The sequence below is a fragment of the Centruroides vittatus genome, unplaced genomic scaffold (genome assembly GCF_030686945.1).
Source record: "Centruroides vittatus isolate TY-2023 unplaced genomic scaffold, ASM3068694v2 contig_559, whole genome shotgun sequence".
NCBI classification, from domain to species: Eukaryota; Metazoa; Arthropoda; class Arachnida; order Scorpiones; family Buthidae; genus Centruroides; species Centruroides vittatus.
The window spans coordinates 992,674-1,226,185 of NW_027122332.1; the positions used below are offsets into that span (position 1 = coordinate 992,674).

Here is a 233,512-nt window from a genome sequence, read left to right on the forward strand (position 1 = left end):
TGTAAAACAAATATTGAAGTTTTTAAATAAACATTTTCACAAAATTATAAATATAAAATTGTAAAAATAATAATAAAAAAACAGAAAATAACACTTTCAGCAAGAGCCACATGTAACTCAAAAAGAGCCGCGTGCTGCTCTCGGAGCCGCATTTGCCCATGTCTGCTATAGGCACTTCGCATCACTTGCTAAAAAATTGAATAATTAAATAATTTCTAGATTAAAATCGTCTGTTTCTTTACAATATTATTCTTAAATGCTTAAATAATCATTATTTTAACAAAATACGTCATAATTTTAACCCCAAACCCCAAAAAAAATAAAGAAGTTTAACCGATCATCTACTCGCCGTTCTAGACGTAGCGAACGCCATTATCGACCGTATAAAATTTCCAGATGGCGGCGCTCGTCCGTCCGCCGTTCACGTTTCGGGCTGAATACGTGCGTCTCAACCTGTCTGGTTTCAGTGGGTTTATACCGTAAGAAATAATCATGCCACATTTTTGTTCCGCTATCAATTGTACAAACAGTTACAACAAAAGTTCGGAAATTTCATTTCACAAGTAAGTTATAATTATTAATTTTGCTCACACTATACTTTTCTATGTCTAATAAAATGCTTAAAGATTAATAAAAGTAAACGAAAAGTGTCGAACTTACTTCAAAACGCTGTCTAATTTATAAAAATTTAAATAATTAAAAATGTTTTGGATAGAACGTTATATATATCAGATTATGAAGTTTAGATTGGTTAATATCAGTGATAAAAATTGCAAGAATAGAATATGAAGTATCGGTCTGTCGTGATCACACGTATTGTTTGTCATCTCCAATGAAGGTACGTGAAATGTTAATTTTAACAAGACAGAAATGTGAACGGCTACAAAAGAAACTTAAATACAGCAGACAGTTTAATAACAGAAATCCAAATAAGATTGTCAATTCAAAAAACATTATTCAAAGGCTCAGAGAAATGCTTTTTAAATCTGGTGCTATAATGATAGAAAATAACTTTAATGAACTGCGTCATCTATTAAACATCAGCGTTTTGGTAATGAAGGCAATGAATATCCAGAAGACGTTAAAAAGTTTGCTTTAATTAAATTCTAGTAAGGCATATGAGTATCTAAGACAGTTTATTAAACTACCTTCTACTAGTTCTCTACAGAAATGGTCTTCTTATATTGATGGTAGTCGTTGCTTCACTGAACAGTCTAATTGGTCTAATAATTGATTTAAAAAATATAGAACAATTAGCAAATCACTATGTTTGGAGTGAAAAGCCATTATTAAACTATCTTTTAACAAAAAAAATTCAGCCAAGATCACATTGAGTTATTTTTTTCTGCAATTAGAAATAGAGGTGGTAATAACAACAATCCCACAGCATTGCATTTTAGATCAGCATATGGGAAGTGTTAGCTAGAGTTTTTCCATCTCCAAAAGCTAATAGTCAATTGAACTGTACAGATATCCTTCCATTTAGCATTTCTAATCAAAAATATATAGAAAAGCAAGATTTACATAATAATAAAGATACAATAAATAATCTGCAAAATATTTTAAAATTTGATCATTCTTATATTCTTAATATTTATAAAAGATCAAGGTGGTCTATATATTCCTTCAGATGATGCCATAAAAGTATTAAGATTAGAGATGCACAAGACAAATGTTTACAAAAATGATTATATTTAAATGACAGTGATACACATCATCATTTTTTATTAATAAATATGATATACAGTATGTGTAATATATTTTGCATTTCACTGTAAAATTTTATGCTTAATATGTAATGTAATGTCGATATGTGTATATTAACATTAATTTTTATTATTTAATACAATTATAATTTTTTATTTGTAAAATTTTTCTAAAAATCCAGAAAATTTTGCTAAAAAAACTGTAATTTTATGAAATAATATAATCGAATTATGATAAATTTTACACAATATAATTTAATACATTGTATATGTAAAAAACAACTTCATTAATTTATCTTCAGTTATCATTAACTTATATTTAGTGAATAGCGAAGTTGAGGCCGAAGTTTTAAACGCAAAAACGTGTACGTCGGACGTTTGGCGCCGCTTTCATGTAAGCCTAGAAGTTTGGCAATGGCCTTTGAAATGTCGAGCATGATTCCACTGACTTTCCAAACACCATTGTCAAACTTCTAGGCTTACAGGAAAGCGGCGCTGAACGTCCGGCGTACATGTTTTTGGGTTTAAAACTTCGGCCTCAACCTCGCTAATAGATGGAGTCAACTTCAACTGTCACGGCTGCCGCATTTCAATTCGCCTCAGCTCTAGTAACTGGGTTAGCATCTCTTATGCTATTCTATCTCGTTGGTTTTTTGACTTTCATAGTAGGTGGCTCGGTTAATGTTACCCATGGTGCCAAAATGGCGGCTCGTCTCTGATTCAAGGAAACAGAAGAAAGAAAACAGTGGGGACGCACGTTCTAGCCTAACCTAAGCTATTCTAATAATTTTATTGGTAATAATTATGGTAATTTATTAGAATAGGTTGAGTTAGGTCAGAACGTGCGTCCCCACTGTTTTCTTTCTTCTGTTTCCTTGAATCAGAGACGAGCCGCCATTTTGGCACCATAGGTAACATTAATCGGTGGCTCGAATAGAAAATATTAAAAAATGTATCTGTCAAATGCGATATGTTCGTACATCTGTATTAGTGTGTCTTTTGTAATGTAAGGCTATAAATTTCTAAGTACAAATGTAAGGCTAGCAGTTCAGCGTTCGAAGGTACCTTTAAAGGTAAATTTGGAAAAAATTCGAGGGGTACTATTATTACTTTCATATAGCATCTAATCTGCATCTAGTGCTTGTTGAATTCGGCGCGTTTGGCCGTAGTACTTATTAGTAGAACGGCTGTCGACTGGGCAAATTTTATTAGACCTGTCATGTTGATTTCATTGCATAATTTAACAAAAATGAAAGTTGGTGGTCCCAGAAAGACAGTTGAGATTGGCGAAACTGTGGTAAACAAAAGGAAATACGAAAAAGATAGGAAATTAAAAGGTATCAAGTGGGTTGTCGGTGTAATTTGCAGAGAAGACAAAGCACGTTTCCTGTGCTATGTAAATGATAAGTCAGAGGCAAGCCTTAATTGGGTTGTTAGTAAATTTGTTTATTTAGGTATCATTATTTATACTAACGAATGGAAGGGTTATAATCATATAGATAATTTAGAAGGACTCGAAATTCATGAAACAGAAAACATGCTGAACATTATGTTAATCCGGTTAATGGTGTTTATACGCAAAGTATTGAAAAATTGTGGGGATGTTTGAAGAACAAAAGGAACCTTCAAAAGTTCGTTTCAAGAAGCGGAATAAAGTTGATTGAAATTATGTTAATCGTGAAAAACAATTAAATAATTTGTTTTTTAGATATATTTTATAGTGTGCTTGGCGCTGTCATGGAGGCGGTTTCTACTATTCTTGATTTTCACAAATTATGTTCGGTTGTGACTATTCTTGCAATAGTCACAACCGAAAGTGCCGCCATGACGGTGCACGTAAGTAAAATTTTATTTTATTTTATAAAATTTTATAAAATGATTACATACGTTGGTATAAAGACGTGGAAATTTCGTGTCCATATAAAGAAATGTTCGATATAACGAGAAAAAGGAGAGTAATTCTTGTATTTAACTGTCAACAACGCCCCGGGTAATCTACCTCGGAACAGACTTCAGGAGATTATCACTTGCGGGACCCGCACCTTCCACGGAAAAGAGAGGATCCAGAAAATTTGATTTCATCCAGCAACGGAATACCTTTGTTGTTGTAAGCATTCTTTTGTAACAATAAATTGAGATCATTGTTATGTAACTGTGGAGTTTGTTTCTGAATAATTTACTCCCACATACGATCCGGAACTACTCTATTATTCTGACATTTTAGATCGAATCGGCAACCTCACAAGCTCGTTACAACAGATGTAAAACTGATGGCCGAATGGCCGAGCTGTTAATAGGGAGAATCACCGCTCGGGTTGCCCTAAATCGAATCCGGATTTTGGACGAACATCAGGAATTTTTCGGGGATGGTCCATTCTGGATATGTCGTTCTCCGTTTCTCACATATTGGCAGTCCCACTGTGGGAGGCCAGTGTAAAAAAAGGACCGCAGATGTTTACATTTTTGGACTCACAGTCAGTGGACCTTGAAACGTGGGGAAATGCAAAAAAGTTCCGGAGTTGTTTTTTGTATGTGTGGATGTTAATATGTATGTATGGGGGGCACGATTTCGTTCACCCGTGTTGAAGCTTAATAACTCCTGTGTTTGTCAAATATTTCTGAAATTTTGCAGAGAAGTTTGTTTATTAGGGGGATCGATGCTATAAAATTTTGTTGAATTAAGATCGAAAGAGTGAGAGATAACCAGATAATCAAATTCTGGTCCTCAAATTTGACTACATTAGGAATGAATTTTGTTCCAAATGCAACATACCAGTGGCGTGCCGTCATCGGAAACTGTGGAAGCGCCGCTTCCCTTGCATTTTCTAAAATATAAATACATATTGCGCGATTATTTTCATATTTGAACGTACTTTGAATTACTTAAAATTAATATTTTATTATAACCGCATTATGTATTTTATTATACAGATTTCACATAGAAATCTGTAATAAAATACATAATGCGGTATAATAATAATAAAATATCTGTAATAAAATATATGTGAAAAACAACGATAAGATGGCTATTGTATATTCGAATATGCATATTTCCAATGGAAGCGCTGTATTGTCGAATACGGGACAGCTTCCACGACGAAAATATTTGAATGGTGTAAAGCACCAATTTACAGTCATTGGCGCACGCGTTTTACAGAGCACCAACCTCTGGAGGTTTAGCAGGTGGATGCTACACACCAAATTACGTAGTGAATCGCAGTATTTATATTCGTGTCCGGACTATATTGACAAGTAACTCTTAGACATAAAAAGTATTATAATTAATGACGATCCGAACAAAGACGTAATAAAAGAATTATATGATTTAATGTCATTAATTTTTACGGTACCATCAGTGGTGATATTCAGCGGGTTCGCACTGGTTCGGCCGAACCCGTTGGTAAAATTTTCAGTTTCCCGAACCTTGTTAAACACACGTAATATTTCTCAGTGGTTTTGTTTCTTTTAAAAAATATATTAAAATATACGTATTATACCCTGTAACACTACTAAACTAGCGCCTTATACCCCGTTCGCACCGAGCATTTCAATCTAGATTGTGAGCAAGGTCGGGGACTATGTCTTGGTGCGATCTCTCTCGACCGAAACGAGGTTTAATCGCGATCGATTCAAGAGAGTTCTTGAAACTAGATCCAGTCATAAGAGAGATCCCAGAATTCCACGCACGCGAGAAAATACAAGATGGCTGCGGAACACGCGTCGGGCTATGGACAGCTAAATAAAAAGGATATTGTATTTCGAGAGATGATGACATCTGTCTATTATTAGCAGTGCCATTCGGGGTGAAAAATTTCTCTGCCTAAAAAAAAAAGGTCGACAGCACTAATATACCATTGTTACCTGGTCTTCGCTCAGGGCCCCTTACGTTCCAAATACGCCATGATTATTAGATATCTCGCAACAAAAGGTATTGTATTTATTTCTAGCCAAAACTTCCATTTTGTTTGTCGGTGATTGTTAGGCAAAAATTTTCTGCTAGCGAACCCTTTGTTAAATATTTCGAATATCACCACTGGGTACCATCTACCAGTGGGTCTGTTGAGCGCAGTTTTTCGATCACGAAGCAAATTCATACATTGACCAGGAACACTCGGTCGGAGGAAAACTTGTGGTCGCTAACGTTGCTTTCGATAGAAAAAGAACTTCCAAATACGTTGATGGAGTCGACGACAAGCGACTTTTATGATAAAGTAATTAACGACTTTGCGGTAAAAAATCGCCGAATAGAGTTAGTTTATAAAAAATTAAGAAACAAGTTTTTCTATCATTGTTTGTATCGTATCAATTTGTATTATGTATGCATTATTTGTATTTTAGAACTAAAATACATAAATTGTCTATTTTTGTCATTTCCAGTATTTGTTTAAAATTTTTTTAGAAATGTGAGGTACCGGACAGGTCCGAACCGTCACGAAAGACGCGAGAAAACGGTTAATTTAGAGAAAATTTTATTAATTTAAAAACATAGGAAAAAATCATTTGTAGTCGGACACCCATTGTTTATATCAAATTGTGACGCAGAAATTATAAATCGCGGAAGGAAGTCGTTCTATGATCGGTGGAAGATCGAATTCATCTTCGATTTTGACCTTTTTTGCGCTCCAGATAGGAGTCTCGAGTAACGAGGGACCAGCCACTCGGGAAGCCTGATTGAGGGAGAACGACCAATCAAAATGGACGAAATTTAGAACAATCGAGGACACCTCGCGCTCGGTTAACATTCCGAATAACCAAACGCCGAGTGTCAACTCGCGCAAAAAAGAAAAAAAAGTTTCTCGTCTATTGTGCCAACCTGTAACCCGTGCCTCTTCGGACTTAGACCGTGTTCCCGTGCCTTACAGACTTGTCAACGCCACTGTCCCGGGACCACCTTCAATCGACGTTCAATGAACCACATCATCGCCCAGGACGTCCGAACAGCTGATTGTCCTAAAACAAACTATTTTGTACATAGTGTATGTTTATTTTATGTTAAAATAAACGGTTTTTGTCAGATACTTGTCGTCTTTGTCTCTACAGCCACCACTCATACGAATGGACCCTAGCCATTACTGACCCGCAATTAACTGATTGCCCCTGGAAGTCGGCTTCTTACAGAAACACAGCTTCCCTAACATCAAATGTCACGGCACGCCACTGCAACATACATGTAGAATTTTTTAAATAAGATATAAATAATATAAAGGCGGAAGGCAATGCGTTCATTTTTTTCTAAACGCCATATTGGTTTCAGGTTACATTAGGTTATAGCTGAGGGGCAACAGATTTATATGGTGTCTAGCTACATAGAATTTTTCAAATTTTCATGTCTAACACCTAAATAGCGGCCAATTTCCTGTAAAAAGTCCTTCATGGGAACCTTACCATTAGCAGATTGCCTACGTGTTAAGCTGGCTTATCTCATCAAAACAAAACAATTTGTGTAAATATATGTGCACTGTCAAACCTCGATATAGCGCTTCTTAAGTAGTATTACACTTTAGAGCCAAATCAAACAAATGGCAGCGCTAAATCGAAAATTTACTGAAAATTTCGGTGAAATTTGTACACAAAATGAAGAAATTTCCAATAAAATGTAGATTCAAGCCAGCAGCGTGGAGTTTTTCCGGGTTTTCTTTACGTGTCTAATACTAAAATTAAGGATTTGGGGTTTAAAGTGAATTTAAGTTGTCGTGTTAAGACGCCATTTTGTTACACGCTATAGTCTGTCTAAGGAAATAATAGACTTGGGTATTAACCAATGAGCATCAGCCATTGATCGTTTAGTTGTGACACGTCACTTCCGGTTTTTCTTCGTTTGTTAAACACGTAACCACCATTATAAACATTATTATGAAAGAGTCACGTTCTGGTATGAATGCTATAAAATATTAACATATTTAACAGAAAAGTCATTATGCCATCTAGTGAGAGAAAATAAAATGAAATTTACACATTGCCTGACATTAAGTGCTGACATCATTAGGGAATGTACTGATTGGCTTAAGAGAAGGGACATCACTCTCTCAAGTTGATTCTTTTCATAGACAGACTATAGATACTTTCTGCAAGAACTTAAATCCAGATTAATGTACAAGCCGGCTCTAGATATTTCGCAGGCTATCCAAGGACAGATAATAAGGTTGCTCGGCTTATGTACTGTATTCTTATATTGATGCTTCTGTATGTCTCTGGCATTAGCAAATTTATACTTATTAGCGAGGCCAAGGTTTTAAACGCGAAAACGTGTACGTCGGACGTTTAGTGCCACTTTCATGTAAGCCTAGAAGTTTGACAATGGCGTTTGGAATGTCGAGCATGATTCCACTGACTTTCCAAACACCATTGTCAAACTTCTAGGCTTACAGGAAAGTGGCGCTAAACGTCCGACGTACACGTTTTCGCGTTTAAAACTTCGGCCTCAACCTCGCTATTTTGCATATACTTTTCCGGCTGTTATGTATAAATAACAAGAGAAAGTATTGGAATCATATCAAATTTAACCCTTCGAATTTTTGCAAATCTCCATGTTTTGAGATCTCCTGAACCCAAGAAAGTCAAGAAAGCGGGAAAAGATTTTAGATATGTATATATGTATGTGTGTTTATGTTCGGGTCTATTTCGTTTAATATCTCAGGATGGAGTAATGATTAAGAAATGAAATTCAGCACGGTAGCTTGTATATAAGGGGCATTGATGTTAAAGATTGAGCGGATTAAGAGATATAGGGAAAATCATGCATCATATCTCGAGAGTGGCGGACTTAATATAAATTTTTACTTATTAACAATTAAATTTTTTTTTACAAAACTCATTTCTACCTTCAAAATTAAGAGTTTTGCCATTTTATTATAATTAATACTATAAAGAGTTTTTTATGATAAAATCTCATAAAAGCCGGGAAAGTTACGCAATTCGTTGCCAGATTTTTAATTCATTTAAAAGTGATGTTTCTCTTCTGTTTGTGCTTTTTTGACATTTCTCATTATATCTATTAAATCCATATCCTAACCCACTTAAAAATATATTTTCGAGGACAAAATAGATCTTACGAGCAATTATTCATTGTGAATAATGAATAATGCTGGCTACAAAAATAGACAATTTATGTATTTTAGTTCTAAAATACAAATAATGCTCTCAATTTTGGTTAATATCATGCTTGATTTCTCGTCACAATGCTCTCAATTTTGGTAATATCTTGCCCAGTACACCATACTTTTCCTGTTAACAATAGAGTCATACCGGTCATCTATCTAACTCTAATCAAGAGAAAATTTTTGAATTGAAATAACGTGACTTCCGATACAAATCGGAAGTTCATATGTAGTAAATCATGGCTTCCTGTTCCTAAGTTTTCCATATCCGGTTTTGACTTTTATTTACCTAATTCCATTCTCAAGATTAAGGAAGGACAGACTAGCCACAGACGGACGTTAATGGAAGTTTACGGATTGCAATTTTTGAAAATTACAGTCCATTCAGTATTGATTAGGTTAGAATAATTAATATCCTGTGTATTTTGTATCTGCCTTCCAGTTTAGATAGCAGCAGACAAAATACACCGAATATTATGTGGCCATGACATGCACCCATTCTGCTACTATTGCAATTAGCACAAATACAGAAGATGCCGCACAGCTATTTGAGTGGTACAACATGTAGTTTGTCATTCTGTAAATTTAACATCAACTCCTTCAGCACATTTTACGAACTGACGAGGCACTGTTTTTCCGAAATGGAGTTTATAATCGTTACAATTTTTACCATTGGACAAAGCGTGCTCTACAATGCATACGACATACATGACAGCGAATGCGTTTTACCCTAAACGCCTGGTGTGAAATTTGAGAAGAGCAGCCTTTTGGTCTCATATTCATTGACTATACCTTGAAATGTAATCGCTATCTGAACATCCTAAACACGATGTTGAACGAATTGGACCGATTGGTTGATAACTTGCCATTGTCCCAACTGTTCCAGGTTTGATTCCAGCACGCTGGCGCGCCACCTCATTCCCGTTGGTTGCAAGCAGTGGCTCGCAGAACGGTTTCACAGTCGTTAGATAGGACAACATAGCCCTGTTCCTTAGCCAAGCACATTCACCAGATTCGACCCCTCCGGACTTTTTGTGGGGTCACCTAAAAACGTCGGTGAACGATGCGAACCCAGCAACTCTGCGTGTGTTACCGAACTGGAGAGAAACTACAAGAGATCTGCGAAATGGTGATACTAGGAATATCGCATGCCATCAAAGATATAGACAATTGTCTATATCTTTGTGAGCTCATGGGTGCTTTTTTCAGGATCGTCGCGCGGTCACGACTATCGTGTGGGAGTGGAAAAAACTCTATGAGACAGGCTTTCATCTTTTAACCCGTTTAATAAAATTAAAAAAATTCTCTTACAACAATTCTTATGATAAGGCGTAACACCTTTCTAAGAGAGAGAAACAAGTCCGCACAAAAAGTTCAAATGTTCCATGTGTCGTTTTTCTTCTTCCAGCGATGGTCTTTTCAACACCATTCTTCCTTCGTTTTAAAATTTTATAAAAAGAACTTTTGTTTAATCGCGACCTTTAATTTCTCCCTTTCGTGTTGTAAAAGGAGATTTTTAAGATCTTGTTAATACCTCCATTCGGACCTCCAAATCGACCCCCGTCCGGGTCCTTACAACTTTGTATTTCCGCCGAAGGCTATCGGCGTTTTCTAACAAAATAAAGTTCACTTTTTTGTATCAATTTCTGCAATGTTGTTTTTATCCTTTAGAGTCAGAGATTATTTATGCTAACTGTTATGCTAAATTGTCTTAAATTGATTACATTTGATTATTTTAGGGCTGGAACAAGTATGCACCATGTGCATACATTTGTGCAATGCTGGAAAGATCTCTCTTTTTTTTTGCTACTTGATAGATGTTTAAGTAGACACCCTGTATGCTGTGGGCCTGGCCGAACTCTTAATAAGCTTGCTAAAAAGGTCTTGGTGCTCGCAGGGTGGAAGGTTAAATATTTAATTTGAGTAACAATAAACTCTATACTATAAAAATAAAAAGAAAATAATAATATAATTATAATAGAAATAAATATTTTGTGGGAAACCTGCTGCTATTAATTTGATATAATTTTTCTATCTGAGGTTTATAATTAGTAATCTTTAAGACTTTTCACGATAGCCTTAGGGCTTTGCTTTTACACCGTATATAAAAGATGGCCGGATGGCCAAGAGATTAAATTGGCAGCCTACCGCATTAAGTTACCCGGACTCGAATCCAGATAAGTCAAAAAGCCTCGAGAGTGGTCAGTAAAAATATATCGGGCCCTGTCCCTTACTACCCGGCTACCCCATTATGGATCTGGGAGAACCCATAATGGATTTTCTTAAAAAGACCTTCAGTGCCCATAGGACGAAAGAGTTTTTTTAAAAAAACCCAAATTTGCAATGCTTGAAATAATTCACAAGGTATCCATTACAATTTTTATTAATTTCCAGTTGAGATCAGTAGCGATATTGGTGGAATCGTTAGAACATGAAAACCCCTGTAGCACCATGGATCAATATCCAATTTGGAGTTATGTAATACTCTGAATTAATCCATAGTGCTACAGTACATGTGTATAAGAGCGTTTATAACATTAAAATCTTTTCCCTGTACTTATTTGATTTTTTCTTCAATTATTTACAAAGGCAAAGGACCCGGATTCCTAAGCAGCTCCGTAGTTACACTATTAGTTGAAAGCAATAAAATTAATTTATTTTCATTGTATATTTCTTTTTTATTTATATTTATACTTTAAAATTTTAATTAAATAATATTATATTCTTTCAGATCCGAACGAAACAATGTTAATCATATTATTTAAGAGTAACGTTTATGCAATATGACATTAAAGGTTATAACATAATCTTTAATGTCATATTGTATAACAGTTTTTTAATTGCTAATATCGGTTTACGACTGTTTATCTAATACTAATTAAACAGGAAACTGAATTAGTTTTACTGAATAACTTGTGAGTTGCCTTTCCATCGTTAAAATCCATGAAAATTTCCTTCATTCGGCAATTATAATTAATATTAGCATACATCTTCAATGAATATTGTGGATTATGATTAAATAACTGCAATTATTATAAATCCACAATGTATATTGTAATTACTGTTGTGGATATCTACATTACAATAAAGAGGGCAATCTTGATAGAATTGATGGAAGCATCAATCCATGGATTGATGGAAGAGATCCAATCCATGGATTAGCGATCCATTAGAGTCCATGGATATTTTTTCATACAGTAATTATAATTAATATAAATTAGCATGCATTTAAATGAACAAGCATTTGCTGAATATTTCAATAAATAGTGCAATGAATTCTCTTGTAGCAGTTACAATTGCTACAACATGTAAATTGTAACTGATACAAGATTATTCATTGCACTATTTATATTTAGAGTGTGACTTAATGAGTTAATTACTGTATCAGAATTCTCATAGACTTATAATTTTGATACACACTTAATAACATTACATTTTATTGCAATATTATTATGGATCTATTGAAATATAATGAACTATTTAATGAGTATTATTATTGGCATTTACTCAGAAGTAAACATCAACTTTATAACTATTCAGAACATTTATTATAATTAAAAAATACATATTTATCTCAGCATATTTTATTAACTGCTACATAACATCTGCTCCACTTATCAAAATAATATACAGTATATCTGATTACAAAAGTTATATAAGTTCAATGTATATATATATTGAAGCCAAATTTGAAAATTGAGACACTTCAATCTTTCAAAAAATATTAAAAGATTTATGGAGAAAATAATTTGATGCCATTTTGCATGTGTGGAGACATTCCTCTAAGGAATTTGAAAAATGAAGTAATGGAGAAATGTATGAATCCTACAAAATTCTATTTATGTAAAGCCTTGTATGAGATTTTTAGAATTATTATATGACTTTCGTTGTAGACAAAGTATTATATTTTCAGTAAATTAATGTAATGTTTATGATTCTAATAAATGTATCGGTTCTGCAATCTGTAGACCGCGAACTACGTGGATAGACCGCAGTAACGTGGCGATCATTATTCGATAGGTTATTAATTAATTAATTAATTAAAGACAGCGCAAAATTTTTAAAAATTAGTTAAAATTTTAAATTATAATAAGCAAAAATTAAATTTGTTAAATATTTTTTTTCCTAATTTAAAAAAAAACTTGTTATTATAATAAAATTCATTAAAATCGACTAAATTCAAATTATAAATATATTACATAATTTATATAACTTAATAAAAATTATATTGCGTTAAATTTGATTTTTAAATAAAAAAATAAATAAAATAAAATCAATTTTTTAAAAATAAATATTACACAGCAGATAAAGATATATTACGTCACGTGATAAATTATCCGGGATGTCATTGCTCGAAAGGAAACAGTAAAATTAAACTCACGGTCGCTTGTCATTTTAATAATATAATTAATTTTGCGTCTTTTTTTTAAATATAAAAATTTTAATTAAAAACATTCGTTAATAACTTTTTTATTACTATTAAAATAAATAAATAAATAAAGAGGCGGCTGAATTCGGATATCGCCCATCAGATGTCGCTAGTATGAATGATAGAAGGGAAGGTAGGATGTGTTTTTTTTAAGCTTTCTTCTTTACTTGTTACTGGTCGATGCCAGAAGCGTTCGAGTTACGATCTGTGAGAAATGATGAGAATGAGATGAGATCTCGATTGGAATGTAGTAAAGCATCAAAAAATTCTTATACCGACCTCGACTCTTTTGGATTAGTGCCAGTCGGTGACACTGTAGCAGAAACGCCGCTTTTCATGTCGTTTATACGGAATATGATAAACGGTTTAAGGTAAGCCAATTCCGCTTTGTTCGCTTATAAAATGACGTTTTGCAGGCAATTTAGCGATGACATCTTATTATTAATACACAATCTTTCGCGGGATCGATCGTTCTTATCAAATTCCCATGTGAATCTATACACACACACGGACAGACACACACACTCCACACACCACACATCACATACACACACACACACACACGGCATCGAGTTATCGTAAAATCGCGTATCGATTGATGGCGTTTTCGGGGTGTAACGACCTCATCTTTAAATTCTGTTCTTATATTCGCCTTTATATGATTAAACCATAATCGGATCGATTTATTCCCAATTATGAGTCATTAAAAGAAAAAATCCCCATTCCCCTACGGTGCGGGATAACGGGGAAAAATCGTTTAGCGCCATTAAACTATTGATTTAACCTTTCGGCTTTAATACCCTTATAATATTGATTAAGGATGCTGTTGTTTGTCAATTATTTTAATTATTAAGGGAATATAGAGCGATAATAAAGCGGTAAATTAAGTTTGAAAAAAAAGCGCTACTACCGTTCGATATGTTACATGCCGCGTCTAATATGTATATTTGTTGTTTTTTGTTTGTTTCCATGGTAATGATACTAACTGGCAACACTTTAAAAAATTAAAAATCTACGTACAGTACACGTGTTTTGGATCTGTATTAATAGGGATGAATTTAGAGTAGAAACGAATTGATTCCGTGTTTTTTTTTCTTCTTCGTCTTTTTTTAACGCTATCGATTAATTTTGAGGCATTTTTTTAAATGTAAGCATATAATTTTATCGAAAATCACGAAAGTGTTTTAACGACGTTATTCGTAAATAGTACGAACGTTATTTGTGCCAGTGTTTTGTATTGATTGTCAGATTTAATGTCAACACAACTCGCAAGAACTTCCAACAGAGAAACTTAATAGTCATTTTACACGAGAGAGTTATGATTTATCGAGTTGTAATTACGTACGAGGAAAAAAGAATTACTTTTGTCATTTATTTTATAAATGTTTTAAGTATGATTATGGCGCCAGCCTCGGGCTATGCGTCAAAGAATTCTCCAAGTGCCGCTTTTCGTTTTGAAATCTTTGACTGTGTTAAGTACGGCACTGACGTTCAGTTTGGGTCAGTGCTCAAGAACTACTCAAAATATTTAAAATATAATTCCAAAACATTAGCACTGTGGATTACATTTTAGTGTTAGATGGGCTTATAAGTTAATAAAATTTAAATTTAGAGATTTATTTATTACAACAGGCATTTCTTAATTAGATATCAAAACACAGCATTTATTACAAATAAATATTTAAGAGAAATCATAAAATTAATTTCATATTTTTATGACATTTCCAATTAATAATATGATTTTTTTTTTAAGTTCAAATCTGATAAATGGTTTCAATTTTCTATAAATGTCATTATTAAACAAGAGTACAATATCTATTTGTAGTAATGAAAACACTCCTGTTATTTTTTAACAAGAGGGTTAGTAGGTCAACGAATAAAAAGTTATGAATTAACTTGCCAGAGTAGAAGTCAGACAAATAAGTTAATTAGCGCATGAACTCTCACACTTTTAATTTAAACGTGTAATTTAGAGAGTTTTTACACATTGTAAAGAATAGTTTTGTATCATATAATTAGTCACTACATGCAATAAAAAGATAAATAATTATACAAAGTACTTTAAAATATTTTTCTAAGAATGATGAATGAGTAGTACAAGCAAGTATACTGTATAATATTTATATCTAATTATCATTATGAAATATTAAAGGATTTTTCTTATTTCTTTTTATAGCTATTATTTAATAAATTATTGGAATGTTAAATATTGCTGAATAACGTTTATATACATATATAAAGTAAATAAAAATGTTATTCAAATAAAGCTTGGAGGATTTGTTGACATTATTCAGTACTGTATTTACAAAAGCAAAATTCATACAGGGGAGTATGACAGCAATATTTCTTTGTTCCTTACTAAACTGTTTTCGATTTTTTTTTTCTGTAGTAAATATAGGAATTTGAACAAAATAGATTTACTAAAATTTTTTATGTGTATGTATAAAAGAATATTTTAAAGAATTATATGAAATGCTCTTTAAATATTTATCATTTTAAATATGATTTTAAATAAAATATATTATATATATTTTATTTATTTACTAGAATAAATTTTTCAAATAATTTTATATAAGCAAATGTGATTTTAATATAGTCTAAAATAAACATGTGTATAAGCATATGAAATAAATTACTATAGATTTTAAGTTTTGGTTATGCATATGAAACTGCTTATTGTAGTTCAAGTAATTTTATTTGAACTACAATAAACAGTTTTTTTATTTTAATTAAATTTATTTGTACAAATAAATTTAATTAAATTACACTTAAATATCTAATTAGTTACAGTTAATTATAATTATTGTAGATAAATTAAGTATGAGATTCGAAAGAAATATTCATAAGTACTGAAGACAAAAAAAATAAATAAAGTACAAATGCAAATGTGTCAAATTTTTCTTATTTTTAAGTGCTGCATCTCGTTAATAGCTTCACATAAAAATGCTATTTTTTTTTAATAATTAAATAACGACTTTACATTACTAAAACTTACAAAAGAGATAAGTGACAATCTTGCAGTTTTATCCTGTAGCAACCTAAATATTTGCCCTTTAATTTTTAATAAATTTGTACACATTAGTTTTAATGTAGATAAATTAAATTAATGATAACGACTGCATTAATCATTTGTAATAATTTTCTTTTTCTTTTTTCGTTTGTTGTTCTTTGCAGATTGAATCATTGATGCGCTTTACTAACCATATTTGCAATGCAACAATACGCCAATCAAAAGTACAACATTTCACAGGTAGCCAATTGGTTTCATGCATTCCCTCACGTGGACATTACTTTCAGTTATGTCAACGCTACGTTTGATCCAAGCAACAGCGCTTATCTTGAGGTAAGTGCCGAAGAGAAGAACTAAGTACTGTATACAGCATCATTTATTAATGTATGAGATATTTTTCTCATCCGGAGCTTGAAACACTAGGGTGTTTTTTCTTTGATTGATTACATACATGTGCATAAAGTTTAGCCCAGAAGAACACGTCCATATTTTTTTTTATTGCGTTGGAAAAAAATAAAATAAAATTCTTCACCCCCAACCACGAGAATAGGACCGGCTGTTGCTAGGCAACTATGTTTAGTGTTGCGCGTTAGACTGACACGTGATACTACGTAACAATCAATAGAATGACAACTGAGGTTGAGAATAATATTCTCGTCTCGATGACTTCCGCTAATTTAAATTTCTTTGAAAAATTAATCGCTCCTATGCCCACATAATAATAATTTGGGAATCTGCCCTTTCGAATTGTTTAAGTTTTAAATTAATTAATAATTGTCATCATAAATTTTTTTTTATGTATAAAAAATGTCATAGACGTTTACAAAAAAAATGAAAGATGACAGTTTTATACCGTGGAATTTAAAGTTGTTTTTATGAAATTTGGAAAAGGGCATCGAAATTTTAGCCATTAAAATTTCATTTTTTTTAATGAATTTTTTCCGGCGGGATATAATTTAATCGAAGTTTTATAAACACGTTTATAACGTACGAGGAGTGTAGTATCGATTTTAGCTTGGAGGAACGAATGGGGTGAGAACCGTGCAAATCGCCCTCTTCCAAAACCTCACTCAAGCTACCAAGTAGCGTATTTAAGAATAGAAGGAATATCTTCAGCTAGATTTTGTAGAAAATCTAGAAGTATTCCGCGATTTTGTTTTCTCTCTACACAAATAACACAGGATTTTTTACAATAATTTAAATATTATTTTTTTAATTTAATTGTTAAGGATATAACGTATACGTTTAGGTAATGCATATAACATATTTTTAGCCTGTAATAGTAAAATATTTATGCACAGTAACTCTTCATGCAGAACCTATTTCTTAGAAATAGGAAGTTTTAAATCGAATCTCTTAGAAATTGTAACGATTTATTGATATTTTATAGTCTACACTTCAGTGAACAGCTTCTGACATAAATATTATTCCCTGAAGTAACTTGCTGAAAGAGTGATTTGAAATATATATTACACATTGTAATTTATTAGACATAATAACTGTGAAATCTTGAAATTATATTTATAGTAAGCATTTAACAAAAAACTGAAGAAAAGTGAGAATGTTTTTAGATTAAAAATCTGATTTAAATAGGGCTGATCTGCCCATTGTTTAGATTGTGGGTTCTCTGATAGATATTAATTCTATAACAGAATATATTACAAGCCCTCAACTTGTGGCTATATCACACACATACTGTTCCGTCCTGTGGGCGTTTAAGCCGTTATCATTATGATTAATGTGTAAATATAAAAAAAAAAAAAAAAAAAAAAAACAGAAGGCTGTTCAGTCATGTATACCCTCTAATTTAAGCTATTTTTGGAATTATTAAACATTTTTTCTATTATATAAGCGGAAAGTTGAGATAAATTACAAGATTTATTGATTTCGATAGCTAATTAAATTGGAAAATTCATAATTTTGACTTTATGTATTTGAATCAGAAAGCAGCATTCATAAATATGGCATTGATATTAACATGTATTTTAAATAACTGATTAGATATTTAACATCTATGGGAACTTTACTTTATTTCCTAATTGAGTTGAATGATAAAGGATGTAACATCAGGGACAAATTATCTTCCTGCTTCGACTGTGCCGTTATATTATAGTAATTACGTTATTTACTAAATGGTTAGAGTAGAATATTATTATTATTATTATTATAAAATATATTTTTATCGAAAAATTTATAGCATTTAAAATATTTCTCATGAATTATTAATTAATAAATTAATGCCGAAAAAAATTCACTTCTCACTAAATCATAAGGAGGAAACTTTTTTAAATTGCTATTCATGTTTGGTCTTTGGCATGAAAGAGCTAGAGGCCTTATTGGGTGTAACGCAAACCTGCATATCATCCCGCAGCTTAACAGAATCATTAACGTTGCATGCAAGGCAAATGCCCTTGTATATAGTGACACGCAGGTGATCAGAAAGCGAATCTTCCACGCCCCACCCCAGCATACCTATCACTTGGAGTGTGAAAATAAATTTTGATTTTAGTATATAATTGTAAATATTATGAATTACTCCTTTTATATCAAGATTTTGATCCAATTAAAATTTCATAATTTATAATGATTGGATCATAAAATTTTTAAAATCAATTTTCTTCTGAATAGATTTATTTTTATGAGAGTATAAAACATATTTATATTCGAATATTTACTTAAAATTTATTTTTATATAATTTCAAGGATGTTTTATAACATTTCGAAGATCCTATTCTTGTTTATTATTATATTTTATAACCGAGCTACGTAATTTATTTGACTAAAGAGAGAATATTTATATACAAAAATAAACTTCCGTTTTAACTTTATGGATTTTTCAAGAAAGTTGATTATTATATTCAAAAGAATAACACGTCAATGAAGGAAAATCCCGGAGAATTAAAGGAAAATAACAATAATATACACGCGATTTCTTCATAAATTCTTTTTTTGGATGTATTTAGATTATATTAAGTTTTGTATTGTCAGTATACAACACGTGTATATCTTATATATCAAGTAAAATTTAATTATTTATTAGAAAAGTATAACTTGACAACACACGTTTTCTATGAGTCAACAAATATTCCTTTGAGTCACTTCAATAAACTTCAGCAATGCAGTTGTATCATTTACTTAATTACATTTAAAATTAATTTGTATTTAGAAGATATTTTTATTAATTTTTAATATAATAATATATATATATTTTAAATGTGTTTTATTTTATAATTTTATAACCGAATGATAGGTTTATTAATATAGTTTGTGTAAATATACATGCGATAAAATATTTAAAAAATATATTGTAAAGGTTGTTTTACAACCGTGTACCAAATATTATCTGAAATAATACGTGAGACCTCCATAAAATTTCAGATTTTAATGCATTTTTGTGGCCTTTTTGGGCCATAAATAGAGTCAGGAGGATTACTCCGAGGTTAAATTAAAAATGGCAGACAGTTTAGTAATTTTCGTTTCATCTTGATCTACGATTTTAATAAATAACTCCACTAATTATACACGTATTTAAATGGTTTTGATATTAAATGAAAGCTAATTAAATCCGTTTTCGAATTTTTATATCCACTACTTTTTGGATTAATTCGATATTTAATAAAATGTACCACAAAAACAAATTTCGGATTTTGTTTTTTTCCCCCCAGGTTCTGCAAGATTGAGTTGTAGTGAGCATATGGTCTTTGCATGTAAAAAAAAAAATGTGAAAGAATGTTTTGTTTTTAGAAAGTAATCATCTCTTTCTCGATGTATACATCGCATTTTACTTTCATTTTTTTTAATTGTAATTTATCTACAAGAAGTGACGTCTTTAGTAGTGTTGTTGTTCATTGTGTAAAGGCGATTGTTTGTGTGTATATTAAATCTAAATGTTGCATTCGTTACAGTATGTTTTCCCGATCACGTTCCACCACTGGAGATAATTTGATCGTATAATTAAGATATTATCCCTTGATAATTAAAGTAGAAAACACCGAAAAAATTGTTTGAAAATGCATATCAGGACATTGGAATGCCAAGTTTTTAATTGATGAGAAATCTTTAAAAAAAATTGCGATTAAAATATCGAAAAAATGATCTTTTATTTTTAATTAATTAATATTAAATTTTGAAAGAAAGAGGAGAAAAAGGTTTAAAATTTATATATAGCCTATATATATATATATATTTGTTTTGCTCTTAAGTAAATATACAAAAATACCTTCTAAAAATTATATAGGAGACTGTTGCATGTATATTTATATATAATATAATATTGAAGGGAATCGATGGGGAAAAATTTTTTTTCAAAAGGGGTCGATAGAAAAGAAGGTTAGAAACCTCTGTTTTATAGAAATCGATAAAAATGATCTAAAATCTCTCTCTATATATATATAAAAGCCAAAATATGTATGTATGTTAGGTAAAGACTTCTATACCGTTCGACGTTTTCGCACTAAATTTAACACGAATATTCTCATATAGCTTCATGGGGCCTAGGCAAATTTGAATTAGGAGGCACCATATACAGTGTTGACTTTCTTCGGGAATTTTCTTATAAAAGATTGGTTTGGAACCACCTGTTTATGGGAGGGCCCCATGAAATCGCTCATAGTATAACGCGCCACCGAACACTCTACACCAGTAAAATAGTGTGGGGGTCACCACCTCCCAACGACCCTAAAGCCCACCTTTTAACTTAATCCCGAGCATTTTCTTCTGTTTGTAGTTTCACTGTTGTGAATTACTCGGGTCAATAAATGTACAGTAGTACATTTCAGTTACTAAGACCATTGTTTTTATCACCTCTCTTCTAACCCACCTTACCAATCTCCATCCCCTCAAAACCGGAATAAACACCGGCACGCGCAGCTATTTTTTAAGGATTATATTTTATCGATTTTTTTATATTATTATAGTGTTTATAAAATCTATCAAATATAAAAGTTTTATATATATATATAAATTTCTATTAACGAGTCTCGTATTTTAATAATTAACATTGGTTTGTAATAATAATTTACGGCTTTATTTGTAATTATTTGCATTTAAATTATGTTGTTATCTTTAATTACAGTTAATTGAAATTCCATGTTTAGAGGAGCTTTTATACTCCTGATATTATTAACTAATTAAAAATGCATCTGTTATCATTAAAATGAATTAAATCTATCCTTTTTTCCAACTTGTAATTTATATATTTTTCGTTAAAATTTAGTTAAAAATTGTCAATTATTATATTAATTAATTAATATATAAAGCTGATAAGTCAGAATTATCCCTTTTTAAGTATAAAATTAAGTGCAGAAAAATTTAAAAATCCTATTAAATTTTGTACACTTAATTTTGTATTTAATCCTTTTGTACTTTATTTTTTACTTAATTTTGTACTTAAAAGGAATAATTCGCGACTTATAAGAGCTGTACTTAATTCTGTACAGCTCTTCAGAAATCAATATAACTACTTCAACTCGTTCTCGTTATCAATTGTTTTTCAACAGTTGAAAAGCAAATATTATTACTTTGTTAGCACTTCTTTACCAGGTTTTAAAATATTTGATAGGACTGTCAATTATATTTTAATAACACTGATTTATTCTGTTAATAAACATGTGATCTGGACTTGAGAGGGATGAGATATGAAGCACTGACTAGTCAAAAGTTTAGGGTCGAAAACCATAAAAAATATACAAATAAAAGTAAATTTTTCGCCATTCATAGAAAGGAATTTTAAATAAATTGTTTTAAACGTTAAATATTAAACTTAGGCCCTTGTTCCAGACACAGAGAGGACCCAAACTGTTTTACTGGGCTTCCTGTTTGGCACAGAATTGCAATGTTAATAATAATGAAGAATATAGCAAATTAAATTGTGTTACAAGAAACATTTATGTAATTTTAGCCATTTAAGTGAAATCTGCTATTAATTTTTCAATTTTTTTTCTACAAAAGCGTAATTGCCATTTGCAGTAATGAATGTCGGCACCAGGAAAATTTTTGTTACTTGTCTAGAAGTTGTTGGTGTGAAAAATTGATTATTAAATATGACCTATTCAAATATAAACAATAAGCTTCAGACAATGGTATAGCTTCAAAAATATGCTGTTATTTTGAGACAAATTTATGAATAATACTGTAAAAGTAACGGGAAATGTTTGCCGTATTCTTAATATACCTGTATATTATATTTTTCATATACCTCCAAGGTTTTACGATGAAATGGTCATTGGTAAAAGGATTCTATTACAGTGAAACCTGTGTAAACCGGACTCGCGGCACTGAAAATTAGGCAGGATTCCGTTTTGAACAGGTTCTATAAACACTGAAAAATCGGTTTTATCCACTCCACCATTGGTGTGCGGGTGAGAGATTGATAAAACTGAGTTGGGAGAGGGTAATAAAACTGGTCTTAGTAACTAAAACATACATAAATTGGCCTCAGTATTTACAACAACAAAACTGCAAAACACATACGCAAAAAAATTGTTTTGGCTAAAGTTAACAGGAGGTGGAACCTTGACATGTTTATTCCATAGTCTTAACATTGTAAATCTACCAACTTCGCCACGCTTGAACCATTGCGTCTTTCTGAAATCTCACCTCAGTGGCATCATCTACGGGGCAAGAGCTTTAATTTGATACTTGAACCTTATTTTTAGCCCCATGCGTTTACTCAAACTAAGTCGAACAAACTGAAATCCTCTTTCAATTAACATATATGGATTCTTAAGAATTATTCTGTAACATATACTGGGCGTTCTTTCAATAATTTCCTTCTTTAAAATGTATATTTACAGTAATTCTTTATATAATTACCGAATTTTATATATATTTTTTCAGAGTTTATGGACCGTTTCTGACCTTGTTCTCGTTACAGATTAGAAAAAAACTAGACTTTCTAAATTAGTTTTTTAAAAAAATGGAAATTATTTTAAGATTGATTCGAGAGTTTTTTTATAATGGTAGAATAAAGAAAGAAGTGTATAAACGTTTTTAATTACTTTAAAAAAAAACATAAAAATTGATTTTTAAGTGAGACGAATTCGTTAATTTTATTACCTTTTTATGTGAATTTCCACTCGATTTCTTTTAAAAACGACGATTCACAGATGTATTACACTTGATTTTCGACAATTTAAGTGAAAAATATCAGAATTTAGTATGTAAATTTTCATTTTCAAGATTTTTTTTAAATAGGTATACTAAAAACTAGCTGCGTGTGCCCCGAATTGTTCAGGCTTTTGAAGAGATGAAGGTTTGGTGAAGTTGGATTGGGAGAGGGTGATTCCTAGTAACCAAAATATACATTTATTCACCCGAGTATTTACAATAACGAAACTACAAAACCCCCAAAAATTGCTTAAGAGGAATGATTGGGGAGTGGGGACCACAACAATACTTTTTCTATCACGTTGAAGAATATTCACGTGCCAAATTTCGTGCGGATACGTTGAACGATAAGAAAGAACCCTTTACCTAATAACGTGATACAATAAAACATCTCTAAAATAGAGCATGAATAAAAAAGAAACCTGCCTCAACAGGAAAAATTCTCCAGAACGGAGCGATTTTCTATGTTAAAAAATAACCCGCAAACCGGGGAAAATATTCGGTATATTTTTCCCGTTTAGGAAGGTTTCCGTTTTAGACAGGTTTTATCGTATATTGATTGCCAGCTTTCCGATCAACAAAACTCGTGTACCGATTACGAACAATTAATAATTTATCGAAAAAGATAAGTTATATAACTTTTTTTTTATTCATTTAAATATTTACATATTTACTGATTTATCTGGAATATATTTGAATAAAATTTTACAAAATAACGAAAGAAAAGAAAAAAAAAAAGGAAAGTCTCTAAAAGGGATTTTATTTTGAAAGTGTAGTTGATCTATAATAATATTCAGCGTTATAATCCGCATAAATGTAGCACAAATTACAATATTTATTATGATGTAGATCATGTTTTATAATAATTTATCTCTTCTACTCATAGAGAATTTAATCTTCTGCAAATACATTTCATCACAAATAAATATTCCTTACTTTTCATAAGCTTTGAAGCTGAGTAATTGCTGTTTTCTTGCTTACATTTTCTTCTTCTCTCTCCAGAATTTTCATTTTAAAAAATGCAGTTTTCTTCTACGCTAATTTTTTATAAATTATAGATATTTGATTTTAATTTTCTCCAAATTTTAAGTGTTTTTTAAAGAGTTTTTTGCTAAAGAAAAATTTATTGTTTTTTTTTAAAATTAAGCTCTTTTATTTACCTTACTTTGTATAATGTCCTCAAATATTGCAACTCAAATTTCATCCACTTCTAATTAAGATTAATTTGTAGTGTTTTATCGGGTTTTAGAGGGGTTGTTCCATCCCAAAACCCGATAAACACTACAAATGTGTGTGTGTGAATGCGCTGTAGTGATGTATGTGTAAGCAGTTTTTTATTATTAAAAGTATATTAAAATTAAAACAATCACAGTAAAACCTGTTCAAAATGGAACCTTGGTAAAACGGACCCTTGCCTAAACTGGAAGAATTCTTCGGACCTAGCGATTTTCTGTGTTAAATCTATCTAAACGGAAACCTACCAAATATTCGGTACCGTGCGATTCCGGCTTACACAGGTTTTACTCTATTCGTTGATCTTTAAGTGAAATTCTCTTGCTAAATATAATTTATTTTGTTTGCTTAATTAAAAAAAATAATAATAATAAATAAGTGAAAAATGAACGTAATTTATGTTTATGTAAATAATTGAATAATAAGTACACGATTTTATAATTGGCTTTAAAATTTTAATCTGATTTTAACATAAATTCTTATATTTTTGAGAACTTAATATTAGTAAATATGTATTTTTACTTTCCCGGCTGTTATATATAGTATGGCAATCGATCAAAAAATGCCCACCCCCAAGATTTTACATTTTTGGATTCAGGGGACCTTGAAACGTCGAGAAATGCAGAAAAAATTGGGGATTTTTCTGTATTAGTGTGTGTGGGGATCACAACTTTCTTCGCCGTCTTCGAAGCTTAATAACTCCTGTGCTTTTTGTCGAATATTTCTGAAATTTTGCAGGGAGGTTGGTGTATTAGAGGTATTGATGCCGTTAAATTTTGGTGGTTAAAGGTCAAGGGGTGGGGAGGTCATGTGTCGTAACTCAAGTAGTCTCTCACTTAATGATTTTACTCGTTATTAGCATTTTCAATATATTATAAAACTTATCTCTACCCTCAAAATTAAACTTTTTGCCATTTTATAATAATTAATAATATAAAAAATTTTGTAATAAAATATAACAGATGGCGCTACACGTAATTTTAAATCCTCTGCCAGGAAAGTTATGCAACTCGCTGTTGGATTTTTTTTTAATGTGCTATCCTTGATTATCTAACTTTATTTATTTTAATTTAATCTTTTACTGTGAATAAGACTTTAATGAATTTGCACGTTGTTAAATAAATAAATTTGTATTAAAAATGAATTTTCAATTCCAGTTTTATATTATAATAAGTAAATTCAAATCTTCTCAATTTTTGAAGTCACTGCTTCATAAATTTTTCAAAATATTAGATAATTCTTAATAAAATAGTTGAACAAATCAGGCAGACAATAATAATATATCTTCAAAGATGAATAATAATTCAGTTGGAAGACTCCTTAAAAGGATTTTGACATTGCTTAAATATTCTTCCCATTGTTAAACATCTTTGAGCTAAAATTACAGGTCTTATTTTTGAATTAACCCCCCTTAAAATTAACTATTTGGAACCATTGATTAGTTTGTTCCTAAGTGAAAAATGATCTTTTATGCTTTCTTCGGTGGTACTTTCTTTTATGAATAGTTTCATCATTTCCTGTAGAGAAGAAATTTGTAATTTATATTAATAAAATGGTGTTTATTCTCTTGTAGTTTCAGTTAGAAAAACATGGAATTTTATCTCTCCTGAATATATTTTCACAAGATCTTAGAAAAATTTAATATTTGACAAGATAAAATGCCTGACTCTTGATTATTTATTTATAAACTATCAACATTTCATAATTATTTTGAAATGTTTCCTATTTTCAGGGGAAAAATATGTGTGAATTATGATTCATACAGATTTTTATTCCCCCTGAAAATGAATATTAAATTAATATATGCTTTGTCTGTAAATGTCTTTTTAAAGATAAGTTCATAAATTAAAAAAATTAATAATTTTCAACATTTTATTCATATAAAATATAATGTTATAGAAATATCTCCATGATTTTATTTATTTTTTCTTCTGGAATCCTATTGGACTATTGATGCTATATTTAGGATGTTTGGATTTAAGCCAATTTCTAGAATCAGGAAAGATGAATTGGATTCAGTCCAACTTATAAGATTCAAATCCTTAAAATTTAGAAAAACAAAAATAAAGAATTGGCTGGAAATCCTTGGAAATTGGCCAATATTATTGGAAACTTAAAGAATTATTCTTAATTTAGAATTAAAAAGAGTAAACTATAGAAGATTTTATAATGAAGGCTGTTGATCTGATTTTACTTTTAAAAAAAGGGGGTAAAATTTAGAATTATTGAATTGAAATATTGAGTTATTGTATCCAGAATAAGTTTATTTTTTTAGATTATTTTTATTAATAAAAATATTTAATATTTTTTTTTTTACTGATATAATTTATCAGTTGTTTTAACCATTTAAGCAATCCATTGATTATATTATTTATCTGACAAAAGTTATTACTTAATCACTGTAAATATTTAATTAAATTTCCTAATTTTACGGTATTTTTTTTAATAAGAAAATAAATAACCAATTGAATAATTTTTAAAGAATTTTATTAATTGGAATTTTAAATTGTTATTTAATTATTATAATTAAAATATGTATAATTATAAGATTGCTGTTTAATTCGTAAAACATATTTAATTCTTTTTGTTTTATTGGTTCTTAGATACTGTATCTAGAAAATCCAGCAACGAGTTGCATAACTTTCCGGGCAAAAGAATTTAAAATTGTGTATAGCGCCATCTGTTATGATACTTTATTTAAAAACTTTTTATGTTATTAATTATTATATAATGGCAAAAAGCGTGATTTTGAGGGAAGAGATGAGTTTTATAATATATTGCAGATGCTAATAACGAGTAAAATCAAGTCCGAACCCACTCGAGATACCATACGTGATTTATCTGTATCTCCCCTCTTCCTCGACCTTTAACCACAAAAATTGAATGGCATCACTGCTCCTAATACACGTATCTCCCTGCAGAATTTCAGAAAATTTCCACAAAAGATACAGGAGTTATTAAGCTTCAAAATGGATGAAGAAAATCGCTTCCTCTAAACGCACTAACATCAATACATACAGAAGAAACCAAAATTTTTTGCATTTTTCGACATTTTAAGGTCCCCCCGAATCCAATGATGGAAGAGGATCCTGAAATGTAAAAATCTTAGGAGTCATTGTTTGACCGATCACCATACTTTCCCTTTGTTATATAAGACAACCTGGAAAGTAAAAGTGGGAGGAAAATTTATTTTGTTAAAGCATCACCAGGGAGAATATAGCGCTGTAAACATGGTTCGAATTATCTCGAAATGCTGTTTGTACGTGGAAGTAATCTATTCATGGTGATGTCTCACACTTTTTCAAATACAGTACAGCATATAAATTAATAAAATAATGAAAATGGTGTCAGATTTCCCTATGACGTTTACAATGTTTGTGTTTATATTTTGCTACTAATGCACGAATAGTACTATTAGTCGTCATAGAAACATTATACTAGTCATAAAAGCGGGAGTCTATAGTACACCCTTCTTTTACGACTAACATAGTGTTTCTATTACGAATTAAATATAGCATTTCATAAGTTTGCTGTACTTCTAATTTATTATATAATTAAAACCCGTTTCCAAAAACGTAATCTCAGTTTATGATGCTGACGTTATGGGAAATGAAACAGCTTGTATGACGACGGTTTTCTAAGAACCACTCAGGTGTAAAGAAACGTTCTAATGTACTGCACAGTACACTCGTTAACGTTTAAGGTTTGGTTTGATGGGATACGGCAACGAAACGTGATTTGCTAATGGGTGTGCCTCTCGGGACGAATTTCTATGGGAAACTGGCCCTTATTTAGGTGTTAAACACGAGTATAAAATTCCACGTGGGCAGATTGAGGAGCGAACCCGCGAGATACCACCAGTATTCAGTGGTTTTATTCTTCAGTCTCTGGTGTCCTTAACATTTAAGGAAGTTTATAAGTATTCTACTCAATATTCTATTAAATTTACATAAATGCGTATCAATTTTTAAAAATAAATCTACAAAGTGTTGCTAGACCGATTTCTTTAAAGAGGGCGAATACGAAAAATGAATCTAAGAAAGCATTCTTTGTTTCTGATTCAACTTTCTGTAACAAATTAAGAGCATATTACTCATTATTTTAAAGAGAACCAAGTCTAAAAATAAATTAATATGATATTTGATATAAACAGTGGATAATAGCATACTTTGTATGAATCTTTCATCGTAAAGATCTTAAAGCTGTGATTTTTGACCCCACGATACTCTAGTAGCACTAGTTTTTTAAAAGGTAAATCTGCATTATACGCAAGTAAATGATATATTTACTTATTAAAGCTGTGTTTTTTAAAAAGTAAATACTGTATTGTAATTTATATATTTAAATAAGAAATATATTTTTAAATAATTGCAATGATTTTTAATAAAAAGTCGAGAATAAGATGGCTGTTTTAGATAATGAAACTCCTTGGATAAGCATGGACTTGCAAAGCTTTTGAGGTTTTATAACGTAAACCCTACATTTGATATTTTATAAACTCTAGGATCTTATTAGACTTTTGAGTACTGGATCAGATGACTAAGATAATGAAGGCGTCACTCTAGATGGATCCGGTGCGAGTACGGGTCGAGAACTCGGGGATTTTTCATGGTTGATCTGTTCCGGATATGTCGGTCTGCCCTCATCGTCCAAGTCTAGCCAAAATCTTATGATGGCTTTGATAGTGTCCGTAGAGTAGAAAGAGTTAAAGGCTTAAAAAGAAGAAAAAGAGTACCATTTAAGACTGGGGTGTATCGATAAGTTTACATTTGTGCGCCTGAGACTACTAAAAGAGTGAAACTATGCAAAAGATAAGTTAGGAAAGTCTATGTCGAAAACTGCTACTGGATTGAAAAAAGCGTAGAGATGGGTAAAAATCACTTTCCTACATTAGCAGCAAGCAGCTTCATACGTAAATCTATCGGAACATAAACTAGTATTGACATAATAAATTGTTAATCAATTTCTAGCTTGAAATATCAAATCGTTTTCAGCTATTAAAACTGTATTTAATTACTTGATGTGCTCATTTGAATGAACTGAAAATTAGTATTTGAAGATTACAAAAATTTTGATACAGTGATTAGTAAATCGATTAAATGTAATCCTTTAATTAAGCAACCCATTTATATTTAAACCGGATATGTATGCGAGTAATCGAGCATATTAATCATTTCCAATGAATAAACTTTCAGTGCATATTGTACTGTAATTAAACCGTTTTATTTTTTTTAATTGCAACAATATAATTCATATTTAAAGTTGAGACTAAACATTAAATTTACTTTCCTTTAGGAACAATTCAGTATATTTTCCTATTAAGTATGCAACATATAATGATGAGAGGATATTATTCTATATTGTAACTCTATATTCGGTGTAATTAATAATCTTCCTGCGTACGCATTAATTGATTTTAACTAGAAAGTAATAAGGCCAAGCGTGCTCGAACCCGGACTCATTTGACTGAAGGAAGAAGCACTCATATTATTGCTCAGTTGGCTCTCCGTTGAAGCATTCATTTTTAATTGACTGTAATTGGTAGTTTAATCAAAATTATAAACAAAAAATAGTGTAAATAATTTACTATGTGAACGGCATAGAAGGGACGTGTTATTAAAGAGATGCATTACTTTTATTTACATTTAAAAATTTTAAAAATGAAAGGCAAAACGAAAAAAAAAATTTGGCCATAAAAGTATAAAATCCATAAGCAAATATGGATATAGCGAAAGAAAGTTTGGATTTCTCGAGGGAAATTTTGAAAATTGAGATTAAAATAGTGAAAACTTTTGTTTTAACATTCAAAAATACACCATTTTTATTGTTAAAATGAACGTATATTTTAATCTATAAAGAAATAAAACTTTCTTTATAGATTAAAATATACGTTCATTTTAACAATAAAAATGGTGTATTTTTGAATGTCGTATACAGCTTGTAATTTTTGCAATTTCGGAAAGAATATCACGTTACTTGCGAATGTACTGTACAGTACATCGTGGGTTTGCGCCTGTCAATACAGAGTTATCTGGATATTTATCACGTATCTAACACTAAATAGGAGCCAGTTTCTCATATATAGTTCTCCCTTGATAGATTGACCATGTGTTACGTTGACTTGTCTCACATATTCAATACGAACTCGAACCCGGGTCCACAGAGAGCAGGCTGACTCCATTTCCTGATAAAGTAGTTATTTTTACGAATATTCATAATTAAATACAATAAACGTACAGGAAGAAAGAGAGATTTATATAAATTATTTTATCCTTTCCCTATATACACACACTATTACAGTATTTTAACCAAAGTTTTCGAAATGAATTGTAACCAAAATTCAATAAAACTGCAATTTTCAAATTATAGACCTATATATTCCTACTGTCGTCCGTCTGTCAATCTGTCCTTCGTTAATCTCGAGAATGGAGTTAAATGAAAATCGTGGCCAGATATGGGTCGAAGGCCTTGATTACGAACTTCCGGTCTGAACCGGAAGTCACGCTTTTTTAAATCAAAATATGATTAAAATTTGCAGCCCTGCATTGTGACGACGTCACAATAAGTAGTATAGATTTTTATCCTCGGCTTATTGTAATTAAGGATATGAAAGTATATACAGTTTAGTGTAGCCAATGAATTATTGTAATTCTTATTGTAATACGTAACTCATGCTCGATTATGATTTACGATTATGTTTAATGGTAAATCATAGCTTTCTATGGGGAAGGATATTTATGGATATATAAGGGTAGGCATGCCTATGCAGTTTCATTCTGCCATTATGAACCAAAGGCATTAAGTAATGAAAATATAGGACACAGTTTAGTTAAAATAAAGCATTGTTCTTTGAAGTAAAGAACTTCTGGCAACCCTAAATATGGGGTTGATAGGTTGATTGATTTCTTATTGTAAGTATTATAGACTCTGAACAATTGTACCATTAAGCATTATGGATTGATGGCATAAGGCAACGCAATAGGCGATCCTGCCAAGGGAGAGTTACTCCCTTGGCAGATCGTGGAGAAAACCCGGGAAATTCCACGCGGCCAGTCCGTTGGTTACGCGCGAAACCGCAACCAGTGTTTTAATGGTTAATAGGCATTACCGGAGTGGCACCCAAATCTCTGACTTAAATTTTTGAATCTCAGTAGGTCCGAGTACCATAAATGTACCATAGATTCTCATAAGATGGAGTATCGGCTTCGATTCCGATTCAGATTAACCTGAGATTTAATGGATTTTTCATTTTTTTCTGTGTCGTCACTCTGTTGCGAATCTTGTCCATTCGATGTAAAACTGAGTGTGGCAGAGTATAGCTTATAAGGTGCTAGTAGCTGTATTCAATTAAATCGAAACAATTGCTAGTGAAGTGTGTTAGTAACGACACAATAGCCTGCCATATAACTCAATGCTTTAGTGCCTCGCATAATAAAATCCAATTCAATTTTCTTGTTAGCGAAAGAGTCACGAACGTCATCAATTATAACGCTGTCATTAATTACAGTTTTTCAGCTTGAGGTTTTAAGAATTGATTGTTTTATTTTATGTTTAAAATATGAAAATCGGAAGGTAAAGATTAATAGAGTATATATTAACATTTTGTAATTATCTAGATGTTATCATTTATAATCGATTATTAAACGTTTTTTTTTTTAAATACAAATTTTAATATTCTTGCAATTTTAAATAATAATATAATATATTCAATAAGTAGTTTTCTTAGAAGAATAATATAGATTATGGAAATGCATTTTAAATGTGAAGAGGATAGTTCAATAATTCTGAGCCATCATCCCCAGAATTATCTCTAAAAACTAACGGGATCCCTGGTGTTTTTTTAACCTTGGTAATATCTCGAATAATTGCGCCGATGCTGTCTTAATTTTTAACCATGTCCAGTAGCATCAATAACTTCATTATGCCAGGTTATGCAAATTGGGCAAGGATACAAACGAGTACGAAGTCTGCAAATATGAAGTTTTTCTTCATAAACCTGATTATTAAAGCCAAACGAACTGCCGAATTATCGGGCTATAAGCTCGATGCCGCTATTAAGGTTAAAGCAGCCGAGGTAGACAAATCAAGAATACTTGAGAGCAAAAGAAGTACTGCAACGCATCTCGAAAACGAACTAGAAATCTTCCAGGCTACAGATGAGAAAACACATAACATCTGTCTTCTCTTAAATGCATTAAAGACGATTCCACCCACACATCAATTGAATCGGAAAGGGCATTCTCGCTAGCAGGACTTTTCATTACGAAAATAAGAACCAGATTGAGTGATTGGAGTATTGACATTTTTGCTTTTTAAAATCTTCTCATAAATTTTACAATAATATTTTGTATTGTTTTATTTAAATAAATAAAAAAAAACGAAAATTACAAAGGTACTTTTTAATGTATATTTTACACAACGTTATTAATATCATTATTTTGGAGGTTGCAAGACCTATTAAATTACTTAAAAATGAAAAATAATTATATAATTCGATTTCGAGATTTATTTTATAACTTAAAAAATAATTAATTCTATCCCGGAATCCCGGAAAACAGTCAATTTTTTCTTGAAATCCCGTGACAAGCAAAGGACCGGGATATGAGAAGCCCTACTAGAAACCATCATTCCCAGAATCATCGCCAGAGACTGAACCGTCATCTCCCAGAATTATCTCAAGAAAAGAAAAAACTATATATAACCTATGTATTATATAAAATCCAATATAATAGCTAATTACATTAACCATTTCGTTAAAATTACTGTTTATATTTTGTTTCATTCATTTACACGTCATGCAAAGTAAACAATTTAATGACCGTTCACAGTTTGATTGGAAGAAGTGCCATTAAACGAGCCACTTCATAACATTCTAAATTCACGTTTACAAAGGTTTATAGCCAATTAAATATCTTGTTCTGTTTAATCTGTACTTAGCAGCCAAATCAATAGAATGTAGTTCATTTTACGACAGATAAAAAAACAAAAAATAGTAATAAGTAAGTTACTTTGCGTGCAGCTTTTCATGCGAATTTTGAATTGTTTTCTTCAATTTTTATAGCTGGCGTACATACATACATATATATATATATATATATATATATATATGTATTTTATTGTTATGCGATGTATTATTTAATATTTTATCTATATTTTTATTTTATGTCTTGTTCTTTTGCAACCGCAGCTAACATTTAAAACAGAAATTTATCGTGTGAAAGCCACCCTTTATCTGCTTTTCAATCTTTTAATTTAAACATGTATACGTCATATTATTTAATACAGCTTTTTATTACCGTACTTCAATGTCGTTGTTAATTATATCTGTGATGGATCGTTGCTTAAATTTAATGCATAAATTATTTTTAATATGCATATTATAGCTTTTATAATACATAATATACACCGTAAATTATAATTATTTGTATTGAGTTAATTCGGTAGAAGAACGTTCTGTATGCCTATGCGGATAGAAGAGGTGAGATGGGACTAGACTAGTATAAAATTGGGATCTTATCTTTTACTAATTAATTTATATCACGAATTTTATGTAGAAAACTAAATTTTGGGTGCTTTTATAAGCCAAGTTTCACTTCTATGTGAGCTTTTCTGTATGCTTTTTGAATGTTTTTCTTACTCGCCGTGTTATACGTGTAAATATTTGATGTCTATTGTATATGCCAGCGTATAAGACGCACTGTGTTACAGAAAAATACTGTCCAAATGAAAATGGGGTGCACATTATACGCCGAAAAACATGTAAAATATATTTTTTTACACACCAATTGTACAAAAGTTACAGTATTTTTTTCAATAAAGTGATTTAGAAATGTACTACAGTAAAACCTGTGTAAACCGGACTCGCACGGTACCGAATATTTTCTCCGGTTTGGCAAGTTTCCGTTTTAGACAAGTTTTACTGTATTTTTCGAAAAAAATACGTCTGATGTGTACAGTAAGACCTGTTCAAAACGGAAGCCTGCTCAAACGGGAAAAATATTCGGTATCGTGCGGTCCGGTTTACGCAGGTTTTACTGTTTATAAATTATTATTAATTAGTAAATTTGCTGAATAGAAATCCGTTAGGTAGAAACAATTCATTAAAAATGTATCATTCGATTGAGAAGCTGAGAATTATTTTGATTAATGGCACTATAAATAATTTATAATTAGTATTTATGTTATAAGGAAAGGTTTTTCGTGTTACGTTAATTTTATACATCGTAAAATAATTTCCTACGTCAGATGTATGAAATTATTTGGATACAAATCTTGAAAATAATGTTTTATTCTTCGTATATAATTCTACAAATTGCTCTTTTATGTTATATTTAAGATATTTAGAAGGGATTTTCTTCGTTATGATTTATCTTTAGGGGATCATTAAAAAGAAAGTCATGTTTCAGAAGATAATATAACGAATAGGCCTATATAAATCGATATGACTATATATACTGTGGAATATAATAATACTTTGCTTCACTGCAAAATTCCCCAATATTGTTAAAATATCAGTAAATATTGAAGTAGTAAATGCACTAGTTTGCCGTTCTTTGGATCCCGGTTCGAGTGTGGGTTAGGACCTACCAGTGGCCGAGTGGATAATACCACTTAACAATTGGTCGTGTGTTCGCGCCTCATCAACGTGGAGTTTCCTGGGTTTTCTTCACGTTTTGTAACACCTAAATAGGAGCCAGTTTCTCTATAGAAAGTCTTCCTTAGAGGCATCCTCCTGGGTAGATCTCCCATATGTCGCGTTGCGTATACATACAAACAAACAATAAAACAATTGGAGTGTGGGTCAGAGAAACCACGGGAATTTTGGAGGTTAGTCCGTCCAGATGTGTTGTTCCATTATGGGTTTGCTAAAAAGAGGTCCTCTTAGAGCTCACAAGCGGAAAGAGTTAAAAATAAACTGCTCCCATTGTGGGTCTGACCAAACACGTGATTGATAACGGAAAAAAATCCCTCGTAGAGCTTAGTAATTTGTTTTCTCTTAATCTTTTTCGTATAAAGAATTTATTTTTATACTTTTTTAAATTGTTGTGATACATTGGTATCTCAGAAAACCGTTAGAAAAGCTAAATTAAATCTATTGCAAACCCAATTCCTTAAATTCCCTAGAGAAGGATATAAACATCGAATTTCATTTCTGGAAGACGTAATTATGAATGTCGAATATGAGAATGATTTAAGGAAGTGCACAATGGAGAAACTCATTGCGACAGAAATGGATTTCTGGAGATCGGCCAGGATTTCAAGAATGGAGAAAGGAAATCAAATCGTGAAGTCGGGAAAGGAATGGAAGTCGACCAGATCATCAGAGATAATATAAATGAAAGGAGACTGAGACGCTTTAGACACTTTACAAGAATGAATGAAAAGAGACCACCAAAAATGTTGTGTGAATGGAATGCCAAGGGAAGTAGAAGGAAGACCAAAAGAGAAAATGGAAAGATGAAATGGCGGAAGTGATAAATGAGGAGGAACCGAGAAAAGAAGAAACTATATAGAACAACATGGAAGAGAAAGATGAAAGATATCTTCTGCAGGTTTTGGTTTGGTGATGGGTATGACAACTCAACACGTGGGGATCTGCCAAAGGGGGAGTTCCTCCCGAGAGGATTTTTATGGGAAACTGGTCCCTATTTTATGCGTTAGACACGTGTAGAAAACGCGAGAAACCCCACGTTATCTGCCCGTTGGTGAGATGCGAACCCGCGACCACTACTAGTGTTCGATGGTTTTATCCATTCGGTCATTTCGGTAGAGGATACTCCCAATTTAATATATATTTAAAGTGTGGGCTATTTTAATAAAATTTTCTCTTTTGCTTTTTGGCAGGGCCATCGATTGCTTGTACGGGGTCTGGGGTAAAGCGTGCCCCTTTTGCCTTTTTAAAAAAGTTTTTTTGAACAATTGAAATACATAGAATGTTTCTTTATCAATAAAATGCAATCTTGAAGATTTTATTTTCTGTTTGTAAAAATAGGGATAGGAACCAAGTTTTTTCCGGGACAGGGAAAAATCCCTATCTCTCCTCTCTCTCGACGGCCCTGCATTCTGGTAAACAAATATTAAATACTTGTTAGCATCTTGTATAACAGCAGCTGATATGCAAATAAATAAAAAAAAATTTATGAAATTGCTACGTAGATTTAAAACATAAATACACAGGTCTTTTCACCCCGTTTTATTTAATTTTTTTTACTAATTTTAAAATTAATTTTCAGTTAATTATCGTTCGTACTGTAGATGTGATAATTGATTTACAAGATAATGCATTTTGAAGCTTTTCTCTTAATGATTTTAATCATTATAATTGTGGATTGCGTATCTATTTTAAACCAATTAAGCTAATGAAACAGATCATAAAGATGTGCTTCATATTTTAAATTAAGTGGCGAAGAAAAAACAATTTATAAAAAAAATTATCCACCTACGAGTTGCGTTACTTTCCTGGCAAAAAAGTTAAAATTGCGTATGGCACCATCTGTTGTGATATTTTATTTTAAAAACTTTCTATATTGGTAATTATTATAAAATGATAAACAGCTTAATTTTGAAGGTAAAAACGAGTTTTATAAACAATTGTAAATGCTAATAACGAGTAAAGTCTTAATTAAGTCCGACCCTACTCGAGATATGATACCCGACCCTCTTTATCTCCTCACCCCCTCGACCTTTAACCTCCAAAATTTAATAGCATCGATCCCACTAATACAAATACCTCCCTGCAAAATTTCAGAAATGTTCGACAAAGGGCATAGGAGTTATTAAGCTTCAAATTGGGTGAATAAAATCGTGCCCCACCCATAAATACACTAACACGCTAATATTCCTACATGTAAGGATATTAGTGTGTTAATGTGTTTAAAAAAACCCCAACTCATTTCTTATTTCTCGAAGTTTCGAAGTCCCCGAGTCCAAAAATGTAAAAATATTGGGGGAGGAGTCATTTTTTGATCGCTCGACATACTTTCCTTCTGTTAAATGTAACAGCCGGGAAAGTATGTATATAAAATTCATTCCATATCATTGATGATGTAAGAAAAGAAATTATTTTTATGATGCAGTATTTGTATCTATAATACCAAACACTATAATATTTATCTTCTACAAAATTTGTACTGAAAGTCAGCATTATTATCGTTTTACCGAGAAATTTCATTAACCGGGATTCGATCGATCAGATATTCAATTAACCGGGATCTTGGTATTAAAGATCGTTAAAGAAAAAAGATTTATGGATTTTTATTTATTAATACAGCATAAGAAGCATGGTCTCTGTATATTATTATTTTTTTAGTGTTTTGGCTCTTTCCATCCCGTGGACACTAAAAAGGGCCTTCTTTTTTCTATATCTATTGTGGGTTTGTCCGGGCCACAATTAGGATGAGCGGGTGGTGAGCGACGGGGCCCCGACATACCTGGGGATAAGTTCAAGAAATGAGCAGCCGATTAAATAAACCAATAGCGTAAATCGTTTCATATGAAACATATTATGCTATTGGTTTGCTTACTCAGCTTCTTGTTATTTGATCACACCTAGGACTTGTTGCCCATAAAAATCCCTGGGATTGCACTGCTTTTATGACTTATTATCTGTGATTTTCGATTATCCAGAAGAGCCCTTCCCAACGTAGCCCTGCTTATTGCAGTCCCTAACTTGCTATAGTTTCTTAATTATCAAAATTCCCGTGATACATGTATTGACATACATGTAATATATATATTAAACTCGTTTCTAATTCTCAAATTACAATTATTGTAAATGAATAGATTCAATGCAGCAAAGTGAACGTAATGGCTATCGTATAACGGTACTATCTGACTTACTGCAAATTAACATACGGCAAATTGTCTGCAACGTATTGACATACAGTACGGCAACTTATCTTCTAGTGAATCGACCTGTAGACCATTGTCACGAGCAGAGTCGACAGAGATAAATTTGACTTCCGAACAATGGTTACGGATCTATGCGAATACGACGTGATGATAGGTAAATCTAATTAAGTAAGACGGTGACGTAGATGTGAAGTAACAGGTATAAACAAATTTTTATTGTTAAGAGAACATATTGTTTACCGAAAACGTCTGTACTTCCATTACAAACTTGGAATTATAAATTGAATAATCCCTGCAACTGATTGTCTGCATTCGAAAGCAGTTATTTATCACATCATACAAATACTGCAATATAATTGTCTGTTGAAGGTAGAATCGCGTTATAACGAACCTCGTAGTAACGATTTTTCAAGATCCAATCTTCATAGGAAACCACGAGAAAATTCATCAGCTAGTGCAAACATACTTAATGTTCCTTTTCTGTCGGTCCGAATTAATAGAATTCCTGCATCAATTTCGTTACTGCTTCTTTCCCTCTTCGCTGTTGTCTTACAGTTGGAAAGCAATTGTACCCAAGGGAGAGAGGAGAGCTCGGATGTAACTAAGAGTTGCAGGTGTTCTCGCGTGTACTAACCTCAAAAAGAACCAAAAGTTGGTCGTAGATATAGCGTAAGGACGGCCGTTTATGCCTCTTTATTTAATTTACTGTATTTTTCACTTGAGTCGCGAGGGTAAGATGGCATATCCTTGGGGAGACACGTCGCCGGGCTCCTTTTGGTTAGTCCTCTTCGTTATAGGGAATGAAAGCGTAGGAAGCATATAGAGAATCAAAGCGTTTACATTAAATACGTAAAAAAATAATAAAAAAGCTCCATGAACTAATTGTATATAATTACTAAACATTTTTGTGGTACCTTTTTCAAGTACGTTATAACGATGTTCCACTGCATATGCAAATTAGACGTATTATCGTGTGATATTGAATTAAGTCTCGCTAAATTTCGTGGATGCAGCGAGCATCTTTTCCTCTTACGCTGCGAATGTAGCCGAGAAACCGAGAACAATTCCCCAATTATATTGCAAATTAAAACAAATTGTAGACAATAATATGTTGATTAAGACTAGAAGGAAATAGTAAATGACTAAATAATTTATGAAGCACTCAGCTGATGTTTTATTTAAAACTGTAAAAGATATATTTGAAATTAAAGCCGTGAATTTGCAATCGTTTAAAGGCCGAGATAATTTAATCTATAATGTATAATTATGAACATACGGTTTATCACTCATACGGTGAATATAGTGTGTTAAGTTAATTTTTCATTATTAAATTAAATAATTAAGTAAAATCTTAAGGATTATTTTGTATTAATGATCTTAAGCAATTCTTCCGAGCTGTTACAGTTAAATTTTTATAACATTATTAATGCATTTTACTTTCCTGGCTATTATAAACACAACGTTTTGAGTCCCCCCGAAACCAAAAAGATGGGAAAAATTCCTTGTATGCGTTTGTGTTCGTTTAATATCTCAGGATGGGGTAAACATTAAGAAACGAAATTTGGCATTAAAAACTCGTCTTCACCCTCAAAATTAAGCCTGGTTTCTTTGCCTTTTTATAAAAATTAATAATATAAAAGTTATTTTTTAAATAACATCATGTAACAGATTGTGCCATACACAATTTTAACTTCGAGCTAATGTCATAGTGATTTATTAAAATTTAAATTTTTTTTAAACGGATATTGTTACCATAATTCAACAAGATTATTCCTTTTATAAGCTTTAGTTATCACCTAAATTTTATAACTTAGTATAATTGAAATTTATCGAACTTCCTAATGGTTTTCTCCTGTTCGTTTGCCAGGAAAGTGAGAACAAGAGCCCTTGCCAATTTTTTTTAATACAGTTTATTTAATAGAAATCTGAAAATCTCAGATATTCTTAATGTCATTTCTTGATTATTTCATCACGGCATTGCCTACTTGATTTACCAGAGCCGTCGTTATATTTTTAGAATAAGCAGCAGCTATATTTAGAGTAAAAATATAACAGCTAGAACTGTTCTGTACTCTAAATGTAAGGGTGAGTTACTGAATTTTTATGCAACACTGAAATAGTTTTCATTCTTTTGCCTCTAGATCGATACGTTTTAGGTTAAACGATGGTTCTTCATTTAATCGTTTATAATTGTGCTGGGTAATTGGGTATCGATTTCAACATAAGTTTTCATATATTCGTCACAAAGTTTAAACACATGATTATACTAGTAAATTGTCTGTAAAAGTAACACGCGTCACCTTCAAATTAATGTAATTTGCCTTTGTTCCATTATTATTTCTCTTATTTACCTTTAGAGGTTAGGACTTGTATCCATCTAAACGTTTTATTTTGAGAATTTATCAATGATTTATCTCGTTTAAATAACACACAGTAGCAACTTATTGATTCTAATCCTGACATTGGATTGATGGAAAGTCTCCTTGGCAAACATATGGGCGATCTGCCAAGGGAGAGACTTTCTACGAGAAACTGACCCCTACTTATGTGTTATACACGCTAATATGAGAAACTGATTCCCATTTAGGTGTTAGGCAGGTGAAGAATATCCGGGATACTTCACCCGGCCATCCCGTTGGCTAGGCGCGAATTCGCGACTAAACTACCAGTGTTGAGTGATTTTATCGACTCGGCCACTGGTGTGACCCAAGATTTGGAGATATCACAAGGAGAAATAAAGTAATCGTCGATATTTTTGTATATTTTGCAAAAATCTTCAAACTATTTCTGAATACATCCAGATTTATCAATTATTATACAAAATACACGTAAAGAATTTTGGTAAATTACATTTCTGATTAAGCGATTTTTTTTTTTCAAAATTCAGATACAGTAATAAACTTACAATGATTTAAAACACACAAATTTATATAATTTCAGAATAATATTTAAGAGCAAAGACAGAGAGAGAGAGAGAGCAAATTTTCATAAAATCAATAATCAAGAGCATTATCCAGAATTGTCTGAGCTCTTGCATGTAAAATTTATTAAATTCGAGTAAATTAAATTTTCCTGTCTCACTTGGCAAAGAGGATTACATTCTGCTCAAATTTCTTGCAGAGGATAATTTGTCAAGGATATTTGCTAAAGAAATAAAATTTTCCAACTTTTGTTTTCCTTAGATTCGATCACTATGTTTGCGAATTGTTCGTTTTTATTTTTATTTTACTTAACAATTGATAGCAATTTTATTGCCAACAATGAAACTCAAAAGGGTTTAATGTATCGAAAAGAAGTTTGTTAGATTAAATTGCAATTTTATTATTTATTTTTTCACTTTGATGAGATATTAATAACTCTTGCGAAGTTAATCCTTTCCATAAAAAATCCAGTTAAAAAAAGTAATAATAATAAACGTGCAGAGAAGAATGAAAAGTTAATCTTGTTGTTCATTCAAACAGTTACGAGTAATGTTAATGTTACTTGCTGAAATTAATGGCATCACCTTTTAATTTTATTGAAAAACTGACGAGGAATCGAGCCAATTGTAGTGTTTTAGATGTTAAAGCCTTTCGTATGCACAATTAAAGATGGCGATCTGTAATTGCAATTTAATGTTCGTGACCTTTAATTTTTCATCTTTAATTGCAATTGAAGATTGCGATCTGCATTGCAGGATCTTCGGCAGTTGCCGAAGATCATGCAATGCAGCTGTAAAATACTCCTATCGATCGAAATTTGGGATTTCGTGTTGGTTCTCTCGAGGTTGAATGGATGTTTACCAAAACTTTTAAAAGCTTATTCGGTATGGGAATCGTTTCGAATTAATTTTATTAAATAATCCCCAAGCTAATGGATTAATTAAGAATAATTTTATAAATTGCTGATGAAGTCTATTCTAAATGAATGGAAGATATGCCATTTCGGTTTCATTTTTTTGGATCACCTGCACCTAAAAGAGGAGCCGACACAAAAAACATAAAAACGTTATCATTGAAATTAAATTGTCAAATAAATAAATTAAGAAGTTTATAAGCAATTTAATTAGGTTCAAAGGAATCAGATTTAAAAAGTAATTGGCATTAATTTGGCATCGTACACCTTTTGATACTTGAACCTTTTTAAATTTTTTAAATTAAGTGATTAGCTTTTTTTTGAATTTTTGCTTTATTCTTAAACAAATAAACAGTAATATTTTGAAATTTCGATGTAGACGTTCTTTTGAGAACAAATTAAATATGAAAAAACGCAGCCAGAATCTTAATTTTAGTAAATAAATCGGTTTAAATAGATAAAAAGGCAATCCCCATCATTCACGCAGTTATTTAAAATTTATTTCATACGGAAAATTTAACATTGACGTCTTACTTGTTTCTTTTCAAGTACTGTGTATACTGTATATCTTCCAGTTAGTAAGCATTACTTCGAAATATGTCAAGAATTTCACGGTTTCTAAATCAGTAACTTGGCCATCGAATTCTTTTCTAGTGTTCTTTGACTGTTTTGTCAAGGTTATGGGATGCTTTTGGTAAAATAAAGCTATTTTTTTAGTGTTTATGTACACAGATAAACATCCAGTAAGATTCTTTGTACGTTGAGAAAGACTTCCGTGAAAAAAATTAACAACGATGGATTGCTGGAAAGCAGAAAATAAAAAGGAAAATCGAGATAAATAGAGATAAAAATCGAGTAAAATAAAGATATTTTTTAGTGTTTATGTGCACTAAAAATATGCCTGTACTGATAAAAACTTTCGCGAAAAATTAACAATGATGGATTGCTAGAAAGCATAAAATAAAAAGGAAAATTGAGATAAATGAAGATGATAGATGATCGATAAAAATCAAGTAAATAGATATATTTTTTAAAGTATTTATGCACCCAGATAGACAGGCATCCAGTAAAATTCTTTATACAGTACGCTGATCAAAACTTTTGCGAAGAATTAACAATGATGGATTGCTGGAAAGCATAAAATGAAAAAAAAAGAGAGAGAGAGAGAGAGAGAAATCGATCAAAGCATACATACAGAAATATGTTTTCTCGAATTTAAAGAAAGGAAAGAAGAAACTAAGTCTGATGCCAAATCGATTTTTGGATTTTTCGATTCTTTATACAATGCGTTTGTTTAATATTAAAAATAAAATGGAAAAAAATTTATTAAACTGGAATACAATTTTTGAAAAATATTCGAACAGAATCGTTAGATATAATTGAAATGAAAAATAAATTGCCGAAAATTGTCAAAAACACTTCTCTTTATATACAAGTCATTGGTATGGTTATATTGATCACGGTTTGCTATCGGATCTTAAAGACTTTAGCCATCTTCGTGACTGTACTATGAAAGAAGAAAGATATCGATAATTAAATTCGTATTTAATATAAAGACTTAATCATGGCTTCCTTTTTTCAACGTCAGTTCCAAGAGGATTTTTCTTCTTATTTCCTATTTGCATACACGTTAATGCAAATATATATCATGATGATGAATTGCGTTGGAATGTTGTTTACGTTTTTATGTGAATAGGATTGATGGGATTAGGCAAAGCAACCCTTGGGCCATCTGCCAAGGGAGGGAGTGTTTTTCACGTGGACTTTCTACGGGAAATTGGTCCCTATTTGTGTGTTAGACACGAAAAAAAATCCGGTAAACTCCACGTTGGTGCGACCAACTGGCGTTTAGTGGTTTTTATCCGCTCCTCCGCTGGTGGCACTACGTTTTTTATATGATTTTATAATTTCTGAAAGTAATATGAATATAAATATTTAAAATTTTTCTGAATTTCCTTCAATTATATGTAATTAACTTAATTTTATTGAATAATGTATTTTGCATGGGCGGATTCATGGGCATGAATTTATTTGAAGTTTTATTTGTTCGAACTTCAAAACATTGTTTTAAAAAGCATTTATGGTGGAAAATATGGTTTATTGAATCATCAGAATTGTCGTGCACGTGTTAATAAAAGAAACTTATTCAAATATTTAAACTTTTTGAGTTAATTTCCTTCTGAACTTCGACACTGTGAACAACGGCCATTGGCGGGAACATTAAAAATTGCTATTGTTCGAAAATGGCCGTCGTTTGGAGGTTATTTTGTCTGCAGTTTTGTACAAAAACGAGTCCTTGAAAAACTGGCCGTTATTGGAGGTTCGATTATGCTTATTTTTTTCAGGTTTTTAAAATTGTTTACATATTTTTTTTATTGTTACTTCAGAATTTATTCACTTGTTTTCTTTTCAATAAAGAGCTGATTATATCTTTTCTATTATGTAAAAATGTAATACGTTTGTTAATTGGACAAATCTGCATGTTTACCAGTAAATTAATAATTAAGAAGATATAGAACCACGTATTATTTATCATTATACTTATTAAATAATTTTTTTAGTGTTTTTATGTTAAATTTTGATTTAAGATATTATATTTAATTAAATTTTCGGATTATTTTATTTTTGTGAGTGTTTTTCAAGTGGCATTTGACATTCAAGACGTGGCACAATTTTCATCCGTGAGGAACCATGCTTCGATCTGAACTGTTATTGGTAAATTATGAGCTTATTTTATCACAAAAGGATCGGTAGGATCATTTGGCCTGGACCTCAAATTTACGAGAGACTTAAAATATTTTGCATATATTTCGTGCCATTGCGCGTTAAGAAATTCTATTCGAAAATATAATACAATATTTTAACGCCTTTTTTAATATATTAGGACCTCAAAAAGCTAAGTGTTCATTTTTTAAAAATATATATATATATATATATATATATATATATATAGGATTAAGTAACGCAACACGAGGGGCTGGCCCCTTAGCTGTTTAACACGTGAATAAAACCTGTAAACTTCACGTGGCCACTGTCGGTGAAATGTGAACCCGCGACCAACTAACTACCAGTATTCAGTGGTTTGATCTGATCCACTGGGCCACTGGTGGAGCAATGAATAACACCACTGGAGCAGTGGATAAAATTAGCTATAAGTAATCAAGGACCTCTAGATCTTTGACAAGTTTTGATTTTTAAATATTTTAATTTAATTCAAATCCAGATTTTTCGCTAAATGACCGCTCAGCCATCTAGCCCGACATTTTTACAATTATAATTATATGAATTTTTTAAATTATCATTATAATTTAAATCAGATTTACGCCTTTTCTTAAATCTTAATTTTACTTTCGTTCTTCATATAATTGATAGCTTTTTCTTTCGTTTTTCTTTCTTTCTTTTTTTGTTTAGATGAAGTAGATAAAGAATTAATAGAAAAAAGATAATTGAATTACGCGAAGAGTTGAAACAATTACGGAACGTTAAATCTAATAATTGTCAAAATAAATCAAGATAAGGAATAGTTTAGATGGAATTCCGAATTTCTTGCGATTAATTTATAAGTGACGTTCAGTAGATGTTTGCTTTTAATTTTAATAATTTCCTGGTCTCCAATGATTTTACATTTAAATTAGTTTACGAATCAGTTTAAAAAATGACAGTATTGGATGACTTTTCTCAAACTGGTGTTACCTGTGGACTAATTTCAACGGGACGTCGAAACATTCAGAAGACATCTAATAATTTGCGTTTATTTTCCTAAAAATATACTGAGAGAATCAAACAATCAGTTTCTTTTGTAGAATACAATGAAACCTGCTAATGCGACCAGCTCAAAATGGTCATCATGTCGTCACTGTATTGTACGTCGATACGATTGATACGTATACAGTCGGTCCAATGGCTGATTCCATTTAATTCTTCCTGTGTAATTGCATCAAAAAAATTAATATATCATCAGTAATTTTGGAATGAAAAGGTGCAAGGGACTTTTGCCTCATCCTGTATTATTTTAAAAATGTACTTAATTAACTGTATTAATTATTTTTTCAGTTTTAAAATGGCTTGCGATAGTATTGATAATTGAAGTAAATGTAATTTAATCAGTTTTGTTTCAGTTATAAATTTAATATTTTATCAAATCCGGAGATCCCACGTGTCAAACATCAAGTTGAAATGAAAATTAATCAATATTATAAAAAGGATTATTCTAAGTTAATGTGGTATAAGTGTAAAGATCAATCACAGATGTGTGGTCCTACTTTTCTTCAAAAACCATTAAAAATATACGAATCAATTCAATAAAAGAATTAAGAAAAAATTTTTAAACCATTTATATCATTTTCGTATCATCTCTTTTATGTAAAAGACTAAATTTTAGGGTCTTTCTCAGGGGCGTCATTAGATCCAGAAAGAAGAAAACCTGATGACACCTATGAGGATTACAAGAAATAAATCTGTTGTTATATTACATTTGAAAATTTCGAAATTTCAGACATATTTTAACTCGCTAAATATTTGTTATATGGATTATAATGTCTTAAATATAATAAAGTTTGGTTTTAATAAATACACTGCTAGACACGACGTATTAGAAAAAAAATTAGACAAATTGAAATATCGATTTTTCCCCATTATCGATCTAAATAGTTTAATTAATCTTGATGCGGAAAATTTATGGAATTTACCTTCGGTTGTTTTAAAACAGTTGAGTAATTTTTTTTTTACTCATTGATTATTTAATCAGTCGTTTTTTTAAATTTTCACTCTGATTTGAATTTATGTGTTGAGAACTTTCATCATATAGCGGATTTTATAGCAAACTGTCCAAAACGGAACCTGTCAAAACGGAAAAAAATTCTTCGGAAAGGACGGAATTTTTTGTTTAAATAAAAAAAAAACCTGTTTAAAACAGAAAATTGTATGTTCTAGCCACACCGAAAAAATATTCGGTACCGTGCAATTCCGGTTTACACGGGTTTTGCTGTATAAAACAATAATAATATATTGAAAATTATTACTGTAATACAGAAAATTGTATGTTCTAGCCACACCGAAAAAATATTCGGTACCGTGCAATTTCGGTTTACACGGGTTTTGCTGTATAAAACAATAATAATATATTGAAAATTATTACTGTAATACAGAAAATTGTATGTTCTAGCCACACCGAAAAAATATTCGGTACCGTGCAATTCCGGTTTACACGGGTTTTGCTGTATAAAACAATAATAATATATTGAAAATTATTACTGTAATACAGAAAATTGTATGTTCTAGCCACACCGAAAAAATATTCGGTACCGTGCAATTCCGGTTTACACGGGTTTTGCTGTATAAAACAATAATAATATATTGAAAATTATTACTGTAATACAGAAAATTGTATGTTCTAGCCACACCGAAAAAATATTCGGTACCGTGCAATTCCGGTTTACACGGGTTTTGCTGTATAAAACAATAATAATATATTGAAAATTATTACTGTAATACAGAAAATTGTATGTTCTAGCCACACCGAAAAAATATTCGGTACCGTGCAATTTCGGTTTACACGGGTTTTGCTGTATAAAACAATAATAATATATTGAAAATTATTACTGTAATACAGAAAATTGTATGTTCTAGCCACACCGAAAAAATATTCGGTACCGTGCAATTCCGGTTTACACGGGTTTTGCTGTATAAAACAATAATAATATATTGAAAATTATTACTGTAATACAGAAAATTGTATGTTCTAGCCACACCGAAAAAATATTCGGTACCGTGCAATTCCGGTTTACACGGGTTTTGCTGTATAAAACAATAATAATATATTGAAAATTATTACTGTAATACAGAAAATTGTATGTTCTAGCCACACCGAAAAAATATTCGGTACCGTGCAATTCCGGTTTACACGGGTTTTGCTGTATAAAACAATAATAATATATTGAAAATTATTACTGTAATACAGAAAATTGTATGTTCTAGCCACACCGAAAAAATATTCGGTACCGTGCAATTCCGGTTTACACGGGTTTTGCTGTATAAAACAATAATAATATATTGAAAATTATTACTGTAATACAGAAAATTGTATGTTCTAGCCACACCGAAAAAATATTCGGTACCGTGCAATTCCGGTTTACACGGGTTTTGCTGTATAAAACAATAATAATATATTGAAAATTATTACTGTAATACAGAAAATTGTATGTTCTAGCCACACCGAAAAAATATTCGGTACCGTGCAATTCCGGTTTACACGGGTTTTGCTGTATAAAACAATAATAATATATTGAAAATTATTACTGTAATACAGAAAATTGTATGTTCTAGCCACACCGAAAAAATATTCGGTACCGTGCAATTCCGGTTTACACGGGTTTTGCTGTATAAAACAATAATAATATATTGAAAATTATTACTGTAATACAGAAAATTGTATGTTCTAGCCACACCGAAAAAATATTCGGTACCGTACAATTCCGGTTTACACGGGTTTTGCTGTATAAAACAATAATAATATTTTAATTAAATTATATATTGAAAATTATTACTGTAATACAGAAAATTATAAAGAGGAAAAAAATTGGCGAGGGAAGCATTTACAATTTCCATAAAATAACAGGGTATGGCATAAAGATCACGAAAGTCACGGATATATCGTGTTCACGAATGCCAAGGGAATATCACGAAATTCGGGATCAGATCACAATTTTTTTGAATTTTTCTTTTTCTTTTTTTTTCATAAAAAAATGCTTTTTGGAAAGTTCGTTTTTATACGTAAATACTTGTTTTAATAAAATGTTAATTAAGTCGAAGGAATATGGTCGTGTGTGAAACCTCGGTCGAATTCAGTTAAGGTATAAATGAAAGAAGATAAAGGTTCGAGGAAACTAAGGTGGGAATTTTTATCACAAGCAACGTTCCAAGTTTTTTAGACACAGTTATTGATCGGACGAATGGGGTGACGTTTTAATAAAGTGATCGCGTATAATGACTTCAGTTTCGAATAAAAACGATGTAACGTACTGTACACCTGGCTCCTGTTAAATCCCTATAAATTTCTATGATATTTTGGCTTAAATTATTTTTACATTTATAATAATAAATAAATTTTGTATAAAATTTATTAAATTTGATAATGGAAGATTTTTTTTCGAGGTACCACATTGCCTTCCTGAGAATACTCAATCCCAAATCGCGAAAGATTAGTTTGCCACTATAGTGTCAGCAGGGGCAACTGTTCTTAATTGGACCAGATGGCTCCACGCTAGTGTTATAACTCCTCCAGGAGGTTATAACCTTAGCGGCGAAGGAAAGAAAATTGTGATATTGTGTGAGAATTACAGATTTTTAAATTACTAGCGGTTTATCTTTTGTTTAATTGTTTTTAATGATCTCAGTTGAACCCCCACATGTGCTAAGGCCAAGATATCAAAACGATATTTCTAATAGGATCATTAAGATCTTGAGAAAATGCAATTGCAGTTGTGTACGTAAGTTTTCAAATTAATATACGAAAAGAATCGCAATTCTGATAAGTGGGTCCTTCCTACAAAAAATCCAGCAACCAGTTGCTTGACTTTCCCGGCAGTATTTGGTGGCACCATCTGTTATCGTATTTTCTAAAAATAACTTTTTGCAATTTTTATAATAATTAAAAATATAAAAGCTTAATTTTGAGAGTACGGATGGGTTTTGTTAAAAAAAAAAAAAAAAAATTGTAAATGCTAATAACGAGTTAAAATCGTCATTAAGTCTGACCCTACTGGATATTGATTTATGGAATTTAATAAAAGAAAGACGAATTTGATATATATATATATATATATATATATATATATCGCTTCAAGAAATATAAAAATATGGAAGAAAATAGAAATTCGGAGATAGGTAATTATATTTACAATCTTATTAGTAGAAATGTAAACAGCCTTTTAAGCGACAGTTTCGGATATTGCTTTCAATGGATTGATTGAATAAGGCAACTCAACACTTGGGCAATCTGCCAAGGGGCTCCCAGGAGAACTTTCTATGGGAAACTGGTTCCTATTTAAGGTGTTAGACTGGTAAAAATCCACGTGCCAGCCCGTTGGTCGTGCACGAACACGAAACCAACTACCATCAGTAGTTTTATTCACTCCATTCCCATCGCACGCTTCCAATGGAAGTTCGCATTAATCTAAAATCGTTTTTGTCATTTTTGAATCGTGATAAAATATTAAATATGAATAAAATAAATATAAAAATTGTACGTATGCAGGATTCGTTGCTAAACTTTTCATTTTATCACAAATTCATTTCGAAATATTGATAAAAATCTATGGCATAATATGGGTTTTTTGGATCTCCAGAGACTTAAGGAATAAAACTTAAATTAAAAAAAAATTCGTCTTAAACGATAAATCTAAAATTAGAATTGTAATGACTTTGTTATTTATAAATAAACGGTATTTAATTTTTAATTTTTTTTCATTCTGATTACATTCTTGGAGGATGATCTAAAAAGATCATCCTCCAAGAGTCCAAGAGCAAAACTTAGTTACGCCACTGGATAAAGTTATAAATTAAAATATAACTTTATCCAGTGGCGTAATATTAGTCTAAATTACGTATTAGTCAAGAAAATCAATATTCGAGTTAAATAAATAATGGATGCCATTCACATTACGTCGTTACCAGTATGGAAGAATGGGGGTTCGCCCTTTCTACATACAGACATACCTGAAACGATGTTCACATTTTCAAAAATATTAGCCAGAATTATTTCGATTTTATGTACTAATTTGACGACAGAACGGGCCATTTGCCAATGTAAGAAGGACGAAATGAAACGAAAAGTTTCATGTTCTTCCCTTGGCAAATAGCGCGAAAGGTATCGTATTTGCTAAAAGTTATTTGCCTCCGAGTAAAAGAAGTGAAAACGATTTTTTTTTCTTGCTTAAATTTGTATTTAATTGAAACATAAATGTATCTAATTCTTAACGTGTTTTCTAAAGTGGGAATCTAAACATAAATTATATAGAACGAATGACGTTATCACGTAACGATGATGAGAATGGCAATTTGTGTTTTTCGATTATAAAACGGTAATAATGAGTAACGACAGAAGCAGATATAATCGTAATTTAATAGCAAAAATACAATATAAAATAACAAATTTACGAAGAAAATGATTTTAAATTGAAAATTTATTAAAAGAATGAAGTCATTAAAAGGAAGACGTGGTAAAAATGACTCTGCTAAAGATGGAAATCGATAGGGTCTTTTGCAATTGTCCAAACTTCTACTTTAATAACGATTTAATAATGATATGTGAATTTGTACTGTACATCTGTATGTGGAGAGAAACTTGTGTGAACAACGTGAATATTCTTCGAAATTAGTCTACCATCAGAAACCATATGGAATTAATACATACAATTATAAATTAAAATATACACTTCAGTTACTTCAGTTTAAATAAATCTTAATGTATACAGATAATTTTCGTTTATATTTACGATTTTAGAACAAAATGCCATTGTTAGGCATTATAAATGCCTAAGCTGGAGGTGATCCATAAGGCAGCGGTGTAGTGAACATAACTGGCGCCCCCCTCCCCCTCCAGAAACACATATAGTTGGTCTTGGAGACCATTTTGGCGCCCCTCTGTGAGTGGTTCTCGGTGCATGATAGACTCCTTTGCACCCCCCTCTCTACACCACTGCCATAAGGGATACAGGAACGTAAACCCTCATCATTGACACCAAAAAAATTAAAATTTATTTGTTTGAACTTCAAAATATTTAAAAAAACATATATGATGGCATATATGGTTTATGGGACCATCTGCAACACAGTTGTCATGCACGTGTTAAGAGGTCCTTATTAATTATTCAAATATATTTAATTTTTGAGTTGGCCCTCCCTTGGGTAATTCTGGATTCATTACTGCACCTAACTGTAAATAGATTGCTATATCGCATAAAAGCATAAGGTAAGTGGTATTTGTGCGGGTCTAATCACCAGTTCTGATAAGAGAGATAGTGGATACAAATCTTTGATCTGAGCCTGAAGGGATACTTTAAGTGAGGATAATTTTTCCTCTGGCCAGATAATTTCTGTGGGCCCACTTCTAGACTGAAGCACTTGGAAGAGGACTCCTAGAAAAATAATAAATTATCACAATCTTTATAAATTTTATTTTGGTAAACTTTTAAATAAATGTCAATTTTCTCAAGTATGTCTCTGGCAGTCCTGTAAATCATTATTCAATAAATAAATTTAATAAAAATATTTAAATACATATAGATTATGTTGCCATTATTATAGATTTATTCATAAGTAGTTCTTAATTTGAGATTTTAGAAGAATTTTGCATGTAATTCCTGTTAAAATATTCAGTAAATTATAAAGACTGGCCAATTGCTTATGTAATTCTACACTTTTCTCACAAATTAAAATATTATATTCTATGTTTATTAAGTGGTATTGAATATTTAAAACATTTTATTGTAGTTTTCCTATCTCTGCCACTTGTACAGATTCTGCATCTTGTTATATTTATCTTTTCAAGCTTAGGATTTATATTCAGAAGCTTCGAAGGTAAATCCCACAGAATTCAAAATCAGTAAGTTGTAAAGCTTACTGATCCTGTGAAATAAATCCATTTCCAAGCTTATGGCTTAGCAGTTTCAATGTAAAGTAGCAGAGACAAGAAAAAAATGTGATAAAAACTGGTTTGAAGTTGAATATTTTTTTAAGAATATTGCTTCAGTTTTGATACCAACAAATGGTGTTCTTTTTTACAAGAATTTCTGGAATAGTGTGATTATCTTGTGATTATAAAGTTGCTCCACAGTGGGCCATGTCCATATAGCTTGTGACTTCATTATGTTGTTCCTGGAAACTCCTCCCGTTTCCCCACACCAAGGAGTGATTTAATGATTTCACTGTATATTTTAATTTTGTCATAGAACTTTGAAATGAAAATATATTTCAGAAGTTTATATAAACATTATGATTATATTAATTTTAATATTTCATTATTTGGAATAAACTATGCTGCTGGCATAAGTCATCTTTTTAAAAACAGTCTTTAAACATGCAACATACTTGTTAGGCATGCCAATATGTCTAAGTATTAATATTAAATAATAAATATAAATTTATGTAAAAGTATGAAAACATTTCTGAAGAAAATTTACCAATACTAAAATGCTTACTTTAGAAAGCTAAATCTTTAATTGCATAATAGTAATTGTTTTCATTCTGAACTAGGACAACCTCAGCTTACAATTTATATAAAATAAATCTAAATGTCATCGTTCTTATTAAAGAACAATGACATTTAGATTTATTTTATATTCAATTAAAAATTTGGCTTCCTGAAGTAAGCTTTTTAATATTGGTAATAATATGGTGCCAAGGATACATGAAGTAGTTGAATATAATTTAATTTCAGAATTAAGTGTTTTTTCCTCATCTTTTTGAATATGGTACCAAGTTCAAATATTATTATTTTATTTAAACTGTTTTCTTGGAGTGGAAATGTTTTAGGAAAGATAAGTACTTTTGGTTTAATCAGTGGCTCTCAAAATGGGTGTACCATTCCCTGTAGGTGATGAGTAAATCTAGGGGGCCAAAAAGAAGAAAGTGGGCAGCAGAGGGGCACTGGAGGCAGGGTACTGAATGGTAACTATAAACATGGATTGGGGTCACTGACAACCATTTTCTTTCCATCAATAAAACGGGTAAGAAAAAATATTGTGTTTAATGGTTTCCAGATGTGGAGAACAATGTAGGATAAGTGTGAGGTTCAAAGAAAAGTTTTTCTAAGAATATTTCCAAGTCTTTCTCACACAAGGGAAAATGAATTGGGGACATTGAGTATAAATTTATGGAACCAAGGAGTGGTGGCTTGAAAAAATTTGGGAATCACTGGGTTAAATAATTGCGTTTTCAGAAATTTACAAGAGAAATGATGGCCCTATCTTGATGTCTAATAATAGTATAAAATTACTTGAGATTCCTGTAACATTTTTGATCTGAGAAAAGCAGTTTGAATTAATTCTAAACAATTGTATTTTTCATTTAATTTTAATCTTTGTTTCATATAAAACTTGAATACTTTTATCGTTCATAATGGAACAGAAAATAACATTAAATATCTAATTTCAGCTAAAAAGAACGCTCAAAATAAAGTAATTGTTGCAGTAAATATAAAATTTTTATTATAAATACATTTTATGCATTCTAAAAATATTTTAAAATTCATAAAGTGGAAAATATAATGACCTGAAAATTATGGAGCGATGATGCCTAGAATAAGTTCTATTTAAGTGTATGAATAAAAAATGATTACATTAAAGATAATGGAAAGTAAGTCAGCATTTGCTTGGTGAATATTCAGAAAGCTGGATGAAAAATGAGGCATTATGGATATACAGTACATAAAATATCTCATAATCAGCCCAAGCAATCAGATGTTACTCAAATAAATTAATTTTATTGATCCTCAGCAAAAATAATTACAGTGTGTTTTTACATTATATATTACAATTGAGTGCAATTATATTAAATTGCATTAATGATTGCAAATATTACCTAGAATATCTTATTTAACATAAGTATTTTAATAATAATAAATCATTAATATTAGTGTTTATTTTAGATTTTACAATAATGAGGAATTGAAAAAAAATATCATTTTTGCTATTGAATTTTTCAACTTTTCATTATTTTAAAAAGAATATTTTAAATATATGATTTCTGCTGACTTAAATTATATTATATTTTATTATTGAAAAGTTAATAAAGTATTTACAAGATAACATTTATCGTAATGTAATTTCAAACTCGTTAAGAATGAAAACTTTTTAATATTAAGCTTTTTTTTTATTTCAAAGTATATGTATCATTAATGAGGATGAAGTAGCCATTATGTTTACTCACCTGAATCATTCAATTCACATTTAACAGTAGGTGACAGGTGTGAGCCCAATTAATGGGTCGTGTTCAGCTGTGAACAATTGAAAGTGGAAACTGTCAAATTGTCCATAGCCGAAGATGATTCATTAACTGGGTCAAAAACGTTAGAATTATTTAAACTTCACTCAATGTTAAGGGTGTATTAATTAATTCAGCTATGTAACAGTTTGTATATCATAAAGTTTACATACCAGTTTATTTATTTTATTTTATTCATATTTTTCAGGCATTAGGCATATTAATTGCCATACCCGGATTTTGGTTGATCTTGACTCTCCTAGCGTTTCTTATATTTTTTTTATGTCGCTGTTGTGATGGAAGTCTTAATAAAAAGAAGAAACTCACACCTTTGAAATGGACTTTAGCTATTTTTGCTCTGCTCTGTTGGTAAGAGGATTTATTGAGAATTTATTGAATTGTATAAAATATGACATTTAAATAATTCTAAGTTTAATTTGAACGAAACTTTACTTTCTTAAAGCTTCTAAAATAATTAATAAATATCCACTCTTCGGTTCTTGAACTTTCAAGATTTACATTTCTCATCTTCAAGGGCAGAAATATTAAATTTCAGTAAAACAAAAATTTCATCTTAAATATATTTTAAAGAATAAAAGAATAAAATTTGAAAATAATGTCTTCAATGAAGCATTTTTTTCTGAAATGATTTAAACTTTAATGAATTGTTTTATACTTCTATCTTTGAAGATGAATTGCAAAATTTGATAATTTTAAAGTGAATATTTAGTTATTTTCTAGAAATTCCAATTAAACAATTTTGTTAATTAAACGTTTTGTTACTGGTTTTGTTGTGGATTTTAAAGAATTAAAAGCTATTGGCTTTTTTTTCAGTAACATATCATACAAGGAGCAGTTGTTGATATAGGTTTTATTAGAGGAAATACATTTCGGGTCTTAATGACCCCTCTTCAGCCTTTATACTTTACAAAAGGACTGAAGAGAGGTCATTAAGACCCGAAATGTATTTCCTTTAATAAAACCTACATTAACAACTGCTGCTTGTATGATATGTCATTGGAACAAAAAAAAAAAAAAAAAAGCCAATGGCTTTTAATTCTTTAAAATTTTATTAATTATATGTAAAATTATATAATTTATTTAATGTTAATTTGGAGTTACTTTTTGAAAATAAGTTACTAATTTTGGGTTTGATTATAAAAAGATTGGAAGTTAAATAAAAAAATGTATTTATGTAATAAATTTATAATTTTTATATAGTTTATTTTAAAAAATAATTAGCTGAATAATGATTCTGAAGAATGTTTCAAACTAAAGATAAATAAAATTTTTAAAAATGTTACATTCAATTATTTAAACTTAAGAAATAAAATGAAAAATATTTTTTAAAAAGTAGAAATTTTAATGCATGATAAATTATAAAATAAGCTTTTAGATAGTCAAATATAAAACTGTTAAGAATAAGAGATTAAAAATAACAATAATCACATTTTAAAAGCAATTTTTTAAAATTTTTTGGCCAATGAGAATTCAGGAAAAAATTTTGTATGATTTAATTCATAAGTACCATATTTTCTGGCGTATAAGACTATTTTTTAACCCAGGAAAATCTTCTCAAAAGTTGGGGGTCGTCTTATACGCTGGGTGTCGTCTTATAGGGCGAGTATATCCCAAATTCTGTATTTTAACTGTAAAAGTCAAGGGTCGTCTTATACGCCAGAAAAGACGGTACCTAAATTTTCACTTTGAATTATAATGTTAAATTAATTAATTTATTCTTCATTTTTAATAAAAATTAAATCTTCTACTGCATCAATAGTATATTTTTTCTGATTTCAAGAAAGTTTTAGTTCTTTCATTTGGCTGTTTGCATTTTTATCAAAATAGATATAGCAAAACCCTTATTAAATCATATTCTGTTATAGCTATTATGATAGTTTCCTATTTGTTTGATGTATGAGAATTCTTATACATAATTATATTTAGTTTATTTAAATTTATTTGCTTATCTATTTTCATATACTTTAATTTTATCAAATACAGTAGAGTTTCTGTAATTCAGCATAGACTGGCAGGTGTTAGATTACTGAATTTTGAATAAAATAAATAGAACTACAATATATATGTTACTGGCAAAACCCGATTTTACGCCAAACTAGTTTTGCCTAGGCCAAACTAGTTTGGAGTAAGCGTGTCAGGTCAAACTAATTTAGAATCATTATTCAAGTATATTAATGGTTAAAATAAAATTAAAAGACAATCAATTAGATGAACAATATTTATTCAAACATAGTTTACTTGATTATAAAAAAAACGGAGTTAATGTTACCCTAGGTATCAAAGATGGCGGCTCGTCTCCGATTCCAGCAATCAGAAGACAGGGAACAGTGGGGACGTGCGTTCTAACCTAACCTAACCTATTCTAATAAATTACCATAATTATTAGCAACCAAATTATTAGAATAGGTTAGGTTAGGTTAGAACGCATGTCCTCACTGTTCCCTGTCTTCTGATTGCTGGAATCGGAGATGAGCCGCCTTCTTTGATACCTAGGGTAACATTAACCAAAATCGGTATTGATTAGAAGTGACACAACACTTGTACAAAATACAAAACTATAAAATAAAAATAAGCTAATCAGTACTTACCAGTTTGTATTTTTTTTTTAAATTAAGCCATGCACTTTTAAAGGTAATTAACTTTCGAAAATATTTTCAAAAATTCAAACGAAATAATAAAAATAACTTTTAAAATCAAACTAAAATTAAAAATAAACTTTTTTGTGTTTTATGATGAACTTAAATTAAGCATTAATATATTTAACCATTAATATACTTGAATAATAATTCTAAACTATTTTGGCCTGACACGCTTATGCCAAACTAGTTTGGCGTAAAATAGGGTTTTGCCGGTAACATATACAAGAACAAATCGCTTTGTTTATTAATACAAAAATTTAGCAAAACTAATCACACAGTATAAAATACTGTAGAAACTATGAAAAAGAATATATATAAACTACAAAATTTAACTTTAAAACTATAATAAACTATAATAAAGAACTATAATAAACTATAACACTATAATAACTATAATAAAGAACTACAAAATCTCATGTGGGTTGCCATGTGGAGTGTTGGATTACTGGACCTGTCGGACTTGCTAGTGACAGACTATAGAGACTCTACTGTATATATATATCAAAAAAAAGTATTAATATCAAAAAATACTTACAAAACTAATCAAAAATCAGAAGAACATTTTTATTTTGGTTTCAGTTTTAGAATCTTTAAACAAGAGAATTAAAGAATACTTTTATCTGTAATGTTTAATGATTATTTTCAAATATTGCACTGGACACCAATATTATTTTTCTTTGTGATAAACCAGTTTTAGTTATGGAATTGCACAATTATTTATCTCTTACTTTTATAACAGATATACATATAAATCTTAAGCCAGTGGTCTCCAACCATTTTTTGAGAAGGGCCTTGTGAACTGTTAACAAGTCAGGGGAGCCAAGTTTGAAAGATTCAGTACAGTTAAAGATTAAGGCTTTCTTTTATTTCTGAATGACAATGGACATAAATCAATGTGAAATTTGCGACTGCTTTTTTGAAAGACTGTCATGAAAATTGGAGACAAATTTTGTGGCAACCAACTTTAAAAATCTTCTATAGATATTCTTTGAACACTGATATTTGATATTTTGATTTCATATATATTATTTTTGAAAGTGTTTGTTTGCTAAATGACATAGAAGCAAAAATAGAAACTATTCCACCAAGCATTCTTCTTAAAATCCTTTTCTGGTAGAGATTTGTAAAGATTTAACAAACTTCCTCTTTAAATAGGCTTTATAAAAATCATTTGCAGCAACATATATTGATTCTAGTTGAATTTTTAAAAATTTAAATGCTTTGAACTGTTCAAATGTTGATCGTAAAACTGTTATGCATGCCAGATAAATATGCTATGGGGGCCATATTTGGTCCTCAGGTTGTAGGTTAGCGATCCATCTTAAGCAAACATCTTGAACTCATTAATATGCATGACACTTGCATCATAGATTGCACTTGGGTTTGATTATTAGATTGATTAATTTCTCAATATGGTATAGTAAAATCATTCTATTTAAATTTATATGTGTTATTTTCTATTCGAATGTTCATGTTCGATATAAAAATCTCTTATTCGCCTGAAGATGATGGAAATACATTCGTTGAAAGCGCTCGTGAAGAAAAACATTTGGCAATGCCGCACACAGTGAGTTTTACTTCTTATGATTAATTTCTCTTTCTTGTATACAAGTTAATTTATAAATTTTACTTAAGTACTATTTATCACTCTCATGTACTTTATATTTTTGGTTATTTATTTTTGCATATAATTCTCTTGATTTTTTTATTACACTATATTATATGCTACATATTTTTGAAGTGGAACGTTAGCAAAGCCTCTTCTATATGGTTTATTGAGTTTGAACTGAGTTTATTCTCAAAATTTGGACAATTTTGATTAAACTCTGATGAGATGAAGAAATTAAAAATATAATAAAAATTGGGGATCCTTGATTTTGTTTTTAAGATACAGGGTTGCTAGCATGAGTGCACACAACTTTTTAAATTCTTTTTTATGCCAGCAGCAACATCACTGTGCAGTAGCAGCAAATGATCATTGTAGATGGTCTCTGAAGCAATATTATTAACTTGTTAGCACTTTGACTTATTTATTTGTTTGTGTTCAGGCAGTAAATGAACTGTGCTTAGTTTATACGTAGTTTTGTATTCAGAAATGCATTTCTTGCTCCAAATATCCAATGTTATTATTATTAAGTGTTTTATTTTATTAAGTTTTTTCTATATATGATCTGCATGCATGAAGAATATGGTTTGAAGTGAAACTGAAAACATTTCATAATAAATATTTTTGATTTTCAGAAGCAAGAAGTTTTGTTTTTTTCATTTATTACTATAGCCACATTTCCTACACTTCCACGAATACAAGTAAAAATATAGGGTGTTTCAAAAAGAATCATCTGATTTAAAAAAATCATAACTATTCAGTTTTTAATCCATTTTGATTGAATGATGTACTGCTAGAAAGAGGAAATTTTCAAGTTTTATGCAGTTGCCAATTGGCAGAACTGCATGCTTCGTTTACCTGTTACTTCTGTATTTTCAAGATGGTTACTGGACAACAGAAATCGTTTTGTATTCTATGTTTTGCAAAGTGTGGGTCTGTAACAACTGTTCTACGTGATTTTTGTTGACAATATGGCATTGAACCACCTACTGCCCAGAGCATTAGTCGACAGTATGAACAATTCCAAGACATGAGTTGTCCATGTAAACGGCAATCCACTGGTCATCTCTGTGAGTCAGACAAAGATGTGATTGTGTTTGTGATTTTTTTTCTTGTGGGGTTTATAAAACATTCCATTTATGTACCTCCTCTTCCAGCTACAGTGGTCAAACTGTGAAACCACATAAGAGCAGTAGTGGCAGCAGTGGATCCTATCATGCTCACAAAAGTTTGGGATGAATTTCATTACTGTTTGGAAGATATGCCATCCAGAGGGGGGCATATAGAGCAACTATGATTTAGTATGTAAAAAAAAAACTTGAAGATTAGCCCCATAATATAAAATTAATCTTAAGTGTATATATTTATTACTTTTTATAATATAAACATTTTAAATTGGATGATTCTTTTTGAAACACCCTGTATAAATTTAAATAATTTTTCATAATATTTTTGATAAAGCTATTTGGCTTTGGACTAAAGGAAAATTCAAATTGTAATATGGTTCAAGTAGAATAATTTTATAACTTTTACAGTCTTTATGCCTTGAGTATGACATCATTCAGTTGTGATAAACTGAATATAATTGTATATCTTCCATTCCAAACCTAATAACCGGTGCAAACAATTATATTTCTGGCTAACGTTTTCGGTTCCTCCACTGAGACCTTCCTCAAGCCTATATTACTTCCTACACGATCTTTTTCCAAAACGATTTTCGAACAATTGAACCTTTAAAATTTTCTGTTATGCACGTGCTTCCCGATTAAATCGAAAAAAAAAAAAATCGAACAATTCTGATTCAAAGCGTTGAAAAACTTCCGTAAATCTTCCAAATCCTAACACTTTAATCGTATAACCAATCGTATGCAAATTAAGACCGCTCCATCCTTCCTCTAAAAGTATCTTGCCATCCCTTTTTTTACGATGCCATATACATTCTTTTTCTAACATTTTATCACTTCCACCAAACTGCCCCTCTCTTACTTCGTTAAACTTCCCGTTCATTTATTCCGTGTCGTCTTTTTGCAACAGGGCCTGCCAAGCCATCGATAACCTTATTTCATCTTTTGCATTTATTGGCAGTGACGACTGGAACGCTTTACAAATTTCTATCTGTTCTAACCATCTAATATGCTCCGTATGCGTGGTGGTGGCCAGTAATTTTGCAGCTTTAAAGTCCGGAATGATTTTCGGATCCGATGCATAAACCGTCAAGGAGGTGGTATTTCTCCCATTCTCAACGTCCTTCTGGTGTTCCCTTATTTGAACTTCCATAGCCCTTTTTGTGAATCTGATGTATACCAATTCTCTATTACATCGATTATCGGCTAATGGAATAGCGTATACCCCCGGAAGTTTGTCCTTATCTGGTCTATCCTTGTCATTCCTTAGTACAGTAGAGCGTCGATAAGTGGAACCAATTGGGGACTGGGTCCTTCCAGTTAATGATTTGTTTCAGTTTCCGACTTTGTACGAAAAAATACATTAACCTGTCCGATGTTCAAATTTTTCTCCGTTGTGTATCGCTTCCTGTTGAATTTTTCGCCGTTGCGTGTCGCTTCGCGTTGAATTTTCGTCGATTTTAAGCCTAACGAAAATTTTTATAATAATCATCGAGGCTATCGTATCGTTAAAAATTATTTCTGCATTTTGTACAAACAAAATGAATATATTAAAGAATATAAAAAACATGAAAATTATACTTTAGAAGTAAATTTAGTATCAAAAACATTCGATTCAGCACGACACAGTCCGACTGAAAATTGTTCCACTTTCCGGCCATTCCACTTACCGACGTTCCACTTATCGACGCTCTACTGTATTTGCATCATAGAGGGGCATCTCCTGTATGCTATGCCTACCCCTTGCCTTTTCGCAATCCTTCTATATAACTGTTCCAAGCACGGGTTGTACGAAATCGGTACGATATTCTTTTCCTTATTCCTATTCTCAGGTGGATTCCGATTGCTGGCATTTACGTAATCTTTATCTAGTTGTGGTACCAACCTGCCGTAGCCGTGGCTTTTTGCCACTTCACTCAGATATTCGATTTCTTTCCGATTTCTTCAGATATTCGATATCTGAGTGAAGTGGCAAAAAGCCACGGCTACGGCAGGTTGGTACCACAACTAGATAAAGATTACGTAAATGCCAGCAATCGGAATCCACCTGAGAATAGGAATAAGGAAAAGAATATCGTACCGATTTCGTACAACCCGTGCTTGGAACAGTTATATAGAAGGATTGCGAAAAGGTAAGGGGTAGGCATAGCATACAGGAGATGCCCCTCTATGATGCAAATACTAAGGAATGACAAGGATAGACCGGATAAGGACAAACTTTCGGGGGTATACGCTATTCCATTAGCCGATAATCGATGTAATAGAGAATTGGTATACATCGGATTCACAAAAAGGGCTATGGAAGTTCAAATAAGGGAACACCAGAAGGACGTTGAGAATGGGATAAATACCACCTCCTTGACGGTTTATGCATCGGATCCGAAAATCATTCCGGACTTTAAAGCTGCAAAATTGCTGGCCACCACCACGCATACGGAGAATATATTAGATGGTTAGAACAGATAGAAATTTGTAAAGCGTTCCAGTCGTCACTGCCAATAAACGCAAAAGATGAAATAAGGTTATCGATGGCTTGGCAGGCCCTGTTGCAAAAAGACGACACGGAATAAATGAACGGGAAGTTTAACGAAGTAAGAGAGGGGCAGTTTGGTGGAAGTGATAAAATGTTAGAAAAAGAATGTATATGGCATCGTAAAAAAAGGGATGGCAAGATACTTTTAGAGGAAGGATGGAGCGGTCTTAATTTGCATACGATTGGTTATACGATTAAAGTGTTAGGATTTGGAAGATTTACGGAAGTTTTTCAACGCTTTGAATCAGAATTGTTCGATTTTTTTTTTTTTTTCGATTTAATCGGGAAGCACGTGCATAACAGAAAATTTTAAAGGTTCAATTGTTCGAAAATCGTTTTGGAAAAAGATCGTGTAGGAAGTAATGTAGGCTTCAGGAAGGTCTCAGTGGAGGGACCGAAAACGTTAGCCAGAAATATAATTGTTTGCACCAGTTATTAGGTTTGGAATGGAAGATATGCTTATAGTCCGGTGTTTTTAGAGGAGTTTTATATGAATATAATTGATTATGACTGCTAAGTTATTAAGTTACGAATAACTTTGATTGAAATTTTGACTAGTTAAATATATTGATAATCAAATAAATTTATCACTTCAGGTAAGACTGTCATCATTTGTTGATTATTTAAATATTTATTTATTTTAATAATTAAATTTGAAAGATCTGGAAAACAGAATTTGCAGAACAGAACAAGATTTATACCCAACTATTCTTGCACATCAGACAATCAATCAATTATGCTATTCAATCAGTCTACAGATCATAACTTCTCTAGTTGTAATGCTGTTAATAATTAATTTAATTAGCCAAACTTTTACAGAATATTTTCTATAAATTGTTAATTCCAAAATTTTTATTAATTATACTTAATTTATTATTTAAATTAAATATTTCATACACTAGTGTGAAGTAATAGTTATTATTAATTTAAACTCCCAGACGATTTCAAACATTTTACATTATTCATATTTTCTAGAACTGTTTTTATTTAATTTTTTCTCATTACAACTTCGTAATGTAAAAACGCCAAAATATTTTGTATAATAAATATTTTTGTTTGCATTCAATTTTGAAATTATTCCATATTGTTAATATTTATGTATTTATATTTCTCTTAGATTTTCAAATGTTTTTCTTTGTGTTTTATGCTTTATTTCCTTTTCTTTACAGTAATTACTATAAAAAAAACCATTGTAATGCTTTACAAATACTAAAAATTTTCAAAATAAATATATGCAAGTTGCATAATTTCATTAAAAACATTTAAGAAGACACGAAGGCTTGAGGAAGGTTACAGTGGAGTGTCCGAAAATGTTTGCCTTGCAAATATAATTGGTTTGCACCGGTTATTAGGTTTTGACTGGAAGTTTTATTTGTAGTCTGGTGTTTTTGAGGAGTTATTCATTAAAAACGTTAAATATTTTTAATTTTGAACATGTAATAAGATCCAAGTTCCAATTTAGAATAACAGTTAATGAAATACATAAAACATACATATACAATATAAAACAGAATGATAGAGAGAGAAATAAAACAGATTTTTAGTTTTATTTATGCATATGTAATTCGGAAACAAATCAACACCTCATATCACTCCGTTAAATAAATTTAATGAATCGAATGTTTTCAGTTCATTTTAATGGATTTTCATCAGTTATTATAACACAAACAAGAAAAAGAACATACAGGAATTTAAAGTTTAAAACATTTATTGGTTAATGTTACCTATGGTAGCGAACATGGCGGCTCGTCTCCGAAACAGTGGGGATGCACGTTCTAACCTAACTAACCTAACCTATTCTAATAAATTACCATAATTATTGCCAACCAAATTATTAGAATACAGGTAATTTATTAGAATAGGTTAGGTTAAAATGTGCGTCCCCACTGTTTCAGAGACAAGCCGCCATGTTCGCTACCATAGGTAACATTAACCCATTTATTATGCATAGAATACCATATTTTTTATCTCAAATGTTTTAAATTTTAAATTTCTGATGATCTTTTTCTCATTAGCATTCAATAACTGATGAAGATCCTTTAAATGGATCAAAAATGTTATTGATTCATTAAATTTTATTTGCTGGAGTTATATAAGGTGTAGATTTATTTTGTAATTTTTTTCTTCAGTTTTTTCCCTGCTATTTATCATATGTAATTCTTTGTCAAAAATGAAAACTAAAATAGGAAACATAATAAATTAATCATGTTCTGCTAATCCATTTTTCAGATATTAAATTAGAAATTCAAAAAGAAAGCAAATTTAATTCAAGTACTTTCATTGATTTTTAGTGTCTACTTTAGCAGGAGTGTAGATGCTAAACAAAAGCATTTAAAATTAGTAATTTAAAGAAATCAAATAAAGCGAATGATGTTATGTTTATGTATAATACATTTATATGATGTCTTTCATTTCATCAAAGTTATAATTTAGTATATTGCATTAGATATTGTATATTAAATATATCTAACACAAATACCTGATCATATATACATACACACATACGTAGATTAAAACTAATAGCAGAATAAAATACATTTCAGTATTTAAATTAAAATAACATTTTCAAAAATAAGTTTATTCGAGAAATAGTCTAACTTTAGTAACTTAATGTTTTTGATTGTGTGATATTCCTCAGAGGCTTATTTTATAACTGCACATTATAATTGATAATAATTGAAATATTGATCATATTTTAGTAAATTCTAAAAGTTATAATTTTAAATTTTAGTAATATAATGCTCTAAATTGGGAAGGTTTTGTTTGTATATTGATTAAATAAATTTTATATCTATTCTTTGGTATAACAACTATAATAAATTGGTCAGACATACAATGTTAAAGAACACTTAAAAATGTAATTGATATAAAGTTAAGAAATTGTATAATTAACCCCCCTTGTAACAGGCTACTGCCTATTACGCTAATAAACATTGATTGATTGATTGGTACAACAACTAATTGTTTATTTACCATGACTTCAGTTATATTATACTTTCTATAAAATTTAAACATGGAAAAGTACTTCATTTTTTCTTATTGAATGCTGAAAAGTACTCATATAAAAAACCCATTATCCTAAAGAGATTTTCTGACGAAGAAATCTTTATTTTAAATTAATTTAAGATTTAAAATAAATGATTTTAGCAAATATTATTAGTGATCACATGAGTTAATGTTATTTATCGAATGTTTTATTTTTCTAGTTAATATTTATTTATATCCACATCTTATTATGTTTTATAATTATTATTTCACTTCTATTTTGAACCAATCTATTCATTATTATTATTATTTTCTGTAAGCAACGAGCAACTGAATTGCAAATCATATTTGTTTGTGAATTTCTGAAATTCTTATTTATTTATAAAACATGTAAACAAATTTTAGTTATTTTGGAATACTATTCTTGTAAAATTATTTAATATTATTCTAAAATATTATTTCCATTGATCAAATTTTAATTCGAGTGTATTATGCTGTCATTTTCTAAAGAAATATGCACACAAGTGGCACAATTAAGACAATGAGTGTCATTGACAGTAAGCATTAATGACAGGCAAAACCAATCATTCTCTGTTGATTGTCAAAGTCAGAAGAGATAATTGCTGGAACCATTTATTCTAGCCAAATGTCTTCTTAATTTTATTGCTTTTGTGCATTGCTATAAGAATGGAGCTGTGTTCTTTATTGTAACTAAGTATTAAAAAAAGTGATACCACATTATTAAAAAGTGAATAACTGAATATTTTTTCTAATTTTGTCTCTATTAATAATAAATTTCTCACTTAATCTGTTCATGATAACATTGCTATATGATTAATTAACTGTGTCATTGATAAAGGATTTGAATAGTAACTTATTCTTTCTTCATAAGTATTTAAATAATGATTATTAAAATAGTTTTTAAATGACTTGAAAATTGCATTTATTTTTGAACGGAAAATGAAATACATATGTTTCTGAAGTAATAAAAAGCATAACTGTGTTTTATTGTTGGATTGTTTTGAATTAACTTTATAAAATTAGTTTATAATTTATAAAATGAAAAAGAAGTTATATTTATATATCCAAGTTTTGGATAATCCTTTAGAATAATGAAGAATTTGAATATATAAAAATTTCTGTTGTTTTGGCAAAGATTTTTAAAAATAAATTAGAACTATTATAAGGCTGAAAAATTGCTTAAAATTTTTATCTGTTTTGTTTATCTTTGTATAATATATATAAATATAAAATACAGACATACATAAATAAAATAAATAAATACATATATTTATATGGAATTTTTAAAAGACAGTAGATATGAGACTTGCTAACATTCCAAAAATTAAAACTGTAAGAAAAAAACAATCTATTTTTTTCAATATAATTAAAATCAAGAACAGACTTTAAAATTCAGAATTTTACTTTAATTGCAGAATATCAAGAGACTAAAACGCTAAATAATAATTTTAAGTATCGAGCTAGATCAGAATTTTACACTCTTAACACTCTAGTAACTGATAGTAAAAACATTCAACAAGATTTTTTTGTATAACAATGTACAAAAACACATCTAACTTACTTCAAGATCTTCATCTAACAATAGATGAAGATCTTGAAGTAAGTTAGATGTGCAATGTAAATTTAATACTTTCTAACTTATTTAAAAGCCATCTGATAAATTTGTCGATAATGATAGGTAGTTAAATTACTATATTTAAGTTCTGTTTTTTTAAATTTAAAAAAAACGTTAATGAAATTTATCATTCCAATGTTAATCCGTCTCTGTATGGAATCTACTATACAGCAAGCCGATTATATATTTAAATTTATCATTAATTGATTAACCATTGAATCAGAAGATACCTAATTTAACTGTAATGTTTTTGATGAAATAAATTTGGAAAAGTATCAGAAAGGGCTGAATTAGTAACAATTATTACATTTTTATAAGAAAGTATACAAAATTATTTAAGGATTTTACATAATTTTAATTGAAAGAAAAATCAATGCAGTATTTTTAAATTGATAAAAAAAAATGTACTTTCTATTAGTAAACTACAGAAAACAGTTAATTATAATATACCTAATTAAATTTTGTTTATAATTATTGAAAAACATCATTTGTTCTGTCCCCTTAAAAGGGGACAGAAAGTAAAGGCTGTTAGTGTTTCAATCTAATTTGTGTGTTTACACATTCTTCCTACATTAAACTCAATGTCTCTTGTGGTAAGTATAAAATAAAATAAAACTAGAAACCAACACTGTACTAGACAACATGTAGAATAAAATATAATACAGATAAGACAGAGCATGTAATGGTTATAAACTCTCTCATACAGAGTTTCATTTAAATTTATAACCCCTCTTCATGGATAAATCAAACATGTTTCATAAAGGTAACAGTTCTCGTAATGCTCTTTGAGTGGAAAGGGGTCCAAGCCTTTTACTCTTAACTAAACCAAATGATTGCTATAATTAACCAGGTAGAAACTTTCTATTATTAATTAATAATAGCTAATTTATAGTCCAATTAATTACGGCAGTCGTTTGGTTGAGTATCGATGTATCAGGAAGTTTATTATACTACTAATTAACTATAATAAAAAAATCTTTGACAACATCTTTCATAGCTAGCCACATAACTTGTCTTTTGCAACTCACATGGCCCATTTCAGAAAAAGGTTGGAGACTCTTGTGTTATTGCACTGCTTAAAAATGTTTCTACTTTATTACTTTCAGTGATAAATATTTAATATTTACTTATATTAAAATTTTTGAAATACAGTTGAAATATAATAAAAAAAAGATATGTTGAAGTAAAGTAGTTTATGGAAACTCTACATGCCAGTGACACTAATAAGAAATAATGGTAATAGATATGTTAAAAAATATGGTACACGTGTGAAAATATTCAAATTAAAAAAGTTTAGATTCATAAATATTAGAAAAAAAACAAATAGAATAGAATATTTAAGAATGAAAAGTGTGCACTTCTATCTCGCTATTATTGTCAATAGAATAAAAATTAACGTAAACAATTAATGAAAAAACAGAATAATGCAGACAAATTCTTAAAATACATTCTTTTTTAGAATTTTGTGAATAAAATAAATATAATACTTCATTAACCAAGAATAGACTGAAAAAAGAAATGCTGAAAAATTTAACTATAATAGAAAAATTTTCAATAAACTTTTCTGGAAATTATCAATTGTAGAAGAAAGTTTAGAGATAAGAAATTGATGAAGGGTGGAGTTACAATATGAGAATTACATAATTAAAATATTCTTTCAAATTGTAAATCAAATAGGGATAAGTGAAACCTTGATCAATCATTCTTAGATGTATAGCTTTCCCAAAACATTATTTAATTTCTATGGTCCCCAAATTAATCCTATTTAAACTTCAGGACAGAATTTTTAGTCCTGAAGCACATTAATTCTAGACTGATTGTTTTTAAGAAAGAATAACACCACATGCACACAAATGTTAGTAGGCCTATGCATTGATAGTAATAACAGAGGTTGATGTTTTGGAAACATGCTGTAACAAACAGCAGTTTAGACTCTTTACAGTTAGCTCATGTCTTACCTTTTAATCAGTGAGCTGAAGGATAAGAGATGACTGGAAGCTTAGTCCAGCTGAAAAATAACCTTCTGTGTGCATGTTGATAGATCTGGTGATTTTTCTGATGTTTTTTTTTTTGTGACAAATTATTATTAAGTTTACAATTGCTGTAATAGAGATTTAGTGACTTTCTAGACTTCCTTTAATGACAAAAATAAAAGAATTACTATTGCTGATTTAGAAATTTTGCTACTTTCATACTGTCTTTGCTCTTGTACCTAGTAATTTTGTATGAATCTACAAGACTGTATCTGTGTAAATCATTTCACGTCATGCTTTCACCTGAATGAGAATGCATTACACAGTTGAACGTGTGTGTCTGATTCTCTGCAGTGCTTATTATTATTGTTAGCATTATCTTATAGTTATTATAGTTTTCTTCCACTTAGTGTTGCCAGTGAAATAAGTTTGAACTTTAAAGGAATAACTGTGCATCAAAGATAAGTGGTTTGATGTGACTAGGCGTACTGCTATCAACCCAAAATTTGATTATTGTAAAGAAAAGGGAGATTAGAAAGCAGGCTGATAAGTTTAGTACACCAGCCTAGAAAAGGAAAACAAGCAAAGAGCTAACATAGAATGAACTGAAAAATGTTATGTTTGTCTGGTACCAGCAGGCCCAAGCATTAGACATTAGGTATTCCAACGCCATGACATGGTATTTAAGAAATTGACTGGAGAGAGTGCTGTTGTGAACACCAATACCATAGATGGAAGTATATAAGATACAGGACATATATAAAACAGATGAAATGAGTCTTTTTTACAACTGCCTACTTGTATGAATATTGGCATTGAAAAGAGTACCTTGCCATAAAGAGAAAAGTGCAGTGTAACTGAAGTGCATGCAGTGGGTCTACTGCATGCAATGGCTCAATCAAACAAATGAAAGAAAGTTCACAAAACTGTAGTGTTTTAAGAATGTAAAGAAGCTAATTGTGACCCACTATGCCAACTTTAAAGCATGGGTAACAATATGCCTGATACAACATTCAATACATAAGGCAGGAAATTTCTGTTTGTAGACAATTGTTTTATGTATTCTTCATACACATCCTTCTTAAGGAATGTGAAGGATATAAAGATGGATTTTAATAACTCTCCTGAATTGACTAGTGTCAATACTGCCTGTTGATTTGCTTGTGATGAAGTGCTTCAAGGTTTATAGGAAGTAGTTAGTACTGTTTGATTGATGCTGTTTGATTGATGCAATAGAAAGGTTCTTCTCAGAATTGACATCTTGCAAGACAAACACATTATTGTTTTAGCAAGGCAACAAGTTATCCAATGCACAATCTAGAACTTTTGTAAAAGTGTAGGTATATGAAGAACAATGAAGAAAGATCAGATATGATGAAGGTTGACAGAAGTGGATGACTTCACTTGAGATGAAAACTAGGATCTACTGGAGGTAAGAACTGCTGGTATGGACTTTGATGCCTTTGTGTCTATTGATCAGGAACTCATAACATACCTACTGTGTGTGGAAGAAATATGTGATGTGGAAGATGGTAGTTGCATGGAAGAGGGCAAGGTAAAGGTGGAGGTGATGAAGCAAAGCCTTAAACTAGATTTAATTTTATTGAGCAGTCCAAGCATTTTTTGTATGCTTTATAATATCATTTATTACTATGTTTAAATGTAAGAAACATTGTAGAGACTATATTTTATTGCTTAGTCTCATACTTTATAAGAAAATATTTAATTATAACATTTTTTTGATCATTTTGTCCTTGGGTAGGTGTTGGTGACTCACTTTTTCATCATCACATACAGGGGGTTCAAAAGTAGGTATACAGTTGTTATTATGGAAAAAAACATGCAGAAAAAACATTTATTTTTATACACAAATTAAATCACAAATAAGGAATATGAACTAATAAAAGACAAAAATAATAATGAACACCTAGCATATGAATTTCTCAAAATCGTAATTGTATATTTACTTTTGCACTGTATAATTCCATAAGTATTGTTTGAAATGAAAGAAAAAATTTTTTTCTTAATCTCAGTATAATGATGATATACATTATGAATTCACACCACCAACATCTACAAACTTGATGTACAGTACATACATAATAAGCCAACAACTACTGGATTATATCAAGCTATTATATCACAAGTATTTAAAATTAATTACTAAATAATTTGTCACTAGAAGGAGTTGTTAGGTGCCATCTCTTATTAGATTTAATAATTATAATTAAATTAAATAATTTAGAAAATTTTGGAATCAGCCTGGAGTGGGACTTAAACCCACAACTGCCACTTACCATGCAGATGCATTGCCAGTTATGCCACCCGAACCTCTGTTCTGATCTCCTCTTCCAGATATATTTAAACTTTAGATAACCATCGCCAGTTAATTTTAAATAATTGTGATATAATCCAATAGTTGTCGGCTTCTTATATACTTTATGAAAAAAAAGAATTAACATATTCAATGCATCATTTTTTTTTACTGGCAGTAGTAAAAGTGTCAATGACTTCTTACAAACAAGTAATTGATGCCAGAAAAAATATCATTGGTGTAAATTTTTTGATATAGAAAATTTATATATAGTTTTATTTTGTATAGGCTTCCACATCTATCATTTCTCTGTATCACTTCCATAGTTTTTTGGTTTTACTACATACATGTGTTACTTACCTAAATTAAAAAAGCCTAAAATATTACTTAGTGTATATAACAAAAGCAATTAGGAAAATGATACAAGAGTAAAGATAGAAATTAACTAAAAGAATTCAAATATCAAGTTTGTCCAAAAAAAAAAAAAAACAATCCTTAAAACAATGATTATTTTACATTTTGAGTTGTAAAAACGACAGTTATTTTTAGTCAACAATTCCAGTTTTTCACAAACAGAAATCCTATGATAGTAATTTGCAATCATTGTCTTTCAATCGTCTTCATAATCTGTGAAGGAGATACTGCTTCGTAGTCTCGGTATAGAAAGGTTTTTGATCCGTGGACCTTATTTGTCAGACTGTTTCCTTTAACAGTGGCGTAGCATAGTGGGGGCAGCAGGGGTGGCACTTTTAGGGGGCCGCAAAATTTCACAATAAATAATAATACTATCTTGTAAAAATTTGAACCTGTACAATAGACAATGATGATGATTGTTCTTGCTGAAAAGTTCTTTAGAATTACAGTATATTTTAGTCTTTTAAATTGAGATACCTAAATAAGGGGGTGGCGAAATTTTCTTCCGCCCCGGGCAGCTGACGGCCACGCTACGCCACTGTCCTTTAATTTCAAATAAATTTGAATGATGACTTGCTTATTATGGAATAAAAATGTTAGAATGAAACAAATTCATCTTTACTATAAATTAGCTTTGAACTTAAGTTCTTCTAATAACTTATTTCTAAATAAGCATATATAATCATAATAAATAAGAATAATTCATAGTTGCATATAATTATTGGTCCATGTAAAATTATTTTTAATTTTACTGGTCCACAATGAGAAAAAGCTTGAGAAACACTGGTCTAGGGACAAAATTTCTATTCTATTTTATGTAATTCCTTTATAACATTAGATGATTTGTTTAGATATGGATGATCTCAGTAGGATTGAAATCTATAATATTAAATTTGAATAAAGAATATATAATATAAGAAGTATAAACTTGTTGCATAAATATGTATATTTTTTAAGCTTTGAAAATAACTAAAAATATTTTTTATATTTTTTAGTGGTGCTTTGTCTGTTGGCCTATTTGGTAATGACCAAGAACATAGTGGTATGGAAACTGTACAACAAGCTAGTGAAAATATGGCCGAAATCGCTAGTTCTGTTAAAAATGAGGTACTTTTAAAAATAAATATAAATATTTATAAAAATATGAGTTTAATACTTCAGTATTAAGTTATACCATAATAACATGTCTGAAAATTTTTCATTTGTTTATAATTTTGCCTTAATAATTTTATTTATTTATAACTTACTACGGTATTACAATTAATATAATTTGACATGCATAATATTAAATAATACAAGTTTATAGAAAATTTTAAAATTTATTAATGAAAAATACAGTAATAGGGTTTGGTAGCTGGTCTCTGGAACAGACTTTGTTCATTCAAGACAGGAATCCATTAAAAATTGCCATATATTTTACAACACCTGGAGGTTTTTAAATAATTGATATATGGATCTGTTTATTACAGAGCTATAATTTTAGCAATTATTTGGCTATTAATAATTATAACTTATTAGAAATTAAAAATTAATAAATAATTTAGAAAAAATCGAGAAAAACAAGCTGGTCTGGAATGGATACCTATCCTGAACAAAGTGCAGGCTACTACTGCTGCAGGTACTACTGCAGGCTAGGTAGGTGACATAATCAGCTATGCTATCTAGGCTTCCCAAGCAAGATGTTTGCCAAGTTTTCCAACACTTAACTTATTTGATTTGTTTTGCTTCTTTTATACTTTCCTTTGTCAGAATTATTCAATTTTCTTTGCCTCTCTTCCATTATAAAAGGGAGAAACGCTGATATCATTCTGCCAATATTTGATGCAAAGAGTTTGACAGTATTGACCGAAAATGAAACTTTGAAACTTTGTTTAACAAGTTTAAGGGTCAAAGGAATATTACAAAATGATGGCACTAAAGATATTCATGGAATACATACAATCAATTCTCAAAGTTTATTAGAAATAACAACAATCACATATCTAAACTCTAGCACATTTATTAACTCCAAATACTAACGTTTTCAGATGTGTTCAGCACCCATCCTCAGGTCTTTACATCCCAAATTCCAAATTCAAATAAGGTAACAGAACATTTCATGGCATGTTTCTGTGTAATGTGTTGTTCAAACTTTTGTAAAGTTCTTTTTCTAACCGGTAGATTCAAAAATTGGAACTCATGTTCAATTTTGTTTGAATTTGGTTTGTAAAGACCTGAAATGGGTGTTATTTATGTCCAACAATGTTAGTACTCGAAGTTAATTAAGGTGTGTGATTATTATTGTTTATATAATCTATTGTATTGTTTGCTTAACAGAGATATTTTGGGTAATAGTAATCTAATATAGGAAGGGAAAGTTTTGTCTGTTGCTTGTGGAACACAATCCCACTTAATGAAGATAAAAATATGGTACATCAAGTCTTATATTTTATTGACTGAATTCAAGTGTTTGCTGTATTTGATTTTGATTTTATAAAATGTTATATTATTGTAAAATAGTTTCTCTTAATAATTTTTTATATATTTTATTATATATATATGTTATGTATTGTGTATATTTTCTTCTAATATAGTTAAAGTGACAAAATATAGTAAATATTTATCATATTGGAAATCAATTAATCTAAAATACTGAAATATCTACATAGTTGTAAATATTGTAATAATTTCTTGAAATTAGGAGATGTCTTCTTATAATAGATATTACATTCTGGACCCAAAATTTAATGAGTGTCATTTATCATTAAAAGCTATGATTTACTTATATTTGTTGCTTTTTTTTTTATTCTCAACTTTTCATTGCAACGGTTTTTTCTGAATCAAGAAAACATTGTAAAAAATTCTCACTAAAGAATAATTGATGTCCAAACTCAGAAAAAAAGGCAAACCAGGTCACTATATGTTATTTTGTGTTAAGACAACTGTTAAATATGTAGGTTCTAGAAAACTATTAATTAGAATTTTTCTTTAACTGCAATTCCGAGGTAAAAAATTACTTCACTCCATTCAGAAAATAAAGTATAAGTTGTTATAAAATAATGTATAAAAACAAATCAGGCAATGTTCCAGGACAAAGTAGCCAATAGGTCAAGAACCTGTTATGAATAGACTTAAGAGCTAGTCTTGACGATAAAAATTAATGCTATCAGTTACTTGAAGTAGTAATCAAATGTTTGGCAATATACAGTTGTCTCTTATTAAATATAGAGTATGCATTCATAAAATATCACAATATACAAACTTGAATTTGGCAAGATATCAAGTTTATTAAAAAAAATAAAATTGGTGAATCAAATTAACTGGTGATGATAGGTATTGGAAAAAAAACAAAAATTATAATTATTCTTTCTAGCTTATTATTTTATATAACATTTTTATTTAAATGATTTTGGATCAAGTATCTTTTCAATATCTATTTCAAAGAAGATTGTATTATTATAGTTCTGACTCTGAATAAATATATCAATAAAGTATGTATTTTGGAATAATTTTTATGATAATTTGATTTTGATGTATAATGAACTATAAGAATAAATTATGCAGTTGACTGTTTATTCTCATTTTTAATAAAATAGAACTGAAAGTGATAATTTTTACCGTATTTTACGGACTATAAGACACACTTTTTTCTTCGAAAAATTGCTTCCAAAATTCAGGTGCGTCTTATAGTCCGTAGCGTCTTATAGTCCGTAAAATACGGTAATTAATATTTAGTTTAAAATTACTTGGATGAACAATCCAATGCTTGGTGAATTCTCCTTCACAATGATAGGAAGAGCTGCTACAAGCCAGGCATCCTTGTGGAAACTTCGACACCTCTTGTTTAAAACTCCTAAAATCAAAACGGTTGATGGGCCTACTTTCATGGTCTGTATTCGTACTGAAAATAAAGATCTAGCCAGCTTTTGTTCTTTTGCTCTACACAAGGTTTTAGTCTTCGTTGAGCTCTCCTTAGGACACATGTTTTACCTTTTGACAGATATATCGATTAAACTCCTTGCCTGACTTTTTAAAATTATTTTTTATATTAATTTGAATATTTATAACTTATTTTTTTACTAGAAATGAACAAATTGGTTCCCTTATAAATGAAATGATTCTTCACATTTTTTCCTCAATAACAAAACTGTTGTATACTCATATCACATAAATATAGACAGTCTTTCATTTTCAGATGAAATATGTCCCAGAAAATGTGTGTGAAAGTCAAAACTTGAACAATAGAGTTGCATTTATAAAGGCATTCCATTTCTGGAGGGCTGAAAAGAAAAAATTATATTATTATTATTATTATTATTATAATTTCTAAAAGATTCTTATTGAGCTAGGAAGAATGATTTAAGAGTATGGAAGCATTATGTACAAAATAACAAGTTGTTTGAAAGTCAAGGACTGTGTGTATTATGAAATAAAAATTTAAATAATTTTTAATTTTTAAATTAAAAAATTAAAAAAAAATATAAATATAGAAAGCTTTTGATGGAAGAAGTCTTATCATTATTTTTTCAGTAATTTATCATAAAAAATATGAAGAAATGACATTAAATGATTAAGCTGCAATATAAACTTAACAGGTTTACAGAGAATAATAAATTTCAAAATAAATAAATATATATATATAAACTCACTTTTAGATTTTGATTATTATAAAGAATAGTCTACTATTAGAGAATAATTTTTATAATTTTTTATAATACACACAAAATTTTAGATTTTAATTATTTTGGAATTTATTATTCTCTGTAAATTAGCCACATTATATTCTATTATTTGGCTAAAATACCAGGAATTTATAGTTCCAATTTTTATGATATTCTCATATATTAATTTTATAAGTAGGATATTAATTTTTAGATCCTTAGAGAAGAGATGGCCCACCAGTGGCCAAGCAGTTCTGTCGCTAAACACTGGGATTCAGTCGCGGGTTTGCGCTGTGCTCGGACAGGCTGGCCACATGGAATTTTCCGGGTTTTCTCCACATTTGTAACACCCGAATAGGAGCCAGTTTCCCTTGCAAGACCTCCCGGAAGGCATTTCCCCTCGCATAACATCGCGCCCCAGAGAAGGCAACGGGGAACCACTTTGGATGTAATTTCCCCCAGGATACACCTTGGTGCATTACTAACCATCTATTAACCTACACCAGGTGTTCGCCGACATCAGGAGTCCTGATATGGCACGTAGAGAGAGAGAAGAGACTAAAAGAATATAAATATATTTCTTTGAACAGGCACTTTTCTGCCCTCTTGAAATAGATATTATGAAAGAACATTTTAATTAATTGAAAGGAGACCTCTTTACATTGTCTTTTTTTTCCCACCTTTTTTTTACTGCTTATAGATGTAAGACAGAGTTTTTATTTTATTTTGACTATTAGAAATTAGATAGTGAACATGAAAATGGAGGGTATTACATTAGAACTGTGAATATGCACTTTTACATAAAATCTTCTTTTAATTCTTTTCTCTTTTTCTTTTTTTCTTTTTAAAATTTTAGCTATTTTTAAAAGCTTCAGTATTAGAATTACATGATATGAAACTCGTGAACTTTTACAATAATTTTAATTTTTGGCTATATTCCAAGCGTTAAATTTCTGAATTTGTTTGACCTTTTAAAACTGTTCTTTTTGAATTCTTTTTATTAAATAATATGAAATTTGGTCACAAAAAATATTCTTGTTGCTTTCTGAGATTTATCTTCTTTAAGAAATTTTTCTGATTTAAAATTTTATTGTAAGTATTTGCAATAAAATGTCTTGATATCTCAGTTTATATTGCCTCATAAATATTCATTATTCCGCAACATATTCTTAATTAAATACACTCAAACAACCAAAAAATCCAGCGGTTTATAACCTTAATCATTCACTTTCTAAATAAAAATGAATGTTTTCGGTTGTTTTAAAACAACCATCTTCATACATTCTTAAATTTTTGAAATGTCAGTTAAAAAGAATTAATAACAAGCCTAAATATATCATTTAAGAAAATATTAATTCTTTAAGTTTGCTTTTTATTATTGCAGTTTTGAATATATTATAAATTTTTTTTTTTTTTTGAGATATTTAAAATTGGCAAAATAATTAACTTTTACTCAAATGCTTTTATGTTATGAAAATAATTAAAAAAATATTAAACAAATATGAAGAAACTGAAATTACGTGATACAGTGAAATGTTAAAAATCTAGATTCAGCCATTAAAAAAAATGAATATTAACCTATTCAATGTAATTTCATTGTCGACATTCTAACATTCATTCAGAATCCATAATTTTTAATTTTGAAATTATGATTGGCATGTTTTTTTGTTTAAATATGGTGATTCTGTAAATTATATTTTGAATCTTTGTAAGTGTTCTTACATTTCTTGTGAAATACTGGCTTGAACTTAGAATACCTAAACTTGACTTACAGTGTATTGAGTTTACATTGCTTAAAATGCTAATTTATGCATATATTTGAAAATCCAGCACTGTTGTATAATTAATTAATACTAAAAGGAATGCATGAAACCTAAATTGGATGTATAATGTAGTGCCAGCCCTATGCGTATGCTTTCTGAGTTGGATAATGTGCTCATGGTATGTCATGTGAAAAGAATTATTAACTTAATATATTAGAATAACTTTTCTATATTGTGTTATATTATAAAAACAAATTTATGTGTAACCTTTTGATGTTTAGTTGACTGAGGAGGGGCAGTGCTCGAAATGCGTTATGGTACTTGTAACTCGTATCAACTAAATAAAGATGGAATACCGCCAAGTGTTGAAATGGAAACACGACTTGTGTTTGTGAATCAAAGAAAAAAATTAGGAAAACACGGTTAATTAAGTATTATTAATAATACTAAAAGGATTAGAAAATAGCAAATTAATAATTTTTATATTTTTTTGATTTGTCTCACACACACACACACCTTTGTTATTTTACCTCATGTGATAAGTCATCATCAACAATGTAATATATTTGTTTATAATCTCCCAGTTGAAGCAAGATTTCATTTAAGAGTGGAATAAACATACAAACAATTTAAAACTCATTCATTTTACATTGAATAATTTTTTTATTACTGTAGAACAAGCCTGGCCAACCCGCGGGCCGCATGCGGCCCGTCACGTTAAATTGTGTGGTCCGCTAAGTGATATTATATATTTATTAGAACTTTTGTTTCCTATTATGTGTATACCAAAACAATTAAATAAATGAAAATTTGCATGTGTCATTGTTATAATGCGCAGGTACGAGTACGAACTCTTGGTATAACAATAAAATCTTATTTATTTTGTATTTGTTTTACTTTTTTAAAAGCATGTTTGCCTAAATTGTGGCCCACCGTAACATTACGCATGATCAAAGTGGCCTGCGAAACAATTTGGGTTGGCCAGGCCTGCTGTAGAACAAAAGAATATCGCTTATTAAATTTCTATCATAATGCAAAATAATGTATAAATAGTATAAAATTAAATAAAGATGCTAATCAGTAGAAGATTGAATCAATCAGTTTCTTTGTAAAGCTGGTTCCACATATTCAGTATTCTCCAAATATCAAACAAACATTTTGCTAATATTAAATAGTGTGGATGATTTACTTGTGTCTAATATTCCGTATTCACCATTTCCAGTATACTGTATCGTGCCGAATTGTGTCAGTAAGTGGCGGTATTTGCCGATTGCCGAATAGGCAATTATTTGGCAATTGGCAAATAGCAAATGTATGGAGCCACCTTAAAACAAAGAATGCTACCACTATAATAGTTCTTTTAATTGAAATTCAGAAATTTTAATAAAAAATTTAGAAAAACTGAAAACATTTAAAAAAAACCAAACATTTATTAAAATAAACAAATAGAAATATAATAACATAATAAAAATATTGTTATATTTATTTGTTTACACATCTTCCAGGTGTCTTTTATTCCTTGAATGATAGAAATTTCTACTTTCTCTTCTATGTTTGGTAACCAACTTCATTTAGGTCACTCACACCTCAGGCATTGTAGTTAGTTGTGTTTTTGTTTTAGTTAAATAAAGATTGTTTTGTTCGGTAACTGTTTTGTGCTTTGTGTTCATTATATATAGCATTTATCTAATGTTCTCATTATCTCATCAGGAATCGATACGTAACAAAACTAAATACAATCATTCTTTTTAAATGTTAACTTAGGTTTCATTGTTTGCTAAATGTAAGAATAATTTATTTATATGCAGAAAACTTTTGTAAAATAACAAAACAAAAATTGAATTTTTAAATATATAAAAATTTTTATCTTTTAATCAATAAATTATTTATTCATTTATTTACATTTTTAATGCTTACATGCATTGATATGCTTTATAACATAATTAAAGTTGTAATAATAAAAATGCAAAACACTGCTCTATTAGAGCAAACTTACATAAAAGTGCCAAATATTTTTAGTCTGTGGTTTTTCATTTTCAGCAGAACAGAATCTAAAAATAAAGCATCTTAATAAAGGAGAATAACGATACATCCCAGCACACAGCAACACAATACATCTTTGTAATGCTGCATAATCACACACAAAAGTTCTACTGTAATGATAGGTTATCATTATACAAGATTATCAAGATTTTCATTAAACAATTAATATAAATTGGTAGTTGAGAGTACGTAAACAAACATCTGCCAATATGCAAACATTGAATATGTATGAACACTCAGCAAGTTAAAGTGGAAAAATGTTAGTTTCAGCATTGTTTATACTGGCTTTTTTCTTTAAGTTTACATATCTAAATTATTATAAGATAACAAATATCCTTATTATTCATTAAAATATTAATTTTAGCAGTGCTGGTTTTACCATTAGGGAAAAATAGGCAATTATCTAGGAGCACCTGCCCATTGCTTCAAAAATAATGGACAAGGAATAAGGGATATTGGACTGTTATTTGCAAAATTAATTTGGTAGTTCATTTATAATCTTGTTTTTCTTTGTTTTACAATTTTTAAAGAAATTATTTAATTTAAATGTAATATTTTTTTTTACTAAATTGTTTAAATGTTGCTAGATAATTTTATCAGAATAAATACATATAAAAAAGTGGCAGTTAATGAGAGGTTATATTCTGAAATATTTTCATGCTTCTCTTCATCATCATGTGTGTGAACTAATTGAGGGACTTAATGGAAAAAGCCCCTAAATTAACCTGCAAAATTATTAAAAAAATGAGTTATTAACAAATTTGGAGCTGTCTTCTAAAAAACTTTAACAGTTTGGTTGTATTTTTTTTCTTTTTTTTTTGATTGTACATCCACATCAACAAAGTGTTACATATTAAAGCACTAACGAATTGAAACACAATCCTCCTTTTTATCAAAAAGTTCCTAGCATGGGATTATATCAGTTTTTTCCACCAAATCCCTGAATGAGTTGATAAGCATGTTGTTTATTTAGCTTTTGTTTATTACATAGCATAATATATAATTTATAATTGAGACAGAGCATTAACAAAGCCTCTTCTATATCATAATAGAATTGAGTTTGTTCTCAAAATTTGATTGGTCAGTGTTGATTATAAACTTTGTCATTTTACTTATGAGACGAGGAAATTAAAAATGTAATAAAAATCTTAGATTCATGATTTCATTTTTGAGATACTTTGGGGTCAGAGTAACAATGTCCATGGACAGTAGCCCAAGCACTCATGATTTTTTTATTCTTTCTTATGCAATGGTGATGTCATTGCTGCAGTAGCAGAAAGTGTTCATTGTAGATGGTCCCCGAAACAATATTATTGACTTGCTAGTGCTTTGATTCAGCTTTTAGTTTATGTTCTGACAGAAAACGAACTGTGTCTAATAGGTCTTTTTACTTGCATCTATATACTAAGTGAATATACAGCTTAATATTGCAGCATATGACACAAATGTGTAGAGATGCTTACAAGAGAAATAAATGCTTGATGATACTTGATGCTTGTAAGATAAATCTGAAAGATATCCTTTTCTACAACATCGTTATTTACAAATAATTCTTAAAAAAGTTCTCGTCACCCAACTAGCGTAGCAAGTATTAATCCAAAGTTCCAAGCATTTGTTCAGGCCATTGATGCAGAATTTAATGAATAAAATTACGTCTTATGTCAAAGTTTTATTATTATGTGCGAATATTTTCAGACATATGAAATGTTTATCTTCTGACAAACTATTATCAGATAGTATAGAAAAATTACACAAATGGAATGTATATTCTATAGGTTTGAATTTAATTACAATTTAAAGTTTAAAATTGGCTGTCAGAATGTTAAAATAGAACATCTGGGATTTCCAGTTTGTATTTAAATGAAAACTCAAAACATTTCACATCTTAAGAATAAAATTAAATATTTTAAAATACTTTTTCAAGAAAATAAAACAAATGGAATACCATTAAACAATTTTACATATTATTATTTAAGAATTTAGAATTTTTTTGTAATTAAATTCAAACCTATAGAATATACATTCCATTTATGTAATTTTTTTCTGTACTATTCAATAGTAGTTTTCCTGAAGACGGATGTTTAATGCATTCAAAAACTTTTACGCATAAAAGCTTTGCAGGAGGAATATGATGTGGAATTTTATTAATCGAACAATATCCAGTTTAATTTTCGGATTTAATGAAATGGATACCATGAAATTTAATTTTCCAGAATGTGCAGAAGGCTGTTCTGTGACAAAATTGGTTCTAATTTCAACCATTACAGATAATGAATATACCGTTTATCAGTAAATCAACTGAAAATTCAAATAAAAATTAATTTTCTGGAAAAGAAAAGCATTAGATACAGAAAAATATATCATTGTCTTATCTTTAAGAAGTCATAAAAATTTCCATCTTATTTCTTTCCTATATATTCTTTCGTCTTTTCCTTTCTTCAATTTATAAATGCAAAATAAGTCATGAAAATAAATTCAAATAATATAATATAATGTAAGTGATATTACTCTTACGTTATATCTGTTAAATGTTAAAATATCGGAATTATAAAATTATATATGTATAATGTATATAATTTGTCATGCGAGTATGCAGAGTGTCGATGCTAAATGCATATCAAACCAAGAAACATCTGTAAAAGAAAAGTTTTTCTGTCACTAAGAAGATTTTGTTCAAATGTATTCTGGACATTCATAACTTTTCATATATGTAAATAGTAAGTATCAATGTGTCATCTGTATTCTGGAGGCAGAAATGGAAATATGTGAATGGAGTAGCTTATCTCAAAATATTATTTTTTTTGTCAAAAAAAAAAGAATTTAGTCCAAAAATGTAGCTTTTTTTAATAGCTTTTCTTTTTTAACTTAGTTATAACTTTATAATTATCATAAGCCAAGGAAAAATGCCCAGATAATCCAGGTGATAACTCGTTACTCTGGAGAATCTAGATTCAGGTTCAAGTTACATAAACCTCAGAAATTTTTATGGGTGTCTTCACCGATATCTGGACTCTGTCACTCATTATCTGATTGTCCTACTATATGTGAAAAGCATGGCACCAAAAAAGGTTGTCTTAGTTCCTACAAACAGGAAAGATTTAAAGAAACTTTCTAACATCATACAAACACTTAAATTTTGAACATTTATTTACTACAAACTTAAAGAATAACATTTGGAACTTCTTGAGAAGTGTACTTAGTGATTCTGATGTCACTAAATATACTCCTCACAAGTGAACTTTTCATTTGATCACCATCTTTTTATATAGTTAAAACTGAATTTACAATTTAAATCTTTTACAGTAGAACCTCACTTAACGGGCACCTCTCATAAGGAGTAATTTGCATAATGAGCAAAAAAAATTGTAAAAAAAAATGACTTGCTTAACGAGCGACGTTTTGCATAACGAGTGACAAGAAGAGGGGAAGTCCCAGATTGTGCACATGTTACAACAGCCTGTGTTTAGCACTCCTTCTGCTAGTGTATTAGTGTCACTCATGATTACACAATTTTTCCAAACTTGTGTTCAGACAGTTTACATATAAACATCAACAACCATAGCCCATTATAAAATAAACACGCCAAACGATATGCCAAATTCTTGAGCTATGTAAAGACCCATAAATTTAAATTATAAATTAAATATTAGAAATTAAAGGATTTGACTAGAGGTCAGCAGTTATGTTGCCATCTTGTATTAAATTTCGATTTTTTTTTTTTTATGTTGTTTTCTGCAAATCAAATTCACATTTCAGGTTGGTTCATTTTGCGCTAGAAGAAAACATGATGATGATTCACACTCCTTAACAATGTATATTGTATAATTTTCTTTGAATAAACATTATACATAAAATATTTGAGTATTTTTTTTGGCATGGAACGCATTATCGTGTATTACATTAATTTACGAGAAAAATTGTTTCACTTAACGAGCGTTTCGCATTACGAGTAAGATTCTGGAACGAATCGTGCTTGTTAAGCGAGGTTCCACTGTATTGTGAATTTAATTTGATATTTAAATTTCAAATTAATTAGATTGGACATAATTCAGGTAGCATAGTTGGCAATTTATCTGCATGGTGAGCAGGAGTTACAAGATCAAGTCTTACTATGGGCTGACATTTTCTTCCATAATATTCTAAAATTAAATTAAATTAAATTAATTAATTAATTTATAATTATTAAATTTAACAAGTGATGGCAACCTAACCACCTACCAAACTTCTTAGTAATTCTTTAGCCCTAATAGCTAAAGGAATTTTGCTCTTGATTTGATATTTGAGGTAAAATGAATTACATCATATTAATTTTATATTAAATTTCTTATATTATTATTTATATAATATTAAGAATATTTTGTCTTACAAATTTTTTTCAACTGAATTTTTAAAAATAAAACATTCAAACCTTGAATCAGTTCAGCACCAAAGTATATTTCATGTAACAAAAGTTTTCAAAATCTTCTAAAATCTGTCTCAGGTTTAAATTTCTAGAGTGGAATGATTCAGGTTTAACGTTCTAAAATTTAATGCTCAGAAGAACAGTTGGTTAATTCAAAGTTTAAGTTCCACTGCAGACTAATTGGATATGCCTATCTGCAATCAATGTAATTTAGATCATAAATATATGTCAAAAAGGACTTATTTAATTAATGCATTGACCTTGAATTGTACCTTGGTGCTGGACTGATTTAAAGTTTGAATGTATTTTATGTTTAATTCTCATCTGGTCGTGTAGAAGATTAACTTTATAAATTTTTAAAGGTTGTAATATCATATTTTAACAAATTTTATGAAATTAAAACAGCAATTTACTGTAATAGATTGTATTATAATGTAAATATATGCGTTGTAAGTCTGCATTTCTTATATTTGACATAAAGAAACAATCTGGAATATAGTTCTATATTTTTACAGACAATTAGAATACAACTAATTTTGGAAAATGATGTAAATCCTGGCCTGGATAAACTGAAAGAAGATTTCAAAAAACCTTTACCTAACACTACAGTGCATGATTATCTACAAGACGCTCTCAAAAATATGAGGAAAAATGTAAGCACAGGAATTACCAAAGTAGTCGACATCAACAAAAATATTGATAAATTGGATTTACAACCAATACCCGACAATATTAAAATGATTGAAATTATAAGGTAAATTTTAATAGTAATTAATAATTTAATTAATTGTAACTAAATATAAAACACTTTACCACTGGGGTATTTAAATTTTCTTTACTACGTTTTTCGGCTCTAAATTGTGAGGTAAATTGTGTTCGAATTCAGAACAACATCAAACATTTTTTTTCAAATTTTGAGTGGAATTAACAAGAATATATTTAACAACTTTTTAACTTTAAATCCTAAATTATTATAATAGTAATAAACTATCTCCCAAAAATATTAATACAATAGTATTTAAGATTGACAACTGTCCAACATTATTGTACTGTACATGTTACCCAGTGTTATTACTTGTTCGAAGTCCTTTTTTAATAGCGTATCTCCATGTTGTTGGAAATTGCTCTATATCCCTGGCATTAATGCATTCATTTCTAAGGTTATGTTTAAAAATTTCAATTTTTTCTTTATTCATAGCTGTAGATGGCGAGTGTACTTCCTTAATGATTTTAGATTCCTCCCACAGTACCGAAGTTCCTTGTAAGCTTGCAATGCTGCCAAGGCTATGTTTTCTTTTCCTTTCATTACATTATATTGGTGTTCTTTAACTTTGATTTTTAAATTCCTCTTAGTTACTCCAACATATGCTGTTTTAAGCTCTTCATTAATTATCGAGATCCTGTATATTCCTGCTTTGTTTTCTTCTGGGGGTTGATCCTTGTCATTTTGCGGTATACAATATAAATTAGGAGCTCTTTTATATACCATGTGTGAATTCTTTTGTTTGGAAAGCTCCTCTATTATATGCCTGATATCTTTTTGGTATGTGAACTTTGCATGAACTGTCTCATTCATTTTCGTTTTAGTGGTAGTGATCTTGTTATGATGATTAACCAGACTCATAAACCATTTGTTCGAATATCCCAGTTCCTTACCTATCCCTCTAATTCTTTCTAATTCTTCATCTTGGTCCACTATATTTGTGTTGTACACATGGGCTCTTTTAATTAAAGCCCCGAATGCAGACACTGTATCGTCCCGGGTCATTTGATTTGGCCAGTATATATAGGGGACTGAATGTTGGTTTTATGTACACTTTTGTGCTAATTCATTCTGATCCTCAGGTGATATTAATATTTAGAAAATGCACATTACTTTTACTTTTCTGTTCAAGTTTAGCTTCAATCTTTGTTGTTGTCATTTACTATGTCTATGAATCTGGAGATAATATTTTCCTTCCTCCATAAAATAAATACATCTTCTTCAAATTCTGAGATAACTTTGTTTTCTTTATTCCTTACCACTAGCTCACATAAAAAGCCTGACATGGGGCTACCCATTGATACCCCGTTGTTTAAAAATTCTGTTATTAAAGGAAAAGAATGAAGAGTTGCAGATTAGGTCTGCTATTTCTGTAATGTCTTTATGTTTGTCTGGTTCTGGAACTTGTTGATATAAAAAATTTGAAAGTGCTTCAAAACACGGCTGGAATTATTTGGAAACGTTAATTATTTAATTTTTGTTGTTGTTATGCAATGGGAAAAGTTTACTGAAATATTTTTATCACATATAACATATGGTTAACTAGTAGATTTTAATTTATGTATTTATTACTTTACTAATAATCAAAAATTATAATGAAGTGATAAGAATATAACATATAAGTGCATATATATATATCTATATATATGCATGCTAAAATGCAAAAACAACACACAATCAAATCAAAAAAGTAACAAATTTATAAGAATTTCACTTGTATTCATACACATACATAAATATGTATACATATATATTTACAAAATTAGCATTTATTAAAATATATGAATGAACCATTCAAACTTTTGTCTTAAATTACTTTAAATAAAAATTTGTAATAGAAACTGTTTATTATAAAATTAATTGTGTATTTAATAAAATCTTGTATAATTTTTAATTAGGTGGCCTGTCACTATTGCTGCTTTGTGTGTTCTAATTCTAGTCTGTGTTATTCTCCTTTGGGGTGTAATACGTCATTCCAGATGTCTGCTGATATTGTAAGTAGTGTTATCTTGATACACAAAATTTATTTATTTTTTTTGGCAATATAATTAAATAATAATAGAAAAAGTTCAATTTTTGTTATATTTTGCAAATAAATATTTTCATTAACTGGTTATTTTATTATATCTTCCAAAACAAATACTACTATTTTAAATTACTGCAGTTATGTTAATTATTATTATCTGAGAAGTATACAACTTACACCAATCAATAGAGTAACTGTCCAAGTTTCATCTCCCATCTGCATTCAAATGTCTTGTTGTTTACTACCTGTAGTAAATGTCTTGAACAGAGAAGGTGTTTACTGTTCTTCAGTTCACAAAGTCAATATCATTGTGCAACATACAAACATGATTCACAGACAATTTCAAAGTAATTCACTATGTAAGGCAAACATTCTTGTTGCATAATGATGACCGCAGAACACAGCATGCTTTCTTGTGTGTGAAGTTGCCATTTTTGTTTGTGGCACTTCCTTAAGGGAACAGACAAAGAGATGTTTGAATGCAGATGGGAGATGAAACTTGGATAGTTACTCTATCGATTGGTGTACGATACATACTTCTCAGGTTATAATCAGCATAATTAAAGTAATTTAAAATGGTAGCGTTGTTTTTTGGAAGACCCTGTATAATTGAAAATTACATTAATGATTCTTTGATAATTGTTTTTATGCATCTTATGGAATGTTTAAATATAATATCCTTCTTTCCTCATATTTGTTAGGTTTATATTCTTGCAAATTAATGCAACTATGAAATTTGCTTTTGTAAAGAATATTAGGAAATTCCACAAAATAATACTGATAATTGAGAAAAGTTAGATTTACTTTGGATAAAACAGAATGTGAATTGATGCATTTTAGAGAGAAAAATTTAGTTTTTTTTTTATATTATATATTATATTAAAATATTTTTTATGGATCATGTAATATTTTAATATAATTTTTCATTTAGTACTAAAATGAATGTGAATTGTTTTACTTAGTTCAAAATTTTGAAATAATTAAAATAAAAGATTGCTATTTTATTTAGCTGGTTGTTCACGTACTCAGAAATGTGTACATAAATACACAGAATTACTTGTCTCAGGAAACTAAATATTTTAAGAAATGAGATGCTTTTAGTCGATTATACAGTCATTCTCAGCATACAAAAATCATTTTAAATAGACTAAAAAAATACAGAATATAATTACACTTTCCGTTATTTTAAATTTAAATTTATGTTCTGAAATGGGATTTCTGTTATATTTTAATTATGTTCTAAATCATTCAATATTGTTTAAAGTGATTTTATATGATGAGAATAGTTATAAAATTGACTGAAAGTATAATAAATGTTTTGGCTTGTTGAAAGTAGTTGCATATTTACTTTATGTTTACCATATTTCTTTGATTTAAGTTGCAGATTTTTATTTAATATTACTTCTTTAAAATAGAGTTGTCTTAGAATCAACAATTTTTTACATTTGCAGTCCACAACAACAACAATCAAAAGTTATTGCCAGTTGACATATGATTTGTTATGCACCAATAATAGGCATTTTTTGTTATATCACATTACTTCAAATGAACTTTAATTTAAACACCTGTTACCAGCAAACTTTTTTAATGTTTAAAATGCCTTATATATATGTATTAATTATTGACATAAATAAGTTAATACAATATATTCTATAACTACATGCAAATTTTAACAATAATAGTTTAATAATAATGCATAATGTAATATATTGTAAATTACAAAGACAACTAACCCAATAACCTAAAACCAGCAATACCAGCAGAAAACTTGTGATCCAGCAAAGAATCAGGATAAATGAGGGCCATTAACTGATGAATTGCCACCTGCTTAAAGGAACATTGATCAGACATAAGTAAGAGCTTCAATTCCATCGCCTTACTGTCTTATACTTAGATCCCAGCATTGTAGTCCATTTCAATCTGGTTAAGATTCTCCATTGAACATCCAACAGTTAATTTCGGGAGTTTTCCGTTTCAAAAATAAAAAATATTCTGGAAGATTTGACGTTATTTACTCTCAGCAACATCAAAATGCTATCACCTCTTCTTTAGTGCATTTTTTAAAAAAATATATAACCCAAAAGTTGACCATAATGTTGATACAGGAAATAAATACAGGAGTCTGAGAATTAAAAATTTTTGCCAAAGTTCAGACGTCTCCTGATGAATCTAAGAAAATTGGCAACTTAATCTAAAGAGGTAAATTACAAGTTACAGTGAAGAGGTTTAGCTCAATTGTGGCCATTTTGTATTGTACTTTAAGACTTCTCAGCTAATGAGTAGACAAAGATGGAATAGCCAAAATTTATTGCTGAATATTCATCCCAGGATATTCTTTAATGCAGATGAAATGGGATTCTATTTTCATGCAATGCCTGAGCATAGTTATTTTTTAAAAATGAAACTGCTAAAGGTTTTTAATTTTTTAAGGAGCAAGTGAGTTCTTTGTTATGTAAATACAGAGTTCTTTGTTATGTAAATACAATAGGAGAAAAGTAAGACTTTTGGTGATTAGAAAAAGTATAAATCCTTAGTATTTTAAAGCTGTCAGAAGTTTGCCTGTTGATTACTTTTTTAGTGTAAATGCTTGGATGATAGATGTTTTTTTCAACAATTGGTTAGTTAAGTGGGATCATGAATTAAAGTGAAAAATTGTCTTGTTAGTAAACTTGGTAGAAAAGGTAGATTTTAATAAAATAAATACTGAAACACCTGCTTCAAAAAAACCTGACCTTACAGCCGAAATTTGCGAGATTTCCAGGTAGTATGTCTAAAGATGAAAACTGGGTGGATATAGATAGCAAAATTGAAATGGTAGTTATAATGACTGTATCAGAAATATGTCAAGATGTTGCTGATAATAACTCCAAATTATCAGAAGAAAATGGACCTAAGCCGTTTACAGAAGATGAAATTTCAGAAGTTCCTCTGGAAGTTGCAACTAATGTCCAGGTGTAAGAAGCTCTACAAATTCTTTATCATGGTGTGCAATATAGAGCAACAAACTTTAACTGTAAGAATTATATTGAACATAATATGATGGGATTACATTTTCACTTAGACACTAAGAGCCAGCATAGAAACTTAATAACCATTAAAATTTTATGTTGTTTATCAGAAATGTGGCATATATAAATATGTAATGTTGCATTAAGTGTACAGTTTGTGATAAATATAAATTACACAAATTTCACAATTGTTTGTAAGAGATTGAGTTCAATAATGAAAATTTTTTTATTTTCTGTTTAATGTTTTATTATTTGTTTGTTATCAAAATTTGCAAGTCCGAAATCATAATAAGCCAATTCTGCTGGACTTTTGTTGTTAATGTATTTATTTGACCTGTATCTAGTTGTATAAGCGGTTATTTGTATTAATTATATATTACGCATGAATTTCAAACTTTTTTCTAAAACTTTTTATTAAAAACATCCATTGGCCTATATTTTTAAAATTAATAGACAAGTTTTTAAACAAATATACTATAGTTTATTGGTAAATTTATACTTTAGTACTTAATAAAGGTTTGTATACAGAATGAATCAAAATGTTCATGAACAAATTAATGTAACAAATGATCCACACTCCAGGAAGTAAGTGTGTTTACATTGGTATGTATGTAATATGATGGGAGGAAATGTACATTAAGTTAATAAAAATCAAAGTAATATAAATAATATTAACTTCTGATACAAATTTGTACACGAATGATTGTTTTGAAGATAAACAAATATAAATATACATGGCGTTTCAGAAATGTTTGGGCAATGTTTCACAGAGAGAGCAAACCTGAATAAAAATCCAGGACCCTTTTTCTATCTGTAGCAAATTAACGAGTTATTAAGCATCATATTGCCGCGATGTCATTTTTTTTTTTTTTTTAAGTTTAACTTTATAGTATATTAGTAATTAAATTTCTTTAGCAATTTTTTTATTAAACTGTTTATTTTTTAATTAATTTCTAATTTTTTCAATATGAAGAAGATTTTTAAAAAAATTAATTTATTAAATCCAAGCTTGTGAAGCACTCAAAAGTCCTCGCTCGTGAGCATCCACACAGCCTGCCAACATCTTGTCATTGATTGTCAAACACATTCAAATACACCAGTGCGGTGAAGTGAGCTGTTTAATAAAGAAATTATAATTAGTAAACGAATTTATTACTGATACATTATATAGACTTAAAAGACAGAAATGACATTACACTTTGACACATAATATCTCTATTATTAATATTAATAAACTTTCCAACCTGTTACCAGTGTGCTCTTCTACTTCTACACCACTGCCACAAATTAAATATCTCATTATTAACGTTTTCGAACCACAACGACGGTTCATCTCTATTATTAAGTTTTCGATCAAAAGACAACCCGACTATTTTATCTGTATTCCTCTATAAGTCTGTAAAATTTGGCCAAATGTTTTTCAAACACTCTGTACATACACATATGTTCAAGATAATTTTTTTGATTGTAACAATTCATTTTTAGAAAAAATGCAATGTTTACATACTGTATATACAAACATTGAAAATTTGTAAATCTTATGACACTGCAATTACTTCAAATGAAAGAAATAAATTAATAATTAAATCAATAAAGTTATTTTCTGTTTTAAAGTATCATATAATGCACATTAACAGTTAATAAAAGGTATTTAAAGCAGTATTAAATTCAGTAAAAATATTATTTTATATTTAATAAAATAATTTTTATTTAATAAATTAAGACATAGTCGCTCTGGAAACATTTTTTACTTCCCTAGACGATCTCCATTTTTTCTTTTGTTCTAGAACAATTTTTCTTTTAGATGACCGGACCTTTCTTTATAGGCTACTCAGCCATCCAATATTAAAAAACGTTCTTTAAAACAGGGTTAATCCAATTAAAATTATAAAAATAATTTCTTAAAAATTGGAAAATGGGATCTTACGACGTCTTTTCTTACATCCATGTCCATTCGGGAGTTCGGGTCTTTATTCCACTCAAAAACTTATAAGTTTTTGAGTGGATAAAGACCCGAACTCCCGAATGGACATGGATGTAAGAAAAGACGTCGTAAGATCCCATTTTCCAATTTTTAAGAATTATTTTTTATAATTTTAATTGGATTAACCCTGTTTTAAAGAACGTTTTTTAATATTGGATGGCTGAGTAGCCTATAAAGAAAGGTCCGGTCATCTAAAAGAAAAATTGTTCTAGAACAAAAGAAAAAATGGAGATCGTCTAGGGAAGTAAAAAATGTTTCCAGAGTGACTATGTCTTAATTTATTAAATAAAAATTTAACATCCGATGAACTTCAAAAAAAAAATAATAATTTTTGTAATGATTGAGCCTTATCGTGATATTTAGAATTTTTTATATGGATATAATTGCATGATAAGATATAATTTTTGTTGAATTATTGAATTCATTTCATAAAATTTTCTGTTTAATTAGATAACGCAATTATATAATCAATAGTACAAAGTTTTCTAGTTATCAAATATTTTTATTTTTGCAGCTGATCTATATAAAACAAAATCTCTATTTTACAGTTTAACAGAGTCATAATTTGTCAGAACAAAGTTCAGAATATTACTTTTGAATAGAGATGTTTCATTTTGTTTATTCTAGTCTAAACTTTTAAATATTAATATTGCAAGTTGAGGATGGTCAAATTTTGATTGAAAAAACATTTCTTGTACTTAACAAAAGTTTGTTTCCTAAAATTAGCAGTCGTTTATTGTTGAACTACAAAATTTTGACATAAAATTTTGTAGTTCTTTTACTTCTTTTGTGATTCACAAACCAAAAAACTCTTTGGCACAATATTCTATGTCAAATTTCAATTGTCTAAAATTGCAGTGACTAGATTAACAATGCAAGTATTTGCAATATTATTTATTCATACTGTAGTTATATATGCATTTCGAATCATTATATTTAGCATCCACTCAATAAGACATATAACATCGTAAGTGTTTCATAATTGTTTTTTGTAACACGTAAAATATTTGTAAGCATCTTAGTGTAACTGTGTCATAACCCAAATTGTATTGGTATCATGTTTTATAAAGTATTGTATACATTTTTTTTTTTTTAGATATTATACTGAAGAGGAATTGCTAAATATAGTGATTTGAAATGCATATATAACTACAGTATGAAATAAATAATATTATAAATACTGCGTTGTTAATTTAGTCACTGCAATTCTAAACAATTGAGCATAATGCAATTCTAGAAATTCGACATAAAATATTGCACGGAAAACTTTTTGATTTACGAATCACTAAAGAAGTAAGAGAATTACTTATATTCCAAATCCCAGTAAAATAATTAAAAATTTTTGTATTTAAATAATAAAAATCTTAACGAACATTCTAACTTAGTAACCAAGAAACCAGCAAAAGAATCTGTCACTTAAAAAGCAAATGTTTTTGTCCATTTTTAAAAGGACATTGTCGGGCAGGTAAACAGGTAAACACCTGCCTGACAATGTCCTTTTAAAAATGAATCGGACAATTTTAGAACGGATCTTAATCTCTACATTGTCATTGTCTTTTAAAAATGTTAAACTGTAAAGTCAAGATAAAGATATTTTTATTTTAATGTATCACATGATGTCTATTACATTTGTTTATTATTATTAGTTCTAATAACTTTGTTTTATACATGTGGATGTAATTAAAATTAATGACAACAATATGCAAGTCTCCATGATGAGGCAGGAATAAAAGAACAATTGAGTGCAGTATAGTTTATTTATGTTTATTTGTATTTACAAATTTTTAGACAGAACCAAAAGCGGCTTGCCGATATCTTCACAGTTTATTGTATTTAGACATTAGGTTTTACCATTTATTGAAATTTATTAAAAAATTGAAATACTTTAGAAATTTCGTTGATGTGTCCAAATACTTGGAAGTTTTAGAATGATTTGCAGCAAAATATAACAAAAACTTTGAAACATTATGCTAAATGTCACTTTTCAAAAATCTTTGTTTGAATGAAACTGAAAATGAATGGATCAAACTGTTTGTTTTTCATTACACTATAAACCTGTTGTCTGGTGTCAGTAATATGTACACTGCACGAATGTTTTTGGGCTTCTCTGAATAAAACGTCATACTGAAGCATGGCGTTTTATTCTGTTTTATGTACTGTTAAAGCATGCGCTCCAATGCATTCTATTTTTTAAATTGATTCGATTTTCGACGGACATTCAAATTTGTATTTTCTGTGATTGTGTTCAATCAAAGAAACAACACGATTCACCTGAAGCAGGACTCTGGAGGAACCTGAAAATGTTTGTGCAGTGTACTGTACATATGTGGACACTGGACAATAGGTTTATAGTACAATTTATTTGTCATCAAGTGTGAGTGCTCTTTTTCATTTCATGTTTGTTTTTCATTTTGTTTGAAAAAAATTTTGATATATTTGAAGACAAAATGTAAAAGCTTCAATAATATTTTATGTAATTTTAAATTAAAACTTCCTCAGTTAATTAAAAATGTGCTTCACTTGTATTTTGAAACTCTAAAAAGTAAACTGCTTATAAACGTTAATGATAATTTTTAAAACTTTTATAATATAAGTTCATTTGTCACAGCAATCTATCCCTTCACGTTGTTATACTTATTGTTTAACAAATTATAATTTCTTATTCATACACTCATTAAAACAATTGCAAGGATTCATCATCACACAAATGCTTGCAATTGAATACTGTCACACAAGCAGAACTAAAATATTTCATTGCTTATTGAAAATTTCATATGATCGTTTGTACATTTTCAGTTAAAATTGTCAAATTTTGAAAACAGACTTCTTAATCCAGTTTTATTAGAATAGTACAGAAGAATATATCATTCCAAGGAAAAGAACAAGTTAAACTAATTATATGAGGGGTGTTCATAAAATAAAGAATGTTTGGCTATAAAAAAAAGCAAAAAACTTATAATTATAGGGAAAAGTTTTATTAAGTAATTGGTGTAAGACCAATTACTTTTCTACTTAGTCACTGTTATGATTAAAGCACTTGCCGTAGTGCAGTGGTTCTTAACCTGGGGTGCATGCACCCTCGGGTGTGAGAGAAATTTCAAAACTTAAAAAAAAAAAAAAAATAGCTAATGCGCATATGGAAATGGAATTTGAAAAACTAGACTTAGAACAGTTCTAAGTCTAGTTTTTCAACAGTGTAAACAGTTAGAAGCTTATCCACAACTGGCAAAAGCAGCACTAGAGACACTTTTACCATTTGCCACCACTTACCATTGTGAAATGGGATTTTTAGCACTTTTCACATCAAAACAAAAGCCAGAAATTGCTTAAATGCATCTGATGACTTACGTGTGGCTCTTTCAAAAAAAGAGCCTCGTTTTAATAGAATTATTATGAATAAACAACAACAACCTAGCCATTAAAATTTAAATATTGCTTTTTATGTTATATAGTAATATATATTGTAAATAAACACAGCATTTGTTTATGCAATAAATGTTTTTTTCTTAAATAAAAAATATAAACACATTTTTTAAGGGGGTGCAAGAGCTTATTTTCATATTCAAGGGGGTGCTGACCACTAAAAAGGTTATGAACCGCTGCCGTAGTGCAACACTAGTTTTTGATTCCTTTGTCATAACGTCTACCACCAGTTCTTTCAACCAGTTACTGACAGCTTATTTAATTTTGTCATCTGTTCCATAACATTCCAGATTCACCCAAAACTTGGGAAAGAGGGGAAAATCACAGGGAGGCCAGGTCAAGATTAAAAAAAATGTTAATTTTATAGGAGTAAATCATTACAGGCCTCTAAGTTTCCTCTAGAACTAAGGAAAATACCCAGCTCCCTCCTTTTGACGGTTCTTGCTAACCGGTTATCTGTCTTGTAACAATGAACTTTAATTTTTTTTAATGTTATAAAATTTACATATAACATATCAATATGTTGAAAAAAACCTTTTGAATTAAAACTGAATTAATGAGTTATCTTTGGGTTTGTAAATAGAATGTTCTAAAATATGAATGATACATTCCATAATACATAATATTTAACAACGTTTTAGAACTTTTTGTTTCCAGGAAAACCTGAAAATAACTGATTAAGGCAGTTGAAAACATTCATTTTTTAAATAAATCTTCAAATGGTTTCTTATCAATAGTGTAATATAACCAGTGATGGATTGTGGTTGTCTAATATGGTGGTGCTATCACAGAAGGGCATCATGCGACTGCTCTAATAAAATCATTTTTATTTGTATAATGTTTTGATAAAATCATTAATTTTAATAATGTATAATAATTTATATAATCACTACATAAGTTAAACTCAAGACATTTTTGTGATTTTTCTTTGGAGTGCTACAGTTTTGCAGTGCTTATCAAGAGCCACTTCTGGATACAGCCAATTTTTCCATTCATATTTAACTCATTAACAATCAGTATATTACTTGTGATGACTGACAAGTCCACCAAATATAAAGTGTGATCATAAAGTCTCTCCACAATGGATGGAGGGAATGGAAATTCCCTTCATCCATTGTGAAAGAATTAAAGTAAGTTGTGATGTCACCACTCAGCCAAGCCACACGGGCATAGTCGACCTCAGAGGGACTTTACGATTACACCGTATAATATTTTGATAGTTGTATTTAATTATTATTTATATAATTTTTTGTTTTAATGTATACAAATTTTTTCAGTTTAAAAGTAAATTTTATTAAATGTTATAATAATTCTTTAATAGATTTTCAGTATTGGGCCTACTTTCAGTCGTAATATGTTGGATATCTGTGTCATTATATCTTGGATCCTGTGTGGTAATTATTTATTTTATTATATAATATATTTTAACAAATAGTCTATTACAAAATTTCTTATTATTATGAATACCAAAATATTAATATTTTTATCTCTAAAAAACATATTATTTGTTTTCTTAACTAAGCATAACCATTCATTCTTAGTAATGCTTTACTGTGAATTTTTATTTAGTATAATCAAATGATAGAGCCAGACAAACTATTAGGCTCTACTATTTAATTATTATTATAATTTTGACTTGTTTTCAATATATATTTATCATATATTTCAGTTTTAATGTTAAAGATTATGTAAATAAAATGAAATATGATTACTTTTTATAAATTAGGCAGCATCGGACTTCTGTTTGAACCCTGAGCCTTTTTTTTACAAACAAGCAAGTGGAACATTTTATACTAGTAGGTTTAAATTTTGCATATTTCATTCTTTAGTTATTGTATTATATTTTATTTCAATTTAACAGTGCAGCCATCCTGCAAAAGTAGGCTGGTCTCCACAGGCACAACCTTTACTGTCAGAAATGCACAAACTTTTATATAAATAATTGTTCTTATAATAAACAGTTTTAAATTTTGTACCTTTAATTTTTAGATCTTTTTTAATTGTTTTGATCTATTTTAGCCCACCAGTGGCCGAGCGGTTCTGTCGCTAAACACTGGGAGTTCAGTCATGTGTTCGCGGCACGCTCGGACGGGGTTGGCCACATGGAGTTTACTGGGTTTTCTCCACTTTTGTAACACCTAAATTGGATGCCGGTTTCCCTTACAAGACCTCCCAGAAGGCATTTACCCTCACGTAACACCACGCTCCAGAGAAGGCAATGGGAAACCACTCTGGTTTTAACTTCCCCAGGATACACCTTGGTGCCTTATTAACCACTTATTAACCTGTGCCAGGTGCTCGTCGACATCAGGATTTCTGATATGGCGTGTAGAGAGAGAGAGAAAGAGAGATCTATTTTAGTTTGATAAAATTATTATGTGATATATGTAAATCACTTCCCTATACATTAATTTTCTTTATCACTATATTATTTTCAATTTAAATAGTAAATTACAATACATGCAAATAAATAAATTTTGCATAACTTAATTTTTCATCTAAATGAGAGATTGCATTATTTCATAGTCTCTTTAAATTCAGACAAATTGCTATATCGTAAATATTATTTTTGATCATGTGTATTCATCATTTTATTTACGTATTGTCTAACAAGATAAACTGATTTGAAAGTGATTAATGTTTAAATAAAATTATTGGGTTGTTTGGAAAGTAATTTTGTTTTTTCCATAGAAAAATAAATACAATATTCTTATAACAAATAAATATTTTATTGAATTATATATTGATTATTTTGGTCAAATACCTGTTGTCATTGTTTCTGGTAGTAGCATGATTTCACATTCATAAAAATTTTGATCGTTGTTTACAAAAAACTGATCCAAGTGATTTTTGACATTGTCATTTCAAGTAAATGTCTTACAGTTAAAAAAAAAAATTTGTATAGACCGGAACAAGTAATAATCGGAGTGTGCCCGATCTGGCGAATATGGTTGGTGTGATAACACATCCCATCTAAGCTATAACAGTTTCCAACGAGTTACCAAACTTGTGTGAAATTTGGCATTATCATCGTAAAACACTACAATTTGTTTGTTGATTAATTCTGGCCTTTTCTGTTTGATGATATTACTCAATTTGTTTACTCGATGGCAGTACACTTTCGAATCAATTGTTAAATTGTCTGGTAAAAGCTCAAAAAAAAAAAAAATTCTTTAAAATCCAGTCGTAGAGAGCATCTCTCATTAATAACATGTGGAACCTACCAGGTTGTTCAATAAGTTTTGTAGTTCGATAAAAAAAACACAATTTTATGGTTTGAAATACATTTTATTATTCGATATAATTTCCCTGAACTTCAATACTTGTTCCAGTGATCTTCTAATTTATGGATTCCATCCCTGAAGTGAGAATCCGGAAGACTGTTGAAATACGCTTCCACGGCTGCTATTACCTCTTCGTTCGATGAAAATCTTTTCCCACGCATGAATTTTTTGAGATGTGAGAACAGCCAGAAATCAGAGGGAGCTAAATCTGGCGAATAGGGAGGATGTTGCAACAATTCGTATTTTAATTCACTGATTTTCATGATGGTTTTTTGAGCTGTATGAGAGGGTGCATTATCTTGATAAAAAATGATTTTTTTCTTTTGTAAACCAGGTCTTTTCTCACGAATTTTTACATCCAGCTGGTCCAAAAGGTTACAATAATAGTCTGAGTTTATTGTTTTACCAGTTTGGAGATAATCCACGAACAAAATTCCTTTTGCATCCCAAAAAACTGATGCTAACATTTTCTTGGCCGATTTCTGGACCCTAACTCGCTTCGGAGCCGAAGTACCGGGTTCACACCACTCCTTAGCCTCTTGTTTTGATTCAGGATCATAATGGTAGACCCAAGTCTCATCCATAGTAATGAAACGACGCACAAAATCCTTTTTATTTTTTCTAAAACGCTCCAAATGTTGCTGAGAAAGTTGCACTCGAATGTGTTTTTGCTTCATAGTTAGCGAATGCGGCACCCATTGTGCACACAGCTTTCTGTAACCCAAAACATCAGCCAAAATATTGCTCACACTGCCTAATGAGATCCCTAGGGCTTCTACTAAATCTCTCTCAGTTAATCGACGATCTTCCAAAACCATATGCTGTATTTTTGCTACGATTTCTGGTGTTGATGCACTTTTTGGACGTCCTTCACGTGGATCGTCTTCGAGACTTGTACGGCCACGTTTAAATTCAGCAACCCATCTTTCTACTGTTCTAATTGAAGGTGAAGAGTCCTTATACACTTTTACCAATCGTTCATGAATTTGTTTTGGTGCTACACCTTCCAAAAATAAGAATTTTATCACTGCACGATATTCAATTTTTTCCATAAAAAAATACACTGACACGTCAACTTTGAACAGCTGCAAATATACGAATGAATTGACAGATCTACATGAAACTTCACACGTGTTTATTAAAAAGTAGTACTATTTTTAGAGAAATAAAATGACAAACCTAATAGCGCCATCTCTTATTGAACGACAAAACTTATTGAACAACCTGGTATATATCGAGCTTTGAAATGAAACCAATTCGTTTTAAGTAATAATAAACTGTTCAATTTAACAGATTTAATCTCTTAGTGATTTCACGTGTTGTTATACGGCAGATTGCTTCAATCAGTACCTTTATTTCGTTTCCATTGGCTTCAAATGGCCATCCAGAATGTGGTGTATTTTTGATATTAAAATTGCCAGAACGCAATTTTGTAAACCAGTTTTGGCACTGTCTTTCTCTCAACACATCTTCTCCAAACATGTACCACAATTTTTTTCTTGTTTGAACAGCATTTTGGCTTTTTAGTTATAAAAAAGCAAAATATGCTGAAAATGATGCCTTCGATTTTCCATATTTGATGGGTCACCGAAAAAAAAAAAAAAAATTGTACAGAATCAAACAAAATTTTTTACAAATAAGCCTTAAAATGTCAGCTGTCGAAGTATATAATGAAAATGTGGTTTAAAATAAAATTGGCTGGTAAAAATACATCTAATTCCTCTAGTAATAAAAAAACAAAATTACTTTCCGAACAACCGTATAATATAATAAATATTATTTATGTGTAACATATACATTCACATGTTATTTGTAATAACCAAATTTGTTTTAAAATTTTAGTTCAGGTATGGCAAACCTATGGTATGCATACCATAGGTTATGATTGAAAAAGATGATAATATTGTTGAGACCCTAAAGCTAGGCCGAGGTCTACCGGTCTACAAAAAGTAAGGAGTCGGCTCACAGAAAACGTGTTTATTTATATTTAACACCAGTACAGAAAACTGAAAAACTCGTATACAAATTCCTTTACACCCTCACGTGTCTAGAGTACAATTAGCACACGTACAGTACCTTCACTCTCCTTGTCCTTACGTTAACACGTAATGGCTTTCACACAATCTCTACACTAACAAGAAAGGTTCCTTAGAAGCATTGAACTCACGGTAACTCCGTACCTACAATGACGTCTAACCGACAATTATCCCGTGTGGAGAAAAAAATATTTGTTTGAGATGATACCTCAGACTTTCCTACTTCTGTATTAATTCTCTTCATTTCATTGTTTTCTTCTACATCCTCCTATGGAGTTCGATTCTCGTCCTCTTCTTTTCTTCTTTGTTTCCAGAAACTTTCCAATTCTCACGCACGTGCTCAGTTTATGTCCCTCGACGACATCGATCCAGCTGAGGCAGACGAAGTTAGACCTCCAAAAAATAGCGGAGAAAAAGTGCTCTTCCATGCCTGGACCTTCTATTTATACAGTCCTGTTGCCTTCTCTCACGTGGTCTTTTGGCAACCAATCCAAAGGCCCTTTTTGCATGCACCTCTCAAAGGTGGTTCAAATAGGGGTCACGTGTCATCAACGAACAACGAAACAACAAAGAAGGGAAAACCCGATACAATAATAACGCGATAATAATAACCCGATATAATAAAAGTAACACGAAACTACGTACAATGATATATACAATATATACACATACAAAACCGAACAACCAATAAGTGGCAGAGCACTACAGTATCATGCAATTTTGGTTACCATCTTTTTCAATTATCCTTTTGGTTTATCATCTGATCATCCTTTTTTCCAATCATCTTTACATTTACTCAAACTAAAACATATTCATTTCATTGCTTTAAATATCATTATTCAAAACCTAAAACTTCGAATGCATAAACATTTTTAAAGATAAGTATGCTTACTATATGGCACATGGACTCAAAAAGATTTACTCTTCCTATTCTAGCCTTTTTGTTGAAATTTCTTATATAAATGCTTCTAAAGAAGCTTATATACATTGAATTTGGCCAGATGAAACAATATACTGTATTTACTCACGTATAAGATGAGGTTTTTATTCATATTTCACTGCTTCAAAAACCTAGATCATCCTATATGCACAAACGAAGGATTCTTTGCATTTTTGCAATAATTTTTGTGAACCATGTATAGTTCATGCTGCTATCAAGGTCAAGGCGAATGTCAATTTCAAAGAGATGGTCTGAAAATAGTTGGTCACTTAGCAATGATTATAAATATAATTATTTCATATTTGCGAAATTGGTATTTTTAATGAATATTTGCACATTCTTATTCATTAAAAATAAATTTTTCCATTATAATCTTTTAATTTTGCTACATGGGTATCTGGTGTGTGGAAAAACATTCCTCAAGAGCTGATAGCAAAGTCATTCGGGAAATACTGCATTTCAAATTCACTCATTGGATCAGAGGATGATGCTTTGCGGAGTGAAAGTGAAAAAGAGGAGAGTTGTAACGAAGCTTTGGAGGGCAAAAAGATGATGGCGTCAAGAAAACATGGTTGTTTGCCTTAATAGGTGCATTTGATAATATTTTATTTGTGATTAAATGAAATAAAATTAGAATTGTATTAATAACTTTAATTTTCTTTGTTTTGATCTTAAAATCATACCTTGTCCTATATGTTAGATTGTCTTATACGTGAGTAAATATGGTATGTTGGATTGTTTTATTGTTACTTTTTTGTACTGCAGGCACTAAGGGGGGCCTTTTATCCATACCCAAATGATGAGGAATGGGGCATAATATACCTGGAACTTGAATGAAAAACCTGAAAAATCAGGTTTTTTGACTGCCTGAATTCAATCTTGAATCCCCAGTGTAATAGGCTGATCTCTTAACCACTTTGGCCATTGAGTCATTTTATGTATGTTGGATTTCCTTTTTTCAATTGTATAATTATAATTAACTTAAAGCCAAACAACCACTGTATTACATCAGACTACTTTTTTGTGATTATATTTAATCGGTTACTAAATAATATGTCACTAGAGGGAGGTGTTAGGTGCCAACTCTTAATTAAATTAATATTTATATAATCTAGTGACAAATTATTACGTAATTGATTAAATATAATTGCGGAAAAGTAGCATGATGTAATACAGTGGTTGTTTGGCTTTACAAATTTATCGGGTTTTGTGAGGTTTGTTTATTAGCTTAAATGCTTCATAATTTTTATTCTGCTCCTCCTTTTCCAATATATGAAATTATTTGATTTTTGTTTCTTACATATGTTTTGTGTCTTTCATAACTAATGGTAGAAATTATTTATCCTTCTTAGCATGATGATATTACAATATTTTCAATAAGACACAAGAAACAAATTTTTTAATCGCTTATTGCATCTTAACTAATTCTGATATAACTTCAAAAAGCAATTTTTTAATTGAAAAATAATGATTTTACATAATCATATTTTAAAAATATTCATTATTTATTTGATTCTAGGTTTCACCAATTGTAAAATGCACTGTCTTCAATAGTCATTATTAAATTAAAATTGAGTGTACTTAAAAGTCTATTAATTTATATTAGTATAAAGTAATCCGAAAAATTTATTTATGCTGCTCAGAACTATTTCTATGCTTTTTTTGCATTCGTAATGTTTTTATTTCAATGCGTCAAAATATAATTTTCTTTAAAGCCATTTTAATTGGCAAATACAATGCGAGTTTTAGTTAAACTCAATTTATGTAATCAAACTTTGATTACATAGCACTTTTGAAGTTGGCAGTGAAACAAGTATCTCAAACAAACTTATTTGTAGTAATGCAGTCTGCAAGCGAGTTTGAGTTAGAAGTCTGAAAGATGCATAATATATTAATAATAATATTATTTGCTGTTCAAAATTTTATATTTAATAATTTACAAATACTGGAAGATTTTCTATTCAATATTTATGAGGAAGATCATATTTCATGAGTATTTGTTGCTGCTATATAAAAGTGGTGCTATTTAATAGAGCACTATATTAAGGTTTGACTGTATATCAATAGACATAATTGAATTGATAACAAAGAAGTTATCAAAAGATATTAATCTTATGTTAAATCAAAAGAATGGTATAAAACTCAGGCAGGCTAGTGATATATATAAGCAAATTGAATTATGCATCTATTGGTAACTTGAACAGTAAGGAAATATAAAACTAAATGTCATTAAATTACTGTTAAACTATTGTTTGTTCTTTTGATAAAATATACTTAATGTCTTAAATATTAAAGCTTAATTATGTTTGTTACTTACATTTGTTTGAATAATTTTTTTGTATTTCATAATTATGTTGTAAAAAATTAATTATTTTCTATAGGTGTTTTGAAATATTATCTTAATTGTGATGATCCTAATCCCTTTGAAGATGTGAGTATGTTATAAACATATGAAAAACTATAGGTTTAAGTTCACATTTTAATTAAGAGAAATACATAAATTTTACTTTTAGTCTATTGAAGATGGAAAGAAAGCTGTTCATAATGTCCAAAACACTTTAGCTGCTGTGACAAAAATTGCTGTTACTTATTATCCACAGAAAGAAGTGAGTTTCATTTTATTTTATTATATTGCTGAATTATTTACTTATAACTTCATAGGAAAATTGAGCTCCAGAAGGATATATACGAGTATGTTTATAAAAAGGGGCCATTCATTAATTAAGTGTAAAATTTTTGAGCCACTTTTGACCTCCTCCATCCACTGATATACTTTTGGCAAACTCTTTCCCCTTTAATTGTGTGCACAATAATAATTCATGGATCCCCTGACATTGAAGAAATGTGTTGAAAAAAAGTCTTGCAAACATTTTCTAACTGATAGTTCATTTGCATGATTAATAAGTATGCTTATAAAAATGAATTTTTAGGCTGCTAATACCACTAAAATAAGTCCACTTAGACAATTCCTGACGCCTTCCTCTTCATTGTATACAATGATGTAATTTTGTGTTCTTGCCTTAAATGTCTATGTAGTTAATGGGTGTCTCAAAATCTATAATGGATTACTTCTATTATTAAGTAAAATCAATGAAATAGGTGATGAAATCCATTCTCTATTTAATAACAAAATATTGATTGTATATATTAGACCCTCCTAGTGCTTGCAGGATAGTTTTAAAAAACAATGATTCACTATTGTTAATTTATAAAAGAATGAAATATGATAATTGAATGACTATCCTGTTGTATGAGTTTTCTTTTAATCCTTAGATATTTAATTATAAAATTACAATTTTGATATTATATTTTAATATATTAGTTGTTATATTTGTGAAAATAATAAATGAGCAAATCAAATAACATATTCACCTGAATATAAGTTAACTCCCAATTTTGGAATTCTTACTTTTTGAAGAAAATTAATAATAAAATATTGACTTATATTTGGATCCTAATTTTATTTGCCTACAAAAAATTAGCAATTTGCCTTTTTGTAGACAATCCACGAATGATTAGACAAGAAGTTATACTATAGCTTCAAAAAAACACATGGAAAATCACTACCATCATTCTATCTCAAATACTCTGCCTGATGGGAAAAGTGAAAGGTGTCATTACTTTAAAGGTTTTTCACTTTTTCTATCCAGCAGCACAGATCTACATTTAATTAGGGCATTGGTCTACTCCACCCAATCTGCAATTAAATTCCTCTTGATATCTATGTCCTCCCCACAGGACTCTAAAAAATCTTCTTCTAGCAGAAGAAACAGTTCTCTTGCTTCCAATACCAAAGCTGACCAACACAACTCAACAAAAACATTCAATTCAAATCTCCTCCAAAGTGTTCAGTTCTAATGTTCTAAAACCAAAACGTTTATTTTATCAAACTTCTTTTTCAAATCATTTATGTTACCGTTCTTATATTCTGCTTTCAATACTTCAGGCATTTTTTAATTTAAATTCTAAATTTACCTAATAACATTCTATAGGATTGCTTCTTTCTTCGTCCTAACAATTGCCATCATGCTCTTTAGCATCCTTGAACAGTACCTCATCTTCCATTCTATCTAAGCTTTTGTTAACACATTTCTTAAAGCCCTTTATAATTGTGATCTCACCAACAATCTTTCATAATTCTACTGTTGTTCTAACTTTTACAAGAACATATGGAATTTTTTTATTACTTTTTAATCTTTGCAATTGATTATGAAAATTAGTCATATTTTACATATGTCATGAAAGGCATACCTGCAATTTTATGACTGTCGAAAATGAAACTGAAACTTTGTGTTTTGTTTTCATTTCTCTTATTTTTTTATAACTGTCTAAAGCATTTCTTTTTAATAAAGTTTAAAACACATAATCATGTAATTATAAATTTATATATTTGATTTTGACTTTACAGAAATTTACACTTTACAACAGAGTAAGTTTTAGAGTAAATTTTCAGCAAGCAATCTTTCCCCAATTTTTGATAATCATTCAATTAGTAAAGTCTTTTAGGAGTAGTATTAAAAAAAGTTTGGTTCAATGTCACGACTTGGTGAATTTATAGACACTTGGCAAATAATTCATCAATTTAATTAATAACCTTTACTTATAGAGACGCGTTTCGGGCTTTCGTCCCTCATCAGTCTGTTACATAATAAACATATGTTGTATCTGGTGGACATCTGTCCGGCACCTTCTGCACTATGTCTTCCCACCTACCTTTTCCTCCCTGCTAACTTGACTGCTTCTCCTGCGTCTTTCAACGTGTAACTTCTCTCTCCCAGAATGGTGCACACAGCCACGCCTACAACTGTATAAATATTCTCTTTAAGATATTCTATTTTAATAGTTGTAACCAGCTTTTATGAATTCCTATGCTTAGGTTCTTGTTAATATTATTTCTGTCTGTAGTAATTTCGTGGCTTTCTTTAAATTTTCTTTTGTACCAATTTTTTCTTTGTGTACAACATCAGTTTTATGAGTTGTGCAATGTTCGTAAAAAACAGAGTTGATTCTATTATATTTTAAATCCGTAATGTGTTCTTTTAATCTTGTTTCCAATCTTTGTTTTGTTTCTCCAATGTATGCTTTTGGTGGTTTGCATGTGCATGATATTTTGTAAATGATGTCAGTAGTGTTGTATTTATCTGGTTGTTTATTTACACCAGGTTTAGTCTGCCGGATTCTTTTTTGTAAGTTTCTATAAGTTGGTGCTAGTTTTATATTTATTCTATCGAAACTTTTATTTATCTATTTGAAGAAGCCACGAATGTAGGGGAAGGATATGTATCCTGATCTGCTTTTATCTTTGTTTTGTTTATTTTCTAGTCTTTTATTGTAGATATTACTTTCCCAGTTATTTATTATTCATTGTGGGTAGGCCGTTTAATAAAAATTTAGTTCGTAGTTTGTTAAGATGTTTTTTCTACTTTTGTAGTGAGCTTGTTCTGTTTGTGATTTTTTTTATACTCCACGCTGAATATGTTTTCTTTTATGTACTGTGGGATGTTTGAATTGTAGTTTATCACCTTCCTAATCTTGCATGGCTTAGTATGTGGCTCGAATTCAATTGTCTTTGCCTTTCTGGTTAATTTAATGTCTAGTTAATTTATTTCTGTTTGTCTCATTCTCAACTGTAAATTTAACATTATCATTTGATTTGTTTATTTTCTCTTCTAATTTTATTATTTCTTGGTCATATAGTATAATTATGACATCCACATATCGTTTATGCCTGTAATTTCATTGATTGTTTGATCTATAACTACCATAACAAGATCTGCTAGTTTTGGGCCTACGACTGATCCCATGCTTATGCCTGTTTTTTGTGTATAGAACTTATTGTTAACTTCAAAATAATTACTCCTATATATGAATTCTATTAAATCAATTTCCTCTTCTTTTGCTTCAATCTCTTTTAGCGTACTTTCTATTAGATTCTAGGTTATTGAAGGGTACATATTTACTATATCTAGGCTTGCAAGTTTGTAATTTTTGTTTATTTTTATATTTTTCATGTCGTATATAAGTTCATCTGTGTTCTTGATGGAGTATTCTGAATTTTTATACTTTTTTAAATTCTGTTTTAAGTATTTTTCTAAATTATATAAGACTGAATTTTTGAAATTGATGATGGGTCTTATTTGTTTGCCTGGTTTGTTTCTAGTTGAATGTTTAACTTAGGGGTTCTGCTATTTTCGTTTGCTAAAATGTACTGTTTTTCTTCTTTCTTTATATTGTTTAATTTATTCATTTCTTGAGTTCAACGTAAATAACTTCTTTTGGGTCTATCAGTAGTTCTTTAAAAGACCCGTTATTAACTATTTCTAAATTTTTGGTTTGGATCCACTTTTGTTTCACTATAATAATCTGCTTTGATTTATCTGCTTTTATGACATCCATGTCATTTGCTTCAAAGTAGGTTTTTAACTTTTCTATTCTATCTCTATATTATCTAGTTTGCCCCATTGATTTGGGCCGTTAAAGTCTAATCTATTTTGTATCATATTTAGTATATTTCTTGGTATCTCTATGCCAGATTTGTTTAGCACTAAGTTATCTTTCCACTTTTTGGTTTCTCTGGATCCTGGGTATTCAAATCTTTTGCTCAGTCGTGTAATTTTCTTCTTCTCATAATTATCTAATTTATCTTTCTAAGTTAATATCTTGTTTAACACCTAGTTTCTTGAGTTTCTTTTTAATTTTGGTAATTGCTATATATTTATATTTAATTGCGGCCTTTAATTTTTTTAGGTTAATTATCTTTACTTCCCAATTGGGTATGACTTTCTCAATAGATTTCGGTAGTGATAAGATTTTGAGCATTTGTTTTTCTCTAATGTGTGTCTTAAAATAATTAATGTCAATAAGGAGTCTTTGTATTGCACCTTCCATCCTTCGTGTGTATACTGCATCTTCCACTTGCTTGTTTGCTAGCTTCAGCTCTGTCATGTCACACCCTTTAGGTCTTTGTGAAGTTCCCAAAATAAAATTTCATTAGAAGTTACTAAAACTATACAATAAAAACAATCTGTGTTTGATTTAGTTGATTGTTTTTTGACGATCAGTTAATCAAATATTTACAATCTTGCCAAACACTTAATTCCCATGCATAGTTTGCGGGCTGCTGTATGACGCATCAACTTAGCTGCTGTTTAACATTGCTAAACTATCAATGCACCGAATTTTAGTGTCAGCTTAATTCTTTACAAGTCCCATAGACAGTTTTCAAAATTGAATAGAACTTTAATTGGACTGGAATATAAGTCAAAGGTTTGAATATAGGTTGAGAGCAAATTTTTCTTTTTGTCCCCCTTAGAGCTGGGGAAAACATTGACTAATATTTGGGTTGGTATGGTACATTTTTATATTAAATAATAGAATTTTGCTATCATTTTTTTCAACAACAACTGAAAATTAACTTAATGCTAGACAGGTTTTAAGTTTTAATTGTTTTAAAATTACAGTTTGATAATATATAAACTCAAATTTCATTTTTAAGTTTATTGTAAAAATATTTTTTGTGGCTTCTTACCATTCTCATAACCTTTATTTTGCTTCTTGAATAAGTATTTGTTTAGAATTAAAAGTATTTTGAAATTATAGCTTTTAGCTTCACTATAGAAGTTAAAATTTCCCTTTTGTGTCAATAAAATTATACACATAGTACTAATTAAAACATTAATTATATAAATTGTTAAGAATATAAAAAATAATAAAAAACTTTTTACCAAAAAATACTTATTAATTATTCTTACAGATATATATATTATAATTCTTATAATTAATTATAATTAGTAATATTAATTTGATTTTCGTAAATTTTTCTTGCTTGAATTTGGATTATATTTCTTGAAAATATGAATGAAGTTTTGTAAGATTCTTTATAATTCCCTAGGTAAGAGAAGTTTTAGATAGTTTGGCATTATTTTTGAATCGAACTGAAAAAATCTTGTCTGGTATGGATGCTCTGCTCAACTGTAACAAAATGCACAAGGAATATGAAACTGCTATGGGAGCTCTCTGCACTGGTGTTTTGTAAGTCACTTATAAATTACTTAATATTTATTTCTGGTAATGATTTAATTAAAATGTTTATTTCAGAGAGGGTACAGCTTTTATGTTAGTTTCAGCTGCTGGGGCTGGAATTCTGTTCACAGTTCTTATTTGGGTAGCTTCTCATACTTGGATCCATATTCGCAAAAAGTAAGATTCAGTTGTTTTTAAATAATCAAATCTGCGATCTATAAATGTTTAAAACTTTAATTTACATATCAATAAAATAAAATATTGCATGTTAATCATTCTTTTGTTTTTTTTCTAAATTATGATTCCCTCCTTTAATTCTTTGCAATTCTTTCTATTAAAAGATCTTTGAAGATAGAAATTTTTAATAAAATATTTTGGATACATTTATGTCATCTCAGAACATATCCTGTAATTATTCAAAGATTGAATCATTTGAATCACAGTATGAATAAGTTATGCATATCATTTTAAATAAAAAGATCAAAGTGTTTATTTTAAACACATTCTGACAGATTAACAGATAAATTAAAATGAAAGAATTTCAAAAAATTGCATGTTAAATATGCTCAGATTTAGGAAATAAATAAATTATAAACTGTATTTATAAACACAAATATTTTATAGTATAGATGTATACATACAGACATACATGCATACATACATATACGGGGTCTCCTGTAAAGATTATTCTAATAAATTTAAATTTTGGATAAACATCACGGATATAATGATTAAAAATATACTATTGACATATGGTAAAGAAATGAGTAACAATGGATTTATATATGAATTATTTTGGTATTATATTTATTTATTTTTATTAAGAAAAGATGGAGTGTTGTATACCATTTAGAATAAAGAAAATATTTACAAGAAATATTTAAAAGATCATTCTCTTGAATATAAATTCATACATGGCAGTACAAGTGACATTTACTTTCAAAGCATCCTGGAATGGCTGAAACTGTGACAAATTCATTATAAATCACTGTTTGTCCTACATAATACAATATTATAAATTGGGCCACTACATAAAATTCCTTGTTATTCATTTGTTTGACATATGTTAATATGGCTTTTTTTTTTCCTCATTTGTATTCTATGAATTTGTTTTGTAAGTTTGATCAATCTTTACAAAATATCCTGTATTTACTGGATATGAAGTTCTTAAATAATTTTAAATTGGTATAATTCAAAAGAAAATGGCCCAAAAATATCTTTAATAATTTAGCTGTTGAAATATAAATATTAGAAAAAATAAATTAACATCTGTACATCTGTTAATGTCAAGGAGACATCTCATATTAATAACAGGTGAAAAATAAATAAAATAAGTTAAATTAACACAATCTAGAGGTTCAGACTCAACCATGCCTTATTGAGGGTACCAGTTAATAATTCTCAGCTATTAAATAGTTTCTTAGCCAGTACATAAAAGCCTCTATTTGTCTCGCAAAACGTTCTATATCATATAAGAAAATGCAAAACTATATTAGAGCAGTATCATAATTCAAATGAATTACAAATAAAAATCTCATTCTCAAGCTATCATTACATATTTATTTATATGTCAGAAGCAAAAAATAAGGGTTATGAATTATCTAAATAGCAAAGTCAAATATTCATGGATATCTGATAAAAGATAAATAATATGAACAATGCACTGTTGGAATTGCTAATATACATATGATTCACAGATCACCTTAAGTTAATATACTCACAAGATTTAAACAAGCTAAGGAAATGATTGATAGATTTTTCCATGCTGGTGCAATTTTTTACTTGTAAAGATTAACATAGTGTGAATTTTTAATATATTCTGATAAGATGATATACAATTTATTTTAATGTTTTGCTTAGAATCAAAATTACATTTATGGAAAAGCTTGTGCTCAAATACATAACAAGGCCTGTGGAGTTTAACCATCCCCATTATCATTAAACTGTATTTTTGAAGAATATATTAAGTGATACAAGATATTTAATGATAAATGCATGGTGTTTATATTTCTTTACAAAATTTTGCCATGCTGAATCTTTAAAAATGTAATGTTTTAAATGTAGTGAAGTTTCTTTCAGATTTTTCTAAGATATTTCTCTACATTTAACTGTAATAAGTATTCTGTTACATCCATGACTTTATTTGCCATGAAATTTGTCATGTCAAGCTTTAGGTCATCTTGCCCAACCAATTGATAAATGAATGTAGACCAATAAAGTTATTGTTTGTAGAAATATGTTTAAAAATGGAATGGTAGATTTATATGGAGCACAAATTCTCAAGGAAAATTTCCCAAATTGTTTAATGCAAAAGTAGTAATATATACATGGGTATATCAATAAATCAATAAAGACGAGAATATATAAAAATACTTTTAAATGAAGTTTTCGTCATAACTTCTTGTCAATGAAGAAAGGAAACAGTTTGTATATATATATTTAATTGTTAATAACAGGTTTTGTGAAAGTTTATTTCCTGTCAGCAATTAGAGTTTAACTAACCAAACCACATATTTATTTTTTTTGAATACATCTGCAATTTTCATTTGAATTATAAATTTTTCATAATTAGTCAGTACCGTGTATAAAAAAGAATGTTGACTAAACAGTCTTGCACTTACTCTTACATGTTTGTCAATCTGCCATTTTCCATTAGTGTTTATCCATTCCGTATAATGGAATCAGATCTCCATCGCTTCACTATATAAAGGTTTACATTGTTAAATCTAGATGAACTTTAAGTAAATATTTTAAATCTTATTTACACTATGTTTTGTCACTGTTGAATCTGTTTTCATTAAAGCAATAACAGTATCACGTAATCTATTTTTGAATTAAAAATGAATTTCTATATTCTTTCAATGCGACCTTTATACCTACTTAAAATCATTAGGAACTTTGAATATCCAGTATGTGTATAAGAAAATATATATAAAGGTGAGTCAAAAATTCAAAAGTTTTAAGTGTTATTTATAGCATTGAATATATATTTTGTATATAAAAATTATAAGTTTATCTTAAAACAAGTTTAATTGAATTTATTGGTGAAATTTTGTCTTTTTTTTTCTATTAAATTCACTTCAGACTACATGATCCTTTCTTTGGTATTTTCTAGACAGTTTCTAGAAATCAGGTTACATTTTTAAGCAAGATTCATTCATTTTCTAGAATTTATTTTAATATCGTGTTTGTTATTTTTAACTGAATGTATTATAAAATATAAATATTAATAAAATCTATTATTTATCCATCTTTTTAATTATTACATTATTTTATTAAACGACAAAAAATCTTTTAAATTGAAGATTGCTTGATGAAATAAGATTATTTTGGTTTGTTAGGAGATTATTCCCAATAATATAACAGCTTTCATATAATGTAGGCAATTCTAAAGCTTTTAAAACTATTAAATTGGCATTTACAGGAATATTATGATAAAGAAATATCATAAATGTCAATATACTGTTTACTGCAAGTAGATTTTTACTTTAGAAAATTAATTTAGTAGGATATTTGAGATTTTTTTTTTTCAAATGCTTCATCAAATAATTCTTTATAAAAAAAAAATAGCCTTTTGAAGTTTATTCTAATTATAAATATATTGAATATAATTACAAGAATAGAATTCTAAGAATGCATTATTCTCTATGTCTTTATTCTCTGAAGTTATGTTTAATAAATGTAGCTTCAGTAACATGTTAAGCTGGTTCCAGTATAATTTTATATCATGTTTAATTATTGAATATATCAATAAATTACATTGTACAGATATATTTTTTTAAATACGAATAATAATTTATTAGTTTCTCTGGCCCAGATAGATTGAAAATCCCAATACATAACACCTAGTTGAGTCATGTGTCCCACCACACGACTCAACTAGGTGTATTTAATCTAGCAGAATGTATCTGCACCATAAGACTTTTCTGAAGTTATAAAATTTTATCTACTATTTAAATTTGGGGAATTTTTCATATTTGTTTAAAGGAAAGAATAAATTTGAATGATAATTATTCTATAAACAGTAATTTTTAATACATTATTTTATATATTAAAATAATTCAACATTTAAATGAATTTTTTCTGTAATATTCTTATAAATTTCTGTTCAAATTTTTTTGGAATTTCATGAATTTAAATATCCTTACCTTATAAGCTTTTATTGTATATAATTTTATAGACTATTTCCATTCAGTTCATGAATGTTTGTTAAAACACTAAATAATTGTTAGAAAAATGAAAATACTTGACTCACCTCCTATATATATAATGTATGCATTTATTATTACATTAATAGTATGTTACTGGTTTGATAAACTTTTAATTATTGCTTATAATGAATATTAAAATATATATATATATATATGTACAGTACATATACTATTTACAAATTCATATTGACATCACTTATAATGGTATAATAAACATTTGTGTACATTTATGTAATGCTTACAAAATGATTCAATTGCTGTTTTGCCTGTGTTTGAATTGAAAATATATCTTTATCTTAAAATTCCATTTGTATAAGATAATCCTTTAATAGCATGAAACTATGTAACTTTCCTTATCCTTTTCATTAATTTTTTTAATTATTAATTCTTTGTTATTTTCTTAAAGATATTTTCACATTCATAATTATCGAAAAGCTTGCAACTAAAGAATGTTTGTTATTTCTTAGCCTTAAAAGAATTTTTAAGGACATACTGAGAGGTGTGAAAATTTTCTACATAAGAGTAACAGTAAAGAAAATTTTAATCTTTGTATAAGAGATATGGCTAAACAGCATTGCATTTAACATATTTATCTATGAGTTACTCTTCATTTGAAATACATATTGCTTATCTTATAAACGTCGACGATACGTCAACTTTGCCCCTTTTCTTAATATTCTGATAATTTAAAATATTAGACACATTATTTATTCATGTACACAAGATACAGACCAACGAAAAAAAAATCATTTAAAAAAAACACAAACAAGATATAAATACGTGAATGTTTTGAAATAAAACAGAAACTTTGTATTGTGGTGGAGCAGGCGACCAGCAGAGCCAGTTGACGAGGAAGATCCATTTCTACCGTCCTCTGCCGTAGGCTCTAATTCCCGAAGAAATCGTGACACGTACAGCAGCATGGGGGCACGTCCTCGCTACAGCCACACCCCACCTCAAACTCCCCATTTCACAGCTTCACTGTAAGTTATAGTCTAGTCATTCTGTTTATTTTTAATTTTTTATTCCATTAGCATATAATTTATACACCACAATACATATTTTAGAATCACAATGTCTATATAAGACACTTTCGATTAGTATAATAATTTATTATTTAAAAATATTTTATAATTTAAAATATCTGACTATCAAAAATTTTTATGTATAAAGGAATTTTGCTGCAAATTAGTATGATTTTATATTAAAAAATAATAATAATAATGCAAAATAGTTTAGTATAATTGTTTGACAAAAATATATTTTTAAAAATGTATGCTTTAAATTGATTATTATGTTTATAATTTTAGAAAAATGCAATGAAATTCTTTTATATAAGCTGATATCTTCTATCGTCGATTCAAATTTCTGACGTTTTCTAATTAATTAAAAAGAAAAACTAATAAAACAATCACTGTATATCAAATTTTAACTAATGATAACACTTATAAATTTACAGATATGAAATTTACAAGAGAAAGTAAAATTATCAAAAGCTTTTGGTTATATTTAAATTAAAAACATGCCTCTTTCAGTGTGTTCATTGCTGATATTTTATCTTATTATTTTTTTTATAGTGCTACTGCAATGCTTTATTATCTATCTTTTAAGCATGTTGAGTTCTTATCTATTTTCAAGCATGTAAATATACATTTATGGTATAAAGAATTATTTTTTTGACTTTATTAATTGCATTGCTTATAATGTTTTTGTTCTATAATGTTATAAAATTTGTTGAGCACCAAATGCAATTTTGCTTTTATTTTTATTGATAAAAATATGTTCTTTATATTGCATGAACACATTAACAAACATTTTTAATAAATGCAATTGTTAATTAATTATACTGTAATCACATTCATTGCATTAATTTACAGTTTTAGGAATTCATCATTTTATGTATTATTAAAGCTTCTTATTTGACATTCATAGATTTAAAATTATGCATTTATTAATGAATCAGAACTCTTTGTAGTAATCAAGATATACAGGGTATTCTATATGCCTGGAACCACAAAGTCTGTGGTTCCATGCAAAGAGTTATGTTATAAATGCAGTGGTTTGTTTATTCATTTACAGGAGAAAGTAAGGAGGAAGTAAGAAAGATTATGTTGATGCTGTAGGTCCCACAGTCATTGTTAAGTTGCCAAAGAGTTTAATACAGTAGTTCTCAACTTATTTTTATCACGGAACCCCTTGGTGACACATGACACTCATCTGACATGAGTGTCCCATCACTAGTATCATAGCTATCACTAGATTCAATAGGCTTGTGCTGCAGATATCAATGAATTAAAGCATATTTAATGATTGTATTATTATTTATACATTGGATACTTTTTAAGTTTATTTTTTTAATGATTTTCTAGCTGTAAGTTAAGCTTTCTCATATTTATGGTTTTCATTATCTTATCAAACATTATATCATGATTTTGATTCATTCTGTTACCAGTAAATCAGTCCCAATGTTTATAAAGCTATAAATAACTCTAGCACAAGTATAGAACATCATAAAAAAGGACTTAATTCCAGATTAGAACAATTACACCTGATGTCCAAAATCTGCATTGGCACATTCATACATCACTAGATTCGATGGATTTTATCGTGGAACTCCAAATTTTGTTGGTGGAGAACCTTAGGGTTCTACAGAACTTAAGCTGGGAACCCTGGTTTAATAGGCTGCATCTAGGCTTTTCACTAATCATACACAGCAGTCTGGATGCAGCCTATTAAACTCTTCGGCAACTTCTCATTGATTGCAGGTTTCTACTGTCAAAATAACAAATCTGTCGTTCCTTACTCAACACATGCTTTACCTGCAAAAGAATAAACAAAGATCAACATAACACTTATTACTTTACAATGACAATTACATTTCCAATAGAATAAATATTTAAGAAATGAAAACTTTAAACGAATAATTTATCAAAATATATATATATTTTGATAAATTAAGTCCATAATGAAATAAGTCCATAAACCAGAAACAATATAAAGTCTATAATTAGATGTGCCCAATATTATTCTAATCAACTTCAGAAAATTATACATATATATATATATAATCTGGTTTACGGACTTATTTCATTACAGATTATCTGTAACACACATTTTACGAAAAGATTTTCGACACTATCAAAAAATACTGTATTGTAAATATTTAACCCAAAACTTTAAAACAAATTAAAAAGCAGTTTTTTTAGTGCTGCCTCTTTTATGATGTAAAAATTTTGTAAAAAATTGTATATTATTATGATTATAAGAATTTTAAAATAAAATATGACTAATAAAACACAATAAACAAAAAATACTATAAAAGTTTCATTACATACAGACTTTTATAGAGTTACAAAGAATATCCTGAATTTAAGAAGCACACCATATTTACATTCAGAAAAATATTAAAAAGTGCATCTTAAATTCAAAATACAATAATTATCTGTAGGGAATTTGTTTATCTGATGATTCTTGAATTTTTTATGAATAAAACATGGTTTTGTGGGACAAGTACAACAATAACTTATGTAAACAAACATATAGAATGTTATTTTACTCTTTATATTCTGTATAATTACATATTATTATCTGTTGATTATGAAAGGAAACTGATTCTGATTTTATGAAGATAAATTACTTTTTTTTAGCTAATTGGAATCAATTCCATATAAATTAGCATTTGCGATGTGTTTGAGTTGTGATCATATTTAATTAAATTTATAAAGTATGACTAATGACATGCTTTTCAAAACTGCAGTTTAAATTCTTTAATCTGAATTTTTTTTGAAGACATTTGTTAAATTTTAATATTTATCTTATATAAATGTAATGATTTGAATTTAGAATAAAACAAATAGATAATTTTATACTATAAATTTATAATGTACCTATCATGTAATGGTGACTTGGTCTAGTTTTAGTACATACTTGATTTGACACTAGAGATAGATGATATTCCAGATATTATAAGTCCAAAAATGTACTATGCGTGGAGATTGAGAAAGTTCCCGGAAAGTGGTGGTATTTGTATGCAGAATGCTGTATTTATAATTAATTGATGCAAGCATAAACTTATCAAGACTTGTTTTATCAGGTATCTGTGACTAGCCCCATCAGACTTTTTTTATTCCCAAATTTAAAAAAGACATTAAGGAAATTCACTGGCAGTCGATAGATCAAGTGAGATGTTTGTCGTGCAGTAGCTTGAATCAACTAGTTAGTGCCTATAGGGCAGACAGAATCAAAAAGAAATATATATATACATAATAGTGATTCTTTTTATGTAGAATTTGGTAAAACTTAAGCTTTATGTCAGTTCCATTTCTTAATTTGTACATTTGAATTTACAAATAAACCAAATAATTGCTGTATTGGAGCTTCTTGAATTATTAAGTTCAATTTTGAAACAAATTTTCTTTGTACATGAAAGAATATTGTTGATTATTTATACTTTATCATTTTTTAGTAAAGAAGTTTTTTTCTTTTCTTATCAGTAATGACCAGTGAAGAATGCATTACTGTGTATTGGTTAAAAACAACTTCATTATTTAGTTCTGCAGTAATGTAAAGAATGATAAAGAGGAAATAATGTATTTAACTTGTAATGTAATACATTATTATGATTAATGCTGAATAGTTGCATTAGTCATAATCTGTAATTGTATGTTTAAAAAAATATTTTCAAAGTTTATTATTAATCTATATTTATTATAATTCTTTGAAATCTCTATATGCTATTTTAACTCAAATTGTACAATTGTGTGTTTAAACTCTTCCTCAAACACACATTTTAACACTAGATTCTTACTTCGTAATTTTTCTGAATTCTTATAATGAAAAAATTTAATTAAATTTGTCAAGCATATTTAACAAAAATATTTAAAACAAAATTAAATTAAGCAAAGAAATGATAAGTTGTTTTAGGAACACCTCATTCTCATTGTGGTTCATAACAATAAAAGTAAATAATGTAATATTTTTATAATTATTATATTTGTAAGCTTGGATTAATTTTCCCTCTAAAAACAGCTTACTAAACAATTATTTAATCTGATAATCCTCATTATTGCTTATAAGCAATACTGCAGACAGTTCATTGAAAGATTATAGCAATATCTGCTTTTTTATTTTTTACTGCTGGAAATGTTTGATAATTTTGTTCAAGATCCACCAAGAGTATCGCACAATTGGAGCATGAAGACAACCAACATGTTTTGAGCAATGAAAGTGATTTTGCAGTCTTATACAAATGAATGCATTTATTGTAAGAAAATGAAAGGAAATAAAATATAGTTATTATGCATACAAATATAAACATCTATTATCCCAATTCATAAGCCTTTGTGTCCTTTTTATACAATTTATTATATAAATGTCTACTGGGACATATCATGTTAGTAGGACTTATTATACTGATGTCTGGGTTCTGTGAATTGAGGATGTTATTTTACTCTTTATATACAGTTTTCTGAATAAGTTTCCTCAATTTGCAGAACCCAGACATCAGTATAATAAATCTGTTATTCCAATTTTTGATCTGCTGGATTATATTGGGCCATAATATGGCTACTATTTAATAATAAAATGATAAGTAATTTTGACTAGAGGTAGGTGTTAGGTGCCATCTCTTGATAAATTTAATATTTGATTAAGGCAATTCTCATTGCCTTAATCAAAAATCATACATACATCATTTTAGGGTAATGTGATAGCCAGCTGAATGCTATGGAAAGTCTATTAAATAGATGTTTAAGTTGTCCCAGTCAGTGTCTTGAGTAGCCAGTACAGTTATATCTAAATTATGATGCAAAGATTCAGTAGCATAATTGGCAATGCCTCCATACAGTAAGAGGGAGTTACAGGTTGAAGTCCCAATCAGGGCACCAAACACCTACCTCGACGAAAAAAATTACTTAATATTTAATTAAATAGTAGCCATGATAAATTAGTTATTAAATAGTAGATATAATCTGTTAGATCAGGTGTTCCCAATCTTTTTTATACTATGACTCCCTTTACAGGCTGTAATATTTTTGCACTGCCCTTCTAAAAGAAGATAGCTGCGTATACCTCTAGCAGACATTAAAATTACTTTGTTATTCAAAGAATATAGAATCTTAATAATTATTATTTATTAGAAAACATAACAGTACAATTAATGAGAAGGATGAGCTTGCTTTTCTGAACATAACTTCTCAAATTGGGGCTGAAGTTTTGAAAGCGCTACTCTCATTTCTTTTTCTAAATTTATTTGTGACCTGTATTTCAACTTGATTACTGCAACTGCAGAAAAGCCAGTTTCACACAAGTACAATGTAGCAAACGATAGAAGAACCTTCAAAGCTGTAGTACTGATAGTAGGATATTCTTGGGATACATTGCTCCAAAATTGAAATAGTTTGTCTTTATCAGATTGTAGGTTTAGGCTCGTATCACAAGATAGTTCTAACAGCTGTTCTTCTTCGACTGTTGAAAGTGTAGATGAGAGTGGGGATTGGAATGGGTCTCTAATCCAGTCATATTGATCTAGATTCTTTGGAAAATATTTATCAAAATGGGTGCTTAATGTTGATAAGTGTTGGATAAATATAAATTGCAAACTTGGCTCCAGATTTTGAATAGATTTTTCTTGCAGAAAGCCATTTAAAACAGGAAAACAGTCAGTATTTCTTTCCTCATCTTCTGTCTTTCTTTTCCACAGCACTTCTTTTTAATGCTGGAATTTTATCAGCCAGTTGCAGTATATGAGTTTCATTTTCCTGCAGCAATTTATTAAGGACATTTAATTTCTTAAATATGTCGCAAAGATACGCCAGTTTTATTAAGAAGTCGATATCTTTAAATTTTTCTGTGCCACAATGCAATTCTATCAATAAATACATGTACAACTCATTTTTTAATTCGTATACATGTGAAAGTATGTTACCTCTCGACAGCCAATGAGAGTTACAGTAATAAAGATATATGCTCGGCACTGAAATCTTCACAAAGCTTTTGGATAAATCTTGCCTTTACGAGTCTTGTTTTTATAAAGCTTACCACTTGTATCAGTCATTTTTTTGCAAAATAACAAATCTTCATATACATTTGTTTCTTCCATGTACTGCAAGTAACATATTAATTGAGCGTCATTATTACTGTCTGTCAGTTCATCCAGTTGAATGGCAAATAAACCAGAAAGTTTTTCCACAATTTGCTCATTAATGTCTTCAGCTATGTCATGAATGCGACGACTAATCGTATTGTTAGAAAGAGGAATATTTTTTATTTCTTTAGCCACTGATTCTCCAATCATCATTGATACCCTGTCAATTGCTGCAGGTAAAATAAGATCTTCAGCAATCATGTGTGGTTTCATGCATCTGGCAATATGGTGAGCAACCTTGTAAGAGGCAAGCAGTGCTTTGGAAGGAATAGATGGTCTGGAAAACAAGGATGTCGACTGATGTTTCAGTTCTCGCAATTGCAAAAAAATCTTGAAGTTTCCTTGTAAATTACTGTGAGTTGTTTCTAAATTACATTTCAATTTATTAGGAAGCATACTTTCAGCTGCCAGTACCTTATGACAAACAACACATTGGGGTAGTTCCACATTTCCTTTGCTAATGTATGTAAATCCAAAATCTAAATATTGGTCATCATATTTTCTGTACTTTTTTCATTTTTCTACAGTTTCTTTTCTACTCTTTCCTGAGTCTTCAACACGGATAACTTTATTCAAATAAATAGAAGCTATTTTACGATGCATAAATTAAATACAACACACTTGAAATCAAAACACTGATTCGTCAACACTTGTAATCGACAAAAACAAAAGACTGAACGTTGAACAAATGAAAGAGCAGGGTGATGAGATGCACACGCAGCGCACTCACTCATTACTTCACGTGCAGGCGACGTCCCGTGACTCTCCTAGGATAGTGCCGCGATTCCCTGTGGTGCACAGTTAGGGAAGCCCAGTGTTAGATCATTTGGTTATTACACATGTATTTTTTTTTTGTTCATGAATTAGTGACGTATAAAGCAAATTAACATTTAAAAAATAATATATGTACAGGAAATCCTTGTTAATTAAAAATTCAAAGGATTGCAACTTAAAATTATCAAAGATTTACATATTTCTGTACATTTAATAATATGCCAAATGCCATGTAACTAATGTGATATATTAAGCAAATGGAATACAATTATGTATACAGAATGCTATTTTTGTTAATTAATGATAATAATATAAATAAACTGCAGGTAAACAGCACTTATCCAGTGAGGACCTCACAGATTGTCAGCTAGGTTTTATAAAAAAAAAAAAAAAAACTTAGTTGACAATCTGTGAGGTCCTGACCGGACACATCAGAATTCCTCAAAATGTAGCTGAAATTATTTTTAAAGTGGCCCAAAAAGTATTAATTTGTCTAAATCTAGTAGCCTAGAGCCTTACAAATATTTTAACCTGCTACATGTAGCTCAATCTTGCAATCCCGAAACCCAGTCATATTTTATGAGATGAGAGAAAAATGGGTAGTCTTTGGGTAAGACGACACCCAAAAAAGTGTTACTGTAAAAGCAAAGCTATATTGACCAGATTAGAATGTTCTTGGTCTATTGTTCTCTTATGGTATGGAGCATTTCAATCTAAACAAACAAGCTAACATAGGCATATCACAGTTTGGATGGAACTTTCACTTCAAATTCCATATTTTGAACTAACTGAATTCTTTAACAAGTAAATCTCTATACCTGTGATCAGGACAAATAGTACAGTTTTGAACTATCTGAGTTCAAATTAACTATGACTTTTTGCATATTTTTATAAGTTTATGAAATAAATCATGCATGAAAATGCATAAAAATCAAATTAAGATTTTGGCATAGATTTTTATATAGTTTGTTTCAACAAAACATATATTAATTGGTTTATCATATTATTACTGTGTTTTAAGGCCAATCTTCCATTTTTCTACATAAACAATATCCCTTTTTACATAAATTTTTTGGGAAATTTCTACTAGATAAAAAGTTAAGTATACATGCAATTTAATTGTCAATAATAAATATAGTACACAATAAAAAGATGTATCATTGTTCATTTCGTACATTTTCTGATTGACTATTCAACAGATCTCAGATAAATAATTTTATGGATCAGTTTGTAATGAAAAACAGTTTCTTTCATTACATATATACATTTACGTTTACATTTACATTAAATGTATAACATTATAGGAATGCTATTCAACATTACACTAAAAAATACATTTATATTTAAATATATCAAAAGATTATGATTGTTTAAAGCAAGGAAATCTCATAAATTTATTTATTGAAACTATATTTCAGATTTTGTAATTTTAATTTACAAGGTAAACAAATTTTTAAATTTTCCAATATTTTTCTAATCAAAGCAGTTCCTTAAATGCAAATTCAATTTAAATTATTTTTCTTTAGCCTTATTTGTATAATTTCCATTCTTAATATTACTGTCGATTATGACAGTAATATCGGCAGCAGCTTACGATGTGTTGCAAAATTATGGCAATGCCGAAAAATATCGCAAAATAATGTCTCAATTCTTATTGAGTAGTAACTATATAAATTATTTTTATCAAAACCAGCATCAATTGAAACAGAACATGAAATAAAAACAATTCTACTAAGCAATGCAGTGTCACTTTCATGTAGAGAACAGTTGAAATGAATTCAGTTGCTGCATCTTATGATATGATGAAACACTTGAGATGGCAATGCATTGTTTAGCAGTGCTGTTGCAAGAGAGAGTGTGACGGGGATTAGTTTCAGAGTTGGAGAAAAGATACTGAATACTCCAGGAGCAGTAAAGATTAATTTGAAAAGGCAAAAATTTTGAATCTTAAATTAATGTATTTTAATTATTAATAAATTAAAAATGTGTATTTTATGAATGTAACACATTATATACAGTTTGTTGTGTAAAGTAGTAGTAGTAGTTATTCAGCACCTCTACATTAGTTGCAAATATAACCAGTATTGAAACTTCACTAATATATCATCGTTAAATATGAGAAATAAAGGTATAGCTGCAATAATCATCAGACTGATAAGTAAATATAAGTTATAAATATAATAAATATAAGTCTAAAAACTAGCCTGATGATTCACATTGTGATGAAATGTATTACAATACTATTTACATTTTACTTTTTCATTATTTAAAAAGATTCCGCTTTAACGAAACAGTCAGAGTCAAGGATTTTGTATATTGACTCCAAAACCCTAGTTAACACATCCCTAAAAGTCAGTTTTGAATAATATATAAAACGTTTTCACTGTAATTTCACATGGATCATCTGCACCGCATATACCTAACAGAAAATTGCTACAACGGAAATAAAATATTTGCATAACTCACCATACACCCTGTGTCTTTGTAGCAGCCATTTCAAGCGTAATACTTAGCAGTATGCAATTTAAAAGGTATCATTTCTATTTCATGTCATTGTAGATATAATTATAAGTAAAAAGAAAAGAATATTAAAAGAGAATCTCCTAAACTTCATGTGTAAAAGATGTAGATACCTAATGAATAACAAAATCTTTTTAATCATATTGCTTCATTACTTCATTTTTCAAATAATAATAATAACGTTAAAATATACTCAGAAAATATTAAATATAAAATAATTTTAATGCCAACAACATGAATTCAAGAATTGATTCCTTAGCTCTTACTCACTTTGGAGAACTCAAAGATTAGTTCAGATGAAAATAAAAACAGAATGCAAAAGACTTATTTTTGCACTGAACAAATTGATCTCAACGCATTGTACAAAATGAACACAATAAAATAAACAGTCATATGTCAATGACAGCAAACAGTTTTTCAAGTTGTTTCTCGCACATGAGCATGGAAAATTACAAAATTATACAGCATTACACAATGGAATACAAGGAATGCTCTTCCTTGTATAACCCAATGCACAGCCAAAAAACTGATAGAGGGTAAATCAGTCTGCTTTGGTCACAAATTATGCTTCTAAAACACTACTTATATGGGAATCCCTTTTCATTGCATCGATGTCACCATGAAACTCCCCTATACTTGACATACCAGATCTGTGGATAGCTTTGTTTAAGATTCGAAGTTTCATATTACACGATAAAATATCTTGATAGTAAATTGTTTATAATGCTTACTTTGTCTACTTATTTATTTAAAAGAAAATTTCAAAATTAATTTTAAAAATTGTCAGAATATAATTAGAAAGTGTACTCTTTGTAGCTGCTTTGTTTAATTCTATTTCTTAGCTCCAAAAATTCATCATTCCAATTACTTGCAAATGTATTGCAGGTTATCTGCACAAAATTACAGTAGTAATATTTTATTTACATGGTACTTATTAATATTATATCTCTAATAATGTATTTTGATTGCTAAAATAATTTTTTAAATTTTATCACCACAAATTGATTTTAGATTTTCTTTGATAACTTCCTTTGAAACAATGAGTAAATTTGTGATGTTTACATACTGATTATTTTCATTTCAGTGGTTTTTGCTTCTGTGAGGTTTTTTATTTATAATTATTTTGAAAACATTTTAAAATTAAAGCATATAGATAAATATATTTAATTTAAAATTAAAGTATATGTAAGTATATTTAAGAGAGAAATTATATTAAATATACTGAGAAAGATGTACTGACAGAATTGGAATAGACTAAATGAGATGAAGAGCAGTGAATTGTATGATATGTAAATATTTCTAAGAACTACATGGGAATCTTTAGTGAAATTAGCAGTTTTACAGATGTACAATTAATTCATGTAAAAGATATGCCAGGAATAGACAGAAATATAAATACTAAACGAGCAATTATTTATTGTGACATTGTTACAATGTCTGGCTGCAATTTTTAATCATATTTTTAATTTATGTAATTTAAAATATATACTCTCTACCTCAAATTGGTACCGTAGTGTCTTGCCTCCATACATCATACTTTTCCATTAACAATGAAGTCACGCTCGTTATCTAACTCCTTTCAGAGGAAAATTTTCAAATTGAAATAACATGACTTACAATTTGCGTAAGTTCGTATACAGTTAATCGAGGCCTCCTGCCCCTAAGCTTTCCATATCTGGTCTTCAATTTCATTTATCTAACACTGTTCTCAAGATTAAAGAAAGACAGACAAATGGACAACAGTGGGAATTTATAGGTCTACAATATTTTCAAATTGCATCTCAATAAACTATAGAGAGATAGAGAAGAAATAATTATTATAGAAATGAATATATTACATGGCTGGATGGCCAAGCAGTTGAGGGGTCAGTCTACCATTCTGGGAACCTGAGATTTGAATCTGAAAGCAATCCCAGGAATATTTTCATGTTTGGTCTGCCCTGGATATGTCAGGCCCTGTCCTTTACCACTCAGTTGTCCTTATTGTAGATCTGGCCAAGTACAATAGTCATGGAAAAAAGGCCCTCTTGGTCAGGATGGAAAGAGTCAAAATTGAATATTTCAGATAGAATTTAAAAATCATAATAATTAGAAATAGGATACAGCAGTATAAAGTGACTCATATAAAAGAACAACGATACAAGGCTCCATTGACTGAAAAATTCTGAAAGAGGGAAAATTCAAAGAAAAAACTTGGAATAAAAGAAAAAAAATACTTGATGAAAAAGAAGTGAACAAAAAACTGATTTAAAATAGAATGAAATGGGTGTTGGGGTTTGAAAGTTCAGCATACTAGTTAGTAGAAAGCTGTTGTTAGTTCAAATCTTCAACTCTAGGTTGACCACATCATTGAGTTGGACAGTACCTACAAATAAGATAACTTACAAACGTGGACACAAGAAACAACTCTTAACACATTGAAGACAAGGTACTGTACATGCATGGCTGCACAATTAACATGACATAACCACTTTCGTTCATTAAGGAATACTCCCTTAACTTCTGTGAGAGAAGTGCTAGTATAGACCTTGCCAATAATGAAAAAAGGAGATTATGCTGTCAATCTCTAGGGTCCTAATGTGTAAAACTATTCTAAATCCCATTCTCCTTCTAGAACTCTCTTCTACTCCAAACTAAGTGAATTCTTTGAATTTAATGCATATCCATTCTTCATTCAAATCATTGTTTCAAAAGCAATGACAACTTTAAAAAAAATTTTTTTTTATCCAGGTTCACATGATTAACATCCGATCCTGATACAATTATTTTGAATCATCAACAATATCTTTTTATTTTTCTATCAAAATAAGATGCTATTTTCTCAATATATTTAATAGATTTTTCTCAATCACTTACCCTTAGCAGTAACATAAACCACATACACCACCTTATTTTTGCCAGAGAAAACATTTAATAATCACGAACATTTTCGGCTTGTTCTACAAGCCATCCTCATCATTCGTCATTAGCAATGAGTACAGAAAAGTTGGAATTACACAGGAGGAGGATAATGGACAGGTGTCTGTGGTATGTATGGTCGTCGAAATTAGATTAAGAAGGATGGAGACGGATTCTTATGAACAAGTAACAAGCACGTTTTTATTGAACAAGAAGCGGTACAGAACTGAATGTGGCGTGCAGGAGCGCTACCAACATAAACATATAAGAATTGCCGGAGATGTCACTGCAATACATAGCATCATCCCCTCTTAAGGAGAATTACAAACAAACATAGTCTTGTAAGTAGGTAGGGGTTTTATGATGTCTACGACTTGATTCTTTGTCCAGGTCCAAGAACATCCTTTACGTAATAGTTTGTAGAGAAAGTGTAGTTAAGTAGACAGTTTAGGTACAAATTTACAATAATAGTTCAACATATTTAGGAACGAGCGTAGAGAATGAACATTACGAGGCTTATGAGCTTTTAATATAGGATCCAGTTTTGATGATGCCAGGGACACTGAAGGATTACCATTAGCATGGAAATACATCATGGAGAAAAAACTAAAACATACCAATTTATAGATTACCCTTTGGTCAAAGAAATAATAATATATAATGTGAAACAAAAGATGAAAATATATTAACACATTTATTGTAATTATATTTTATGTTTCATCTTCAATTAATAATTTAATTTGATTTTGTGTAATGTCCATCTTTTAAAAAATTGTTTTGTGTTCTTTTATTCATATTTAAATTTACAACATTTCAATGGAGTTTCTAATATAATATTCTAATGATAGAATTGCTTGAGGATGGCTTGTAGAATAAGCCAAAAACATTCGTGATAATTAAACATTTTCCTTGGTAAAAATAAGGTGTTGTATATGGTTTATATTTAGTAGAAATTTAAAATTGTCCCTCATTTATTGGACTGGTAACTAGATGTACAGTAGCTAACTTATAAGTATCTGTACTTATACAATGGGCAAAACTTTTTTCCATTTTTTTTCCACCATATGGATACTAAGATAACGTTTTTAATCCTATCCGTCATGTGTTCAACCAGGTAGCCAGTCAAGCACATGATGGATATGTAGCTAAAGCAATGGTGTCCAACATATCCACAATAGACTACCTGTAAAAATGTCCTGAGGTTTGCAAGCTGGATTCTGAGTCAAGCTGGCAAACCTCAGGACATTTTTACAGGTCCTCCAGATTGGCAACAGGATGATGCCTTTATTTTCTTGGACATTCATATATTGGCAAAAACTATTGAAATAGTTTACTAAACAAATTATTTTCTACTCCAAACAATCAGTCACACTCACTAATGACATAGTATGACAATTAAATGTTAAATGTAATGCTATAATAGGTAATAAATAATCCCTTTATAACTGGTAAGGTTATTCATAAAAATTGTAATTATTAACTATAATGCAGGTTAGTGTCATCAGTACCCAAAAGCAAAATGAAACTAACTTTCTTTGAAGCTGCTTGGTTCTGAATTATTCTAATTCCATTTTTATAATAAAGTTAAAGTGAATTAACAGTAAATTAAATAAAAAAACTTAACAATGAAAATAAAACGAATTACACACAAATATTATGATAATAATTCAGTATACTTTTTGATTTCTTTTAACTTGGTTGACTACCTGCTTGTTTCTAAAAACATTTGATAATAAAATACCGTAATTAATTAATTAAAATACAATATTTTTCTAATCTTGATTCATAAGATCATTAAGAATATAATGAGTCATCTTTTAATCACCAATACAGCAAATACGTTAAGTGGCATTATATATGTCCTTGTAAAACATACCTGATTATCATCATAACTTTTGATGATCAACTTATGATGGGAGTCCCTGAGAATAGAACGCCCATCATAAATCAAAAATTACCTGTACTTGACTTTTTTCTCATGATAGAAAAAAGCAGAATTAACTCAGATATTTTGTCGTAAAGAAATAAATTGTACGGATTTCCAACTAAAAATAGCAAATCCTGTTTATTATGTACAGTGACATTCCATTAACTCAGAATCATTGGGACCAATGTGATGCTGGGTTATCAAATATGTTGTCTTATTGATGGTGGAAGTTTTTCCAATTTTTTTCCAACCTGGACACAAATTTGTATATTTTTGCATGTAAAACTGTACAAATCTGCCTTTTATGGTTGTTTAACATGCCATTTCAATTTTTCCAGGCTATTTCTAACCTTAGTTGGTTTGAAACAAAAACATACTATTCTTAGTTTGTGCTTCGTACACTTTTATTACATATAAATACAGATTACTCTAATAATCGTATGGACAGTACCACGTATTGTACTGTAGTTGTTTGTGATAATTGTTGATTCCAAGTGTGCTAAACATTTATGCTTATCATATAAAATCTGTACACTTAGGTCTTTGGAAAAATCGTGCATGAGCTAACTGGTTGCAGCTAGCACAGTATCATATTGTCTTGGCATTAGTCATCTGTAAAAGGAGAACCCACATGCCTTTCCAAGAATTGCACATTTTGAGCACTTTTACATGAAAATCTTAATTCTTGGCCTACCCAGTGCACCAATAACCCTGCGACAACGAGCTGGACTTGCCAGCTTATTGGTTTGCCGGCATACCAGATGCCAGGTTAACAGAATTTCACTGTGTATACATTATTATGTCTTTAATATCCTATCAGAAATTGAATAAATTTCAAAACAATTTTTTTGTAAAAAACAAAAAGATAATTATTTTTAACATTTTTACTTTCATTGATTCCTTTATATCTTTAGAATTGATTTTTAAAAAATTCCTTCTATAAGAAATTGTTATTGTGATGTTATTCTGTTTTTACTCTACAAGTATAAAGTGAATTTTTCTCAAACTTGTCATAGGTTCAGCAGGTTGCAATCAGACAACTGAATGTAAGAATAAAAAGTCCAATATACAAGTATCTACCATCAGACTAGCAACAAATTTCAGCCAGAAAATATATACCAAACTGTGATCTATATATAATTATAGTACAGGTTCACATATAAGCCTATATTGTGAGAACAACCACCGAACAAATGGCCCACCAGGAAAATTGGGAATTCCCAGTGGGCCAGCCACCGCTGAACATATCAAAGTCAAATCATCCATGAAAATCTGAGAATCTGCCACTCTGGAGGACTTGGTTTTGAATCTGGATCTCCTAGAGTGATAGGTACACAACTTAATCTCTTTGGACACCTGATTGTCATTACTTTAATATGATGTAAATGACTTTTTTCTGTTCAAGTAACAAAATTTATTTATTTTAACCTTTTTTAAAAATTATTTCAGGTAAAATTTTTTTTTTTTTTTGTGTAGTTATACCTCTGCAATGCATGTCAGGATGACACCACTGGACACAGAAACCACAAGGACAATTTATTTTGATTCAAATTTGTTACATGAGCAGTTGTGTGTGCGGGTAGTCAGATTTAGGATGGAGGAGTGTGACACAGCATGTTGGAAGCAAGACACTCAGATACTAAGTTAACAAAACAAATACCCATTTATTTTATGTTATATGATCTACATACTATCAGTAGTGAACAAATAGATATTAGATACTAGAGTGACATTAAAGCGTTTGTGAGAGAGAGAGTTACATGAAATCACACATTGTTATAAATACCTGGAGATAGAAGAGCTGTTATAGAGGAGATTGTTCTGATCCATTTTGAGAAGGGTTACCACTCAAGAATTTGGCACTATGGGGACATCTTGTTGTGGAGTTGACGATATTCCTCTATCGGAGGAGATAATGATTGGACTATCATGTTGGAGGAGCAGGAGATGATTTTAACTATTGGGAAACTGGCAACAACTCTTTGGTTTGTAGAGGAATTGGTGACGACTGACCAAACTGGCCTCTATTTGTCATATTAAAACAGCAGAATACAGCCAGGAGAGCAGATCATCATGGGAAAGCATATCTGTCAGTGCTGAGAACACGAAAGATGAGACACACTCAGGTAGAAAAGTTGGCAAGTTATCGCTGCCGACAATATCGTATTGACTAATTTTCCCTGTTTTGTTGATTAACTTTCGTTCATAAAGTCCAGGTTCTCACATTTATATTCAAATCTGTTTTCATATTTTATAATTTGTAATATATAATTGAGATGCCCAGTTTTAAAAAAGTCAACTTTTGTGAAGATATTACTGTATCATTTTAAGTGAATTAGACCATTGTTTTTAATTTATATTCATAGAAAAATCTGTGGCTTGTTTTTTCTAAGATTATGAAAGTCTTTATTTTTCTTTATTGATTTTTCAAGAAAAATTGTTTGCTCATAGTTATTTTGGTTTTAAAGACCACTCTGGGGCACCCAGGATTACATTCAGGCAGTCAAAACACCCCAGAAATTTTTCGGGGATAGTCTGTCCCAGATAAGTTAAGCTTCGACCTTCATCACTCAGCTGATTGCATTGTGGGCCTGAAAAAAGTCACGTTGAGTATGATTAAAAAGGCCCTCTTAGTGCCCCTAGGGCAGTAAAAGTCAAAAATGAAAAAAGTTTTACATTACTGTTTGTGTTAAATATTTTACATGAGATGGCCTTAATCTCAAAAAACATTTATCGTACGGTTGCATCCACATATTTGCTTTTTGCCAAATTCCGAGCAAACATCTAGTAGTGTGGATGGTTTACCTGTGAAGAATATTTGGCATTCACCATTTCTCAAATCTTGTCAGTAAATTGTGCCAAATCATCTCCATGCATTTGTATTGTTCACCCACATTACTTGGCATTCAACAAATAGCAAATTTTTGGATTTGGTCATTAGTGTTTTTTTTTTAGTCTTTTTTACTTTCCTGGTTGTTATATATAACAGAGGGAAAGCATGGTGATCAATCAAAAAATGACCCCCCCCAAGATTTTTACAGTTTTGGGCTCAGGGCACCTTGAAACGTCAAGAAATGCAAAAAAGTTCAAGGGTTTTTTCTGTGTTTACGGATTTTAGTGCACATATGAGGGGACGTGATTTTGTTCACCTTCTTTGAAGCTTAATAATGCCTGTGCTTTTTGTCAAAAAGTTCTGAAATTTTTCAGGGAGGTTTGTTTATTAGGGGGATCGGTACTATTAAATTTTGGTGATTAAAGGTCAAGAGGGTGGGGGAGATAAAGGGGGTTGTTTGTATCTTCAGTAGGATCAGACTTAATGACAATTTTACTTGTTATTAGCATTTACAATTTTTTATAAAACCCATCCTTACCTTCCAAGTTAAGTGTTTTTATATTTTAAATTATTATAAAATGGCAAAAGTTTTTAAAATAAAATATAACAGATGTTGCCACCAAATGTTGCCAGGAAAATTAAGCATCTTGGTGGATTTTTAAACTAGATCTAGTCATTTATTTTTTAATTTAGTTTAAACTATAAAGCAAATCGAAAAAAATAAATATTTTATTTTATATTTTGGTCTTTTTTTAATACAGTTTTATTGTGTTTTAAAAAAAAAAACCTTTCTTTTTCACATTCACTTCTTTCTGCTTTGGTGATACTCTCAACTATCCTCTTCTTTTAGGCTTTTTTCATTAATAAATATCAACTACTCATGACTATAAAAGCAGTGGCACAAATCATTGTTTGAGAATTGTTCATTTTCTAGATGTCAGATGAACATTTGTTGTTACTGCAACGAACCAATGCTTTGCAAATAATCAAATATGTGTATGCGAGTGCTTGCCGAGTGACAAATTTTTTGGTGAAAGGTGAATATTTGGCATTTGGCAAATAGCAAATGTGTGATGCATCTTTACATAAAATTTGATTGCTTCATTAATGTAATGTATAACATATCATTACTTATATGTTATACTTATTATTGTTATTGATGAAGTCATGTGAAAAGAGATTTAATTGTTATTGAATTGTCACTTTTAAACATCTCCAGTTTATATATTTTAAAAAAATTTTTCTTTACTTCAGGTTCATTTATTAAATAGCAGAGGTAAATTCTGTTTTCACTATCAAAGATATCTGAAAATTTGTTAGAAACATGGAAAAAAACTAGTGATTTCGAGTATTTTTTTAGACGTGGCAGAGAAGAAAAAGGCTGCCTTGAATCAATTTCTTCTGTAACTTTACAGATGATAAAATTTGATTTCATAACGTCTACATAATAACTGAAGCCAATTGTTAATTTAAAAAGCATTTCCCAAAAGCAAAGTAAATCTTTTATAAACAGCTTAATAACAAATTACATGAGAAAATTAAATTAGCCATTTGAAAATATACAGTCTAAGCTGACTGTGTACTTTCAAATGGCTAGTTTAATTTTTTAATGTAATTTGTTACTAAGTTGTTATAAAAGATTGTATCTTATTTTGAGACATTGCCCATACCATTAAGGGCAAATTCGGGGAGTGGAAATGTACACAATTGCTGCCCTGAGATTTTTATTGTTAGCATGAGCTTCATTATTTCTTTAATATTGTAATCATTACTTTTTAATTTAGTTTTATTTTTATTCTAAGTAATTATTAAAGCACTGAAACTTATATATTGTTTATTTTATAACATGGAAATCTCAAGAAGAGGGCAAATTTTATTCTAGATCTTCCACTGTTTACTAGAGCTATAGAACTATAAAATGCAAGTTCATATCTGACATTTAACTGAGTTTAAACTTTGTAATTGAATTTAACAGAGTTAATAGAAACAATTACTTTGTTAAATTCAGTTAGAGTTATATACTGTGCTAACTCGAGTCCATAATGCCCACTTTTTATTTCTCCATCTCCAAAATTGGGAACGTGCATTAGGGTCGATTTACACGCAACAGTGACGTGCCGGCACAGTGCAGTAAGCATCGATAAATATCAAACACAGCCAATCAGAATTTCATGTACGACACTTGATTGACAGAATACAGATCATGTGCCGTAGATGAAACTTTGATTGGCTATGTATGATATTTATCGATGTTTATGCACCAAACGGTCACTGTGCCAGCACATCACTGTTGTGTGTAAATCGACCCTAGAATTGGGCACAAAATTGACTTAATATAGCCTCATTTACATTGTTCACTCTGCATGGAAATTTACATGTATTGCATCATTTACATGTGTGTGTTACACATCTCTCCCACTACTATGGTTTTAATTTAAAATTTTGGTTTTTGAATATAGTAAGCAGAGTAAATAAGGCCCATCAGATGAGTAACCAGTTTAAATGGAATAATTATCCACTATGCTGAAGAACATGTATACAGATCTATAAATCCAGTTTATTAGTTATATATGTTGATGTATATATATACACACACACATACCATGCCAGGGTAAAGTGATAGCTTGCTGAATGCCATGAACAAAGTTGCAGGTCACTAGTACTAAAGTCATCCCCAGCTGGCACCACGAGTATCAGTATGGTTATATCTGAATTAATATAGATACCAAAGTGCAATATTATGTATCTGAAAAATTTTATACTGATGCATATTAATATGAAATCTGTATGTTGAAATGTTGATAATAAGTAATTTTGGCTGTGATTTTATATTAGTCGGCAGATCTTCTGTACTTGATAACGGAGTCATAAATGAATTTATTTGGATATATTGAAGCACTGTAAACTGATAAAAAAACATTTTTTTAAATAAGTTTATTGCTGTTTGAATTTACAGTATTAACAGGGCACATGTTACATTTGCAAGCTAATTTTTTTTGAGTTTTGACATCTTGAAAATTGGATATGTATTAGATTTGATGGTGCATTAGAATTGAGAAAACACAGTATATATTTTGAATAATTTAAAAATAAGATTTGCAAGTGTCAGTTAAATTGAGCAGTTTGAATCTTTGAAGCAACACAAATTGGTATCAGTTCCAGCTTACTTGTAACTTGCACCTGAGATGAAACTAATTTTTACTGTCAGTTTCCAGAACAATTGCCAACACAGAGCATTTTTAATGCTGGCATTCTTGTATGAACTATTTATAAACAAATTTAATGCATATTTATGGGACTTCATTGTATTCAGCTTATTATTTTTACTTGTTCTCTCCTTTTGAACATTTTTGACTGCTTATTTTGCTGTTTGAGTCAGTTGCCTCATCCATCAAGTCGATCCCGATTGATGTGTAATTTTTTCATCTCACTTATAGAAGATAGCTCGTAAAATTTTTTTCTAATTTTATTGAATTTCCTTTCATGAATATATAGTCGTTACCATCACACATTCTTGCATATTTACTTTCACAGAGTTCTACAATAAGAATTATTCTTTCACTAAAGTAACTGGGGACTTTATAGAAATGCTGTATAATTCTTTCCATATTCTAAATTTAAATGAACCTTTAATAAAACAATTGGTAGATGACTGAATAAAGAATTTTAATTAATAATAATAGTAATTGTTATTAAAATTAGGGTTTGTCCATAAATCACGTGTCTTGTTTTAAAGTTTAAATCCCTCTCCTCTCTTTCTGTTGATGGTTAATTGTGTTCTTTAGTCCCACAAACTATGCTTGAAATATACCGTATTAGCCCGAATATAATGCGACTCCGAAATTTTCATAAAGATATTTAGAAAAAAAATAATCATAAAAGAATTCAAAGAAAGTAAAATTCAATCAGATAAGCATTTATTTAGGTAATTATAGCTAATAACACGGGTTACATTCATGTCAATAAAATTAAGTAATGTAAAACAAAATTAATATTACGTAAGTAAAAACAAAAAACGGAAATGTTTATTCAGAATGAGAACTCATTGATGTCACATCGGTATCATCAGTATTTTCATTCATGCTTTCAGTCTCCCACAAAATGTCATCTTCCATCCCATTTAAATCATTGGAAATGCAGCATTTCTTGAAACCTTTAACTATTGATTCAGGTTCAATCTCCTGCCAGGCAGTTGCAATCCATTCTCCTAAAAGAGAGACTGAGGATTTTTTTTATTTTTCCTGAAGGTGTCAATGGATGATTTCCCGATAATAGCCAATTGTTGTATTCTTTTCAAAAATTCTCTTTAAATGGTTTATTAACCACCACATCCAAGGCTTGCAACTGAGAATTCAATGCCTCGATGCCTCAATTTTTTCCTTAACACTTGTCATAAGGTGGCCTCGAAATGCATCAAGGACTAGCATGGAGTGGGAGTTTCTCAGAGAACCTGGCCGTTTCCCCCGTATCACATTCAACCAGTCTAATACCAACTCCTCTGTCATCCAACCTTTTTCTTGGACCCGAAAAACAATTCCTGGACACAGCTTTTCTTTGGGCATTGTTTTACGTTTCAATATAACGTAAGGTCGAAGCTTTTGTCCGTCAGCAGTAACAGCAAACATAACAGTAATTCTGGACTTTTCATAACCAGCTGACTTCAATAAGACTGTTTTTTCACCTTTCTTATTTACTGTAAGGTCGGAAGGCATGTCAAAATAGACTGGTGTTTGGTCTGCATTTCCCATATTTCCAAGACTGTAGTTGTACTTTTTGCATAATGATATAACATGGTGCTGATAAGACAACAATTTTTCATTAAAGTCGTCAGGAAGTTTTTGCACAAGAGTTGTCTGCCGCCATAGTGATAAACCGTTCCTTTTCATCATTCTTCTACACCAACCCATACTTGCCTGAAAGTCCTTTCTAGGAATCTTTAAATTAGCAGTCTCTTCTAACACTTTAAATCTTATGACTTCACGGGATATTGGGCACCCTTCATTTTGCTTTTCTATTACGAATTTTAACACTCACTGCTCAACTTCATTAAACCTTCCTTTTTTAGGTCCACTAAAAAATTTTCTTGAAGAATTTGCACTCTTATATTTCCTTAAATCTTTTCTCCATAGGCGGATGTTTACTTCTGGAACTCCGTATTTCCTCGAAGCTCTCAAGTTGTTCGTTCTTTCTGCCTCGTTTGCAACCATAATTTTAAAATTCATATCATAGGTTCTCTTGGTACCTTTATTTATTTGACTCTTTGATGAGCCTTTTTTCTCAACACTACCTTTATTACTAGCACTCATTTTTTTATACAGGGTGACAATAATTAACCTGTACAAAGTTTGTAGCAATGCTGCACCTGAACTTTTTTACTGTCACCAATTTACATACTATTGTTTAATTCTCCATGATTTCCTGCCTGTGTAGATGTACTTTCGATGTAATAAGAGTTAGTTCTTTATTTTTTTAATGGTGTCGAACAAATGTTGTGCAATTTTGGAGCTATTCCGGCAAGGAAAGCATCAATCTGAAATTGTTTGTCTGCTCGGTGTTCCAAAAATGACAGTCTCAGATGCAGTTCGGCGATTTAAGGAGCTTGGCCACAATGGTGACCGTCCCAGACTTGGAAGAAAGCGCACTGACAACACGTCTAGGAACCGCAAGATCATCACAAAGCGAGTTGACTGACATGCGAAGGTCTCCATGAGAAAAATTGCTCGTGAGATCAGAATCAATCGCGAATTGGTGCGGTTAATGGCGAAAAAGGAACTCATACTCAAGCCCTACAAGTTCCAAAAGGTTCAGCTCCTCACCAATGAAAACAAGTGCGTGAGACTCCAAAGATCCCGTTAACTCAAGCGTCGGGCCGCAGGTCGACAATGGGAGTGCATTCTCTTCACAGACGAAAAACTTTTCTCCGTACAACCATCAAAACGACAGGAACTGGTCTGCGGGGGCTCCTGGACGCTCAGCCGTCATCGAACATCACAAAATCCAATGTCAGTCACGGTTTGGGGCGAAATTTGTGCGAGCGGCAAGACACCCCTTGTTTTCGTCGATCAAGGGGCCAAAATCAATCAAGATGTGTACCACCGTGACATTCTCGAGGCTGTGGTACTTCTGTGGGCTCAGCAGCATTTTGGCAGTGCGAAATGGACTTTTCAGCAGGACTCGGCGCCGACACACAGGGCGAAGAAGACTCAGGAGTGTGCAAGGCTCATTTTCCCGATTTCATCTCGTCTGCGGAATGGCCACCGTACTCGCCGAATCTGAACCCAATGGACTACAGTGTGTGGTCCATTTTGGAGGCCAGGGCCTGTTTTAAGCGCCATGAAAGTTTGGAGTCGCTGAAGCAATCCTTGCGCTGAAAGTAAGACAAACTGTCTCCAGAAGAGCGCGGCCCATCGCTGAGAATTTCAAAACGCATTTGGGGCTCTGCATCAAAGCAAAAGAAGGCCACTTTGAAACTGGCTGAATATCTGATTAATACGTAAAGTATTGTCACTGCTATATGCTGTTGTTTTGCTAATTTTCATTTCTTTAATAAATTTACGATACAAAAAACTTGTACGGGTTAATTATTGTCACCCTGTAATAATAATAAAAAAAAAAGTAAAGTAACCGTCGCTAGTCACTAGAGCAAAAAACAAATGAAACAAAACAGTTGCATGAGACATTAACAAGCGGAGACATAGCCTTACTATAGTAGCACTATGCAAACAAAAGCGCAGGCCTACTAACTAGATCACATGATTGTTTTGAAGTGGTCGGTCGAGCTAGGAATTGGTCAAACGTTCAGTCGCATTTCAACCTCTAGGAAAATGTCCTTGTTTATATTACATTCCATTATTTAAACCCCGAATTTAGCGCGAGTCGATTTTTTAATGGAAAATAAATGGTCAAAAAATATCGCATTATATTCGAGCTAATACGGTATTTTTAATTGTGTTCTTTTACTAAGTGCTATATAGATTTTGAGTATTTCTAAATATTTAAGATGAAATGGAGTTGATGCACAGTGTCTTAGATGTGCTCCATCAAAAAGATATGTCCACGTCCTTGTCATAGGCAAAGGTCACTAAGTAAAGTATTATATTTTTAATGCCCATGAGTTAAAATTTTTCCACGTCAGTACCAATGTCTTAATTTGAAGTACAGTTACATTGATTTCACTGATTTTCACCAAATTTTCTGGCAGATCCAATCCTCCTCCTATCCTCCCAATAGATATTTTTTGACCTTAATACAATTTTTAATATAAAATCAATTACATATATTATTCTCTAGAGGCAGATTCCTTTAAAGCAGTAATTTTCAACCATTTTTTATTGGGTTGGCAACTAAGTGATTGCGGATTTTGTCAATAGGTGGTCTTAGCACATTTTTTTGCTTTGTCATCGTGTTCAAAGCGCCTAACCTATATTGTTTTCTTGTTGTTTGAACTTCCACCTTTAATTTAGTAAAAAAATTGTATCGATTAGTTATTTAGTTTCGTTTTTATCCCAATTTAAAAATGGAAGAACAAGATTTGCATTTCAGACATATTTTATTGTATTATTTCCGAAAAGGCAAGAACGCATCACAAGCACACAAGAAGTTATGTGCCGTATATGGGAATGAAGCCTTGAAAGAAAGGCAGTGTCAAAATTAGTTTGCCAAATTTCGTTCTGGTGATTTTTCACTGAAAAATGCTTAACAATCTGGCCGTCCAGTTGAAGTTGATGAGACCCATATCAAGGCCATTATCGATTCAGATCATCATAGCATAACGCGGGAGATTGCAGAGAAGCTCAATGTATCGCATACATGTATTCAAAAAAAATTAAAACAGCTTGGCTATGTTAAGAAACTGGATTTATGGGTCCCTCATCAGCTTAAGGAAATTCTTTTGACTGCAACGCATTAGCATCTGCAATTCGCTTCTGAAACGCAACAAAATTGATCCATTTCTGAAACGACTGATTACTGGGGACGAAAAGTGGATAGTTTATAACAATGTTAATCGGAAAAGATCGTGGGTGATGCAAGATGAACCAGCCCAGACGACACCAAAAACTGAGATTCACCAAAAAAAAGATTATGCTGTCAGTTTGGTGGGATTATAAAGGAATTCTGTACTTTGAACTTTTACCAAGAAACCAAACGATTAATTCAAACATGTACATTCAACAACTCGCCAAACTGAGCGATACAGTTCAAGAAAAGTGGCCAGAATTGGCAAATCGTAAGGGTGTTGTTTTCCAGCATGATAATGCAAAGCCCCACACATCTTTGGTCACTCGCCAAAAATTATTGGAACTAGGTTGGGATGTGTTGTCACATCCACCATATAGCCCTGACCTTGCACCTTCAGATTACCATTTATTTCGTTCCATGCAGAACTCCTTAAATGGTAAAATTTTTAATGACGCTGATGATGTAAAATCACATTTAATTCAGTTTTTTGCTGGCAAAAATCAGAAGTTTTATGAACATGGAATTATGACACTGTCTGAAAGATGGCAAAAGGTCATCAACAAAAATGGACAATACCTAATTGAATAAAGTTATATTTTTAAGCAAAAATTTTGAATTTTCCTTCTTATTTAAAATCCACAATCACTTAGTTGCCAACCCAATACTTGCATATCACACAATCCTTCTGTGTAGACTTGTAGCACTAGTGGATCCTTCTTGAATTCCACCAGTGGTTGAGAACTACTGCTTTAAAGTATAGTCTACTTTCAATCTTTCAAATAAAAAGGAATTTTATTTTCAATACACCAATGTTGGCATTGATATTTCATTGATAGTTTTCTTTTTTAAACACTAAGCATTTCTGTACAGTCCGTATGCAGGAAAAAGGACAAAATGTATTGCAAATAGTGCATACTGATGTTGCACAAAAATCAGAATCAGAATCTAAACAAGTAAATAAAAGTAACTTTTGTAACAAAATTCTATAAATGCCAAATGATTGCTGGATTACATCAGACTATATTAATGCTACTATTGATAATTAAATGCATTCTTAACATTTAATTATTAATAGTAGCATTAATACGGCCCGATAGAAACTGGTAATTGCTTGGCGTTAGTATTAAAAGATCAGGTAATGTTTATATTTGTAAAATTCTATAAATACAAAAAAAATTATATAAAGTGAATAAGTAAATAAGACTCAGGAGTGTGCAAGGCTCATTTTCCCGATTTCATCTCGTCTGCGATTTCATCTAGTTCAGTAAATAAAAAGAAAAATTCTCAATAACATCATATGAGAAAGACAATTTCTCATATGATGCTATTTGAGTTTAATTCATGTTTCTTTGTGCTATTACTTTAATTAAAAATGGGTCATTAATTTAAAAAACTAAATTTAAACTTATACCTTTGTGCTAAACTGTATTATAATTTAATATTTTGATATTTTAGCTTTTGCAAATGAAAGAAAAAACATTTAAAAGTTTAATTTAATTTATAATAGTTTTTGCATGCTTTTACTTTTCTCTATATTTGCCGATTATCTTTAATTAAGCAAATGCAAGTGTTAATTAAATAATTTAATATCTTCGAAACAAATATACAAAAAACAACACAGATTAAAACAATTTTAAGAAATCAAAATATCTGTTATTTATTTATTTTTAATAATAAATTAAATATAAACATAATAATAAAAATTATTATATTCGACTAAATATTCACAAAAATTTTTATTCTTTATTAATTAGCAATGGACGATCTGGTGGTAGAGAAGATCAGCCATGTCTTCAAGGTAGATATACACCACCTCCTGCTGTAAGTAATTACATTTTCTTTTAGTATTAATATTATTTAAAATAATATAGTATTTTTTATTAGTTATATATATGTTACATATTAGGTTCAATGTTGCATGCTTCACTAATCTCTATATGCAAGTTGATTGTGTGTGTCTGTGTGTGTGTGTGTGCATTTTTTGTTTAAATCTTTTATAATCAGGAGCACTTTTATTTATCATTATTTAACAAATTGTATTCTTTTTCATAGCATGGTATGTAAATTATATATCACACACATCACATTTAAATGATTATTATTTTTATCTCAAAATATGGGAGCTTCTGAAGAATGCATTTATTTTTAATCAAAAATGTATTGTAATTTTGTTTATTTGAATACTGTAATAAATAGTTTACATTATATATTGAAGAAGACATAAGAAATGTATAAAGATATAACTTAAAAATGTAAGTGGAAGCAGAATTAACAATGAAAACGGAAAAGAAATTATCAGTTCTGTTGTCACTTGTTGTGTAGAAAGTAGAAATGACAGGACCCATAGAAAGTGCACAACAATGTACGTTATTCTGCTGAAAAACTTTTGAGAAATGTACTTAATTTCATTTGAATATCCTACTTTTAAATAAGACGTATGTTTGTAGAAAAGTAACATCCAATTAATGTATTGTGTGGAAAATGATACTCCTGAAAAAGTCATTAAACTCAATTGAATGCACTCTCGAATAAATCTTTTTGGAGCTATTCAACTAGAAAAATTAATGTTTTCCATCATTTTTCATTTCAATCATTTACTGATCTTCATTAGGTTTATATTGCAAAAATTTAATTTATAAGTATTAATGGATATAGAACATAATTGAATGCCAGACATGTTTACATGTATAAATAAATTTTACAGTCTGCTACATTACTGGAATATGTACAGAAACAAATAAATAGTAACTAAAAATATTACATTCTCATAGTAATCTAATGAATGTAAATATGAATATAATTCAAAGTCATCTATTATATTGATCCTATATCAGTTATTATCTAGGCATATCCTAGTGAATTTTTAACAGTACTTGACATTAAAAAAGTACATTGGGAATATAATGTAATCATTTTTCTAATCAGTAGTTGCAGAAATTATAATATTGCAAGCCATGCGGAACAAAATTTTGGATGTATGATGAAATACAAACTATTACAATATGGACTCATACTAAAACCTTTTACTTAGCAGCTTTCAATATCTTCAGCATTAATTAAATCCCGCTAAATTAAAAATGTGGATTTAAAATATCAACATTAATAATGGAAGCAAAAACTATTTACAGACTAGAAAATTATGAGAAAACAATATTACTGTTGTAAATTGGAATGAAAGATAAGATAAACTATATCAAAATCATCTGATTTTAGTTAAAGCCAGGCTTAGATTTGTTAAAGTTTAAAAAGTAGAAGTTAAAATTCATTTTTATTGGACTGCAATTTGAAAAATTGTAGACCATTAAATTCCTACTGTCTGTCTGTGTTTCCTTAATCTTGAGAACAGTGTTAGATAGATGAAATTCAAGACCAAATATGGAAAGCTTAGCTATAGGGGCCTCCTGCCCCTATATCTATATAACTATATACGAACTTCCTATGCAAACTGGATGTTATTTCAATTAAAAAATTTTCCTCCAAACGAAGTTAGATAGATGACTCGTACGACTCCATTGCTAACAGAAAAGTATGATGTACAGGGACAAGACAGTACAGTACTAAGACGTGGAGAGCATATACTTTAAACTAATTAAATTGAAAATATGATTAAAAATTGCAGTCCAACATTGTGACAATGTCATAATAAATAATTCCTCATTAATATTCTGTTGTTTTTTTTTTTTTTGTATAATCTGGAGAGAGCTTGCATAACATAAAACAATAAAATGTAGCTTTATTCTTTATTATTTGATTAGAATTTAATTATTTGAGATATATTTAGCCACTAATAGTTTCATATTTATGTTACTTCAGCTCTTTCAAATTCAGAAAGATTCCTTAATTTATATTATCAAAAATAAAGTCATCATTATATAAAAAGAAATTCTACGTATAGCAAATTTTTAATATTTAATCCATTTCTGAGTAAAATTAATTCTAAATCCTTGAAAAACTGAAAAGAAGTTCTCAGAAGAATGATGCTGTTTATATACCTTCCAACAACAGGAAGTCCATCTCCAAACAACTTAATGTAAAATATCCTCTAGAAAAGTGAAAATTATTTAAAAATTAGTACAGAAAACTCTTGTTTTACATAAGATTAGTATAAAGAAATTCATTTCTGTTTTTACAGATAGTAAATGGTTAGGTTAAGCCATTCTTAGTTCCACTCTTAAGTCAGAAACTGCTTCTCCAGCTGCTAAAATTCTGAACAAAGGAAACTACCAAATGCTACTCACTATGTATATATTTTTCTCAAGTAATATATCCAATACAGTATAGCAATATTTTAGGATCATGAGTAATGGGCCTCGTGGGATCTTGGAATGCCCTGTGCTTGGTTCTGAGACCCTTTGTGCCACTGTGAAGAGTTACGGAATCAAGAGAGGCCCAAGGTTTTCTGGGATTTCCTGCATTACATAAGCAGGTCAGAAATCTTGATGAAACTGATATTCAACCTGGGATCAACTAAAAGGAGTTGAAGGAAATTTTGGTGAAGTCCAGTGGCCCCAGGTTTAATTGTAGAATTTTGAAAATTAACTAGACTGATAAAATTGCTATCTACAGTATCTACTGATACATTACTCCACATAAAACAAGACAAAACTGTATTTCTGATCTTAATTAGCATATAAAGAAGTCTGCATATAGTCTTTATTTATTTAAAAAATTACTTTGTAGACATTCTAAAATTCTCTATTTACCAGAAAATATTTTAGTGTTTTATGTATGTGGAAGTAGTTGAGTGGTTTCTGATAGCTTAATGTGTATTCCCTGATTGAAGAACAAAATTTTAACACCCCTTTTCTGTTAATCTTCATCTTTTTTCAAGAAGATAACTATAATAATATGAATATTACAAAAATAATTGTAAATAAATTCAAATTGGTCAATAAATTTGCATATATTAAACATTAATTATTAAATGCAAAATTTACAATGTAATAAATTTGAAAATTATAGTAAAAATACACTGTAATATTTAGAAGTTTATACATTTTTACACATCATTGTTTTTACAAGGAATTTTGAGTTTGCATGTCACAACTGCAAGTTGTTGTTATAATTTTATTAATAAGATTTATGTGCATGTAAGCATTATATTGTGTTTCTCTAATGTGCAGTTTTATTATGTTTTGGAATGCCTTTATAGTTTTCCAACTTTTATTAGTTCAAGGTACAACCTTGGCAGCCATATTGACCTAGTGAAACATCATTTTTCCTGATCCGTTTTTAAGGTATTGTCGTATTAATAATTCCGTTACTAATATTGTCTTTTGCACGTACTCGTAGAATTAACTTTGTTAATTTGTAACGTTTTTTAGTTTACTAATTTTGTGCACTTATATTTGTTAAGTTCATTATTTAGCATGTTTTAATTTCTGTTTGCATGCATTAGTTTTTAGATTTATAAATAACATCAACTAATTAACCTTATGAATTAATACTGATATTATCTTATATATAGTCTATTCTCCTCTGCACAAAATATTCAAAGTAAATGCTAAAATTTGCTTCTATTTATCAATGTTGTTGTTGATAATTACTGTATAAAGGTATAAGAGAATAACTTTGTGTAGTGAATATGACATTTAGGTTATAAGACCAGCCACAATTACATTCGTTTTAGTAGTTTGCTGACCCAGTGATGTAGTCCAGCATAGATAAGAGATGAGAAATGATGCCCCGATCCATACTACCCTTCAGTAAGTGATAGAGATCTGGATCATATTCAAATTCAGATCCCCTTTTGCAGTGGTCAGATATCTTATCGAACAGCCATGTGACTAATGATAATATTTTTCAGTTGGGTTATAGCAGTTACAAAAATAAGTAATTTAGGAGTTTATATATAAACATTTTCAACTTTTATTAGTTCAAAGAACAATATAATATAGAATCTGGGTCAATCTCTGGCTTAAGTAAATTGTGCATTTGCATAAGAACTTCAAGCAAAAGTGTGCAATTTGGAGCATCAACATTCTGTCTGATGAGCAAAACAAAATAAAAAGCAAGAAAAAATGTTTGGAAAGCCCAGAAGAAGAGGTATAAAAAATTTTTGTTTAATGCACTGTTACAATGATGTCAGTGGAAAATAAAGACATAGCAGTTGAAGTTAATGATCCAAGAGGGGAGCATCATTTTAATTTCCAGCACAGAGACATTTTAGCTCTTAATCTGGCCTTGCATAGACTACATATAAGATGTGGATCATATTTTAAAATTATGTAAATAATGCTTCTTTATTTTCTCATAATTACTAATTTGTGAAGAATTTTTTTAATATAGCTTTTAAAATTGAAATCTTTCTAATTAAATTAGTATTATAACTTTAAAATATTCTAATTCCATATGTAAATTAGAATTTTATCTGTTTTTATCCTTGAATATTTTTGATAAAAATAAAGTGGAAAGAAAAGTAGTTTTATGAAATATTAACATAATATAATCATAAGCCACAAAATCAAAATCATTTAATCTCTCAAATTGAAGCAAATGTAATTTTGAAATGTAACTAAAGTATAGGATGAAATCATATGTTTAATAATCTGTTACAAATTTTATGCTTTTTTAAAGAGTAATAACAAAGATGCAATGATTTAATAATATAGCAGCATCAAATATTTCTCATTCTAAAGGTGGTTCCATACTTGGTATTCACCAAACACTGAGCAATTATTTGACCAATACCAAGTGGTGTGGCTGATTAGTAAATCAGCCACACCACTTGGTATTGGCCAATATTCAGTTTTCATTATATCCCATTCCTTATTGGTATATTATGCTGAATCAAAGGGAATGAATTTCAGACAGATATTTGTAATTCTGAGAACGAACTGATGCTTGGCAAGTAATCGGGTGAGTGTGCGTGTACGTGCTTGCCACATAAACACTTTGGTGAAAGACAATTATTTGCTAATTGGTGAATACCGAATGTTTAGAGCCACCTTAATACAAATTCCAAAAGTTAATCCTGAAAATAATTTATGTAATCAAATAGCATATTTTAGGTGTATTTTCAGTTACCTGATAAATTAATACAAGGGTAATCCCAAAAGTAAGGTCTCCTATTTTTTAAAAAATACAAATAGAAATGTTTATTTTTAATAATGTTCATCATTTTAAAGATTGAACATTCATCTATTTTTCTACATAATCGCCATTTCGGTCGATGCATTTTTGTATGAGCTGTGGCAATTTTGGATGCCTATGTCATACAGCTCGCCGCCATGTCGTGTTAAACCGATTGAAATTCATTGCCAATTGACGGAAGTGTATGGCGAGTCGTACGTAGATGTCAAAAAGTCCTCAGGTAGTGGTGTAGGGAGTTTGCAGCTGATCGTACTGAAATTTACGACGAAGAAAGAAGCGGGAGACCGTCAATTTCCGACGCGACAATCGCGAAGGTTAAGCAAACCATGCATGAAGATCGGCGAATCACTCTGGATTATCTCTGCATTTTGGTTCTTGGGGTTTCCCGATGCACCAATCATAGGATTTTAACGGAAAAGTTGCACATCGAAAGGTGTGTGCAAGGTGGGTCCCGCGACATGGCAGCGGGCTTGTATGACATGAGCATCCAAAAATTGCCACAGCGCATACAAAATTGCATCGACTGAAATGGCGATTATGTAGAAAAATAGATAAATGTTTAAGCTTTAATATGATATGAACATTATTGAAAATAAACGTTTCTTTGTATTTAAAAAAAAAAAAAAAATAGGAGACCCTACTTTTGGGATTACCTTCGTAGATAAATCTTTTCAGACAATTTCTGTTGAATTATCAGTAAAACAAATAAAAGATTATTTTCTTAGAACATATTTTCAAAAATTCAAGTAAGAAAGATTTGAAATAATATTTTGACTATGTGTAGAAACAAAAATGTATACATCTATACAATATCTTTAACCAGTCGTCGGATATAATTTTGAGTGGCCATTTTAGTGAAAATGAATTAAAATATCAATATGAGTTAATGTGAGAACAGAAATGCTTTCAAACTATAGAGAGAACATATGTAAATCAACAATATAAGTAAAAAATAATAGCATAAATGTTAAGAGAAATTTTGACTGATGGAAGTGAATACCTTAAAGAACTGCAAAGTGTTGCAATAAACATACTGTATATATAAGTGATTATTTTATTAATAATAGCAAGACATTCAGAGTACCTATGCTTTTGGGAAGATTTTGATACAAACAACAATATATAACTTATTTGTGAGAAAAGTAAATTTCGGTAATTAGAGAGCCTCCCACAATTGTGAAATTTATTTTGTTCTACTCATCCTGCAGATCAAGTGGCAGCTCATTTATATGCCAACATCTCGCAAATATGTGCGAAATTACACTGTTTAAGTTTGATATTATAACAAACTAATTTAGGTGACAAAATCATTCTCTCAATGCAACGTTTGTGTATGGAGGGGATAGAGTGAAAAATAAGCCAAATTTTTAACGTAACTTTTACTACAGTAATCATACAAGTATTTACAGTAGGTCATCTTCAGAATAAGCATCATTTACAACAGAAGTGTATAGCTGCAACCATACCATTTGTCAAAGCTGTATTGGAAGCCTTTTTTTGTGATATCTTTAAGGGTGCAGCTTCTACTCTGCTTTTGGAATTTTTTGCTGTTTATGGAATTTCCATCCCTTCAATTTATTCATATTAGGGAACAGATAAAATCTGCTGGCAAAATCAAGGATGTAGGAGATTGAGAAAACATTGTTATGCTCTTCTTGCTTAGATATTCTCCGATTAAGAACAAGAACTAGTGAAAGCCCTTAAAAATGTCACAAAAATGGCTTCAGTACAGATGGTATGGATACTAACAGAAGTGTACAGCTGCAAACGATGCTTATTACTTTCCTTACTGTTATATATAACAGAGGCGAAGTATGGCAATGGGTCAAAACATGACCCCTCCCAAGACACCTTGAAACGTCGAGAATTGCAAAAAATTTGGGGTAATTTCTCTATTTATTGATGTTAGTGTGCGTGAAAGCACGATTTTCTTCACCCTGTTTGAAGCTTAATAACTCTCGTCGCTTTTGTCGAAAATTTCTGAAATTTTGCAGGGAGGTTTGTTTAATAGGGGATCGATGCTATTAAATGTTGGTGGTTAAAGGTCGAGGGGGAAGGGGAGATAGAGTCGTGTGTATCTCCAGCAGGGTCGGACTTAATGACGATTTTACTCGTTATTAGCATTTACAACTTTATAAAACCATCCCTACCCTAAAAATTAAGAATTTTGCCATTTTATAATAGTTAAAAATATAAAAAATTTTAGAAACAAAATACCATAACAGATGGCACCAACAAATGTTGCCCGGAAAATTAAGCAACTCGTTGCTGGCTTTTTTTTAAATATGATCCTACTGTAAATACTTTTAATCTACTATGAATATAATAAATTATATGCCTGATTATTTTTCTATAGTATTTGTGTGTGTCTCACAAGAAATATAAAATTAAATCATTGCTATCATATTTTTAAAGATGACCGATTACAAAAGCATTCTTTAATGTAATGGTGGCAAATCTATGACCCGCGAGTCAGACACTGACCCACGCAGGCTTTTTAAATGACCCATGCGTTGATTTTTATAAACTTATTTTTGATTGTCTGTTCTCTCTTTTATGATATAAAAAAGATTTTTTAAAAGGCTGTTGTATAGATTACTCCCTATGGAATTTTGGGACTGAGTATATATCTTAACTTAGGGGACCGAGACGAGTTCAACGATACCCTACTTTTGGACCGGAGACGAAAAATAAGTTATCATAATTACGATTTCTCGTCTTTCACAATACATTCTACGTCATTTTAGAGTTTTCCATTAGATAGCATTCGACTGTTCCTGCTCCCGCGGACTCCTCCCGGAGGGGAGCTGCCGGCAGGCCGCCCAGTGTTTAACGTCGCTAGTTAGAGAGATTGAGGCGCAAGTACGAACGTTAAACTTGTACGGCAAGCAGGAGTACACGTTTGACGTTTTTAGTCCAAGTAAAAGACGTTGCGCCGCTCGTTCAGATCACGTGATCCAGTGAACGTCGCGCACTGACTCGCGGGAAATTTGTTGAAAAAAAATGGCAGATGCATCTAACATCGAGGATTACCAGCAAAGGTAAATAAGCAAATTAAACTGTTTAAAAGTATTTATGGGATGTTTGATAACACTAAATAATTATTTTTAATTAGCGTTGTCTCTCTTACCGTACGATAGGACTCTCTCATACTTTTGTCGAGGTAAATAGTGGCTTATGTAAATTCGAAAGCAGCTCGGAAAATTAATTTTTAGAAAATTTACAAACGTATTACGCTGTTGATGGTAGATGATGTCGTGGAAGAACAAACCTAACTTAAGCTATTATGAAGGCAAATATATTTAAATTCTATAGGCACTTAGCATCACTTGCTAAAAAATCGAATAATTAAATAATTTCTGGATTAAAATCGTTTGATTCTTTACAATATTATTCGTAAATGCTTAAATAATCAGTATTTTAATAAAATACGTCATAATTTTAACCCCAAACATACACCCCTCCAAAAAATGAAGTTTAAGCCGATCTTCTCGCCATTCCAGACGTAGCGAATGCCATTATCGACCGTATAGAATTGCCAGATGGCGGCGCTCGTCCGTCCGCCGTGTACGTTTTGGGCTGAATACGTACGCCTCAACTTCTCTATTGATTCACGGTAGTTCTTGAATAAAAGAAAACGTACACTGAACTACGAGCAACACCACCTAGTGGAAAACTCTAAAATGGCGTAGAATGCATTGTGAAAAGCAAGAAATCGTAAATATGATAAGTTATTTTTCGTCTCCAGTCCAAAAGTAGGGTATCGTTGAACTCGTCTCGGTCCCCTGAATTAAGATATATACTCAAAGTGCTGAAATTCCATAGGGAGTAATCTATACAACTTCCTAAAAAAAATAATGCGCAAAATGTGGATTTTAACCATTCTCCCCTCCCCTTTCCAAATGACACCACATAGTGACCCACAAGCTAGTACTAAAGAAATGAACGAACATAATTTGACCCACTTTTCAAAAAGGTTCACAGTCACTGCTTTAATAGATGCATTAAAATATAAAAATTTCACTCCAAACAGAATGAAATCTTCAAGTTTAAGTTATTTAAAAGAATAAGATTTTTGAGAGAAAAACAAATTTATCAAAGATATTCAATGGATAATTTCTAGTTATGATTTATTTTGTGTGGCATTTCCCAACCAGTAAATCGCAGGCTCCCAATTATTGGATTAAAGCAGTTCTGGCCGTTAAAAAAGGTTGAGAGATGCCAGCTTATAAAATTTGTTGTTTAAATCGGCGACCGATCTAAGACATTCGAGATGTTCTTTAATTATCACAATTCAAGAATAAAGAGACATTTTGGTGTAGAATTGTACGAATGGCTCGAAATCAAAGATCTGTCTCCGATTAATTTTTAGAATAACTTTAATATTTCCTTTATGCACATACGTTAACTAACAGTAGATTTGAATAAAAGACATTAAATAGAAAATATATTTATTTAAATCCAGAATAAAAACTGCCAATCGAGCAAATAAATTACTTTCTTCTTTTACTTACTGCACTATTTATTTATTTTATTTTTCGTGCATGTCTTTTGCATTGTCAAATTATGGTTAATGTTATCTATGGTTCCAAAATGGCGGCTCGTCTCCGATTCCCACAAACAGAAGAAAGGAAACAGTGGGGACGCACGTTCTAGCCTAACCTATTCTAATAATTTTGTTGTTAATAATTACGGTAATTTATTAAAATAGGTTAGGTTAGAACGTGCGTCCCATTTCCTTTCTTTTGTTTGCTGGAATCAGAGGCGAGCCGCCATTTTGGAACCATAAGTAACATTAACCCAAATTATTTTTTACGTATTTAGTTTATTAAATAATGCTGATTATTCCGGCCAGAACAGCATGTATAACCGTAGATACGCGTAAAAAAATTTAGCCAGATTGCAAAATACGCACCTTTATTTCTAATGCACGTGAACCACACCTGCATGTTTAAGTAAAGTTTTCGATAATAGAACAGATTCCCTAAACCTGCATGTTATTTGCTGACCCCCATTTTCATGTCTGCTAGTATGAACAACTGTAACAGACAGCAGGCAGCTAATGACCGGTGACGACTACCAACAAGATCCTGACTCCTCCCTTCTTCTTCAGACCGATGGGGACCTTACGTGTGCCACCAAGTTCTGACCTAACTGGTTGTACGGAGCATCCCAGCAGAGCAGACCGAAAATTCCTCGTCCTTACACAATTGGACATTACACTTACTAAACGACGACGTCGTCAGAAGACATCTTCGAGAGGTTCTCTCTTATTGGATTCATTTCTATTATTATTATTATTATTGTCGTGCGCTCTCCTTAACAGCAGCTACCATTCGACAAGAAGTGTGATTAGTTATGGTTTTGTCCCGTCGACATCTTGGAAAACACAAAAAGTTTAGAATTTGGTTTTTTTTATGACTTTTTTCGAGGTTTTATCAGGATTTTAAAACTTTACAAGTGAAAATAGCCATGTAAATTTTGTATTTGTACTCTGTGATGATGAATTTTTGGGGATACAGCAAATGGACAATTGCAAATCGTTTGAACCCTTTCGAGGTACCGCATGGTTTCCCTCTTGTTTTATTATTTTTTTTCATTTTTATCGTTACACGTATTCTGTGCTCAATGTAAATATTCGATGTCGACTTTGTATTCCCAAATATATTTGTAGTTTTTGGAAATTTTTAAGAAAAAAAAACAAGAAAAAAAAAACATTCATCTTTCTCATAGGTTGGTAATTATATTAACCAATTTTTCCTCCAATATTGTAAAGTGCAATGTTTCGTACTATTATATATGTATATTATCAAACACGAGACCAAAATTAGCATTGTTGTTATGATTCATAAACAAGAAAAGGAAAAAAAAACCCCACTAAATTTTATTAAATAACGCTCCATTTCTCGGGAATGGGAACCTTTAAATTATAGCAGCAATCGCCAATTTTAAAACTTGTATATACAGTGCATAAACATATATATACACACACACACACAAATATATAAAATATATTATATATATATTATATATCTATATATGATTATGTAAATTTAGCTTATGAGAAAAAAAAGGGGGAAAATAATAATTTGTTTTGCTACCCAATAGGTTTTTCAATGTGAAAATTACCAAGCTTTGTGTCATGTAATTTCAAAATATAGAATTGTTGCATCAAAGGAAACAAAAGTTTAAATACCTCATGCTAAACAAAATATTGTAGTGTGTTAACGAGAATTTTAGTACCAAAAGAAACAGTGTTTATCTTTTTAAAATCTATTTAATTATAGTGTCGAACATGGAAACAATTTTGGATATGCATTCATCTTGCTTATGGTTCATCCATGGTAAAAGAAATCTCTTCGAAGAACATCTCGTGCAATCTTTTTTCTATTAATGCATCTATCTGAAGTTTTTTAATATTGTGAATCGAGAAGATTCTTTCTTATTTCCTCTTTTATATATATATATATTATATATATGTTCATAGATTCTTATATCTTTTTCTACGGCAGCAATTTCTAAATTATGGAACGAAAAGAATCTTATGCCAAATTTTTTCAAAGAAATGGTACCGTGTGCCAACTTTTAAACTACTATACAACCCCCCCCTTTTGGAATACTTGTTCGAATTGGAAGAATATTGTGAGTGCACGAAGAGTTCTTAAAAACGTGCTCAAAAGTCTCTTGTGGAATGGGAATTTCCTTTTTAATTTCATCCATTATAGAAAATTTTCGTTGTATTTAATAGTACATATATGCAATATGTCATCTAGCACAAAAAAATAAAAAATTGAGTCGTGACGGTCGTTGGAGCCTTTAATTTTATGACCATGCGAGCAAATTTTTGCTAAGAGTCGAGTCCATGTTTGTTTGATCAAAATTCCTGCTATATATATATATATATATAAAATATAATCTTCCAATTCACCTTCCAGTTTAAGGAATAAGTTAAGGAATTTACATCGTAACCTCCACTTTTACCTCCCTAAACTCTTTGATCTTCATACATTTTATATGGCGTTTATTTGAGAATAAGAATTTGAACAAATTCGTGTAATCATCATCATCATGATGTATTCGATAACGTCACGAAATGGTAATGTGCGGAGCTTTAAAAGGAGTTATTAGTTGCTGCGTATGCTTAATAGAACAATGAGATTCGAAGTGATCCTTTGTTAGGAGTGTTTAAATGTATGTATCTGTTCGCTGCCAAGCGAAACGTGGAAATTTTCCAGAAAATTTCATGAAATATTGTCTGCGACAATTTATGGTAGCTAATAATAATAATACTTTGATACGAGTATGATATTTTTCTATCTTATTTAGTTTTAAATATTAGAGATTAATTAGTTTTTTAAAAGTGGAAACGTGGAGGTAAATCAGTTGAGCATCAGACTATCTAGTCACAGGATAAAGTGACGACCAATTGTGATGCCGTTTTTTTTAATTTCGTTTTTTATAATAATCCGAAATGTCGAAACTTTTTTCTGCCTTAAAAAATTTTTGAGATGCATTATATTACTATATTGCTATTGTCATCATGTGCCACAAATTTTAAATATTGTCCTCATCCTTGTAAATGTGATGTTTTTTAAAATTAGTTTCCTGTCTTGTATTTCAGTAAAATCACAATAAAAAATTTCAGTAAAGAGCTGTCTTTTTTAATGTTCGTTTTCTTGCCTAAAACGTAACTTGCATGCGAGTGTTATAAGGTGTAAGGCAATGCAAAACGCGGGCGATCTGCCAAGTGCTTCTTGGATGGACTTTCAATGGGAAATTGGTTCCTGTTTAGGTGGTGTTAGACACGAAGAAAATCCGGAAAACTCCACATGGCTAGTCCATCGATGGGGCTCCGAACCCACGACCTGTGTTACCGGTGTTTGGTGGTTTGGGCCACTGGTGGAAATTACGTTTTCTACTAGTGATGTAACGAATATTCGGTTACTACCCAGTATTCGGCCGAATACCGAATACCTAAAAACAGGAGTAAGAAATAACAAAAACATAGTAAATTAATCATTTTGGTAACTTTTATTAATGCTGAACATTAAACTATAATTATTAAAGTTAATACGAAATAGCGTCTAACTCTAGTATTAAATTATTTCGTAATTAAATATTATTATAGCCTTTATCTAGCCCGATATCTTATGGCATTGATGGCGTGTAGATTAGAATGTATCGGGCATTAATGTTATTGTTTAGTTAATTATGTTATATTCGTATTCGCGTATATTTTAATATTTTTTACGAAACGTTTTATTGAAACTTATCGTATTTAATAAAAGAATTATTTATCTATTTCTAGAAGATGAGTAACTAATATATAATTTATTTTATACATAAAGCAAAGAATGAGCCTCTCTCATTATATGTAAAAGATAACATTTGAAATCATGTTAATTTTAAAAATATTGACAAAAACAATAGCAACAAAATATCACAAAACTTCACAAATAGAAACCCCCAATAATATATTTGAATTGTTTCACAACTGGGTTGAAACTAGACCATATGTCCCCACTAAAGTATATCCTTAGGGTAAAAACTATTCAGTCTACAAATACGTAGTAAAAACAAAATTTTAGAGTTAATTTTTAAGATCGATTGCAAATAAAATAACTTACATCTAAATACCAACAACTGCCGAATCATATCGGGCTATTTACGGCTATTACATAAATTATAAACCAATTTGGCACTAGAGGTAGACGTTAGGCTCCATCTCATATTTAATTAAATTATAATTATTAAAGTTATTAATTTAAATAATTTAGACCTACTGGAAGAAAAAATTGTAGTGACAACGGGCCAATAGAGAGCAGGGTGCGCGATCCTTGCCATAATGCGGTTTGTGCGCCAATTTTCGTACGTGCGTTAATCAAGCCGAATAGTTTGGCCGAATATTCGGCCATTCGGCCACGCTCCTGGCCGAATATACTATTCGTTACATCACTATTTTCTACATTTCAGAAATAACTACTAGTATACCCGGAAAGCACGCTTCAATATTTTTACTTTCCTGGCTGCTATATATAACGGAGAAAGTATGGCGATGGGTCAAAAAATGACCCCCCGGAAGATAAGATTTCTACATTTTTGGGCTCGGGACACCTTGAAACATCGAGGAATGAAAAACAATTCGGGTTTTTTTTCCTGTGTGTATGAATGTTAGTGTCTGTGGGAGCGCGATTTTCGACAAAAAGTACAGGAGTTATTAAACTCTTTAAAGCTCAATAACTCCTGAACTTTCTGTCAAAAATTTCTGAAAGTTTGCAGGGAGGTTTGTGTATTAGGGGATTGATGCTATTAAATTTTGGTGATCGAGGAGGTATCTTCGAATAGGTTCGGACGTAAATGACGATTTTACTCGTTATTAGTACTTACAATTTTTATGAAATTCACCTCTACCCTCAAAAATCAAGCTTTTTCCCATTTTATACTAGTTAAAAATATAAAAAGTGTAATAAAAATAAAACAACAGATGGCACCAACAAAAGGGGAAACAAGGTCAAGACACCAATATTCCTATTGAGCCGCCATATTGGTTCCTTAGTTTTAAGGCCGCGAGGTATAGATTTCATGCTCTGTACGTGCAGTTTACTGCACGTACAGAGCATGAAATCTTCAAGTACTCTGGCCTCTTAAGTATTGAAATTTAAAAGAAGCCCTTGCAGATTAAAACGGTCTGCAGAATTTACAACAGAAATTGTATTACGTAAACATTTCAAAAGTTAATTAGTAAAAAAATATCAGAAAACTACAGAGGCAAGTAAGACAAAATCAACTTAATATTCAATTAACAATGGAAAAACTACGTTTAAACGGTAACGAGTACGGTTTGTAATTAGCCCCTATTTAGGTGTTAGACCACGCGAAAAAAAACCCGGAAAACTCGAACCCGTAAACTTCGAACACGCCACTGCCCGTAGTCACCGGCAGTGGCGTGTTCGAAATTCCGTAAAGAGGGTGCAGAAAGAAAGCGATACCCTTGCAGAATTTTTTTAGTACCTAAAGGGAAAAATCCCCAGAAAGAAGGTACAGCCATCCGTTAGTTCTAGCCACTCCGCCATCGTTGGCCATTTGAAATTGTATGAGATTAGTTGTAGATCTTTAACAAGAAAATGTCTACTACAACTATTAACAGTTTCCTTAATAGTTATACGAATGACGAACAAAACAAATTGTAAAACGGAATTATCGACGGTGTCCGATGCTTTCTTTTGTAAATGCTTATCGAACTCGGCGTAACCGTATTCTGTCTCTACTATGCCGGTAGTGACGTAGACGACGTTACGTCACAAAAATCACGGCGATGGGTGAACTACCGAACACTACAATACTTTTCTTTTAGTTTTCATACATTAGTTTCGAAATAGACAAATACACAGTAATAAAAATTCAAATCGCTTGTGAGCAAGAAATTAATTCTATTCGAGATTGAGTACGAAGTATTGTTTACCAAGCACGTGCCAAGATTGTTTTGAATGTTCATAACACTTCGCATTGTTTATTATGTATGTTTATTGTTTCGCACGCTTCTACGATGATTTTCGTCTACAAAATTGTGCTTTCGGAAAGCAGATCGAATAAAAAAAAGGGGCTCAGGCTCAATTCAAGCTCCGAATGATATGTTTGGAACCTTAACAGGATTGTAGAGCATTAACTCTTAGTAACAAAAAAGTGAAAGGAACCATACCTGTACGAGATATAGCCCCCTCCAAAATTACTCTACGTGACATATTCCTATGCCTTTTTCTACGTGATCGCCACCTTTCAACTGTGGAGTCGCGCCGCCCTTTCCGCTAAGCCTATCGCGTGTTTAACAGGCAGCCCTTATATTTTAAATGCCACTTATCGGCAAAGACTAAAGAAAAGCCCGATTATTACGGCAAATTAGGCAAAGCCCCGCTCTTATTCAGCTATCTCTAACACAATTCTAACTGACGATGTAAAAAACCAAGAAAAAAAAAGATTCTACACTCATCTTTAACAGCATCTCTCGCCATGTCCACAACTTCCCGGCAGACGTTGTACCAGTCTACCGTTTTGGGCTAGGCCACGCTGCATTGGTGCTCGACCCGACTAGGTCAGTCTCGGCACCTGTAAAATACAAACGTTTCCAAGCATCTTCTAGAAATGCTGCTCCATCATCGAATGATATTACCTCAGAGGTGCAAATCTTGCTCCAAATTCTTATGATTATATTCAGAAAAGTTTAAGCAAAGAATTGAGCAATACGGAATGTATTGGTTCATATCCTGTCGTAAAACTTAACCCAAATCCTTGCCAAACAACTGTTGCTACTAATAAAGGAAGTTTGTGTGAAAAATCCAATTGTGATCTTTCACAACTCGTTCCAAATGCTGCAAATATTCAATTTGAAGCCAAACTTCAATTTTTGGATTAAGAAAAGTAAAACTGGAAATCTCGATTCACAGAAAAATTAACCCATTAATAATTTGATTACAATGTTACCCATGGTGCCAAGATGGCGACTCGTCTTTCATTCCAGCAAGGAAACCGTGGTACGCACGTTCTAACCTAACACCTAACCTATTCTAATAATTTGGTTGCTAATAATTATGGTAATTTATTAGAATAGGTTAGGTTAGGTTAGAACGTGCGTCCCACTGTTTCCTTGCTAGAATCAGAGACGAGCCGCCATCTTGGCAACAAGGGTAACATTAACCTATTAATGAAAATGCAATTTCTACATTGAGTCTTAAAACATGGAAAACTTCTAAAGCTGCAATTTAAGAACTTCTTTCCATTGCGAAGTTCTTAAATTCTAATTACAGTGCAATTGATTCTCACATTCACTTTCATTGTCTTGATTATCCCAATTGATGAATTCAGATGAATTTACTTTCCTTTCAAATACTGCACTGTTTTCAAGATTATCCACAACGTTTAAAACCAATTTTCTCTTCGTCTGAATTTTGAACAGCATTGCTATTTGCAGCTTCGAGTCGGAAAACTTAATGTAGAAAATGTTTATTACGTGCCGGAAAAGTACGAGTAAAAGAAAATACGTACCGTTTCTCCTCGCATTCACTTTCGTTGTCTTCAATATCATTGTTCAGTTATTGAATCTGCTGAGTTTAATGCGTAATTATCACAATAACAAAATACTGGCTGCAAATGGCCGAAGACGACCGTCGGCTTATAAAAAACCTCGGAGGCGGGGGTCGCGATCATGCGACCGCGGCTCCTGCCCAATTGGGCGCGCTGTATCTCTGGCCAAGGGAGGGCTGCGTGGATGGGCCGGCATGCGTAGTACCTTCCTCGTGCTCGCATGCTTGAAATGAGGTTTGAGGTGGTTCTGGCTTCTGGCAGACTTACCTGGTGGCACGTGCGGTGTGAAGTAGACCGCCACCAGCCAGGACTGGGAATCGAGTCCCGGCTCAGGTAAACGATGCGATATTAACTATTTGTATTTACAGGTAGTAGATGGCACCTCCAGACGTGGAGCGTGGGCTGTTGAAGGGGAAGGCGGCGCCGAGAGGGGAGAAGCGCGCGCGGAGGGCTAAAAGGCAGCGCGGTTTTTTTGAACGCTTTGCATTCCCCGACACCCGGAGACCGCGCCCCTTTTGGGTGGGGAGCCGCTTGACCGGAAATGACGTACCAAATTCTTTGCCGGGCAATATCTCACGAAAGGTCACATATAGAGGCACGATTCCTTTGACTTTTATTAAGCTCGTACAACTCGTACATTTTAGTAAGCTCGTACATTTGCCTCACTAGCCGTTTCGCTTAGCAACTGGCAACGTCGGTCGGAGAAAGAGCCGCAAAGGCTAAAATCTCCATATTAAATTGAAGAAAGAAAGAAAACTCGTACAAGGGGCTGTACAATTTGGGGATCGAAAACCCCTCATTAGGAGCTTGAATCGTGCCTAGAAAAAGACATTTTTATTAACAAAATTGGCCTTTAATAATGATAATTATATCTAATCAGCTTCCCAAATAAATTATAAATAAATGTTGGCACGAAAAATACCAAGAATTAAAAATACCAATTTTGCATTAAAAAAAAATTATCAAAGTTCGAAACACCAACCTCACGCTCCACCCATGTTGCCATCTTTGTGTTGTAAAAGTAATAATAATAAGTTAGAAAAGATACAATATATAATCAGTGGCGTAGCGTAGTGGGGGCGGCAAAATTTCACAATAAAAAATAATAATACCTAAATAAGGGGGCGGCGAAATTTTCCTCCGCCCCGGGCGGCTGACACCCACGCTACGCCACTGTATATAACATAAATATACAAATTTGAAATTCATTTTTTGTTACGGCAAATTAGTAGTTCGGCTTTAACGTTTTCCGGTGTTAATCTGTTTCTTTTATCCCACCGTAAGTTATTCACTGAAGAGAAACGTCTTTCAACGTACACATTAGAAGTTGGAATGCTAAATATAAACTCAATTATTCTCCGAACGTTTGGAAAATTTCCTTTTTTCAATATAAATGCCCATAACTGTGATTTTTTTTCTTTTTAATGCTTTTAACTTGTCCTCCAAATTTAATTAAGAGTAGCCACTAATTTTCTACAAATTAATTAGCCTATATTGCCCGTCGAAGCATAAGTAATGCGCGATAATACATTTTAAACAGGCTCATTAGAACGTTACTTCCGATTGGGTAATAGAACGTCACGTGGTCACTATAAAATTTTTTTTTAAAAAAACTATCGTAACAGATGGCGCCACCAAAAGTTGCCGGAAATGTTAGGCAACTTATCGGATTATTTTAAAATGTTCTTTTTGAACTTGAATTTATTCATATATGTGTATTATATATTTTTATACTTATAAATAATCTTCATTGCTCATTTTTCATCTTAGATTTTGTTTATTCGATTTAGTGGGACGGCCCTTATTAATCGGGTTCCAATTAAGCACATTTGATTTGACTGTATGTATATTGTCAAACCAAAGGCACTCTGGGAGCCAATACTGTTTTTCTTTGCAGAGAAGTCTCATAGATGGGATGGCAAATGATTCCGTTGGTCTTCCTTCGTTGGATCGGACTGGAAAATATTGTAAATTTCACCAAAATTTTGTCGAAAAGTCGAGAATTATTTCAAATTTATTTTGATGGGAATGGCACCCGTAAAAATTCCCCTCAGAAATCATTCTAAATGCTCCTTGCTTTTTGGAATCGTAGATATGAAGTGGTTTTCTATTCATTTCGAATGAGTTCTGACGTGCGGATCCCAACTGTTTAGCAAACAATGAGTCATTTCGGGGAACATAAATTCTATTATATTGGTCTCAGCACTCTGATACATTGTGTGATTTTTCTTTGCGGGAAGTAGTTAGACCGATGCGTACGTGGGGAGATTGTGGGCAAATACTAAACTCGAGTGTGCAAGTAGATGGTTAAGAAGCCAAAAATAAACAGAGAATATAAAATTTGTTATGCTTTTGTTGTTCGCATTTAGGAGTGAAAAAGCCAACTACATGGTTCACTAGCCATGTGCACCCTTAAAGTTTGTTATTTACCATATTTAATTTATGTATATTGTATTTTTTTTTTTTTTTTTTTTTTTGCCTGAATAAAAATATGGAATGCGAGATTTTGCCAGTTATGCTCGCTGCAAAACTTCTTGTTAACGTACAAGTATCCATTAAGTCAGACTGTTTTGAAACCAGTGTGTATTGGCAACGGTGTGGTACCGTTTCTGGCTCCAGCAGAGGTGAGGGACAAGAAACGACAGCTCAATTTGTATCATCCGTGAAAACTCATGGGAATTGGGACCCGACTTCGATAGATTAACCAACGTAACATTTAAATATCAAGGCATTTAATTTTATTTTGTGTACAATACATAAATCTTTACAATATATATATACTGTATATTTATTATATATATATATTACATTTTATCACAAAATTTTCATTTCATGACTAGTTTGTTTTTATTTTCATGATCTGCATTCTCTCTTGTTTAGTGTACTAAGTACAGCTTTAAAAAAGAAATTTAAAAATTTTTAAGGTCCATTTCCTGTAAAAATCTAAATTTTTTTTTTGGTTAATTATACTGGCATGATAGCATTTTGGGCCTTAAAAATAAACATAATTAAACATTAAATATTGTAAAATTGCAACGTTTATGAAACATAATTAAATTAAAAAAATGCAAATGTTAAAAAATGACCGGTGATAAATATGCAAATGCTACCGATTCTTCTACGTCGTAGGTTAAAAAATAAACTTGCCCATAAATACGTGTCGTAATCCCCGACTGTAATCGTGCACCACTGGACGGTGTACCCGAATTGGTCCTGCTGGTAGACAAAATTGACGTTTGATAGAGAAAGTGTGTCGGATATCGTCGAAATCGTAAAACGTCTTACCCAATTTTATTGTCCCGACTTTACTTTGCTGCGGACGTTTCTGAACTGTTCATCACTGGAACCTCCTGAGTGATGCCGGATTTGATTTCGTTACCGTTATGCATAGATGCGCTCTGTGAACTGTGAGAGGAAGATCTGCTGTGTTGCTGACTGTTCCGTTCTAATTTCGAACCCACCACCGATTTTGTAGAAGGAGGCGGAGTTCTGGGAGAGTTACTTCCCTGCTGTATTTGCATGTGATATTTGTAGATGTTTTCAGTACTTTCAACGATACCTGTTTAGTAAAAATAATAACAACAATAATTATTTACTATTTTTAATTTTATTTATTTTAAAATTACTCACCCGAAGTTAAATTGAAACTACGTCCTTTGATTCCCGTTTCTTTAGCTACAGGTGACCACCAGTTTACCAGAGAACCGACAATGGGCACGTGACGTATTACGCCCTAAAGAAAATGTTCAAATTTTAGTGAGCGGTTTACGTTTTTTTAAAAATTAAATGTACATACCTCTTGCATGATTCTTTCAATGTTTTCTTGTTCTAATTCCTTGTTGGCCTCTTCGATACCTTGCCTCACCATTTCCGACATCGTTTCTATAAACTATAAAAATAATTTTTAAAATGGAATCCATATACAGAGTGTTCACTTTAATATTTATCCACATGCAAGAGAGAACTTTCCAGCTAGGCCATTAGTTTCATTGTAGTGTTTACAATAGAATAAACTTGTTCAAAAAAGGGTGAGTGTAAATCATGCAATACATAAATTTTCCCATCTCGCCCTTCTGTTATCCATATACACAGGAATCGTTTTATGATTTAATATGACGTACAAACTATCTCTGTCTCTAAAGTATAAAAACAGCTTACCAAAGAACTGACAATGGGCAAGTGTCGGTTCTCTATAGTGCATTGTATTTAGCAGATGCAAAAATTTCTGGAATTTTGTAATATAACATTTATTTCAAAAACGAAAAATAGTTTATTCAAGAAAATAATTACCATTGCAATTCAAGCACTTTTTTCCATTGATTGGGTAGGTCACAGGTTCCCGCCAAATAAAACTCTAGCTGTTTTGACTCAAAGGAATTGTCAACTGCAATTTACATTTCCTCTTTCCATCTAAGAAATGTTTCGTGGAGCAGAAGAGATGGTAGTTTGAAAATGAAATGTCTGGGCTTTATGGGATGGTGAAGGAGCTGAGTCAACCTTGATGTGTAGTGTTGCAAACCTTTCCAATGGCAGGTAAGTGACTAACTACAGTAGGGTGGTCACAATCAAGTGTCTTGTTCATTTCTTGTGTGGGAAGGTGTAGGTTGTCTTCCACCAGCTGCAGCAGCTCGTCATCCAATAAGACAGAAAGCCTTCCCGAGCACGACTTACCTAAGACTTCATATTGCTCGGCTTTAAATTTACTGAACCGATTGTAGACAACATTCTTACCAAACAATTGCACCATAAGGCAATAAGATTTGGCTGCTTTCATACCAAATTGCTAATCATAAAGTGCACATGTGCAAATTTAGTCACAAGAAACCATTGACAAACTTGACATTGCCACACACAATATCTTTTCACTTGCAACTAAATAACTCAATACCCTTCATTTACATACCCCCAAAAGAAACATCTACATGCCATCTGTCAGAGGACAATTTCCAATATTCTGGGGAGGTCCAGAAACTTTTATACCAACCAAATATTTCTGCCGAAGGCAGTTGGTTTGAATAAGATGTAAACAGTCAAGAATGGCACATCATCACCAGCTTGTCAATATTGCCTAGGGCTCCCAGATATGTGTCATACACCAATGCCTTGTAATTTAACAGGAAAAAGTCCAGTGGAATCAACTCACAACAATGCAGCTCTGTTCCCCATCTCTCGACAAACCACTGATGCAAGGCTATCTGGGAACAAGGCAATACACCATCATGTTTGTGCCAATACATTCATCCACTGTCTTGTTTAGGTTGTTTGGACATTGATCACAATTCAGGATGCCATCAACAAATGCAGGAGCAAGAAAGTGTTCACTCCAAATTCCACTCCATGAGAGCATCAGCTAATTTTGAAGCAAAAAATTTTCCCAAAAATCAAAACTGCACACTTGGAATGGCATGCTGTTGGTCGCTCTTTCTGCAGAGAGCTCCAAACACCTCTTTTAATTCCCACAAATTAGATAATGCTAAATTTGTTACTTGAATTAACCAAAGTGCCTGGATAATCTATTAAAGGTGACATTATCCAAAAATGAATGGACAAAGCAAGAACAAAACTTAAAATTCATGCTTTAGCCATATAATCTGCAATCTTTCCATTACAAGTTGGATAGATAACTAGAATTGAACATTCTTTTTTTGTTAATGAACACAAATATAATTGAAGACAACGTAAAGTCCTGTAATTTATTGTAGGCAGAGTTGCCCTACATACAGGCAAAACAGACAATGCCTAGGACTTTGCAAATTTTGTAGTTTGCCAAAAATACAATTGCACCAAGTATCTGTTGCACTAGAAGAAGGATCAGACTTTCTTCACTTGATGTTGCTGCAGAACTGGACTTCTCCTTGAGAACTGATGAATTCCAATGAAAGCAAAAGAGCAGCTTTGAAGACTAATTTTCCAATTCATTGTAAAACTATTGTATACATTTTTATTACTTTACTGTATGTTTGTATATTAAAAATGTTCACATTATTGTGGACCTAAACTACCTTCTACCTACTTTGCTCTTTCAATGGTCTTCAAAAAATTGTTGCCATATTGCAAGAATTTGAAAACTGCCCTGTTCCCACTATCCACATGAGTGCTAAAACACAAAATGCTCGTGTGCATAAAAAGGCAGACTCTATATAAAAACAGTGATAGAATGACTCCAAATTTTAAGTTTTGTTCTTGCATTTTCCATCTATTTTTGGATAAAGCTAACATTAATAGGTTATCCAAATCTTTGTTACTTGCTTTAACCAAAAGTTAACACTATTCAATTCACAGGCTTTACCCATAATATTAAATGGGTAGTAAAATATTTACCTTAGAAGACTCTTCTAATTCTTGACCAGAAGTTAAGACAAGATTGACTAATTCTTCCATATCTAAATCGTCGGTAACCATGCCAAATCTCACGCACAACATTGTATCGTCTCCTTCTCCTAAGATCAATTGATTGTTATTATATAAAGATAAAAAGATACGATCAATATAAAAATTTCTAGATACAAACCTAAAGAAAATGCAGAGTCGGTTGCTTTGAGTTTGACGACGACTTCTGAATTCAATTTGTTGATATCATCTTTGTCTTCCTCAGTAAGTTGATTCAATTTATCAACTAAACTATCGGGGATGTACCTGTTACAAAACAAGATAAATTCAGATCATTGCCATTTCTTTATCTACATGATTTCACATCAACAAAGAATAGCTTTGAATATTTAAAATTACTTTTTCCACACCTACCTGACACCACCCAGACCGGCCCAGTTAGATATTTCGACTATCTGCAGATTCTTTTGATTCTCGACCAAATTCCGGAATGTTTCCTTTTGTCGAACAGTCGCGTTTAGAATTTCCTGAAATCAAAAAATGGAAAGATCTTAAAATTTTCTCAAACTGTAATTGCATAATAATATTTACTCACCAACTGCTGCTGTAGACAGTTATGGAACTCATCTACATCTTCTTTCGTCATACTCGTGACTAAGTAAATGTCAAGAAAAATTGATTACATTCATATAAATTACAAATATGGCTTTAAACATTATTAATTTTGACATACTGTGAGAAGATTCTAAAGGACAGATTCGAATGCATATGCCATGTTGTTCCAGATCAATTATGTCCAATTTGACGGTGGGCACGTCGCGCCGTAAAACCTGTCCTAACTTGAATGATACAAAAAAATATTCTAATAAAAATTTTTGAGATTCATATTTTGTCTTTTAAAAAATTCTAAATTTTGTTAAAAGTTAAAGTTGTTTCTCGAGTTAATAATTTATATTCATAATTTTATGATTTATACCCAAATATTGACAAGCTGCAGCCCATGACTCTATGTTTTCATGGATTAACTTTGTCTTTTATAACAGTAAAATTTAAGATGCTCCATTTATTGTATAATTAGAAAAAATACACATCAATTATAGGTACAAATATGTACAAATATCTGAAAAAAATCTCAATATATCCTGTGAACATTTTAAATGGAGGTCCATCTGATTTATAAAATAAAATAACAAATTTTTCTTTTATTAAATACGTATTATCGATAAATGTCATCCTATAATTTCTAGCAATAAAACTATTATTTGATGCCCTTGCAATACAAGTAATTGCTCAGTCTTGTCAAAAGTCGAACAAGATAGAGATGGATTTCATTATAACAAAGCTTTAATAGCTCAAACCAAACTTGCACTGTTACAGAAATATTACTGGTACTGAGAAAGCATTAAAGAATAACGTGTGCACATTGTTTCAAAATCATGTTGGCAACAGCTGGGTGCACTTAAGTAAAAAATATGGAACAAAATTTTAGAAGAGTTATCTATAAAGATGATGCAGTATTTCCTCGAATAAAGCCCCAGATTAAAAAGCCTGGGAAACATGCCAAAGTACTGCACTTTTATAAGATAATGTAGTTTAGAATGACAGATAAGGAGTTTAACTAAAATTCTTCTTCAAACTATCTAGAGTTATGCAGCACTTTCTATTCCCAAGTTCACTGAAACATTTTTCGAAATAAAATTATAAATATCATCGAATGTCCAGAGTTCATTGGCCAAACAGTAATTAGAAAAACTCGAATTGGAAGGAGATGGCAGTTGAGTTCTTGATTCTGATGACAATATCAAAGCAGATACAAATGACAATGTAAGAACCAAACTGAATTCGTGTTAACTATGAAAACAATAAATATTTCAATTTTTGTAGCTATAACCCATAAACACAGTCAATAAATAGCTTAGAAAATGTGCAAAAAATTAAGATATTTTTTAAAATATTTATTCACTTGTCACCTGCTGTAAGATGATAAACCCAGTCTCAAAAATCTTTGGGTTTAGTCAAGGAAATATATTAATCTTAAACCTAAATTTAACAAAACAGTGCCAATAGTAAAGAAACTTTAACGTTTTATTTTAAAAGTCACCAAGTCTCTCTGCCACATCATATAAGAAACCAGTAATATAAAATATTATTATTAAGTGTATTATTATTAATGTACATTAGCCTCCAAAAATATGTAAGAAATATTTTGATTTGATCAATTAACTTAACAGAACAAACAAAGTTTTAAACCATGAAAATGTAACAGATGTTTTCTCTAATAAACAACAATTATAACTTAAAGGATTAATATTTATAAACTTACTCACCCAAGAATTTAAGTTATCAAAATATGCTGGATTTTTAGCCGGAAATTCTTCCGTTAATTCCTTCTCAGCATTTTCTGTTAAAATTCACATAAAGTAATATATAAAAATCTTAATAAATGCAACATTTTCAATTTTAAATACATTTTTCTCCCCCTTCAATTTTTTAATAACAGTAATAATATATATGTATTTCATTACTTTGGTTACGATTTTCGGCAATGTATTGAAACACCACAACAGGAGCAAGAATGTCAAATAACAGCTGTAAAAAAAATATTAATTTTCATTTAGTTTTAATTGTCATAAATAAAATGCATACATTTTTATTTATTTATTTTTGGGAATTGATTGATGAGTACATAAAATCACACATCAAGCAATCCCTACAAAATTATTTATATTAAATTGTTTATATTATTTATATTTATATTTATATTAACAATGAGTCAATCAGTCATATTTCTAATACATTAAAGTAATTTACGCAGCCAAATCTGATGTGTGCATTGGATTCTCCAGTATGGATAAAGTATTGGGAAAGGCATTTATTGGAAATTCATGATCAGAGAAACAAGATTTTAAGTATGGATGTACCTCGACTTATTCTGGACTTCAGTTCTGACAGCCCAGTCATAAGTCCGATGCCACACAATCACTATAAAGTATCATACCACAAGACTTTATGCTAATGCGACTAAACAAGGATCATTATCATTATCAATAAAAAAAACAACATATAAATATATTCCATTTAATAGAGCTTATTATAGAAAATATGTGATTATGCATACAGTTATGTAGCTGACAACATAGTAACTTTGTTTTTACTAAACATGCCTATGCTTGTTGACACAGCTTCTATGAATGCATTAGGGGATGACCATCATAATTTCAAATAGTCATATGTCAAGGAGTCTAAGTTCAGATATATCTGTATGTCCATTCTCAAAAAAAATAATTGTTATGTTAGCAACTTAACGCCATTATCATTTTTGCTTTTAATAAAATAAAACTTTGACAATTCCTTGTTTTTTCTATTTTTAAATACACAGAAAATCTATTTTTTTTTTCTACTTACGTATGTGTGTATGTTATCACACAATACACTTTTCGTATTGTTAACTTAATATATTTATTAATTTCATGTTTATACAACTTTGTAGTAAAATTTTGATCATCTACATAAATCATGTTAAAAAAAATTGTCATGTTTCGAGTAAATTAATAACAAATTACAAGTTCAAGTAAATTTAATTTTACTCACATTTTTGGACAAACCTTAAATTTCATCAAAAAAAAGGAAGACTGTTCTTGAAAATTTTGTTCAAATTTAAGCACTCGTATATCATTACTTCTCATATAAATTTATTAAAATATCCAGACAAGATTTTATAAATTATTTTGTATTCAATATGTCAGTTGATATTCTGATAGAAATTAGATAAAACAGATAAAAAATGTGAGATTGCTCCATCAGTAAAAGTCTCTACGACATTTTTAATTATGTAGATTAAATATGCTATGTAAAGAGATCTTACAATTTATGTAATAATAATTTTAACCAATAATTTTAAGTATACTGTATATTGCTTTCATGAAAATTTTTTTCAGATATTAAGTTAGAAATTTTTATTTTCAATTTGGACACTATTGCAATGATACTGTTGTTGTTTTGAAGGTTACTTCATTAGTAAATTCAAATGAAAGCTTAGAATAAAAACAATGGAAATTCTGTACACTTAATTTCTTAAATTTCTAGAAATAGTGCTTTAGTTTGACTAAGAATTGTCACACATGAATTCTGCATGTGGAAACTGCACTTAAAGTGAAAAACATTTCTTAAATAAACAATAAATGAACAATTTAATCAGACATGTATAAGAAACATAATTATGGTAATTTAAGAAATTTGGTATGATTATAATATAGCCAGTAGTTAAAAGTCACTGTATTCATCCAATATCAATATGTTAATAAACTATTCAATAACTTCCTTTATGTGATTACAATTTGTTCAGCATATATGCGCAGATGATGATTATTCTAAGTTAGATAATTATCTAATTCGGACAGAATTCCAGAATTTGTAATGTAATAATCAGATATAATAATGGCTGGACAAGGAGATGTTTCATGAAACTGAAAAGTTAAAATTAATTAAAGATAACTTCAGTTCTAATGTTCTCTTATGAAATAGATTAAGTAATTACAGCTATATTTCTGAGATTATAATTATTTGAAAGAATACTTTTACACATTTAAAAAATTTAAAAACAGTAGAAAAAAGTTCAAATAGATTTATTATTATTATTAATCTTGAAATTTTACTGCTTATTAAGTTCAGTTATTTCCTGGAAAGAAGAAAGAAAGCTATACAATGTGGTAGAATAAAGATTTGGCAGTATCTCTGCACTATGAGACAACAACAACAGACTCAATAGTTATAAAACAATGGTAAGACATTTTGTCATGGAAAATAAATAAACAATAAATGAACGATTTAATTGGAAATTACCCTATTTTACTTAAAATACTTTTGGTATTGTTTAATTGCATATCTATATGTATTTTATATTTTATCATCATTCAAATAAATCTACGATAAACAAAAATGTCCTGTGTTCTCTAGATTATACAGTATTCTTCCAAATGCATTTGTGTCAGGTAACTGAGATTATTGTATAATAGTAACAAATGCATACAATATTTATTCAGATTTTTATAAAAACGTAAATATTCTTTAACCTGTCCCATGTTGGTCCCAAATATTTTCATGTTGACCTCATTTGACCTCCCCGTTGACCCCAAACATATTCATTTCTGCATCGGAACGTTTTTGATACTAGATGTCGCTGTGTCATAATTATTATATTAAAACAAACTTTGAAAATATAAATTTTTTTTGTTTTTATTTTTATTAATATATCTATTTTGTTTGTGAAAAATAAAAAAAATAATTTTTAACGATACAGTAGCCACGATTATTATTTAAAAAAAAAAATTTCATTAGGCTTAACATCAACAAAAATTCAACATGGCAGCCACACGCAACAGAGCAAAATTTCAACACGGGATAGGTTAATACTATATTCTAATATGTTACTAATATAATTAATTGAAATTAAATATGGTACAATCTCATAATCCAACTAGGGATTGCAATTGCTGGATCCCTCATCCAGCAATCCAGCTGGATCCAGCGCTGCGGATCTGCAAATACTCAATTAACTTTCTAAATAATTGCGCAAAAGTCTACGTTGTCGCGTTGCCGCTTTGCTAACTACCAGACTGCTACTAATTACTTACTAATTATTTACTCACTACTTTAGTAACACTAATAATTAAATTACTTATAAATAAACTATACCTTAATCAATCCAGCAAAATTTAATAAAATAATAACGTATTCAATCGCTTTTAACGATCTTCCTCAGTTACAAAAAAATACAACATTAACTATAGAACATAAAATGTGTTTCGAATAAATATAAAAAGAATAGTGCTTAATTACATCCCATTTTTTTAAACAAGATACATAGATGTACTGCCAGGTCTGATAATTTTCGTATTGTATACCGACGTAATCCCACTGTTTTCAAACTTTTAAGAAACGATAAAAAGAAAGAGGATCGGAATTCAACAACGGGTATATATTCGGTGCCTTTACACAACCAACGTTTCAATTCCAAGCTTGTTTATGTGGGTGCAACGATGCGCAGTTTAAAACAAAGGCTCAAGAGCACAAATATACAATCAGTAAGAACCTTGACAACACTGCGCTGGCATCATATGCAAGACAGAAGGATGTTAACGTCCATGGATCATGGAGTATAATGCAAGCGGCAATTATAAAAACGACGACGAATAGGCAAACGGTCAAACATCTTGAGAGATTGGAAATCTGCAAGGTGCACATGACAACTGGTTGTATAAACCATAGAGATGCGGACTCATTGTCTACCATGTGGAGATCCTTTTACATTAATTAATGTTATTAACAGACAATGCTGGTTTCGTTGTTATATCTTATATACAGTAATACCCCGAACTTACGCGATAGGTGGGACTGAGCGATAACCGCGTAAGTCGAATTCGCGTAAGTCGGGGTATAACTTCGCATATAAATACATACAAATTATTTTTAATTGGGGCCGGAGACTAAAGAAAACAACAATTTAGAAAAAAATGTTTAATAAAATCTTAGATAATACATATGTATAACAAATTATATTATTAAAATCGTAAATCGAAGTTATTTTGTTATAGAAGGCTTCCTAAAATCTAACAAATTCGTCTGACGGCTCAAAGATTTTTTTTCTCCCGCAAAATTTCCTCGTAGCATGCTAATAATTTTTTTATTTCTCGTTTTGTAGAAGAAATGCGCTCTTCATTGGAGTCTATATTTTCTAAAATTTGTAACCTCTTTTTAATTAAACTGAGGCCTTCTGTCAAGTTTCCAACCGTCATTCGATCATCTGATTGAACTGGGTCTAAAGGATCAAGTTTTGCCAATTTACAAATTTTCATTTTTGTATCGAAGTCTTTGGAATGTAAAGTTAACATTATTAAAGATGGAGTTTTTCTTTTCTTGTTTGATGCAGAAGAATCAGTTCTACTTCGTTTGGATGACACAGTAGAGTCTCAAGTCTCCGTAGATATAACAAACACAGAAATAAATAAGACAAAATAAATTGTAGCTATGCGTCGATTCCGCGCGACACGTCCGAACCTGTAAGCTGAACAATAGTTTGGGGGGAGTGAGTAATCAAGGGTTGCGTGGCACTCAAACAAAAGACGAATCGTCAAGATTTGAAAATCACATAACTCCGGGTTCGCGTAAGTCAGGGTAGCGTAAGTCGAGGTATTACTGTACAGGGTGTTTTTTTTTTAAACTGACGGTACTCAGAGACATCTGTAGAGCAATCTAACAGCCGAACTGTCGCCAAATTTGGGAGAGTGACTAAGGACGACATGGGAAAGAGATTATGCGAAGAAAAAAGTAGTACCCAAATTTGCCGGTAGGGGTGGATTTGGCGCTGTTGTAGCGAAACAGCTAAGAATCTGCATAAAATCCAGCTGCAATTAACAAACACACGAATGAATAATCAGACAGAGGTTTCAGTGTAATAACGAAAGTTTAATTAATCAGCAAATAACCTTCTCCCTTCTTCAATGTGATCACCGTCCTGCTGGACAACTCATTGCATCCTGAACACCGTGTTCTCTATGGCCGAACGTAACATGTCCGCAGGAATGTTCATCACAGTTCGAGAAATGTTGTCCTTCAAAGTCATCAAGTTTGGGACACTACCAAGATAGACCTTGGACTTTAAGTAACTCCACAGGAAAAAGTAACATGGGGTTAGATCCGGGGAGCGAGGCGGCCATGCAAGTGGAAAAAAGCGACTGATGACCCTTTCTTCAGAGAAGTGCTGGTAACTTTTTTCGCTACAACAGTGCCAAATCCTTCAATACCGGCGAATTTAGGTATTACTTTTTTCTTCACGAAATCTCTTTTCCATGTCGTCCTTAGTCACTCTCCCAAATTTGGCGACAGTCCGGCTGTTAGATTGCTCTACAGATGTTTCTGAGTACCGTCAGTTTAAAAAAAACACCCTGTATATATTTTTTCCGCTATTTATTTTGTTTATTTATCTATATTTTGTCTGTTTGGGCATTTTTCGTTAATTTTCATATTTATTCCGAACACATTTTATGTTCTATATTTAATGTTCTATTTTTTTTTGTAACCGAGGAAGATCGTTAAAAACGATTGAAAACGTTATTATTTTATTAAATTTTGCTGGATTAACAAAGGTGTAGTTTATTTAACTTATTCTACTTCCAGTACATAGTTTTATATACTTATAAATAACTACAGACTAATATGTAGAGCCTATATATATGAAAACTGGTAAGACTGATAGCCACTTAGCCACTGATTATCCGTCCTTACATTATTATAATATATTAATATAAATTAATTAGTAGAATTACCTTTGCTATTATTTAACTTAAAGATTACATTATAATTATAATCTAACTAAACATTTAAAGTTAATTATCTCTATCTCAAGTGTTAAACCGAACCAAAGTTAAGTTTACTATCTAAATGTGTAAGAAGTTTTACTGATTTATAGTGACCAGTCTAAATAATAAAAGCTTCTTAAGTATTTTTTAAAAATGTTTTATTTCATTAAAAAAAACATAAATTGCAGGATAGATAGATAGACAGATAACACTATTGCACCAAAAATACATCCACACTGGATCCAGCTGGAATGATTTCAATCCAGCAAAAATCCAGCTGGATTCAAAACACTGCTGGATTGCAATCCCTAAATCCAACATACACAGGATTTAAAAGATTAACAGTTGGCTGTAATAATCTGGCAATGATGCAGCAAAACCTAAGTTGGACTACTGATCAAAATATCTAAACATGCTGCCATCACAAGTAATCAGTGTACCAATTACTTGGCACACTGGAAGTTTAAACTAATGGTAAGCTTGTCTACGACTTGGCAACAGTGCTATAATACTTAAGAATCAACTAGTGTCAAATTACAGAGATTGTACTACATATCTAAACTGTATTTTTTTAGAAATTTTAAATTATATCTTACAAATAATAAAATGTCTAACTTACAGTCGTGCTGATGGATTTGCTAATGACGTCAGTTATCGAATAAGTTTTTCCTTCGTTGGATTTCATTCTTTCTTTTGCCTAAAAAATTAAAAAGGTTTTCTTCATGTAATATCACAATACTAGACATTTGTATTTTTTATCTTAATGTTATTTTGTAATATTTTTAGGTCAATAATTAGATTTATATGCAAGTGTTAATGCAAATCTTTTAAATTATACTTAGGCTATTTATTGCCCATGGAATTTAATTATGCAAAAGTGAAACATAATGGTAAGTACTGTACAAGAGGATACCATACAAAAGCTATTGTATATATGTAGTAACAAACAATATAGACTTTGATATGGAAAAAATGGGAGAAAAATAAAATAAGGAGTGAAGTATGAAGTTTCTGATAAATGCAACAAGAGCAAATAAGATTAGAAATGAGAGTGAGGAGTAAAGATTATTGGAAAAAGCAATACACTAAAAGGAAAAACAGAATAAGAATACATTCAGCCGCCTTCTATTTGAGTAACTTATTCAGTTGCTCAAACAGGAGGAGGCTGAAAACTAAATTATACAACCCAACCTTTACTGCAGTGTAATATATAGTTTGTTTAAAGTTTCAGATAAAAATCAGTGAAAAAAAATTTATTCTTCTCTTAATTAAATTACTAATTGAAATGTCATTTGTATATAAAATCAAAGTATAGATGATGATGCTAAACAGTAAGATTTTGAGCATTAGCTTAATGATAAAATGAATATATAAACTGACCTAGTGACATGTTTTTTTTCTCTTAGGACAAAAGTAACATCATAAAAATTATAAAAATTATATTAATCAAAACAAACAATAGATCTAAATCTAAATGATTAAATTTGCATATATTAAGAATGTTATTGCACAATATTATAATATATCTTAAGCTGGATCCACACATTTGGCATTTGCCGAATGCCAAACAAACATCTGGCCAATACCAAATAACATGGATAATTTATCTGTAACTAATATTCAGTATTTGTCATTTCCCGTTCCTTGTGAAATATTGTGCCAAATCGGCAATTATTCAACAATCAGCGAATACAAAATGTGTGGAGCCAGCTTTATAGTTAATGCAAGGATATATAGGCAATATATATGCCTTAAAAAAAAATACTTACAATAATTCGTATGTGAGGCATTTCTTCCAACTTTTCCAATAAATAATCACTCTGAAAAATTTTTTTATCCAAAATAAAGATTTATCAGGAGTCAAAAATTCATAATTTCTAATTATTAAACAATCTTGATATTTTCAAAGAAATAAATATTTGCGAATAGAATAAAACGTTATATTTTATGTTTTTTTTTGTAATATTAAATGATAAAAATTTTTTTATAATTCAAAATAACAAAAAGATTTATTCTCAAAGATGTACAATGAAAGAAAATTTAAATTATTTTACCAGTTCAAAACAGAATTTAATTCTTTGCATAGCTCCTTCATGACCAAGTGATTGGAGAATGACCCAAATTGGCAAGCAATTAAGTCTGACATTCAAATTGAAAGAACTTAAACCTGCCGCATGTACCCACGCCGGTTCTCCCGCTTTATATAAAGTCTTTGTATGTGTATTAAGTTAAACTAACTGAAATATTTATTAAACAATATGTTTTTATTATAAATAATTGAATAAAATAATATATATTAGGATACAACACAAGGAAGTGAAGGCACTCCAAACCAAGATCCAATTGGCAGAGTCATGCTATCACCAATTCTAGCTGGCTAAAAATTTAAGTAAAATTACACCTATAAGTCTTGGGTGTTACTTGAGTTTTTCAAAATTTTATAAAGTAAATACTTACGAGACTCGGAACCGATACTAAACAAAGACCCGCAATACTGTGTCCTTCGATATGCAACCAAATATCGTGCAGTTTGCAGAGTTCTTGAAGCCTGGGTAAGTTATCAACGTGGCCGACGGCAGGAGATCCGGCATTTGCAACCATTAAAAGTGGTTTTCTTGCTGCTGCCACATCTTCTTGGATTAATTTCTCCAGAGCTGCTATATCCTAAAGTTAATTATGATTTTTTCTATCTCCAAACATATATCAAAAATAATTTTACAATTTTAATTAATTAAATAATCTAAATTTTTCATTTTACCATTTTGTACTGGGATCCAAACACTGTATTGCATGGAACAGTAGCTAAGCAGCCAAGCGGAAGTCCTAACTGTAAATATAAAATTTATATCATGTATATAAATGCAATAATGTCTGCAATGCTCCTTGAATTTAATAAATTAAAACTAGCGAACAGATCTTTACAGTTTTGATTTATGATTCTGGTCTCAACTCTTACTTCTTATTAATTCATTGTCTTTACAAAAAGCAAACAGATAATGTTTACTTCACTTGCTCTTCATTAGAGGCAACATAGCCAACTTCAATTACTCTGTTTCTCTTTTCACAGTAAGATATTCTTAGAAACTTTACAATTTACCTTCAATGCCAGTCTGGGACATGGTTTTATTAGTTAGTTCCCAGCCATAACAAAAAATTTTGTAACATGTTAACTGTATGAAGTATTTATATGTAACTTTCTCAAAATGTTTTAGCAGCACCATCACTTTTTACATTGAATGGTTCATTACAAAAGCACAAGTTCTTCAACATAAAATCATTTTTGATTATTAAATTTTGTCTTTAGATAATTTTTTAGTCGATTCAAGAAGACGTAGTCTGTTCAAAAAGTAATTTTTGGGTCCACCATTTATTTCTTAACTGTGTTCTAGAACACCCTTTGACGACCGGACCTTGACCAGACTTAAACAGCGCTTCTCAAGTGGATATAAAAGTCTGGAAGTCTGCCACTGGATAGATTAAAATTGAAGATGTCTGTAAGATCCGCCAATTTCTGAATTTTTACCTTTGTTTTAATTTGGATGTTTTATTGTGTTTTTTTAAAGGAACTATTTTAACCCGGCGGCCTAGCAGCCTCAAAAGCAAGGTCCGGTCATCAAAGGGTGTTCTAGAACACAGTTAAGAAATAAATGGTGGACCCAAAATTACTTTTTGAACAGACTACGTCTTCTTGAATCGATAAAATCATTTTTTGAACTTCATAACATCAAATATAATATATATTTGAAATTTCCCAAATAAAAACTTATTTTTTGCATTCAATATTTTGTTTTACATGCATGTAATTATTTGCACAGGCACAACTTGTATAATAAATTTATGAATCTGACAAATTATATATCATTTGAAAAATTACAAAATGCTTTCTGTCTAAAGTATATTTTAAGTTTTCAAAAAAGTAGTAAAAACATTTCTAAAAAACCGATGTAAAATTCTTTTAAATTAAAAATAATCATTTACTACACCAAAATTCTATTTTATTAATTAATATGATAAAAATAGTGTCTGAAATAGCTGCAACAAAATAAAGCTTGCTTTTATATAATGTCAATCGCATGACAATAACAATTATCTGGAAACTTTTTAATATAATGTTTTATTTGTAAATTGCTTAATAAAAAAAATTAACAGTGTAATTAAATTAATTATCATTGAGTTTATCCATTTCTTAAATTCTAATAAATGAAAACTGCAGAATTTAATCGTGTGCATGTACATGAGCATGTATAAATACATTGTAGTGATGTATACAGTGGATGACCTCATTCCCAATCTTAAAAAACATGACTAATAAAAGCATCTTTTAAAAAAATACAATTGGAAAATGTAAAAATTTCTAAATATTTTGGTATATCAGTAAAATATGCTTATTCCATTATAATAATAAAATTTACAAGGAAAGATTTGTAATTTAATTCCTTGTAAATTCAAAAAACATTACAAAATAATGCTTGTATAATTATGTTAAATATTGATTTTTATTTGTTACGATCGTGACAAAACAAATGAATCATCATAAATAGTTAAAATTTTCACATATTGTCTTATGACTTAAAAAACTGATCAAGAAAAAAAAATAGAATGTTAAAGTCATAGATCAAGAACTGAACAAAAATACAATCTTTACAACCGAGTGAAAATTTCTAAGCAAAATTAAAATTATGCTTTAAAATTTTCTCCTGTTTTATTTAATAAAAGTTACAGTCAGAATTATAAATCAGAATAAACTTTAACTCATTTAACTTATCTAATATTATTTTATCTTTATAATTTATACCTGTGTACAAATATATTGCCCTAATCCAGGTCGAGCTGCAGCACTGACATATATGACAGGTGGTCTTGCGTACAAAGCTTCAGAGCCCTCAGACATATATTTAGGATATCTTGTATGAAGAATCATCCTGCATACCCTAATAAGACCTTCTTTACTTTCGTCGTGGAAATAAGCAGATGTATCAAAAAATCTACAAAAACATATCACATATATGAGAAAGTTAAACAGCATCAATAAAAGAATGAAAATACATTAAAAAATTTACCTGAATAATCGTGAAATCCACAAAGTGGTATCGGACACTATTCTTGTTGCCAACCGTCTTAATTTCCAAGGCTCTAAGGTAGAAACGTAAGCTGCTAATGTATGAGAAATTACTGCCATTTTTCCAATTTCATCTAATTGTCGTAATTCAAATCTATAAAATAAATGAAATATTTACAAGTTATTTAAAAACATTTACTTTTAAATGTAGTTTCTAAAATTTGTAAGAATTAAATATAATTTAATTCTTGCAATTAACAAATGATCCATAGAATAATTGAGCTATGAGATTTGTGAAATAAGGACAATGAAAAAAACAAAAATGGAACTGAAATTATAAACATTTTATTTACATTAAAAGCTGAAATAATCAATTATGGTCAGGACAAGAACTGTCGGCAACTTACAATATTAAGTATATTACACTTGAAATACAAAAAACTGATTAATGGTAAAGGCATAACACAATATTGAAGGTAAACCTAAATCAAGACCTATAATAGGCTGCCGGAAAAACAGTATATTGCTTCATGTAATAATAAAAGCAATGAATTTTATAAATTATACAAGGATTTTTCCAAACACTCTATACAAACTTTAATGGGAGATAAGAAACACCAATACAAGTATATTTTCTCTACAAATGCACATCTGCAAATATCACCCATCAGTGCTAGAGGGACACCAACTAATATCAGTGGATCTGGTACAATACATAAATAGTAAGTATAAATAAATGTAAGAACATGTTTTATTAAAGATGCACAAAGTTACAATTAGAAACAACATTGCATAAATGACAGCATTGAAGCATTGATTTCTGTACACTTTCAAAGATTTCCTGGCAATTTGCAAACAGTTGTAACAACAGTAACAAACACTTCCAGCAGGCTCTCTCTAAGAGTTAATTGGATTACATTTAATATAACTATTTTATGTTATGTTACATGCAATATGTTTGATTTATGAATGCCAATGACAAATACAAATTCATTTTCCATTGCCACTTTACTTCTCTAGGCAATTGCAACACCACCAAATGGTATTCTCTAGCACTAAAGGATATCAACAGACAGATTCATAAATGAAAAATATACATATCTTGGTGTTCCCTTCTCCCATTAAAATTTCTACAGGGAGTTTGTGAATAGCCTGTATAAATGTGTATAATTTGTCAGACCTTTATGAAATATTTCTTATTTTGACCATTATATGTTATATCATCAATATGTCCATCTGTGTAAATCAAAATTGTTTTAAAAAGATTAGCTAACTAAAGTAGTTTTTGACTATTTATTTATACATTACATTAATTTTCAGTTTAAATCCAGAAATTTGAAAATGCATAAATCATTAAAAGTTCTTTATTATGATGATATAATTGAAAATTAATCAAACTAAAAATAATAATAAATGCTCTTTAATATTTATTTATTTATTTATAAAACATAACACTTACAAAAATGATTAATAAATTTTCAATCTTGTAAAACTTGATATGAATGCAAGATTAGATTGCAATCATTAAACAGAAAATAATTAAAAAACTATGAAAGCTTTTTCTAAGAATGAACCAGCCACTCAGTTGAATTAATCAATGCACCTTTAACTGTAAAGGAAATTTAAAGAACACTGACATTTTTGACCCAATTAGAGGGTCATCTTCAGACACACATGGTTGATAGTGGAATAATTTTCCATTGTCTGTGCCTGAACTTGAATATTAACTGAGTCAAAAAGCATTAGCATTATTTAAATTTCACCCACTGTTAAAGGTACTACAGTACATTGATTAATTCAACTAAAAGCTTCTACTATAACCAGATGTTATTAAAAATAAATATGACTTACCCTCCAGACTTTTCACCAGAAGAATCATCATCTAACTGTAAAATAAGTTCTTCTAAATGATGTTGAATTTCTCGCCATGCTATTCCACTATAAAATAAATATTAAATTTCAATATATAATAATTACATTATAGAAACTATTAATTTTAAAGACATAGAAAAAACAAATATAATGCTAGATCTATATGAATAAATGTAGTTTTCTCAAAATGACTGAGCCAATCAACTTGATGATATGAACCAAATAACATTACATAGTTACTTAATTCTATATATTATAAATCAGACCAAGCATTGAGTGGTCTCCTTACTGCTATGAAGATTCAGGTTCAAATCTGATTTGAGCTTTCAATTTTCTGTAGGTATGAATTCTTTATCATTTCTTTCCCAGTCACCCATAATATATGAAATTGTAACTAGCTATAGAGCCTTCACTATGCTAATGATGTTTACAAATCAAATCAAAATGCTAAAAAGTTCAGTCATTGATTACATGAAACATTTTTCAAGGCTGCATACATCTCATTATTGGATCCTTAACACACAAAAATAACATCTGAGAACATAGAACAACAAATTTTAACATATTCAAATGCTTTAAACTTTCTAAACATCCTGCAAATTTCATAACATTCCAAAAAATAAACCACCAACAGATCTGTTATTTTATGTTACTTGTTACACTGTCATTTTATTTTGCACTATTTTAATTTTTGGATTCCTTCTGAATTAATGATGTGTTTAGAATGTTTAAATCATTTACATATGTTTGAATGTGTTCTCTGTTCAAGTACAATATTTTCATGACTTGAGGATTTGTTGTTTAGATATTTATGTTATATATTATGTACAGAGATTCTCTCAATTTTTGTTATTATTATTAAACTAGCAGATAAGCCCGGCATTGCTCGGGCAAAAAGTAACGATAGCAAAGATTAAGATTATTACATTATAGCAAATCTTACCCATTTTTACAGAATGCAAGAATTAGGTCTCCCCTGTTTCCAGACTAATTAGAGAATTTTTAGATGGGTCTAAAAATATGTTTGATTTCCCGCAAAAACACAAGAAGCTGCATCTGCACCTGTAAATCTTGCACGTCGCTTTCTCTTAACACTTCAATTGTTAACACTTCCATTGTTAAGGAATACACTTCTTACATCCCCATGTGGTACCCCTACTAAAATGCAGTTAAAACTAAAAAATTGCATCTAAAATAGTACAGTAGAAGTTGAGTTCTTTAGGATAAGCCTTAATCCTTTCCCTCTCCCCTGCGGAGGGATTTTGAAAAGTGTACATTCTTAGTGCATTCTTAGTGTATATTCTCGTAACGTACCCTGTTAAAATGCAATCAAAAATGCAAAAAACAACATCTAAAATAGTATTATAGAAGCCGAGTTCTTCACAGTAAGCCTTAATCCTGTCCCTTTCCCCTGTGAGGGGAATTTCGACATCTATATAATAGTAGGTATATAAAAACACGTGCGTATTCAAATGAAACATTATGTAAAAATTTCAAAGCAATCAGTGAAGAACTGTCGGAGATTTAAGATTTTGAACAAACGAACATTTACACTTTTATTTATATAAATGTAAATGCAATAAATTAAAAATTTAAACTTTAAAGATTTCCATTCTATCATAACATGTATTGGTGTTTCTCTAGGGTCGTTGTTTAGCTTTAAAATGTTTAATCCTTCTAATAAATTAATTAAGTCTTAAGTCATGATTATTGTTGTTTCAATTAAATCCATTATTGTTCAAATAAATCTTTCAAATGTGTAATAAAAGACTATAAAAAAAAAGCTGCATACTATCTACAAGAACTCTTATTATTTTAAGTGAAACAACTTATATTACAAACAAGAGGTGAGAACACCAATGGGGTTGGATGAATCCAGTGAAATTGCACAAATAGTGTAGTACAGATAGAGAAGCAAATTGTTGCCAAATAGAAATAACAAAAATCATTTGCAGACATATTGACAATATCCTGAAAATTTGCAATACTAAAGAACATGTACAGAACTCTGTGGACGACATCAATAACAATTCAGTAGGAATCAAGCTCCAAATTGACCAAATGAGCCAGCAGAAGATCAACTTCTTAGACATTCTATTCTTTGTGCCTTACAACACAAAAGTCTATAGGAAATCTACTAGATTAACTCATGTACATTGACAATTGCAAGACATTAGCCCACAAATCAAGTGCATTTAGAACTATAATAAAAAAACAGCCATAACACACTCCACTTTATACAACACAGGGAATGAGAAATTTCTTTCATAGAACATACAGCTATCAAGCACAGTCTCTCTTTTAAAGTAATTAAAGGCCTCATTAGTAAGATCTTACCTCACTTCAAGAAAGGGCAGGGAGAACAGAGCAACAATGCTAACATTACAACAAAAGATAGAACTTTCATAGTATCAGATAAAAAAATAGTTTTGATTCTTGCCCCTTACACAAAATGCAACAGCTAGTCATTTTTTGTCATCACATAACAGTGGAAAGCCTATTAATTTAACAATTAACAGACATCCCATTGTTATGCAAACACTTCACGCAGACAACGGAAGCATAAAAGAAACAAACAAAGCAGATATATATATCATTAAATTTGTGATGAAAGATCAGAATCTTTATCAAGTATGCTCAACTTGCAGGACAATTTGGTAACAAATTAAAGAACACAACATAATGAAATAGGGTAAAACTCTTAGTCAATGGACTTTGGATAAAAAAATCCAAGTAGATTGAAAAAATCTTGGAATAATCAAAAGTTGGGCAGATAAGCTGAACAGTACTTAATATTTATATTAAATTTTACAATACCTTGGTTGTAAAGGTCCAGGAATATATTTAGAACTTTCTTGCCTAGTAGAAGGATCGTCAGGCGATTGTTGTCTACAAGAGATTTTAAAGATTTTTATTATAAAATAATAATAAATCTCAGCAACAGAAATTGATATGTTACAAAATAAACTCACATTTGTATAGATTGAATGAAGTTTATACTATCTTGAGCCATATTTTGAATTTCTTCTAGAACCGTTCTGCTCACTGACTATTAAAAAAAAAAATTAAGCAATTAAAATAGTAAAAATTGACTAAGTTCAGTGTTACAGATTTACAACATATTTCAACATAATCAGAAACTAGTAAATATAAATACAGGAAATATTTATATTTACTAGTTATGGAAACTTTGCTTCCTTCATTTATATTCATTATTTAATGGATCTAGATATATCTCTGTTGTATTCTTTTCTTTTCTCTGTACAAAAATAAACCGTATAACATAACAAAATAATTTGATGTTTTACTTTTTAATAAATATCAAATAAATTCTGGTAGATTACTAATTTAACAACAAAATGTAATCATTTATTTATATAAATACACACATGGTAAAATCCACTCAATGGATACATTCCAGTATGCATTAAACAGCATATTAATAAACCACAATGTACTAAAATGTCTTCCAATATTCATCAACGAGTTCATCGGTGCAGCAATTTGTGTATGCATCTTACTCATCAGTCTGTAGATACCGTAAACTTTGATGAAGCAGCGATATGGTAACCTCCACAGTTATATCATTAACACCATTTTTACTACTCATCTTTATTAATCCAAAATTATTTTGACAAAATAAGTCTGCACATGCACTATAGAGCCATTTGCTTCTGCCTTCTTGTTAGGTTGCGAGATATTCCAGTATAAACTTGTTAAATCGTTCAATGGTGCATCTGTTGTGGCTGAGACTGGCTAATCATTAATACTATCATCAGCTGTTTAATGTTATCAAATTAACATGTTTCAAAACATCAGTTAAAACACACATTTAGAACCTTCTTATTGCAATCATCCTTACTTAGTTATCATTACTTTTAAGTAATTAGGCATTTTTAAACTTATGTTTTGCACTATTAGCCTCAAAATTTGGCTAACAATGTACAGTCATTATTAGTCTTAATCATTGATTTAAATGTTAAAAGATAATGATTTTAATCTTTATTTGATTGCAATATTGTAGTTTAACTTGCTGGAATTCATTAATTAAATTGTTTGTTGGAGAAATTATTATTAATTAATAATACTAATAATAATTAAGATTAATAAATGTTCGGCACGTTCTTTGTCATATTCCTGATTTGTCTTGGAGATTGTGGTCTCGACCATAAGCCTCACAGAACATTTCAAGAACCTTTGTGGCAGATTTTCGAAGATTAACGCAAAATTTAACGTATCTTCAATTTTAAAGTTTATTCTCGATTTATCACGACATGACATTAACATAACTTTACAAAGTCACACATAGTAAGTATTCTGGTTTAAAAAACTCAATTCCACTCTGCAGACCAACACACAAATGTCTAAAACTTGAATTCTTGGTGGAAAAACTACACTTTGCACTATCACTGAACAGCAGAAATGGTCTGGTTTCTTTTTAATTGTGTCATGTATAACAGGATGTGTTTAAATAAAATATTTCAATTTTAGTTAATAAATTAGAAAATGGAAAATTGTAACTTATTAACAACAAAATTTAACAAAAATATGTTATTTACACAAATTTTATTTCATTTTTTATTCAACTTTTCTTCTAAACACCAAAATAACTCTAATTTTTAACAGCAAATGACATACAGAAACTATTTCATATTAAAAGAAATGCAATTGTACAAATAAATTTCAAACTTCAAATTAAATTTTTTCTGATTACTTCAAACTGTCAGATAAAATCAGAACGAAAGACTTATCACCACATATGTTCAAATAAGTAGTAAAAAACTTACTCCACTTAATATTTCTAGAATAAAAAAAAAATAAAGCTTCCTCCAACCTGAAGACACTAAGAGGGTCTTTTTTAAAAAGCCCATTATAGATTTTGGCCATACCCACCCTGGAGCAGCCAGATGGCGAGGGACAGGGCCTGACATATCCGAACAGACCCCAAAATAACAAGGCAGATGTTAGGCACCATTCTTAATGGTAGTAGTAACTAACATCTGTCTTGTTATTCATATCATACATTTCCAAATTTAATATTTGTAGCTTAATTCCTGCCCGATTAATTAGGTTGTTGGTTGGTTGATTATTAATATATATATCAGGTTATTGAGAGGTTTATATAAAGGGTAGTTGTGTGATCAAAAACATTTGCCACTATTAAATTTTTCTTCTGGTTTTAAAGGTATATATTTTGCATTGAGCACTTTGTTGTTAATTAACAATAGAGTTTGAATTAATCCTTCCGAAATAGCAAGTTAATGGCCAAAACTTTGACACTTCTTCAAATGAAATTATACAACAAAATTATTACAAAGAATTGCTTTTAGCCCTTGTAATAATTAAATTAAATAAAATATCTACTAATGTGAGGTAGATAATAATTGGTGCTTATTATCACTGGTGTGATAAGCTCTTATCATCATCTATCTCACACTAGTAGATATTATATTTAATTTAATAAAATTATACAATTTCATTGGAAATAATAGATATAACATTTACCAATATTTTATTTATTAATCATACATGTATTGTTTGTAATTCCAAAAGCAATTTTACAAAAGGGTCACAATAGGATCAGCCAAGTGATAACGAACAGTACCCAATTTATCCAAGACGAACCAAATCCTAAAACATTTCTGAGGAGTTTCTTGCCCAAATTTGATCCCTGATCTCCCAGACTGGTAAGTTAACACCTTAACGACATGAACAATCTGACCAGCAACTCATTAGTATATAACACAAATGCTTTTGCATTATTCAATTTTGTTTATATGTCTACATTAAAGACAATTTTGATATGATCGTCAAATGAGAACTGAAAGATGTGAAAACAACTGTAATAAATTCCATTAACTGCTTAATGAAACTTGACAATGTTTTCGGGCTCGTTAATAAGGACCAAACTAACAGAAATGAAATTGAACAACAGAGAAATTTCTGTTTTATAATTTGAAAATTGCAAAACTTTAGTTGACTTTTATTTGATATTATAATTTATGTTACTTTTGTTGTAAAGCATAAATTATCATTAATAAAATTTTTCTTTAATGTATTTTTATTCTTCACCCTTATCTAATAATGTAAAAGACAGCTTAAAACTTATAATATATATATATTATATTAATATATATATATATATGTATATGTGTATGTGTATGTATATATAATACACATATATATGTGTGTATATATATATATTATACATAAAATGACTGCACCACTGCATTAATGTAATACTTCTGTATAATTAAAAATGATTTATTAAGAAAGTAGTAATTTATTTTATAGATATAGAGTATTTTTCCATCCTTTTTCCAAACTTCAATCCTTTCCAAACTTTTAAAATTAAGTACAGTAGTGTATTGATTATGCAAAAATTGATTAACTGAAATCAATTTCAGAGAGTAATAATTCCAGAAATTACAAAATATTACATAATAACTAAAGTATAGTAGTTGTGGTGCTCCCCTTTTTATTATTTCTGCAAGCAATTGTTTTAAAATATCAAATATCATTTATTGTAACGACATCTAGATGGGGAGGGTGTCGACGAATGCTGACACGACGAGGGGAGGTCATTCAAGTGTTTGCACACACAAAATAATTCATTTATTTTGTAATATTCTGTTATTAATTGATATTTATTGTACTGTACATATGATTGCATAAATGGAGAGGTGGAGGCAGTGATGATGACAAACTGTGTACAGAGGAGTGTGGATGTAAAAAACAAAGAAAAATCTGTCATTGCAATACATGCATGCCACCTTACAATCATTTGAAGGGATTATTAGTTTCCTGTTTCTACCACTGAGCACCTTTTGATACTTTTTATCTTTTCTTGCATTTAAATTAGGGATTTTATATATTTTTCTATTTCTAAATCTGAAATAAAATTTTTAATTAATCATTTTTTGATATTTTCTTCCTCTGACATTAAATGATAAGGATGATTCCATTGTTTATGAAGGTGAAGAACCGAAGGATACCAAAGTCAGAAATGAAGGAGCTAGTAAATAATTTTAAAGCTGTCTACATAAAATACTATCGTCAGTCGTAATTCCTTCGTCTTAGGAATTATGATTAGCAATTTGAGATATGAACTATGTGATGTTACCATAAATTCAGATAGAAAGCATCTCTCTTCACAGGTTAACCAGCATATTAAATATGCAAAACATATTTCCAATGAAGAAAGAAAGGATGAAAAGAAGGAACAGTTTTATTTGGCATCATTAAATTCTGCAAAGAACAATGCAAAGAAAAATGAATTTTCATGTACACAGGCTACAACTCTAATACAATCAGAAATTGCTCTTAACAAGATAAATCACTCTACTTTTAAAAACTTCCTAGAAAAGTATACCAAGCATCAATCCCTGACCAAAACACACTGAAGAAAAGCTACAGTATATGGAGTCTACATATGAAGCAACTTTCAAAAAAATATTGTAAATAGTAGGAAACAGCACAATCTTTCTATATAAAAAGATAAGTGGTTTGTCACTCCTAAATACCCTGTAATAACCAGGCAGGGCATGTGAATTCTAGTAGCTTTTTCTTATACTAAAAATTTCTCATCCACAGGAGCATTCACTGATAAACTGAGCCTTCAGTAAATTCTGTTGAGACAAGAATTTCTGTTGAAGGAACCCTACGCTGTTCATTCACACAAATTCTTATGTAGTTAAATTTCTAACCTTGAGGTAATCTGTCTAGTAAAAAGCAGTGGAAAATTCTTAAACACGCCAAAACCAGTTGGATAGATTTGCTTTAGTGAAACTGAAATACTCCCTGGAAAATCCAGATATTCAAAATATAATTCCAGAGTCTTTTCAGTCGCAAAACCTGGAGTTTTAAGTGCAAACCAATTATGTTCCTTTCACATTTATTGATATGGAGAGATCATTTTCTGTCCAAATATTTACTTTCCTCATGCAACCTGTGACTGATTGTGGAGAATGTAGAAAGACTGTGTTTGCAAGTACATTGTTTTTCTGTTTGTAAACTATAAAACATATAAGATTCCAAAAGTGACTAACTGATTCAAATTTTCTATCATTTTCTTCAGTTTTACATACTTTTATCCACATAAAATGATAAATTTACTTCTAATGTTTTTAGGAATACTTTTTTAGAATATTTTTACAAAAATCCATCAATATTTTAACTCTTTTTTAAAGAAAATTTGCACCTAAACTTTCTGAGTTTAATAATAATGATTGTCTGCAATTTTCTGTAGATGCACTATTGAGCTATCTTGTTATCATTGCTAGTGTTAAGTTTTATTACAGTACAAATAGAAAAGCATGATTAATGAGTCACAGGCTTCTAATGCTTCATTGTACTTAGGCACAGTGAAGAATTTGATGCATAAGAAATGATGTTAACACAATAAGAAATGCAATTTAGAGCAAATTTTTTATCTCTTATAACAATCTTAATTGTTCATCAAGCCAGGGATTTGGTTTATATTTTTAACTCTGCTATGTAAATCAAAGCAAAATAAATGATTTCTTTCAAAAAAAGAATATAATTTTTACATAAATACTATGTACTTATTATTAATTTTACTATTATGTATTTTTTCTTTGAATTCAAAGTTTCATAATTATGTTGTACACTGAAATGAAATACTACTGCTTGTTTTTAATAAATTACACACTGTTTCTCATTATTTCAATCATTCATATGTATTAAATTTCTATGCTTTAACCTTTCTTCTTTACTATTGTATTAGAATTAAAATTAATATTTTCACTTTAAGATATTTCTTATATATTTCCTATTTACTTTTAAAGTTTAGACTTAATTCTTTCATAATTAAAATAAATATAAGAGTATGTAACGATAAAATATGTTTCCTGTATTAAAAAAAAAATTATCATGTAAAGTTATAAATATACCTTCAATTCAAACATTATTTAAAATAACACATTATTTTCTATAATCTCTTTTAAAATTAACATAGGACTTGTGTATTAAAGAATGTACTGTGAAAAAGTTAAATTGCTTTCTTTTGACTTCTTTTCTGTTAATTTAGAAATAAACGTAACTTCATTAATTAAAAAATTCGTATAGTAGACAATGAATAAATATCTCAGTTTCAATCTTACTTCTTTTTCATAAAATTTTTAAAGTAATATACAATTAAGATCATAAATGATTATCTGTTTGGAAAAAAGACTATCAAATACCTATTTTTCAAGTAACTGATGTAAAGCAACTCTATGCTAAAATTAGCAATAAAGTATTAAGACATAAAGTGAAGTCTGGTGTCTGTTTACTTAAAGTTCATTATTGCATAATAAACATCCTTAACAAATTAAAAAATTCAGAAAAAATGAATCATCTCAAACTCAACAGCTAATACAAGTTTAAACACATTTTCTAAAAGTAGTTATTGTTTTATGATTCAGAACTGAACAACTCAACTACTTATGCAATTTCAAAATGATAAATCTGGTTACAAACATGTTATTTCTACTCAATTGCCTGTAAAATCAATTATATTATTACAGGAATCAATCGCAATTTTTCAATATCCCACATCCTTGTATTAGGGACTGTCCATTATGTGTACAGTGATGTACTTTTGGCAGACCTTCTTTAATCACATGTACAATAGTTTGTGAACCCCCAACAATGAAGAAATGACAAACAAGTTCTGCAAATATTTTCTAGTAAGTTGGCTTATAAGGACAAATTTGTATGCCACTAACAACACTAAAAAAAGTCCATATAAACAATGCATCAACCCCTCCTTTCCTAGTGTGTACTTTGATGTACCTTTATCATACCTTCTCCCTCCACTAAACTGTATACATAATTAGCATATGACATATATGTTACATCATGAGCTAATTAAAAAACACTCATACTATTTTAACATTTTGTATTCTTCTGATAAATAACAGTGATCAAGCATTAAAATTTCATAATAGTAATTTTAATAAAAGTTGTTTTTATAAATTTTATATAAAATTCTCAATTAACTTCTCATCTTAATTTTTATTTACATACATCTGTTGCTAGATGTTAATGTTTGAATAATTTGGCAGCAAACAGACATGTCGCCATCTGTTAAATAATTAATAGATCTATTAAATTTGCAATTTAATAGTTAAATTTGTTAATATTGACTTGATATATCAACAGAAAAAATAATCATTGTCATCATATACATGAGAGACTTACAGAGTGTATATATATATATATATACACTCCATAAGTCTCTCATATAGATATATATACATCTTAGTATTAATTGGAACTTATTTTTATATGACAAAACAAAAATAACCAGACTATCATCATCAATAATCATTTTTATTTAAGCCAATAGATTTAGATATTAAATTTTTTGGCACTCTTTAATGGAAATTTAGAAAATTAATGTTCAAGAAATAAACATTAGAATCCTACTCATTTTTTTTTTTATTTTATTAAATTTAATTAAGCACTTCAGGCAACAAAGCCCATCGTTGTCAGGAGACACACAAGTTAAAGAATCTGAAGTTGTTTTGCATTAAGGAATAAAATAAAAGAAATAATATTCTTAATTATTTATCTCTATTTTCTAATTTGTTTAATATACTGTATTCTTCAATGTGTTCAACATTTTAAAGATATTTGTAAGTAATGTTTTTTTGTAATTAAAATATAAAACCAATGTATTAATGTATACGAAATATAGGCAGATATATTGATAGCATCACCACCACAATTTTCTACCTACAGGCAAATACATTTATGTTGCTGATTCATCTTCTACATTCATATTTCCAATGTGTAACAGCACATCTGTGTCATTTTTAATGAAGTAGAGTTACTACATTAAATGCTACCAATGTGCTTTAACAATAAGCAATTATTTAATGCCAGGCTGCAATTTTTAATCATATTTTTAATTTATTTAATTTAAAATATATGCTCTCCACCTCGTACTGTAGTGTCTTGGACCATACTTTTCTGTTAGAAATAGGGCTGTGCCAATCATCCATCTAACTCAATTTAAGGAAAAATTTTTGAATTGAAATAATGTGACTTCTGGTTTGCATTGGAAGTTCATATATAGTTAATCAGAGCCTTATGCCCCTAAGCTTTCCATATCTGGTCTTGAATTTCGTTTATCTAGTACCATTTGTGAGATTAAGGAAAGACAGACGGACGGACTACAGTAGGAATTTATAGGTCTACAATTTTTTCAAATTGCAGCCCAAAAAGTACAGATTACCAAAGAAAACTATATAAATGAGCAAAGCAAAGAAACAATTGAATGCACAGTTCCTTACTCATTTTTATCAAACTAACAACTTTGTTAATAAATGAACTATATATATATTTGTATATATATATATACTAATCAGATATTGAAACATTTCATTTAAATAGATATACTATTAAAAGATTGCAGCCTATTTTTAGGAAAGGATTTTTAATTCCCAACTCTACAGCAGAAGCATATATTCAGAATTAAACCTTTGTATTCTAGACCATATAACAAAAGCAGCCACTCAAGATCTGCCCTTAAAACAGTCAAAACCAAGAGAGCCAATAATATGAAAATAGCATTGTGATGTTAATGGTGCTGCAACAGTACATCCTGATTGCTGTTTTTCATATTAATCTTGTTTACTACATAGACACTAATGCATTTGAATCTAACAATTATGACCATTTTCATAATATGTTTTTATAATTTTTGAAGAAGGTTGTGATTCTATGTTTCTTACTTAAATTCTTTCACTGATCAGAGAACTTGCACAAGGCGCATAACTGATGTTCAAGTGTTCCACATATCTCACATCACTGATGCTCAAGAGCTCCATCTTTCTTTCTTTCCATGGGTTTATATAGGCTCTCTTCTCCGACAAGTGTGACCTGGTGTTTAAGTGAAGTGGCCCGTGCGATAGATATAGCATTCCAACCCCACCACTTGCCGACGTGGAGGTGTATCAGTTTTAGGCCATTATATTGGCGTAAGTTATTGAACTATTGTGAGATTTAAAGTCAAAGTAGTGCCAAGATCTTGACAAGTCCCCTTCGTATTGTGGGCAATGTAGCCAGTAGTGAAGTGTTCTCTCCAGTGTTCTACAGTGGGGGCAAGCCGGAGAGTCACACAGGTGCCGAGTGTGTAAAAAACCATTCAACAGGGCCATCTCTGTTCTTAGACGAGCCAGTAGTGTTGCAGTGTGTCGAGACAAAGCATAAGAGCTCCATCTAGCGCACACTACTGTTGATATACAAGATCGCATATCTATATTCCATTTAGCATAATACATGTTCAACATTTCCAATTTAAGAGCCACATAATAATATAGATGCAAATGATAGAAATGATATAAAATTAAATTAGGATGCTGAAATATTAATATAGTTGCTACCAATTTTTACATATTTCATTTAATAATCAGATAAATACATATATAAAGCTTTTCTTGTATAGTAAATTAAATATAAAAAGGAATTTTTTTAAATAAACAAGAACTTTAATAAGAAAAAAACATAAAAAACAAAATGGAAACCAAATGACACGTCAACAAACTATTTAATTAATTAAATTGTACATGTAAAAGAATATATTTATGTAATTAAATTAATTTACCTCATTCTCTTTGCTATTTTGTTCTTCGCTCGTATCATTATTTGATTTTTCTTCTTTTTTTTCTATATTTACTTTCGAAACTTCCCTTTCGTGGTCAGACATTTTCAGTTTACACCACGCCGCCACGTGACGTGTCTCGGTTTATGTTTAATTAAAAGTTAATTTAAGTTACAAGAATTTTCTTTAAAATCGTTAATTATAATTTTAAATATACAAATTTAATTTGTAATATTTTTAATTATGAAAATTTAATTTAAAGTAATATTATATTTTTTAAGTCATTGAATCAATGTTGCCAAATAATTTTATTAGTATCAATATTTTCGGCATATTACTGATTTCAAAGATTATTGTTTGCCAGTCTTTTCTAAGAGATTTGCAATGACTAAAATTGTTTTCATGCATTTTAAACTGAAATTTTCTGAACAATTTCTCAATTTCTAAATCTATATTCTTTTATCCCCGTATTTCATTGCGTGACTGACCCCGCAGCGGGTCACCATTCCTTATAATAAATAAAGCTGAGACCAAATAAAGTGAATCAGCGCTTTCCGTCAACGATTCGATTTTTTTTTTATCACTTTTTCCTGAATTTTCCTCCTGAAGGATTTATTTAAAATCTTGTCTGATTACTATACGTAATACATCTTTGTCATTCGATCCTTTTTTTTTTTTTAACTCTTTCCGCCCTGTGGGCACTAAGAGGGGCTCTTTTAGTAGGCCCATTATGGGTTCGGCCAGGCCCACAATGGGGCGACCGGGTGGTGAGGGACGGGGCCAGACATATCCGAACGGACCACTCCCCGAAAAATTCCTGGGGATTATTCGACCCGTTCGGATTCGATCCCGGGTCCCCCAGAGCGGTAGGCTGCCACCTTTACCGCTCGGCCATCCGGCCGTGTCATTCGATCCTACTGATCTTTAGAACTAAGCAGACAAACACGAACAGTAACAAAAAAACTTTATTAAAAAGGTGAGAACTGTCACCGACATCCTCAGCCAACATCCAGGCAAAAACCCGCGAACTTTCGCGCTTCCTTTTTTTACAAGTTGCCAGCCAACATCTCGTTGGCAAGTGTTGCCAGGCAGTGTTCGGGATCTCTGGCGCTGGCGGCTACACATCCAATGAAAGAGTCTCTCTTCGTTATTTCCATTTCAGGCTTCTTATCCTTGTACATTGAAACCAAGACGCAAAATGCCGTGTCTGTCTCATAGAGCCAAAAACATTTAAAAATTCGAGACGTCTAGAATATACTGTAATATTGTATCAAAATAAATAAAAAGAATAAACTATTTTGTTTCGTACAAAAAATGACTAACGTTTCGGCATAATTCATATGAAACTTGGTACAACATAATCTATGAGGGTGATTCAAAATTAAGGTAACAAGAGCTCTCACGGGTGTCACATTCCTCCTCTTGTTCGAATTTCCCATTAAGACAGCAGCAGAAGACCACAACTTTGTCGCACAGACATTAGATTAAATGTTGCGTCAGACTCTTGCAATATCATTTTGAAAATGGTTGCGCTCACAGAAACATGGTCAAACGTGGAAGTGCGTAGTGTGATTCGGTCTGAAAGGCAACTCACCAGTAGAAATTCATCGTCAACTTGTTGAGGTGTACGGTGGTAATGTCATGTCACAAAAACAGGTGTGGGTTTGGTGCACTTAGTTCGATAAAGGCAGGGCAGATGTGCAAACTGAGCAAACTAAATTGTTACGGTGCTTCAAGTGGGAGGTACTGAAACATCCTCCCTATAGTCCCAACCTGGCACCTTGTGATTTCCATCTCTTTGGACCATTGAAGAAGCATCTTGCCATTTCAAAGGGCAATTTCATCTGGAAGAAGCAAGTGATAGGCGATTCCAAACTGATATGGAAATTCAGCAAGACGTCATGGCGTGGATGAAGGGACTTGACACAGATTTCTTCTCTGCCGGCATCGATGCCTTGGTATATCGTTGGAATAAATGTTTGGGCAAGCATGGTGACTATGTTGAAAAATAATATGTACCAGTGCCGTAATAATCTGTATCACTATATCTGCCTGTGAAATAAAATTTGTACAGGAGAGCTCTTGTTATCTTACTTTTTTGACTCGCCCTCGCAAATAAAGCATTGTAGAGATCTCACCGCATTCTGTAGTACTTTTTAAAAAACTCTTTCCGTTCTGTGGACATCATGAGGACCTTTCTAATCAGTCCATTTCTAGCAAGTCCATTATAGATTCGGCCAGGCCCATAAAGAGCGGCTGTGAAAAATTAAATTCAACGATTCTGTACAACTAGATTCAAGATCTAGAAAACTCCAACTAATTGAGATAAAACAATTTAGACGAAAAAGAATGTGAAAAAGCTTATAACTAAGTATCAAGTAAGATTTCATCTCTGAAATACGGTTTTCAGTTATTATTGCAAGAAAAATAAACTTATGGGGTAACTTATAGAATTAGCATAAAGCATTCTCATGCGACATCAATGACATTAAAATATAATTAAATACTTTCAAAACTCAAGCTGAATATTTGAAAATTTCTAAATCCTAAAATGCGGAACATCGACATTAATAATCTATGAATCCAAGTGGCGTTTTGTCACAACTTGCTATTTGCTTGGCATTATATTCAAACTACAAAATCTGGAGTTAAGCAATATTGTCACCTGAAGTGTTTATTGCATGGTGTAAACAAATTTTTCAAATAATGTTCATTTAATGAATCTCGAAAGTACTATATAATTGTGTGGAAATAATATTGTTTTCAGAATTTTCTCGATTTCAATTTATTATTGCAAGAAATTTGATCGTGTAAACGCGCTTTAAGCTGAGTTATAAATGTGCGTAGACCTATACAAAGCAAAATACATATTAAATATTCAACTATATACCGGTACATTCGAAAAATTGCCATTTTATATAAATTTATCATCCTAGGCCCAAGCTTACTGATCTAGGCCTTAATCTGCTATCAGCAAGAAAATTAAATATATTTGAAATAAAATATGCATATTCTGAATGTTCGGAATTGCAGGTTTACCAAAACACTGAAAATTAATTAAATGCGGTATATTAAGCACAGACAAATACACATTAAAATCATAAGCGGTTACATAAATGGCTATATCGTTAATGACCAAACTCTATCCGCCATAAATTCGATCGGCATGGTTGTGGGAACGAGAAAAGATTCTAGGTCCTATAACCTACAAATTGGGTTCGAATTCGGATCCTTGGTCAACCATCTAATAGAAACTGGGGGACTATTTAGGGTTCTTCTATGTATTTAATCAGTGGCGTATCCAGATTTTGAGAATATGGATGCTGCTCGAGACAGATTGGAAAGAGACCAAGGCACATGTCCTCAATAATTTTTTAGAGAATGCTACTCAATTAGAATTACTATACTTATCTAATCTTACTTAATTGAAATCATGAGATATGCATCATTACATTTATTTCTTTTAAAATAACAAAACCGACCGCTATGTATCAAGGTGTGTTGCAGCATCATAAGCACCTGGATACGGTCTATATCTAAAGCCATGCGCAGACGATCGCGACCGCGACGGTTGTTCCCGTAAACTAGTAATCTCCCCTCGAAAACTGGCCCGACTGCAACCCAACTAGAAACAAAAAGTTTGTTCTACTCGCGCCGATTGCAAACGCACATCCAATCAGCAAACGCCTTTGTGCCACGTCATACGGTGACAACATTGAAAATAGTTCGTCCTCATGGCGGATAGTTAGAGGATTTATACTTTTACAGAATCGAGATTGATTGAGCTTATTCGGGCTCACGAATACCTGTGGGATTTTAATTCTTCGTTTTATCGAGGATTTTATTTTTTTGTATATTCTCGCCAGCTATATCAAAATAATTGCCTTTTTTATTTTATTCATTCCAGAAAGGGAACTGCTTACCATTTTAATAAGAAAAGTGGCTAAAATTCCGTAAATACTATGAAGTAGAACGTAAAATGTCGGTAAACTCACGGAAGTAGTCAAAAACAAGCTACTGTAATTTTATTGGTTTATTATAGGGTTACGTGTTTCCGAGTTACAACGTCAACGAACATTGTGTGACCACGAGAAAACGCGCGCGACTCGCGCTTGTTGCAGTTGCGGTCGCCTGCGCGGCTGGAAATCGCATAGTGTGACCAGGGCTTAACGCTTAATCTTACGAATTATTTGTATAATTTATGTTCATTGTCCGAACCTACCTTCACAATAATTTAAATTTTCATTATCGAATCAATGTGATTATTTGGTATCTGATGTATATATATGTAGGTTTGAGTCGGAGCATTAGCGAAATCTCCTCTATGTGGCTTACAGAATTATCTTAGTTCTCAAAACTTGATCGATCGATTTAGATTAAACGTTGCCATTTTCCATTAATTGCGATGAGGAATCCAAAAATGTAATAAAAAATCCTAATTAGACGTTGTGTCTCGTGTATCCGTGACTTCGTGTACGAGACACAACGTCGCTAGCAAGATGGCACGTGACTTTGGATGTGCATGGATCGTTTCTTCGTGACCGACAAGTGTTAGGATTGCCATTTTGTACGGCCAGCAACCGTTTTCTTCTGTCACATACATACATGTACACATGCAAGTCCTCACATACATATTTGTGGCGCCCGTCGGCAATGTGCCGATTCGGACCGATAGAGGGCGCAAAAAAGAGGAAAAAGTGAACTTTGAACTGGACACTCACTTCCTGACCAGCGACTACCGAAAGCGGACATCTTGAACAGGCGATCAACACGAACGACCTCCAACCTCGGTCGACGTCAAACTGTAATTATACTGTATTACACGTTACTGTATATATTCATAAATAAAAGAAAGGGTATTGATATTCCGGCTGGATTTTCTTCATCCGCATCGAACGATTTTCATCGGTGACTAATACACCATATATTCAAATAAATGTAAGCACTCGGATTAGATAAAGTAGAAAAACATATATACTGTACTAATACTAATTAGGAGTTTTCAAGTACAAAAATGCAACGCTCCGCCTCACTCCGCCGTAATTATATCGTCATATGCTATAGTCGCACGATGTCTCTAGTAAGTCTCTGCTTTTACAACTAAAATAATGTAATGGACATCATTTATAATAAAGTAAATACATTGCCTTAGATATCGAAAAGCCTTTTGGGGAAAGGAAATATTGCATTCATCGTAATCACTCTAATAATCTTCAAAAGTTAATCAATCGTACTTGAAGAATTCTATTCCTTCTATGCTTTTTTTTCCTTAAAGAGATTAACTTAATTTCATTTTGTGCTTCTCTTCTTTGCACAAAATATAATTCAAGATTTGTGACGTTGATAGTTCAACATCATCAATGACGTTGAACGATCGTCAATAGCGAGGTTGAGGCCGAAGTTTTAAACGCGATAACGTGTCGTCGTTCAGTGCCGCCATCCTGTAAGCCTAGAAGTTTGACAATGGCGTTTGGAAAGTCAGTGGAATCATGCTCGACATTCCAAATGCCATTGTCAAACTTCTAGGCTTACAGGAAAGCGGCGCCGAACGTCCGACGTACACGTTTTCGCGTTGAAAACTTCGGCCTCAACCTCGCTATTAATTACGGCGATGGTTTGGTTGAATGTCGTTGATGACAACAATTACGCAATGAGCCTTTTCGGTAATCGTTAACGAATCAGTAATACAAATAGTAAAGATCCTTACGTAATCCGCTACAATCTTTACGATGATCCGTCTCGAGTAGGTTCTTACGACTCGAGAATGTCCGTACGATGGTTCGTGGAAAGCTACACCTCCACACTCAATCCAATGAATATTTACAGTTTATTTACAAAACAAATATTTACAGGATATACAAGTTTGACAACATTACACACACTATGCAACAAAGGTGTGGTGTCTCACGTAACAGCTTGTCTGTTGGGGACTATTAGACTCTGGGGAAACTCCGGTCGGTTTGCGGAGTTGGCTCAACCGAGTGGCCGTCCGGTCTCTACACTAACCCTTCTCAGAGGAATTCCTAAGAGGAGAACACTCTCTCTACACCTCACGGGCTTCCTAAGTGTCAGAGACTACCACGTATCCGGTCTCTCGCCCTTCTCCCCGTTCCTCTCGTCACCCTTACAATTTAAAGAGTTCCACGGCGACAACTTGCGACCAATCAGGTCCTTCTTTTCCCCTGGGAGCTTCCAAAAACGTCCGCCCTCCTCCCGACGACGCAGCTTACAGTCGCGTCCGTCCCTTGTTTACATTTTTCAAGCCGACCAACACGTGGCAAACACATTGGCGTGTACCCATAAACGGAGACGCTACCCCTTTGTTCTTCCCCGGCCGTTTATAGACCCAACGCCAGGTGGGACCAATTACCCCGGTCGTGTGGCTTTTAGACCTGCTACGCTAAAAGCGGACCTTTACACAAATGTAATTGTTCTTTGAGTCATTTTCATATTCTCTGTTACTTTAAAGAAAAATACAATGTTGCCTCGTGCTTCGAACATTTCATAGTTTGAACGGTAAATTCAATAAAAATTCGCCTCGGAATTCGAACATAGCTTCGAAACATAAAATGCAATTTGTTGTGCAACCAAATTGTTTCTGGTCAAGTACACCAATACCTTTAAATAGTATCTGCGGAAAATGCTCTAATTTAGACGAATTAAATATTTTCAACAAATGAGAACGCATTTATCTATGTAGGGATCGCAAAAACGCGTAAAAATGGTGAATAATTATAAAGTTTCGAGAGTCAAATCGTGTCAGGAACATGTGTTGGTGATGTAAACCAGACATGAAAGAAACTCTCCCAAACTTATCCTAAAACAAACGCGACACGATAATGAACGACCGAGGGGATGTCAACCGAGAGAGAGGGAGCTTTGTCCAGGTGCTCGTGTACGAGTGTCGGAAACGGGAAACAGAGGGGGGGTAAATGGCCACCGAAGCATCTGGCGGACCGCGTGAGGTCAAAAACGTCAAAGAGAGGGCCATAACGGCGGAATATACGAGCACGAACTTCAAAGACCCCGTCAACACCTCTCGGAACTCTCCCGACCCAGATCGGTCTCCAGTTTCGCATAGAAACAAAAGAAATGACCAATCGGGGTAAGGGAGAGGAAGAATAGAACCAATCAAAAGGGTGAAATTCAGGGGGGAAACTCCTATAAAACTCCCGAGTCGCAAGGTCAAAGGGTGTGGATCCTCCTTCCGTCGTTCTTGGAAGAAGTGCGGCAGTTCTCCTCTGGACCAGTGTTACCTCATAGGCGCCAGAACCTACGTCCGCCAGCTGGTGACCCCCGTCCAGGCCACACGTCCAGTGCAATAGACAGTTCGTCATCCCAGCCCCGGGCACGCGTCTTCGGAAGACGGACCGCATCCGACTACCGACAACTGGAGATCTCTATCACCACAAGAGTCGATCTAGATCGCAATTTGTACCAATAATATGTACGTTAACTTAGTAGTTAGAATAAACGGTTTTGTGTAAGACACTTGTCATCTTTGTCTCCTACCGCCACCACCCACATACGTTTTCGACCCTAGGTTTTCCTGACGCGTGATTAACTGTTTTCCCCTGGAAGTCGGCGGCCTTACATCTATGATCGTACAAAATTGTGTCAGGTTTGACACCGAATGCTAAGGAGTTAAGAAATAATGAAATTAATTGTGAATTTTAAAATACACATGTTTTTAAAAATTAATACTTTTATTCGCGTTTTTAATTATTTGTTTTTATTAGTAAACCAAAGATGTCCGCCATTGCCTGGCGGAGAAAAGAAAAAAGAAAAAATAATAAAGAGGATAAACGTTAAAATGAAAACTATATTACAAGTTTGGTAATTTTAGCCTACCATTGTTATATTTATCACAAGGATCGAGACGATGATATCGGGAGGAGAGTGGGGCGTTCAGATTTTACGGAAGATTTTCCTCGGAGTCTGTCAGAGAATAAGTATAAAATATTTGGTACAGATCGGGCAAAAGGTTTAAGAGTTATTAAGGAGGATGAAATAAGGAAAGGGGGCGAGCTGTCCAGGTTCAAAGAACTAGAAAGGCCATCTTGCCGGGCGCGGACTGTACTTATTACGCCAATCTACGAATCCAGCAATGGTTCCAAGATGCCGAAACTATAGAATATGGCGTCCTCTCGCTATCGCAGGGTAGCGAAACGCTGTCCATATTTCGTCGAACTTTTATAGCACTCCCACCATCCGAAAATGAAATACAGAACTTTTTTCGATAAATGTTATTTGAGGTAAAGATTTATCTAAGGATAGAGTTTCCAACACGTTAAATCGCAAAAATAAGCAAAATATGATAAATTCTAAAAGCGATAACATTACCATTGTGATCTACGAAAAGACCGGTGGAAAAAAAAAAAAAAAAAAAAGAAAAGTTAAATCGATTTCCTACCGCATATAACACTCAATTCCTGTTTTTCTTTATCTCTTTCGCCCTTTGGGCACTAAGAAGGCCTCTATGAACAAGCACACTATGAATTCGGTCAGGCCCAACAATGAGGCTGCCAAGTGATGAGGAGCGGGGCCCGACATATTCAGACGGATCACCCCCGAAAAATGCCTGGGAATTTTTCGACCAGTTCGGATTCGATCCCGCATCCCCAGAGCGGTAGCCTGCCATCTCGACCGTTCGGCCATCCGAAGTCAAATTTTAAAAATAGCTCATTCGCTAAAAGAAATGGTCTTTAATTTTAAAATTCGTTTTAAATTACAAAATAAATATATAATTCTTTTATAAAATAAGATTTATTTACGATAAATTTTAAAACAACGCCCAAATTTACAAGTGTTGCCAGATGCGTCAGTAAATATTGACGAATGACAACGCTCGTTACGTAAAACGTCAGAAGGGTTTATGAATCGAGCCAAACGCATTTTATCAATCTTAATTTTTAAATATTTTTGGTAATGATATGAATCATTTTATAGAGATGCATTTAAATAACTCGGACGAAGAAATGTATTACGAGCGAGAGAACGACGATAAAACTCGTCACGATCAATGGGTGCGACTGAACGTCGGAGGGACTTACTTCTTGACAACCAGGACCACTCTTTGCAGGGATCCCAACTCCTACTTGTATCGCCTGTGCCAAAATGACCCCGACCTCAACCCCAAAAAGGTAAATTCTTCTGTAAGATTCTAGAATCGAGGAGGGGGGAAACCTCTCCAAACGGTAGACCCCCTGTGCGATCAAAAAATGTCTAATGAACCGTACCTGTACATGTGATCCTTCACCGGATATTTGCTTCCAAAGGTCGGTTTTTACCATTACTGGTAATGGTAAAAACCGACCTTTGGTGGTACTGTCCATTCTCTGTGTGCCCTGTCGTTTGAGGCAAGCAATGTTCCGCATGTAGTCGTGCGCTTTGGTTTGAGCTGTTGTTCACACTGAAGTGTCTGTATGGGGTATGAGCCCTCGCACCCACCTGAAACTATATAATGTTGAGTACTCTGTGAATGGTCGAGTAGATTGGCACAGTCACAGTCAGATGTGATAGTCTGGCGGAACGATGCAACTCCCGATCTCGGGGGCTATATCTTGCTGAGGGTTGCGTGTAGAGTGCGGTTCCTTTGTTTTTTTGCTCCTGTAGGTATGATCTATGGCTCTGATAAAGTCCTGACTGTTTCATTTGGAGGTGTAATTATACCTCCAAATTTTAGACTCCCTCTAGATTACCAAAATGTCAAAGAAACCTTATCTCTAACTGAGACTCTCGGTGAGACATTTGCCTCCAAAGTGTTCGTGATATTGTTTCGTGTTGCGTGACGTTGACTCGAGAAGGGGTGCCAGATTTTATAGTGTGGTTCTTGGAACTCGGAAAGGCTTTGCAGCCAAAAAAACCTGCACGTCTTTTTTTTTTTACATTACCTCATTTGTGTATCCCTTTTTCTCATATCGCCACTTCTTTATCTCCCTTTCCACATTGCCTCTTCATATTTTCTCTTCTGTTCTATCTTCTGGAGTTGTCAAGGTCACAACTGTTTTATTCAGAACTGTATTTGTACCAAAAAATTATTGTTAGAATAGGTTTGTGGTATATAGAATGCAAATAATCTAATAATAATGCCATTCTGCAAAGCAATCCAGATGACAAGGGATTGCTTTGCAGAATGGCCCAATCTACCTTTCCCAGTTACTATCTCAATAACAAATTTGGTGGATGATTGAATATGAATCTAATATGGTGTGGACTCCTCAAACTTCTGATGTGTAATAATTTGGATTGGAATATTGGGGAAGAGAGAATTTCTCAACTCTGCCTTTTTTCCCCCCTCTCTCCAGTCACTAAATTGTTAGGACTATGGGGGTAAGCTAAAAAAAACTTCTGATTTTTTCTCTTTTCTGGCTAGCGCTGGATCTATTAGTTAGAGTCTGAGTGTAAAAAAAGCATGATGAAAACGAAAGCTTATATTATCTGAGGATTGCCGATTAAACTGAGGTGGCTTAGCCACCACATATTCTTCCTGAGCCATGAGTCTTTCTCTCTTTCCTTCTTATGAGCATTAAGAGGGCCTTTTTAATCCTACCTATCATGGATTTGGTCAGGCCATGATGGAGGTGAAGGCATGGGATGGGGTCTAATGTATCTGGGATAGACTACTTCCTAGGAAGTTGATTGCCTGGATTCAATTCCAGATTTCTAGAATGGTAGGCCAATGCCAGAACCACTTTGGTCATCTCACTATCCTCTCAACTCTACCTTATGATGATTGAAGATTCTAAAAACAATTATCAGAGATCCGTTCAGTGAGTATAATTCAGTCACTACTATTATGCTAGCTTTATGTAGTATTGTAATAAATGAACTCAGAAACATGAAGAACCAGCAAAAATGCAATAATTTAATAACAAATGTATTAATTGTATTAAATAAACATCATCAAGTTATATAGATCAAACACAAAACAGAATATGTATTGATATCTAAATATGTGAGCTTAATTGTCAATATGAAAGATGTCATTCAGAAGAATTTGAAAAAATAATTTTAATTTTTGTGAAGAATTGAGGAAAATCTACAGATAACTTCCATTGTTTTTATTAATTTAAAATGGTTACCCAAAACACAAGAATTCTTGATTAAAATTGACAAATATGAATGTTTGTTCTTGAAGTGAGATGATTCAAAGCTACATCTTTAGCTACTGTAATTAGGAACAAACAAAGCCTTACTGTTTTTTATTTCAATTAAAAATTTTCTAATTTATTAAATAATTAGGAAAATCAAATAATCATTAATTGGAATTTTTGTCAAATAATATTTGAATTAATATAAAAATGAAAAATGTGAATAACAGGTACCCATTCAGATAAGAAGAGATAATGCTCCCAAAATGTGTAATAAGTGGATATGGAAATAAAAATGGGAAATAATAAAGGCATGAAGTGTTATGAAGTAATATTTCACACAGAAAGAAACAAATGTTGTAATATTTATAAAATTATGATAATTTTACAACTGAAAATGTTTGCTTTTTTTCTAAAATTTCTTTACATTTGTTTATTCATTACTTTTTTAAATTTTAGGATGAAACTGGAGCTTACTTAATTGATCGAGATCCCGACTATTTTGGTCCAGTACTTAATTATTTACGACACGGAAAGTTAGTTATTAACAAAACTTTAGCCGAAGAAGGTAAAGCTAAGAAAACTCTTCATTAAATATACTAATAATTATATAATATATTTATTTACACTCTTTCTAATCATCTTAATTTATGTAAATTATTAATATTTAATACTGATACATTTTGCAATAATACAGAAATAAAATTTTATACATTAATAATGTGTAATCATTGCATTTAATTAGATCTGTGAAGTTCCAAATAAAATAAGTTTAACCTATAATAGAATGAAAGCAACTCAACTTCATTACACACACATTTATATATGGAGGCTGTTCATGCAAATTTGAGATTATTTTCAACAGCTTGCAAAAAATTGGCTTGCAGAATTATCAAAAATGTTGGCAAAAATGGTCGGCAGCATTAAAAAAACGAGAAATTCATATTGTGTGCTAAGCCAAATCTGCAAGAACAAAGCAAAATATACAGAAAGTTTAGAAACTAATTTTGAGACCTAATTCCCTCAAGTCAAAGAGCTATTACAAAAGCATATAAAATGGGAAATATGGGAATAGTTAAGGAATATGAATAATAATACAGATATACCTCACCTTACGTTGGTAATTTATTCCAGGAGAGGCAACGTAAGTAGAAAAATGACATAAGTTGAATTTACTTGTCACTAGGCTAAACCACAAATTACCATTCCCAGTTCTGTATTTTATTTATAAATACATTTTTAATAATATATGGTTAATAAGAATCTATTTTAAGCTTACAAACAAATAAATTTTAGTTTTTAATACAGTACAGAAAAAAGTAATCTAAATTTACAAATACATGTACAGTACATGCTTACAATTTGGTGATGTTTACGGTACATCGTGGACTCTTTATTTGGGAATGTGGTTTGCTCTAAGACATTATAAAATAACATGAATTTGAAGGATAAATAACAAATACAGTTATTAAAATTATTTTGCAATAGTAGAAAATAAATTAATTTACAGACATACCTCATCTTACTTCGATAATTGGTTCCAGGAGAGGCGATGTAAGTCGAAAAACAATGTAAGTTGATTTTAGTTGTGTAGTTACGACGTAAGTCGAAACTACGGTGGAAAACGCCAATAATGAGCACTTAAAGGTCGCTAAATAAGACCACAACACAGGAACACTGATGTTTTCATGTTTCGTTCTCTAGGATTTATGATGATTATATTAAAATTTACTGTAAATGTACATATTTTAATATGATTTTATGTGTTTTTAACGCTTTTCTAGTGATATTACGACTTCAATATTTGTGGTGGACGGATGTAAAGTCAAATAAAATGACTTAAACTTGATTTTTATTTTTCCATATACTTTTTTGACAAATGACGTATAATCGAGAACGATGTAACTTGAGGTATACCTGTAATATTCACCAAGATCTGGACTTTATTATTAGGAAAAAAACAAAAGGATGTAGGCTAACTGCTGAACAGTGTGCAAATTGAAAGAAAAATGCAAGGAAGCTATATGGAAACTATTTAGCTAGTGATAGATAGGGCAGAGTACACAGTCACTGTAGATGAGGTGTACATCTACTTAAGAAACATTTTTAGTTGTAACATGGTCATCTTCGACTCAAAATGCTTACGAATAATAGTAATTATTGTTATTTGTAAGCCAAAAATGATTCTCAGAATTGAGCATTAAGATTATGATAAGACTATGATACTAAATTTCAGTGGCGTGCCGTCATTGGAAGCGGTGGAAGCACCGCATCCACCTTCCAATGACCTTCCCTTGTATTTTCTAAAATATAAATTTTCATATTTTAACGTACTTTGAATTAATTAAAATTAATATTTCATTATAACTGCATTATGTATCTTATTAAAAAATTTTATACTATATGTGAAAAAAACGATAAGATTGCTATTGTATATTCGAATGTCAGTGGCGGAATGGAAGCGCTTCCAAGACAGCTTTCAAGGCGAGGATAACTGAATGGTGTAAAGCGGCCAGAGGGCATTGGCGCATGCGCTTTACAGAGCACCAACCTCAGCCGGTTTAGCTGGTGGAAACTACACACGTGTAACGCTTCCAACGATTCTATCCTTTAGCCACTTGGTAGGGAGCTATCTGACTAAGTGAATTGTTTAAGATTTAAAAAATAAAGAGTATTCAATGTTATTTTTATGTACATTTTGTACATTTGTACATTATGCACGTTTTATTGCAAAGTTATATTTAATTACAGTATAAGTAAAAGAAAATTATAATTATATTGACAGATTTTCAGACAAAATCTTTAGAATTTTTATCACTTTTAGATGTTTTTCATAATATTAAAATTATTAACAATTTTTCCGAGCGTATTTTAATTCTTTAAATTAAGTAAATTTTATGGGAAATTTTTTGATTTATCTAAATTACGTAGCGAATCGCAGTATTTATATTCGTGTCCGGACTATATCGACAAGTAACTCTTAAACATAAAACATATTATAATTAATGTCGATCCGAACAAAGACGTACTAAAAGAATTATATAATTTAATATCATTAATATTTACGGTACCATTTACCGGTGGGTCTGCTGAGCGCAGTTTTTCGACCACGAAGCAAATTCATACATTGGCCAGGAACACTCGGTCAGAGGAAAAATTGTCGTCGCTAGCGTTGCTTTCGATAGAAAGAGAGCTTTCAAATGCGTTGATGGAGTCGACGACCAGCGACTTTTATGATAAAGTAATTAACGACTTTGCGGAAAAAATCGCCGAATAAAGTTAGTTTATAAAAAATTTTAAAAAGTTTTTCTATCATTGTTTGTATCATATCAATTTGTATTATGTAGGCCTATGTATTATTTGTATTTTACAACTAAAATACATAAATTGTTTATTTTTGTCATTTCCAGTATTTGTTTAAAACTTTTATGGAAATGTCATGTACCGGACAGGTCTGACCCGTCACGAAAGACGCGAAAAAACGGTTAATTTAGAGAAAAATTTATTAGTTTAAAAAAACATAAGTAAAAGTCGCTTGTAGTCGGACACCCATTGTTTATATCAAACTGCCAGGCAGAAACCATAAATCGCGGAAGGAATCGTTCTATGATCGGTGGAAGATCGAATTTATCTTCGATTTTGACTTTTCTCACTCTCCAGGTAAGAGTCTCGTTACGTTTAGTAACCATGGATCCACCACTAGGGAAGCGTGATTGAGGGAGAACGACCAATCAAAATGGATGAAAGAAAGAACGGAGATTGATATAATCTCCGACAATCGAGGACACCTGGCACTCGGTTAACGTTCCGAATAACCAAAACCCGTGTGTCAACGCGCAAAAAAAAAAAAAAAAATTTCTCGTCTATTGTGCCAACCTGTAACCTGTGCCACTTCGGACTTAGACCGTGTCCCCGACTCCAACGGACAAAGTCTCCCCGTGCCTTACGGACTCGTCAACGCCACTGTCCCGGAGCCACCTTCGATCGACCATCAAAGAACCACATCGACGCTCAGGACGTCCGAACGGCCGATTGTCCTAAAGCAAACTATTTTGTACATAGTGTATGTTTATTTTATGTTAAAATAAACGGTTTTTGTCAGATACTTGTCATCTTTGTCTCTACAGCCACCACCTATGTACGAATGGACCCTAGATTATTACTGACGCGCAATTAACTGATTGCCCCTGGAAGTCGGCTTCTTACAGAAACACAGCTTCCCTATCATCAAATGTCACGGCACGCCACTGCTAAATTTCAGTGTTTTACATAAGTAGTACTTTACAAGACATACAGTTTGTCCGAAAAGTTACCATGCAGTGAGAAATTTGTAACAATACTGGAGTTGTGTATACGGTATTTTATACAAGACCCATAAATTGTATGCCCCGCATATCTGCTTTGCAGTAGATGGTGCTACCACTTGCATACAGATGTTCTGGTTTTTGGACTACAGTTTTTGGAATACTTCTTTGCCAATTGCACAATTTCCCTCCCTTGGAATCCTGCTCACAAGATCTCTGGACCTTACTCCTCCCTGATTTTGGGCCCACTGGGAAACATTTCTGGCATTTACCATAGGATAAATTGTAGTATTGTATGTAAAAATTTACTTTTATTAAAACTTTACTTAAACCTTTGACACTGCACAGTAACTTTTCTGCACTTTGTGTATATGATTTACATATTGTGTACAGGTTATTTTGAATATATATGCATGTATAAATCTATAATAATTATGTAATATTATTATGATAATTAAGAAACTACTCTGATGCACTTGATTATTTTTTAGGTGTTTTAGAAGAAGCAAAATTCTATAATATTGTGGATTTAATTAAATTGGTAAAAGAAAGAATTCAAGAAAGGAATGCCATCATGACCAAAGTAAGCAAGTCTATATTTATAATCTAAATAACATTGAATAGTATAGAGTTGGGTTCAGCTTCAATTACTCATCTAATAATTTTTTTTACAGAAATTCTATAAAAGTAGAAATAATTATGATTCTTTTATATTTTATCTTGAATTCATTTTTATTTAACTTCAATATTACTTGATGCTACATGTTCTGCTTTTTTTATACACCTTTGAGAAGTCATTTTTATAAAAGTTAGTGTTTTAAAAACTATTTTCTTTCTCAATACTTAAAACTTATTGGATTTTTGGAGTCATTTAACCTTTTGGTAGCTCTTTAGAATATATAAATGATTCTTATAGATATGTTTGAAATTATAATATAGATATTAGAAAAGTTTTGGTGATGGTGAAATTATAAGGTATGAAATTCCTTTCAGTTTGTCATTATTAGTACTATTTTCCTTATGGTTATTTGCCATTCTCTAATTTGGCTTTGTGTAATAATTGGATGCCAACCCTATTATCAAATGCCCTTTTTTAAATCCATACTTTGAGCATGTTTCAAGTAACTTTGATAAATTATTTCAAGTTTGAGATTTTTAAAACTTAGACAGCAATATGTGACATTTATTTGACTAGTAGATGTTGTTATACGTAATATGTATCCATTTTTGTAAAGGCCTATGAAAAATTCATTTTTATTTTTTCAGCTGTTTCGTATAGCAGAGGGAAAGTACAGCAGTCAGTCAAAAACTGATTTCCCAAGATTTTACATTTTTGGACTTGGGGACCTTGAAATGTCGAGAAATGCAAAAAAAATCAGGCATTTTGTTTGTATATATGTATGTGTGTGTTTGAGGAGGCACAATTTTGTTTATCCACTTTGTAGCTTAATAATTTTTTTATCGAAAATTTCTGAACCTTTGCTGGGAAGTTTGTGTATTACAGAGATTAATACTATTAAATTTTAGTGGTTAAAAGTTTTGGGGTGGAGAGAGAGGGGGGGTGTCAGATGTCATATCTAAAGTGAGGTTGGACTTAATGATCTTACTCATTATTAGCATTTACAGTTTTTTATAAAACTGATCTCTACCTTTAAAATTAAGCTTTTTTTTTTTTATAATAATTGGGCTGCAATTTGAAAAAATTGTAGACCTATAAATTCTCACTATTGTTTGTCTGTCCCTCCTTAATCTCAAGAATGGAGTTAGATAGATGAAAGTCAAGACTAGGAAAGCTTAAGGGCAGGAGACCCCAATTAAATTTATTTGAAAACTTTGAAAATTTAAAATCTGTTTTTATTTAAATTAAGCATATATTATCATCAAATAATTTTCTTGTTTTTCCTGTATTAATTACTTTGATTATAATTTTGGTCCCCCTTATTGTTAGCAAGCTATTTAAATTATAATGTATACATAGTGGCCACAGAAATTGCGTCATTATGACATACTAAAAAGCATTAAATAAAAAGCATTAAACAGAAGTGCAAAGTACACATTTAAGCTTATTTGTATGATCATGATTTCTTCTCTGTACTACACATTAAGAATAAACCAAAACACTTCATTTATTTATATAATGCTAGTTGAATGTTATTTCATTTCATAGCCTTACCAATACTGCCAATACTGTTATAGACCACTGTTGGAAGAGCTTGTCATTACAGCTATGGAAGCAGAAAAAGGGTTTAAGGCATAAGTAACCCCAGAAAACATAGCACATACAGTTATTTCTTGTTGAATAGTATCCCAATACTTCAAAGGACCATCTCAAGCTTTAATAACAGCTTTGCAGCACTCTGGCATAGTGTGAAGGAGGATATTTCTTATAGTATTCTATACCAAGCTTTGATACCAAACTCTTCTAATACACTCTTGCAGTTGCTGTTTACTTTCAGACCTTTTCTCTGCAATTTTATGCCCAAAATATGTTTGCAGTTTTCAACAGTGCAGAGATTGGGACTATTACCTGTGCCATTTAGGCATATGGTCTGGGTCTATTGCAGGAATTATTTTACTGGAATAAAGAGTTGTCCTGGAAAATGCCAGATTTCTTGTCACAAAATTGTTTTTCAATTGTTGGAATTAGCTTGGCAGATAAGATGTTTTGTTGCATTTTGCAATTCACAGACCCATTTATAAAGTTTAGTCTGCTGACACCTTTATTTGATATGTATCCACATCATTTGACTGATCAAAATCTTTACTATTTGCATCAAGCAATTCCTGATATAGGTCTTGTCTTTTCTACTTCTAACAAAGGATTTGCTGTCAGATCCATGCAGGTTAAATGTGAATTCATTCAAAAACATAACAGAATCCTATATGTCAACACTCCAGTCTATATCCCATTTACCCCAGATAAGCTGCTATCTGCAGATTTTACTTGTCAGTAATGGATTCTTACGTGGACTTTAGGCTTTTAAATCCATGTTTTAGAAGCAATTTCACACAGTTTGTGTATTCACTTTCTATGCCTGTCTTCTCTTTCCACTTTACTTTCAGTTTGGAAGAACTACCAGGTTGTTCAATAAGTTTTGTCATTCGATAAAAAAAACACAATTTTATGGTTTGAAATACATTTTATTATTCAATATAATTTCCCTGAACTTCAATACACTTGTTCCAGTGATCTTCTAATTTATGGATTCCATCCCTGAAGTGAGAATCCGGAAGACTGTCGAAATACGCTTCCACGGCTGCTATTACCTCTTCGTTCGATGAAAATCGTTTCCCATGCATGAATTTTTAAGATGTGAGAACAGCCAGAAGTCAGAGGGAGCTAAATCTGGCGAATAGGGAGGATGTTGCAACAATTCGTATTTTAATTCGCTGATTTTTGCGATGGTTTTTTGAGCTGTATGAGAGGGTGCGTTATCTTGATGAAAAATGATTTTTTTCTTCTGTAAACCAGGTCTTTTCTCACGAATTTTTACATCCAGCTGGTCCAAAAGATTACAATAATAGTCTGAGTTTATTGTTTTACCAGTTTGGAGATAATCCACGAACAAAATTCCTTTTGCATCCCAAAAAACTGATGCTAACACCTTCTTGGCCGATTTCTGGACCCTAACTCGCTTCGGAGCCGAAGTACCGGGTTCACACCACTCCTTAGCCTCTTGTTTTGATTCAGGATCATGATGGTAGACCCAAGTCTCATCCATAGTAATGAAACGACGCACAAAATCCTTTTTATTTTTTCTAAAATGCTCCAAATGTTGCTGAGAAAGTTGCATTCGAATGTGTTTTTGCTCCATAGTTAGCGAATGCGGCACCCATTGTGCACACAGCTTTCTGTAACCCAAAACATCAGCCAAAATATTGCTCACACTGCCTAATGAGATCCCTAGGGCTTCTACTAAATCTCTCTCAGTTAATCGACGATCTTCCAAAACCATATGCTGTATTTTTGCTACGATTTCTGGTGTTGATGCACTTTTTGGACGTCCTTCACGTGGATCGTCTTCGAGACTTGTACGGCCACGTTTAAATTCAGCAACCCATCTTTCTACTGTTCTAATTGAAGGTGAAGAGTCCTTATACACTTTTACCAATCGTTCATGAATTTGTTTTGGTGCTACACCTTCCAAAAATAAGAATTTTATCACTGCACGATATTCAATTTTTTCCATTGTAAAAAAATACACTGACACGTCAACTTTGAACAGTTGCAAATATCGAAATGAGTTGACAGCTCTACATGAAACTTCACACGTGTTTATAAAATAGTAGTACTATTTTTAGAGTAATAAAACGACAAACCTAATAGCGCCATCTCCTATTGAACGATAAAACTTATTGAACAACCTGGTAGTAGTACATTCTTGCATGCTGAGACACTTCAGCATACAAGAATGTCCTGTCATGGCACAATGTACTCACATGTCCACCTCCTAATTCAACTTTTCTTTCAATATTTCCATGTTTACATCTTATTTGTAATATAGTTGATGACAATGCACTCTCAGTACTATTTTATGAGAGGATAAACCCTTGGAATTCAAAGCAACAATTACATGGTGTTAACTGTCAAAAACTTGCTAAAAGTGTTCTCATATTCATGATGATACAATCTTTACAGCATCTTGTAAATCTGTAGCAAAATGATACCTTAATTTAAAAAATAAACATATTTTTAATGCAAATAAAAAATCAATATATTAAGATAAAAATGCTTTTGATCAGTTATGAAGTTAACTCTAAACATTGCTGGAGTTATGAAGATTGATATTTTTATTTGCATCAACATTTTCTTTAGTTGCATTACACACCTTTGCATACATTTTTATTGGATTTTATGAATGATGCAATTTTCAAGGCTGCTAGTGTGCATTTTGATAATCAGTTTTATCATATATTATCAGATATAACTGTCCATTTATCTCATTTCTTATTTTATAGCTTAAGATATTTAGTAATTTATGACAATCATTAAAATTAAAATAATCTATACAATTTTATTCAATGATGAAATCCAGAAACTAGTAATTGCTCATATATTTGAATTACAATAGAGTGTCGTTTATCCGAATCAATTGGGGACTGAGGTTGTTCGGATAACCGATTATGTACGAAAAAATATATTAACCTATCCCATGTTGAAATTTTTCTCCGTTGCATGTTTGCTTTACATTGAATTTTTGTCAATTTTAAGCCTAACGAAAATTTTTATAATAATAATCGTGGCTATTGTATCATTAAAAATTATTTCTTTATTTTGTACAAACAAAATAAATATATTGAAAAATATAAAACAGAAAAATTATATTTCGGAAGTTAATCTAGTATCAAAAACATTCGATTCAGCACAACACAGTTCGACTGGAACGCTTTTGGTCAACCGACATTTTGGTTGATCGGCTTTCAGATAAACAACGCTCTACTGTAAATCAAATTTTGATTTATGAAAATTATTACATTGTGCAGTACCATGTCTGAGGTACTGTACAACATTTATGCTATTATAGGATTTGTTTTTAAAATATTACAAACATTTTTGCTATTGATGTTCAATGTAGTGCAATACTATCAATATGTGACTTTTTATGATATCATGTAGATTAATACTGAGCCTTTTATGCTTTTAGTCAAGTGTGATAAGACTGATTAATTTACATTTTTTGTTGCAAGAATCCAAACTGAATAATCCTAAAAATATAGTCTGTTTACTTGTACTCATGTTTTACAAATAATCTTTCTTAGCAAAATTTATATCAATAATAAATTACCATTTTAAATTTAACCCAAAATGTTCTGTTGGATAAATGATCCACTTACCCTTTCCTATTCCGTAAAGGAAGTAAGATGATGATATTGGCTATTTTAGTATGAATACAACTTTTGATTAGTCAAAGGGAGATATTCTATTGGAAATGTAATAATTCATTTAAAATTTTCTCTTAGAAATGTGTTGAAAATATATCCCTAATCAATTCCAATTAGATAGTCTCAAATAATTGCCTCTAATCTCTAATCACTCAATGGTTCAGATTAATCTGTACTTTAAACCAGAAACATGTGTCTAACATACAAAGAAGAAAGTTTGTTAGTTTGTTCTTCGTACATTTCAACATGGTTTGAGAAAATGCAATGAAACTTCTCAGGGACCATCTTGTCTGGGAAGAGATCAAGGACTATGTTTGGTTGAATTAACTTCAACCCTCTATCTGTAGTGGGCCCTTTCTGATCAGCAAGATAGTGACATTCAAGTAGGAAAAATTAAATTACTTAATACAAAATGTTTTTGGGGTGCCAAGTTTAAATATTTGAGCCATTTTTGTGAAATTTGGTTGGCCAATTACCATTTCATATTCTGCCTACAAATAGTATGTTAAAATTTGGATGTCTCGAATTGTCTTCTTATGCAGACAGATGTCAATGGCTATTTTCTAATGAAAAACGTCGATTTTTGTCTACTCGACCAATGAAATTGTACCATTCCATACTTTCTGATTATTAACAAGCACAAATGTACTTGAGGGTATAATACAATGTCACTTCATGCCAACATTTACTATATGATTATAACACTTACATGTTGTGGCGTTACAGAGTGGAGTCTTGGAGAATGAACTTGTCTGGCTTTAGAAAATGAACTCGAGTTCATTTTCTAAAGCCAGACAAGTTCATTCTCCAAGACTCCACTCCTGTAACGCCACAACACGTAAGTGTTATAATCATATATGTACTTGAGGATTTTCCAGGGTGCTAAGTATGAATCTTTGGTCCATTTGTCTCAAAATCTCGTTGTTCATTTATTTTTATTTTCATTATATGAATTTAAATAAAATCAATTTGTTTTGTTTTCTTCTTCAAAGTAGATCTTGTCATTTTTATTCTGTTTTGTTACATTTTTTTTTTTTTTCTTAATGTAATTTATTTAATACTTTTCGATAAACATGTCAATGGTAGCTAAAATATCAAAACTCTTAATATGGTTTTCATTTTAATGTTTGTTGTTCTTACTTTTTGCCTGGGTAGCACTAGATATATCTACTAGTGTGCATATATAAAATCCTTTTTGGCATATTCATGAAATTTATTATATTTGATGTATTCTTGAAATATATTTTTATAATAATTTGAAATTTCTGCACATAATCAAAATATTTTATTTTATAACTGTAAAATTACTTTGTTTTATTTGCAGTAACTTTAAATGCTGTCATTTTCTATCTCAAGCCCACACAATACTTGCTTTTTAACAAAGAATGTTGAAAATTAATGTTCAGGTGTTGAAGCCATCAAAACATGCAAACCTCATCTAAATTAGAAAAACCAATAATTTTCTCCAAAAAATGATGTGATTGAATGATATTAGATAGTGTGACATCAAATTTAATATTAGTGTCAATTGCATTACATGAATGCTTAGTAAGAATTATTAAATTCAAAATGAAGTGAACATGAGATGGCATTTTTTGCATCTTACATAAGCACTGTATTGACCTTCCACATCTATTGTAATGCTTTATTGTATTTTAATTATTTACTGAATCTATAAAGGATGGTTCAAAAGACAGGTCTTCTGAATTTTTATCTATTAGACACACAATGACATGATGCCTACTGCATGAAGCCAAAATATGGCCTATAAGAGTTTGAGTTCCAAGTCTGTTAAACATTATAGAAAGTTTTGAATCTATAAAATTTGGCAGAGAAGGAAGAGAAGTAATCACGTCTGATCTAATATTAAATCTCCTCATTGTTTATGAAGTATTGTCCTTTCTGATACTTTGAGAACAGACCAAAGTCTGACAGTGCCTGGTTAGGATTATACAATAGATGTGGAAGGTCTTCCCAGCCCACAAGCTCAAGAGATTAGTGGTAGTGGCTACAGTTTGAGGTTGAGCAATGTCATGCAAACTTTAGTTACTTCAGTGTCCTAATATGAAACAGCTTTTACTGTTACACTGAGAGATGTGAAATCAACCAGATGCACTCTTCAGTGAATATTGCAGATCATAGACTAAAACATTATCTCTGAGATATAGTGGAAGACCCACATCTCATTTCCTGACCTGTAATAGTGTGTCTGTTTCCTGGTAATGCTGAAGAAAATCAGGGACATATCATGTATATCTGCTTTTGTTTATCCATAAGATTACACAACCTATCTACAATACACTTTACTGTATCCAAGCTGATAGCTGGAATGTGATTTGAAAATGCAGGAATTGTCTGTCTTTACTGCTGAATCAATGTCTTAAATGATATTGGTAGATATAAAGTGCCAACCACTCCTCTAGTCATTGGTGACATTTATTTTCCCATTGGCAAACTTGTAGCATCCTTGCTGTAAGCTTGGATTTCCCTGGTTCTTGGTTTCTTTGTCCACAAAAAAGGAATATTGCCACTCACTCACTCTTTTTCCCATTCTGTTAAGACACTTGCCATCTCCCTGCTTTGTCGTGTTGTCAGCGAATGCTCTAGATGCCAACAACCAATATTGAGTGTCACACTGCCTTAAACAGGTTGAGTGCATGCTGTCATGGCATTTGCAGAAATAAAATATGGAATCATATTTTCAAATTCCCCTTATACATCATGTTGCAAGATATTTAGTAATGTATTATAGAAATATAATGCATAAGATTTGTTAAGCTCCAAGTTTAATATAAAAAAAATATATCTCAGTATTACAAATGAAAATATTGTTTTATTTTTTAATCAAAATTCTATACGTATATTTCAGGAGTATCGCAAGCACGTTTACCGTGTTCTGCAGTGTCACGAGGATGAATTGACACAGATGGTTTCGACAATGTCAGATGGTTGGAAATTTGAACAGGTATTACAATTTAATTTTTTATTAAAATAAAAGTGAATATTTGTTTTTTATGAAAATTGAGTACTTATAAAAAGTGTGTATATATATATATATATTTATTTACTTATTTATTTATATTTTGGCAAGAATTTTTATTTTTTAATAGTGCATCTCATTTAATATACAAGATCATTAGTTAATTACAATTACAAAAATTCAAGTACATAGAAGTACCACAACACTGCCTTCATTTGAAATGTCCTTTACACACTTTGGGAACATACAGTCCTTATGGCAAAGTCAACCTTCCTCTATAGGCTACTTTCCCTGCCTCAATATGTAAAAATGGTAGTAAAATTATTCCCAAGTTTTGGCACAACCACTTAAAATTAATTTACAATTAAACATTAATTAAAATAAGTAATTAAAAATGCCAGGGGATTAATTAAAAGGCAGGGAAAGTAGCCTATGAAGGAAGATCGACTCCACTGTAAGGCCTGTATGTTCCCAAAGTGTGTAAAGGATGTTTCAAATAAAGAAGACACTGTTGTGGTACTTCTTTGTACTTGAATTTTTGTAATGTATTAATTACTGTCCTGGCATTTTTAATTAATTAATTTAGTTAATGTTTTAATTGTGGATCATTAGTTAAACAGTGTGATTTAAATAATTGTTTTATATATTATTTTCTCACCAAAGAACTTTAAACTTTTGTTTAGTTCTGATACTTTTCTTCTTGATCTACAAATAAAATGGTACTGAAGATCAGATATCGTAATCTGTGTTCTTCAAACAGGGCTTCAAACAATAATTCATCCAAATAATTATGTTTAAACAATGTTAATCAATTATACCTCTAGTCCTTAATACTATTTTAAATTATTATCGGCTGCTAGGATTTCCGTATATTAAATAAAACTTATTGGGTTTCTCAACTGATAGTATTTTCAGGTAAAATAGATGAAAATAAAGAAATACTGTTGTAATTTTGACTACTGTTATCTTTTTGTGTCCAATCAATTACACCAATATAATAAGTCCTATTTAATATACAGAAGTCCTAGTAAATTTTAATGATTTAAAAATTCTGTGTAATGTTTAGTTGTAAGATTTTAAATTGTCTGTCATTTTTTTTTTTACTATAATGTCATGTCACACTTTGATGATTATTTAGCATTAATCTGTCATCACTTACTAAGCTAATAACAGAAGTATGTATTTCTTCTGTCAAAGCTGTTAATTCCACATCCAGAAGGTGTATAACAAATATGGACCCTGAATTGTAACATCTTTAGCAATGAAATTGTTTAACATTGGAGTTCCTTAAGTGTATTAGACTTAAGATTTAATCTGTTCAGATGATATCTTTTCATTCATGGTTCAGATTTGATTCGTTAATCCAAATATGATGAATGAGCTTTATTATAAAGCTGTGGAATCTTGCTTTACAATATAAGTGTCATTGTATTTTTGTATTGTTATATCGCCAAATCTCCAATAACAGCCATCTTCCAACAACAACTATTTGTAAATGGAGGTCATTTTTGAACCTATTTTGTTTCTGAACAAAAACCTACAGAATAAGCTCCAACAATCAGCCATTTTTTATGTTCCCATCAATGGCACTATTCAGATGTTTGACTTTACAGTTTTCTAATCTGCTCCAAGACCTTGAAAGTTGAAATGTTCTCATCATTTAGAATTAAACTTACTTCCCTTTACGTTGATTTTTATAATTCAAAACGTTAGTTTTACAGTAGTTTTTATCATTTTTTAGTATTTAATTTAAAATTAAGAAAAATTAAAATTAAAAATGCTGACTAGGCAATCCAAGGCACTAGCATTTGTGTTGCCAATGGACTTATTTTGTCATCCTTGCTCATTCACAAAGTCCAATTGGTGATAATTATAAGCCCATCATTAAGTAAATATTTAAGTATATATACTGTATTTACTTGCGTATAAGATGATCTCGCATATAGGATGAGGTGTGACTTTAAAGATCAATATAAAGAAAACATTAGAATTGAATTAATAAATCTAATTATTTTGTTTAATCACAAATAAAATATTATCAAATGCATGTATTAAGGCAAATATGAATGGAAAACAACACCAAAACACTATAATGTGCATGACCAGAAAAATTTTATTTTTTTATGATTTAGAATATGCTAATATTCATTAAAAATAACAATTTAACTAATCTTATAATATAATCAAGATGGGTTGATGATGATGATGATGATAATAATAATAATAACAATAACAACAACAACTCTCTCGTGGTCACTACCTGGTCGTGATGGGAGAGCCCAGTAATTTTACTGATCCATAGGGCAATGCAGGCTGGAGCACAAGCTCCTGGTAGGGACACCCATGCCAGTAAGGTCTATGGGGAGAAATGAAGCTAAGAGTGACCACACCCACATTCTGTGGTGATATTTATTATGGTAATAACTAGATCAAAGTGTGATACCGGCTCGGACGTCGCCAGGTTAACAAGGTCCGCATTCGTGGGTTAGGCAGAGGCTCACGTTCGAAAAATAGGTCACAGTCTCCCTTGGTTACCGGTGGCAAAAGCAGCACCGGCCCAAGCATGGCTACTGCAATGCCCTCAACAGATGTGAGGAACCAACCCAGCCTTGGTGTTTCTGTGGCAATGCATCCACAGACCACAAAGGCTGGAAAACCATGCCAATGGATGAAATGGACAGTAGAAATGAACGAGTTTATCATCCGTACTTACTACACCATCACAAAACTTGAAACAAACATGACAGCATACAGACAACAACTACACCATAGATTCACACAACAGTATCCTCATCTCACTGCCACTGAACAAAGGGTTGTTCATCAAAAAAGAACAATTATACACAACAACCTTATTCCACAAACAACACTTGAACTTATCAAACAACAGGTTGCTGATCAAATACATCAACAGACAGAAACATCTAACATTAATGAAGATCATGTAACCTGTCAGGATAATCCAGCAACAAGCATTGATAATAACACACATACAACAATTACCACTAATGATACTACAGACACTTCCTCATCCATCACTGATAACATAGACATGGATTTAGTTAATACGCTCTCACTTATATTTCAAGAAACACTCACTAAATATACAGGCACAGATCCCACACAACAACCACGAATACCAAAAATCAACACGTCAAAGGAAGTAGGAAAAACACTAAATTATGTAAACACTCACTTACTACCACACTACATTCATTCAGTTTCTACACTCGCAGACATTCATACATTAGTTTATGCTGGGGCAGTCACAGTAGTGACACACCATGGACTGAAAGTACAATCACAGACAAATACACAGAAAACACAATTCTATCACAAGCCTGCATGGCAGAGAAGAATAGAAACACAAATAAATGACATTAGACAGCAATTAGGCAGGCTGACACAATACACTAAAAACAACATAACACCCAAATTAAGGAAACAGCTCAAAAACATTTTCAAGAAAATAAAAACACACAAAACATGAACATCACAACACACGCATCACAGAATACATTGATACACTAAAACAAAAACTTGCTGCCAAAACAAGTAGACTCAAACAATACAAAACATGTACACTACGAAAACAACAAAATAAATTATTTACAATGAAAAACTCTTTTACAGACAAATTAATAACAAAGCAAACACTGATACACAGCACAGTGGCACACCAACAGAAGAAGAACTCACAACATATTGGTCTTCTCTTTGATCCAGTGCTGTCACGCACAATGCTGATGCAGGCTGGATCGAGAAGGAGAACAGAAACTTGCACAGCATACCAACTATGCCCTGTGCTGAAATAAACATACATGATTTCCAATACACTGTTAACAGAACACACAACTAGAAGACACCTGGTGTAGACAACATTCACAATTTCTGGTACAAAAAGTTTACATCACTGCACCAGGAACTAGCTAAACACCTAACACACATCATCATCAATCCACAAGACATGCGAAATTTTCTTACTCAGGGCATCACCTATATGAAACCTAAAAACAACAATACCACAAACCCCACACAATACAGACCAATTACATGTCTTCCAACACTCTAAAAATTATTGACATCCTGTATCGCAAACAAAATATACAAACATGTTGAAGAACACAACATTCTTACAGAACAACAAAAAGGTTGCCGTAGAAACCACGAGATGCAAAGAACAGTTACTCATAGATTCAGTCATTCTACGGCAAGCACACAAACAACACAGAAACATACACATGGCATATATAGACTACAGAAAAGCATTCGACAGTGTTCCACACAGTTGGCTGCTACATATCCTACACATGTACAAAATACATCCATCACTCATTGCATTCTTTCAAAACACTATGCAGCACTGGAGAACAACACTACATCTCAGGGTTAGTAACACTTCCATACAAACAAACCAAATTTTTATTAGGTGAGGAATTTTTCAAGGAGATTCCTTGAGTCCTCTCTGGTTCTGCTTAGCCCTGAATCCATTATCCAACATGTTAAACAACATGCAATATGGTTACAATATCAGACATGGAAAAAACAACACAGTTTACACTGTCACATCTCATGTACATGGATGACATAAAACTTTATGCATCCACACAAAAACAACTTCATCAACTCCTACAAATCACACATTCATACACCAAGGACATACAAATGGAATTTGGCCTAGATAAATGCAAAACACTTCACATAGAAAAAGGAATCCTGAAGAAAGAAGATTTTGCACTTGGAAATGGAAACATTATTGAATCCATGGAAGAGGGCGAGTTCTACAAGTATTTAGGATTCCAACAGGCCAAACTAACAGAACATGCACAAATAAAGCAAAGATTAATTAAAGAATACCAAAGTAGGTTAAATGCTATTCTCAGAACACAGTTAAATGCAAAACACACAGTTAAAGCAATAAACACATATGTCATTCCAGTACTTACATATTCTTTTGGAGTTATACATTGGACTCACACAGATCTTGAGCAACTCCAAAGGAAAACAAGAACAACACTTACTAAGCATAAACAACATCATCTTAAATCCGCCACAGAAAGATTAACCCTTCCACGTAAAGATGGCGGACGTGGTCTGATTGACATAGTTAACCTTCACTACAAACAAATACAGTCACTGCGAGAGTTTTTCTACAAAAAACAAGAAACATCACAATTACATAAAGCAGTAACTCTAGCAGACTCAAATAGCACACCATTAAACTTACACTCACATCATATGGACACAACACAACATATAAAAAGCATAAAGACCATTAAGCAAGCGTGGGCTCGAAAGGCACTCCATGGCAGGCATCCTTATGATCTGGCCCAGGATTTTGTTGACAAAACTGCGTCAAACAGCTTGTTAGCTCGGGGATGCCTCTTTGGAGAGACGGAAGGATTTATGATCGCCATACAGGATCAGGTCATAAATACTAAAAACTACAGAAAACACATACTAAAAGATGCAACACTCACAAATGACACATGCAGAAAGTGTCACATCATGCCAGAAACTATACAACACATCATCTCTGGTTGCAAGCTCTTGGCACAGACAGATTATTTACACAGACATAATCAAGTAGCAAATATAATACACCAAGAGCTTGCAAAGAAACACAAATTAGTAGATATCCACGAACCATACTACAAATACATTCCACAGACAGTATTGGAAAACAACACGCACAAAATGTACTACGACAGAGCCATAATCACAGATAAAACAATTTACCACAACAGACCAGACATCACACTCATTGACAAACACAATAAAATCACATACATTATAGACATATCCATTCCAAACACTCACAATATACAAAACGCATGCACTGAAAAAATTAGCAAGTACACAGAACTCGACCAGGAAATAAGGCATCTGTGGAGGATGGATAGGGTGCTTATTGTACCTGTTGTTCTCTCTTCTACAGGTGTCATACCACACACACTACACAAAAGCCTGGGCACATTAGAATTGAATAGAAACACATACATCACACTACAGAAGGCCACTATATTGAATACATGTCATATTGTGAGAAAATTCCTGAATACAGACACACACACTTCTTTAATTTCTGTTTCGGTTACTATGCCTTGACTTTGGTCCAGCATAGTACACAGCCACCGGTGTTAACCGAGTATATCTCACTTAACCCAACATAATAATAATAATAATAATAATAAGCACAGAACCCAAATGGTTAGGAGTTGAAATTTGGTATACAGTTAGGGTACATCATGAGGAATGTACACTAGAAAGGGATTTTTCAAAATTCTCCCTGTGGGGGAGAGGGAGAGGATTAAGGCTTATCCTAAAAAACTCGGCTTCTACTGTAATATTTTAGATGCGATTTTTTTACTTTTAACTGTGTTTTAGTAGGGTATGTCATGAGAATGCACTCTAATAAAAAAAATTTGGAAATTAAACTCTCAGAGGGAAAAGGAGAGGAGTTAGTTTTAGTCAGTATAAAGTGTAAATAATAAAGAAGGAAAGTACATATAGTGTACATTTTGGAAATTAATAAATATTTTAATCATTTCCACTCTTCGGGTAACCCAAAAGGATTCATCGAAAATAAACAAATTCGAACGAATATTTGTGAATTTGTTTCAAATTTGAAATATAATGTTCCAAACAAGTGTTTTTAGATTTTAGAATTTAAAATTAATCATTTTATTCAAGTAAGGTTATCATCAAGTAAGTTAATTCTCCATTATAATGAGAATTAACTTGCCTGAGCAATGTCAGGCTCATCTGCTAGTATGAAATAACTACACTTATAATCATTGCTAAGTGACCTGTATTTCATTAATAATTTTATACGTAACAAGGAACTATTTTCTGCAGACAAATGAGATGCAATGTGGTTTTTAATTGATGGACATAGGTTTAAACTGATAAACAGAGGGGGTGTATCTTAAATAAAAAATTATTTTAAAAACAATGGAGTTAGATAATCAGTCTTTACTTATTTGTACTATTGACCAGTACACGGAAAAATAATTCTCCAATCCTTTCTGACTTATGGAGGCTAAAAAATGGTGTATCTTAGTTTGTTTACTGTAGGTGCCAACTTATGATAAATAGACTATAATGGCAGCATGAACTATACACAGTTCACAGAAATTATTGCAAAAACACAAAGAATCCTTTGCTCACATGTATAGGATGATCTAGGTTTTTGAAGTAATGAAAACCTCATCTTATAAGTGAGTAAATACAGTATATATTTGTATTAAAATAGCTCCACATGTTTGGTACTTGGTACCAAGTAGTGTGGACAATTTACTCATGACTAATATTCAGTATTGCCATTTCCCATTCCTTATCTGTATTTTGTGCTAAATCAAATGGGACAAATAGTCAATTATTTGGCAATTGATGAATAAGGAATGTATGGAGCCATCTTCAGGAGAAAATGAAAACATTCTCATTAACTTAAATTATTTTATTAAGATTTTTGCTGGATACATATACATTTTTTCTGTATTTATTTAACTACTTAATATGTGCACTAACAAAAATTGTTTGTTTTTCTTTTAGTTAATTAGTATTGGCTCGTCTTACAACTATGGTAATGAAAATCATGCTGAGTTCTTGTTTGTCGTATCTCGAGAATATCCGGGTTCGTTTTCTCGTTCCTCGGATCTTGATCTGACAGACAGAAAGGTAAGGCTTTTTAATTTATTGGGAATTTATGTTAGACTTTTAATTTCAATGTAAGAGCTCCCGGTAAAGTTAGAATTTTTTATATCATCGAAGTTTGAAACTAAGTGTGCGTTTGCAGAAAATTTTTAATTCTTCTTAGTTTAACAATTTTATAAAATTTTTGTTTATAATGGAATTTTTTTTATAGCAAAATATTATTTCTTATTATGCTATGTTTTATTATTCTACTGTGTCCTGTGTTAGTTAACTATCTAAATATGTTGTTTAAATTTTGGAACATGCAAAAATAAATTAAAACCTAATTAACAAAAAATAATTCTATATTAACATTGAATTGAAGGTTGATTTTGACATCTGCAATTTTAATAAGCATAAAAAGTAATCTCGAAAAACTTTACATAGAAAATATAGGCGTGAAATTAATTCTCCAATCTTATTTATTTAGCATATTCATATTTATAATGCTGCTTTGCTATTAAAAATGCAAGATCTCTCTGAGCAGAGTTGTAATTTTATCAGTTATTTTCATCATATAAATAATTCATTATATAAATGTATCTAACAATATGAGTATGTTTATTTTAATATATATTTTTGAAATTTTAATAGATTGTGAGACAAAAGGCAGACAGAATGTAGAGACAGAAGATGAGGAAAAAGCACGGAATATTATTTAAACGTCATTGTCTATATTTTTTCAATAATAATCCCGTACTCATGTTGTGAATTATTGTATTTATAAATCAGATTGATATATAACGAAACACATAATTTAAAGTAATTATCGTATTTTGACTTTTATTTTTATATTTAATACAATGTTAATTCTGTGTTTCCCAATTAATAAATTACGAACTTTGAGAATTCGTAATTCACACTCTTAGGTAACGTTGCATTCTCTGGTAACCCGAAAGGGCTTGCCAATTATAAAATGTTGGGGAAATTTGTGTTAACTTATAAAAATTTTACCATTTAAGAAATATTAATTGTTAAAAGAAAAACATATTTATTTGGAAAAGTATATTATTGATATTTGCAAAATTCAATTATTATAAGATGAATTTAAAATTATAATGCAGTAATAGTTCACATAGTGATATTCAGAGAAATAATAAGAGTTCTCAATTTAATAGATATAACAGAAGAGTGAAAGGTTAGTTGATATATTTAATCAGTATGTCGAATAACTGTTAAGCGGGGATGATGCCATTTGCATATATATAATAGTATCAATTCTACACATAGTTGTTTTGAATACAAGTCATTCCTAATAGAAATGGAACAATATATTTGACCATGTCCGATTCTTTGGCTCTAGTCAGCAACATTGGTCATCTCCTTCATTATCTGATCTCATACTAAATATCTGACTTTGAGATATTTAAAGTCGAGAGTGTACTGCGGAATTCCATAACTGATTTTAAAATCTGTTTATCATTGTGAAGTTGCATCACTTTCATGGAAATGTTGCATAATATAGTGGCTCATACAGACAGTCAAATCATAAAGACATCTGCCTGCCAATTCGAAGGACGTGAGTTTGAGTCGTGGCCAGTTTGACCCAAATATATTAGGTCCCATCCCTCGCCATACAGTTGTCCTGCCTGGCTTCACTGAACCCAAGATGGATATTGAATTGTTTTGTTTCAGAAAAGAAAATAGTAAAAAAGAAAATATTATAATGGAATTGTTGCCAATATAATTTAAGATATGTAATTTTGTTTGAGTAAGCAGATTTATCACATTAAAATATTTAGCTTCTATAGTGGATAACAACAGTTTAAATGTAATTTTCTGATCTTAAATAATCTTACAACAGAAATTTTCAGTGTTAATATATGTAGATATTTTTTACAACATATACACAGAAAACTTGCAATAATAAAAAATATTTTACAAGAAATTGGATAATGGTAGATATGATTTTTTTATATTTTACTTTAAAACAAAGAAAAATGAGTCTCTATGTTGTGCAATATTTCCAATGGACAACACTCATTTGTAGCATTTTTCTTGTGAATTTCCATTTGTTACTTGACATTTCTGGATGTGCCACAAATATAATAATTGTTATGGTTGTTATTATCTTTAACTGGGATCAATGTTACATCCGTTCTACTCTTCTGCAATTCTTTATTCTTGTTTCTTAGGATTTTAATAAAATCGTACGATCTTTTAGTTTTGCTTTATCATTATTTAGATATTAGACTTTATATTTATGATTTAGATATAGGATTTTTTCCAACATTTCTACCAAAAATATTGGAAGTTATTGTCATTTTTAATTAAATGTTTTCTCACAATTACTATTCTTGCATCTTTCTTTTTCTAAGTCATTTCATTACCAATTAACTTGGTAATACGACTTTGCAGCGTAACATCTTAATGTTATGTATGGAGTGATAATGTCGATCAAAAACTTATTTATTGCATCTTAAAATATTATTTTATAATATATTTGAAAAAATTGGGACTATAAAATAAATTATGTTCTGAGGAGTTAAGTACTGCATCTCTTGCTGAAACTTAACATCTTCTTGTTTCTATAATCAAATTATAAAAATAAATATTAAGGTCACATGCAAAATTTTTCGTATGTTCTGTGTTTATACATAATTTTGAAAATTTCAATTGGAGAATATAGTAGGTTAAATATTTATGAAAATTTAAATAGACAAAATTTTATTGTGATTAAAGCAAACTTTAATAAATGTTTTTTTTTTTTTACTCGTAAATTGGAGTTTGAATAACATCATCTAAAAACATTCTTAACAAATAGAAAGAATGAAAGCATTACAAGCCTGAATAAACAAAACAGAGATGAATGTTAATAAATACAGGGTCTTCCAAAATGAGTGTTACCATTTTAAATTACTGTAATTATATTAATTATTATCTGAGAAGTATGTGACATATACCTATTGATAGAGTAACCATTTGAGTTTTGTCTCCCTTCTAATATCTCACTGTCTACTACCACTAGGAAGTGCCATAAACCAAAATGGCAAATTCACAACAGAGGAGGAGTTTTGTGTTCTGTGGTTTGCAAAGTTGGAATCTCTTGTCATTGTGAAATACAAGAGCCTACAATTGTGGCCACTGTGGGAAGTACAGATAAGCTGTAATGAGCATAGGAAGAATTTCAGTATCTGTTAGAATGTATGCCATGTGATATGAGGTACAGTACATGCAGTGAGAAATTGTAATGGGCAAATGTGAAAATTGGACAATTTTCCAATGTTTTAATGTACATTATGACATTCTCGGATAATAATTAACATAATTACAATAATTTAAGATGGCGGCTTCTTTTTGGATGACCATGTATATTGTATTACATTTTAAACTGTTGATATTATTAAATACATTCTTATAAATACAACAGTAAGAAAATACACATTCAGAATGTTTCGAACAAATTTAACTGGTCTTCCGAAAGAGTTCAGAATAGAGATTTTCCTTATTATAAGTACTATAATCAAGATTCTCATTTGAATTTGCCATCGTTTTAAAATTTAAATATCATTTGATATGACATTTGATAAGAACATTATACATTGTTAAAATCTTAATAATATAATAATTTTGTTGTATTAATATAACTTATACTCAAATTTATAAATTTTAATATAAAATTAATCCATTTTGAAAATCAAAAATATATTTTATGTTAATTTTCAAACCAATTTTATTGATGTGAATGTAGAAAATGAGAAAAATGTAATACAGGATGGTTCCAAAATATGGAGACAAACTTTGGGTGGCAATTCCTGCCAAAACAAGAAACAAAAATGCTCCTATAAATCTATGTCTGGAAATGCGTAGTTAGCACAGAGGATTTATTACACTGCATAAATGTACAGAACACTATGGCACACCTGTCTGGCCAGTCACGGCAGATGATCGAAGCATCCCCAAGAGTCTATGCAAGTATGCATCACAGACCGATGTGCCCTTTCAAATGCTCCAGCTTCTATCTAAACAACATTATGGGCACAATATTCTAGAACAATTGTGTGAATGCTGCCCTTATTGTGCATTAACTGTACATTTCAAGACATATGTTAATAAGAACATTGTTTCCTGTCTCAGCAGGAATTGCCACTCAAAGTTTATTGCCATATTTTGGAACCACCCTGTATACATCTGTAAAATTCATAAGTATCTTTTTGATTTTTTATTAAAAGTAATTGCAAATTCTATAAATGTATGTTATAACAAACAAGTAAAACTCTATAATGCACAGATATAGATTTTATAACTGCTTTTAATCAAGAATCAAAAGTATTTACGACTTCCATAATTGTGCATTATAAAATTTTTCTTGTATATATTATTGAGTTTTATATATATACATACATAAATAATTTATAAAAAGTAAGTTATTTTTATAAAATATATAAATGTACCATACAAATTTCTTTAATTATTAAACAAATTTAGCATTAGAAAGTACAAATAATTGTAAGGTTAAAGCACGGTGCCAATCAGAGTAATGAATAAATATATAATTTTGAAAACGAATTATAAATTGGAATGTAATTGCTATGGTATAAATAAAAGAAAAGTATAAAATTTATTTTTATAATTTAAATTACAATGAAAGAATGTCTTGGTACCAAAAATAATGAATTGTTTGCAGAACGAAATATTCGACTAGTTTCTACATATAATTATTAGAAAATATTGTATACGTATATACATATAACTTTATGTAATTATTATATTTATGTATTATATTTGTATTTACAGGTAATAAAATATATATTTAAGAAATAAGAAAAAGTTTTATTAATTATATTGAGATTGTAATATTAATTTGTATATGTTAATAAAGAATTTAAAATGTTACAATGAAATTCATTAATAACTTTAATGAATAAATTAATTATAACCCATCAATTTTCTAAATTATTTGACAACCGAGACTTTCCTGTTGCTTGTCAAAATATCCTTTAAAAAAATTTATCTATTTTATATATTTTTAAGGCTATTTTTATATGAGAATTATATATTTATTAAAAATATTTTAATTTTACGGGAGAACAATTTTAGTACTTAATTGTAAATTTTTATTTTTATACAGTAATTTTATTCAGTATGTCGGAGGAAAATTTGAAGTTTTGTCTTTACTGGAGTACTTTATGGTCTTGAATTAAAATTACAAATTCATTTAAAATAAAAGCTTTAAAAATCCATCATTTTTTGCAGTGACTGAGGACGGGTTAAGAAAGGTGAAGTTAATCAAATGTCATAAACCTGAGATTTTAGCCTGGTTATATTTTGATGAATAAGTGAAAAGTTCCAGTTATCAAGTAATTTAGAATAATAAGAAATTAGTTTATAACTGGAAAGAATATTTTATATTTCATAGTTTAGTAAAATTGAATATTTCACTAATTATGTAGAGATCTTGGCATCTTTACACCATTGGTATAAACAAGGTGTATCAGGAGGAAAGGTAAATACGTTGGGAGGCAATTCCAACAAGAGGAGTAGAGTTTGTGAGGCCCATGTTCTGAAATAACCAGTTGCTGCAGTGGCGTAGCGAACATAACTGGCGCCTGGGGCACGACACTTTATTGGCACTCCCCTCCCCTCTCCAGAAACACATATAGTTTGTCTTGGAGACCATTTGAGCACTCCTCTGTGAGTGGCATCCGGTGCATGATATACCCCCTTGCCCCCTTGCTATGCCACTGAGTTGCTGAGAAAAATGCACAAATGTTAGTAGACGTAATGTGATCCTTTTTGTGGATCCTGCTCCACAGAGAATATGTCAAGTTGACTCAGTGCAAAGGGAGTAGGTAGATTCTTGTGATCAACTTGTCTCCAGAATAAATTCCATAATTGATTTGTCTTCAGCATTCCTATCCTGTTTGATAACTATAGTTATCAAATATGATAGGAATTCACTTTGAAAAAATACACATGATTTACTATGACATACTCAGAAATGTATCAATGCCTGAGGGTGACGAGAATCTTTTTGATACCACCACTCCATCCTGTCATGGATCACCAGGTAGAACAATAACATGTTAAGTGCAACTACAGCTGCTATGCTCGACATGTCAACTAAAAAACATTCATACCCCTGATATTAATATTAATAAATCACCAAATGTTGATATTGACTTTTTTTACATATTACTTCTATACATTCACCACCCAAGTATTTACCTTTCCTTGTGATACACATACACCTTGTATAATTTTCTTAAACTCAAAATTTCTAATGATTGATCCCAGTTTAAACTGATATAACAAAATGTTTAGATATTTGCAACTATTTTTGTTAAAATATATTTATTGTGATATAGTGAGTTCAGTTTTCAAAATTTTTGTTAATAAATGGGAACCATAGGAAGCATTGTTTTTGTTTAAGATTGACTTTAAATATTTCTAGAGAAACATGTTTGCTTTGCCACAATTTGAAAAGTAAATAAATTGTAAATGAAATATGACTTATATCCCTCTGTAAAGTTATGCCATAGTATTGAATCTTATAGAAAGTATTGAATTACACATTACAAGTGTTTATTTGGCTTTCACTTAGACCGAAAAACATTTTTCCCGTCTGGATTTCAGGAATTTTGGTGGTAATGTGTTTTGTATATTAGAGTTTGTATTTTTCATTGATTCTGTTTACTAACAATTGATGCATAAATTAGAACAATGCTAGACTATATCCAATTTTAATTTTTGTTGGAAAATGGTAATCTTAGCATTTAATAATAATTTAAGTTTGAAACAATTATTCAGTCATTAAATGTTTTCAAAATAAGATGCGATGACCAAAAAAATTAGAAAATTGTATGAAAGAGTGCATCATTTGGATCCCTATTTGTAGTAATTTAAAATAATGAAAATTAACACTTTAAAAATAAAATTACATATATAATTTAAAGTTCGCATTTCAAAAAGATACATTCGGGAACTAATCAGTAGAACAATGTCACACTTTGTATGGAGAATTCTGCGTCGATTGAATCTTACTCGAAATGAAAACGTTAGTTGCAAAATTGTCCACTAGGTCGGTTAATAGCGCTGCAACATTAGTGGATTACTCCAGGTGTCT

At 30.8% G+C, this 233,512-nt stretch overlaps 3 protein-coding genes across 13 annotated transcripts; 2 read left to right on the plus strand and 1 right to left on the minus strand.

The window, feature by feature from the left end:
• The first annotated feature begins 13,345 nt into the window (after nucleotides 1-13,345).
• Nucleotides 13,346-155,834, plus strand: LOC136978874 (protein tweety-like). 10 transcript variants are annotated; one of them, XM_067274698.1, is made up of 16 exons: nucleotides 13,347-13,603; nucleotides 16,407-16,575; nucleotides 55,457-55,617; nucleotides 73,489-73,600; nucleotides 85,857-86,095; nucleotides 88,003-88,098; nucleotides 97,867-97,939; nucleotides 98,272-98,341; nucleotides 105,187-105,236; nucleotides 105,319-105,411; nucleotides 110,697-110,836; nucleotides 110,903-111,004; nucleotides 115,842-116,021; nucleotides 142,848-142,914; nucleotides 146,264-146,330; nucleotides 153,216-155,834. In XM_067274698.1, exons 2-15 carry the CDS (start codon nucleotides 16,444-16,446, stop codon nucleotides 146,291-146,293), a joined length of 1,545 nt encoding a protein of 514 aa, XP_067130799.1. In that variant the 5' UTR covers nucleotides 13,347-13,603; nucleotides 16,407-16,443; the 3' UTR covers nucleotides 146,294-146,330; nucleotides 153,216-155,834. The 10 variants fall into 10 exon arrangements, with proteins under 10 accessions (XP_067130798.1, XP_067130803.1, XP_067130799.1 ...); XM_067274699.1 differs by having other exon boundaries at nucleotides 153,299-155,834; XM_067274697.1 differs by lacking the exon at nucleotides 146,264-146,330 and having other exon boundaries at nucleotides 13,346-13,603; nucleotides 153,299-155,834.
• A 7,150-nt stretch (nucleotides 155,835-162,984) lies between these two features.
• LOC136978870 (putative pyridoxal-dependent decarboxylase domain-containing protein 2) lies at nucleotides 162,985-194,620 on the minus strand. Of its 2 annotated transcripts, none has more exons than XM_067274693.1 (23): nucleotides 194,495-194,620; nucleotides 184,854-184,930; nucleotides 184,699-184,770; nucleotides 181,861-181,947; nucleotides 180,011-180,163; nucleotides 179,746-179,935; nucleotides 177,709-177,777; nucleotides 177,408-177,614; nucleotides 177,256-177,327; nucleotides 177,005-177,160; nucleotides 176,720-176,770; nucleotides 175,570-175,647; nucleotides 169,119-169,182; nucleotides 168,921-168,994; nucleotides 167,327-167,432; nucleotides 167,189-167,247; nucleotides 167,008-167,120; nucleotides 166,775-166,899; nucleotides 166,585-166,703; nucleotides 164,060-164,152; nucleotides 163,894-163,996; nucleotides 163,549-163,822; nucleotides 162,985-163,476 (listed from the first exon to the last, which is right to left on the minus strand). In XM_067274693.1, the coding sequence occupies exons 1-22, from the start codon at nucleotides 194,594-194,596 to the stop codon at nucleotides 163,569-163,571; spliced, it is 2,424 nt and encodes an 807-aa protein (XP_067130794.1). In that variant the 5' UTR covers nucleotides 194,597-194,620; the 3' UTR covers nucleotides 162,985-163,476; nucleotides 163,549-163,568. The 2 variants fall into 2 exon arrangements, with proteins under 2 accessions (XP_067130794.1, XP_067130793.1); XM_067274692.1 differs by having other exon boundaries at nucleotides 162,985-163,479.
• An 8,725-nt stretch (nucleotides 194,621-203,345) lies between these two features.
• On the plus strand, nucleotides 203,346-227,083 carry LOC136978880 (BTB/POZ domain-containing protein KCTD5-like). The gene is made up of 6 exons (XM_067274715.1): nucleotides 203,346-203,634; nucleotides 206,044-206,152; nucleotides 210,380-210,471; nucleotides 218,641-218,736; nucleotides 226,306-226,431; nucleotides 227,041-227,083. The coding sequence occupies exons 1-6, from the start codon at nucleotides 203,425-203,427 to the stop codon at nucleotides 227,068-227,070; spliced, it is 663 nt and encodes a 220-aa protein (XP_067130816.1). The 5' UTR covers nucleotides 203,346-203,424; the 3' UTR covers nucleotides 227,071-227,083.
• Nucleotides 227,084-233,512: the final 6,429 nt, after the last annotated feature.

What these genes read in the sequence shown, in the direction of transcription:
- LOC136978880 (XM_067274715.1), top strand. Translation starts at nt 203,425, where the DNA reads ATGAATCATTTTATAGAGATGCATTTAAATAACTCGGACGAAGAAATG. An exon ending in CAAAACTTTAGCCGAAGAAG is followed by an intron (nt 206,153 to 210,379) that starts GTAAAGCTAAGA and finishes ATTATTTTTTAG; the next exon opens with GTGTTTTAGAAGAAGCAAAA. An exon ending in GGAATGCCATCATGACCAAA is followed by an intron (nt 210,472 to 218,640) that starts GTAAGCAAGTCT and finishes CGTATATTTCAG; the next exon opens with GAGTATCGCAAGCACGTTTA.
- LOC136978870 (XM_067274693.1), bottom strand. Translation starts at nt 194,596, where the DNA reads ATGTCTGACCACGAAAGGGAAGTTTCGAAAGTAAATATAGAAAAAAAA. An exon ending in TTAAATTCTGTTTTGAACTG is followed by an intron (nt 176,771 to 177,004) that starts GTAAAATAATTT and finishes AAAATTTTTCAG; the next exon opens with AGTGATTATTTATTGGAAAA. An exon ending in GCCGGTCTGGGTGGTGTCAG is followed by an intron (nt 166,900 to 167,007) that starts GTAGGTGTGGAA and finishes GTTTTGTAACAG; the next exon opens with GTACATCCCCGATAGTTTAG.
- LOC136978874 (XM_067274697.1), top strand. Translation starts at nt 16,444, where the DNA reads ATGCAACAATACGCCAATCAAAAGTACAACATTTCACAGGTAGCCAAT. An exon ending in TCCAGATGTCTGCTGATATT is followed by an intron (nt 88,099 to 97,866) that starts GTAAGTAGTGTT and finishes ATTCTTTAATAG; the next exon opens with ATTTTCAGTATTGGGCCTAC. An exon ending in GCTCTCTGCACTGGTGTTTT is followed by an intron (nt 110,837 to 110,902) that starts GTAAGTCACTTA and finishes TGTTTATTTCAG; the next exon opens with AGAGGGTACAGCTTTTATGT.